This window comes from Ixodes scapularis, unplaced genomic scaffold (assembly GCF_016920785.2).
Source record: "Ixodes scapularis isolate PalLabHiFi unplaced genomic scaffold, ASM1692078v2 PGA_scaffold11__112_contigs__length_91849675, whole genome shotgun sequence".
Taxonomy (NCBI): domain Eukaryota; kingdom Metazoa; phylum Arthropoda; class Arachnida; order Ixodida; family Ixodidae; genus Ixodes; species Ixodes scapularis.
In genome coordinates this window covers 46,717,815-46,946,183 of record NW_024609837.1, presented here as the reverse complement: position 1 = coordinate 46,946,183, position 228,369 = coordinate 46,717,815, and the positions used below count along the sequence as shown (strand labels likewise).

Genomic DNA, 228,369 nt, shown 5'->3' with positions numbered 1-228,369 from the left:
TCACGATGTTGCAGCTATGTTGCTGACACGCACAAACACAAAACCACGTTGAACGCTGGTTGCACTCGGCATCGGAAAACAGAACCGAACTCAGGGGGGAAGGCACCCAGGCAGCCGGCAGCAAAGCCTGCCTGTCTTGGACGCAGTTCCTGCAGTTTCCATAACGTCGAAAACGTCGACACAGTTCCGCGTGCTTTCGCTACTGTAGTCTGTAGTGCTGCAGCCTGCAGTGGCTGTAATGGCTGTAGTTCCGTCGTTCCGTGCCGCGCGAGTCACGCAATCCGGAGACGGCCATCCCCCAGTGTACGTGGCGCTGCTGGCACTGCTCCGAACTTCGCTGTTTCTAGCGGCTTCGTTTGCTCGTTTGATAAAATTAATGATAAAAACGTCAATGCAACCGAAATGTTCTGTACGTTTAAACTAGAAGATGGAATTACAGGCGGCCTTCGCTGCTGCTGGAGCTCAATCAACTCAACAGCTATTTATTAAACAACGCGCGCGACCTGCTCGAAAAACGAAACCGAAAGACGATGAGTTGGGAGGGCGAAAGCTTTCTCCCATCTGCCTGGAGAAGGAGAAAAACATTTCGTTCCTCCCCTTTTCTCGTGTCCGCTTGGGGGCGCGTCAATAGTAGGGAGGAAGGCGCGCCGTTGCCATTTTTTTCCTCCATTTTTTCTTAGAGTGCAGAACGCAAACGGTCGACTTGTGGAACAACGGCGAGACGCACCTTTAGGCTTGTTTCAGGAAACCATGCTGCATATTTAGACAATATTTTCACTTATTGCTTACTTCGTGTGCGGCCAATACGATATCTCTCACTTCCTGTTTAGCCCTTGACACTAGTATTTGAATTCGTACGTCTTTTGCGGAAAACATCAGTCATTCTTCACAGACTGCCAAAGCTTTCCCCGTACCGTTGAGCAAGCGGTAGATATTAGAGAGTTTTAGGGAACCGTTTTTGCACATCCGATACGGTACGATGGGCCCTCCGGTACGAACTGCGCATGCGCCTGTCTTCTGCGATCTTACCGTAATGCGCTGGTCGAACCGTATGGCACGACCGGCAGGACCAATGGCCGACATGGACAGTCTCGCTTGGTTGGCAAAACGGCTATTTCGCTGGCGGAGAAAGCGTGCCGGGGCTCCAAACATGAATAATATAAATCGTGGCAGTGTCTGGCAGGAGCGCCATGTGTGACGGCAAGTCCATAAAGTTTGAGTCAGCAAATAAGAAAAAGAATAAAGAACAAAACGCAATAGGGCTTTTTCAATATAAATAAATTGGTGTTTAGCGTTGACGGAAGTCGTCTGCTTGATAGCTCAGTGGATTCGAGCGGCGATTTCTTGAGCTCGTGGAGTACCGGTAGTGGAGATTTCATATCCCGCTGGCCGCGACTTTTTTTTTTTTTTTTTTTTTTTTTTTACATATTATAAGTTTTTTTTTTTTGTTCTTTTTATACAAACATTGGATGTGCATTTTGAGCACTTATCACCCGTTTTTTACAGCTCTTGTTATGACTGAGGATTATCTGTAGTGGCAACAGAGTGAGCAGTAGCCTTCTGCATCAAGGCTCTGGATACTTTTTAGTTTAAAAATGTTGCATGAATTAAAAATTTCTGTACAAATGCTAATCAGATATATCCTATAAAACGAGCCCTTTGAATATTGGGTGATAGTTTTAATAAGTGCACAGCAGTAAAGTTGCAGGTTTTCCTTTATATTTTCTTCGTGGTCGTACCGTACACGGCGCAACGATCGGTACTCGGGCGTACGACCGTGATCGTCTGCTATCTGTACCGTAAGAGAGCAACATGAGCGCCGCATCTACCTCCGTCCCTCCGCCTCCTCCTCGCAAGCGGTTTACAGCAGTAGACAACATCTTTCTACTTCGGGAGGTGCTAGGCGCTACTCCTTTTTCGCTCTAGCACTTTGGAATGACGCAGCGTTGAAAAAGAACTTCTCGTTGCGAGGAGCGAAGGAACGGATTGACCTCCTCGTAAATAAAAATAGAGATTTGAGACGTACTGAAAGATACGTCATTTCAAAAATATACACACTGTATGGGAAGAAAAACAGATATCATTACATTTCTTCCTTATTTAACGAACTCCCAGAGTCCCTTATGATTATAGAATCCACTAGGGCACTAAAAAGGAAGCTAAGGAATTGGTATCAAGCATTTGAGCTGTAGATAGCGTAGCCTAACCGTTGGATATGTTTCGTACTTTTATTTCATGGTTGCGTGAGTAGACTTGGCAATAAACACCTATATTTCATGCTCTAAAGTGTTCCTTTTTGTATTTATTTGTGCTGCTAATTTTGTGTTCCTTTCATTTTTTTTTTTTTCTTGTGCTGCGGAGTGCTTTTTTTTTTTTTGTAACAACATGTATTGTAGTTGGTCGCCTGGCCCCACATACAAGCAGAATTCTGATTTTGTGGGCCAGCTCTTTATTTTGTATAGCTTTATTTGTCCATAGCTTTCTTAATACTCGATCCTGCATTGGGCCTCGAGGGAAAGAGACAGGATCGCTAGCAGATGACTTCGAATGTTGATGATAAGCGCGCGCGAGCGTGTTCTTGTGCCAAATCGAGTTTGCTTTCGGCAACGTTTCAGCATATCAGGACGTGTTTGGTGTAAACATCATCTTTGGTTGATGTAAAACACCGAAGCTTGCCCGCTAAAAACGCATGATTTATTAGAAAACAAGTTACCATGTACGGTCGAGGCATTATTTTATTCCCCAAGTATATAAATCTGGTAAACTGAAAGAAAAAAAAAATACGCTGGCACGTCATTCGTGGTATCCGCACATCGTTCCCGGTATCACAACTTTTTTGTTTACTCAAAAGCTACGCCAAGTTGAACGTCCTATGCCTTGCCGCCAACAAGCGGCTTCTCTTAGTGTATCGGTGCTCGGTGGCACCCGAAAGAAATGCGAATGACTCCGTGTCACGGCACACCAAAAAGAATATTTATTCCCTCGTGCCCTTGCACAAGTCACGGGCTCCACGGCACGCGCGTGCCTCGCTTATAGAAAGCGGGAAGTTCAAAAGAGACTCACGCCACAGTTAGTGCGCAGACAGTCGTACAAAATCACTTTTTCTAAATTTCTTTCGCTGAATAGAGCCAACTCCAAGTCACGGTCAAAAAGATCGAGCGCCATTGTTGTCGGAAAGCTCGTCTGCTTCTTAGCAGACGAACATTTTAGAACTTCGCTGTGCCAGGGGCGACACGCCGTGGTGCGCCAGGTTTTGTATTACGGAAACGCATTCATTCCAGTAAAAAAACGAGACGAACTATAAGTAGGTATACTATATTTTTGGTTCTCTATATAATTAGGGTGCGATATTTATTTACTTGAGTTTCTGCGATTTGTGCAAACACACGCAAATTTGTCTTTTCTCGATGAGGCAGATGCAGGTTTCCGTTGCCAGGGGGCGCGACCTGTACCGATCGTCTGGTATCGTCTGCAAATACGGTTCCCCCAAAGCCGTTTCAGGGCACACGATCGGTCCACACGCCCGATCCAAGGTATCGATCGTTTTTGTTTATCGATCGTAATTTGTTCCGGTTCTCTAAAACTCTCTATTATATAAATTTCGCCAACGGTAGTGCGCTCCTGAGTACCGAGTTTGTAAAGAAACGGGTCGTACTTCAAGATTGTTCCAAAAGTTTGTCTCTCGAGCTGCAACGGACGCTGAATGGCAGCACCATACGCCTCATTCGCGGAAAGGTTACACCTTCGAGGATCTTAAATTAAACAACACACTTGAGTTGTTGTTGCACCGGAATGCTTCATTGAGCGCTTTCCGCATGATCTACGATGATGAATATTATCTCCACAAAATATCATCCAGTTTAGACACCCGACCAGATAGAGACATCTCGCCAATTATGAAAGTTGTGCATCGCTTAGTGTCAATTGTTTTTTTTTTTTTTTTTTTTTTATGCCCTCAAACCTGGTCGGGTTCCCACAGACAGTATTCATCTTGCCATCTTCAGAGGAGGCATTGCGAGGACTTCTTCGGGTTTGCTTGTTACTGTTCTTGATGTATGGCCGTCAAGGCAATGCTGAATCGGTATATGAATATCTTTTATACATATTCCACGGGGGCGTCATTCCTTCAGCAATGCATACGTGAACACATCAGTCTGTTTTCCCCGCAATACATCACAGCTGCCTAACGGCTGCATGACCTTAACGTTCGTTGTAATGTGGTGCATGACGCGCATTGTTTTTTTTTTTTTTTGGCCATGGCCTTTCTGGTTTAAGAAAACATGACGTACCTTTGTGAGACCACGTGCAGGGTCTGTTTTTACATTTTGATGTGTTGTAAAGTTGGACGCTGCAGATTGGTTTTGAACTCACTTGAAGCGTGATGTGTTATCGCTTCGTAAAAGAATCACGCGTTTTTTGACCCCTGTATGTAGTACGTGCATTGCAGTTGCGAAGTTTATATAGCATCTAAACTTTAATGCTAATAAACATTCTTTTGCTGTAATTTTGTCCATCCGTTTTCTGTGAACACGTTTTTATTACCTTTACTCTGAGTATAGAATATGCCAATGTTCCTCTATCGTTCTGCTCGTCTTCTCGTGCTTTTTTTTTTTCTGAGTTAGGCTTTGGTCCATATATCAAATGCCTAAAAACTCAAGTTCGCTTGAACTCACACTCAAGCATGTGTTGTAAATAGACTATTTTAAAAGTTAACCGATCGTGACCAATTGAATACTTATACCATCGATATATTTGTGCAAACACACGCAAATTTGTCTTTTCTCGATGAGGCAGATACAGGTTTCCGTTGCCAGGGGGCGCGATCTGTACCGATCGTCTGGTATCGTCTGCAAATACTGTTCCCCCAAAACCGTTTCAGGGCACACGATCGGTCCACACGCCCAATCCAAGGTATCGATCGTTTTTGTTTATCGATCGTAATTTGTTCCGGTTCCCTAAAACTCTCTATTATATAAATTTCGCCAACGGTAGCGCGCTCCTGAGTACCGAGTTTGTAAAGAAACGGGTCGTACTTCAAGATTGTTCCAAAAGTTTGTCTCTCGAGCTGCAACGGACGCTGCAACGGACGCTCTAGCACAGGGTCCTATTTTTTTACAGTATATATAGTCCGTTTAGAAATCAACGATAATATTTTATTCGTGAATGCAAGGAGGTTAGAACAAATGGAGAGGGCATGACGCCATTCGTTTGAAAGAAGTCAAATTTGGGGGTTTTACGTGCCAAACCTACGACGGGCATCGGCACGTCCCAGCCGAAGACTGAGGATTAATTTGGAACACCTGTGGATCTTTTGACGTGCAACCGAAAGCTCGGTTACACGGCGCCTTCCCCGCAATAAGCCTCCGTCAGATTGCGGGCACCTCGGCCGGGATTCGAACCTGCCACATGGGGATCCGTAGGCCAGCGCTCTCGCCTCGGAGCCACCGAGGCTGCTTCCATTCGTTTGAAGCCCAGCCATAAAAAAATGTCAACAAGGAAAATGCGAAGTTCAATAAGATTTCGTGAATATCGAAAGGCCTGACAGAAATCATGTGTCAACAATTTTTTTTTCTCGGGACGAATGGCCCCTTCAAACATGATGCGGCGTCACACCTTGTCGACATGAAGCCTTGCTGTTTGGAGGCACGTGGGCCTTCCCGGTTAAACGGAATCCTTGCGGATTTCGTTTCATCGATAAGGCGAGCGTGCATTACATTTTAAATTTTGCAGTAACGTGAAATAGTTTGAGGGTTTCTCTTTTGGGAGGTACCACTTAGAAACACAGAAGGTTCCTTGGGTCCGCATAATGACGTGTTTATTTCACGACAAGGCCACTCGTTCACCAACAACAAAACGACGGTCGTCGATAATCGCAGAGGTTCCAGCGAAGACGAGAACCGAACGCCACGCATGCTCGCACTGGTCGAATTCTATTGTGTCGTAACGTTATGCATCGCGTTTTCTCGCGACAAGCTCTTTCGTGGTTGGCTCTACAACCATCAACAACCGTGAGCATCACGGGAATCGGGCCTCCAGTTGAGAAGGTTCGTTTCGGTATGGCGTGGGAAAGAGAGAAAGCTTGAGAAAAGGCTGAGCGTCTAGAGGCTTGCGGCAGCTACAGGGCTGACGCCGTGCCCTCTACATGTCTTCTAACCTCCTCGCTTGAACGAAACAATACGTGTCAATGTTGTCTGCTGGTAGGCTACAGGAAGAGCGAAATTTGTCGAAAGATGTTTCCCCCTTCCCGCATTATTCATATAGTTTCTATTTTAGAAAAAAAGAAACAAAACACGAAAGCATATTTTGGTCTGCCCTTTTTTTAAAAGTCTAGTGGATTAAAATGTGCGCACCGCGGCTTCTCCTACTTTAAGCGCCAACAACGTGAGGCCCAATCCTAATGGCAGAGGGCTGGTGCCATCAAAACGAGGTGTGGTCGAGTGAAACGGCCGAGGAAGCGTAGCACACAGTTTTGCCCTGACTGTTTTTTTTTTTTCTTTTATTGCAGAATGATACCCTCCAGCCCAATAGATAGCTGCACAGCGTGTATATTGGGACAACGCCCTGAAGATCTCACTCTCTCAGTGACAATATAGGTTGTACTTATCGCGCTCGCCGTGAAAATCATGAGGACTCGCTTATGATGACGTAAAGGCGCGATAGGCGGCGCCGGGTTAATCCATTTAAGATGAGGTGAAAAGGGAAAAAACACGAAGCTAGGCCTAGTTTTTCAGGAAGTACTGGGGAAAATTGTGCTCTATGATTTGTCCCAGTAACTTCCTTGGAAAACATGGCGACTGCAAAACGGCGAGTAGAAGGAACCCAGCAAATGGTAAAGATTTTAACGCGATTAGTGCAGTCTGCCGTATGACTTTGAGCACGTCGTTTGAGTGTCTCGTGTCATGCCTAGTCCCGCGAGACAGGTCTAATTATTTGGGTGGACGTCTTATCTATAATAACCTATAACTAAAGATGCTTTAGTCAATGATAATGCGGCATTCAACGATGATAACGCCAAAGACCCAATTACGACGAAAGGAGTATAAGCATATCAGCCACATTCCGTGATATTCTTTTAGAGCGAAAAATATAGCATTTATCACGTCGCGTCAATAGACTGCGCCGTGTAAAACGTTCTGGGGATCCAGAGAAGATTGCTCACTTTAACGAAGCGAAGGAGGAACTTTGACTTAAAATTAACTGAGAGAATGACTTCAATTTTAGAGTTACCCTACAAAATTTTATAAAAAGCAATGCACGCAAATTTTGGCAATCGATTTTACCCGGTAGCTCTACATCAGGCGCTTTTACAATTCATGATGTAGCCAGTAACGACCCACTAACCATTGCCACTGCGTTCAATAGATGCTTCCAATCGGTGTTTACGATGGACAATTTCGAACCTCCTCCTTTCATTAGCGATTTACAGTATACAGCTGGTGATGTAACTCTGTGATGAGGGCGTGCTGAACATGGTGTTGAATTTAGACACTAAAATAAGCCCTGGCCCTGACAGCATTCATAGTTCATTTTTGTTCGGTTTCTCTTTGGGCTAGTCGGTAAATCGCTATTATTTTTCAGAAATCACTGCCAGCCGCAACAGTTCTCTCGTCTTGGAAACTTGCAAAAGTCTTCCATTGTGTAAATCCGGTGACAAACATGCCTTAACTAATTACAGGCCAATTTCTTTTACATCTTATTTATGCAAAATTATTAGAACATATAATCGACAAGCACATGATGGTGTTCCTTGAAACAACAAAAAAATAGTTATCGTCAACACGTGTTTCGACGTGGTTACAGCACGATTTCACAGCTAACTGAATTTACTCACGACACGACACGACTCTCGACATTGGCAACCAAGTGTATGCGATATTCATAGATATATTCATATGCCTTCGATACCGTTCCTCATTCTAAACTTTTGTACAAACTTAAGGTGATACTAAACAAGCTTTCCCTCGTCAGCTGGATATCAAGTTTTCTTTTTAATCGCTCGCTGCATGTATATTTTAACTCGTCCAAGTCTATTGCCGATATGTCATAAGGAGTCCCACAAGGCTCCGTTCTCGATCCGCTTCTTTTCTTGTTCTACATCAGCGATTCACCACGTAACATCACCCTTAAAATACGTATTTCCGCTGACGAATGAGTCCTGTACCACACGATTAACTCTCCTGAAGACGTTAACTTCCTTAACAGTTCATTTGCAGCCATCGGCACCTCGTTTTACACCTGGCAAATGACTACAAACTTTCGCTAAACCATCTTAATATCTCCTTCTAAGCGTACGCTCCCTTCCATGTTCACATATTCATTCAATGGCTACACAGTGCAATGAGTTTCTAAATGCAATCCCTTAGTTGTTTTTTTTTCTCGCAAGCCATGTCTTGGTCAAAGCACATAGATTCCCCCTTTAACAAAGCGCTTAAAAAACTCATCTATCTCAACGTATCCTACGTGTTGCCCCGCAAGAAACCAAACTTTTCACACATAAAGCACTAATACACACTATCCTCCAGTACGGTTCAATCACTTGGAATCCCTGGAAACAATCTGATATTACCAAAATCGAATTGGTCCAAAAGAAAGCTGTACGTTTCATTTTCCGTCGCTTTGGCGAAGATATTACAGTCCTCTTTCCAATAGACGTCACACTGAGAGCTTTAAAGTCCAATGCGGTCTTATTAACTCGCCAGGCCTCACCTGATTAGACTAGGGCTGGGCAATTGATCGATTAACCTTCCGATGAATCGATTAAGGCTTTAATCGCGATCAAATATTATAACCGGTTAATCGTTTTTTAATCGGTACTCAAAAGAAGTCCGTTTCCAGCCAGGTGCTATGAGCAAGGTTCAATTCTCGCGCTCGCGAAGCGTCACGTGTTCGAGGATATACATTACAGTTCTGCCGAGGCGAGACGAACAAGCTTGTTTACACACTTACCTCAAAAACAGATTGGAAAAGCTTATTAAACATGTTTGCTATTTTGCTGAAATCATTAATGACCTGTTCTGTCAGTCACATAGCTAAAACCCTCTCTGACGGTGCAATATGACACCAAAATTGTTGGGGTGATGTCTTTAGAACTTCAGACCTAGATTTTGAAAACTGGTTCTATTTCGCACCGTTTAGCTTACTTTTATTTGTACGCGATAACTCTTGGACAGCACTGTTGTTACGCATTTTGTTCGCGCGGTTACGGGCAATTATACGTTTGAAATGAATTATTTTCTATGTAACCCTCGGGTTTTGTTTTGCCACTCGTTTGACCCTTTTCGGGGCTAATTTTTTTAGCCAGTAAGAAATTAGTCTTGGATCAGTTCCATAAATCATTCAAATATTCCACCTCCTCGAGGGAAGATAGGTTTAATTCTAGATAGTCTAAAGTACTAACGTCATCCGCATGTTTAGAATCGTACACTTGCTTGGTTAAACACACTGCACTCCAACATGTTGCAGTAACTATGCAAAAAAGCAACACCTCTTAATGGTCTGACATTCCATCTTCCACGCTTACGTCATAGTTTGTCAGGCGGTCTGAGGTACGAATCAGGCTAATCAATGAACGGATTGACCCACTTACTCTAGTTGGCTCTCTAACTATCTGCGTGAGATAATCACGAAAAGAGATATCCAGTACCTCTTCCCCAGTATTAACATGTGTTGATAGTGATTCTAATTCGTCTCAATTACTTCAGGCAGGTTAATACCACCCGCAATTATCATTTTCGATCGGTGTGTAACGTTTGGTGGCAAATAATTATCAATAACCTCCAAGAAGGCTGTAGGAAAATCAGGAGCCCTGTACACTGCACTAGCTACAAAAGAATGAACACAAAACTTTAAATCTGCACCACAAGCTTTCGGTGTATGTACAATCAGTCATCAAGATGCAGGCCATATTATTTTTATAAATAGTAACTCCCTATCCACGGGGTCCTCGGTCTTTTCTAATTATTTTGTAAGATGGCGGAAGAAGTTCTGAATCGTTTATATTTTGATGTAACCAGGTTTTAGTTACTACAACAATGTGCGGGGTGTGCCCCAGTAGTAAGTGCTACAGTTCTAACTTATTAAGAAGGCTCCTCGCGTTTAAATTAATCAGCCGGAGAAACTCTACTTTCCTCTTGCTTGTATTTCAGTTTTTTTTTTTTTTGGGTTATTAAGATTTTGTGCACGAGTTATCTTTTCGCGGAAGTCATCGGCATCATTCCAAATAAACGTCGTGTCATTTATCTTCATCGGATTATATACATGTCTTACACGTGCCTCACTGGCGCTTCCTTTGTTCGCTCTTTGCGAGAGGTTCCGTCTTTTGCACTATACGGCTTGGAAATAATCATTTGTCATCATGTGTTCTATTATTTTAGTTTTTGACAATTCCGAAAACTCCTGCCTTTTTTTCATTTTAATCGCACAATTTTATTATGATGGGCGGAAGGTTCCCTTCACTCTTTTCCTCTGTTCTATAAATTCGCTCGATCATTTGGACAGTCACACTTAGCTGATGTTGACAATTGCCATCAATTACCTTAGCTTTCCGGTCTTTATCTGTTCCCCTTTGAGTTTCAGGGATACCAAAACTATCAGATTATATCTTCTACTTCTGTCTACCAGACCCGCTATTTTTTTTTTGGTTTGTTTTTTGTGCTGGATTCCACCAATTCTACCGAGCCTTGAAGTGTTCCCTGTAGCTGTACTGTATGATGCATCACGATCATCTGGTGGGCTAGTTGGTTGATCATTATGCTGCATTAACAGCGCACATACGCTGTTAATTCATGTCAGCCCTCTATCCTGTCTCCTTTGTCTATCCTTCCTCGTCGTATTTGCGCTGTTAATTCAACATAATACTGTATGATGGTTACTTTTCTGTCTGGCGTTAGGGTTGTTTCAAGGCGGGTGACGTTACCAGGTCAATTGGTCCTGTCTTTATCTGAACGCAACTCAGTTTTGTCTCACTTTAAAAAAAACATAATTCGGTGGTCATTTGTTGCCGGTTTTCGAGTACTTATTTACCATATCTTCAAGTTTTGTCACAGAAATTTGGTTTAGACCGATATCACCAGATAGTAGCAGGAGTAAATTATCTCGACACTCCAACCACAGGCGAGAAACACCCGTGGGCACGTCAGGAAAATTACACATCGGTTGTCGTTTTTAAAACATGTGCAATCGTCTTCACTAACATGTTGAATTACAAGCAGAAATGGCATGTTTGATGTTTTGTCACTCGGACGGTTGCCGTGCCTACTGACAGAGGCTTTCGTTGGCTTCCCTTTTGTACCCTCCTGGCCATCTGCCGTGGTTGCTGCTTCACAGGCGTCCGGTATGCTGTTGTCGACTGTCGGTAGCAACGATTGTTCAGACGCAGATGTCGCAAAATTACTAGGCCAGGGCTGCACAACATACGGCCCGGAAGCAGTATTTCTGCTTGCGATTTAACTCAATATACAAATAATAAATATGACTTCAATTTCGCTTGAAAGCCGAAACTAGACTAATTTGAGAAAACATATGCTTATTTTGTCGTAGACTGTAAAGATTTTATGGAAATTCTCCGGGGAAGTATGAAGGATAACACAACAGACGAAGTCTATAATATTTTATATGCTGTAAGACAACATCAACAAAAACAAGAAGAAAACAAACCTATTTTGTTGTATTCATTCTTGTGTGTGATTGTCCCTGGGGGACTAGAAAATATATAATTTATCGACAATCAAAATTGCTCTTTTCTTTTGAGGGCTTCGCTGAAGGATTTCTCTGTACCCATTCGTAACTCAAGCAGTAAGAGGTACGCCCGCGGGTATGTGGCAAGGCGTATGCGTTTTGCAAGTGAACTCAAGTGCGTACCAGGCGCATCAGAACGTCAAAACGATATCTCAGAGGACATTGAGTATGAAAGAATGCCTTGACAATAAATGGAATAAATGAGGAACTTGCTAGCAAGGCAACCGAGCACCCGTCTTTTGAGATCTGCGTATTTCATGAATAGTTAAATGCACGAGGCGCGTAAATAGCTAACGTCGTACATACCTCCGAGTGCACATGCACACTTGCAGGTAATATTCTATGTTCATAAAATGTGTACAAAGTAAAGCAAGCTGCTGCTTTGGCAAAACGATGGGTAATGCTAAATATTAACGACAAGTCCCGGCTTTGCACGCGTTGTGCTGTCTTTTATTTGCCTAACTCGAGTAATTCCGAGTCTGCAAATGCATTTCGTTTGAGATACTAAATGTTTTAGTAGAGCGTCCGCTGAGGATTACGGCTTTTCAGGAGCGTGCTTAATCTGTGCTGAAAGCGACGGAACGAGCTCCCGCTAGCAACGCAGTCATTGCCTCCAACCCACGAAAACTTTATCTTTACAAGCAGGAAAATGTGCCTTCTATCGTGTGCCTGCTCTCAGAACTAGCCGCAATAAAGTGGTAAACGGAATATATATTTGCGCTGCATGTCCATGTCCCAAAATACTCAGAACTACATCGGCATTTTTTTTATTTTGTTGTCATCTGCGTTAAGCGGATTTCGAGAAATCTTGTTTTCGCACACGGGCGACTCCAGCTCTTCGTGAGTTATTACATTTGCCCATCGAAACCTATTTCCTCCCTTACAACAGCAATCATGCTGCAAAAACGTTGGATCCCTCATGTTAGAAAACAGAACTGCCATTAAAATAAATAATATATATCTCGTCCGCTCTATGTAATAGCAAAAAGTGCGGAAGGAGGGCGAGGAGGATCGCCCTCGATAGAAAGGACGAAAACACGCGGAGGTTGATGCGACCTACCTTAATATGAACACATAAACATGGTGAAAAAGTTGTTTCGTAGTAACATAAAAAGTAGCACGAACTTGCCCTTCCAGCTGATACAAACATCAGTCGTCGTCGCAGTTTTACCTTTCATATATACATAATTTTGTTTGTTTGCTCGGGTATATCCTTTTTTATATATTTATTCGGACACAAGGGCTAGGGTAACGAGACAAAGGAAACACTTGCTCTGCCTGACGAGGTTCTATTACCCGCTTCCCTTGCTCAGCGTGCAACAACAATACATCAGAGAAGTACACAACAACAATAAACGCAAAATAGAACAATGCAACCGGAATGAGTAGCAAAAACAAAAAGTATCTTATGCAATGGCTGCTCGAAATGGTATACAAGATTCTGCAATACACAAAGCATGGGTACATCCTTGGAACCAAGAGGCCAAATTATATGCATGTGAAGACATTTATCTTTGTTTCTCAAAGTCCACCTTTAGAATCTTACCGAGACATTCTGTTCATGATTGGCGGAATGCTCGCCCTCCTCCCCCCTCCCTCCTCTAAGTTAATTTTTTTCGCAGAGTGATTGGCAAAAATAAATCTCAAAGATAAATATATATACGTCCCGTACAAGGTTAAGCCCTCCCAAATGCCCGATGAGTCTCGTTGCAGGATAACGTTGGATACGCCCGAGTTCTCCCGGTAAATAAACTCCGAACTACAAGATTTCTCGTATAAATTCAAACAATAAATCCGTCCCTTCAAAGTCCTCGTGCCACTTTCACAATTTTCTTCAAATATACAAAATCATTCAATGCGCCAGAGAGTGAGGGAGAGGAGGAGACGAGACAGCGCCGGGAAATCAGAACCCTGAGCTCTGATTGGAGAGATTAGTGGGTAGACTTAAAGCTACCAGCCTTCGCCTCAACCCCACACGTCGAACGCGTTAGAGCCGGCTTCAGGCGTTTGGCCTTTGTGTAGGAACACTTTCGACGATTGCACAAAGCCCCCTCATACAATGCCCGAAAGGGCGCTTTGAGGTAAATTAAATAAAATAAAAAAGGCAGTCAGCTTGAAGGCTCGTTCTTGCGGTAGCATTGACTGCGTTGCGCCGCGTTGCATCATGCAGCACGGCGCTCCCCCCCCCCCCCCCCCTCCCGCCCCCCTATAGGCTCGTCGTAACGGTCGCCATAGCAACAGCTCGACACAAGCAGTCGCAGCAAAGTCAGACGTCACTGTGTGAACCAGCCTTGATTTCCGCCCACTCATCCTTCGAATCGGAGCTCGGCGTTCTGACGTCTCTCCGCGTTTTCGTATCCTCCTTTCCCTTACTTTCTCGGCACATAATATTCTTCAAAAGAAATAACATTCTGCATTGCGCTAAGAAAAAAAGAGAGGAGTCCTGGTGATTCTGTGTAATGTCAAACAGTAAAAAGAAAAAAAAAGGATACATTTTTTGTGTGTTTTATTCGGCGGTTTTCAAGTTTCCAAATAAAATTTTGTTTGGCCGCCGCATAGTTCAGTTGTGTGGCCATGAATTCTAGGCGTATACAAATATTTTCTAAACGCACTGCTGTACCTCTGGTTAACTCCTGCGGAAGCGCGTCTAAGAAAACACTAAAATTTAATTGGGAAGAATTTATTTGTGCGAAATAGTTCACAGACCTTCCAGCGTCTGGGGTCTCTTTTTCTGGTGGCGCCGCCTTTAAAACTGCATTAACAGTGTCGCTACATTTTGCGTTGTTAACAGCTTTATAATATATTGGTAGGAAACTCTTCTTTATCTAAAATTGGTTGCTATCATTATTGAGCCTGCAGAGCCTATTAACGAGGAGGTCTATTAGAGACATCCATTTTCTTTATAACCAAGTGCATGGTACTCTTAAAACTGAAAGCTTACTTTCGAGTACGACTTTCATGTGCCCACTAGAGCTAGTCGCCATTTGTTAACATTTTACACCAATGGAATTTGTGCATCGTCACCGTTATCTCGTATGCAGTCTGCTTTTAATAACCTAGGCAATTGTGAATTGCGTGTTTTCCTTGATTTCGCTAAAATGTAAAACACCCTTGCAAAAGTCTGTTTTCTGATTTGGAGTTTGGGTAGGAGTTGTATTTGCATCAAACACGTGTATTCATCCCATTTTACATGTTTTTTTTTTGTCTTTTTTTTCTTTTTTACATTTGAAATGGTGTTGCTGTAAACACGAACTGGCAGTGCACCGCACAAACACTTTCATAGCTATTTTTGGGCACTAAGGAAGAATAAGGCAATATTTGTATTACTATCATCGTTATTATTATTATTATTATCATATTTGACGGTTTTAAAAGTGCACGCGCAGAAATGAAAGCCGGCGTTCCCCAGGGCTCGGTTCTGTCACCTTTGCTTTTTAATATGTATGTCAATGATCTTTCAGCCGCAGTATCCCATTGCAGCATTTTTCAATATGCCGACGATACGGTAGTCGTCGCTCGTCGTCTGAATAAGGATAGTGCAGTACGTCTACTAGAGCACGACGCGACGCAATTAATGAACTGATTTCATGAAAATTTATTTGCGGTCAATATGTCCAAAACATAACTGGTATGTTTCAGGAATCCACTAAAGTAGGCGGATGTTAACTTGCCAGTTATATTACGCATACGTAGCTGCGTGAATTGTTTGTTCCCCGCTTGAATGTGTTAGTACGGTAAAGTATTTCGGAGTGTTTTTTTATTCGGATATGACATGGAATTCGCATTTATCGCATCTTTCTAGCTCATACCTCGGCAAACCTCACTCATGAGGGTCCTCACTCACCCTCATCTTCACAGGTGAGATGAGGGTGAGTGAGTTTCTGAACCAGGAAATTCATGAGTGTGAGGGTGAGTGAGGGCCGTGAGGGCTGTGAGGACCGTGAGTGCGTGAGGGCCGTGTGTGTGTGAGGGGTGTGAGGGCGGTGAGTGCGTGAGGGGCGTGAGGGCCATGAGTGAGTGAGGGGCTGAGGTCGGTGAGTGGCGTGAGGGCCATGTGTGCGTGAGGGCCGTGAGGGCGGTGAGGGGTGTGAGGGCGGTGAGTGGCGTGAGGGCGGTGAGGGCGGTGAGTGGCGTGAGGGCTATGAGTGCGTGAGGGCCGTGAGGGCGGTTAGTGCGTGAGGGGCGTGAGGGCCATGAGTGAGTGAGGGCGGTGAGTGGCGTGAGGGCCATGAGTGCGTGAGGGCCGTGAGGGCCATGAGTGCGCGAGGGCCGTGACGGCGGTGAGTGCGTGAGGGGCTGAGGTCGGTGAGTGGCGTGAGGGCCATGTGTGCGTGAGGGTCGTGAGTGCGTGAGGGGTGTGTGGCGTGAGGGCGGTGAGTGGCGTGAGGGCTATGAGTGCGTGAGGGCGGTGAGTGCGTGAGGGGCGTGAGGGCCATGAGTGAGTGAGAGCGTGAGGGCAGTGAGTGGCGTGAGGGCCATGAGTGCGTGAGGGCGGTGAGGGGCGTGAGGGCCATGAGTGCGTGAGGGCCGTGACGGCGGTGAGTGCGTGAGGGGCGTGAGGGCCATGATTGCGTGGGGTAGTGAGGTTCAGTGAGGGTGAGTGAACGGCTGAAGGGGAGTGTGACTGTGAGGATGAGCGTGAGTGAGGGGCTGAAGGTGAGTGTAGCTGTGAGTGTGAGCGTGAGTGAGGGGCTTAGGTGCGTGTGGCTGTGAGGGTGAGGGTGAGTGAGGGTGACCTAAAATGCCGACCTCTGCAGATACGTAGCTGCGTGAATTATGTTTGTTCCCCGCTTGAATATTTAAATACGGTAAAGTATTTGGAAGTGTTGTTTTTTTATTCGGATATGACACGGAATTCGCATTTATCGCATGTTTATTGTAAGCTGCGAACCGTTATCTGCTTACTTTACAATAGCAAAGTGTTTTTGCCGTTTTCTGTAAGGAAGTATGTTGCACATGCCCTTGGGTACAGTTTATTGAGGTATGGAATCACCCTGTTTGGTAATTGGGCAGAATTGTGGCAAACCAAAATTTATCGTATTTTCAATGGGGGTATCACTTTGACTTTTAAACTGATATGAATATCTTCGAATTTTTTTGAATGCCCAATTTCTATTCCCTGTCCGTGGAAACAGTGGTATTGCGCCACTTTCGGAATAACGATTTTAAACCCCCCTTTGTCCCTAACAGGAATCTCCCTCATACTAAACGTTTTGTCATTCCCCGTTGCGTAACTCGTTCCGGTAAAGGAATGCGCTGTCATCATGTGCCATCTGTCTTCACTAAGTTGCCCGATTGTGTCTTTAAATGTACTGCAAAAAGAAAATTAAAAAAAAAAGTTGATGAATTCAAGACTGTAGCATTTCGTGTTCACTCTGCAGTGCTTCTTTTTATGAAGTGTTCTTTGTTTTCCTTTTCTCTATTTTGGAGAGCTTTCGCTGTCCGACTTGTTGTATAGTGTCCCACAAGCCTCCCTTGGCTTGGAGAAACCCGTATTTGTACAATGCTATTGAATATATGTGGAATAAAATTATTATTATTATTATTATTACTATTATTAATTCAAATCTTAGAATCCGTTGGTTTTGTTTTGGTTTCATAAATTGGTAACCCGCTCCCCTCTGAATCATCTCTTGGCCCTGTGGATATTTGAAATAAATAATTAAACGAGCCTAGAGAACAAAAAAAAAACAATTTCGGGAACCACTTAAAATAATCCAAGTAGAATCCCGTGGCACATGACCGAACCGAGATATGGGCACGAGAGAAACCATTCATGGGTTTTTTCAATCGCGCCTACTGCAAGCGTTTCAAATAGACATCTCTTTCTGTTGCAGTACATTTTATACGATGATATCAAGATAAAATATGTCGTGCAACAGGCAATTACGTAGCATTTGCTATTTAACGTTTTACCTGAAAATTCTACTTCTTAGCCTTTGTTTTAGTCGCCGTGAAGAACCCGGGAAAGAGCCCTGAGAACGATGTCGTGTGCAGTATTCACTCTGTGGAGCATAAGCACCATTCAGAGATCTCAAAAGAAGCGAATAATTTCGATTGCTCATTCACGCTGGCTTAACTTTAGCGAAATTTATACAACTATGTAGATTTTCCATGCATATATCTTTTTTTCTTTTCACTGACTGGAAATCGAAAGCGTCAGAAACTAGTGGGCTGCAAATTTTAAGTTATTTTTGCGCAATATAAAGTTTTTATTTTGAAGTAGAATTTAAATTTCTAAACTTAAGCAAGCGAACTCTATGCAATTATGTAGATTTTCCATAAAGATATTCCTGTTTCTTTAAATGATTGGTAACCGAAAGCATTAGAAACAACTGGGCAGCAAATTCGAAGTTATTCTTGCGCGATATAAAAAATCGATTTCGAAGTCTGGATTTAAATTGCTAATCGTAAGCAAGCGAACTGTGTGCAACTATGTAGATTTGCCATGAAGGTATTTTTTTTCTTCCAATGATTGTTAACGGAAAGCTTTAGAAACTCGTAGGCTGCAGATGTTGTTATTTCTTGCTCGATATGAAAACATTATTTCGGATTATGAATTTAAATTGCTAAATTTAAGCAAGAGCGATATTCTGTCCCCGTTTTTTTAACGGGGCTGCTTTCGCGCGTTAGCAAACTTGCACATCAATCCCGAAATTATCTGCTTTTAAATTTCGTCTGCTTCTTGCGCAATTGTGTTCATTAATTTTTGGCAAAGGCAGTGATAATAGCAAAGAGCTCAAACCTCGAATATAAACAACGCGGTAAGTGTAGCGCTTGATACATTAAAGTAGACAGGAAATGTTAGTTAAAATGTTGAGGATGTGGTAATTTATTATTCTCCAGGGTATTGGTGACCTGTTCTGAATAAAAGGTATACATACTTTGCAGGGGCTCACTGACATTTGCTGCTGTGCGTTTTTTCTTTTTTTTTTCTTGTGCTTTAGTTTGTAGCTTTGATTCCTTTTTGAGGTCACCGAATTTCAGTTTTATCAGATGGCTGGAGGTCATCTCCCGGTTATTCGAAACGCATCTTTAAGTTTCTAAATGTCGATCGAATCGTGCTATAGTCATCAAAACTATCATCACTAGAAGGTAACTAATAGGGTCGTTTTAGCCTTACTCGCTATAAAATCAGGTAAATGTTTGCCTTACTCGAATTCTACAACCAAATGCATCTAGTAAGAAAAGATTTATAATGCTTAGACATTATTGCATGCATACTCCTCCCTTATGTGACTGAGCCGCCAATTTTTATATTGCTCCCTTGACCAACAAACCAATAGACTAATGTCGTTAAACGTTGAATTGGAGATGTAATGTATTTATATACGCAATATTTTATACTTTTCATCATGTACAGCCTTTGCGTAGGACTTTTTTAGCCTGCGGTTTCTAAGCGCTGAATCGAAATTATGAAACTATGAAACGAAATTATAAAACGAAGACGAATCGAGACTTTTCATGTGTGCATCAGCCTAGAAACTAGAAACTTTAGCTATTCACACCATGAATCCGGCAAACCAATTCAATGTCGGCGCGAATGATAATGATCTCAATGCAAACAAATAAATAAAATTTGTTGTCACTGACGACTCAAATAATCGCTCAGCACTCTCATAAATCAGTGTCATGAATACACGTTTTCTGCGAATCCCTTATTCATTCCCAACCGATTTCTTGCAGTAGACTCTAACGAACCGCTTAATATAACACAAAAGGGGGCCGGCGGCCGAGTGTGTTAGCGCAGAACAGCTCAGAAATCCTGGGTTCAAACCTCACCTCTTCTCGTTTAGATCTGGATGGGCTTCGAAGCGGTGCGTGCAGCTGCGTATGGCAATGGCGTGACTCACGTTAAAGACCACAGACAAGCAGAGGTGTTGCACTGGCGAAAGTTGTCATACACTGTATAAACTACTGTCTTCACTCCTCAGAGGCAGACAAACCTTACGCTGTAAACACATTTCCATATCAGGTGTTAAGTTACCGGCCTCGAGGGGGCGCTGGGGAGCGGCCGACAACGTGGCTTCAAATTCCCCCAGTTTCTTTAGGCGCAAGGCAGCGCAAGGCAGCACAAGGCAGCGGGTTACAGTGAGTGGGCCCGATTCTTCTGCATGGACGACGCTGCAGCAAAGGAACCGCCGTACCGAGCCGGCAAGACATGTTCGGTGATCGATTGCGAGAATAGTGGAGAGTTCCCAAAGGCGTAGGTAGAAGGCTCCTGTCTAAGATGAACACGGACCACTCCTACGTGCCAATCGCCCTTGCCTGCACCCGTACGCGCTGCGCTGCTCTTCGCAAGGGGACTAAAACGAAGAAGAACGGGTGGCCAACCTTCAACGCGAGGATCTGATTCCCACTATAAACGCAACAGCGAATACCGGTTTAGGTATTTACTCTAACTTCTCGCTCATATCCTGGCCGCGCGGGAGGCACGCTGACAGCGGCTCGTCGGCCGCTATGGCGATTGGGATCAGAACACAAAGCGCGAGGGAGATGGCGAGATGCCAAAGCGGCTTGTGTGTCCATCATTTATGGTAATTGTTTTGTAGGTTCTTTCTGACGTTCCACGCGTGTAACTTGCAGCGCGAAACTCGATGCGTGAAAGAGATAGATTATTGCTTCGTATCACATAACTTGCTTATTCAGTTAGGTGTCGTCTATTCACTCCATTGACGGCAGGCCGACGGAAAATAACTTATACCCTACGATCCATCTCGAGACTGGGAGCGTGATAAGCTTGCTTTTACTATGGCGTTCCCGATACGTTTTTCTTGTGATGCACAGAGAATCATTATTTACCTTGACAGGGACATCTGTGACCACTGGAGATACCCTATTTATTTATTTGTTTATTTACGGATACCCTTCAAGAACCAAATGAAGTACAGAAAGGGTTGGGCAAAACAACAATATACAAACAATACAAATATACCTAACTAGTCATGACGGTATTGACGCCGATCAACCACTACACAATAGTTGTTGATCATTGAATTAAAACAAATAAAAAAATATGCACTGAATTTTAACCATTAATTTGGTTGAAGTAAGACCGACAAACGGGTTATGGACCCAGCCAGAGTTTATTGTTTCTATTTTGTTTTGTCCTTTCATTATTTTTTTTCATATTTTTTTAATTGAGGCTAGCTTGGCAATATGTTACTAAATACTTCTCTTGACCAATGTGAACGTTTGTTTTAAGGGCCCAAAGAAATAAAGAGAGGAGAAAGTCAACACGGTATCCCATTGCAAGCCCGGCCATGCAGGCCACGCTACAGGTAAAAGTCAAGTTTGCGCGGCTGCAGCAACACATGTTTGTCCTTTGATGCTACTCTACATCATTCTGTCGTCTCAAGAGAAGATGTTGATCCGCATGACTATGAACCATCGAACAACATTCCAAAAAAATGCTGCTGATGCACCAGTTGACAAAACTGATGTGTCTGTTCCATTCCCTGCATGCCATTGCATCTGTAGGTGTGATGTAGTAAAAGAAGACAATGCAGTGCAATGCAAAGATGAATACTCCATGAACCACTCGTACGGAGGGCGGCTTCACCTTTTCGCCAGAACTGGACAGTGAAGCTAATGAAGGCATGCTGGGATTATGTTTACCATGTATTTTGTCAATAAAGGCAACGTGGGCGTTCTTTTGTTTACATGCCACTACTAGAAGCTCGTTACATTGCACGTAAACAGCGTCTCGGTAAGTATCATGGCACGGGCCGGGGGGGGGGGGGGGGGGGGGGGGGGGCGGGGAGGGGTGAGGGGGCACGAGCTTCGATATGCCCCCCCGAAGTCTACGCCTATGGATACGCGGAAGTCAACAAAGAAACTGTCCCCCTCCTCTGCTACGCTGGCCGTCCGCCCCGTGGCAAACCGACATTCGTGTCGATCGCGCGCTGCGACTTTCGACGACGCTAATACCTTCAAACTCGAAAATCGCGGAAGAAGTGGCTGGGATCAAGAGAAAACCCAAGGAGAAGCCACGTGATCCCACAGAGTACGTTACTCGAAAGGCGAGGTGGATATTTGAAAGGAACTTCGACCTTCGATATGTTTCATTTTTTAAAATAATAACTAGAGCTCGTAAGAAAATACGGTGTTTTGTTCTTCGTTCCATAGGTGACACAGATTAATTTCCGCAGTTAATTGGCCAAAGTCCAAAAATCGTTCCACCGCCCCTTTAAGAATGCAAGCACTTTTATATTTTCAAGTGTAAATAATATTTAACGAATAATTTTAGAGCACAGCTCTTAGGCGCCCGTTTCCGGCTTGAGTGGCGACGCCGTCGCCGTCGCCGTCGTCGTAACCGTGCATTGCATTATGGGACGTTTCCTATGATGACGCCACACGTGACTGACGTGGGACGTCACGAGGGCAAACTTTTCCCCGCTAAATTTGGCAGGATATTCTTAATCTAAAGTAACCGGGCAAATTTTCCCGCTAAATTTCGCGGAAAAGTTTACCCTCGTGACGTCAGATATAATGTCACGTCTGACGTCAGACCTGACGTCAGGAGGGTAACATTTGGCGGAAATTTTTCTCGCTAAATTAAGCGGCAAACTTTCCCGGCAAATTTAGCGAGAAACGTTTACGTCACGTGTGACGACACGTGACGTAGCACCTGCGACGTCACGTAACCTTCTTCTCCTCCTCCTCTTCAAGAGGTGCGCTCTAATTCGGCATCACAGAGAATTGTGAACGTTTTTCATTTATCTTATGTATTTTTTTAAATAGTTTAGAAATCAGTTTCAAAGAAAACGCTCATTCAATCAAACAAGAACTATTAAAAGAAACAACTTCACAATTTTAAAGGTCTAATTTTTTTAGTCGAGAAAGTATTTCTTATTTTTGCGAAAACGAAGTGGAATAAAAGGAATGATTAATTAAATCTTATTTTACCTGCACTTTTTGTAGTGGAGAGATGATATTAAAATATTCTAGAACATTACATTTTATAAAATATTGTCGACGAGGAAACCCGTAATACCTTCGAAGACAGAAGTCGGAGAAAGCAAGCTAACAGTTTTAACCGTGCTTTTCTAAATTTACTTGCCAGAACTCTCAGTAGGGGATGCTTAGCCGTTAAGTATGAATTTGACTACTTCACGAGATCAGTGAAAAAATTACCAGAAGACAACTTTAACGGAAACACGTTTTGCAAAGCGAACTTCCCTTCATCCTACTATTTTCTATCCTTATGTAAGTATAGTAGCGCATCTACCTACTAGTCGTGGTAGATGCGCGTTTTGGAATATACACAGAAACCTTAATTACAGTACACATTCCTGAAATGCAGTTCGGCTGTTTCAGCAAAGACTAAAAATTTCCTACCAGTGGGGTGGTTCAACAAAAAAAAAAAAAGAAGAAAAGAAACACACTTTTGCAGTTGATTAGTATGTCTTTCGCAATTTCTAACGGCTGGCGAGCGAGTGACAGAGCTCTGTTGTTTTCTTGTGTTCTTCCCTGCGGCCGACCTATCAAGATCAGCTGCGCTGATAAAAGGGAACGGCTACGGTGGAATAAACGCTTTGCGGCTATGGGCGCCACTAGTAGCAGTCCGTGGTTCGTGCATTCCGAATTCACAACAGTGCGGCGAGGCCGAACCCAGCCTTTGTCGCAAATCCTGCCGTACACCTTATGAGTTTCGGTGACAAGAGTTCTGCGAGGCAAATCAAGGCTTATATGGTGCCCCAACAATGAAAGCAGAGATATGTGGACAGCTTATCTGACTTGTCTCGACGCTTTCTCCGAAGAAAATTCGCTAACAGACGCAGCGAAAAAACGCGCACTGCTGGTGTCGGCTTAAAGTTCAAAGTCAATTGAAGTCTTGAAAGCGTCAAGCTGATCGGAAGCGTTCTACACGCTCACATACGCACAAGACGTAGAGCGGTGATTTCCGTTATACTCGCCGAAACAGAACAAAGTGATCGCGAGTTGAGAAAGAACAAAGTCATCGAGAGCCCAAGAAAGATTCGTCTTTCCTGGGCCCTACGTGGCTCTGGCCGCACCATAAAAATGATATTTTAATTTTAAGCATTTTTCTCTTCTGCGCCAACAGATAACCTCGTGGTGAACTTTCTGGTGCACAAAATCATATATAGAAATGAATCTGTATACAGGTCATTAATAAGTCTAAAAACAATGAACACAAATATTTAACGAAGGGTACACCCGTGTTGCCATGCATATAAGTAGGGTTCTGTGATTTTGAAAATGCTGAAAACCCCCAAAAACACTCGCCGGCAGGAATTTGGTCAATTCGGATTTACCCGATAAACTCCGAATTTCGATGCACCCGCGGTTCTATTTTAATGATACTATTTTACAATTACGTTTCATCAGCGCACAGCCTCAGTGTTCCTGGAAAAATGACACAACAGTTAACTTTTTAATCTCGCACCATTGCCGAAAGGGGTCTTACTGCTTATCTCATCAAGGTTCCTTCAGGACAACAGGTCATTGTACTTTCGGGTCACGACAAAAAGCACTGTTTCCGATTCCAGTATGAGCCATACTATTTGTGGTTTTAAGGAAGGACAGGTTATGTGTAACAGTGAAAGATATGAACCATAGAAAGTGCATAAAATTGGGAAAAGGGGCAGGTTTGACTTGAGCGAGTTGGTACGTACTGAGTAGGGTCAACTGAACAGTTGCAATGTAGAAAAACCGAGAGAGCAAAATCTACCCACACTGTTGTTTCCACTCTCGGTTTTTCTACGTTGCAATTGTTCAGCTGACCCTACTCAAGAAGGGCAGTTGTAACATCTCTATTACAAACATTACCACTACACCTCCCGTGGTTGATGGAATGTGATAGGATAAATACGGGCTTCCCAGCCACTATCTCCAAGAGTTAATTGATTTTCAAATATCGACGCTTATGGAAGCAACACTCGTTTGCAACGTTTGTCGTTAGACAAGTTAGTATTGTCAATGGCAATGACACCAACGCTTAATCCAGCTAAAAAACAATATTAATTTATGAAAAAACGTTTTTTTTTTTACAAGCATACGTTTACACCCGCATAAGGCTTAATTATTTATTTATTTATTCACTTTTAATAGCAACACTTCGAAATTAGATTTTGAATTTCACAATAATTGGGAATTCAACAAAACTAAACTGATAATCTCCGAATTTCGGGAAAAAAAAAAAAACTCAGAGAAGCACCCTCCAAGTTTCCTGAAAGATAAAACACCGGAAACACGGAAACCTGCTAATAGAGAAGGCGTCAATTGGCGTTTATGCAGAATAATATCCGGATGCGAGATAAAAATGTCTAAGGTAAATTCTTCAAAACATAAAAAGCCCGTCATACCCTCGCTACAGGTGTAAAGAATACACACTGTTAGCAAAAATAACAGGCCCAGACATGTCAACCATTGTCCCATAGCGGACACGTCAAAACGTGTCCGTTTTACACGCAGGCAAGTGTGTTACTCGTCTACACACGAGGTGCCGTGTAAACTTAACCCGCTACACCGTGTCTGCCTTCCGCAAAACAGGTTTCGTGCGTGTTCCTTATGAACCATGGCGGGCAGCGGCCGAGAACAGGCGCGAGACGAGCCCAGCGAGCCGCGCACCTTTCAGCCGAATTGAAAGCACACAGGACGCGTTTGTTCGCGTTCGATGTCTTTTATGCACAGTAAACAGTCTCCAAGCGGCGGACGTACGTGCAAAGGTATGTACGTGCGTCGTCGGCGGTCGGCGGAGTTGGTAGGTACAACAAAACCGCTAAACAAAAAAAAACAAGAAAAAAAAAAAACGAATGTTGAACTCACATGAATAAATAACTTGAGCAAACGATTCAGAATTGGGCGGTAACTTGCGCCACCTATCGAGATTTCTAGCAGCCTATATTTAAAAAAAAAGAGTATGTTGATACGCTGCCAACGACCACGACTAGACAGCAACCCTACATACATCGGAGGCAACACCAGTACCACGTACTCCACAACACCGCCATCTACACAAACACAACAACCGATACTACGCCCGACACTTTCTACTCGAAATTCATTTCTCTCCGCGGCGCATATAAGCTTGACATGTGCGGGTGAGCTCTTTGGTCCCTGACCATTAGATTTCTAGAAGACACAAAACACGGCGCATTGGACAGCCGTGTGTTAGAACTGTTTGCATATAAAAAGTATGGAGGCAAAATCTATAATGTTAGTCCGCTGCGACAAATAACGATATATTAACAATACATCTTAAACGGGCCATGAAAAAAGTTCAAATTTTTGTTATTTTCTTGCTTGACCAGTGTTATGAGCAGTCCGACTAGCTTGAATCAGGTAGAAAAACAAATTATTGTGATTTTGTCATTACGCATACAATAATAAATGAAAATGATTCTTGCACAAAGCTTCTTTTATTTATTTTTGTGAAGGACATCCGCCCAACACTTCACTTCCGCTAGTTGCCGTACGGGAGCAGACGCCTTCACTTTTGGGGCGTTTTGATGCAGTTTGTTGTCGCATGTCGTTTCGGTGTCGAGTAAAGCGGTGAGGCTTGGGAGTTTGTGACCGGTGTTATTCGTGAACACTGGTGAGGGGCGCTGATGCTTTTTTTTTTTATACTGCCACCACCCCAAACTTTCAAGATACACGGGCCCGTAGCACTGCATTATGCTGAATCGCGAGCTCCTTCTCTGTTGACGTCGCTTCCCTGGTATCACTCGTGGATACTGCAAGCGTTTAAACAGTGAGCACCGTCTCGCCTACATACCCGGTGACGCACCCGACCTGTTGAAACTTATTGCTTCCGTCATTTTGAAGTACGCGAGGCAGTTATCTTTTTGCTCTGGTTTCGGTTATAAAAGAAAGGCAACACGCTCGTAGTTCCCGCCCTCAGTACACGTTGGACATCTTCCACACTTTGACACTGGATAACTGAATGAACGAGGATTAACATTTACTTCAGAGTTCACTCTCGCCGCTACTTCGCCGTTGAGCAGCAGGATCAGTTGGTGACAAGCCGCGGATGAAAGGCTTGAGCATCAACAGTCCAGGCGCACTCGGTGCCGATGCGGGCGATGCGGGTTTCTTTCAACCGGGAGGCCAGCACAGACCGTGACTGTTCCAGCTCTTCGTCATGAAGCGGCGTTGCAGAGAGCAGGGTAAAATACAACTACAAGGACCACCGAAGCAAACGCACTGCTATCGTAAATCTTGGCCTGTCATTGCGCCTTTGTAGATCATCTTATTCGTTTTTCTGGAGAGACGTAAACGACGGGCATAACGAAATCGCTTGCATATTCCGCATACCTCGCAAAAGCATTCACTCCGTCACCTTGCGAAAAGCGCGAAACACGGAGTCCACACCGTCCTAAGCTTCGCCTGTATTTTACCTGATTTAGAGCAGTTTGTACCTGCTAGTGTATATGCCTAGTAAAACTGAAACAGGGCAGTGCCAGAGAGAAAGAGACAAAGTTGGGAAAGCTTGCTTGCTCTCTCCAATTTCTCAACTCTCAAGTGATTCTACCATAATAAATGCACCAACACCTCCTCCCAAAACAAAAAAGCACTACGTTCACTACCTAAAAAATGGTCTCAGTGCATGCATCTTTGGGCAGGTAGGAAATCTTGCCCTAATTTATTCACGCCGCATGATGGGCCTAAAAACTCGTTGCAGGACCGAATGATCTACTCCAGCGGTGTGCGTCGCTGTGAAAAGGCAGTCCAACACGAAGCGTGAAAACGGCAGATTTAGGACAACAATCCGGAATCCATTATTCAATTAAAACAACGTAATTTTGTTGAAAACGCCTCCTGCTTCTTACTCACGGTATGCGTCGGGATGCTTCCACAGTTTGAAACGGAACGAAGGAAGATTTACTTTTAAAAACGCTCGCTGCGTCCTCCCTGACCAGCTGGACGGGATCAGCTGACGACGACGGGATTGAACTTGTTGAACCTCCACCCCACAACAACCAATTTGCGCTCCGTGTTAGTGTGGGTTTCTACCTCCAAGCACCGCACCACACACCACGAACGTTTGAGCTCTTTCTCACACCGCCGTGTTGCACTAAACAGAACGAGATCGCCGAAGTCAACGCAGCGCTGTCGTGAACCTTGGCTTGTGGTTGCGGACTCGTGAACCCTGCGACTCCCTTCGCTTTCAAAGCACACACGACGATTACGAATGATACTTTCCGTCTTCTGGGAACATCACGGGGGCACTTCTCCGGTCACGTCTTCGCAACATGTGCTTGCAAACCTACGAGCTTCTAACGTCCCGACAAACCGAAACAATACCGGCGCCATGCTAAATGTGCGTTGTTGCCAGATTTTCTCCGACCAAAGAAAAGGAACGAAAGCAAACCGGCTCTAGCTTCCAGCGTACTTCGGCGTTGCGCCGTGGCCAGATTTTCTCTGTCAGCTCTAACTTAAAGATGACCTACAGATGCAGCAACTGGTATAAAGCTTTAATGTGGCGGCCAGTACGGAGCGCCGTAAATTCTGAGGAGGGTGCATAAGATGCGACGGCACCTTCGCTTGCAGTTGAAGCAGTTGAAGGGTAGAAGCCAAACGAAAGCCAACTGCAATATCACATGTTCAGATCGAGGGCACGCTTTTTATATCCATTTTAACTGTTTAGAGCGAGTAATTAGACCCGTAACGTTCTTTGTGGTATGTAAGAAACTATTATCAAGACCCCTAAAATAAATACAAACATGGGCGACAAGAGGGAAGCCGCATTGCCATCGACCAGAATCAATGGCAGGAATGGCGGCGAGCGCGGTAAGCGCGGGATTCGCCCAGTCGCGCGACATGGCGTAATTGCTTTTGGTGCATATCTGTCTCCGAGACATGTTTCTTTCCGCGGCATGTGTCTCGACGGTCCTTTCTAGGTGTGTCCCCAAACATTCCGGTGCTTCGATAGCCGGCAGTGCTGCGGTCGTCGTCGGATGTGATGCGTGTTTTCGAGGTCGGCTACACGGCTATGCGTGTATGACCGAACCAAAACACGTTTTTTACAACCTCGCATGATTTTTTAACGAATTATTCATTACTCAACGTGTAAATTCATTGTAATTTGTGTAAATAGCGTTATTCGCTAAATACACGGGGCTTGCTAGCAGTGTAGAAGCGGGTAAAAAGCTGAACTGATCCGGACGACATTGGTCGGAACATGGAAACAAATTGAATTCCAATAAATTCAAATCTGTAGGTATGATTAAAATATGACTTGGTTAATTGATAAATTGATCCATTCAATCATTTATTTGTGTTTTGTAACACAAAAGCTTCTTGGGCTTTAAGTAACTGCAGTGCGCAGAGTTTCCAATTAATCGTGGAAAGGCTTTTATCGCGTAAAATAATGAAAACCGAACAAATAACCCAGGCATACTTTTTAGACTTAAAGCTTATTAAATCAAGTTAAAATATATTTATGTTCTTTTAAGTAACCTTAGTTAAGTAACCTTTTTAAAATAAATCATTCACAAAATTTCACCCAGTTAATTATTGGAGGTCGCACAGCAAGCGTCCAAAAGTTTGAGCAATTGGTTTCGTCGAAACACTAGGTAGAATATGTATATCTACGCATATGGTGATTAATCTTTGCTTTCATCTCAATATATCTGGAAGCGAATATGCCTTGTTATTGGTGTTGTTTGAAATAATTTATCTGGAAGGACATTATATAAGAGTGCACACAATTATCATCAGTATTGACGGCCAGAATAAATGTCTAATATTCTGAAAATCAAACAATTATATTTACCTGATTTGTTTTTTTATAAATCCTGCAGCCGCAATACCGATTGGGCCTTCTGAAATGCAAAATTAAATGCAGGGTGTTACTTGATTTTTATGAAAGCTATCTATATTTCAAGCTTTCCGCACCAGAAGGATTGGCTTAATACGGACAAAATGCGGTGCGTAGGCTTTTGTAGCTTTAGGATAATCCAACTGATCAAATCTGAGTTTTTTTATAGGTTTATGATGTTATTACATATTCAAATTATATTCTGATAAAATCGTTGGATGATCCAAGAATATATCTTGTTCGTTAAATTGATGACAGAAGAATTTGTACATGAAAGAAGGTAGAAACATGCCGGTTAAAACCAAATCCTATATAAGACAAGGCATTAGAACTAAACAAAAGGTTCTAGAAAATATAAAAAAATGAGGTTAATACCAAGGATATATTGATTATATTTTTAACAAAACTATTTTGCCAATTTTATCAAATAAATACCCGAAACAAAACTCATGTTGTATTTCCGTCCACATTCGATTTTCTAGGTTTTAAATATTTGATCCAGTATTAATAGCTAATCTTCGGCGAAATCTAAGATCTGCAGGAAACATTTTATGATGAGATATCTTGAAGTGACATTCATACTTCGTCGGACATGATGGCACTCTCTGTCTTAACGGTATTGCAATCCATCTACTTTACACAGTGTTACACTAACCACATTTATGACCTTGGTTTTGTGAACACCACGTATATGAGTAGGTAATTAGATTGGCATAATCAAGAGTCCAATTGTGTAACATGTCAGTATTATAAATATAATTTCACAAAGTCGGAATTTCTTACCAGTTTGAGTAGAGTGCTATAAGATATGCAGTCCAAGATCATAATGTCGGACTTCGTCGCTAAAATGTTATATTTCTCAAAGCTTATTTTGAACGCAGTCAACATTAATTTACGTACTAGCTTTAGCGGCTAACCCCAATAGATGCACAGTTGAACACTTAAAAGTAAACATTTGACAGAAGTCTGTCTGGTTGGGGAATGATTATTAAAATACGACGACCAACCAATCCCTGTTGAACCTGTTGAACAAAGTTGAACACTTTATTTCGCAGAAATTTATTAACGTCCAATCTTATAACTTGTAATGAACTTATTACGTGTTGTAACTTTGGTTTATTGTTGTAATCCTTCGTCGTTTAACCATTTAAATTTTCATATATGTTGCAAGTTTAAACACTTTTTTTATTATATGTCACCTATGAATTCATGACTGCGTACGATTTTTAGCGTTTCAATTGTTTTTCTAATCAACATGCAGGTTTTGGTAGCGATTCGCAAAAATATTCAATGAAAAAAAGTTGTAAATACAAATACATCATGATAACTAAAAAGGCCATGATTTAAGTAATAAAAACTAGCTGTTACATTTTCTAGATAACTTTCTTATCTTCCATGTGTTGCTGTTTTTTTGTGCAGACATGCAGACATGGGAATGTCGCTTCTGGTAACAGCCGAACCCAAGTTGTAATGAGAACACAAAACATTTTGGTGCATTAAATAATAATTAATACTTTTTTCATTAAAACAACGCCGTATTAAAATATTTCATTTCAGTGTTTTACAAATGCCTTTTTTGCAAAATCCTTTTAATATTCGATTATTCAAGGAAGAATCCTGATTATGAAAGTACCTACAATATTTAACTAGTCGTCGATGCTGAAAAAATGCCTACGATATTATCAATAGGATTTTTTTTATACACATACGAACCACACACGACTTTCTAGCCATAATAGCGATACCGCGAGCAAGTGTTTTAAAATCCGTCTGTGGCGCATTGAAGCTCAAAGAGGGCCCCCCTAATGAAAAGGCAACATAGAGAAGGCGTATGTCCCATACGCCTTCTCTATGTTGCCTTTTACGCCCGATGTCGAGGCAGCCAAGCGCTCGCCGTCATTGGTTGAGGTCGGGGGCAAAGAAACGCACAAGGGCGCATTTAGGGGGGTAAACAATTGCACGTGGTGCGCAAGGAGCAGAATAATTGCACGCCATATAATGATGTACATAAGGCGAAATATAAGAGCGAGAGGGCTCAACAGCTGCTTCCTCCGCTCAGGACAGGCCAGCACCGGCTGCACCTGTCAACACAGGCCGCACTCCTATGGAGGAGAAAAAGCGAAGACCTCAGCCTCAGTCTCAGGAGAGGCAGACAGGAACAAAGGAGCTGCGTGAGTGGCACGTAGCTTCCTTGTCGGGAAACGAGGTAGAACAGATGGACAGGTAGAGCCCCTCCCCAGTACATCAACCACCCTTCCACCCTGTTCTGGTCATGGCCGCGGATCGGGGCCTCGCATCACGGACCCTCCCAGGCCATCAGGGAAGTCTGCCTGCGGGCTCAGGAGAACCCTAGAACTTCCTTGTCTGCCCCCTCATCGACTCCGGGGTCTAACCAGGACGAGATGGAGTGGCAGACAACAAAAAACAAATATCTAAATAATTCACGACTCCTCCGAAGTGATGCAACCTACTCACTTTTTCATGTGCTCAAACTTTTGTTGCTAATAGGGCTTCAGTGCTCATACAATGGGACTGTCTTGGCCTTCTAAAAAACCTGGATGATGCAGAGCATCTTTTGCAGGAGTGCAAGCCACGAGCGCTGTGCTTGCAAGAGACTCATTTGAGTCCCAGTCGTACTAATTTTCTTGGACGTTACCAGGTTTCCTGGAAGGATCGTCCGAGCTCTGGAAGTTTATCTGGGGGATTGGTGGTGGTTTTCCCGAGAAACGTTCCCTGCACAGAGGTTCCACAGTCCACGAAACTTGAAACAGCCGCTGTTCGGTTCAAGCACCATAAATCTCTGACAGTATGCTCTTTATATCTACCACCTTCTTTTACCTTGAAATGTTCAGATTTTAACTCACGGTTAGACCAGCTTCCTGAGACTTTCTTTTGATAGGGGATTCTAATTGTCACAACCCGTTACGGGGGAGCACACGTCGGAATGTCAGAGGAAAAATACTGGAGCCAGTTTTATCCACGCTAAGTGTCTGCATTTTTATCACGGGCCAGCCACTCTATTTTAGTCCATCCTCTTTGTTATCAACTTCCATCGACCTTGCAATTGGTTCTGCTACATTACTTTCAAATTTTTCCTGAAGCGTCGATTCCAATACACGTGGAAGCGATCATTTTCCTCCTTTTCTATCCTGCAGTGTTGCCCCTCTTTTCATTCATACACGCCCATCTGGTTGGAAGCTTGACGAAGCTGACTGCAGCCTTTTCGAGCAGGCGACGCGTTTAGTATATTCTCGTCTAGATAGTCCCACAATTGATTAACTCACTCAGCTTTTAACCATGCCCATCATCGCAGCAGCCAAGTCGTTCATCCAGCAGACATCTCAGTTTCTTTCTATGAGGCCAAAACCTTGGTGGAATTCGGAATGTGAAGAGACACGCAAGAAACAAAACCGGGCTTGGGGTATCCTGAGACGATACCCTACTCGAGATAACCTGATATCCTTTCACAAAATGAAGGCCCGTGCTCGCTATGTCCGAAGAAAATCCAGAAGGGAAAGTTGACAAGGCGATGTCTCTACTTTAAAAAGCAGTACCTCACCTAAGGAGGCCTGGGATCGAATACACAATATCAATTTCTCCTATTGTGGGGAACGTTGCCCTCATGGAACGCTTTCACCGTCATCTAAAATCGGCCTTGATGGCTTACGGAAACTCAAACAAGTGGGTTCTTCAAGTGCCCCTTGTGCTCCTTGTCATTCACACGGCTCTCAAGGAGGGTCTGGGATTTTAACCAAGCACATCATCGCAGCAGCCTGGTTGTTCATCCCGCAGACATCTCAGTTTGTCCCGAAGGGCGCTGTCACACTGAGGCAACAGTTGGACAACTCTACCCGGCAACAGGAGAAAATCGTGTTGCCGGTGGCCCTGTTACGTCGTGACCACAACAACAGTCCGGCAGCATGCTACTGCCACCCGGCCGCCGCGTTGTCCGATTAGTTGTGCGACAACCTTGTCACACCGCGCTGACGGCGGTTACAACACGGGGAAAACTCCGCCAAATTGATTGTTTACCTTCATTCACGTGCGGCGCGTCGTCACTGGAAATGTGAATCTACAAAGTGCTATCCCTATTGAAAAATATTTTTTACCGGAATGTAATTTCCAGTAAAAGTCTATTTTACTGGATTATGGGACTGTTTTTACTTCTAGTAAAGCCGTAGTCTACCGGAACGTCGCCGGATTTTTTACTGGAATGTCATTGGTTGTTTTACAGGAACGTTACCGAATTTTGGCCGGAATGTCACCAAATATTTTAGCAGAATATCACCGGATTTTTACCGGAAGCTCATTTCCAGTAAAAATCTATTTTATTGGATTATGGGACTTTTAACTACCAGTAAAGACAGAATTTACCAGAAGATTACCCGATTGGCCGGAATTTATCGTCTTTTTTCTATCTTTTTTCGGACATCAACGGAAGGCACTTAGGAGGAAGCCTGTGAACCGTGGTTCGTTATGTTTACCAGATGCTGGACTATACGGTAACAATTAAAGTGGTTAGTCTATATAGACCTGAAGGTTCTGCATATTTATTTAACAGGTTCGATACCAGTGAAACAATTTGCACAGCTGTAGACAAAAGCAATCAGACCAAATAGGAACAACCAAGTTCTTTGCCGCAAAATATATCTTTCAAGGTACTCACAATGCCGCTGGGTAAATTCATAGACGCACGGTAGTTCAACTAATAAAACCGCGTAGGTGCACCACACGGACACACGCACGTATACTGTCAGGAGCACGTTTAGCGAAAACCACGAACACGCGGAGCGAACATCCGCCGCCGTTGAGAAATCCCGGGCACACTCACGATGTCGTCCCTGATGGCGTCGCCGCGAGTGCACCAGGCGTCAGTAGCACGCTTAGCGAAAACCACGATCGCGAAATTCCAAGTAATGGAATTTCCTGGCATCATAACATCTTGGGAGCACCCTGACATACACTGCAACCTGTCTCTTGCACAGTACAAAGGAAAAAAAACGTTCCAAGTGCGGTGCTTCTGCAAGCATTTTATGAGCTCGCTCAATTGTATGAAGATCATACAAAGTTCTATGCAGCCAACCTTTGTTGGCTGCTCTGTTATTGACTCCTCAGTGGAAGTTGTAAGGCGGATAAATACTGCTGCTACCATTCTAACAGCGGAGCTGCCTGGCCTCCTTTTGGCTGAGAAACGCAAGGCTCGCCACAAGATACCCCTGGCAGTAATTTTCACTTACTCTTTTAGTGCCTTGCGAGTCATCTCGTCACTGGTGCCTACAAGGTACTACCTTGTTGTTGAACTTCGGAAGAAAATTATTGTGGCAGCTAGAAAGCATTGCATCATTGTCTTTTGTTGGATTCCCAGCCATGTTGGTATCTGAGGCAATGAGGCGGCCGACCGTGCTGCCTGCACTTGCGTCAGCAGAGAGGTGGCTATAAAAGGGATCCTTTACATGGACTATCGCCCTTCTGTAACGTCTCGCAAACGAACACAATGGCAAGCCGAGTGGAACGAGATCTACAACAAGATGCATCTTATTAAGCCTAACCTGGGTGAATGGGCGAGCGCCCGGCACCAAGAAAGGGTTCATGAAGTAATACTGTGTTGTTTGCGCACTGGTCACACGTGTCTCACTCATGGATACCTGCTCCGTGGGGAGGATGCCCCTTTGTGTGAATAATGCAATGAACCTCTAAGCGTTCTCCATTTTTTAATTGAGTGCCCTTTCTGTGAACGGGAACGCCAATCTCACTTTTCATAGTTGTTCAGAAAGCACATTCCCTTACATCCGATGTTATTATTAGGTATTGATGCCTTTGTGACTTCCAAACAAGTTTTTAAGTTTTTAGGTGCTATTGGTCTTCGAAATAGAGTGTGAACTTCAAAGTTTTTCACTCATGTCCATTATTGTTTGTGCCATATTCCGGTTTTATGTCTAATTCCTTTATTTTTAACCCTGACCACTAAAGTCCTTTCTCCTTGCATACCTTCAATGCAATTGTTTCCTTCTTTGGCGCTCTTTGGCCTCAGCAGTCCTTGCGCCATAAAAACGCAATCCAACCAACGGAGACATATTTGCACTTTCTTACTTTTAAGCTCATTTCCCAGCGGTCACACCAACTTTGCATACATCTAAATCTTTCTAAACTACACAAGCATCCGCTTCTTGTACAACAGTTCTGTGCACTACACAATCGTCAGCAAATAATTTCACATGAGGTTGCACACCTTCACTAATGTCATGAATAAATATAACCTTTCCTTTAAATATGATTGAAGGAATGACACAGTTTTACCTTTAAATGGTCAATGGTTTTTCTGGAAGTACATAGTGCGTTTTTCATTTATGTTTCTTCTTTTCCCTTTGGAGCTTGTTTGTAAAAAAAGTTGTAGATATATTTTAACTGGAAGATTTCATTGCCTGGCAAGTTGTATTCAGTTTAGCATGATAGCAACCTAAAGAACGTATAATCAAAACCTGACGTGAGTGAATAACTGCATGAAACATAAGCATAACAAACATGTCCAACACAAAACCACATTTATTGACATCGATCGTTTGTATATAACGATTCTTAAATTTCACATTTATGACCATAAGAGCTCACACAAGTTCAGTGACAACATTTAATAAAGCAAAGATAATTAAACGTCGATGTATTGCAGAAGTAAGCCTCAATGTCAAACGTGCCCTAAATATGCTAACTGCGCGAATACAATACTACTGCATGCACTCTAAGTGAGGAAGTTAAACATTTTCTTAATTTATAAACTCCACAGTTAACAGGCGTGTTGCAAATATTGCTCCCAAAGCATTTTTCGTAGATATCGCCGGTATGTGCAAAGAGTACGACTAATATTGCAGATGAACTCAGCGCCTTACATGACAGCAAGCGACACGTTGGTAAAATATATTTTTAGACACTTAGATTTTAAAATTTTCTCTACAGCCCTAAAACTTTGAATCATAAACAAGAGCTGGGTTCAGGGTCAAAATTGTTATGCAGACAAACGTCTCCTAAAAAACAACAAATGTTACCTTATTCAAGATGCAATTAGCATTCATCTTATGATTACACTTGTGCCAAGTTGAGAAGGTCATTGCGTAGCAGTTTATTAAATTGTGACATATTTTGAGACAAACTACTTTCATGAGTGCTCGACCACACATAATAAAGTAATGAAGTGAAATATATGTTCATTTAAAATATTACAATTCAGATTTTCATAGATTTTCATAATTGAAGTATCAATTAAGCCTCAGGTCTTATTGCGATTTCAACCTGCTGTGCATATGGGGAATGACCATAGGTCGGCATTTTAAGCTGTCCCCATTCAAGCTCACGATCACATTTTTTTCCTCACTCAAAAATCACGCCCACTCACGCTCATGATTTATTCAAAACAGAGTCATCACCCGTACTCACCCCCTAAAGGTTCAACCAAAAACAAAACTCCCTCGCCGTCATCATCACGATTGTCACGCTCACAGATCATCACGGTCATCACGCTCACAGGTCATCATGAATCGTCAGACTAACAGGCCAAACAGACACAGTTCCTCATGGTCCTCACACTCACACGTAATCACGCTCATCATATCATCATACTCACTGGTCATCACGGTCCCGACGGCCCTCACACTCACAGCTCCTCACGGTCCTCACACTCACGGGTCATCATGCTCCTCACACTCACATGTCCTCACAGTCACAGGTCCTCACGGCCTTCACACTCATACGAGCCTTCACACTCCATCACACTCACAAGTCCTCACACTCACAGGTCATTACGCTTGCAGGTGGCTTTCTTTGTTTATCTTTTGTCTCTCACAAGCCGTTGGCTTGTCTTCGCGTGAGCCGTGCGGTGGAGAAACTACTCAAAACAGTGAACTTCTGAACTGCTCATCCAATTTGTAAGAAATGTACTATGTTTATGTTTATTCTCCGCACATTTCTACCAAACTTCGTTATCCTAGATTAATCACGAAAGAAACTGTAAATGCAAGCTGACGAAAGTGGGTGTGTTGAACTTCCGCCTGCTGACAAGGGTGACGGTAAAACACAAACGTGACTTCCAACAGATTACATAGACAACGTCGCAATGACTAGAGCATCACCTCGGTGTGCATACATTGCTCAGTTGTACAGAAATAAACGATTACTACATATATCACCCCGTTCCTTTTTTTCTTATTCTTTGTGCAACCCACACATACTTCTACGTAAGTTTATACAGCATAGTAAACTTTTGCATTGACTAAATGTTGTTCTGTTTGGGAGGCCGGTACTATCAGGTGGGGTGGTTTCACGTGACGTACAGCCTCAACGGAAAAAGAGTGGCACAAGTGACCGACGACCGGAGCGGCGAAATCGCGACACGCGGCGCTATTGTTCCCGAACGCGCCGATAGCGAGAGTGCCAGTCACGTTCCATGTCTCAACGCGGCGGGTGGCCGGCAGAAAGCAGCCCATCCTAAAGCCCGCATTTGGAAAGCTATCTTATCCCTCATTTGTCGGCCGGATAAACCTAGGGTGCCTTGCTCCCTGCATAAACCTAGCGCCCACGCAAACCCGATTACCTTCTATTTTCATTTTTTTTTTTTTTTGCGCGGGCGTTGTGAACGGCGCTATTCTCTTTATTGCAGTTTTCCCCTAAAGCGACACTTTGCTTGACGATAGACTGTCAAAAGTTGTGGGCGTCACAGCCTGTGTTACAGGACAGCAAAGGCAAAGGTGAAGTCCCCGTAAATTTTTTCAGAACGACATAGGATGCCGAGGATTGATGACGCGACAAGGGTTCAGATATTGACCCTTGTGCAAGAAGGTCGGACGAGGAGGAGTATTGCTGCAGAGATGGGGTGCTCACTAGGAGCCGTAACGCGTATTGTGCGTGCTTTTCGCGAAAAGGCGAGGATTAGGGACGCGGCTCGAAGTGGGCGCCCAAGAAGGACCACAGAAGAGGAAGACAGATGGATTGTGGCCGCAGCCTGCTGTGATCCTTTTATTACTGCTCATGAGATACGAGAAGAACTTGGCCTGCAGGTGTCCCTGACTGTCATAAGAGAACGCCGGCGTTCAGTCGGGCTCCGCAGTAGGATGGCTTGCCAAAGGCCTCTCTTGACCCAAAATCACAAGCGCCTTAGGCTGGAGTTTGCCACTAGGCACCTTTCGTGGACTGTCGACGATTGGATGAATGTCGTGTTCACGGACGAATCGACGATTTCTAGCAAGTGGGACCAACAGCGCCGTGTTTGGCGGCTGGTTTGCACACGGTAGGTCACGTGGTTTCCTTTCTAGGAGGATAGAAAAGTGACACTTCTAATTTTTGATATATCTTTCATTGCACATCAGACACCAAGAACAGAGTGATAGCCATGATTATGGCAGCTACGCCATTGGTCATTTCAATGTATTCTATTCTTACATTCTTGGTCATTTTACAAATCTGTAGCTGAGAAGTTTACTTTTCTGTTCAATCATACTATGCGAGATTCTCGAAAATAAATGTTGCTGCTGGCTAAAAAACAAGGCCTTAATTTTTTATTTATTGCAGGTATGATCCAGAGAACGCGCAGCAGGTTGCCGGTAGCGGCCGCCGTTCTGTTAATGTGTGGGGTGTAATAACACACCAAGGCTTGGGTCCGCTGATCCGGATAGACGGAGCCCTGACAGCTTCCGTATACGCAGACCTACTAGAAAGGGTCTTCATTCCCTTCATTTTCGATGGCCCATTTCCGGATGGGTGCTTTATTTTCCAGCATGACAGGAGCCCCATCCACACATCCAGGTATAATGTCTTGTGACCTATGCAATCCACACTGAACGAATTATAGATTTTCCATTTCAAATGGAACAGAATAAAAGAGTGGGCGAGAGTTACGTGGATGCCGTGTTCTCCGCGTGTTTTGTAGGGCCCAGCGGACACTAGATAAGAGGATAACCGTCAGAATATGTGTTGACTAATTAACCGAAATGTGTTAACTTTTTATTAATAATTTTAAGCGGCATGTCGCAATTGCAATATAAAGCGAGTCATTATTGAAGGCTATTCCAATTGACACGATTAGCGAAAAGGCAATAGGCTTTAAGATATTCATCGTTGTAACTTTGCGTTTTTTCACCTGATTTAAAAATAAACGCGCGCTTAGAAAAGGGCAAGAGCTAGCGCCGATAATATCGCGTAGACGATTGCCGTAGTCGTTTTGGGCACATTTTCACTATCTCTACAGCATGTCCTTGGTAAATGCGCCTCCGAGATAGTAAGTTTTAGTAATGCGTATACGAGCGAACGCAAGCCCTGTGCGTTTGCGTTAACGTTGCGTGTTCCACACTGCGCGTGCGCGGAGCCCAAACCTCGGCCTTGGATTGGCGCAAGGCGACTTCGCGCATGCGCACCGTGGAACACACAACGCTAACGCAAACGCATAGTGCTTGAGTTTGCTCGTATACGCAATACTAAAACTCACTAATGGCGACGTGGCCGAAACGACTACGTCAATCATTTACGCGACATTATCAGTGCTACTTCTTGCGCTCTTTCAAGCCCGTGGGTTTGAAATCAGGCGAAAAAACGCAAAATTGCAGTTGCAACATGCCCCATAAAATCGACAATTAAAAAGTTAAGACACAAATTTCGGTAAATTAGTGAACATATTGTGACGCTTATCCCCTTATATAATGTCCGCCGGTCCCCACAAACACACGGTGAAAACAACGTCTACGTATCTCTCGCCGCCTTTTTTTTAAGTTCTGTTCGAATTAAAATGGAACACCCCGTATATAAAATCTGGGCTCAAAATTGCTCCCCGGATGCCATACAGTGGAGGGGGCGCGTTAAAATGAAAAATTCAATTGCCTAAAAAAAAAAGAAAAAAAAAATGAATTTCGGTTGCGGTTCGCGCTTCCGGATGCCTTTCTGGGGCTTATGACTGTTGTTACTAAATTGTATTCTTGGCCGTCACTCTTTTTCAATGTTTTCAAGGAGATCCGTAAAGAAGCTGTCATGAATTTTTTTCCTTTGCTAAACGATTGCTTTCTTGCGTTCTTTTACGAAGGTCATACCACGAGAGGCTTACGAAAAAATGGCGATAACTTTCATTAAATGTAACCCCATAACTCATGTTCATAGTGAGTCGTGCACAAATCTTTCCAAGTCAAATTATCAGCTTTGATTAATATATATATATATATATAGTTATTTTGTTTTCTCTCTTCAAGGCTGGTGCGAGAGAAGCTTGAGGAACTGTGCATCCAGGAGCTTCCATGGCCTCCAAAGGGAGCAGATTTTAACATCATAGAAAACGCGTGGGGCGTGATAAAACAACGACTGGCAAAGAAGAACCTGCATGGAGCGTCACAAGACCTGCTTTGGGAGGCTGTGCGAGAAGAATGGACGAGACTTCAAGGCCTCCCTGATTTCGCGAGCAGCCTCTATACGTCTCTGCCTGCGCGCGCACGCAATGTCGTGGAGGCTGGTGGAGCGTTCGACAGACACTAGTGCAGCTACCTGCCACGGCTTCTATTTCATTGAGTGTTGCAAATCCACTGTATATTTTTGTTTTCTCTAGTGCACGTGCAGTGCTAATATTCGGTTCTGATTTTTTTTTTTGTAATTAAAGGAAAATTATAGAGTTTATTTTCACTGCAAAAAATAAATGCAGCACAGTTTAGAACACATCTTGGTATTCTGAAAGTTATTTTACGGTGGCTTGCATTTGCATTGCCGCACATAATCTTTGACAGTCTGTCAGCCAGCAAAGGGTCGGTTTAGGGGAAAACTATTGACCCCTTCCGAAAGGCTGCCCCGTGTTTGCAGCTGTGGAACCCCTGCACAATGGTGGACTAAAATCGCAATGTCGCGGCACCCTTAACGCGCCGGTTGGATTCTAAGGCAAAACACACACACGCACACGCACGCACGCACACACAAACAAAAAGGAGATGAGCAAAGCGACGTCGGACTTTCGAGGCTATGTGATTGACTTGTCGGCTCCAAGCGTCGGCCGACCTCCGACGTTCACTATCTTACGGAATGACTTGCACGTTCTGCGTTTTCAGTTTTTTCGCCAATGTGCGGTGGCTCTAACATTTTAATAATCGGAACGTGACTTTCGAAAGGGGTCGATAAAAAAAAATACCGCTGATCAGTCGACCACCACGCCCGTGCAAAAAAGAAAAAGAAAAATACTTTGCGTGCGCACTTACTATGGCGCATTGCTCGGCCGACAAATGAGGGATAAGATAGCTTTCCAAATGCGGGCTTTAGGATGGGCTGCTTTCTGCCGGCCACCCCCCGCGTTGAGACATGGAACGTGACTGGCACTCTCGCTATCGGCGCGTTCGGGAACAATAGCGCCGCGTGTCGCGATTTCGCCGCTCCGGTCGTCGGTCACTTGTGCCACTCTTTTTCCGTTGAGGCTGTACCTCTGGTTTGAAATCTCACCATTATCCCTTTTGGCAGTGGTGTATGCAATTCAATGAGCAGAGGTCATAGAGTAATATACACAAGGTAAAAAGCGGACACTGTCATAGGCCCCAGCGGCCCAGATAAACGAGTGACATCTAGCGCTCCTAGCGGGCGGCATTAAACATAACCCAAGCAGCACGGATTTTGGCTAAGCATTAATCAATGGCCGGCGATGGTCTTTTGGCTAATGGAAAACTAATACGTTTGAAATATAGCACATCCTAATTTGAGTGTATTTGAAATACAGTTCATAATTTTAAGTACACGAAAAATAGACCGAAAATATAAACTTCTTTTTTTTTTACTTAGTACTAAAATATACTTCTAAAAATCATTTTAAAATACCTTTACTTAAACTACATTTGAAGTTCCCTTCATGCGTTTTGAAATATGTAAATACTAAATTAATAGGCACAAAATACCTTTCACGTATATTTCTTGAAATATTTATTCAATTCATGCAAAATATACTCCAACCCTAAAAAAATGGAGCAATCAAAAATACGTGCAGAATACTCTTAAAATACCTGAAAATCGTAAATACTGTGGTGTTATACTCTAAGTACCTTTTGACTGCAATACTTTGGTAGTTTGACTTAAACTACCAAAATATTGAAAAGCTCCCCTTCTAGAAGTTCACTTCAATCAGATATAGAGTACACTAGCTGAAGCGCCTAAATACAACATTTGATTAGTTTGTCAACTGAATTGCGGAGCATCGCACTGATAAATCAGCCCAGTTTATGTTATTGTTTCCTTTTTTCTATCAAGGACACACCTGATCAGTTCCTTGCACACCAATCACAAACGGGGTTCGGGGACTACAACTACAACATTTGCTGATGCTGGAAAGCTTCAGCAGGTGCTGTGAACTGATACGTTTGGAGTGGTTTTGTTAGCACAATGTTAGTTCACTGAACGTGCATACTCGCCATTGTACGTGATGCGAATAATAACTTTAATATAGTGATATTAACTACCATATTAATTAGTCAACTACTAAAATGAAAAGGCAAAACAACTACTGTAAAATATTTATTTTTCGCGGGCTCAATATTTCGCGATTTAGGTCAAAGTTGGAGTTTTGGAATAATTCGCAAACCCTAATTTTCGCGACGCGCTGGGATCGCAATATAGATTTTAATATTTTTGCATTTTGCCGGAATTGTTCACGAGACCTATTTTTCGGAATTGTAGGCGATTCGCGAACTTTGCGAGAATTAGGTCCTCACGAAAATAAAGTCGTTTACAGTATTTTAAAGTGAAGATACTGCCTTGATTCGCTTCGTCCTGAGTGGTGCTAAGCAGAGAAGCAATAACATGTATTTTATGAGCCGTTTGTGTGGATATTGTTTTAAGGACTGCCCCGAATTGTTATTAGTTGTACCAATGCCTTTTACTAAGAGATATCGTCCACGAACTTCAAAACACTGTTTCCCCTTTGACAGACTCCCGAGGAGAAGATCGAATACTTGGAACCTTAATAAGCGCAGAGGTGGTCACCGAAAAAATGATTACCTTCAATATGTAGGCTATATAAGGCTCTAGAGCAGTCAACCGGACTGTGAATGAGCTGTTCAGTGCGTCATGGTGTTTGTGTTTGTGTTCGTTTCTAATGTAGCTTTGTGAGATGTATCTAGTAGTGCCTTCAAATACCACAGGGACACCATTTGCTGACAAAATCGAAAATAAAAAAAAATTGTGCAACCGGTTTTTAATGCAGGTATGGCATCTTGAGTGTGAAGGGATAATATTTTTGGTATATCTAAAATATTTTTTGATCCATATTTATAATGTATTTTGAGTACATTACGCGCGTATTTCGAATGCGGCCAAAATAATACATAATAAATACAAAAGGAATATTCGTACTAAATATATTTCAACTTCGTTTGAAGTACGGCCTCTTTTTGCTAAGGGTGGCCATTCACCAGCCAATGCTAGGTCGATGGCTGATGGCCAGTGGCGATTGGCCAATGGCCAATGGCTGGCCACTGTCTTTGCCAGTGGGCAAAGAACCGTTTTCAGCATTTGACCAATGATTGGCCAAATCGGTGCTGCTTGGGAGCCTAGTTCCGGTTCCGGTCAAGTTAGTTTCGGTTTTGGTTTGTGCGTTTCTGCTTCGGTTTTCCGGCACCCTCCTTCTCTTCCTCCCATATTTCCTTCTTACGTCGCTCCTCGCTAGTCTCTGGGAGCCCTTCGGCTACCGGAGCGAGCCGCGGCTTCTTTTTTTTTATGTTGACGCAACTTTATTTTAGTTTTTACGAGGATCCGTGCAAACTGTGTAAAACAAAATTTCTACTTCACAAAGCAGACGCGTGTATCTTGTTTGTTTGTTTTTTCTATTGTAAAACATTGAAGTAACACAATCTCCACATTGACTCCTGACTGGTGGAGCCTTTTGGTGTCAACAACAGTATGTGGTTCGAAAATATTTCATTGGACCATATTTGTACATACATGATTTACTTCAGACGCTCTGTATGTTTTATAAGAAACAGATACTAATACTCACAAAAATTAATGAATATAAAGTAGTTCGGCATATTGTACACTTCGCAATAGATTTTTAGCAAAACCAAGTTAACAAAAATTTTCCATAGGGAACACGCTGAATGATCTATTCGCTTTCACGCCAACTCGGGGACGGGAAGCAAGTCCAGAAATAAATAATTTATCGCTATCATTACCAGTCATAATAGTCTAATAAGAGTGCGAAGAACACAGCGAAGAGCACGAATTCCCGATTCCCGGCTATTATAAAACATAGGAATTGGCATAGCCTGAAACACACTGCGGGCGAGCCATTACAAAACACTGATAACTCTAATCGGAATCTGACAAGATTCAACGTCCCCAAACATTCCTTGGAATATATTTGATCACAAAGAAAGTATGGCTTAAATAAGAGGCTAAAGAACTATAGACAGTGGATACAAAACTAGATACATTTCCTTTCTAATATCTATAGCATCTACAGATTATTTTCTATAGAAATTCTGTAGAAAGCGAATAATTACTTTTGCAAAAAGGCCGTAATACACACTTGCTGGAAATAAGGGGAACAAAAGTTTCAAGTGCACGCTGCACCGCTCAATTAATAAGCAATTTCTGTTTCTGATTTGGCAACCACCTCCGTTAGTACACTACTAACAGTTAAACTTGTCTTGTTGCATTACAGCAACTGAAGACTGCAACCAAACTTTGTCAAAGTTCCGGCTAAGAAATCAAACATGCCAACACAAGCGTATTTCGAAAAACATAAAAAAAACAATAAAAACATTTGTGGCACTCTGAGCAAAGCTAAAACTGCCCCGATCTCAATGTGCGGAATACAAGAGAGCTCACACTCCTCAAACATGCGCCACACTTTCTATTACGTCAAAAAAGCATTTTTTATAGTGACTGAATGAAACTAAAGGCAGCCTGGGATGGTACATTAGGTCCCCGAAGAGTTTTCCAGACACGTGATATGCTTGAAGTAGAAGAAAGTAGTGGCGAGGCCTGGTCAAGCTGTCAGACTCTTCCCTCAGCGGCTGAGAAGAGCCCCAGCTGTAGGTTGTCAGTTCAAGTAATTGCTTGGTCAAATATGCCCCAACGTAACAAGCGGACAAGTAATCAAATATGCTAAACTTAATGTCTGATGTCAGCTAAGAAATATCCTCTAGTGGCGGGAAGTTATCAGTTGGAAGATATTCCGCATTGTCTGCAATTTAACTTTCATGATGCACAAATATTGGCAACTCCGTGCGGAGGTCAGCCTTGACATTTTCTACGTTTTCATTGTTCAACTGTTTGAACAGTTTCTTTATCCCTATGTGTTTTAGTTCTGAGGTGAACTGATGCACTCTTGGGTTTGTATTGCAGCCCAGCATTTGTCATATAGCTCTAAAAATGTTCTCAAGTGGGTCTTGCTGCAGGCGTCGTACAAGTAAGAACTTAAATTCATGGCTGTTTGAAAGCTCCTCCCAGGGCATGAGGACACCCTTTATAGTAACTTGCTACCCTATGATGGCTTGTGGCTGCATTCTACTCTAGAACCTCCATGCTGAAATCCAGCCGAGTTGCAGGTGAAGGAAATCGAGTACCTCAGATTCTCCTTTCAGAATGGCATGACGCAACTTCTGCCCTGTCTTTTTTGAATTGCGAGCTATCTAGAAAGCTGTCCATTCTATCGCAGAAATAGGCTGTAGCCATGGCTGCCTCAGGAAGCTCCTTGGCATAAACAAGGATTAAGATTGAAAGACAGACTGAGGCACTCATTACCTGTGCGCCGCGTTTTACTTTCATGTTACTGAATGGATATTGAAAAACGTGTCTCTCAGTAAGTTTCGAAGCCAATTGCAACCTGATATCATGGGTAGAACGATAAAGTGTAACAATATGGAACCGCTCAATAACCTCCTTTTCAATGCAAAATTTCTGTGCTTGGAGATTGTTAATAGTTGTTTTAATGAGGTGCGGAACATCAAAGAAAAAGTAAACATATTCCTTCTCAACTTAAAAAAAAACCGCTTACCCACAGACACACCGAGCTGGTTGGCCAAGCTTACGTTTGAAGCCCCCTGATCACAGACCAAAGCCTTTACTGTGAAGCCAACAGTCTTAAGCTCTTGGAATGAGAGAAGTTAGGAGATAGCGGCTAACAGACGACGGTGTTGAAGTGTGCGCAATAGTGTATGCAGGTGGCTGAACCCACCTCCTGGAAATTCCATAAAGCACAACAACCAAGGATCTATCTGCAATACCGTTCAACACCTTCATCTGTAAATCCATGGACAATGTCGCTCGCAAAGTTATAGGTCGTCCTTTTTCAAAGAAATCTCAATGAAAATCAGGGGCACACACGATTGCAGCCCGACGGAAACAACAACGCGAGAAGCTCAAGCCGCTCGGCCACAAACTCACACCGAACATGCGAGCACGCGGGCAGTCATGCGTCACCTTGTTTGATGCAAAGCCGGCCGAACACGCTCCAGCAGAAAGCACAAACGGACGGCACGCACGGCATGGACGAGGGACGCACGGACGAGCAGAGGCTATGCAGAATGATGCTGAGACGACGGCGCGCAGGCAAGCGGGCCCACAGCAGGCTGCGACAGGTGCCATTCCTCACGTGGTTTGTGTGACGTACTGGATTAAAACTATTTAGCCGTTTTAAGTACTTTAAATAATTCTAAAGCATAACAATTTCCAGAATGAATACTTCTCATAGAAAGGGTTGTACCTTATTTTAACCAAATTACAGAAAAGCGCCTCGTAGCGCAGGGCATTAAACGCACTATTTGGGCCGCGAATCGGCTTCTGTGTCCCGTCTTCACGTTTACTATATTACTCTATGCAGAGGCCGCGGAGGCCGAGTTTTCCTTCTCACTCGAGTTGCTTCTGCTTTTGTTGATCGACCGTGCTTACCGGAGAAGGCTGCGATGTAATGAAACACCAATCGGCATTCTTTTTCAGACATCTAGGTGTTTATAAAATGCTGTCAGCATTTATATCTTGGATCATGCAGCTGTCCTTGGATTGGTTTTGCTTGGATTGGTTTGGCATGGCTTTGCTTGGTTTGGTTTGGAGTGGTTTGGGGGTTGGGGGTCGTCCCCATGTGGCTCTTTGTCGCACTCTTGATCACGTAGGGCCCTCCACATTTTATGTTGCAAGCCGCGTCATTTTTGGAGCGCAGTTCTATAATGGGCAATCAGTTCGTCGAACAAGGTTTTATCGACAGATCGTTTCTTCGACATTTGTTTCATCGATGTGTCATCCGCAGATTCCTTCTTCGACATTCGTTTATCGACACAGCTTGCTACGTTTCGTCGGCATTTTTGCTTACTTGGACGGCTAGACGACATTTGTCTTTCTCTCTCTTTCATCGACGCGGCGTTGGCTTCTTGACGTCTCGCGTTGTTCGCGTGTTTGCAGCGCACTATATGGTGTCCGCTACGCACAGGACGCAAGTGGCGCAAGCGCAAATGCTCCTCACTCTATGTACGTAGTGCGCTGTGGGCTTACATATCTGGATTGGTGCGTGCGGCGTGGCGGCCTTTTGGATACGTTTGGCCATAGCCTACTCTATACTCACAAAGCCTGGCAGTTCGAAGACGGAGCTATAGAGTGCCCGGTCGCAGATATGGAGCGCAAGGATCTGGCAGCAGACAGCATTTCTGGTATTCAGCGTACAGCTTTTGCAGCAGCGAGGACCTGAAACATGGCTTTCAAACCCGACGAGAAAAGAAGCGGTAGCTCGAAGAACGCGAGGAGCACAAGCGGACATTCCATCGCTCGCAGGGGGTAAAGGTGGTTGAGGAGGAGTGGAGAATCTCGTGCGCCGACATCTGGAGTCCCGAGTGAAAGATCGTGAAAGAGAGCGACAGAACATGAGAGAAAGAAAGCAATGTTACCAGCTGAATGACGACAGTCGCAATGGTAATCGCGAAGACTGAAAACTCTCAGCAACATAAAGTGATGATTTAATGTGGTAAACTAAATTCAGAGCTATTCTAACGCTTATAAGAACCAATATAGACATTACACTGGATTAGCTTTCCTTCTGTCGAAATCTCGGAAATATGGTGGTTGCGCAGTCTCTTGTTCCTGGGGCGCGCCCACTGGCGCCTATGAAAAGAACAGCGCAAAGCTGCTTATCTGGTTTAGTTTTGCGTCGACGCGAGGCCGCCCACCTGCGCGATACGCAAAAAGAAAGATTCGAAAGGAAAGCGAACATCTTTCCGCCGGTAAGTACGCGGATTGTGGAAGTTCGTCAAACTGCTCTAATGATATAATTATATTCGTGAAATCAAAGGTAGTTGGTAACCATGTTACCAACTATATATGATATCTATGATCGCTCGGGAGAAGTGTGCTCCAGCATCTCGCCGCAGCAGGGCGCCCGTTACATGCCTCTCCTCTCATCCGTTGTCTGCCGCACCACCTTTCCACTTTCGGCGGCCGCGTCTCGTGGTGATGTGCCACGAGACGTGCTGTATTACCTACTCTCTCCCTGTTTTGCGGCGCATTTTGTCAAACTTAGTCATGTACCAACTGGCCCATCGGTCACTATTCACCCCATTGGTTTGCTGCACATATTTCTCAAATTGTCACTTATTTTTACCAGTGCTGGGCATCATTTCTTGAGTTGCGTGTTAGTCTAGGTCTTACGCATGCATGATTCATCGATTTCAGGCCATTGTTTTATCTAAGCTGGAATTTCGTTCAGTCGTGTGGAATTTTGTCCGTGTGACAAGGTCTATTATCCTGGAAAAAAATTGCGGTGGCTTAGCTCGGCTATGCCAGAATACACGTAGCGTGAGCGTATGCGCACAAAATGAGAGGCGCTATCAAGCGGTTCCGGTGCAGCGTCAAACTTGGCTACTGCGCAACGGAGGCGCACAGCTGGGCATGCGGCGGCGCCAGTGCGTCTGCCGCGGCTATGACATCACTCCCCTGGAATGCGCAGACCGGCGAGGCGCGCGCGGCGGCGGCGGAGCGCGCGGCGGCGGCGGCTCCGGCGCGCCAGCTGTGCGCCGTGTGACGTCACTGCTCCTCGCGCTTGCGCAGCAAAACTCTTTGACAGCCCCGCGGAACTCTTCAACCTCGGACAGTGTAGCTCACGCTGCAAAATGCAACATCCTCTCGTGCGTATATTTTACGAAAGATTGATCGGGAAGCGTACTTATTTTGCCATGAAATTCTTCTTAACTCGTTTTGCCTAAAGTTTCTAGATAAGAGGTTCCTACAAGTACCAACATTCTTTGAAGCACCGACTGCGTGACGTGCACATTTTAGGAAGTCAATGGCGGCGCACAATAGAAGAGTGAACTCAAAAACGCCATTTTGTTCCTACGGAACGTGCTTCGTTCGTTTACTTGCGGTTACTTGTAAAACGTAGCATCAAGGGACTATAGTTTGACTGGTACCTTTTGCGATAGGAGGCGGATTAGAGGCATGTTTATGTATGAATTTGTGGCCGGCATAATTAATGTCCAGTCGCTTTTTATTGCCATTTTGTTTTGTGTTGAAAGAAAATACATTAGATATTTCTCTTTGTTTTTCACCAACGAATGTAAATGTGTAATCACCTATGAGACGCATGCGATTTTTCTTTATACGCTAAAAATTACCTATACTTTTTTGCTTTTTTTTTTTTTACTTTTACAAACGCTTGCCAACACGTTAGTTTTAGGTCTAGTGTGTGTTCTAAATTTTGCATTTATTTTTTTTATGTTGCTGTCGTTGTTTTGTTCTTCTATAGTTTTGTTTACAAAGTTCATACTACTAAGGCGAACGCTGTTTGTGGCGCACTCTAATCAGAGCAAATAAAAAAAGAAACTACGTGATGATGAACGATGCCTCATTCAAGGCGTTCCCATGATCGCCCAAGCTCGCTTCGCCACGGTACGATCAAAACTGCTCATGCAACTCGGCTACTCCAATGCTGTTCTCGCTGTCTCAACCGGCCCTTTGACCTTCCATCCACCGTGCATGAAGCAGGAAGATTGTGACACGTCCTCGCTGGAGCTGGTCACCAGCGGATCGCAGACAAAACGACCAGCTTCCAAATTTATTTTGATAACAATCACTCTCAACTCCTGCGATCAGTGTCGAAGACTTCGACAAAGCAAGCGATGACGTAGACGTAATCGTCACAAACCACTTGCTCGAAACGTGGAAGGTAAAGAAGGAAGCTGAAAGTCGAGACGCCAAGGGAGCAAAGTTTGTGAGTGCGTGCAAGGAGACGCCGCATAGTGGCCAGGTGATGTCTCAACCCCAACAATTACGGCGGTCATTATATGCGGATCCGAGAGTCCCGCATAAAAATTGATTTATCCGCGAAACTATCATGTTATTTTCAAATAAAATTTAGCAGGAATAAAATAAAATACAATGGGTCCTTGCAGTATAGTTATCTCATATTTTAATTTTGGCGTGTCCTTACTCCTCTAAGTGGCAACCGCCATGATGGTCACCAAACTGTCCGCCACACCTTCCCCCAGGTACAAAATAATAAATGCGACCTGTTAACTCGAAAAAATTATTTTAAACAAAGCGGCATCAAAATGAGAGGCCCATTAATTTTTCGTTCTTGGGAGCATGTAACACCTAAAGGGTGCGGGCAGCTCCGCCTTGGCAGCTGGTTGGCGGCGACAGTGACAGCGTGTGCCAAGAGTACGTGCGGGTTACGTCTCATAGCTCCGCCCCCTCCGATCTCTGCAAATGCACCTGCTGCGTCTTGGCAGTGTCTCACATCTCCGCGGCTGTGTTTCTTTATTTCCGTGAGGAGTAAAGGTTCAGCACCTTGACATTTGAAAACCTACACAGTTCTGGTGTTGCTCTGCATGTGTTCTCACATCATTCGACAAGCTAGAGTGGCTCGGAGTTCGGGATTCATCGTGCCCCCCGCTGTTCTAGCGGCAATGACGGGTATACACCGCCATGTTTTTTTCTTATTCAGGCCTCGACTAAGCGCGTGTGTGTTCTACGATCAAGAAACCACTAGGAAACTACATTTAGCAGTGATATAACTTGATAAATCTAATTAAGAAGTAGTTTGCTCCTCTTAAGATAATATTGCGTTTCGAACCCCGGCGGATCAAGTAGACGTTCTTCCATCGAAATGACGGTTGTTAAGCCTGCTCCTGAAGGGGATCTGTGTTCTTAATGACCATCTCTTGTTTAAGAATGTTAGCACTCACTGTGGCCCAAATGGTATCTATAGTTGAGGTAAGCTGACGTTAATTAGAAACTAAAGACGCTTGCTTTACAAAATGTCTACTCAAAAATATTATGTAAGGAGGCGCACAATGGCACCACTCTGTGTTGGCACGTCACTCTATATAAGCGTATTTAAGCAGGCAGCTGAATAAACTCTTGATCATAATTTAAAGAAGAAAAACTATAATAATATAATTTATTATAAGTTTCCTCATTAACATAATAAACGTAAGCAACGCAGTCAGTTTGTTTTATTCGTCTGCTGCTTGCATAATACAGGAGAGAGATGGCAAAATTACGTTCGAAAAGTATTTTAATACCATTAATATTTAGTTTTCTAAAACTGCAAAATATAGTTAAATTACATTACAGTTTAGCGCACACTAAAAGTAATTTTATTACATTACAGTTTCTTTTGAACAGTAATGAAATTATTTTGATATTACTTTTCCATCCCTTGAGGCTGTGATTCGTGCTCATTTGATTTACAGTAAATTTGCTAGAACTGGAATGTAGCTGTCTACACCACAACAGCCTTATACACCTTAAAGTGAACAATACTGAACAGTCTTTTCGTTGGCGCACACGGCAGAAGTGATAAACATGGTGAATATCTTCTTTAAATGTGACTCAAAGACAGTCGACTTGCATGTTTTGCTGTTCACGGAACGATGAAGGTCCATAGTTGAAGGGTGATATGTTTACGCCTTCCTGATCTTGAAGAAGTTATACTCTGTGTCGCAAAGTTAAATCGGGCCGTACGAGCTCGACGAAAATAATCCCTAGAGAAGGGGAACAAAGGGACAAAGGACAAGCACAAAACTCCAAACACAGCTAGGTGACTGGTGAGCGGCCGAAAAAATCCGCCTGGTCCGGGTATCGAACCCGGGACCTCTCCATTACATGTGGAGCGCACTACCAACTGAGCTAACCAGGGGTTAGACGTCAGTAGAGCAAACGGGTTTTATCAGCTGCCGCCAGTCTAACACCAACAAGGGTGAAGCTTGCAATTTAATGTTATAATTATAAAGCAACTAAATGCAAAGGGGCAAGCGAGCTGGACAAAAATTCTTGTCCAGCTCGCTTGCCCCTTTGCATTTAATTGCATTATAATCATACGAGCTCGTTTGTTTACAAGGAATCGTCATGTGAAATGCTTTCCTTCTGACTCGGACGCAACTTACTCATATTCTCTCGGAAGCATTAGTTGACGCATTCCCGGTGATTCCTGTTGAGTAGTACTGTTAAAAAAAACTTCCGAAGATCCCAAGTTATTTCGCGTTGACACGTTGGATGTTAAGTAGGCAAAAGTTTCGTCAGTTAAGGAAAGGAATGGCGCGACCCTATTGAAAAGACCACAAGAAAAATCTCCGTGGTCCATCAAGCTGATGGTCTGTCATCTTCTGGGTCATTGATGATCTGATGGCCTGATGGTGTGGTGGTCTGATGGCTTGATGGCTTGATGGTGTGATGGTGTGATGGTCTGTCGTATTTTGAGGCATTGATGGTTTGATGGTGTAATGGTTTGGTGGTTTGATTGTGTGGTGGTCTGTCCTTTTTTGGAAATCTGACGGCCTAATAGCTTGATCTTCTGTTGGTCTGTATGAATTCCAAATCACACATATGTGCAGGCAAAAAACAACGATTTTAGTAAAATCAATCGTGAACTTTCTTCTGTGCCCAATGTTTGTTCAAAAAGGAACATCCTAAGTGTTATGGCACCTTCTGAAATCCCTGTAGAAATTCTGAAAGCGAAGTTTGTATTTTGTTTATTGTATGTTACTATTTATATTTACAAATGATTTAACATGGAATTATTGAACCGCAAAAACAAAACAGAAAAGAAAAATACTCTTGATCAACTCACTACTTTCGAGACACCACTACGAGAAGCAACTTCATCTGTGTCCGTCGAGTGGCTATCTACACACTGTCCCCAGCGTCCATGTTGGGCATGACGCCGTCGTACGACAGCGTGCAATACACTCACCCTCGTCGGGCCGAGAATGCGATAAGTCTTATACAAACACTTAGTTCACAGTACACGTACACCTAGTAAAGGAATGTCTTATCAAGCAAAGTACGTTTTTCGGCACATTCTTTGCCACTTAGGTCGTAAGCATGATCCACTTGACAAGCAAAGCGGGCCAACAAACTGTTTCACCAACGGAAAATAAAACAATTAAAAAAACACGATCGTTACAAAGACGCACCTGAGTCTATAAGGTGACTTCGTTACCTTTCGAGTATCCTAGGACATTTGTTGAGGCGGATTATTACGGATTGAACACCCTGTTATCAAGCCACGCCGCTGTCAGCTTTCTACACCGAATGTAATTCGCGCATGCACGACGACGTGAGATTATTGGCACCTTCTCACGGCAACAGCTGAACCTCCCGAATATAGTTCTGATGGTCTATCGAGATATCCTCATGGCCTCACCCGGGCAACATCAAAACGTTTCGACTGTCCGTCACTTACCACAAGAAACGTTTTGACGGTCTCTGAGCTACAAACAGAAGCCTTTAATGGTCCATCAGCCATCCTCAGATAATGTTTGTTGGTCCGTCAGACACCATCAAGTAAGCCTGTCTGACCACCAAAGAAGTTTGATGGACCATCAAGGGGGTTTGTTTCACATCAAATAAGGTGTGTTGGACCGTCAAGAAGGTGTGATGGGCCACCAAGAACGTGATGGTCCCCCAAAAAGGTATGATGGACCATCAAGAAAGTTTGATGGACCATTAAAAATTTCGGTTGGTCTTTTCGAGCGGGGAGCTTCCTACAATATGTACTTTCCCCCATAAAAACGGGTCGAGATATATGCTCATTTGCTTCTATTCCCGAATAAATTCCCCAAGGGTAGGAAGAGAGGAATACCGCGAGCAACAGCTGCTTTGCTCGATTTCCGTGTTTTTTACTACAAGAAGCACGTTCAATTAACAAGGCCAAAGATACGCACGAAACGTTTTGCGCCCTCGTGACACCTCGTGACTTTTGTGATTAACATATCTATTCTGGTCGTTTGTTGTTCACGATGGCCGAAGCGTATACAGTTTAACCTCGCTTGACCAAAGAGCAAGGATTGTGCGACTGCGCCTGCCGTGCCCTCTCGGGATTCAAAATCTGTTTCACCTCGATGGTGGTGTGCCCCTGGCCTTGTAGCTTATAAGCCGTTCACCCCTAAGCTAGCAGTGCGACGGAGCTTCGCTCTCGTTTGAACGGAGACAAGGCTGCGTTTCGCCACGTAAGCACACCTTCGTTCGTACCCACGCGCTGCAATGCGGTCGCGTAAGGTGATGAAAGGAAGGTGGTTCATTGGGATCGGTGAGCACGTAGCTGCCTCCTTGATGGCTTAAAGATGAACGAAGTACAGCATCGTCGTGATGACGTGACGTTGTGAGTCTGTCATGTCTGTCATGTCTGATTTTGCGAGCCGTATCATTCCCGGAATGTCTTAACACGAAAGCTTTCCCGAGTCTGCTTCGCCTTTCCAGCCCTTCTTTGTGCGTCTGTCGGGTTCTTTGTACGGGCTTTGCACTCAGATGGCCGTCGTTTATTTGCTCCAATATCATTTTCACGACATTTCACCGTGCCTAATAATCGTTTGTTGTTTGTTATTTTGTTTATAAAGCTTGAAAACGAACTTTCTAATTTCGAAAAAAAGTAATTCCAAAGGTAACGAGTAATTTTCACGAAATTACTGCATGAAAGTAATTAATTACGTTATTAAAATACCAATCGAGAAAATTCATTCGTTACATTACTCAATACAACAAAAAGTAATTTAATTACCGTATTTTAGTACAGTAATATCGCTACCGGCCTCTCCTATCACACCCACGCTTCACAGTTAACGTGATGATTTTTCTTCCGAAGAACACCTAAATAGTGACAGACATCCAAAAGTAACGAAGTCTTGCTCATAGAATTTACTATTTCTGCTTTGTAATTCCATATTCAGTTTTCTTATCGGCTAATGCTGTAATTTCACTGGTAGCGGGGCGGTAATAACATGCTCACAACTCAAATTACCTTGCGTGTCTTAGGTTGTCAGTGACTAAAACTAATCTCAGCATATTTTTTTTACTAAGGCGGTTTTAAACGCACTGCAAACAAACGGCATTTTTGATAAAATAATCCCGGGATACTTTATTTTATGGTCAGCACTTCGGAAGCGTACGACTCTCAAACGAGCGCGCCACTGCGCTTTCACATCTGGTTGGTAGCGCCACCTACGACAGCGTCCGCGGTAAATTGCATAGTTCAGCGCTGCCCGCTCCGACCTCTACTAATGTGTCCGCAACGTCTTGGTCGCGTTTGCACTCACCGAGGGCGGCCGTGCTTCTGGACCTCACTGCGGAGTAAAGGTTTGACACCTTGAGATTCGAAAACCTACTCGCCTCCAGGGTTGCTTTGTATGTGTCCTCACGTCATTCGACCGGGAGGAGTTGCTCGCAGTTAGGGCGCAATCGTGCATCTCGCGGTTTTAAGCAGGAACGACGGCAACGCGCTATCCTGCTTTTTTTTTATTCTAAATATGCCTCCATGAAGGGCTTCTCTGTTCGACGATCCGGAAATCACTATTCAGCGACATTTACCATTTCCGGCAGTTCATGAAGACCCAATGAGGTGCATTTACGCCCCTCTTATCAGATTTCTTTTTGCTTTGTTGGTGGATCTAATCGATGTACTGGGATTGAGAATATCGCGACTGTTTTTGCCAGTGCATGGGTGCTTTAAAATTTAAGCACTTTCGTAAAAGAAAGCTTAGCTGTGCCTCCGAACGTTCTGCATAACCTTGTGCACGGATAAGCTGACATTTGCTAGAAACCAAGATCGGCTGACAAAGAATGTCTATGCGAAATGCTTCTGTAAAGAGCCGCACCGTGGTGCCAATGTCTGCCACACATGTTCAATATTACTTCATTGTTATCTTAACGTTTTTAAACTGTACTTCTATTCTCATTGTCCACTTGATGGGTTTGAAAATCGTCTTGCATTGGCACACTCCCCAAGATACGCTTCCTCGACGTTCTTCAAATAAATTTTGTTTTGTAGTTCCCCATCATAATTTACGTTTAACCTTCGATTAGACTCAACAGATTGTTCTGCCATAGTTTGAAAGTCAAACAAATCTTCAATCTTCTCTTTTTTTTATGCTCCAACCGAGGGTGTCTCGGAGATGAACATTAACATTTATATTTGACCTTTCGATTGTGGGATTCTTGGTAGGGCAAAATATAATTTTACTTATTTCGCAAGTATATGCGTATGTCATATTCCGCTGCCAGTTTGTCGTCTTAAGGGTAGTCTTACAAAAGTAATACCCGCTAAAACATATCTCTTAACGAAAAGCAGAAGTCTATCCTGAGAAAAACGACCTGACTTGTTATTCTCACTAGGCCGCTATGAAAATCGTGGCGATATTGACTATTCTGCACAAACTATTGGGTGAGTGTTTCAGTTTATAAACTGTTTAAATAACGATACACTTAAACATTACTCAGTTTGTCTCGCAACTTTTGTGCCAATTTTTCTCTTTGAATTTTCATTGTAAGACATAGAGCCTCCGTAAAGGTATCAAATATTGGAAACTGTAACATTGTTTTTTTAAAAGAAAGTTGCGACTATAATTTGTAACAAATATCTGAATATCTTTATAGAAATTAAAACGCCGTAGCAGACGTACACAAAATCATCGTGCGCCAGGTCCTTCGTAGAGACGCGGACTTTATAAAATGTATCCTGAATTCAGTCACCTCCATGCCCTCTCCTCGTCGCTGTTGACACAAAATCACCCTAACAAACCTGTTTTCTAGATAGGATGCTCTGGCTTGTAGTCAATAGGGTGGGCTTTCCAGGTTTGGCCGACAGCTGGTGATAACGTCTTTAGAAAACTAATTCTATTTTGATCGGCGAAAATAAGGGTAGCGTGAAATTTTTAACGTTGGCGGTTTTGGTTTCGGAATATTGTTGCGAAGTTGTGGCTGGATTGCGTGTTTAGCTTTACGTTGTATTTATACCTTTTCCGAGGGTTGGCGCGTCTCCACGGCACGACTCATGAATTCTGCCGGCGTCAGGAGGCCCAAAATGGGGGCGAACGTGAGCACGGTAATGGTACAATTAGTGTATAGAACCTCGCGCGGAGATGTGTTGTTTCGTGCGTGTCTGGATTGGGCATCTCCACTTTCGAGGTGGTTTTGCTTGGCGTATAATTTCTTTGTATGTGCTCTATATTGTTGACAGCTGCTTTTGTGAGCTTTGTTAAGAAGGTGTTTTGTCTCGCGAATGCGGTTGTCTTGGTGGTGTTCATATTTGCTTCGGGCTTCAAGCCTCGGGATTAGTGCGAAGAATACCATCTCAGATTGACTGCCGAAGGCGCTCCAGAACGCTGCCAAACTAAAATAAAGCAGTCGCCAGAGGTCTGCAGATAACACGGCTCCCGGATAGCAAGCCTTGAACATCACCCCTCCTCTGGAGTCAACCTGCACGTCCGACCTTCTTCGGCTATGGAGTCTTCCGCCCTGTACCTCTTAGAATCTCTCGCGCCTGTGGAGGAGCTCGGCTCGCCCGCCTTTTTTTAACTCCTTGCTTGACAAGGTTGGCTGTGGTCAGAGCACCCGCTGAAGGTTTGGTCGAGGAGGACGGCAGGGAAAGTCACCAGAGGTTAGGAGTCGCACCCCGAATCGTTTTGTCTTAAGCTATAAAACGTGCAATGTGACATAAAATAATAATATATATGTTCCTTAAATACAGCGTTCGGTTCTTTTCCTACTATGCTCCTCATCTCGAATGTTCGACATAAAATGTTCGGGAAAGAGCTAGGACGAGACAGACTAGACAAGGCCATTCTGGTCTCCTTATCGTTTACGCTTTAGGTTAAAAGTGTACGCGAATCTTCTGGATGAACGGGGAAGCGTACCTTCTCGATCATGCACGCAGCAATATACCTTCAGCGACATCCGGTAAGCCTAGTCTGACATCTGGGCCGGCTTGGTAGAACAGCGTCCCAGCTGAAGCTGGCTGGAAGAATGCACCGCAAAGGTTAGGCTGCGCGAGCGCCTTGAGACACGGTTTGAGTTCCGCTCAACTCTTGCGCTGGCTTTGACAGTGTTTTCTTTCCCACGTCTAGACTGATATGCTGTTTCTAGCAAGCCGGCCCTGACCCCAGGCAGCAGACACGTTGAAAAGACGTCGAAAGAACTTGATGACATCAGGAACAACATGTCGAAAGAACTTCGAAAGTCAGAACGTCAGGTCGCTTCGACGTGATATGGAAAGGCTAATGTCTGGAAAAAAGGGTGAATTTTACGTCGACATAACGTCCCACTTAACGGTTCTAGAGCGTCGAGTGCACGTCTTAATCGGACGGGAAATCAAGTGATAACGTTATATGAACGTTGACACAATGTCCCATCTAACGACCATAAAACGTCGTGTACATGTCTAAACTGAACGGGATGCCAATTAAGAAAGTCTTATTACCGATAACATAACGTCCCATTTAACAACATAAAAAGTCGATCGCACGTCTGTCATAACGTTATGTCAAATTTGAAATAATGCCCCAAATAACGACCATAAAACGTCGAGCATACGTCTAAACAGAACGGGATGTCAATTGATAACGGTCTCGACCTGGGTCACCGTGAAACAATGGAGTCAACCGGATCCGGCTGCGTTGCTCGAAGGTATGTTCGCGAAAGCATGTATAGTCGGACGGAATAGACCGTTTGCTAATTCCCCCAAGCGCCCCGTCCCGCGATCCAGGAATCATGGGGACGCTGTTCCATCAGCTCGGAAAGAGAAATTTATTTACAAGTTGGGACAACAGTACACAATTGAAAGGAGGAAACGTAAGGCACAAAGAGGACGCACGCGAACGTAAATAATGACTAGAAATCGACCTCCCGGGAGCGATACAAATATGTACAGTGTTTATCTGGACACGGCAGCAAAAAAGAATCACAGACACATAGAAAATAAATAACAAGTAGACTAGAACGGCTACAGCCACTACACTACTAAAAGGTGCGTGAAAACGTAATTAATCCAGGCGGTGGTGGTGGTGGTTTGCGGCTGTTCCCTTTTGAATCGGGCGGTCCCGTAGAGTTTGGGACCTAGCCAGTGGGAAATCGGTTATCCCCGTTGGTGAACTAGCATCCACCAGTTCTCTAATCTTCGCTTCGTGGCTTCCACCTGCTCACGCCACCCTCCGTTGGTTCTCGGTGTAGCGTCGGTGTTGTTGTTGCCGCTAGTCCCACCCGCAGAGTCTGCCACTGAGCTGGAAGCAGACCCAAAGCCGAGTGCCTCTGCCAGTGCGAGCTCCCGGGTTGCCTGTCCACACTCCGCCGGTTGAACTGGTTGCAGACTGGTGCACGACAGCACAATGTGTTCAATTGTCTCATCCGCCTGACCCTCGAACTTGTAGCGCCACTCTGCGGCCCGCAACGCCAATAAAGTCCACATGCCACCTCCGGAGAAACTCCTCCTCCCCGAGGACAAAAAGCGCGTCCTCGAGGTGATAGAGGAGCAGTGTCCGGAGTCGACGCAGCACCGGGAACATCGGACCGAGACGGCGCTGGCGGCCCAAAGAAATGTTCCTCTGTTGCCACAAGACGTAGCAGGATGCGGCAAACACCAGACCCGCACTCCGGAGTCTAGCGTAGAAATGTCTGCTCAGTGGCAGCGTAAAGATGAGACTCACAAGAGTACACAAAGTTTTAGCTATAACACACTCAAACACCGCGTGGGTGTTGGTTTCAACCTGCCCATAGTTGAGAGACAGATTCGAGTTAGCGACACCCCATCGTGCTGGACGGTCACGGGTAGGTAGAACACCCCACCCAAGCTGCCAATGAAAGTCTGCAAGGCCGGGAGGGATGTCTGGGGAGAAAGCGCTGGTCCAGTTTGCAGTCCGACTTCGAACCCGGAGTAGGAGAGGCACCCCAGGCTCGCAAAAGGCCTCACAAAGACGTAAGACAGGTACTTCACGGATGTAACAGTCCGGCTTGGCCGTTTGTAACTGCCGGTACACTTAAACTACCGTCGCGTAGAAAGACAATGGGGACTTCGCCATCGGGCACGAGTTCCCTAGCCCCCGAGGCACCAGGGCGCGACGGTGCGTGCTACGCCAGTACAGCGTCAGGCTGCGGCCGGGATAATAGGTGCGTCTAGGATGTTTAGGACGTTCCGAAGGACAAGCAAGCGGCTGAAGATAAGAAGGCAGGGGATGCTCAGGCCCCAATCAGAGCGCGGCATTCGAAGGGCCGAGCGAGCGACCAACTCAGTGCGCCCTTCCCAGAGGAAGGCAAAAGTCACGAGCAATGCGCCGGACGACAGACGGAGGGGGGAGAGTGACTCGTGAGGCGTACCACAGCAGGGCGCACAGCACCGACTTCACCATATAAGCTCTATCGCGCTGGGGCAGGGAGAAACGCGAAGCCACAATGGCCTCGTGCACGACGTCTGTCGCAATGCTGTTCCATGTTTCTGCCGACACAACAGAACAGTCAAAGAAAACACCCAGCACCCTGACAACCCTCGTCAGGGTGCTGGGTGCACCCTGACATAAAGATATATAAAGAGTACGCCGCCCTTTTATACATCCGGAGGACTGATATAAAGGCTCCCGTAATCCCGTGCGAAAAGAGAGACGTCGTCCGCTTATGCGGATACTTTGATGGATCCCGAGCCAAGAAGAGGGAAGCCACGTACCAAGGGTTGGTCGTGGATTCGTCGGAGAAGCGGGTCCAGGCAAAGGACGAAAATTAAGAGTGTAGGAGACAGCCCTGGCGTACCCCTCGCTCCTCGGCAAAGCACCGGGTAATCTGGCCATTGACAACGACGTCACTGACCAAATTCACATACAAAACCTCGAAGAGGCGCATGAAGTCTGGACAGAATTCATACGTCCGAAGGACCGAAAGCAATAAACCGCGGTCCAGACGGTCGAAAGCATTCTCCTAGTCTAGGAAAATGAAAGCGCCGGAAAGGCCACGGGACTCTGTGAAGTGAAACATGTCACGCGTTAGCGTGAGGGACGAAAATATGCTCCGTCCAGAAACAGAGCAGGTCTAAAAAAGGCTTATAAGTCCTGGTAACACGTCGCGGAGGCGGTGAGCAAGAATGGTGACCAACAGTGTGTAGTCTGCGTTGAGGAGAGTGACGGGCCGCCAGGCCTGCGGCGGGGAGGGTTCGCCAGTCTCCTTCGGGACGAGGACGATGCGGCCACGCCGAAAAGAGTCGGGAACGTTGCCGCCTCGAAGGAAAGCATTGAAAACGCCGACTAGTGCCGTGCCAACCTGGGGCAAAAACTATTTGTAAAACTCTACTAGCAGACACCTGACGCAGAACCCATCTTCATGCCTCCGAGAACCTTGTAAGCCTCGAAAGCGCTGACAGAGCGGTGAAGAGTATCTCGCAGGCCGAGCGGGACTTGACGTAAGGAGCCACAAAACTGTTGGACGAGGGCATCGGATGTGTTTCGGGGGCAGTAATCTTCCATCCGGAACAAGGCTGCAAAGTATTTGGAGAAAACTTTCATGATGTTAAGTGGAAGGGACGACTGGAAGCCATCTGGTGTGGCGAGAGACGGAACCCAGCCCGGTCAATCCCCACGGCCTGAGAGACGCGAAGGTAGCGGAGGACCTCAGGGTCTGACTCGGAACGGCTGTCCCAGGGCTGCAATGCCGGTGTTCCTGAACTTTCCCGCAAAAGGCGAGAGTACCTCACCCGCAGCAGGTTCAAGTACTCAGACACGAAGTGCATGAAGGTACCGCCGCGCCTAATGATCTGGATGCGTCGCAGGACCTCATTGAACTTATGGGAGAGTTGACGCCGACTCCACTTGCCCTTGCGGACGCACAGATAACGCCAGGGCATCTTCAAGCTGTCCCAACGCGCAAGATCCGGGCCCATGACACGTTGTGCCTCAGTGAGCACTTGGCGGACTGACTGAACCGCTTCCCTATCCCGAAGAAGCCGCAGGTCAAAACGCCAAAAATTGCAGCGAGGCTGTTCGCCCCCAAGAACGGACAAGGAAATCAGGACAGGACGATGATCCGAGACGTACCCCGCCGCAGAGGGAAACGAAAGTCTCACATCGAGTGAGACATGTAGCGAGCCAGGTTGGGAGGTACGCCCGGTCTAAACGACCGCTCGAGCCCGCACGAGACGACGTGGGCGCAAAAGAGGAGCCGTGTAACTCGCACCAAGCGTCTCGTAAGTCGAACTTTTCAACGAGGCGACGAAGCTCACGAGCATTCCAGTTGGCCCTACCCTGACCTGGACCCCGACCATCAGGGTGAGCGTCTAAAACACATTTAAAATCCCCCCCCGAAAAAAAGAAGTGGTGGGACTCCAACAGATATACGTCTAACTCTCGAAAGAAGCCAGTCGATAAAGACATATGCGCGGGCGCATACACATTCACTGCGCGCAAGCGGTGCTGACCAAAGAAGAAATCAAACGCAATGACGCGATCAGCGGGATCAAAAATGCTTCGAAATCCTCGACTGAACGCTCGACGCAAGATGAGATCGCCGACGCCGCGACAGCATGTGTCTCCGAACGAATAAAAAAAAGTCAAGGCCGAAGCGTTCACGAAAAGCAGTGCTGTCGCGTGAAGAAAAAAAAAAAAAGGTTCCTTGTAAAAAGACAAGGTCTGCACCAACCGAGCTCGCGAAGTGGATGACCTCACGCTGCTTCTTAGGGTCTCTAGAGTCCGGGACATTCAGCGTGAGGACATGCAGGAGCATGGCCATAAAATAAAACTCATTAAAAAAAACTAAAAAACTTAAGCGAGCATACCGCACTAGAAGACCAGAGAGTCGAAAAAGTCCTCCGAGCCGGATGGCTTGGCGTGACCGAGGCGTTTCTTCTTCGTCGAGGTTCCGGGGGCGTCAGACCCGCTGCTGGTGCTTGTGAGGCCGCGTTTTGTTTCAGGACGGTCGCAGCACATGGCGTCGTCGTCGTCAGACCTTGGGTCCAATGACGCGTCGCTGTCCGGTAGCGCCACCAATGTACCGGGGGATGCCGAAGCAGGAAGCAACGTAGGTGACGGGGGAGGGTTCCCTAGGCCCGGGGTGACGTCAGCGATTTCAGTTACGCTGGGGCAGGCGATGAGGGGACTCGCGGAGGCGTCCTCGGCAATGAGGAGGTCTTGTCTGGCGTCACAAGATTACAGAAAACGCGGGGCCGACGTTTCCGCGTGCGCAGGAAGCACATCGGTGGCTGAGGGCTCTGCCGCCGGTGGGGAGTCTCCGGGGGCAGTGGGCAAGACCGTGATTGCGGAAGACGGCTTAGCCTGCTAAGGGGGGCAGGGAGCTTGGGTTTCAGGCGGCTTGGGGGTGCTGACCGGTGGTGGAAATCCACGGCAGGAATCTCTAGGAGCTCCCGAGTACGACTTGCGCTGAACGCAGTCTGTGGTGGGTTGGGCATGGCCGCAGGGTTGGCAGGGCGCAGCACATCCCTCTGTCGGGTGCCCAAAGACGCCGAACCTGTCTCAGCGGGGAGTCTTGCAGGCGGGCCCGAAATGGCCCTCCTGACCACAGCGGCTACAGACCCGGCGCATGCCGCGATAGTCCACCATGAATCTGCGGCCCTTGATGTGGATGAAACTGGGCACAGGCTAGGCCATCTCCAGCTTGACCACCCGCGTGCCCGTACGGATGTCCGGTTGGTTACGATAGGTAACATAGCTCAAGCCTTTTACCTTGCCGTACTGCCCGAGGACCTCGACACGGGCGTCCTCGGACACGTACGGCGGGGGCCGGTAAACCGACACGTGGACGACGTGGGCTCCGACCGGTTCGAGTGGGACCTGGACGTCACCGAGCAGCAGGTCTCCCTGTGCTACCAAACGTTGGGCAGCGGCCATGAAGCTGACCACTGTCATAAACCTTACACCACTATGGAGCTGGAGCTGAAGGTACAGAAGGCCGGCGTCGCCGACTACGTGTTGGAACGCGTCCATGATGGCACCCACTGGCGTGTCCACCGGTACGTTGATGACAAAACACTGCGCCTTGGACGGCGCCGCTGACGATGTAGAAGCCGCCATGTCGAAGATCGAAGCCCCGGGGACCGCAATGTGATCAGGGGGGTTCCAGGGAACGCTAAAAGGCACGAAGCTGGCGATCAATAATTTCCACCACTGCCATGGCTACTCACTTTTGGGTGTAATTTGGAGTCACCCTAAACAAAAGTCCTATAGTGCCCAAGGACCTGTCATATCACTTTTAACATTTCTCTTCAATGACAGCGTGTTCCATACTGTACATGCTGTCCACCCTTCAACCTGGCTCAACTGCAGCAATCTCTTACATTATTATCATTCTCTTACAGCTGCAAAGACGCTGATATTAAGTTAGAAACGCTAAAAATGCTATAAACAGCACCGCTGACTTCGAGCTAAATTATGTTTTTTTTTTGTTGCGAATTTTCGGCTTTTTAAGGAATTCCTGCTAAAGCAACATTCGCAAGAATTATAACATTTTAAGAGACTTCTGCAGCTCAGCCAAGTTGAAAGGTGGATTGCATGCACAGTATCAAAAGTGCTAACATTGACAAGAAATTTCAAAAGTGATTTTTTAGCACCTTGGGCTTTATAATGTGCTTCTTCAGGGTGATCAAGGTGTTCGCTCACACATTATTGGGACGTCTCGCGCTCAACGTTCAAAGAACCTTCCGAAATAAAACAGCTTAGAACTGACATCGAATAATGTCGATGACGTCAAGATGTTTCTCAGGACATTGGTGGTACGTCTCGTGCTCCACCTTTGAAGAACTTCCCGGAGAAAAGGTAGAACTCACGTCTATTATTGCCAATGACGTCAAGGTGTTGCTCACATATTGTTGGGACGTCTCGAGCGCAACGTTTGAAGAGCTTCTCGCAGGAAACGTAGAACTGACATAGAATAACGTCGATTATGTCAAGGTGTTGCTGAGGACATTGCTGCGGCATTTCGTGCTCGACGTTCAAATAACTTCCCGGAGAAAACGTAGAACTGACGTCGATTAATGTCGAAGACGTCAAGGTGTTGTTGAGGACATTGTTGCAACATCTCGTGCCCGACATTCAAAACAACTTCCGGGAGAAAACGTAGAACTGACGTCGATTAATGTCGAACACGTCAAAGTGTTGCTCAGTACATTGTTGGTACGTCTCGTGCTCCACCTTCGAACAATTTCCCTGAGAAATCGTAGAACTGACGTCTATTGATGCCAATAATGTCAAGGTGTTGCTCAGACATTGTTGGGACGTCTCGCGCTCAACGTTCGAAGAGCTCCCCGTTAAAAACGTAGAACTGACGTCGAATGATGTCGGTGACGTCAAGGTGTTGCTTAGGACATCGTTGGGGCATCTCGTGCTCGACGTTCAAATAACTTCCCGGAGAAAACGTAGAACTGACGTCGATTAATGTCGATGACGTCGAGGTGTTTCTCAGGACATTGTCGGTACGTCTCGGTCTCCACCTTTGAAGAACTTCCCGGAGAAAACGTAGAACTGACGGCTATTGCTCAGACATTGTTGGGACGTCTCCCGCTCAACCTTCGAAGAACCTCCCCAAAACACAACAACATAACAATGACATGGAATAATGTCGATGACGTCAATGTGTTGTTCGGGACATTGTTGGGACGCCTCGTGCTCCACGTTTAAAGATCTTGCCGGAGAAAACGTAGAACTGACGTCTATTATTGCCAATGATGTCGAGGTGTTGCTCAGACATTGTTGAGACGTCTCGCACTCAACGTTCGAAGAGCTTCCCGGAGAAAACCTGGAACTGAAGTCGAATAATGTCGATGATGTAAGGTGTTGCTCAGGACATTGTTGGGACATCTCTTGCTCGACGTTCAAATAACTTCCCGGAGAAAACGTAGAGCTGAGGTCGATTAATGTCGAAGACGTCAAGCTGTTTGTCAGAACATTGTTTTGACGTCCGGTGCTTGAGGTTCAAAGAACTTTTCACACAAGACGTCGAACTGACGTCCAATACTGTTGAAGACGCCGAAGTGAAGCTTATTGCGTTGTCACTACGTCGCGTGTTTGACGTTCTCGGAACCTTTCATGTGGACGTACCAATGACGTCGATAAAAAGTTTGTTAAAGACCTCGACGTCGCCGAACGTCTAGGGTATTATTTCGAAGTCATCTCGACGTCTTGTGCTACCTGGGACGCTGTGATGCCTGGAACCATAGAGTCCTCTATATTCACAGAGCCTGGGAGTTCCCCGACGAACCCATAGAGCGTCCCGTTGCAGATTTGGAGCGCCAGGATCTGGTAGAACAGAGCATCAAAAAGTCATTTCTCGGAAAACCTAATGCCCCGGAATAAGAAAGATAGCGACATCTTCTCCCTCCTCCTTGGACGCGCACACCTTTTGCCTTTATGTGTTGCTTTTTCGCACCCGTGCGTCGACTGTAGCGCCGCCTGGAACGCTCCAAGATAGCAGACGGCCTTCCTATACTTGAGTCAGAGCGCAGTCAAAGGCTTGAAGACATGGAAATACAAGGACACAGGCTAAAAGCGAACTGTCACGGTCTGCCAGCCGCGAAGAGTGTGGTCAAAGAAAAGCAATGCAAGCACAGTCGGCGTTATTTGATCGGCGGCATGAGCTCATAGCATGCACTGCACTCCGACAGAATAGGCATTCCTTCTCCCTTCTCGTCCCTCATGCACACTTTTATTGTTATCTTTTGCTCTTTCGCGCTCGCGCGTCGACGGTAGCGCCGCCTGGATCGCTCCAAGATAGCAGGCGGCATTCTTCAAAGGATGTCGCTACTTTTCCGTATATAGGGGCTTTAGGAAAACCCAGACAACAGCGCACAGCTTTTGCAGCGGCGAGGACCCGAAACACACTTCTTCGCTCGGGAGAAGTGTGTTTCGGCGTCTCGCCGCAGCGGGGCGCCACTCACGTGGCTCTCCTCTCATCCGTTGGATGCCGCTCCACCTTGTTCATTTCGGCGGCCGCTTCTTGTAGTGATCTGCAAGGCTTTGCCAGTATATGGGAGGCTATGCTTGAACGCGTCTCCAACTGGTGTGTTTACGGCGTCCAAAAAAAGGGTCCCTCGATTTCCGCCTCATGACGTCATAGAAGTGTCATGCTGTCGCTAGTCGCGATCCTGGTGGAGTCTTAATAGCTGTGGTGCATGTGGCAGCAGCCTGTTCTGCTGCAGGTCGCTCTCCAGTGTGGCAGTACACTGAAGCTTCGGCAGCTAGAAATTGGGACGCCGTGACGATAGCGACACTCGCGTTCGGTTGTGCTACTGGCAGCTTTTCGTTAGCATTTCTATGACCAACCACTAGGATCGCGACAGGCTACAACATGACACTCCGACTTCTTTGACGTCATTTGTTTCCACTTCGGGACCACTTATGATGTATGGGCAGCATAGGACCCTAAACACACCAGTCGAAGACGCGCACCAGGCACCATACCAACACCGCCAGCTAGTCGTGCGAGCAGACGCACGGCAGCCTCCGGCATCGTCTGCTATTCCACTACAACCTGTCGTCTTCTGCGATGCCGGGGACGTGGAAATGAAAGGTGTGCGTCGGCATCTGTTTCCGGATTCGTCCGCCTGCTAGTCCGCCCCCTTCTCAAAACTTCAACAACGCTCACGAGGTGCGACAATGAAAGGGGCGTTTTAGGCTGTGTTCCAAATCTTACTCAAATGGATCCGAATTACTCTGGTGGGTCGTGTCACGTGACAACACAGATTGAAAAACGCTGGACGAGGGTAGGTTTTGGAACGCCAAGGTACAAAACCCTTACCATAGAGTAAGATCGAGTAAATTTTGGAACACGACCCTAGGGTTCCATCATGGACGAGCCGCGGCCTAATACAAGCGTCTGTCGGCGTCTGACTATAAGTGGTAAAAAGCGACCCAGTCGAATAAGAAAAGGCAAAAACCAAAATGTGTAGGCATTTCAGCTTTTGTGTTTTTCGTAGTTTTTGGCATGGCATCAGCGAGCAAGTTGGGTGAGTGTTATGGCGCAAAATTAAAACGCGACCTAAACGTATTAGCTTTGGTAGGCGAGGCACGCTGCAAAACGTGAGAGATACTTTCATTTGAAGCGAAATGACAGAAACAAACCTGAACAACCTTGATGCGAGCCGACCACACAATTGCCTACAGCGAAACGGCTCGCACATTTTTCCCTGTGTAGTTAACTTCTCAGTATTTCCACTATGGTTGCCACCACGACGGTGGCAGGATTGACAGAGCAGCGGGGCCGCTTTCACGGGAAGCAACATTTCTATTCGGAATCAACACGCTGAAACGAACGATTAAAACCATATCAAGCAACATACTTGACGTGGTACGCTAAGCTGACGCCAGTCCCGCAACAAAATAGAGCCCCCGCACAGGGCTTTCGAAAACGCGCTTTTTAACAGTTTTTTTTTTTTTTTTTTTTTGCGAACAACGTTGGTTGAGGAGATCTTCCTATAAACTCTTCGATGAGAGCAAAACGACTCACACTCTTAAAAACAGACGAGCTTGACGAGCTGCACTCGTTGAAACACTCCGCAAGTGGCGGCAGCCATGTTCGTTATCGTTTTACACCAATGAGGAAAAGGCAATATGGAGATACTTCCGAAAACAATAATGACTATATCTCGATTATTTGTTTCTAAAACATAAAAAAAATGTCAATTAACATGCTAATATTGCACGAAGATACATTTTACATACAATTCTTCACACGTCCACCACCTCTGTTTGTCCTTTGAAAGCCGAGAAAAGGTGCGTAGTGTGAGACACAGACCCTTATATAGCTCTGTAGTCTCGTTGCATATATGTACCGCTCGCAGAAGAAGAGAATAAAGAGCTCTCGCCTCGCGCTTCGCCGTGGGCTAGACATTGTGCCAAACACGTAGTTATTTGTAGGAGCTGTGCAACGATTTCAACGCTGAAAGAATTCTAATCTTCTACTTTTGACAGTGTTAATTTTGTCACAAAGGACACGGAACACACCTTCGTTTTTCGTAATGTTGCGATTCCGCCGCGTAATCACGAGGCAAAATTTTGAATATTCCCCGACCTGCAGCCGCTAGTGGCAGCCATGAGAACCACGCGGCACGGCGTCAATGGGTGTCTTGAAGAAAGATAGCAAGTTGTGCGAATACCTGCTCGATAAAAGGTAACTTTTCTATAAATCTTGTCGTTCCAACAGAAATATAAATGCGTCAAAAACCTTGCATCATTGACCAAACTTTTATTCTACGTAGTTTTAGTGGCGTCATCTATCCTAGGTCCACAAAACCATCAGCTCTATGTGTTACCGCAAACAGCCTCCAGAAGCCGGAGGGGGACGGGGGCAAAGCCGGACGGGGATGGCCGGACCCGGATGAGACTTTCCTCCTTTCACCATATTGTTCGCGCTGAGCCAGCGCGTGGTCACGCCGTCGCTAGTGGATGAGTTCTCGCTCCTCGCTGATGGCTCTACAGAGGGAGAGCTTCACCGGAGCCCCGCGCGACCCCCATTGACGTCACGGCGCACGTGACTCGGAAGATGGTGAAGGAATTGAGAGGTGCCGAAAACCTCAATCTTTGTTCATTTCTAAAATAAAAACTAGAACATGCAGGCAAAAGCGTTTTTTTTTTTGTTTTTACTTCAGAAAGTTTGAGATATGAACTCTCCAAATTATTTAAAGGGATACTACAACGAAATTTCGGTGCTCATTTTTTTGGTCTATATGTGTTCAAAAGAGCAGTATCGCATGGAACATACCAATATCTTGTTAAAAAAGTCTCGAAAAGGAATTTTAAAACGAATTAAACGATTAGCAAAGAGCACCTGGTGGATGTCGCTAACGCCTCGTTTGTAATGCTCGTCTAGGAACCTTGACAGCTAGTGACGGAGGTTGTCTCGTCTTCGGCCACGACGAGAGAAGGCGGGAAGGAGGAACTCCCCTCTTCCCGAGAATCCCTTTTGTGCGTCGCAGAGGTTGCTATTGTCCCCCTAGAAGATTATAGAAGATTAACCCGCCACTCAAAATTCGTACAAAAGCAGCCGCTTCGGTGGCTGGAACGACTAGGCCATCCTCTCGACGTCAGCCTCGCCGTAGCTTTGCTCGTCTTGAGACGACCTACGTCACGATTGCGTTGGATGTCACGTGCTCTAAGCTGGGCCTTCTCCGAGCGCTTGCCTGAGTGGGCCGTTTATAACGAAAAATACAGCCCCCAGGATCAAAATACAAACGTGCGATTGTCATTTACGGATATTCTGGATCATATTCAACCTATTTTTGAACACGACGGGAATATTTCAAATTTCGTTGAAGTATCCCTTTAAGCAAGGCACTGAAACTGTTGCACAGCTCTTTTAAGCACCAAGTAGGGCGTACAGCAAGGCTACTCCCCCCCCCTCTTTCCCTTAAACAAAGTCTTGCAGTGTAAATTTTCAAAATCATTTTCGCTTTTGTCATAAAATTCAGAAAAGATGGAAGGTCCTATTCAAACTCGCTAAAAAAATTGTTTTTCGTTTTAGTGTTTTTTACAAGAATTTTTTACAACATCGAGTCGTACTGATTCCTCAAAAATTGTTTCCGAGGTATCTTGGCTCATGTTACCACAAGATTCCCAAGAAAGATTATGTAGGTGTTCTTTTAATGCGGTAGCACTATTAAGCTACTTTCAGCTATATGGGTATCCTGTTTATTGCAAACGGAAAAAAAGTTTCCCCGCTTAATTTAGCTGAAAAACTGACGTCATGACTTATGTAAGAATTCAGTTTCCCCACTAAATTTAGGAGAAAAACTTATGTCATGTGACCTGACGTCATGTGACCTATGCACCGATTCCCTTTCCTTGCTAAATATGTACCACTGTCCGCGCACCCCCCAAACCTGAAAAATAAAATAAATGTGCTCCAGTTCTTGGCCGTCGCGACAGAACACCTTTCCGTGTGTGTCACGATAAATACTATCGCATTCATAGACTATAACACCTATCGTTTCTGCAATTTGATTTGTGCGAAAGCCAAAAAAAAAGTAGATAAAATTCTTATGCGAGATAATACTGCGAGCCATGTAGTTTTGCTTAAAGACGTTAGCGGTTTAGATAATAATTTAAAATAAGTCGACTTAATTTAGTGTACATTACAGGTTTCATAAAATAATTGCTTGATTACAAGTCACCTTCACACGCAACACGGATGAAATTTTATACATATCTTTTTATGATATTGTGTATTTTTTCGGCATGGAGATGAAAGCCGCATGTCAATGCAAGAATTATTACAGACATGCATATTGATTCTTCGTTTCTTTTACTTAGGTGTATCTCTAGAAGAAGATATTGTGTTCCCAAGACTGCTTCAAGAAAGGTCAGAAGGAGGGAAGCAGATAGTTTTCGTTAACAATGACTTGCAGCTTGAACTGCAAAAAGCCTCAATATTAGCCGAAAGATTTTTTATTAGTGGCTTTTCTGAGAGAAATGTCACTCCGAGAATGGTAAGTTGCACAACTAAAGTTCATTTCTTTGGCGCTGTTGTTCACAAACCATTGTATTTGGAAATAGTAGTAAAATAGAATTCAGAACTGCAGTTTATAGATAAGTACGCAAATATTTTTTTTACACAGTCACACAATATCAGCATTCGCAGCTTTTAGATTCTAAATGTACCGGCCGAAAGTTACACTTAGAACAAATACATTGGTTGCATCATATCAGCCATGTACACTCAGTATTTATAATACCTCATGTCCCAACTGCTGTGGTTCTGCCGATGGCTGTAATGAGGGCCAAAGCTGGTGCTTCCTGAAAACTTGCTAGATTTGAGCCGGAATCAAAATACTGACTGGAGTTATTCCACTCCTCGTGTCTTTTAATTTGGAGCCCAATATGCGAATATTTTGGGAAGAAAATACGCCACCTGGAAAAAGGAAAACATTTGCTGACTGAATCGTTTCGGTGTTTAAAATTATAAACATTGCACTTTTTTTCTTTTTTTAGAAAAATGGAACCGAGTTGGAGAAAAATTTATACGAAGACAGAAATAAGTTTTCTGCAGTCATAATGATCAAGGGTGAAGAGGGCATTACATTGGTAAAATAATGGTCTCAGATTATGTGTAATAGAGTAATGACATGATGATCTTACCTCGGTTAGACATAAAATAGCGCAAAAAGGACAAGGACAAGAAGTATACAGGACAAACGCTAACCTTCAACTAGTTTTTACTCAGGAAAAGCAACACACGACAGCAGAGCAGCACCACATAAAAGTTGACTAATTTTGTGCACGATCATTCAAAAACTGGAAGTCATTACTATGAAGTACAATAAAAGTGTCGCTGACACATGCCGTACCACTTTTTTTTTTTTGTAAAGAATGTTTCCAATAGCTCTCGAGTGACCGTCTCTCGGCTTCTACCCAGAATCCTTATCTGCTAAAATCGCGGAACGCAGCCACACGTGTTGCAATGTATAGGGGAATACGAGCCATATTTATTTTTTACTGATAATGCGTGCTCCTGTGTGCGGTCATTGATGCACAGACGGCGTGGTGCATCAATGACCGAGCGTGGGGGTACGCATTATCAGTGAAAGAATAAATATGGCTGGCGTTTGCCAATACATTGCAACACGTGTGGCTGCGTTCCGCGGTTTCAGCAGATATGGATTCTGGGTAGAAGCCGAGAGACGGTCGCTCGGGAGCTATGGACCTTTTCCACATACCGACGGCACCAGGCGGTGGCTGCACAAACTAAAAATCGAGGAAGTGACCTACTTGCGCTACCAATCGATAATGGGAGTTACGCTACCTGTTTCTTCGCTCTCTGAGCAGCGGCGCCTGCTCAATGCGACTTGAAAGAGGCATCCGTGGCGTCCACCCAAACGTCGTGTTTTCCTTTCCGTCGACGTTCTTTTTTTGTGTAACACAATTATATATATGCTGCAGTTACGTGTTCTACTCGCTGAAATACAGCCTCCTTCCAAATTTCCTCGATTTTTCGTTCCGACTTCCGCCGCTTGGCATCGGGCGCTCGCGCGTGCGCAGAACGCTTCTCGGAAAAGGTCCATTGGAAGCTTCCTTAATCAAAAAACGTGGGACGGTATGAGTCAGCGACACTTCTATTGTACTTCATAGTAATGAGTTTCGGTTTTTGAATGATCGTGCACAAAATTAATCAACTTTCATGTGGTGCTGCTTTGCCTGTCGTGTGTAGATATATGCTTGCTTTTCCCGAGTAAAAACTAGTTGAAAGTCAGCGCTTGTCCTGTATACTCCTAGTCCTTGTCTTTTGTGCGCTATTTTATATGTTTAACTAAGATGAACCGACGAGCTCAACAACGTACCCCTCTGATCTTAACTCGCAACTGAAATAATTTGCATATTACTCACAAAAAGTGTCGATGTACCCTTCTTGATGTGCCTCACCGTGTACAAATGAAAACGCTCAAACCTTAAGTTCACTGATAAATGTGCGGCACATGAAAGCCTTTTCTCTGCTTTGAAAGTAATTCACTTCGGATATTCGCGATAGTAATTTACGATGTACTTATTTGCAACAAGAAAGAAGCTCCGCTGTACTGCTAGCAGATGCATTTTGCAAAGACATATCCTCTATAGCAGCCGGATTTTGTTTTTAGTAAATGTCAGCTTTACTAAGAACAGCGTCATACAAAGCTTTTGGATCCGCAGCTGGCGTTTGTGTTGCACAAGACTTGAAACTAAAACGCACTTGCGCTTGCCAAAACCGCCGCGCTGATCTCAATTCCAATACGTCTACTCGAACCATCAACGAGAGGAGATCAATCTGATAATAAGAGGAGCGAAAAATACTTTTCATGTAGATTTTATCAATCACTGGCACTGATGTATGTCGTCCCGTACTGACTTCCGAAACTCCGAATAGCCATGCGCTTCGCAGAGGTGTATTTCGGCAAAGGTGGACAAAACTGCTTGGCGGTGTGTTGCCGTCGTAGCCGCTTACAACTTTGTGGCACACGATTGGACTCGAGCAACGAAAAACTCCTGTGGCTCGAATCGCGTGAACAAACATACAAAGAACGGTGGACATATATGTTTTTTCGAATGCCAAGAACGCGGAGCGAGATCGAAAAGCACAGCCGCGAGAAAGCGCACACGCGGCCAAAACGCTGCGGCAACATTAGAACTCAAAGTGGGGACCGCTTCACAATGCAATGAAACGTGGACGTTGTCGTCGGTGGCGCTGCCAACAAGGAGGAATGAAAGACGTCTTTCGGGTGTCGCGCGATCCCAATGTATGTATAAGAACAAGAAAAGCAAAATGCAAGCCCTAGTCACTAAGTTGCTCTAATTATTCCTCTTGTTCTTAATGGGAAGGGGAATGCATTTAAAAAAAATGGAAGATGTTTACAATTCCCAGGAATACCGAATTAGAGCGCAGCTCTTGAGGACGAGGAGGGGAGGATACGGGGAGGAGGGTCTGCCAATCCTCCTGTTCCGCACCCTCTCCTCCTCCCACTCCCCCTCCTTTACCCTCCTCCCCCTTCCTCCTCTCATGCCCCTCCCCTCCTCGTTCCTTCCTCCTCCCCCTCCTCCCCTTCTCTTCCCTCCCCCTCCCTCTCTCCTCCCTCGTGACGTCACTTGTGAAGCCTCGTGAATGTCCTTCACGTGACCTTTAATGTGAAGGTCGTGACCTTCACGAGTGACCTTCGTAGCGTCAATCGTGACGTCACTCGTGACCCTAGTGACCCTCGTGGCGTCACGTGTGACGTCATTATGGGAAGTGTTCCGTAATGCAACATGCGGTTACGCTGACGGCGACGGCGACAGCGACGCCGCTCAAGCCGGAACCGGGCGCCTAGGAGCTGCGCTCTAAAAAGAAAGTATAAAAGCGCGCAACCTGGTTATCAAATATTTGAACCGTAGTGCTGGTTGGAGATGTGCTAACGAACAAAAAGTTAGGTCACAAACGAGCTGGTGAAGGTTCAACCTAATTTTTAGACTGTGTTTTGTTGTCCTTCGTCTTTTGCCCTTTCTCGGATGTTTGTCTTAAAAGCTGTGCTAGCTGGTTCATATTATTGGGGGGTGCCAGCTGAGCACTATCAAGGAGATGTTCCTGGCATTGCACACTGGACAAAGTGGGCGTCGTGTGAAAAAAGAGCCATATATAACATCCCATTACGCGAGGTCGATGTTGCATAGGCCAATCCGGTCGTTGCAAAAATGGCCGGACAAAAGAACCTGCTGCTTCATTAAGGAATGTATCAGCAGGGAGTCATCTACCAGTCCACTGCCGCGAATTCTGGTGCACAGCAAGTTTTCAAAACATGACGGTCCCGGAAAGAAACACAGGAAAACTTCCGCGTGAAATCCTTAAGGCATCATCCATCTATGGTAAAGAAAATTAACTGGTCAAACCAGAGAGAAACACTGTTTCTGCGTGGGTACTGAAGGACACCAAGAAGCTCCGTGTTTGTAAATAATGGTAGAAGTGGAGTGAGAAGGCTTCAGTCCAGTTTCTAAATAAGGAAGGAGATGGCTTCAAATCCGGTTGTGAATACTGATACTAGTGAAGGAGGAAGTCTTCAATATAGTTGTTACCCCAGCGGTTGTCTATTTCTGATTTCTGTGTTTTACAGCGGAGCTGTTAAGGGCTAGTTTCCCCAGTTTCGTGTCCGTGGACAAGTAAATCTCGACACAACACTCTGGACAGCTACCGTCATCTATGAGCGACGGCGGCCACCAGACAACTGCCTTTCCGGTTGTCTGGTTGCCGCCGTCGCTTATATATGGCGGCACATAGTACAGCTCCGCTGCTCTTCTTTCTTCACCAGAGTGAAAAGGCTGAAAGGTTTTATTAGCGTTCCGCTAGCACCACCCAGAGATTTGAACCCTAAAACAAGGATTTCATTTTTATTGTATTAGGGCTTTGATTATGATGCATTTTACGCTGGTCTATCTTGTACTTTCACGACAATTTCATTCATTTCACTATCCTAAATCACCTATGCTCCCTTTGATTTGCACTTCTGACAGTCTTTAAGCAATACTATTTATAGTTTTGAAATAACTTGCGAGTAAAATGCCGCTTTTGGTCATCGCAAACTTACATCTATTTGATCTTCGGTGTGTAATCTTGGTTGGTACTCTCACGTTACTACAGAAAAATATATGTAGGGCGTTTGGAATAGCCAAGCTCGATCTAAAATAAATGGCAAAAATCGGCGCCTGCACGTAGCAATCTAAACTTTTTGTCACGGATCTATTTCACAAGTCGGTTTTATCATGCAATATTGCAAAACGTAGCCCCCTTTTTGTAAAAAATAGGGCAAGAAAACGTGCCAGCGTAAACGGCGGACTCCGACGCGGACAAGCGAGTCGAGTGGCGGGGTGCGTTTGGCGCACATATTGATATATGTCGTCGGGAGCGGCGTCGGAACGTGTAGCCAACCAGCGCACGAAAGCAGCTGCGACAAGCACACGTCGGCAGCAAGATCGTTGTTGGCTCCAGTGTTATGGAACCGCGTCTTTTTTTTAATTTTTCTTACTTCAAGTTTTAGCACCAATGTCCACGTTCAGTTTTATACCAAAGGTACATTACAAAAATATTTTGTTCAGTTTAATGAACCACGGCTGTCGCGAGCAGTCTGGATGAAGAGGTTGCACCATCTAACAATATCGGTGCCAAACGCGCCCCGCCACTCGACCCGGATGTCTGCGTCGCCGTCCCTCGTTGACCCTGGCAAATATTGGGCCCTATTTTCTACCCAAAATGAGCTAGGCTTTGGAAGACTACAAGATAAAACGTACCTGTGCAATGCACCTTGGACAAAAAGTTTAGATTGCTACGTGATGGCGCCAATTTTTACGGCCCGTTTTAGATCGATCCTCGGTACTTGGAAGACCCTATATAAACCATATGCAAAATCGAAGCATTACGAAAGGGATGACCCTAACAAGAATTCCCACTACTATTTCGTGGTGTGTTTCCTATGACCTTAAGCAAAATTCTGTATCTCTGTGAGAGAGGACGAAACCGCAAGTGAAGAGGCGCAAGACGCACATCAGATCGTGATAATCGTTTACATACATGCGTACACAGACTCATTACTTATTTTTGGAATATCACATTGATTTATGTTACTCTTTATGGAAAATAAACATAACTAAGTTTATACGAGACAGGTTGTTTCAAAAATCACATTTTTATATCCCCTGTATATCCCCATTTTGGGCGAGGTATATACACGGTGTGGCCAAGCTGCGGCTCATGAGTCGCATGCGGCTCTTCGCGTGTCATAGTGCGGCTTGCGGCTCCCTCGCCTACACCCCCCCCCCCCTCCCCCACTTCCCTCCAGGCTACACGACCACTTCCCAAAAAAGAAAAATGGAACGCATTTTAATTCGAAACACAGGTTGCGGTTTGGTTGTCTTTTACTACCGCTGCCTTACGCGCCGTTGAACTACATTTGACTCGCATAAATTAAAAGTAGTTCGAGTTTCGTTTATTGCTCTGGACAAAAGTTTGCCCCCCTCTCACAGCTCGTGAAAGTTTAGTGGTTTTGTTTGCGGCTCTTAGGCTGGGTCTGCCTGGCCACCCCTGGCATAGACGAACACAGTGTTAGCAAACATATCCGCCAGGTGGAGGCACTACGCGTGAGCTGAAACCAGATTCGAGTGAACTGAAGCGGCCGCGTGTGCGCCGCACCACCTACAGTGCCAGGGCAGCGGCTTGACGTCAAAGGCGCGTGTTGGTCTATATAGCTGTGTGTTTGAATGTCTTGTTTTGTATTTTTGTGTCGCACATTAATATGTTTTCGGAACATGGAACTTTACTGGATGTGTGAATATTTTGTCACTGCTTAGCATGAGAAGGTGCCCACAGTTCGGACAGATGTAAACACGAACGTATATTATTAAAAAAAAGAAGGCATACACGAGTATAAAAAAAAAGGACTGGCTACGTGCTTTATGTTGACACTGCCATGGAACTTACGCTCACGACGGCCCAGTAATACGTGTAACTTTCAACATCTGATCTCTCTTTAGCCCATATCCAGGCGAAAAGAGCGGGTTCAGGTGATGAAAAGAAGGTGGTTGACAGGTTTGGAAAGTGCGTAGCCCCCACCACACTGTCAGCTTAAAAGTGAATAGATTATGTTGAGATCAAAACATGAGATTGGTGTTCATTTACTTTTAGAGAAGGTCGCAACTCCACTGGAGCAACTTCTAACGAGTAAAGAAGTTGATTTAGTCTCTCGAAAGTACCTACTAATACTTCAATATTAAGGATGAGTAATCAGAAATAGTATTCAATTAGAGTATCCGAGTAGCGAGAGCAAGTCCGTACATTGCAGGACGAGTGATCTAACGCTCTTAATATATCGAGCTATAAAAAGTTATGATAGTCAGAATTACATCAAAGGTCTGATAAATGTTTAATTTCTTAGGAGGGAGTACTTACTGAAGATTTGAAAATTGAGCCCTGGCCTATGATGCAACGAATGTCTGGGAAAGGAATACCCCATAAGATTTCACGGATTGAACTGCCTCCTTTGGGAATGAATTCATACAGTGGTATGCATCACGAATTTTTCGCTAACAGGACATGTATAAACGGCACAGACAACTGCATCATTACAATGTCTCGAATATTTCAGCTTTCATGGCTCGTTAATCTACTTCCAAATTGGATAACGCTATTAAGCTCTCCGAACAGGTTTTTACCGTAAAATAGGGCTGGGCGGTAGCGCGATATAAATGCATCGAAGTTGTGTCTCAGATATATTTTAAGTATATGTATATTAGTACCGAGTTGCATTTCAAAAATGTATTTGTATCTCAGTAGTGAAAGAGAGGTACCATTGTTGGTTGCGTAGGAATAGTATGCCGCTCTTAGGTTTGTTGATTGCGCAGGAATAGTATGCCGGTTTTAGGTACCTCGAAATAAAAAAGTAGTCTTGTATACACTTCTATGTGACCCAAAATTGTCTGCCATGGGAAACCACAAAAAGAGGTGACAATGTATTTGACTGGAGTCAACATTTACGCGAGACGTTTATTTTCATAAAAATACACCTTTGGCGAGTAAACATTCTTTACGTTCCCTTGAACTCGATTGGTACTGATTTCCAAACTATGTACCTCCCCACAAAAAACTGGAGGCAAATGTATACCTGGACAAAATAACGGGATGGAAGAAATTAGCCTTTAAAACGGGACTGTCCCACCCTAAACGGGAGGTCAGGCCGCCCTAGCCATTTGATTGCACATTATGTATGCACCTGTATCTCAGTAATATATAGTAGTTTCCTGCCGTTTCCGCAAAAGTGTTTTAAGAATATCCATGTTACATAAAAAATATATATCTCGGTATCTTTATTTTGGCCGTAAAATATATCATATCAGTGATTGTATTCCAAAATACCTTTTGGAGTAGCTCTGCCCAGCCCTGCCGCTAAACAATAAAACATTTTATGTTACAATATCAGAATATACTTATATCTATTTTGTTGCCCTTCATGCAGTACATGTTTCAATTCATGCATTATATGTTTCAATGTTGTAGTTCCGTTGCATAAATCGGGCGACCGTTCGACAAATAATAATTATCGGCCTGTCTCTCTACATTGTAGTTTATCAAAAGTTTTCGAAATTGTTTTGTATACTCACTTTTCTGCATACTTTTGTCAGAATATAATACCAGAACAAGGTTTTATGAAAGGCAGATCTACGCAGCATTTGTACATAGCCAAAGCCAAGCAGATGCCGTGTACTTCGATATGACTAAAGCATTCAGTAAAGTAAATCATCACCCAATTCTGAAACAGCTCTGCAACTACGGTCTGTGTTCTAAGTACTCTTGGTTGTTTGAGACTTATTTATCTCATTGGGTAAACATTTTGCGAATGTCGAGCTGCTTATCTGCGCCTTTTTTATCTACTTTTGGCGTTCCACAAAGGAGCAATCTTGGTCCTTTTCTTTTTTTTTTAATCTTCGTAAATGATATATCTTCCGCAATTAAACACGCGCAAATACTGTTATTTGCTGCCGACATTAAGCTGTTTAGTGCGGTAAATACGGTAAAGGACTGCGAGTGTCTACAGCGTGATGTGAATTCAATTTCGGCGTATTGTCTCTGAATGGCCTTGTTTTGAACAAAACGAAGACAAAAATAATGTCATTTTGAGAAAGCGTGATACTGTGAGCTTTACTTATACCTTAGACGACAAAGCTATTACTTGCGTTTTCGTGATCCGAGATCTAAGAGTGCATATAGATCCAATATTTAATTTCAATCACCTTTCATCGCTATAACGGATGCACCCTTCAATTTCTTGGGACCCCATTATACGAGTAACACACAATTTTTCGAATTCACTTTGCTTTTTATGTATGTTTTGCTCACTCGTGCGTAGTCATATTGAATACGCCTCCGTGGTGTGAAATTGTATTGTAGTTTCAAAATCATGTATCATCGAGCATGTTAACAAAAACATTATTTCGTGTAATTTATGATTGCCACTTTTTTGGTAATAATACAGTTATATCAGAATATGAGACTGATGCAACTGGATATTTGCATAGCAGAAGAGTGAGACGTGATTTGAAGATTCTGCACAAAGTCGTGAATTGAATAATAGATCCAACTTTATTGCCATAGCCTCCTTTATACTCACAAAGCCTGGCAGTTCGACGACGCAGCCATAAAGTGCTCGGCCGCAGATTTGGAGCGTAAAGATCTGGTAGCACAGAGCATCAAAGAGCCATTTCTAGGGGAAACTGAGCGTCAGCGCGCAGCTTTTGTAGTGGCGAGGACCCGAAACACACTTGTTCGCTCGGAAGAATCGTGTTTTGGCGTCTCGCCGAAGCGGGGCGCCAGTCACGTGGCTCTCCTCCCATCCGTTGTCTGCCCCTCCATCTTTTCCATTTCGGCAACCGCTTCTCGTGACGATCTACCAGGATTTGTCAGTATATAGGAGGCTACGGTATCATTTATATGAATTTACTTACGCGTTCCTCGAATTTTTTTCAGATTGCTTTTAATGTTTTATCCTTCTGATTCGCATAAAGCAAAACCTTTGACAGGGCTACAAATAACCTCTAACCATTGTGAACAAATTGCGGCGAATAGTAGCGTTGATATTTTTGATGACGCGCGTATATTTAGAAATTCTGTTTATTATATTGGGTTGTTCTAAAGTTTCTTTTCCTATACATATTTTTGTTCTGCTGTTACGTACTAATCTGGAAAGTGCACCACTAAACAGCGGCATGCTATTTGTGGGCCACTCAAAACGAATGAATGAATAAATGATTAAAACGGTCCATACCGCAAATTATTTCTTGATTACCCAAGTATCACAAAAATATTCTCAGTTGAGCAATTTTAACCCCCATCGACTGCGACATGCAATCATGAGTAAACGCTTTCCTAGCCGTTAGAAAATAATGGTGTACGCAATATAGCAAACTATTCCGTCCATTGTGTTATAACTAATCTAAAGTATGAACAAAAACCAAACTCATCAACTGATTAACTGACGCGACTAAATGCAAAACACTTTAACATTGTTTGCATTTATTCGCAAAAACATTATTTGTTTTGCCATGCTTCGAAATAACGTTATTTGATACTTTAAAAAATATTTAAAAAAAACGGTGGTAACGCGCGAGTTCGCGTTTTCCTCACCAGGTGTGTGCACAACACGCGCACAGAAACAGCACGCCTGGACATACGCAGTGACGACAGCAGGCCGTGCCGTCAAAGCCACGCGATGCTGTACACGCAAAAAGAGTGAGGTGTTCAGGATGTATATCTCGCAATATAGTCCTTGAGCTAACATATATGGAAAATTACAAATTCTATGCGGTGAGAGCAGTCATTAGGTGCGGAGGTAGGGATTTTCTTAGATTGTTCATTAGGACGATAAGTGACGGATTTTATCAATGACAGCGTACGTGAATGATAATTCATGTCTCACACGAGCAACTTTCTCAGTTAACTAAGCAGGCCCTTGTCAAGGTGGGTTTGGTATGACAGATTCTCGCTTGCTCACTGTAACCTGGGTGCGGCATGTGCTTAAGGTGTGAACTATCAAAAGAAAACAACAATTGACTGTTTTTTCACCTGCGGACTATGCAACGGGTGCAAACCTTTGTAAAAAAAAATATACAAGGTGATTAAGCATTTCAATGATTTTGTGTTGTAAATCTTGTTTCGTTTCAGATAGAGCAGTTAAAAATGCATCTAAATTGCGCCTGTTAGGTAAGCATGATCTTCGTATCATGTGAGAATTTTGCTCAAGCACTATTCAAATTGATGCAGACTGTCATTCACATTAATTTATTTTTCTATACAGAAAGTCGACAAGCTGCATCCGTTCCCCTTGTAACCTGTGAACTATTTATATTGGTAGATTCTGTCTATGGCATAAATTTCCCCAACCTGTTCAGGTATTTAATTGCCCTGCTAACTGCGGTGAGTTATCATTCTTTATAAATCTTGCGTCAGACACCTATAACGACCGGCAATGTTCAGATGCGATTTTATGTTATACGTATATCGCCCTTGCAAATGGTTTCCCAAAGCGTATCTTATGAAAAGAAACAAAAAAAAACGTCGTATTCAGTTTTTTGTGTACCTAGTTAGTCTGATAGACATATCTTATACTGGCATACAAAATGTTCTACCAAGGATTAACAAAAAAACGAACACTTGAAATAAATAAATTATTTCTTCCGAATAACGTCGTACACCGCGGCGTACGTTAGCATATAAATAATGATGTTCGAAATCATTCAACTAAGATAAAAATACGTCGAAAGACAAAACAGTTAACCTACTTCCTCAGGTAACAGGTCAAAGAAACTCCTAACTTGGCATAAGCTTTGCAATTTTAGGGGCCTCAATTTGATCTAATACGGCTTTGCTCCAAGGCGTTAGTATGTGCCATAATTCTCTCTCGCGTTTCTATAGCGTTTCTTCGCCTCGCCACTTAATTGCCGAAGTGCCAGACTTGATCTAAAAATGCCATGCGTATGACCCGAAGAACCGGGAGTTAAGCTTAAACCTGGCACTTGTTTCGCAAGTTAGGCTTAAAGATGCCAGATGGCAGACAAATTACCCGGAGTGAATCCAAACATTGGTTTTAATAGCAAGGTCCGACATATTTAGACTTTGTTCAAAGAAGGTAAAGTTTGGCTTTACCCTGGCTGCTTGCTTTTGAAGGGTCCATATTTTTAGGCAAAAACGCACTTTCGCGCGAAGAACTGTGATAACTTCATTCTTGAGAGAAAAATGAAAAAAAGTCTACATATTCCTTCATAAAGGGAGGGACAAGGGGGGCCCTTGTCCCAGATGCTCCGTAAGAAATGAAGCAACGTTTGTCACTGGAAAAAACGAGGGGAACAAGCTTCCGCCCTCGTCCGTATCGTGATATGCACTCTAAGAAAAAAAAAAGGAGCAAAAAGGTAGCAACGCCGAACTTTCCTCCCTTCTACCGACGCGCCCCCAAGCAGACACGAGAAGAAGGGGGGAACGAGACGTTTTTCTTCTTTTGCAGGCAGACGGGAGAAGGGTTCTGACCTGCCACTTCATCTTCTTGCGGTTCGTTTCTCGAGCACGTTGCGCACGCTGTTTATTAAATGTTGTTGAGTTGATTGAGCTTCAGCGGGCAGCGAAGGCCACCTGTAATTCCGTCTCCCAGTCCAAATGTGCAGAATATTTCGGTTGCATTAACGTCTTTACCACTAATTTTATCAAACGGGCAAACGATGCCTCTTGAAACAGCGAAGTTCCGGAGCAGTGCCAGCGGCGCTACGCACACTGGGCTAAGAGCATTTCGGATTGCGGAAAACACGTGGGTGCGGATTCACGCGGACCACGCAAAACGTTGCTGCCGGGTGCCTGGGTGCCTTCTGTGTTGAGTTCGGCTCTGTTTTCCGATGCCGGGTGCCAACCGGCAATCAACGTGGTTCTGTATTTCCGCATGTCAGCAACGTAGCGGCAATATCGTGATGGCTTTGTTGTGCGTTGTGAACAGAAGACTGGAAATATCGCCGATGTGACGGTGTGTTCGCGTATCAGTGGTGTAACAACACAATGAGATGACGTAAACTGTCGGTCATGGACACCGCCGGTCGGGCCGTGATTAAGGAAGGGCGGGGTGTCCCAGGTTTACATTTCGATTTACATTCAAGAGTTTAAGACCGCTTAAAGGATTACGATGCAATGGATCGACTTGCGGATAGTCGGTAGTAACGGTGGTCTGAACCGTAACACTGTCGTCTGCGACGTCCTGTTGTCTTCTCCCCGAGAGCGATTGCGCTCTGGGGGAAGGATTGAACAGTATGAAAATATGACGGAAAGTACGTATATTTACAGTTTAGAACTTAAACATTAAAAAATGGTAATTAAAGTCGACAAAACGAAACTATTCTTCGTTTCCTTCTTTAAGTATTCTATGGTTCATGGAGAAACTGACTTCGAAGTGGCGTGCTGGGATGAGCGCTAGAAGTTTTCGAGCTGGCCACTGCCTAGCTCCGTACACTTAAAACCTGCCGCAAGTCGCGGCTTTGACTGCATTCAGGATGATCGAAAAGTGATTTCTCTGCCCGTGAAGCTTCGCTTCTTATTTGAGTGCCCCCTCTACACAGATTAATTCAAGACTAACAAGAAAAGCACGAATAAAAAACAAACAAACGCTACAATAGAAATGCTGACTACGACGTGCCGTGCGGGGAAGTAAACACATTGCTTGGAGCCGGATTTGGACGGCTTGATTTATTGGCTTTCAAATAATTACGGCATGACCATTTACTTTTTACTAAGAGATTCATCCCCTGAGCCGTTCGAAATACTTTCAGAGGTATTACATTGCTCGAAAAGAATCAACATTATTGAAATGTTAGTTATTGCTGATGTGGTCACCGATGAAATACGTACCTTGGAAACGACTGGTATTAAAGGCGGAAACGCAGACCTCGTGAGTAGTGATCGGGATAGTGTGCCGTTGTTTTGATGTCTGTGTGTAGTGTTTGTGCGCACAAGTATGCTAGTGTTATGCGCAATGTATCTACGTGTCTGCATAATAAAGGTTCCCGAAGGTCCCGAAGCGCCATGGTAGCGTGAGCAAATAAAAATATATTTTTTTTTGTAGAACATGAGTTGGGCGGTATCTAGCGCAACCTAGCCTAGCTACTTGCAATTACTCTGCTCGACCCTGCCATCTGGTGGCAAGCGGTTTAACCTTATTTCACACCTCGCGGTAATTTCTGGTTACCTTGCAACAGCTGCATCGGATTTGCTCTTTGGAGAGCGGCGTTTGATTCCGCGAATGATTTACCACTCCTCCGTGATGAGCAGTTGACGAAGGAATGGCGGTTCGAGGAGTAGCAATGGTAAGACGTAAAGTGCGCGAAGTAACTGGGTATCGGTTGTCTCCGTCAGTGCTGACGACGAGAAGAGTAACTGCTTTCGATACGAAAGTCTCTTTCCTTAGGGGAAAACTGCCTTCGTAAATGAATGCCGGTTGCGGAGAACTCGTGCTGCGCTTTTATTTGCTGCTTCTCTCGCCCCGTACAATGGGCGTATCGTCCTCGTTATGGTTATTGAGCTCGATTTGCTCGATTTTGGGCCGTCATAATGAGATGCAAACGACGAAGAAACTTTGGTACCCTGCTTTTAGGACGAAAGCTTCTCCCTTTCTAAAGGAACATGTGTTAAAAGAGCGTCCCTCCTTTCAGGGAGGAGTATGGCTACCCTTTTTTCTAGGGTTCGGTGGCTCTGAATCGAGTGAATCGAGCTCAGTAAGGCTTAAAGAGGACTACAGGTCGCTACAGATACTGTCGATTTTTGCGCGGAACACTGCCGCGATTCAACTATAAAGAACTAGCGTATTTTTTGGATAGTCAAACACCTTGCACATCTGACGTCCCCCCCCCCCCCCCTGCCCCCGCCCCTCTTCACCGGGGTGTGCTGAGCCATCGCAAGAGCTTTTTAACAAATGAAAACATTACGTGAGCTTTTTACGAACTGTATTTATTGCCGAAGCCGGCTTCCCACGCAGCTAAGGCAACGCGTTTGGAACACAGTCGCTCAGTCTTCTCGTTTTCAACACTGCGATGTTAAACGGAGACAAACGAAACCAGGTCATTGCGCGAACGTCACGTCTCACTTTTGCGATTCCCCGCGACACATTTCCTTCGCTGCCATTACACGTTAGAGGGGAGTGGTAAACCATCGACGAAACCATATTTTTTCCAAAAAAAGGTAATTTAAAAAAGCCTACTTGCCTCATTGCATTGTCCAGAAATTATAGCGAAGCGTGAAAGCTGGTTAAATTACTAGCCACCAGCCCGCAGCGGGATGGCGGGCACAGGCAGAGATCGGACACTGATCGCCGACGCCCGTCAGTCTGTTTAAATTATTTTATTTGACTGAGAAATGCGACGCGATCAGGGGAGGAGCATATCACAAGTGAAGGAGATGTTGACTTCGTTAAGGAAACGAGCATGTTAATTTTTAAATGCTGCGTAAATCTGAGTTTCGTGGTAATTCTTAAACGTTGTGGAGCGCTTTTTGGGTGTCGGCCACGTTATTGTGTGTTGCAAAATATTCTTGAGGCTGAGGAACATATCGTGGTGTTTGCACTGTACCTGGTCAAAGTGCTGTAAAAAGTGAGCCGCGCAAAGTATCTGTCAAGCTCCGGAAGGGTAGCGTTCCGATAGATTTTGCGTTTTCAGTGGCTGAAACTCACTGTCGCTGTTTTAGGGCATTGCAACATGTTATCAACCTGCGTCATGGCTTTTAATAGGCTGTCACACATGTTACCCTACGGTAAGAAATTGCAAGCGCTTCACCCATGAACGATAGTTTTGAGCGCCTGAGAGGATTGTTACCGTGCCCCCGGCATCTTTTGGTAACACTATGCCTGAACTTTATATTGATGCCATGAGTAACATTTGGTTTTTTATCTAGTGCTCTATAAAACTATTCAAATATACTGTACACTACACCTGTGTATACCGTGTTATTCGCAGTGTCGCGTTCTGCCTCGCTAAAACTGCCCCTTCTAAGTACTTGTCACGAACTTGTGGCTTACACAGATGCGCTTAATGGGATACTGAACGGAAATTTAGAACTTACAAAACAAGGCTAGGGCGATAGGTGAGAAGCTGAAAAGCCCAAAAACATCACTCATACAGCAATATTTATAACGGATGGCCGTATTTTTTTTGGAAAAGTGCGCGATTGGAGACGGTCGACGAGGCCGAGAAGAGATGTCACGTCAGAATTCTCCTTCCCTTACCTCTTCACTTTGTCTTCTCGAGCAGCTTAACCGAATCGAGAATCAGACAAGCGAAGCCACTTCCCCTCATTCTCAAGTGTTCCAGGAGGACGGCGACGTCATCGTTCGTGCGACGCTGCGTGCGATCGAACAGTTAGGATCGAGAGCGAAGACGACCTTGAATTGATTCGATAAAAAGTAGAAAAAAAAAACAAAAAAAACGTGCAGCATCACATTTATATTCTTTTGAATTCAAAGCTCTCCCTTATATAATCTATGCGTTTAGACTGAATAGTCTATCAATTCTATAAGTAACCGAAAACAATCTGTGTTACCCTTTTTTCCCATGAATGTACGCTCCATGCTATCGAAAGTTGATGACATTGAAGTTCTTGAAACCATGTGTTTTTCAATTATCCTATTTATGTTCTCCGAAACCTGGTATACTTCCGATTCAAATAACTTTGTCTTGCCTAATGACAACCATTTATTATACGACGAAATGCTTGTAGAGGGGTAGGTGTTTCAATGCTTGTGGAATCATCTTTGAATTGCTGCATAATTTCTGATTTTGCAGAAATGAATGACTCTCTGACTACTGTCAGTACTTATTCATAACTACGTTTTCAGTGTGCTATATTGAGGTCCCTCTGGAAACGCTTACATCCTGCTTTCTGTGCTTGATAAACTATTCAGTTATGTTAATGACAATAATTATTCCCTCTTTTTGCGAGGTGATTTTAATAGTGACATTTTAAAAACGCCATCTATGCACGATGAACTATTTCTGTAGTCGAATCAAATGGTTTCGATTGCGTTACAACGGATGCAACGAAAATAACAGAAACTGGCTTACCTTACTTCATTACAGACTGCAACCAGGAAGATATTGATGCGTCAGGTTTAATTAGCTACAGCATTAGTGATCATTTTCCCATCTTGTTATTAACTCACACTTCTCAGGTTGCAAATACAAATAAGAAGGATTTAGAGTACGTAACATTACGTTGCAAAGGACACAGCCGATTATTACCTTCATTGGTACCGCTAACTGGGACCCTGTTTATGCCAATGATTCTCCAGCTGCTGCATACGAAACATGTTTGGAAACTTTCCAAGACATTTATAACTAATCCTTTCCTGATAAGTTCTTACAGCCTAGCAATAGAGCAAAGAAACCATGGGTTTCGCAGAAATTATTGAAAGAAAAATTTACTATAAAAAAGTTTATATCATAAATTTCTCAAATCTGAAGACAATCATGATCTTGTAAAATTTAAGACATACGGAAACAAACAAAGATACGTTGGTGAAAACGCTATGCAAGAGCATTACTGCAATCTAATTGGTAACATTAGGAAAAAATCGCGCTTATTAGGAGTTCTGATTAGGAATTAACCAACCACTTAAACAAAAGCTTTAATACCAGCAGGTTGTGTTTTTCTTTATTGCTTCGAGAATAAAGCCATATACAAGTGTTATATAAAAATATTTAAAAGAAGTCTTGGTTAACTTCCTAACAATACAATCTGCTGTTGTTATTTTATTTTTATTTTGGGGGGGGGGGGTATTGCTTTCGCGCTAAAATTTACAGGTACGGGAAGCATGTACTTGCCGTACAAGGCTGTTCTAGCATGCCATCTGCCATGTCACGCTTGAATTCTACTCCTGAATATGCTAATGTCAGTTAGACTTAGGCGTCTGTGCGCGAGGGACTTCATTATTACGGCTCATAACTAGAGTTTTGTTTTTCCGATATGTGTCGATAAACTCAGAGAGTAACCCTCGATCCCGTTTTTACGAAACTTTAAGAAAACCTAAGGATATCCAGTGTCAGCAATGCTTCAATAAAAAAAACGCAATTAAGACAACACAAAGTGGGCTGCGATTCACGGGCTCAGCTGTTGCGTTACTTGGGAGGTGTGCTCTGGAAGATTTGCTTTTAGTCGATGTGCTTTAGGATAGTTTCCTCCATGAGCTTAGTTTTAATGGAATAATTGTAAGAGGTGTGTTTTAGGCGAAGTATGAAAGCCGCTTACGCCATGCCTGTCGTGCGCGAGAGTCGGGGTCCTGCGCCCTTTGCTGTTCTCACGTCCCTTAGGCCCTACGTCTGTTCCGCTCAGCTAGCCGCGCTTGTCATCACTTCCGAGAACAAAACCCGCAGTGAACTTCCTGCGAGGCTACTTCATTTTTTGGGAATCACAACTTTTCCTTCGTTTCCTTTTCTTTTGAATACCCTGCCGGCTTCCAAGTATTATGGTTCCACTCATGGTCCTAGGAGGTTGAAAAATCACACGACAGCGTGTTATATACTTCAGCATACCGTAATAAACGCAAATTTGTTTAAGACAACGAAAGAAACCGAATGTACGAAAAAAAACTACTCCCGAAAAAACAATCAAAACAAAACAACAAAACTTGAAGCAAAAAGTGGGGAACGACCTTTCTTTTTAAAGTCCTATATTGCATGAATTGCAACAATTAAGGTGGGATTGGTTAACAATATTTAAAAGACATTAAACCGACATTTCTAAAGTAAAGTGCCTTTTTATAAGTTCCCGGATCATAGAGGGAGAAACAAGGTGCATCACGCGACGTCAATTTCCCTGAAACATTTAGTGGGAAAACTAAACTGGTGTATGCCGAGGGCAAGTTCGTCTGCTTCTTGCGCCGGGGGTAGCGGTGACGTCAGAACGCCGAGCCCCGATTGGCTGATCGCCACCCCCTATCTGAGCGTCGTCTGCTCTGTTGCAACGTCGTCTGCTCCTTTGCAAAGTCGTCTGCTCGCAACGTCGTCTGCATCTGTCTTACCTTTCCTGCGACTTTCGAAAATGCAGAGGCCAGAGGCCAGGTTCACAAAACGATCTTACGCCAATAATATGCGTAAGACAAAACTTGAGAACAAATTCGTATTAACGAAACGAAATTTTCGTAAGTTTTTCGCAGGTTACGACGAAATCCTACGACAGCGCACTTCTTACGATCAAATCTTACGACAGCGTCGCGGTCGCGACGACCAACGGACGTTTCTTTTTTTACGTGCGCTTCTCACGCGTCCCGACTTCAAGCAGCAAGAAAAAAGTAAAAAGTACTTGAAACAGACCACGACGAACAAGAACGCTGGATCCACAAGCACCCGGGAAAAGCTCCAACGGCCACGATTCCATCGACAACGACCAAGCGAGCACGGCAGATAGGCCTAGCAGGCACTCTGACTCGGCGACCGTCTGCCCACGACCGGCTGGCGTGCTGAATGGAATATGCCCGCGCGACCCTTGTGAAACCTTTCCGTCTGATACTTTGATCGCTAACCTCCATTTTAGATTAAGAGGTCAATCTCTTCCTCTTGTCATCTCCTTGTTTTCCGAGGCAACGGTGACTCTCGCCGGTAAAAAAGCGGTGAATCTCCGACAGACGCTGGAAAGGTAAAGCAGCCTTCGCTTTGACTAGCAGACGTAAAGCAGACAATGTTAACTGCGCAAACCCGCCGACGCCGTTAAAAACTGAGTAGTCTCGCCCCACACGAAAGCAGGGAAAAAATATTTGGGAGGGAACTTGCGGGGCACTAACCACCCTCACCTCTCCGTTCTTAGCAAACAAACCTCGGCGCCTCGGGACACCTCGCCAGTGAGTCCTTTGACTTACCTCCTTGATGCGCGTCTGCTAGTTGTTAGACAAAAACAACGTACCACTCGAGTTATTTCGTCTGCCCTCACTGAAAGGCGAAGTCGAGCTCGTTGACTTTCGAAAGTCGCAATAACGGTAAGACAGCCGCAGACGACGTTGCGAGCAGACGACGTTGCGAAGAAGCAGACGACGCTCAGATAGGAGGTCGCGATCAGCCAATCGGGGCTCGGCGTTCTGACGTCACCCCTACTTCCTTTCTCATGCGCAGAAGACGAAAATGAGCCCACTTGCGAGGCGTATAAGACAGACGCAGACGACTTTGCGAGCAGACGACGTTGCAAAGGAGCAGACGATGCTCAGATAGGGGGTCGCGATTAGCCAATCAGGGCTCGGCGTTCTGACGTCACCGCTACTTCCTTTCTCATGCGCAGAAGACGAAAATGAGCCCACTTGCGAGGCGTATAAGACAGACGCAGACGACGTTGCGAGCAGACGACGTTGCAAAGGAGCAGACGATGCTCAGATAGGGGGTCGCGATTAGCCAATCAGGGCTCGGTGTTCTGACGTCACCGCTACTTCCTTTCTCATGCGCAGAAGACGAAAATGAGCCCACTTGCGAGGCGTATAAGACAGACGCAGACGACGTTGCGAGCAGACGACGTTCCAAAGGAGCAGACGACGCTGAGATAGGGGGTCGCGATCAGCCAATCAGGGCTCGGCGTTCTGACGTCACCGCTACTTCCTTTCTCATGCGCAGAAGACGAAAATGAGCCCACTTGCGAGGCGTATAGCTCACTTTGCGTCGATTCTCCTCCTAGGTCTACTGGGCGAATTGTACTGATGAGTCACTTGTCGTCAGCGCACGCGACGTCGATTTCGTCGCTAAATTTGGTAGGAGAACGAAGGAGTTTGGGACAAGTGACATCGATTTCCTCGGCATATTTAGCGATTTAACTGAGTTCATGTAGAGGTCACGCGACGGGGTGTCACGTTACAGGAAATTTTTTGTTAAATTTAGCGAGGAAACTGAATTAGTGTATATGTCACGTGACGTCAAGTGAAGAGATATCGAATTCCTTGCTTACTCTAGCGGGACAACTGATTTGTTGTATAGATCGCTTTATGTCAGGCCATGTGACATCAATCGACGTCACGTAGCCTAAATAACACTTTAGTTTCCCAGCAAAATTTGCCGGGAAATGCATGGCCGGGAAAATATGTGGTACTTCGGGCTTCGTCCAAAAGCATATAACTCGTCACAAAACGGCCAAACCACAAACCCATACTTATGACTCCTTACGACCTTCAGTCTTTCTTTGGTCGTTATTTATTTGAGTCTGTAGAGCCGCGGCACAGCGGAATGGCAGCAGCCCGTACCATGGAGGCCAGTGGTGCCGCGGGACTTCATGGCACAGGACGTTTGCTATGAAAATAGCGGTCCCCGCGATGGGTCTAAAAAGAAAAGCTAGGAGAATTAACGCAGTCGGGTCTCCTCAAAAGCAAATGTCTTGACCAGTACAGGAGTGTGTTCGTTAGCGTTGCAGATGTTGCTATGGGATATGTCAGCGCTCCCCTTCTTTAAAATACACCAGAAGCAAAAAGTGACAAACACGCGTTTATTTTCTTCGCCAAGATTTCTCACCCCTAGCGTTCTTTACTACCCAATCAATCGCAGGTATTTTGTTAAAACGGCTATGCATTTCACGTTTTGGGATTTCTCTGTTGTACGATATGTTTTGCTATACTCTCAATGAACAGCGAATACTGATTGCGCTACTGAAATTGAATAACACGACAAGTAGTCTAAACACCTTCAAAATACTTTTTACATTAAATGAAACCATGATAATTTTCATTTATATGCCACATTTATGAAGTAAATGAAAGCAAAAAATTAAAAAAAAATATTGATTCCTAATTAAATCGTGTTTTAGTAGGGCATCAAAAAGTACGTTAGAGAGTTACAAAATCTATGATGTATTATTTGGATATTACAACAATACACATGCCAAAAATAAATTAATATTTAGGAATGCAACTCTACTCTAAATTTAGGTGAAACTTCGGTTTACCCTGGTGTCCGACCCCTTTGTTACCATGCGGATTGTCGGCATGTACCGACTGACATATCAGGTGAGTGAAATAATATTTTCTGGATAGTGCTTTTATTACCTTTAGAATAATTTTCTAGGAAGAATCACTCGTATATTTTTATTCATCGGGATATGTCTTGGCTGAACAGTCATTGAGAAAGCTATCTGTGTTTCTTCGTCAAAGGCCCGTTTTTGGGAATCCAGATTTTTTTTATTTGTTTTCAGGGTGAGTGAAAAACCTTATTCGCATTCTTAATATGTTAGCATTTTTAAAAGGTATTTAATCCAAAAAATTGACTAAAAAATGTTTAAACTGACGTGTTGTTCCTCCACTTGAATTTAGCAGAGACCTCGCTCAAGTGAAGGGCCTGACTCTGGACGTAACTCTTATGGGTACGTGCATTATGACTGGATTTTTTTATTTCCTACGGAACTATATGAAAATATAGGTATTATAATGAATGTAGTTTTGTTCACTGATGGCCGCATACAGATTCATGTAGACTTACTCTATTTCATCTGTATATAGTCTATTACCTCGCATAATTTTAAGATTGCAATATCTGCGCAACGACCATTTATTTTCTCTCTCTCTTTTCCTATCTAAAACTCCGGGGTTTTCACTTTTACGTTCTTTTTTTTTTTTATGTGAAAGAAATAACTGTCCCATGGAGCGCAGCCGGCGTTATCGGTAACCACGAAAAATGGCACCTAGTCTCATTCACTGAGTGTACCCTATTTATTGGAAAACCCCAATATAAACAGAGTATTATGGATATTGGTAAACAATATCTTTTTATTGTATTGCAATACAATATAGACAGTGTATTGGAAAACATTACATTTATTGTATTGTATTACAATAAGGATTTGTTATGGGATTCCAATATCCATAATACGCTGAAAATATTGGAATCCAATACCGTATAAACCCTTATTGGATCCCCATATGTCGTATGGGGATCCAATAAGTGTTTACGATTCCAATATACTCAGCGTATTATGGATATTTGAATCCAATATATTATATCGGCTACCAATAAAACTATATACGAGTTGGAATATCACGTTTAGCGCAACATTTCTCTGCAACGCAGTCTCTTCTTGTGTGTATTTCTGAGTGATAAATTTCAAAAATGTTGCTGTTGTCAAATTGTGAATAAAGAAGCAAAACACTGGACTTATCCATTCCAAATATATTTAACATATTCCTGAACTGGAGGATCTGTCATTTACTGCAAAAGAAAGTTAATTGTTTAGGACTCTCATTCAAAAACTTGATGTTTGAAAACAGAATGTGAAATCCTCACCTTAATGAAAACAGCACCTGCTAGTTGTAGCCATATAGAAACTGCAAAATAAAAATTTGTGATTAGTTTGCGACAAGTAGCAATCCTTCACCAAGCCGGATAGATTCAAAATTATGTCTGCGTTTGATTGTGGAAAAATAAGCTTCAATGCCGCTGCCACAGGTCATTCTGAGCTCGGTCAATTAAATATATGTATCCGCTCGTCTGGCTTCACTATTCCTGCTTCGCACCTAACTAGAGTATCTGGAATGCTCACCTTTGAGGAAAAACGAACTGGTGCTTGCTTGCTTGTAGGCCGTGGAAACTGGAAGAGAGATTTGCGGTTAGTTGCGTCCAAGTAGCAGTTACTTTGAGTACCCACGTAAAGTACACCAAGTCTGAAAGATTCAAAATTACATACGCGAGACATAGATATCCTCTTGCGACGTAACTGGCCACGTGTCAATGTCGCCCGCTTGTATTACAGAAAAATAAGCTTCAATGCAGGAGCTCCCAGTCGTTCTGAGCTCCGTCAATTAAAAATGCTGTACCGGTCATATGGCCTCAGTATTCCTGCTTTGGGAATCTGGAATTCTCACCTTTAAAGAAAAGCAAACTGGGACCTGCTGGCTCTTAGGCTGTGGAAACTGCCAGAAAGATTTGCGATTGGCTGCGTCCAAGTATCAATTTCTTTGACCAGCCACCTACAGCACAATAAACCGGATAAATTCAAAATTACATGTGCGTGACATAATATGCCTCTTGTGACAAAACTGGGCACACGTTTTGTCGCCTACAGCAACACTGAAGCCAGACAGACAAGCGGTACGGCACCTTTAATTGACGGAGCTCAGAACGAGTAGGGACGCTTTCACTGAAGCTTGTTTTGCTGCAATACACACGTGTATTGCAGCAAAACAAGCTTCAGTGAAAGCGTCCCCAGTCGTTCTGTCAATTAAATATGCCGTACCGCTTGTCTGGCTTCAGTATTGCTGCTTCAGAGCAATCTAGAAAATCTAGAATCCTCACCTTTGAACGAGAACGAACTGGCGCCGGCTGGCTTGTGGGCCATGGAAACTGCAAGAGAGGTTTGCAATTAGTTACGTCCAAGTAACAATTTTTTTGGGTAGCCACCTACAGCACACTCAAAATTACATGCACGGGACACAGATGCCTCATGCGACGGAACTCCCTTCGTCCTTGTTTTCTGTTAACTCTGCTCACCTTCACCACTCGCCTCCAATTTCTGCGCTACTTCTTTAATCTCGATTCCCTGGTTCCCAAAGGCCATGCCATGGCTTGCGCCAGTCACGGATCTGTCAGCTCGGCGACTGGCGCTATTGTGGCAAAGACGCCACAGCACCTGGCGCTTGATGTGCTCTTTCAATATTTTGAGCACGGCTCAAAACAGGTGGATGGGTGTCTGGTATGCCCTTTGCTTATTTGCGGATCGTTCCGAATCAGAGGGTAGGCGCTTCTGCGACCCGGGCGCATGCTCGGTATTTTACAATAGTTGAAACCGAACTCTGCAGGAATCTTGAAACATAACAAACATAATGTGCACGCCAAAAGGCATAGCAAATAAAACACCCACCATCTATCTATTTTTGTTTCTTGTCCGCAAGAAGCTGTCGTATAAGTAGCCTGCCTTGCTTCAGCAGTTCCTCCCTAGTGTCCCGGTTGGTCTCGTCTTGATGAATCGTCGGTGGAGACTTGAGGAGCGGTCAACATCAGATTAGACCTTTTTGAGACAGAACCATATACTTGCTGAGAGGAAGTACACCCAAACGAATCTCAGGCATGTCATTTATAGTGCGTTTTAAATTGAGACGCATGATGTAAAATGAGACGTCAATACTGACGCACCCCTTTTGCGAACCCAAAATTTTGAAGGCCTTGTCCCCCTTAGCTAGGGGGACAAGGCACATGAATCCCGGCATGTGGATGAAATTTTTACCTTAACATCCCGACTCAATGCCCATCCCTGAATATTCGACCGCCACACTTTTAGAAAAAAAAATATTTTTTTTAGAAAACATTGAGTCATCTACCACCCCTACAAACGCCTGAACCAAGCATACTCGTACCGTGGCTTGTTTGCTCCGTGCCGCCCCCGAGTTAATTCGGGCTGACAATGTTTTTGTTTTTTTTTCAAATGGAACCCACATTCTTTGTTTTGGTTTGTCTTGCAGAAGCAGGTGGATATTTTATAAAGCTTCCTCCCTATGCGCTTCCGAGTCAACATTTTTGCAATGGCCAACCCCCGGGCTTTGATTTTGCGCTCCTTGATGAATGCTGAAACTCATATAGGCGGGCAATAGCTAGCCTTGAAAATACTTGCTTTTGGTGGCCGAGAACAAACTCGTGTTCCTGATCGGCAGCCACTTGCTGCCAAGAATTGCTGCACATATCCTAAAGATTAGTCTAACCCAGATGCTTTGGCCGGACAGAGACACAAAAGCCTGAAACAAGGCCACTATACAGACAGGAAATAGAGTGTCTGTGAGGAATGAAACAAACAACTCAGATAGGCATCAATCACTCACCTTGAAAACACTTGCCATGCGCGGCAAAGAGCAAACTTCTGGCCTTGATTGGCTGGTGCTTGCCACCAAGAACTGCATGTATAAGAAAGAACCCGGTCTTAGTCAAACTTGGGTGTTTTGCAGAAGAGAGACAACAAAATACTAATGCAAGACCACTACACATAGGTTATGGCATTCAAGAGGAATGAAATACAAAACTCATATAGGCGGGCAATAGCTCACCTTGAAAACACTTGCTCTCGGTGGCCGAGAACAAACTCGTGTTCCTGATTGGAAGCCATTTGCTGCGAAGAATACCTGTAGATATCCTAAAGAACCCAGTCTTAGTGTAACACAGATGCTTTGGCCGGACAGAATACAAAAGTCTGATACAAACCACAAAAAGCAGGAAATAGTGTCTGCGAGAGATGAAAAAAGACCCAAGTGGAGAGGCTCGTTCTGTTTCACGTTAGTCAAATAGTGTAGCTCATTTTGCTAAAACAATGCATATTTGCTAAAAACAAGTATCTATATTTTGCCCCATTTAGCAGAGTTTACTGCCAAGGGTACCTGCACACCAGAATAAGTCAGAATTAGTCAGTTTTTTTTTCTTCTTTTGATGAGCGACTACAGAATCCTAAACAGGTGATGAAACAAAATATGAACCCAGCAAGACAGGCTAGTTTGCCTTGATGCAAGCACAGTGCCTCGGCCAACCAAATGAGGTTCTATTCTTTATCACTTGTCATATTTGGTGGGAATAGTAAAGTAAATTAAAATAAGGCAACCTCTCTTCTAGCCGACAGCTGCAAACAAAATTCATATACCTCGATGAACGACCTGGAAATAAAATTGGGTGGTTACCAAGTGGTTTAAGGTGTCAAATTTCAAACTTACAGAATGTAGTTTTGGTTTAAGTCCTCCTGGTGTATATTTTTATCCTTATATCTATATTTACATTGTTTTTTTGTATTTTTGAGGCACAAGTACTTAATTTATACGCTAATTCACCTTTAGAAGCGTTTTAATTACACTCCATGCCTTTCTAGTGCTCGTAATTGATTCTTGGTGAAAGCGGTCTTAAATTTTTCTTTTCTTGCTGTCGCTGCTGCTTGCTTTCTCACCTTTAGAATGCTGACAACTCGACACAAAAGTAATAAAAAATGTGTTTAAAATGTCATGAATATCAGCATTTCCAAGCTGTACCCCTGCTTCATGCCCCGACCATGCCACCATACCATAGCTGAGTGCAGTGACAAATGGTACCAGGTTTGTCACCCGACCGTTTTTTGGGCTTACGGTGTGGCGCGACTCATGAAGCACCTATGCTTCGCGATGGAGCCAGTGAGCGAGGTGTGACACACTAGAGCTGTGCAAGCCACAGCTTTACAGCCTGCAAAGCGTGGGAAGATCCCTCTCCCTTTGCAGAGCTGGCATTAGCTCACCGAGAAGCTATTGCAAGCACTAGAAAGCCACAGAGTGTGAATAAAAGCGCTTCTGAAAATGAATTAGTGTGTAAATTGTGCATCTATATGTTAAAACTTAAGAAAAGTATATATGTATATATATATATATCTATTTAAATACTAAAAAAGGCAAAAAAGAAAAAAAAATGTTTCCAGGTGGGCTTGCACCCAGAGCTCCACGGCCCTTGAATTCAGTTCCCTAAAGCCCGCTTCAGACGGAACAATTTCGCCCAGCAACTTCATGTCGCAACACCAGCAACACGGGCCGCCCGCGTTCACATGCAGCAACCGAATTGCTACGACTTGCCATCATCATTATGAAATTTCATTTTTCTTACAGTATTTAGACACACAGTTATATCCTAAAAACATGTTTTTATATCTTTAAATTGCGCTGAGAATACTAACTCATCTTTTTGAAACAGTTTATTTTCAAAAATGATCCATTTCAAACCAGAACTAAGTCCTCAGTTCTCATCATCACGACCACAGGGGTGTCACGTGAAAATATTGCATTTCTGATTGGCTGCTGCCGCTTCAAACATATCCGAGTAGTCAAAGTTGCTCGTCCGCTTCGAGCCGGACCCAATCTCAGCAATTCGTGTCGATCTAGGGAAAACTAGGGAACAACCCGCCAGCAGCCGCAAAATTGCTGGAAAGGTTGCCCCGTCTGAAGCGATCCTATACTCTGTTTCATACATAGAGTGCAACGCTGTCAAAGCTAGCGCACTGGTTTGCATTGCTGACCGTGCCTACGTTCGCCCCATAAGATAGTGCGTCCCCTGCAAAAAAGTTTTTAAAAGTCGGAAAATGTGCCTCCTCGGGGCTAGTAACTGATAGTGGCGTTATGATTTCAACGGAGCACAAATGTTTTTCAAGAAAAAGGAAAAGATAATGTAAACCACCTTAAATTGTTTTCGTGTTCATCCGTGTGGCAGCCGCTGTGGGTTTTCGGGTTGTGTGGCACTGGCTGGTTTTGAGAAGATGGCATCTTATGCAGCAAGCTCAAGTACCTCTCCTGCTCGGATGTTTTCGAAGATTCGTTGTGCGAAAATCTTGAAAGAGTGCAAGCAGATGATCGCCAATGTGTACGGGAGTATAAGAACACATTCCCCGGAGAATTCGGTCGTGAAGTCCTGGAGACGGCCAGTAACGACACTGGAGTGTGCCCTGTACTGTCGCGAAGTGCAAGGCGCAGTGCCTATCTGGCAAGGTGGTGTCCCCGAAGCAATGACCTCGCAACGTGAAAGTTTCGAGCACGGGGACCGTCAAGCATGACGAGTTCACACAGAACGCCATTCGCCTGAAGGTGCATCGCAAGTGCTCCGAGAGGGAGATCCCTACCCTTGACAGCTATTTCAAAATAAACTGTACAGGCCACAACTATTGTCGATTAACGTTTTATTATAAATTTTGGGACAAGGCCGCTATCAGGGCGATTCCTCATTCCACGCTGCACGAAAGAAAAATATAACTTGGTGCTGGAGGCAAATAACACTTGCAAAGCGGCAGACCAGATGGTAGAAATCTGGCCTCTCGGCGACTTATAAATAAAAATCAAGAAGGAGGAACTGAAATATGCACTTCGTCAATGCGCACAATCTTACACGAAAAGTATGTCTAAAAAAAAAAAAAAGCTTTGCGCGTAAAACGGGTTCAAACCACAGCCACTGAGACGTCAATATCGCCAGAGCAGCGCCTTCTACCACTCGTCCACGAAACGCGCGGAGTAACACTTTTTCTATTTTTTCATGCGCACCACTTTAGTACCTTTGACAGCGTTGCACACTAAGTATGAAACAGAGTATAAGGCACCCTATTGCCTGGTAGAGAGACAATTTATGAACGCTTGGGTGTTTAAACGATCTACTACACATTTTACAGAAATAAAAAAACAAAAAAACATTGGGTGTTTAAACGTTGTACTACCCTTTTCAATAGAAAAAAGCAACAATAAAAAAAACACATTTCAGAAGAAAAGGTTAAGGAAAGGGAATGTACCATTATGTTCAGTGAAGTTTGGTGACAAGACTCTGGACTCGAGCAGGAATGCAGTTATCCTTGGTGTGACCCCATGAGACTGTCTTGCTGCCTTTGCTGGGGTTTATCTAACTGAGGTACCTGTACGAAAAACAGAACACATGTGCATAACACTCATTATTCACAAGAAAATTTGTCAATGTCCAAAATGACCCATGAAGAAAATTATGCGAGGAATTTTAAGGCTGCGTTGGCCGAGTCACCTCTCGTGGCCAATGTTTCATAGCAACTTTAATTGTAGTGAACAGTTATAGGGTATATTACGAACAAAGTGCAATTTGGTTTTGTAGGAAACTATAACACACAAAACGACACTTGAATGCAGTATGTTGAGGTACCTCTAAACAAACTCCAGGGTTTCATGGCGCCTCCTTCAGATACCTGATGTTGAACATGAAATATGTGCACCAAGGAGTGAACAAACAGCGACTTCAGATTTGTCTCTAACACCAGCGACATGTCGACAAGGAGTGCAACGTGTAGAAGGTCGTCTAGAAGTGTGCCAAGATGAAAAAGCAAGATGTAACGATATCAGAATAAGATCACACCAACGAGGCACCATTGTGGTTAGACAATCTACGATGAAGAGACAGTAATCGGGAGTCAACCGACGTACGGCCGCGATTTACTTTGCAACGACTGAAATAAAACATGGCAAAAAAAAAAATTTGAAAATTATAAAACGCGTTTTTTTTTTTTTTACCTTATTCTTTGAGCGCAGCCGGTAGCAGAGCAGTTGGGCGGCGTCACGAAAATCTGACAGACTCGCTAGCATTTCTCAACTTCGTACGGCGCCAGTCGGCACCACAGATGAATGGTCGGCACTCTTAGTCTACCAGGGAAAAAAAAAGTACGAGCTCAGAGCCCAGCGTCGATCGCGACTTTCGTAAAGAGAAGCTCCGGTAACACTTCGGCGACTCGCGAGCGTTAAACAACGCCTCTTCGAACGAGCCCACGAATCCAACACGTCGAACGGTTTGCGCCGGTAAGCACGCTGGGAGCCAGGGGGCTGGAGGTTCAATATCCGAAAGAGACGAGGCGCTGGTTTCTACGTCTATTTCGCACATGAGATAACAAGCCGAGTGATAGCTAGCCGAGTGTAAACACTGACTGAAGTTACATCAGAGTACACGCAGTCGAAATGACGTCTGCAACAGAGCACAGCCAGACGCTTTCAGCAGGGGACGCATGCGTTCAAATAAGCTGCGATTTCAAAACATCATGTCTCCCTTCTGTCCTTCAGTGTTCACTTTGATCTGTGTATACCAAAGCACTCAATGCTGCAAGTAATAAAGTCGTCTATACGTACCTTTCGAAGCGATTGAAAGTGCGTTGGTTTCACTTGGAACCCACAAGCAAAGTGCGCGACGAACTTGACGAGCCGTTATCCGTCGGTCCCGCCATCGCCGCTGTCTCGCCGGGTTGGCGCGGTCGCGGTCGCTGCGCAATGGCGCAATCGCGTAATCTCGGCGGCTTGGCTAGGCTTGGCTGGATCGGCGGATTCGGCCACTCGGCAGCTCGCTCAGCCGCTTGTCTGGCTCGATGGGCTACTCGCGGCTCGCTCGGCTCGCCTCCCTTCGGAGTTCGAACTGCCTCCGAAGCTCGAGCGCTCGAGCTTTCGCGCGCGCGGGTTGACGATGGAAACTTTTCTCATAAAACGAGTCTGTAACGTATCGTTTGATGGCGCAAATGCACGTATTTTTCCCGTCGTTTTTTACAGTGTGTGCATCTTGCGAAACAGGCGACGAAGAGTGGTGGGTGAAATGTGCTCATGTGTGGTTGTGGATTTTGTGTACGACGTAGGATTACCCAGAAAGGTGGGTCAATATCGATAAATGTGCGGGTAAGAAGCACGTGACCTGTCAAGCCCATTAATCCTCATTATTTTATCGTGCGAACTGACATTGTCACGTATCGCGTTCGATTTGGGTTCCAACATCGGTAACCTAACTTTTGTTGCATTAAAACTGCAATCAACATTTGTTTGAAAACGATCACTCCAATGAGCACGTCGTTATTGGGCTTTCTCATTGAAAGGTAGGTCGCGGGTGTCCCAGCTAGTTATTCTGAATGGTTTGGTGGTTGTCTAGCATTTCAAGCGCTCGAGGCTGTCTGTACTGTGTGCCGTACGTACACTTGCGCTTTCGATCAATGTGAATGTGTTTGCAACGCGGAACGTTTGTGTTCTGTGTACATACACCTCCAATATCGTTCTCTCTCGTATTGCTGTATGGTAACTCCTGCTGTTCTACAATATCATTCACGCGATGTCGTATATGTGGGCGTACCGATATCCACATGTTGCTTCACGGGCGATCAATACTGTGTTACGTATCCTCTTAGTCCGCGGTATATGCCGACGTAATTCATGTTGGTAACTTGGAATTCGTTCTGAGATTTATCCACGCGATATTGTATTCTCCTTTGGGCCCGTGATCGACGACCGATATTTATATATCGTGTGGCCGCGCAGTATGTCCATGTCGGTCACCAATATGCACGCGGTGTCGTATTCTATTTCAATAACCGTAAGTTCTGTCGGGATATTGTGCTTCGATATCGTGTTGTATACCAATAACCGCAAGTTATATCGGGATATTGTGCTCCAATATCCTGTTGTATACCAATAACCACATACTATATCGGGATATTGTGCTCCGATATGAATTCCCATCGTGCGTATTGCGTTAATCGGATAACAATAAGTTTTTATTGGTTTCCATCAACTTCATTGGAATACAATATTTCCAATAAGCCGAGTTCATATTGGCCTTTTTCAATGGGGTAACGACAGCTAAATGTCCATTGGCTGTGCAAAACGGCACCTAAATTCAAGTCATCAAGCACGCGCATTTAGAAACAAAACACGAAGAAAAGCACAGCAACGGAGATGCTTCGTCACGGAAGCCGACTGGGGCGCTTAAGGTAAAAGCGGACGCGACTCAGAAATAAAACACAAAGAAAAGCACAGAAACGCAGATGCATCGTCACGACAGGCGTGGAGCCGGTGGGGTTCACTACGCCTGCGCAGTGGGGGAGCCTGATGTCACCGCCGGAGCGGCGTGTACGATAGGAAGACGCTGCGCGCTGCTTGTAAAAATGCGCTTCGTGTAGGAATGCTTTCGCATTCCTACACGCACGCAGTCTTATATGTCTCTGCCGACTTTTTCTGTGATTCTATTTTTCATGTTTAAAGTCCTTGTTTTGACTATCTTATAACGTCACATACTACGACCGAGGAATTCACGTACAAAAACAAGTGACGAAGGCCAAAGAGAACGAAGCATAGCGAAGAATCCGAATTTGCCTGAAACATTCAGCGTATTTGTTGGCATCTGGTCATTATGAGTGTTCTAATATGGCTTATGCCATATTTTTATTGTTGCGTTGTTTTATTGTTGTTTTTATTGACTGATGTTAGTTTTAAAATTAGACGTTTCACTTACACGGCGCATTTTTTTTCTATTCACCATGAGCCCAACTGATAAAACCGCATAATGCAATATAAGTTTTTTGTTCGTTTTAAGATTTTTGGATCTCATATCCACAAAACAATGACACCTCATCAGCTAAAATATTTATGAGCCATTTATTTCCAATACAAAGAGAACTTTCAACATGGAACTAAATAAAGAATTAAGGAACCTAATCTGACGGAGTGTCTATGTTAATGTTTATTTGCCCACCAACAGCAACATTCCTACCCGGTGGAGCATCGAACTACAGACAAAGGATAGACATAGTCAGACACATAAAACAATTACACACACAGGCTAAAAAAAATATTAGGCAACTCTAAAATTAAATTTCCGACAACAAAAAACGCAAAAAAAAAAAGAAAGAAAAAACACCACACGGACAAGATTTATACACGAGTAGCATGCAGGCGAAATTATCTTTTGGAGGCTTGGAACCACTTCAGGACACCGAGAATCCGCAAGCCTGCCAAGGCATAGCCGTCTCTATTCTAGAAAGCCTCCCAGTTGCACGACGGAGCCATTGAGCCCGAACGTCTTGCGCGTCTTGCGCCGAACGCGCAAAACATTCGAAACATGAGCTCCACAGGAGCGCCCGCAATGGCCCTTGCAGGCCGCGGTTTTTCTTCTTGTTCACCTACTGATGAGTACCAGGTTGTACTGCCACCACTATTTCGTGGTACCAAAGAAACGTCAATCGTGACTTTTTCCTCTGAAATCTACCCGAAAAGAAACTTTGCTTTCATGATATATATATATATATATATATATATATATATATATATATATATATATTGAAAACGAAGAGGGGAGAAGGTGATTATTGAATTTATTGCATTAAAGTTAGGGAAAGGGAAAGGGAAAGAGAGCTGGCGAAAAATTGGGCCAGGAGCGGGGATTGAACCCGCAACCTTCGCCTGACCGGGGCGACGCCTTAACCGATTAGACCATCCTGGCCACTGGTTTCGGCGGACTCAATTTCTGACCAGCTCTCTGTGTACTGTTTAGTTTCGAATTCGCTTAACTGGGTAGACGACAACCGTTGCTGATTTAAGGCCCGCGCTATTTCCGACATGCGGCAGTGACGTGGCACGTCATCTCAGCTTGCAAATGTCGGAAAGGGCCCGTCTTCCAGGATATCTAGGTAACCACTCCTCCCCATAGGGACAGGCTGCACCGTATATATAATGGGATTGAGTGAAGATTGACAAGTGCAGCCGTAGTAATATTGAAAACGAAGAGGGGAGAAGGTGATTATTGAATTTATTGCATTAAAGTTAGGGAATGCAATAAATTCAATAATCAATATATATATATATATATATATATATATATTGTTACGGGTAAACCAAAAAACCGCCGTTCCAGTCTCGTTTCTTCGTCTTCTTCCACCCTTAGTCCACCTCTTCTACCTTCACCGTTACACTCGCCCCTCCCGTGCACTGGGCTGTCCGTCTCGGACAGAAGCAACATGTTCATCGCGCGTTACGTAAAGTTTCAGTTGGCCAACGTGAGCAGTGAGAGTCCGGTGTCTACCTGGTTGAGGTAGTGTCCGAAGCTTCTCGAGGCGATATGTTACCGGACCGAGCTGTTTGCATATTTTAAAGGGTCCGCAGTACCTTGGCATTAATTTCTCTGATCGCTGTGGGCGTCTGAAATGACTTCGAAGAAGCACTAAGTCTCCCGGATTCAACGATGGTCTCCTATTTACTCTTCTTAGACGCCCTGCATGTAGCGACTGCTTGTGAAGGATGGCCAATCGAGCTCTTTCCCTTGCTTCGATTAATCGGGCGGAAAAGTTACCATCATAGTCTTCTGCCCGGCGGGTCCATGTCATCTCGATTGCTGTCTCCTCTGGAAGCGTGGGGAGTCTCCCGTAGACTAGTTCAAATGGCGATTGACTCGTCGTTTCTTGTTGAGACGTGTTTAGTGCGAACGCGGCTGTGCAGACGTATTGGTCCCAGTTCTTGTGGGACGCGTTGACGAATGCTGCCATTACATCGACCAATGTGCGGTTGGTGCGCTCGACAAGACCATTTGTTTGAGGGTGGTAGGGTGAGGCCGCTGCATGTTGAATCCCGTAATTTCTAAGGGTATCCTTGAAAGAACGCGACATGAACGACGTTCCTCTGTCAGAGATGATCATCCTTGGAGCTCCGTGCCGACACACTAGATGGTTATTTACGAAGCTGACAAGGTGCACCGCTGACGTATCGGGAACTGCTTTGACCTCAACCCACTTCGTTAAGTAGTCGGTCGCCACAATAATGTGCCTGTTGCCAGTATCTGATTTCGGGAAGGGACCAAGGTGATCTATTCCCAATACTTCGAATGGACTCCTTGGGGGTGGTATCTGTTGAAGGTCTGGTTTGCCTAGGTTCGGTGGCGTTTTGCGCATTTGACAAACGGTACATGAAGCGACGTACCGCCGAACGTCGTTCCTCAAACCCGTCCACCAGAATCTTCGCAGGATCTTGTCCAGCGTTCGATGCTGTCCGAGATGCCCTGAGGTCGGAGCGTCATGGCACATCTCCAAGATATTTTTCCTAGCTTTCTTGGGGACAACAGGAAGCCATGGCCCTGAAGCACGTGAACGATGGCAAAGTAGACCATCTTGTAGCTCGTAATGTTTTCGCAAGCAACGTAGTCGTCGTGTAGAAAGTGAAGAAGAATCGTTGCTTCCGACCGTAAGCAACTGAATTATTTCCGATGCTTCAGCGTCTTCCGATTGCATGTGTTGCAGATCTAAGATTGAAGACACAGGAAGAACTTGTAGCTCCTCTACCGGATTACGTGACAAGAAATCAGCATCTTGATGGTACCTCCCACTCCGGTGAACAATACAGAAGTCGTACTCTTGCAGTTTCATGGCCCATCTTGTTAACTTCGGGGTAAGGTCGCTCTTGGATTGAAGCCACCGCAATGCTACGTTATCCGTGACCACCGTGAAACGCTTGCCATAGATATAAGGGCGAAATTTTTCTACAGCCCACACCACCGCGAGACATTCCAGTTCGGAAGAGTGGCACCGACTCTCTGGTTCACTCAGCTTCCTGCTTGCATAGGCGACGGGTCGTTCCCGACCATCCCTATCTCGCTGAAGAAGGACGGCACCTAACCCTTCTCCACTGGCATCTGTGTGAAGGAACGTTGGGGCGTCCTCCACAAAATGTGCAAGCGTAGGCGGTTCAAGGAGGGATCTTTTCAAATCCTCAAAAGATGCAGCTTCGTCTTTGCCCCATTTCCACTTGGTATCTTTTTTCAGAAGTTGGTTCAAGGGAGCAGCTTTAGCAGAAAAGTTACTGACGAAGCGACGAAAATAAGAGGCAAAACCCAGAAAACTCTTCAGTTGCTTTATGCTAGTGGGTGCGGATATGCTGGCAAAGGCTGATAGCTTCGCCGGGTCTGGCCGAATTCCATCTTTGCTGACCACGTGACCAAGGTAGGTTACTTCACTGTACCCGAAAAAACACTTGGATGGGTTTAGACGTAGTCGAGCGTTCGTGAGGGCGTCTAAAACAAGACCTAGACGTTGCTGATGTTCGTCGAAACTGTCGGCATAGACGATTACATCGTCTAGATAGACTAATGCCATGGTCCATTTTAGACGGCCGAGAACCCTGTCCATGAGACGCTGGAAGGTCGCCGGCGCATTACACAAGCCAAATGGTAAACGCCGGAACTCAAACAGTCCGTCGGGTGTCACAAAGGCTGATTTTTCAGCGTCGTTTGACTCGAGTTCAACTTGCCAGTATCCTGAAATGAGGTCTAATGTCGTGAAGTATTTGCAACCCTGGAGCCGATCGAGAGCATCATCAAGCCGAGGCAGGGGATACACATCGGGCTTAGTAATGCTGTTTAACTTTCTGTAGTCTATACAGAACCTTGTCGAGCCGTCCTTCTTCTTGACGAGGACGACGGGTGATGACCATGGGCTGTTGGAGTGTGCCACTACGCCTCTCCGGAGCAAATCGTCCACTTGAGCACTGATCTCCTGTCTTTCGGAGATCGACACTCGTCGGGGTTGGTGATGTATTGGCGCGTGGTCACCGGTGTTGATGGTGTGGCGAATTAGAGGCGTACATCCCAATTCTTGCTTTGTAATGGCTATACAGTGACGGAACGTTTTGAGTAACGACTGTATGGACTCCCTCTGCGTTGCTGTTAGGTCTGGTCCAAAGTTAAATTCAGTCCACGGAATGTTGTCATCCTTGTTGAGTCTGCTCTCTGGGGTGGGTACCACCGGAGAACATGCAACGGTTGCGATCATGGTCTCTGGCAATATTTCAAAAGCTATTCCTAAACTTTCACCTCGCTTAAGGTGAATGTCATCAGTGGCCAAGTTAACTACTAGAATGTTAAGGGCACCTCGTCTCGAAGAGATAAGGGAGCGAGGTGTTGCAAATTCAGTCCCAGGTTGTGAGTGAAGAACCGCTTCGACTAAAAAATCTCCTGAACGCCGATTACCCTGAATCGACGATTGAACCCAGACCGCTGAAGACTTCGGAATCGTTACGTCTAGCGTGGAGACGACTAAGCAGGTGGAGGGATCGTGGGTGAATTTTAGAGGTAACAGAGGATAGAAAACTTTCACCCATGTTCGATAGAAAACTTCAACCGATGTTCTGGCTACCAGTTGGATGTTACCCGAAAGTATTTGGAAACACTTAGCCAGGTGCAGCTGTAGACAGTAGAAGTAGTAGAAAAATGTACTAGGTTGTTTAATGTACGGCTTGGGATCATCACAATGGATCGAGGGAAACGTGTCCTCCGACGTCATCTGGGACTTAGACGGCTGTGATGATGACAAAGCAGCGTGGCCACTTGCAAAGGATACTAGCAACTCCACCTCGGAACACCAGTCACAACCGAGAATGACTTGTGGGTTTAAGTTTTCCACAATAAAAAAACAAAGATTTACAGTCCTGCCCAGTGCTTCGACGGTCAATTCGCAACGCCCCAGGTAGGGTATGAGAGTACTGTTTGCTGACACCAGTCGAGTGTCCTTAGAGTCAGTGGCCGCTGCCGCGTGGTCCGTCAATCGCAGCAAGGCAGCATCAATGACGCTCACACCAGCCCCCGTGTCTATAATGGCATCGACTGGTTGCGTGACTCCGTGTATTAGAATTGAAAGGTGAGGTGTAAGCGACCTGCTCACCGACGCTGCGGCCAGGGGGACTTCGTGGATTACGCGGGACCCTGCCCCGTCGGGCCCGCGTGGGTGTTTTCCTGACGTTGAGAGGTTGGACTCGGGCACGAGCGAGCCAGGTGTCCTGGACGTCCACAGTTGAAGCAGTGGCGCCAGTCAGGCCTACGACGCCTGTACTGCGAGTTGTCGGGTAGAGGATTCTGAATCGTCGGTCGGACGGTAGAGGTGGTGGCTGTGTTCGCCGCGTCCATTTCCAGCGCGTGACCGAGTGCAGCGCTGAGTGTGGTAGGACGAGCGAGCCGCACAAACCGCTGAATTTCGGTGTTGTGGATGGCATCAATGAAAGCTGATGTAGTCATCAGGTGAAGCGTGGCTTCGGAGCACCCTAGAAGTGCTTTTCTTGCCAGTCTATCGATAGTGTCGGCCAGTTCTTGGAGTGACTCTGTGCCCTGGCGATAGGTTTTGAGTGACGTGAGATGTAGCTGCTGTAGATGGGCATCATTAAAACGAGCTTCTAGTGCTTGCAGAAGGAGCTCATACGTGGTTCGACTTGTATCCGGTACACTTTCAAGGAAGTCGGCGGCCTTCCCACGGAGCTGGGCGACCAGGGCTGCAGCCTTGCCATGGGAATGCCACCCATTGTGTTGGGCTACTGTTTCGAATTGGATGACAAATGCGCGCCAAGATCCAAGTCCATCAAAAGTTGGAGGTTTGAGACGCGTACCATCGGAATGTAGATGAGCAAGTCCAGCCTGGGGTCTCTCAGCTTCGTCGGGTGGCCGGCGACATACGGTCGATGGCTCTTGAACTTGTGGAAGGTCACCTGAGTCTCCTCGTCGCATGGTTGGGAGAGCTTCTTCAAGGTGCTGCAGGCGGTCTTGTACAGACGTGAGGTGGTGGTGAACCTCGGTGAGGCGTTGGTTCACGTTCTGTTCAACGTGAGTGACGCGGGCGGCGAGGCGACTGTCGAACTGTTCAAGCAGAGCTGCGGCATCTGTCGCGCTCTTCTCTGCTAACCGGTTGTAGAGCTGTTCAGTAAGCTCGGCCCACGGCGTCTCCGCTGTTGCTGCGTGGGAGCGGGTATTCATGCTGTTTGGAAAACCGCTGCCACCATTTGTTACGGGTAAACCAAAAAACCGCCGTTCCAGTCTCGTTTCTTCGTCTTCTTCCACCCTTAGTCCACCTCTTCTACCTTCACCGTTACAATATATATATATATATATATATATATATATATATATATATGGGTGATCTCATCTCAAATCGTGCAGGCAAAATGGGTCGCATTTTTAATTTGGCTGAAAAAAATATATGTTATGGCGTCGTCTCTAAAGACGCAGCAGCCGCAAACCGGAAGTTAGTCTGATTTTTTGTTCTCGACTTACGAATCTTAAAAGAGACCGCGGCGGGAAGCAGTGTTTTTCCCATCCGTCGTGGGTCGGATGTTTCGGTCGATCTCCCGCCGTGGATTTTCAGTCCACATTATATTAACTTTTCTCAAGCACTCTGTGAACACATTTAAAAGGCTCTAATACCATAAAATAATTAGAGGCTTTTTTATTTTTTTTGTAAAAATGTCAAAACGCCCCTTCGGTCAATTGTTCACGAACTTTGACAATTCATTACTGGCGATCTACTTGGGTTACATTAATTTTTTTTGTGTTCACGGAGAGCCCAAAACACTCTCTTTACATATTATAAAATAACTCGGCTGTATAAAATATACGTTGCGGGACGTTTGCGTTAATATCATGCGAAAACCAAAAAGTACCATTTTTGAAATCGATTTTCTCAAGAAACCCATTTTCCATTTTTTTTATTTTTTGTTAAAATGTTGATATGATAGTTGTCTACACGAAAAGCAAGTCGAGAAAGTGTGTATTTTGTTTCTGTGGTCTATATTTAAGCATCAATCTCGTACGAAAACGTGTTTTTACTGCTCGAAATGTACTTGCGAATAGCGCGCCTTCACAAACGGTGAAATATTTCTGCCTTTTTTCAGCCTTCCCACATAAAAATGAAATACAGTAGTTCCACCCTGTTATATTTATTGATTATTTAAATTTTATTATAGGCGGTAAGCTACATTGGAGGAATTCAAAAAAGAAAGCAACACTTCTAAACAGACCAGCAGGCGTCGTAAATTCGCCGCTGACGCCATGACGAAACCGCACTTGTTTATTCAGGTGCTGCTCCTGTCTGCTATCGTCCCATCGAAGCTTGCCGTGGATTGCCCGACCGTGACCCGTGGTACCACCGACGACGCACATCATCTGTTCAAGGAGGATGACACCGTACAAATGCCGCACACGCCCACTCTGCTAAGCTCAGCCAGTTTCACCAACTTCGGCTGGCAACGAGGAGCAACGACTGCGGAGCCAGGGGAGGGTCTACTAAAGCCGCTTCAACGGTCTGGCCAGTTGGGGCTCGACATCGCTGCTGATGCCATGACGAAACCGCACTTGTTTATTCAGGTGCTGCTCCTGTCTGCTATCGTCCCATCGAAGCTTGCCGTGGATTGCCCGACCGTGACCCGTGGTTCCACCGACGACGCACATCATCTGTTCAAGGAGGATGACACCGTACAAATGCCGCACACTCCCACTCTGCTAAGCTCAGCCAGTTTCACCAACTTCGGCTGGCGACGAGGAGCAACGACTGCGGAGCCTGGGGAGGGTCTACTAAAGCCGCTTCAACGGTCTGGCCAGTTGGGGCTCGACATCGCCGCTGACGCCATGACGAAACCGCACTTGTTTATTCAGGTGCTGCTCCTGTCTGCTATCGTCCCATCGAAGCTTGCCGTGGATTGCCCGACCGTGACCCGTGGTTCCACCGACGACGCACATCATCTGTTCAAGGAGGATGACACCGTACAAATGCCGCACACGCCCACTCTGCTAAGCTCAGCCAGTTTCACCAACTTCGGCTGGCAACGAGGAGCAACGACTGCGGAGCCTGGGGAGGGTCTACTAAAGCCGCTTCAACGGTCTGGCCAGTTGGGGCTCGACATCGCTGCTGACGCCATGACGAAACCGCACTTGTTTATTCAGGTGCTGCTCCTCCTGTCTGCTATCGTCCCATCGAAGCTTGCCGTGGATTGCCCGACCGTGACCCGTGGTTCCACCGACGACGCACATCATCTGTTCAAGGAGGATGACACCGTACAAATGCCGCACACGCCCACTCTGCTAAGCTCAGCCAGTGTCACCAACTTCGGCTGGCAACGAGGAGCAACAACTGCGGAGCCTGGGGAGGGTCTACTAAAGCCGCTTCAACGGTCTGGCCAGTTGGGGCTCGACATCGCCGCTGACGCTATGACGAAACCGCAATTGTTTATTCAGGTGCTGCTCCTGTCTGCTATCGTCCCATCGAAGCTTGCCGTGGATTGCCCGACCGTGACCCGTGGTTCCACCGACGACGCACATCATCTGTTCAAGGAGGATGACACCGTACAAATGCCGCACACGCCCACTCTGCTAAGCTCAGCCAGTGTCACCAACTTCGGCTGGCAACGAGGAGCAACAACTGCGGAGCCTGGGGAGGGTCTACTAAAGCCGCTTCAACGGTCTGGCCAGTTGGGGCTCGACATCGCCGCTGACGCTATGACGAAACCGCACTTGTTTATTCAGGTGCTGCTCCTCCTGTCTGCTATCGTCCCATCGAAGCTTGCCGTGGATTGCCCGACCGTGACCCGTGGTTCCACCGACGACGCACATCATCTGTTCAAGGAGGATGACACCGTACAAATGCCGCACACGCCCACTCTGCTAAGCTCAGCCAGTGTCACCAACTTCGGCTGGCAACGAGGAGCAACAACTGCGGAGCCTGGGGAGGGTCTACTAAAGCCGCTTCAACGGTCTGGCCAGTTGGGGCTCGACATCGCCGCTGACGCTATGACGAAACCGCACTTGTTTATTCAGGTGCTGCTCCTCCTGTCTGCTATCGTCCCATCGAAGCTTGCCGTGGATTGCCCGACCGTGACCCGTGGTTCCACCGACGACGCACATCATCTGTTCAAGGAGGATGACACCGTACAAATGCCGCACACGCCCACTCTGCTAAGCTCAGCCAGTGTCACCAACTTCGGCTGGCAACGAGGAGCAACAACTGCGGAGCCTGGGGAGGGTCTACTAAAGCCGCTTCAACGGTCTGGCCAGTTGGGGCTCGACATCGCCGCTGACGCTATGACGAAACCGCACTTGTTTATTCAGGTGCTGCTCCTCCTGTCTGCTATCGTCCCATCGAAGCTTGCCGTGGATTGCCCGACCGTGACCCGTGGTTCCACCGACGACGCACATCATCTGTTCAAGGAGGATGACACCGTACAAATGCCGCACACGCCCACTCTGCTAAGCTCAGCCAGTGTCACCAACTTCGGCTGGCAACGAGGAGCAACAACTGCGGAGCCTGGGGAGGGTCTACTAAAGCCGCTTCAACGGTCTGGCCAGTTGGGGCTCGACATCGCCGCTGACGCTATGACGAAACCGCACTTGTTTATTCAGGTGCTGCTCCTCCTGTCTGCTATCGTCCCATCGAAGCTTGCCGTGGATTGCCCGACCGTGACCCGTGGTTCCACCGACGACGCACATCATCTGTTCAAGGAGGATGACACCGTACAAATGCCGCACACGCCCACTCTGCTAAGCTCAGCCAGTGTCACCAACTTCGGCTGGCAACGAGGAGCAACAACTGCGGAGCCTGGGGAGGGTCTACTAAAGCCGCTTCAACGGTCTGGCCAGTTGGGGCTCGACATCGCCGCTGACGCTATGACGAAACCGCAATTGTTTATTCAGGTGCTGCTCCTGTCTGCTATCGTCCCATCGAAGCTTGCCGTGGATTGCCCGACCGTGACCCGTGGTTCCACCGACGACGCACATCATCTGTTCAAGGAGGATGACACCGTACAAATGCCGCACACGCCCACTCTGCTAAGCTCAGCCAGTTTCACCAACTGCGGCTGGCAACGAGGAGCAACGACTGCGGAGCCTGGGGAGGGTCTACTAAAGCCGCTTCAACGGTCTGGCCAGTTGGGGCTCGACATCGCCGCTGACGCCATGACGAAACCGCACTTGTTTATTCAGGTTAGTTACCTTAGGAATGCCAAATGTTTCCGCAGTAATGATTTGTGCCTTTTTTTAGTGTCGAGCCCCTACGACAATGTGTGCACTTCATGGAAGTATCTTTGTTACTGCTGTTTTCATTACTCATACATATCTTTAGTCTCCCGACCACTCTTAGCTTTGTCGGGTGACGTGGAATCTAACCCGGGCCCACTGACGGTCAGTGAGCAACTAGAAAGCATTCTTGCAACAGTTCAGAGAATTGAGGCCTCACAGTCGGAGATTTTCGCAAAAGTCGCGTCCTTAGATAGCGGACTGAAGGCAACCGACGCCACCGTCCAGCAACTATCTACCAGGTTATCTGCTGTGGAAACTAGTCTTGTTGCGACGAGCGCCACACCTGGGATTTCACCCGTTCTTAACATGTCCGCCGAGCTAACCAACATCCAGAAACAGTGTGACGATAACGAAAACAGGCTTCGAAGATCGAATCTTTTATTTTTTGGCTGCCCAGATGACCAGGCGGAAACATGGAGCCAATCGGAAAGAAAAATTATCGATTTCTGCGCTAACAATCTAGGCGTACAGCTGGATCCATCTAATCTAGAGAGATCGAACCGTCTGGGGAAATTTCAACCTGATAAACATAGGCCAATCATCGTCAAGTTTTCCCGGTTTAAAGACAAAGAGAGCATTTTGGCTGCCGGATTCGAACTGAAAGACACACATTTTGCCGTCCGTGAGGATTTTTCTGAGGCCGTACGCTTTGCCCGCAGTAAGCTTTATGAGTATGGAAAGAGTCTAAATGTGCCGTTTAAAGTTCATTTTAACAAACTGCACATCAATAACAAACGTTTCGTCTTTAACGTAGAGTCTCAGTCTGTAGTTGAGCTCGCATAACTAGGTACACGTAAAAAAAACAAAGCTTTGTCATCTTCCCCTCATACCGTAACGCGCGATAAAAATCAAACATTATCTGTCTTTTTCACAAATATCCGTAGCATCATTCCAAAACGTACCGCGCTGCATAGTGTTCTTGAGTACAATTCGTCTGACATAGTCATTCTCACGGAAACCTGGTTAAAACCTGATATTGAAGATAAAGAACTTTTCCCTGCACATCTATGCTGTAACATTTTCCGGCACGACCGGCCCAGCAGGAGAGGCGTCAGTGTGGTAATCGCAATAAAAAAGAATATTTCCTCTTTTAACATTTGTTTAGTTAACCATGGTTTAGAATTTCTGTGTATATGCATTTCTACATCGGCCAGCAAAGTCATTCTTGGTGTATGTTATTGGCACCGGATTGTGCTTCATCCTTTCATACAGAACTGTGCTCCGTGCTTCTGGACATAAAAAATCGTTTCCCGAAAGCTGACATGCTCCTCTTTGGCGACTTTAATTTTCCTTCCATAGACTGGCCTAATCTATCACCAGGAAGCTCCACCGCATCGAAATTGTTCCTAGATATGTGTCTCAACCTAAACTTCACACAGTTAGTTGATAAACCAACACGCTCTGACAACATCCTCGACTTGGTTTTAACTACGTCATCTGACCTTGTCAAATCCATTCACTACTGCGATGGGCTCAGTGATCAGAAAGTACTGCACATCGACTTGTCACTTCCCGTTCTCATGAAGCATCCCATTTCCAAAATTATTCACGATTACAACAAAGCTGACTACGCATCAATTAACCATGAGTTGACCATTTTCTTCGATCATTTCATTTCTAATTTTTATTGTAGATCAGTAGAAGAAAATTGGGTGCTATTCAAGAGTAAAATAAATAATCTGGTACACATGTTTGTTCCAACCATTCATATACGCTCTGACACGACAAGTCCTTGGTTTACAAAAACTCTGCTCTCATTAGGCAATAGGAAGAAAAGACTCTTCACAAAAGCCAAACGTACGAACACCCCCCAAGCCTGGGATGCTTACAATTCTGCCCTAAACGCATACACCAGTAGTCTTCGACTCTCTAAAAAAAATTATTTTTTCACGACTTACCTAATATACTTCATAGTAACCCAAGGAAGTTCTGGAGCTTAATCTTGCCGAAAAGTAGCAACCCTGTCATCCATCTTAAAAACGCTAATGGCGACCCCATCCTGGAGAGCGACTGCCCTAGAGTCTTTAATGATTACTTTTCTTCAGTTTTTACAAACGAGTGCTTGGACAGCGTTCCCATATTCCCCGATCAACCCTACGAGCCTATGCCCCCTATCACTGTTACTTCTGCCGGAATAAAAAATCTAATTGATAAATTAAAACTTACATCATCTGCTGGTCCCGATAATATCAACTCTAAAATCCTAAAAAATACTAGCATAATTTCAAGCGAGTTTCTTAAATTGATCTTTACCCAATCACTTTCTGAATGCTGCCTTCCCTCTGACTGGAAGATGGCCAGGGTAGTCCCAGTTTTTAAGCAGGGTAGTCGCTCTTCTGTGTCTAATTATCGCCCAATATCATTAATCTCCATCTCTTGCAAATTACTAGAGCATATACTTTACTCCCATATCATGTCCCACCTAGCAAGTAATTCTTTTTTCTTCAAGCAGCAGCACGGTTTTCAAAAGGGACTTTCCTGCGAGACTCATCTTTGTGATTTTGTTAATGACCTACACACTAACCTTGAATGTCATACTCAGACTGACGCCGCTTTTCTTGATTTCTCAAAAGCCTTCGACCGTGTCCCTCATCAACGCCTACTCTCTAAGTTGTCATCTCTACACATTGACCCACTCACATTTTCATGGATACGTGACTTTCTTTCGTCCCGCGTGCAACTAACGTCAATTAATGACCAAGAATCATCCCTAACAAACGTGACTTCTGGTGTTCCGCAGGGGTCTGTTTTAGGGCCTCTATTATTCTTAATATATATAAATGACCTCCCTAGCAATATTTCCTCTAAAATACGTCTATTTGCAGATGACTGCGTCGTCTATAACAAAGTAACATGTGTGCAAGATAACGACCAACTTCAAAGTGACTTATCTAAAATTAACAAATGGTGCGATGACTGGTTGATGTCGTTAAATAAATCTAAATGCAAACTAATTCGCTTCACTAGGAAAAAATCTGTACTGTCCTACCAATACTACCTGGACTCCGACTTAATTGAGAATGTTTCTATGTATAAATATCTTGGTGTAAGACTAACACCCGACCTCTCCTGGAATAATCACATTGAAGCCATTACTGCTGACTCATCAAGGACCCTTGGACTAATAAGACGTAACCTACGATCCGCACCTCCCCTGGTTCGAAAACTGGCGTACGACACGTACGTCAGACCTAAATGAGAATACGCCGCTACCATCTGGAATCCCCATCAAATTTACCTAATTAACAACCTCGAAGCAGTTCAAAACAGGGCTGCTCGTTTCATCCTGTCTACTTATGATCACTCATTTAGTGTTTCCGCCTTGAAAAGTCAACTAACTATGTCCTCTTTGCAGCTCCGCAGGAAAGTCTCTGAGCTCTGCCGTCTTCATAAAATCTACTACCACATTCCAGTCCTTAAAAATGAGTTGCTATCACCCCCCGACCGAACATCTTCACGCCTTAACAACGCATGTACAATCAAGCGTATTTCAGGCTCTACAAACGCATTCAATCGATCATTCCTCCCTCAGGCCATCAGCGACTGGAACAACCTCCCATCGTCCATTGTCACCATTGTGGATCCGATTAATTTTCTATCGTGTATTAAACTTCATTTATCGTCCTACTAGTGCTATGAGTTGTGTAACTTTGAGCAGACCTGAGTGTGTTGAGTGTGTTAAGTGTGTTTTAGTTTCCTTTTCTGTTTTTTCTTGTACTTGCGTTTCTCTGTTGTATAAAACTTGAATACCCCCCCCCCCCCTTATGTAATGCCCTTCACGGACCCTTAAGGTGTAAATAAATGAAATGAAATGAAATTTTTAATGAGTAGAAATCGGCAAACGTCGTATTGATTCGGGACCTTCATTGGCCTATATGAACGTCCCGCCCTTTCGGAGCCAGGAGATGACCACGACCTTTCGTACTCGTTGTGTTAGATAGGACGGCCCGTGACAGTAAAGCGAGCAGCGCAGCCTCTGTCACGAGGAGTGAAATGGTACGAATGTGTCGTTGGCGCGGCGAACATCTCTCTCCGCGGACACCCGATAGCACAGAAGGGTTATCTCTTTTGGAAACAGCAAAGCCCGGAGATTGACATTAAAAACGAGCGTGTTGGTAAATATACTTCTGTTTATTCTGCCCGGAGACTAGTAGGGTCGAAGACAGCCTCCTTGTCATTCATAACCGTTTGTGAACAGTGGCCTTCTCCCGAGATGAAAAGTTAGCGCCGGCTGACGTGTTCTTTAGAAAAAGGGAAGGGGAAGGAGAAAGTTTGAGCAACTGCAGTAACTACCTCGAAAGCTCCTCTCCCGATATGAAGCTCGAGGCATGTTACGTCTCGGTTACCTTCTCGCCGCATCGCTGCTCGAATCTATTCTTCACTTTGTTCCGCACAGCCCCTGTTCCGCACAGCCGTCGTGGATGTGCGTAATAGAGTGAAGAACAGATTTGAGCATCATCTGGACACCGTCATCCTGCCAGGCTTCAGTGTCGTGGGACTGGACTCGGCATCGGTCAGTTAAGACTTTTCTTTTTTTATTTCGGGTATGTTCCTTCGCCCCGCTGAACTTTTTTTTCTCGGGTGCGGTTTTGCTGAACGTTTTTTTTTAATGTTTTGTAACTAACTGTTTGTCAGCATTGTTTAGATGTTGGGTTTATTTCGTCATGGCGTAGAGGCCTGATGGTGCTGTAGAGAGCGTGTTCGCAAGTGTTCGGTTGTGTCCCGTTTAGGGAATTCCCGGAGGAGTTGGCTTTTTGTTCTTGCCATGTGCGGCTGAGTTTTTCCGTCTTTATTAGATTTTTTTTTTTTCCAACTCTACGTGTTGTTGATTTCTTTGTCTGACTCTCCACTAGTCCCCTTGCCACCGCTCGAACCTAAATCTTTTTATTTTTTAACGCAATTTTCGATAAGATCGGAGTTTATTAGGCAATTTTATTCTCATTTATTTATTTTTATTCCCTACCTCTCTCCGTGACACTCTCTCCGTGTTTTTCAGACCGTTTCTGTGTCATCGTTTTTGTGTATTAGGGAAGTGAAAGAATATTCCCTGGTGATCTGTACTACCGTTTGGTTTCGGAAAGAATTGTATATCAATGGATGCGGTGACTTTCTATGTCTTAGTAATATGACAGCTAATAACTAGTCATGCTAGTTTATGTAGTCTAGTCATAGTTTGGCAATGAACTGTTTTATTAGGTGCGGAGCATGAGCTTATATACTCAGCGCGCAGGTAGCTACAGCGCCGACTGCCGGGATTATGACTGGCCCATGACATCTTCCTCCTCTTCAGGTTGCTTGCATTCCGAGGTTGGGTATCGCTGAGGTTTCCTCCGTAGTCGCGTACTTCTGCGCTCTGGGGTAGCCGATTGAACGTTGGTAGCTCAGGCGGTCGCATCTTCATCTGCCGGTGACGGTGCGTGTCCAACCTGGTCGTCCCCGGGAGGTGTCTGTTGACTCGAAATACCGGCTGTTCCACTCCCGTTGACCCACGGGGCATTTTCAACTGTAGTAGTAGTCGGCAGAAGTCGCAAATCCTCCCTAGTACGTCTTTTGCTCTGACCATCTTCAGTGGTGACTACGTAAGACCTGGGTGCATCTGTTGTGGCTTCGATGACCGCGGGAGTCCAGGTTCTCTGCAAACTGTCATAAACGGTTACGGGGAAAAACAGTGACTTCGGGCTGTCCTACGATGTAGTCATGAAACTTCGTGCAGCCGTGAACTATAGCTAAAGTTTCCTTTTCAATTTGTGCGTAGTTGCGTTGTGAATCCGTGAGGGATCTTGAAGAGTACGCAACCGGGTGTCCGTCTTGAAGAAGGACAGCTCCGACGCCGTGTTGGCTCGCGTCGACAGACAAAGTAACAGGCTTGCCTGGTCTGAAGTACGCCAAAACTGGAGCTTCCATCAGCCTCTGTCGCAGGACTTCGAAACTGTTCTGGTGTCGGTTCGTCCAATCCCACGCGACTTCTTTACGCAGCAGTTCTCGCAGCAGGGCTGCAATCGAAGACACATTTGGTATGAAACAAGACACGAAGTTAACCATGCCGAGGAATATTTGCAGGGACTTGCAGTTAGTCGGGGCAGGGACTGCTAGAATGTCCTGCAAGGGGTGGGGGTCAACTTGAAGACCTTCCGTGGTTATGACGTGTCCAAGGTAGCGAACCTCTTTCTGAAGACAACGGCATTTCTTTTTGTTGAGCTTTAGGTTGGCCACTCTGCAGCGTTGCAGCAGCCTCTGCAGGTTTGCATCATGCTCTTGCTTGGTTGCTCCCCAGACCAAAATGTCATCCATGACAACGGCTACTCCTGTAAGATCTTCTAGAACAGTGTGGATTGCCCGCTGAAAAATTTCCGGAGCTGATGAAATGCCGAATGGCATCCTCAAGAACCTGTACCGTCCAAATGGTGTGCTCATAGTGCACAAGTAGGAGCTCTCGTGGTCTAAAGCAATCTGCCAGAACCCAGAGGAGGCGTCAAGTGTGGAAAAGTAATTCGCACCGTGCAGACCCGGAGAATTCAAGACATCAGCCAATACTGGCATCGGGTAATGTTCGCGCAATAAGGCTCTGTTTAAATCCGACGGGTCCAGACAGATGCGGATCTTGTTGGGTTTTGTAACAACGACCATGTTACTACTCCAATCTGTAGGTTCTGTGACTTTGGTTATTACTTGATCCTGCTCCATGCGATCGAGTTCCTTTTTAACCTTATCTCTCAAAGCAATGGGCACTTTCCTCGGTGGTTTAACGATACCTTGTGCTTCAGGTTTCAGTTTCATCTTGTAGGAGATATTTTTTATTCTGCCGAGTCCCTGGAACACATCATCAAAAAGCTTGGCTGCTTCGTACAGGTCGCTGCTCGTAATTGTTGCCATTCGCTTGATTAATCCGAGCTCTTCTGCGCCCGAACCGCTAAGTGTAAGGGGTATGTCTTGATCCATCACAAAGAACTGCGCTGTAGTTGAGTGGGTGCCACATCGGAGCGTTAGTGCAACGCGCCCTCTTGCATATTTCATATGACCGAAAAACCCATTCAGAGCCACGTTGCATTTCCGCGTTAGCGTATCTGTCAGTCGCCGGAGCGTCTGTTTTGACATGACGCAGCAATCCGCTCCGGTATCAAGCTTACAGTCGAGCGGCTCGTCTTCAACGTGAACCTGGGCTGACCAAAGGTTTCTGTTGGAGACACTTGTCATTCACAAAGTCTGCAGGAAATATTCTTCTTCGCTATCGCTATCTGCATGAATCCCGTACTTGCTTTTGGTCGTGCTGTTTCGGGTGAGTTTTTTTTTCGGTTTTCTGCATACTTTTGCGAAATGGTTGTAGCCACTGCAGTTCTGGCAGCGTTTTCCTATTGCTGGGCATTTTTGGTCTCGGTGCGCGGAAAATCCGCACTTCGGGCATGATGCTTCCATACGATTAACAACGGCTGCATGCTTTTGTTCCGCGAAGCTTTGTATCTTTTCGAACTGTTCCTGACCTTGTTCTCAGGCTCGACATATTTTCACGGCCTTTGCGTATGGCGGGTTTTCTGAGATCAGCTTCTGTTGCAGTTTTTTGTCTTTTATCCCGAGGATGATTCGGCTTCGAAGCATACGCTCTTCTAACACGCCAAACTCGCAGCGACTTGCTAACAAACGCAACTCTGTTAGCCACTCGTTAAAGGTTTCTCCTTCTCGCTGATCTCGGGTGCCGAAACGAAACTCATTGTACGTCAGGTTCGTGGCAGGTTGGTAGAAGCTCTCGAACTTTTCCATGAGCACGTTAACGTCGTCTCGTTCCTCCTCCGCTTCAAAAACGAACGTCGCGTATGCTTTCCGTGCCTCTTCACCTATCGTCATAAGGAAGGTGGCTGCTTGTACTTCCTTAGGTTTCGTTGTGAGCATCGTTGCAGTCGAGAAAAGCTTAAACTCACTTTTCCAGATGCGCCAGGACTGCCACAGGTCGCCCGTTGTGTCCAGCGGTTTCGGCGGTGGGAGCAGCGACGACGCCATGCTATCTTCTTTGTTCTCTTCACCCCACTTCTGACACCATGTAGTCTAGTCAAGAGTCTGGCAATGAACTGTCTTATTAGGTGCGGAGCATGACCTTATATACTCAGCGCGCTAGTAGCTACAGCGCCGACTGCCGGGATTATGACTGGCCCATGACAGTTTACAGTGAAAGCTTTATAAATCGAAACAATACAACGTCTGTGCCTCTTCGATATTGAAGGTCTACTAAGCCTGCTGATTTGGTTAGATATGTTTCTCGTGGTTTCCCGCTCTTATCAAAACATAAATAACTATTCAATACCGCGAAATACGTTTATAATTGGTTACAAAACGCAGACAAAATTCAAGAAAACCTTTTCACAATTCATAAAAACGCACGGGTCGCGATGTCTAAGTTAGGTCTTGCAAAACGAAGACGGCTTTTTCCAATATTGAGGCTTAAATAAAGAACATACAAGCAAAATACACACTTTCTCGACTTGATTTTCGAGTAGACAACTATCATGTTTACATTTTAACAAAAAAAAAATAAAAATGTTTTTTTGAGAAAATCGATTTTAAAATTGGTGCTTTTTTGTTTTCGAACATAACATAACGCCTGGCAGTATAACCCACCTGCACAAACAAAGGGAATTTTATGCAGCTCAGTGATTTTAAAATATCTATAAAGAACGTGTTTTGGGCTCTCCGTAAACATAAAACATATCGATGTAACCCAAGGAGATCGCCAGTATTTGTCAAATTTCGTCAGCAATTGCCCGAGGGGGCGTTTTTGACATTTTTACAGAATAAAAGCAAAACGCCTAAAACTACTTCATGGTATTAGAGCGTTTTAAATGGGCTCACAGAGTGCTTGCAAAAGGTTAATATAATGTGGACTGAAAATCCACGGCGGGAGATCGACCGAAATATCCGACCCAAGACGGATGTGAAAAACACTGCTTTCCGCCGCCGCCTCTTTTAAAATTCGTAAGTCGAGAACGAAAAATCCGACGAACTTGCGATTGGTGGCTACTGCGTTTTTAGAGACGACGCCATAACATATATTTTTTTGAGCGAAATGAAAAATTCGACCCTTTTTGCCTGCACGATTTGAGGTGAAAACACCCATATATATACAGGGTGTTTTTTTTTTATTCTTGCAGATTTGATAAAAAAAACTGTGAAAGCTACACTAATACGGTTTGTGCAGGTGGTTTATGCGGCCAGGCGGACATTATGGGGGTGGCTAATCTTTGCGATAAGTCGGCTAATTATTAAAATTCGTTAATTAACTTTTTAATTAGTAAATATATACATATAATTCCAATTAGAAACTTGTAGAGCATAATCAAAAACCACTAAATAAACTATTTTTCGAAGAATACAACGCCGGGGCAGCATTTTACGGCGTTCTGTAAAAACGCTCCATTTGGACGCGTTTCTAGATTTCGGTTTCTTATCGCAGCGCATCTTTACGCCCGCGGTCCTGCCCCCCGGTGGTCGCGGCGCGAAGCCACCTCCTCGCCTCCCTCGTAGAATGGAGGAAACTAAGGCGCACGTGTGTTGCGCGTCTCAGCCACTGGGGAGCAGGACCGCGGGCGCGGTGATGCGCACCGATAACAAACCGAAATCTAGAAACGCGTCCAAATGAAGCGTTTTTACAGAACGCCGTAAAATGCTGCCCCGGCGTTTTATCCTTCTAAAAATAGTTGATTTAGTGGTTTTCGATAATTCTCTACAAGATTCTAATTGAAATCATATGTCTATTTTCACTAATTAAAAAGTTATTTAACAAATTTTAATTAATTAGCCGACTTATCGCAAAGATTAGCCACCCCCTAATGTCTGCCTGGCAGTATAACCCACCTGCACAAACCGCATTAGTGTAGCTTTCACAGTTTTCTTTAAACAAATCTGTAAGAATAAACAAAAAACACCCTGTATATACACAGGGTGTTTTTTTTTTTTTAAGCTTAACAGAATTTTTAAAATGAAACCATGAAAGCTAGGTTAATGCGGGCTGCGCAGGTGTGTTATACGGCCAGGGGGACATAGTATAGGGGGATAATCATAACGATCGGTCGGCTAATTAGTTAAAATTTGTTAATTAACTTTTAAATGAATGAAAATAGAGATATAGTTCCAATCATAAACTTGCTCAGCGTCATTGAAAACCACTAAATCAGTAATTTTCAGAAAGACTTTGAACGCGTGAGAAGCGTAGTTGTGCACTAAAGTTACCGCTCGTGGAGCAGGTACAAGGCTGGGGCTAGATAAGAGACGGAAAAATTGCGCGGGCGCCTTATCGCAACAGCTAGCTTTGTACGTGCTCCACGAGTGCTAACTTTAGTGCACTACTACGCTTCTCACGCGCTCAAAGTCTTTCTAAAATTGACTGATTTAGGGTTTTTCGATGACGCCCAGCAAGTTTCTAATTGAAATTATATATCTATTTTCATTAAATAAAAAGTTCATTAACGAATTTTATCTAATTAGCCGACTGATCGTTACGATTAGACGGCATTAATCTAGCTTTTATGTTTTTTGAAAAAAAAACATTCTGCTAAGCTTAAAAAACACCCTGTATATATATATATATATATGTGTGTGTGTGTGTGTGTATATCATCATCATTTATTTAACCTTGAAGGCCATTGCTGGCATTACACAAGGTGGGAGTAACAGCTGAAGAAACATTATATAAAGTAACAAACAAAAAAGTGGGATAAATGCTGGAAAACATTGTTATATAAAGCAGCAAAAACAGGAAAAAAACATACTTAAAACATTTTTAGGGAAAAACAGCTAATGAAACAGAAAAATGCCCAAATAAAACATTTCGATAAACACGAGTTGACTTTGCTATTAGTGCAAATGCAGATAGACGGTCAGTTGGGATATGAATGTATTATAATCTGTCTGGGTTCACGATACTGTTAGGCAGGCTATTCCCGTCCGTTATTGTGAATGGCAAGGTGGAGTTAAGAAACGAAACTGACGAGGCGAAAATTGGACGAACTTTACAGACGTTATCAATGCGAGAAATATGCGACTGGCTGGGGATAATAGTGAAGTTCTGATGTCATGGTTATGATAGTAAATCTTGTGAAAAAGAGACAGGCGTGATAATTTCCTTCTGGTTGAGAGGAGATCAAGGTTAGCTTTTATTCGTAAAGAAGTGATGCTGGTGTCTCGTGAGTAATCCGAAAAAATGAATCTGATTGGCTCGATTTTGAAGTGCCTCTATGTTTGTTATCAATGAATGTTGCCAAGGGGACCAAATGGATGACGCGTATTCAAGTTGCGATCTTACGAGGGTAGTGTAGGCTAGTTGTTTAGCTGATGATGGTGCTAGTTTCAGATTCCGTCGAAGATAGCCAAGAGAGCGGTTAGCATTAGACAGGACGTGTGTTATATGCGTGTTCCATGAGAGATCGTCAGATAAGTGAACACCCAGATATTTGTAATATGGACACTTGGTAATTACCTGGCTGCACATGGTGTAAGTGAGAGAGGACTATGAGCACGCGTGAAGGAAACGAGATTTGCTTTAGAAAAGCTAATTGTCATTTTTCACTGTTTACACCAGTCGGCTATTAGGTTAAGGTCAGCTTGTAGGGTTATGTTATCGTTCAGGTTAGATAGATATATATATATACATCGACCAACACGATATTTACAAACAAGCCCGCGTTTACCCACACAAGGTGTGGGCACTGCGCGTGCGCAGAAACCAAATTCGGGAGGAGTGAAGCGTCTGCGCATGCGCAGTGCCGTCGACAGCGCCGCCGCATCTGCGTGACGTCAGGGCCGCGTGTTGGTCTATACTCTATATATTGTTACAGGCTCACTGGAGTCAACTTCAGTTCCGGCTGATGGAATTCCACTTAATGTTCACAAGGACGCCATTGTCTTCCTCTTCTTCTGCCTCTAACCAGTCTCCCCCTTCCCCTCAAAAGAGTTATCACAGTACAGAAAGTAAGTCATCGGCACTTTGGTTCCCACAGTTCACTGAACCTGAGAAGAAGGAAGAACACTTGTGCGTGGGATGTACATTTTCACGTGATGCACATACGCTGAAAATATCCTGGTCTTCCGTGAAGTTCCCCAATCTCGTACTTCATAGGTTAGGGGTTCAATTTTCTTAGTGACTTCACAGGGACCCTATACCTAGGAAGAAGCTTCTGTGCTCGACCTCTCTTTCGCTGTTTCCTCCGATCCAGGACCTAGTCACCCGGTGATAGACATGGTGTCGAGCCGGCAGCGCTGTATCAAGATGCCGTACGCTGTCGGGAATGTAATATAGCCACTCTTACTCGTATTCGTGCATCATCCAGGGGGTGCTGAAAGTTATTGTCACCAAAATCGTCTCCCCTATTCCGCCACGTTACAAATACTGAGCATTCCTGAGGAAGCACCGCCGTTCTACCAGGAGCAAGTTGAAATGGTGTATAAGGGGTGCTTGACTGCTTAATGGTATTCATCGGGAACGCGGCATAAGGAACAAAAGTGTCCCAATCAGTGTGCTTGACATTTACTTACGAGTAAAGAATTCCAGAAATTGTTCTGTTAGCTCGCTTCACCAACCCGTTCGTCTGCGTCGGTAGTGAGCTACTTTAGCATGAGTTATGCGTTGAGATGCTAGCTCTTCTGAAAACATGACAGAGGTCAAAGCTGTATCTCAACCAGTGAGGATCATCCGTGACACTCCGTGTCGCAGAAGCTGGGTTGAAAGGAACCGCCACCCTTCTTCGGTTGAGGTGCTGGCCACGGGGCATAACTCTACCCATTTTGTAAGATGATCTACCGCCACTAGAATGAAGCGGTTGCCGTCCGATGTACGTGGAAAAGGCCGGAGATGGTCGATCCCCCACACCTCGAATGGAGTCTCTGGTGGTGGTATGGGGTGAAGTTTACATTGCTTGGTTGTATTTGGTGATTATCGTTGCTGACATTTTGAGCAAGACGCTACGTACCTAGTCACGTCCTTTCAAAGCCCAGACCACCAGTACATACCTAAAATCTCCTGGAAAGTTTTGTCATGGCCTAGATTCTCCGCCGTAGGGTCGTCGTGTCAAAAATGCAGTACCGCTCTGCGTAGCGAAGATGGGACAACTAGCACCCAGTGTTTAGTGCTGCACCTGCAATGGCAAACTAACCCGGCACAAATCTGGTACGCTTTACGTAGGCGATTAGTCGTGGGCGGTACGTCAGTCGTTTGAAGTCGAGACATGATGTCCTGGATTTCTCAGTCTTGTTCCCGGTCTGCGTTCAAATTAAATGTAGGCACACAAAAGCAAGCATCGTGGTCAAGAGAATCCGGTATGTCCTTCATTGCATGTCGAGATAGAAAGGCTGCATCTTGGTGTTCTTTGCAACTCCGATGATCAATTGTGAAGTTAAGGTCTTGAAGTAAAATCAACCAACGAGCCAGTTTGGCTGCCAGATCTTTCTTGCTTTGGAGCCGTGTCAAGGCTGAGTTATCGTTCACAACTGTGAAGTGTTGTCCGTATAAGGATATGACCGGAAGTGTTGCACTGGCCAGACTAGTGCAAGACACGCAAGTTCTGAAGAATGATACCGCTGTTCTGCGTCCGTCAGACGGCGACTTGCGTATGAAACAACACGTTGCGTGTCGTAGTCATCTTGTTGAAACATAACAGCACCGAGTCCCTCTCCACTGGCATCTGTGTGAGGATAGGTCGCCTTAGCAGGGTCAAAGTGGGCGAGAATTGGGACGCTCAACTAGGCACGTTTCAGGTCTTCAAAGGAAGCTAGTTTCCTCTGCTGTCCATCGCCAGGGTTCATTCTTTCGTAGAAGACGGGTCATTGGAGCCGAACGGCGCGCATAGTAAGAAATGAATCGGCAAAAGTATAACGCGAATCCTTGGAAACTTTTTACCTCCTTTAAGGATGTTGGAACAGAATACTCTGCGAAGGCTTGAAGCTTGACAGGATCTGATGTAATCCCTCTTTTCGATACAACGTGTCCAAGGTAGGTTACTTCTTTATACCCAACGTAACGCTTTTCTGGTTTCAGACGCAGACTGGCAGAGGAGAGCGCATCCAATACTGATATAAGTCTTTGGACGTGCTCATGGAATGTATTTCCATACACCATTACGTCATCTAGGTACACGTGTGCCATGGTCCGCTTCAGGTGGCCTAGCACCCTGTCCTTTAGTCTCTGAAATGTTGCAAGTGCATTACACAGCCCAAAGGGCATTCTCGTAAACCGGTAGAGTCAATCCAGTGTCACAAACGCAAAGTTTTCTTCATCCTTTGGTCCAGCGCAATCTGCCAGTATCCTGACAGGCTATCAGAGGTTGTGAAATACTCTGATTCCTGTAGTCGATCCAGGGCATCATCCAAGCAAGGTAGGGGGTACACATTCTGTTTCGCAAGGCTCTTGATTTTTCTGAAGTCAACACAAATCCGGATAGCACCAACTTTTTTTCGGACGAGCATTACTGGAGAGGACCATGGGCTTGATGAAGGAACGACCATCCCATGTTGAATTATGTCATTAACTTGCGTTTGTATAACACTTCGTTCGGATGGAGCAAACGTACGCTGTGACTGGTGAATAGGTCGACTGTCCCCGGTGCCAATGGAATGGTCAACCAAAGACGTGCAGCCGAGTTCATTTCGAGAAAGCGCGATGCAGCTACGATGACGTTGAAGGAGCTGTCGATGCGCTGCTATATGTTCAGCGTCGAGGTCACGATTAACATTAAGTTTTTCCCATGGAAGACTGGGTATGTCTGCCTTTGAGTTGAATTCTAGTGTGACTGTATTCACCTGCACTTCAGGGCAGGAGGGTTGAGTGGTTCCGACTTGTTTCCCAGGTTTTAGTGTGATCTCGTTCAATCCAATATTTACAGCCAAGATGACGAAGTTTCCCCGCAGAGAAGATGCCAAATTGTGGGGAGGAAGAAACTCGTGCCGAGGTTAAGCATAAAGGAGAGGTTCGTAAGATACGGAGCCGCTGAAGCTTTGGTCGGGCGTTTTCGCTGGAACCCATGCAGCGGAGCTAGGGGGTATGTCTGGTGACCGTTTTGCACACATAGACGTTGCTTGTCACGGGTGTGATACTTGCTGTGTCAGTGCAAAGTAAAGTTCGAAGCACTTTCTCGACGTGATTTAGCAAATCTCTCAGAAGTGCAATTGTGCCATTCCATACTTTGAAGATAACTCGAGTGGCACGAAGGTGTAGATTGTGCCTTGATAAGAACTTACTGTGATCAACTTTCGATGTTGCGATTCTGTTGTCTCTGGAATACGGAAACTCATTATTAAGAAAGTTATTTTTACGGGACCACTCGTACCCAAGCACTACCGGGCAAACAGAGTTCTCGAGCACCACGAACTCCACTGGTGACGTACTCTCAACTGTTTTCACTTGCAAAGTTAAAATACCCTGGGTGTGACATGCAGTACCGTTCACAGTAAACAATCCAAGTGACGTCGGACGGGGACGTGCGTCTGCTGGAACCAGGGATGATGCCAGAACGTTGACTGCTGCTCCAGTGCCAAGAAGAGCATCTTGGTATCTAATACTTTCGATCCAAACTGTAAATTTTGGAACCGACGATTTGTTGCTTGCCACTGATGTCAAAGGACGTTTTAGGGGAGTTACTAAAGAAAGCACCGTGCTCGCTCTACCCTTAACCTTGGAAGCTTAATCAGTGGCCTCAGACCGGGTTGGTTGTTGTGGAGGATTGTATTTCTTTCTGCCATGCCGCCTTTTTGGTGCAGAAGATAAGGCAGAAAGTGGTGATAATGGCTCTTGTAGATGCCTAGCACTCTGCACGAACTCTGTTGCCCTTTTAGCGGTTGCCGCTTTTAGCGCTTGATCCAGGGCATCTTTGACGTTTGCTGGTCGTGAAAGACGTACAAATACTTGAACCTCTGGATCAGCTACTGGGGCTGCAAAAGCAGAGGTGCCAATCTTATCCTTTGCGTCTGTTGGGGCTCCAGAATGTGCCTTGACAATCAAGCGCTGGATGTCGGCTGCCAGCTCCTGAAAGGTGTCGTGAGAGCGCTGAAGGCGTAAACTTAACTCCGAGCAGTGCACTTCTCGAAGATGTCTATCTCCAAACGTCGTTACAGTGCTTCACGTAGGGCCGGAAATGATAGGTGGATGCCATCGAATTGGTAAAGCCCTTCTAGAGCTCGTCCTGGAAACTGGGAGACGAGCGCTTGGACTTTGTTGTGTTCCGTCCAGCCGTTGGCTTGTGCAATAATTTCAGCCTAGTACAGATAAAGGTGAACTGGTGAGCTACTGTCGAAGGGTTTTAACTTCAATGACGGACTAGTCCTTACACTGGTACCTCGATTCACTTTCGTCGAGGGGCGAACTGTTGAAACAATCTCACCTCCATCCAGAGCCGGTGGAGATTTTCTAAAGTCATCTACAGGAATCCCCAAAGCGGCACTTTGTGGCGCATTGATGTCACTCGGAAAATCATTCAAGCAAGTTTGAAGGCGTTCTAGCGGCGTTAGAACGCTCATGGAGAAGCCATTTGCAGCTGCTCGCTGCGAAGTGTTGCCAGAGCGAGACGTAACGTGCAGTGGATTCGCCATCGAAGTTTAGAAATGATCCCACCGCTGCCACCATAATGTTTGAGGCTCACTGGAGTCAAATTCAGTTCCGGCTAAAGGTATGCCACTTAACGTTTACAAGGACGCCCACTGTGCTCCTCGTCTTCCTCTTGGTCTACCTCTAGCAATATATATATATATATATATATATCTTGTGAGGGTGTTTATGAGAGGCGTATTTGATGGTGCGATGTGGGAAGACCAGAGGCGACCAATGGCGGAACAGTCGAATGGCTCTCAGCTCGCGTGGCGAAAACATGCAACGCGCGCCCCTATTTCACAAAGTTGTGCGTCGTCGTCTTCGTAACAATATATATATATATACAGGGTGATACAAGGAGAGGCCAGGCTGGTTAAATCGACGGAAAATTCGGTTTCTTATCCTATTGCGCTACGACTTTGTGCAGCGTTGCCCACAAATGGTGCATTTTTTTTTTTTTTTTGTAAAGTTTGCGAATAGCGAATTTACCTGAGGAAAAAGTAAAGAAAGAAAAAGGCTTAGCTCCTATGGAAACGCAGCGACGCCACCGGTCTGCAAACAACACGGCGGCGTTTCGCACGGGAGACAGGAGATGGCGCAAGCGGTCGCGACGCCAACTGCCGCCAACGAACGAGCAGACGACGCCGAGAGCCGGCCCTTTAGCAGACAAGGAGCTGCAGTTCCTTGCTGTTACCGCGCTTGTCTTCTTTGTTTCTGCGACTGTCGCCGCCTGCGGAACGCGCACCTCTTTTGAGTCGAAAATATCGTCTGCTAAAAAGGCCTGCTCTCGGCGCCGTATGCTCGTTCGTTGGCGGTGTTTGTTGCGCCATCTCTTGTCTCCTGTGCGAAACGGCGCCGTGTTGTTTGCAGACCGGTGGCGTCGCTGCGTTTTCATAGGACCTAAGCCTTTTTCTTTCTTTACTTTTTTCTCAGGTAAGTTCGCTCTCCGCAAATTTTAAAACAAAAAAAATGCACCATCTGTGGGCCACGCTGCACAAAGTCGTAGCGCGATAGGTTAAGAAACCGAATTTTCCAGTCGACATAAAGAGCCTGGCGTCTCCTTGTATCACCCTGTATATATATATATATATATATATATATATATATATATATATATATATATATATATATATATATATATATATTTTTAGAAATATATCCCAAAGGGTTTAGACTTTATTTCTAAATAAAGTCTCAATTCTTTAGGAAAGATTTTTAATGAATGAAATTTCAGTTCTTTAGCGTCTTAAGTTTCGTTGGCTATTGTTCTTTTTTTTTGTAAACAACTTCGTCATGACACAGGCTGCGAGAAAAAGCTCCGGCTTGCGGATCCCCTGGTAACAGGATAAAATGCCGAGCAACCGGCATTTCAGTTGCACGTCAAAAATATCCGGGGTGGCCGAAATTTATATTTATTTCTTCGCTAGAGTGTGTCAAATGCAATTCATTAGTTGGTCCCGTAAAAAACCCGAAGCTTGGCGTTATGACGCATTGCGTCCTCATACGAATCACCTTGCGGATTTGAAATAAGTTGGTGACAATTTATACATGGAACTAGAAATCTTGTCATTAACTAGACTCAAGATTTTGAGGTACTTGCGTGATCAGGTTCAAACATTATCTGTGATGATTGGCCGCTTACAACACTGTTATAATTATTTACAACCCACGGTAGAGTAATTATTCGTAAAAATGAGAACATATGCGGAGACACAAAGAGGGTCAGCAATACAAGATAGATGACCCCAGTGTGTTATCTCGGCGTAAGCAGCCATAAGGGGTCGTAAATGAGTATGTTCCGAACCTTTTAAGGTTCGATTTCGGTAAGGTAGTGCGTTTTTGTGCATCTGAAACAACATCAGACAAATGCCATTTTATGAATGCCGTCTGCTACATACATGGCAACGTTAGCCTGGGCCCCAAGCTAGGCTTTCCAGCAAACCACGCTCAGCGCGATCACCCCTCACTTCGCTTGAGATAATTTGTTATAACGTGCTTAGATGGGCCAGTTGGTACATCGTGGGAAAATAAGCGCCAAAAAAACACGGACAAAGAGTAGATTGACAACGACACAGGGCGCTGCAATAAAATGCTTAGATGGGCCAGTTGGTACATCGTGGGAAAATAACCTCGGGGACGAGCGTGCACCAAACCTCGCCAGAACCGCCAAGTCTGTCTCCAGGTGACCACTTCCCCCTCTTAGCGTCGACCTCTACAACGTCGCGACCAACTCCGGTCAACGCTGCCATGTTCACTTTAGCAGATGGCATTAGAAATATGGCGTCTGCCCCTCCTGGTTTCAAAGGGTGGGTTCGCTCGTTCGTTCATACAGAGGACGTTTCGTTGCCATGGTGAAACTGACCATAACAGTAGGTCTTTATTAAAGTGCAAGCCTTATATATCAAAGTCCTTGAGCAAAAACAGATCAACGACAGGAAAGCTACCAAAACTCAAGGTTCGCCACTGGACCACGAGATGGCGATACTTGTGCCAGAATCGGCGGAGACGCTATATGCCTCAGAAAAGATTTTTCGCTCTTGTCCCTTGCGTTCAGTAGTCCGACGCGTTACCCTTACCGCGACATCCGTAAATCATGTCTCTGTCTTTAATGCATCGGCGCTTTGGCTTTCGCCTTCAAGTCGTCTTAGAGATGGCATAAGAGACCCTGTGTTTTAATTTGTTCTGGACAGAAAGACGCGGATGTGGCGATATCAGTCGCGTATTGGGACTCTTGTGGAAAAAAAACAAAAGAGTTCGAAGTGAGGACTTAACACAGATGGCTGATTGTATCCAGCGCCTAATATTTTGACGAGCATGAAAGAATTTCTTTCGTTTAAACTAGGAATTAAAACGAAGTGTTTCATTTTTACTGCATCACGGGGTTGAATATTTGATGTAACAATTTATTGCCTCTTCTTTCTTATAGGAATGTCTTTTATCGCTGTGTTGTGCACATTCAACAACGTTGGAGTTGGCGAAGACAAGCCGGGAACGTACCAAGGTGTCCGTATAACTGCTCACGAGTTGGCCCATGCGTGAGTCAAAAAGCTACGCGGTTATAATTAGCCAGAATGATAATATTGTTCTCCGAGTTTCCGTCGAATCAGAGAACCTTTACGCGAGTACGCGTAGCCCAGACAGTTCCTTGAGCGTAGGCATTAGGGAATTGTAGTAGACCGCTTTTCTCCTCGGCTACGGTATCCGTGAAGAAAAGGCCGCAGCTGCGCATGCGCGCCGCTCGCCTTGTCTGCATAGTTCAAGGCCTTGTGGCGGGTTGCAAAGCGCTATCCGGGTGCTTAGCGCGCTGCGAAAACGGTCTGCTACAATTCCCCAGTATGAATGAATACCGAGAATGAAAAACAATCCAGTGACCTGGAGGTACAGTCACAAGCTGATTTTTCTTAAGAACACATTTCGTGACCAAAAGTTTTTTTAATCCTCTACCTTAGCATTAGTGACCCCGTGACAAGGAAAAGCCGTCGGCGTCCGTTTGGGGACAAAACAGTGGAAAGAGAAGCGCGCCGCGTAGAGGAGAGGAGAGTAGTGAAGGACAGAGGCGAGAGGGTGGCGACGTCACGGGGCGGGAGCCAATGCGTGCGCGGATGCTCGGGCGACTCTGAACCTGCAGGGGAACGAGACAGATGAGCGCAGAAGGAGCACCTAGCTCGGCTGGCGGAAATACGGCGCAAGAAGCAGCGACCCGACGCTTGTCGACGGGTGACAGGCTGGGTTAAAGGGAGCTCCTCGAGCCCATTTTGCCGGTAAAAATTAAAGAAAGATCCTTTAGTGAAACTTTTTTTTTTTTTCATTTTCATTTATTGTCCTCAAAGGCATCTGGCGATGCATTACATGAGGGGGGATAGCAAAAAATGGGGAAAAGTCGCGATAAACACATTACATGAATAAAGAATGATCTTGGACTAGTTTTCACATAGAAAACACAGCAAACGCCATACACACAGAATGCAAACCAAAAGTTGAACATAAGCGAATTCCGTACTCCAAAATAAAACAAAAATAACAATGGGATAGAAGGCGATTATTATGAATACAAAAGGACATCAGGGAGCAACAAATTAACAAAACAGTTCTTCACACCTCTGCTTAAATCGATTCGGGTCAGATAAAATTACAACGTCGTTAGGAAGACTATTCCAGTCTTTTATAGATAATGCGAGTGGAGAAAACATGAACAAGTTGGTGCGCGACTTAATGGGTTCCACTTTGCACGAGTGATAAAGCCTAGCAGACGTGAACTGTGCAGGTGAACATAAGAATTTGCTAAATAGTGTTTCGTCGTAATATATTTGATAAAAAAAACATAAACGAGCAATTTTTCGCCGCGTTTCTAACGGGTATAAACCCAAATTTCTTTTTAGACCAGTGGCACTTGTTAGGGGCGAATACTCATGACTGATAAAGCGCGCAGCTTTATTCTGTAGACCTTCGAATTGTAGCGTTAAGTAGTTTTGGTGAGGATTCCATATTACACTAGCATATTCGAGCTTCGGAAGAATAATAGTTTGTAAGCAAGAAGTTTTGTCGATTGTGGGGCGGAATGAATGTGGCGTTTCAAGAAACCCAGTTTCCTTAATGCATTGGCAACCGTGCTCTCTATATGTGTTTTCCAAGACAAATTGTTAGTGAAATGGACACCTAAGTACTTATATAGTGGTACATTTTCAATATCCTGGTTCAAAATTGAATATTGGAAATGTGATATGTTTTTCTTATTTGTGACTGTTAATACGCGACGTTTACTGGAGTTTATTTTCATTTGCCAGGTAGTACACCACTCGCTAATTTTGTTTAGGTCGTTTTGAAGAATTGCATGATCAACTGGGGCGGAAATTTTTCGATAGACAGCACAATCGTCAGCAAAAAGTCTGATCGTCGACTCGATATTCGCAGGGAGATCATTGATATAAACTAAGAAAAGCAAAGGTCCGAGAACACTTCCTTGAGGTACTCCAGAAACCACGGGCACCTGTGGAGAGACACTATTGTTTATCATTACTGACTGAGTTCTGTCGATGAGAAAAGCCGATATCCAGTCAAGAATGTGGGGGTCGATTTGGAGATGACAAAGTTTGGAAATTAAACGATTGTGGGGGTACTGTGTCAAACGCTTTCGCAAAGTCAATGAATGTAATATCGGTTTGTGTTCCAGCGTGAGTATTTAAATGCAAATCATGTACGAATTCAATGAGCTGAGTGTTACATGAGTAGTTTTTCCTGAAACCATGCTGATTAGGAAAGAAAAAGTCGATTTTATCTAAGTGTGCCATGATGTGCGTAAAAATAACATGTTCCATTAGTTTGCACGGGACACTTGTGAGGGAAATAGGACGATAATTCGAGGGGTTTGATGAGTCACCTGATTTGAAAATGGGTTTAACGATTGCAGAACGCCAATAGGGGGGAACTTGTCCCGAAACTAGGCTCTGTTGAAATAATTGTGAGAAAATTGGAGATACGAGACCTTTTATCAACTTTAGAAACTTTCCTGATATGGAATCTTCACCCGGAGCACTGTTAGTGGGTAGTTTATTATCTTTATAATGCCTTCACTACGAAATTCAATTGGGGGCATAGCGATAACATTACACTCGGAAATGGGGGGAAGAGGGAAGTTCTGTAAATACGCTAGAGAAAAATAAGTTAAGTAGGTCTGCTGCTTCATCATCGTTCATGTGGCGATTGTCATCTGTTGAAAACACGGGTCAGTACGGCCATGACTCGGATTAATTGCCTTCCAGAACTTGCGAGGGTAGGTTTGAAGTAAGTGCGATAACTTGGGGCCGAAGAAGTCTCTTTTGCTTTTTTTACTTCGCCTTTGGTCTGGGTTGAAAACGACCGATAAGAAGACCAGTCAGAATCATTACCACTCTTTCTAGCTTTTGCAAACAATCGTTTCTTTGGCGAAGACATTAGCATGACCCTTGGGAAAGGTCACACACGTCCCTCTTCGAGAAAAGCTAACAGTGACCTCGTAACAAGGCCGAAATGAGGCAGCAAAAAATAGAGGAAGCAAAAGAGAATGTCAAACGAGAAAGCCAAATCAGATATTCCTTGAGAATCCACCAACCAATGGATCGCCCTTTAATTTTTAAAACAACTTTAGCGCAAAATGTCTAACTATATTTTTTCCAACATAACGAAAACGTTAAGGCTCGTTCACACTCTTGCGACCTCTTAAAACTGGGTTCCTTAAAACCTCTTACAACCAGGACACATTGGCGCCATCTATTGGGTAGCAGCGTAAACTTGGCGGTCCGGCATATTTTCTATTTTTCTCGCGCATTATCCTTTCTTTTTGGCTCAAAAAACTTTTGTCAACGTTATAAATGAGCCTTTCTTATAGGTATTACGCACATTCGACCTCGGAAATCCCGCAAAACCTTCGCTATTTTGAAATGCAGTTCCAGGGTCGCCGCATAGATGGCGCCACAATGCCAGCGTGTTCCCTCGTCCTAAGAAATTTTAAGAAGTTTTAACAGATCTCGTCTCTCTCGGTCGTACTCGGTTGCAAAATATCAAACTGGCCTTTTTTGCAAAAAAAAAAAAACAAACAAAAAAAACATCATTGTTTACCTTTAAACTGTAAAAAAATAAAAATTAAAAACGTTTTGGTAGTTCGAAGTTTCAGTGCAGCGCCGAGACCATTGCGTATGGAAACGGAAGCATCATGCTGAAAGCTGTGGAGCGCGCCGCGACGGGGTTAATACGAAGAAGCACGGGGACTGTTACTACACAACAGCGATGGTTTGCACCGAAGCGGGCTTCACGTACGCACGCTAAGAAACCTACGCTACACTCACAGCGGTAGCTGCGACACGTCAAGGCGAAATTGTTGGGCATCGGTGTCAGGTTCGAGCACCGCGGGGTCTCGACGGCGGATAATCTCTCGACTTCGTTCTCACCAGCACGCACCTCACTCTTCTACGTGCGACGAACGACGAGACAGGTCAGTGTCGCCGCCAGCGCCTCCTACAGCGTTTCACAAGAAGCGCGACGCTAGCACGCGGTGTCGCCAAGACGAACGTGTCTGCAGCTTTCCGTCGTACTCTCGTAAAGCTTTAGCGCGTTTGCCCCTTGGGGTGACTGAGGAACACACTAACAATGACCCGATGCTCACTGCCTTGTCTTCTAGGTGATACCGGATGGATGAATACGTCTAAACCTTGTTATTCGAGAGGTAGCTCGAGCCACTTATACATGCTTTTAATTTCGCTGAGACATCGTGTATAGAAAGCGTGTACCAAGGAAGAATGTAAAAAAAGAAAGAGGTTTTCTCACCGCTGAAATTAACTACCCGTTGCACAACGCTCATCTTAAGTGCAAGTGTGGCGCTAGAAGTCCAAATTCATGCCCAAGATTGAGCCCGAACCGCTATATTATTTAAAAGTTACGTGATTTAATAAAACTTTCAATTTTAAAATGGTGTCCATTTTTGCCCGTTGTACTAGATAAACCCCTTGTACTAGATAGCCCGCTCGGACGCCATTTTCATATTTAAAATTTTAGAACATTAATTATAACTTTTGAATGAAAAAAAACGATTAGTGCTTAGACATTGACATCTGCCTGAGACCTCTGGTGGCGCCTTTGGGCGGAAAGTCAGCGTTCAGCGACCTGCGATTTGTTTTCGTGCTAAAAACAAAAAGAAAACTGCGTGAATTGTTTTTGTGACATTCTGCATATAGGTGCCGACACCGCGCGCTTCGCAGCTTCCAGTGAATGCCAACTCCATATTTTGGTATCAAGCGGCGTCACCAGATGAACCTTTGATAAGCGGTATAGTGGTAGCCTGTCGCGACCTCGGGTTTTCATGGTATGGTCGACATCCCTCTTTTTAGAGCTGTTTTCTGGTTGTACCATGACGGACAACTTTACACTTTCGCTCTGCGTATTGATTAGAAACAGCTTCGCAATTGAGCCTAGTTCTGTGCCACGACGGCGGCAAGAGCAGCTTTGCGAACGCGTTGAAGCGGAGAGGTCCCTGGCGCGGAGTTCGAGCCAGCGTCCGTCGAGGTCAGACCAGGCGTGCCGACCCGAAACCCTACACGCACGGGTGCCTTAACAACTAAACATTTTTGTTTAATTTTGTGTTGTTTTTTCAGTTTCCTTGTTTGGCTGGCATAGACGCTGTTGGCGTAGGCTACTCGGATGCGCGCCTACGGCACTTTATCTGGTCGATGGCGTAGCCGCATTCGCCATGCTGTGTGTACTCGCCTAAAAAATATCTCACATCGTGCCTCTGTCGAGATACCTATTTGATATTTTGCACCCTAGTTTCGAGAGCACAGTTCCCTTTAAAGATTAAGTTCACCAATGAAGGTTGCCACACTTAATCTGGGTTTCTGCAGCATTATAACTGGACTATTCGCGACGGCCAACAAATCTTTGATTGAAATCTGCAAACTAGTTTGAAAATTAAAAAAAAAAGAACATAAGCCAATTTACTTTAATAGTTAGGGTATTATCGCTTTCATCTCGTACTCGAATATCCACTGCGGTGTAGAGCGGCACCCCGAAGGAATATGCTTATTTATTATAATTTGAATTATGAAACACCCTGAGTATTGCAATGAATGCAGAGAGGAGGTTAGGTATATTACCAACCGCTTACTTTGAAAGATGGATTGATACTTTTAAATATATATGGCAAATCTAGCCAGCGCCGTGTCATATCTTGTCCCGGATGATAACCAAGGTGCTAAGAGACGAGTCAATCGCAGCTTCGATTCATGATTCTTATCCGATACCCTACCCCACTTCCCCGTTCTCCCGGCTCTTGGGGGCGCTAGAAACGGGAGCAGGTGAACCAAAAAGTATATTTGTTTACCTGACCTGGACGACCCGGCATGATTAGGCATTTCGCGATTGCTCGCAATTAAGTACCTACCAGACACATACACGAAAAACAGTGAGGGTGACAGACTAGCTGCGCTTAGTTTACTTTGATTCTTAAATTCCTTGACACCGGGGAAAGTTTGTATAGTTTAAAGGGCGATGCTACAATTTTTCAACTTTGAATGAATAGAACTTATAATGATTTCTTCACATTCATGTCCTATAAAACACGCGTTGGTTTTTTACTGCGGAGCTGTTAAGGACTAATCTCCCCAGGATCGTGTCCGGTACCAAACAAATGTCGACACCCGTGGCCGATACAACACTCTGCTTGCCGCCGTCGCTCATAGATGGCGGTAGCCGTCCAGACTGTTGTGTTTGTCGGTTGTCTGCTTGCCGCCGTCGCTCATAGATGGCGGCAACATTTCTTCGGAGGAAGAAGAGCGGGAACTGAACGAGCGGCGATGTGCGCAGCAGCGCGAATGGTTTTGCAACCACCGCGACGCTGCTTTCGCCTTAAGTTCCACTGCGTCGGGCGCTTCAGATTCCCTTGCGAGAGAAGAGCAGATCGCTCGCCTGGAAAGGCACTGCCAAGAGCAGAAGCTACAGCTCCGCTGCTCTTCCTTCTTCATCAAATTGGAAAGGTTGAACGTTTTCTTCTTTTTTTTTCTACTAAATGGCAGCCGCCGAAAAAAAAGGAAATTTAAGAACAACGAACACCGCTTAACCCCCCCCCCCTCCCCCCAAACTCAAAGCCAAAAATAAAAAAAAAGCCACGTGATAGGGATTCGATTAAATGACGCCAATGTTTTTAACACAGCCGGGCGTTGAGGTTGGCAGAGCACAGTGCGCGCGCCGAGCTCCATGCATTGTTAAAAGGATGCTGAACCGAACATTTCACTGTCCATAATAAAGGGAGCTAAAGGTAAGGGCGCAAACGAGCTGGTGGTGGTTAAACATTCTTCTTTCTTCTTTCTTCTTTCTTCTTTCTTTTTTCTTTCTTCTTTCTTCTTTCTTTCTTCTTTCTTCTTTCTTTTTTCTTTTTTTTCGTCTCTTTTGTTTGTGAAGGTTTCTCCCTCTCTTTCCTTCGTCTCTTTTGATTTGTGTAGGATTTGACGCCTATATAAACACCCTTCCTTGTCAAATAAAATTCAGCTGTGTTTGAGACTTTGTGTTTGTCCGTCCCTTTTTGTCCCAGTCTCGGGGTTTTTGTCGAAATGTTAAAGGGAGCTGGTGCAGCACTATTTTTCCACGAGCCAGCCGCCGCCGGTATGCGCGAGTACAAGGAACTAAATTGACGTAATAGTTTCCCATTCACGATGTCAGTGAAATGTGTGGGCTCCGGGGAAAAGGAGAAAAAAAGACAGGCCCTTCACCTCCAAAGTGGGTCCGGCGATAAAAGGTAGGCGATGAATCGGCGTAACAAACACGTATAGCGTTCACTTGTGGAGATGAAAAGCCTGTCTTTTTATCTCCTTTACCCCGGAGCCCACACATTCCACTGTCATCTTAAGCGTGAATGGGGAACTATTACGTCCATTTCGTTGCTTGTACTCGCGGATACCGGCGGCAGCTGGCTCGTGGAAAGATCGTGCGCCCCTTATTATGGACCCTAAAATGTTGGGTTCAGTATACCTTTAAGGTGCAGCTATTTCCGTCAACCCAGCGTTTGGGCACAGGCCACTACTCGAATGTGTACCGAACCATTGATTGTCACGAGCCAAAATCGAACGCCTACGCACTCTTTGTGTCCACCGTATGAACAACATTTAAATATCGTTACAGCCGGGCTTCGCAAAATATGATAACGAACACCTAGGGATCGCATCTTTTGCATTGTCCCCACAGCTCCGCCATTGTCTCCGTCATCAAGTTCTGCGAAGGAAGCACCGACGAAAGGAAAGGTCCGCTTTTGTCTATTAAATTATACCGTAACAAAACAGTTTCTTGGCCACCCATGCTGCGTTCAAGTATTCTTGGGTCCCACCAATCCCAGTAACCTGGTGTTAAGAGAGGAACGTTCCTATTTAATGTCGTTGCACATCCTTTTATTTTTCACAACATGGAAAAGGTGACTCGTGTAAGAAGGGCAACTACGCAAGCGCAGTAACTGCATTTGAGACGATGTCTCAAATGCAGTTATTGCATTCTACCTTACTTTTCTGCTCTCTTGTAAATGTTAATGCTAATTTTTCCCCGGTTTCAGCTTAATTAAAATTAAAGAAAAATATGTCTACTTCCGATCAGTTGGATTGAATCGAATTAAATGTATTTCCACTGCATTGTGCCAAGGACAACGCACAAAAAAGACTCATTGAGGAGACTTTTTGGCAGCGTCCGGTGCCCTTTTAGGTACATGACATTGTTTATAAATGAAGGGGAAATGAAGCAATATTATGTATCTAAATAAAATAAGCATACAGGGATTTTTTTTGTTACACAATGAATATCAACACTATTTGTAATGTATCTGTTTAGGAGTTTAGGCAGGTTATGAACAAGGGATTCTAATGCATAATTGGTGCGAAAACGAGGAACATTCCAGAACTCTTTGCTACGGATATTGATGACGGATTCGCATTTGGTTAGATTTGATCGAACGGATAAAATCAATCAGCTCTACAGATGAGAAAAAATATAAAGACAACAAACAATAGTCATAGATACAATTGACTTTCATAACATTATTGTTCGGAAAAAAAATGGTTCGGCTTGAGTCTCATAGAAAACATTCGCAATAAAACGCATCATCTTTTTTTTGTAGAATTATTACTCTACTGATATTTAATTTAGTGGTGGTTCCCCATGCCAGGTGGCGATAATTATTTTGCAAACTAAACAAAGCATGATAAGCTTGAGTTTCAAGATTCGTAGGCAATAGCGATCGACAGTGACCGATAATACCAACCACTTTTGCCAGTTTGTGAGCTAAGTATTCTATGGGATGAAACCAGTGCATAAATTTTGAAGAATTACACCTCGCGTTTTATGATGGCTTTCTATTTTAATCTGACTGCTACCACTGGTTAGAGGATAATTAGTATGAATAAATTAATTTATATCTCTGAAAACAACAGCCTTCGATCTGAAAGCCTTTGCCTTCAAACCGTTTTTCTCTGACCTTAAAAAAAAAAAAAAAAAAAAAAAAAAACTTCTTTAGCACATTGTTTTTTGTTTGTAAAAAGTACATCCATATCCATCGCAGACAGGAAAATGGTAGTGTCGTCGGCATACACGATAAAACGTGATTTTTGGCAAATATTCACTATGCCAATGAAAACACATTGAACAACAGTGGGCCAAGTATACTGCTTTGTGGCACACCAGATTTCAGTAGTTCCAAAGAAAATACATAATTATTCAGTAAGACGCATTGCTGACGCTTTGCGAGCTATGAATGAACAAGGTCTGGATAAGTGCCATGTACACCGTAAGAGGAGAGGTTATCAAGGAGCATTGTATGATTAAGATAGTCAAGCGCTTTACTAAAATCAAGTAAAAGCCTCAGCGTCAATTGTTTCTGTTCTATATTACGCAAGTTCACTTAGGAACGCGACAACAAAAATGAAGCACACCGCATAAAACGTACACATCTGTTTTAGGTTTGGCTGCGTTCATGACGGTGAAGGACCACTGCCCTATATTCCAAATCATCCTGGAGCACGATTTCCAGAATGCGCGTGGGAACACGGCTATATGATGAGTTACATTGAGAGGGATGCAAAGTCCTTTCATTTCTCCCCCTGCTGTAAACTACAAATGAAAGTGTATTTCAGGTAAATATATATTTCTTATTAATATTTTCCCGATATTGAGTAGATGTCTGATTTGACGAATGTGCTGGCTCGCTAACTAATTAACACTGGATCAACTTTTTTGGTAGTGTTAAGAGTCTTTTGACTCTTATTAAATGCTGTATTACGAAACGTGTCACTAGTAAAGCGAAGCATGTGCTTGCATTTTGAAAAATATGAGCTACTAAGGAGTATTACCTTCCAAACGTTTCAACGCACATCTGTCATCTTGAATATATATATATACAAAAATAGCTTGGAGACCGGTTTCAAACAAATTATCACGTGTGTCAATCATGTGTAAACATTCAATAAAGACAATTTATGAATAACAAAGTTATCGACATTTTTTTTGTACCGGGGTTGTAATGAATGCTGTCCAAATAACTCTTGGAAAAAGTGCCCTGGGCATAGCAAAAATAATATCATATTGATCTCTGCTAACCGCCCTGTTTCAGAAAATGACTAACGTTTGATATTGTCACGAATGACGAGGTGACGAAACAAAGAATAAATGAAGAAGCTGAAACGTTTAATTGGGCGAGCTTGTGCCCAAAACAAAAAGGAAACATAAATTAAAAACAGTGCCGCGGGCGTCGAAGTCGGTGTAACAGAAGAACCGAACGCTGGGGGGGAGACTAACTGCGGCTCGCCACGCTGATCCCCTTATGTTTTTTTTTGTTGATTTTTTTTTTTGACAGGAGAATACAAAACTAATCACAATGTTGAAATTGCATGCGCGACGCGTGGTGCGCCAGCATCAAAGTTTAAAATTTCTTCACAATCTACAGAGCATCAAGAATGGTCACCCAATCAGGAGGGCAGACCATTGTGGCGTCTACCAGATTTAGTCCGTGGACACTTTTTATAAAATACGGCCGTACTGGGCGCTTGTTAGCACCAGCGTGCCGCACAGCCATTCTGCTCTGCCATATTGCATGCACGCCCAAGAGCATGACCAAATCAACAGCGATATCATGTTTTTCTACAGGGAGCAATCTTATGCCAGGTGATGGTATAGGGCCAAGACGTTTTTAAGAGTTTGCTGGAGAACATCCCCCCCCGCAAAAAAAAAAGAAAGAAATACATGTTCCAGAGTTCCAGGCTTTTTGCACTGAAAGCGGTGAACACCCCGTGGTACAAAAATATTATCCTGATCCAGCCAAGTTTTTACTGGAAGCGTGTTTGTGTCAGACTTGTGCCTATCTCAAATACGCTACTCAAGATACTGTATTTCAAATGCTTCTTCAAGTATCTTGGTATCTTGCAAGTAGCTTTGATCGAGAGTATTTAATACTCTATTTTAATTACATTTACGAGTATCTTGTACTCATTGTCTCAAATACATTTTTTACATTCCGCCATTTTTCCGGTCTTTCGGTATGAAGTAGCGTGGCCGTGGCTCGAGCAAACGAAAAAATTCTTTCGAGCAACCAAATCCTCTTCCCAGCTCCGATAGGCTGCGATGACTTAAATTGAGCTCGTGAAAACATCGCTTCTGTGCCGATTGTGACATATTTCACAGCAAAGTTCATACAATGCAGGTTTTCCTCTCGCCTTCCCAAAGGCAGCTTTTGTTTCCATAGAGTCTCCCCCTAAAAAAAATCCTCAAACAAAAGGTGTGGCTTTAGGAAAGTAAAGATGCCACCCTGAGTCGCAAAGCAGACCGGGAAACGACCTACGGCAACAATGCAGACTTGATTGTAAAAAAAATACCAAATAAAAGTAAATGAAAGGTGTAGGGAAAAAAAAGACATTTTGTTTTGCCTTTGTATATTTGACCCCGCTAGTACAAACGTCGAGATTATCTTTAGTTCCTTTTCTTTTTTTTTTTTGCTTCAATCCGTCACCTATTGCTCTCGCGAACACTGCCGGTAACTGAACATTGATAGGTAGAGAACAGGACAGGAAACGAACTAAAAGTTGGATAGCCTCTCAAAATGACAACAAAGCATCTCGCAACGTTATGTGCCTTTATGAACGCAACCTGCCGTGGCCATTATGTGGGTTCTCTTTGTTATCTATTCACTCATATCCGTATCCGAAGTTCGTTTATAGTGAACTCCCTTTGTACAGGGGGTTGTAATAAATGCTGGCCAAATAACTCTTGGAAAAAGTGCCCTGCGCATAGCAAATATAATGTCATATTGATCTCTGCTAACCGCCCTATTTCGGAAAATGACTAACGTTTTATATTGTCACGAATGACGAGGTGACGAAACAAAGAATAAATGAAGAAGCTGAAACGTTTAATTGGCGAGTATGTGCTCAAAACAAAAAGGAAACATAAATTTAAAACAATGTCGCTGGCGTCGAAGTCGGTGTAACAGAAGAACCGAACGCTGGGGCGAGACTAACTGCGGCTCGCCACGCTGACCCCTTTATGTTTTTTTGTTTTTGTTTTGACAAGAGAATACAAAACTAATCACAATGTTGAAATTGCATGAGCGACGCGTGGTGCGCGAGCATCAAAGTTTAAAATCTCTTCACATTCTCCAGAGCATCAAGAATGGTCACCCAATCAGGAGGGCAGACCATTGTAGCGTCCAAAAATTTCAGTCTGTGGACAGATTTTATAAAATAGGGCCGTACAGGGAGCGTTTAACATCTGCGTGCCGCACAGCCATTCTGCTATGCCATATTGCATGCAGGCCCAAGAGCATGACCAAATGAACAGCGATATCATGTTTTTCTACAGGGAGCAATCTTATGCCAGGTGATGGTATAGGGCCAAGACGTTTTTAAGAGTTTGCTGGGGAACATCCTCCCCCCCTAAAAAAAAAATGCATGTTCCAGAGATTCAGGCTTTTTGCACACAAAGCAGTGAACACCCCGTGGTACAAAAATATTTTTCTGATCCAGCCAAGTTTTTACTGGAAGCGTGTTTGTGTCAGACTTATGCCTATCTCAAATACGCTACTCAAAATACAGTATTTCAAATGCTTCTTCAAGTATCTTGGTATCTTGCAAATAAATTTGATCGAGAGTATTTGATACTCTATTTTAATTACATGTCAGAGTATCTTGTACTCATTATCTCAAATTCATTTTTTTACGTTCCGTCATTTTCTCGGTTTTTCCGTATGAAGTGGCGGGGGGGTGGCACGAGCAAACGTAAACATTCTTTCGAGCAACCAAATCCTCTTCCCAGCTCCGATAAGCTGCGATGACTTAAATTGAGCTCGTGAAAACATCGCTTCTGTGCCGATTGTGACATATTTCACAGCAAAGTTTATACAATGCAGGTTTTCCTCCCGCCTTCCCAAAGGCAGCTTTTGTTTCCATAGAGTCTCCCCCCCAAAAAAAATCCTCAAACAAAAGGTGTGGTTTTAGGAAAGTAAAGATGCCACCCTGAGTCGCAAAGCAGACCGGGAAACTACCTACGGCAACAATGCAGACTTGATTTTCAAAAAAAAAAATAGCAAATAAAAGTAAATGAAAGGTGGAGGCAAAAAAAAAAAAAGACATTTTGTTTTGCCTCTGTATATTTGACCCCGCTAGTACAAACGTCGAGATTATCTTTAGTTCCTTTTCTTTTTTTGCTTCAATCCGTCACCTATTGCTCTCGCGAACACTGCCGGTAACTGAACATTGATAAGTAGAGAACAGGACAGGAGACGAACTAAAAGTTGGATAGCCTCTCAAAATGCCAACAAAGCGTCTCGCAACGTTATGTGCCGTTATGAACGCAACCTGCCGTGGCTATTATGTGGGTTCTCTTTGTTATCCATTCACTCCTATCCTTATCCGAAGTTCGTTTATAGTGAACTCCCCTTATATGGTATGTGGATTGTAGTTAAACGATGCGTATAAGGCAGGACGTGATATTAAGCGATGTCACTATTGGCGAGGCGCTCTGACCCGTTTGACACCCCCACACTTTGATGTTTACTCAAAACAAGACCTGTGCACATGCCCACATGTAATATTATTTTAGAGGGGGGCACTGTGTAATGTAAAAATACCAGCATTTAGTGAAGTGGCGAAAATGTTCCCTAGGGAAGGGGAACAACAGGGACAAAGGATAAACACAAATATCCAAACACTGCTAAGTGAGTGGTGAGCGACCAAAAACATTCGCCTGGTCCGGGTATCGAACCCGGTACCGCTCCATTACAGGTGGAGCGCTATACCAACTGAGCTTACCGGGGGTTAGACGTCAGTAGAGCAAACGGGTTTATCAGCTGCCACCAGTCTAACACCAACACGGGTGAAGCTTGCAATTGACGTTAAGTGCCGGATCTCTCCCGAAAGCAGTCGTCAGAGGATGCGAGCTTAACCCCCTTGAGCTTTTGTGCTGAGCTGGGCATCGTGCATGCTGCATTGTTCATGCAGGCCGGTGTAATAACAAGAGAGCCCCTCCTACCCCTCACCGGAGAACACGAACTCCAGCCGGACGCTGACGCCGCGTTCGGTTCAGTCGGCCGAGCGCTGAGTCACTGTATTTGTTGTCCCCTTTCATTCAGGTCTAACGTTAACCGCTTGAGGCGCCACGGTCTGATCTCCTCCCCAATAGCTAAAGCGACCTCTTTCTTGTTGTCCCAGAAATGTTTTGTAACGTCTATCCGTGATATTGCCGTGCGCGTTGCCCAGCGAGCGCGTGGCCAAATGCTTACCGCGCTTGGCTTTCGCGCGGAGCTTCTTGCGCGAAGGCTCCGGGTTCGGTACCAGGAAGCGGAATCCTCTTTTATTTATTCTTTCAACTTGACATTCTTGCAAGTTGGAGAACCTTGTCCTCTGATCGAGTTACGAATGTTCTACGCGCGGAACTTTCTACACCGAATTTTCTAGAAACACACGCGGGTACAAAAGGTGCTCCAAGTGGCGGTCCGGTACAAAAGGTGCTCCGAGTGGCGGTCCGCAGTCAGTCTCGTCCCAGCGCTCAATCCTGCTGTTTCGCCGTCATCGACGCCTGCGACGCTACCCTTTTCTACTTTGTTTCGGGCACAAGTTTGCCTCATTACTCTTTTACTTTCTTTCTTTATTCGCTGCCTTATCATTTGTCATTCGTGACAATGCCCTGCTCCTTATAGTTGGACTAAATAAAATAGCCCTACGATACTTTTTTTTCCGGTTTGTGTTGTTCCGTGCTAATTAACCATTCTGGTAACCAAGATTTGCGCAGCTGTATAATTGTCGTTGTCACTGACGTCGATACAAATTACGAGATGCGGAAATATCTTTAAAAGTAACTGAATTCAATTTCTAAGTATTTGTACTCTACTCAAGATACTTTACAGTAAAAGTAACTTGTAGTATTTTAATACTTTATGAAGCAGGTATTTAGTAACTTAACCTAAATACATTTATTGATTATTTTGTACAACTCTGGTTTGTGTGTAGTTGAAAGAAACATGTTTTTATGGAAGCCGGGACGACCATCTTTTTAACCCTGCAAAAAACATCCTGTCCTGGGCCTGCATAGAACACAGAACGATACACTGGTTCGGGAAAAACACTTTCAAGAATGTCAGCCGATAAACGCTTGCGTGTGACAGTGGACAAATATTCCATGGAGAAACCGACACATAAAAAAAAACGGTACGCGTCTACCACTTCGCTCAGAAAACTACCAATTCTAGACTGTTGGCGACAATACGTGGGAACAACAAAAGAAGAAATTTCCTCTGGCAGTCTTGTCTGAATGATAGCGCAAAGAAAAGGATTACTTTGGTCTGCAAGGAACATGAAACGCGAAACTATTTGCTTGATGAACCCATGTGATAATGAAAGCTCTCCTTTACTCACGCGACGAAACAGATTATCGCGACATACTCTTTCCCACCCGGACCGCCAGATGAGCGCAGCAAAGATCCGATGTAGTTTTCGCAAGTTTACTTGAGGGCATGCCAAAACTTGAAGTACGTACCGAAATTTAGCTACTAAAAATATTACAAACAGTGAACAGTGGCGCGCGTAAAGATAGACATCTCCCACCCTCCCCATTTACCAGCCTTCTCGTGCGTTTCCTTAACTGCCGTGGACCGATAGGCGTTAGACGTTTTGTAATGCAGGAGTGGAACACCCAGATATTTAGGCGGTGTGGTCATAAAATTTGTCATGAAAAACGTCGGGTTTTGTGGCGCATGTACCGTGCCAGAGGCCACAACACTTCTGCTAGTTAACTGCCGCTCCCGTCCGGTCACAGTTCGATTTAAACTCCCGCGCAGCTTCGGCAATACTACTCTCATCCTTACAAATATAGCAACATCGTCTGCATACGACTGAAGTTTAACCTCTATATTATGAAGTGAAAAACCAATAATCTAACTATTTTTATTACATTTCTACAAAATGGCTCTAAATAAATGCTAAATAACAATGGAGATAAACGGTATCCTTGCTTAACTGATGAGTTAACCCTAATACGGGTGGTTGGCTTGCCATTGATAATAAGCTCTGTAGTGCAGCCCGCGTATGCCATTTGAACGAAGCTGATTAAAAGTTCGCCTACTCATACATATTCTAATATTTTGTAAAGCACCTGATGCTGCACACGGTCGAATGCCTTTTCCAGATCAATCTGGAGCATGTCAACCTGATCTAGATCTTCATCGCAAAGCTCTAGTATACTCCTCGCGGCCTGAACATTTGTTAAAATGGACCTTCCTTTAATTCCACATATCTGATGGTCCCCTACGATTTCATTTATGACGTTTTGCAATCGGCGGGCTTAAACTTTCATTATTACTTAATAGTCGACATTGCCAAGTGCTAGAGGCCTGTAATTCTTTATATTTGTTTAACTTATATTCGTCGCCCTCCTTGGAATTAAGTACCGTATGCGTGTTCATAAATAATGGTAAAAATTGCTTCGTCTCGTATGCCTCAGTTATTACTGCGTGAAGGTGCTTGGTGGTGACATGTTTATATTCCTTATAAAAAGCTGCAGTCAAGCCATCAGGACCCAGAGATTTTTTTGCCCGCAGTTCGTCAATCGCTTTCGCGATCTCGGCCACGCTTACCGACTCTTCCAGCCTTTCCTTTATCTCGTCGTTTAGCCGGGGCTTCACCGCAAGATAATCAGCAAGCTGCGAGTCACTTCCGTGTCTTTTGTGCGCGGAGAGGTTGCGATAATATTCAGTAAATGACTTTTCTATGACATCGGGACGACTGCTCAGCAATCAACCGTGTTTTATTTCTACAATTTGTTTCCTTTTCACATATTTTGCCTTGGCGCTTAATGCCCATTTTGTTGGTTGTTCACGAAGAATGTATTTCTCGGCGCGAGCACGTATCAGAGCACCTTTATATTTCTCTGCTTCTAGTTGCGCAATATTGTCCTTGACTTGCTTAAGCTGGGCCCCAAACCCTCCCGAATTTTCGCTCTCGAGGTGACATAGTCTGCGGAGGTCTTCATTTAGCAGCTTTTCCTCGGCCCTCTTCCAATAGGCAAGCGTGGCGGAACGTTCCAGAGCACATAATTTCACCTCGCGTTTAAATCACTCCGATCGCTCGCTCGCACTGACACTTACATTCAGCATCCTACTGATTAAGTTATCCACCATCTCATTAAGCAATTCATCTTCGAAAAGGCTGCTGTTAATTTTCCACAGGTCCCAACAAAAACTAGATTTCATATTTTTCCTCCCACAACAAAAGACACCAGTGCATGGTCAGATAAGAAAACTGACAGCATATTATAATCACCAAATCCAGTTGAAAGTTCAATTGACACATATACTGTGTCAAGGCGAGCATGACTCGTGGACTGAAGATGCGTGAATCATAAATTTGAGAATGACGAAAATAATCCCTGGAGAAGGGGAACAAAAGGGTACAGAGGACAAACACAAATCTCTAAACACAGCTAGGTGACAGCTAGGTTATTTTCGTCATTCTTGTCCAGCTCGCTTGCACGTTTGAATTTAATTGCATTAAAATCATAACCTTAAATGGCAAGCTTCACCCTTGTTGGTGTTAGACTGGTGTCAGCTTACAAAACCCGTTCGCTCTACTGACGTCTAACCCCTGGTTAGCTCAGCGTCCAGGAACTGCTTTACCAAATGTCGTGAACGCCACTATAGCTGAGACTATGTGTTAGAACTTATTTTTTTATATGAAACATTGCAATTTTCTTTTTTTCTCGCTATTGAAATTTGGCATATTTTGTATATTGTGAAATATATTGCCGCGAGCGCAGTTGACCAAGCAGGCAGCGCGCCCGTAGCCTAACTGTTATTGCGCGTGCCTTCCACGCGGAAAGCTAGGGTTCGATTCCTGGCGATTCATGTCCGCGGGGACTCATTTTTGTTGACTCTGACGTAAAGTTCTGGTAAATTCGAGAACCGTGTTGGAGGGCTTGTTCGAGGTCAGAATGCTCTACACGCAGAACCTTCTACGCTGAATCTTCCGGAACCCCACGCGTGTACATAAGGGGGGCTCCGCGAGGCGAGCCGGAGTCAGTTTCGCCCCAGCGTTCGACTCTGCTCTTTCGCCGACTTCGACGCCCGCGACGCTGTACTGTTATCTTTTGCTTCCTTCTTTATTTTGGGCCCAAGTTCGCCCGATTAGGCGTTTAGTTTACTCAGGTATTTGCCGCCTCATCACTTGTCATTAGTGACAATATCAACTGTCCGTGTTGCCGATATATCTGCATATATTTTTTTTCTTTCATTTCTGTTGTGCTGGACACAATAGTTTTGGTTTTTAAAAAACAAATGTCGAATCTTTTACTAAACTCATAATTCATGATAATATCATTAAAATGAAAGTTATTGTGCTACGTTTTGAGATATTGCAGCAAATATTAGAAGCATACGTTTTTTTGTTTTCTTTTTTAAATAGGAATACTGGGACACTACGAAAATGGGCAGTTTCCCCATGGTAAGGAAAGAGTTCAAGGAATTCAAATAAGGCGGAACAATTAATTGAGCAGGATACCTGAAAATTTATCTTGACTGCAGCAAAAATTATATTATATGTGGCTTGGAAACTAGATTCTCCTTCGGTTTCGAATTCAGGCGAATATATCACATGTTTGTGTAGAAAACTGGGAAATGTCTAGTTAACACTTTTTACCTTGGTTCTCTATATTTTCAGACTTCTCTCGGCGGACTGCTTGTCTACTAAATTTCAATATGATTACTTTATACATTCAGAAAACAAACTACCAGGAGACTTCTTCGATGGAAACTTGTTTTGTAAAACTCACCACCCTTCGTTGCCCTCTGTTTATTATCCCCAGGTAAGATAAGCATATGTGTCATGGTCGGCACCTAATTTAGCATAAGATGTTTCTTCGGAAAGTAACCAGCAATTCATTACTATATAAAGTGTATGTGCTTTATGGCAATGGCACCTACGCGCGTTCAAATTACTCCCTTTGGAGCCTAGAGGTGTATGCCTGTGTTACGTTTTACATTTTCCTACCATTTTCAAAACCATTTTCAAAACATGTTGCGAAGCTCTCTTTGGGGGTCGCCTTTAGCTGCCTACTCGCCTCTTTTTTAATTTGGTCAATTGTCTCAATTATACAACCCTACAACTGCAATTTTACATTTGAGAAAAGCCTAAAGTCGCAGGAAGCCATGTCTGGGCTGTCAAGGGGTTGGCGTACCCGGAAAGAAAGTGTTTCGGAAAAAATGACTTGAAGAGTGTTGTAATTAAGAAACTCCGTTTGAGTCAACCATTTAATCGCTCAGACATCCAAGCAGAAGACTGCTTTCCAACCGTCACACACACACTGTCCTCGTCGTTTCACATCAGTCCCAGCTCGCGCAACAACACAACAGCACAATGGTGCGCACCTTTTAGTGGCAGCACCGTTTACAATCACATGAACGTCACGCGCGATCAATCGAGGAATCCAAAAGCACGTGGCGATACGACACCGCGAAAATAAATCATGCTCTGATACAGAAATTCCCCCCAAACAAGATTAAAACTTCCCGTACATAAGCCGATCCGGCTTGCGCGTCGCACGAGTGCTACGTCTAGGAACAACAGATGACGATGTGTCAACCGGTCCCGGTGTTGAAGGCCATCTTAGTACTTCGCGGCGGCACTTGCTCTGCACTCACATCATCTACAGACTGTGTTCGATCAGGTTGGACATGACGCTCGTCTTGCGGCATGTCACTGCCATGCGGCAATTCCATGTGACAATCGGACAATTCGGCTAAATCATCAGGCACCGGAAACGAACGTCGCAGATGATCTGCAAAGTACGATCCGTATTCGTCTGGTTACAAAGACTAAGTACGTCATGGCCGATTTCACTTTCGTGATTTTTCCTGGCTGCAATTTCACAAGTTCACCACGCACAGTACGTACGAGTACGCGATCCCCTACGGAAAATACTCTCGCTGGGCCTCAGCGCTTGTTTGCGCTACACACCTTTCTCTCAGACTTTGCTTTTATTACTGCCTCCATGTTTGGCTTGATCAAAGACAGCCTTGTACGAAGTTTACGTTTCAAGAACAGTTAGGCAGGAGTCTTCCTTATGAAGGTGTGAGACGTCGTTCTGTACCCGAACAGAAAGTTTTCAATTCCATGCTGAAGGGACCTTGGGTTTTGTCTCGTTCATTCTCAAATAACTACCTCAGCAGCGACAGCTTTACTGTTTGAACTGCGCGTTCTGCTGAGCCGTTCGATACGGGATGGTACAGAGGGGTCAAAGCATGCTTCACTCCGTTTGCCGACAAGAAATCCTCGAACTCTTTCACTCGGAACTGTGGTCCGTTATCTGAAACAACCTCATTTGGAATACCATGGCATGCAAACAATGACCGGACTGTTTCGACAGTTTTTTGTGCAGTCGTCGATGTCATTATTATTACCTCTAGCAATTTAGAGTACGAGTCGACAGCAACTAGAACCATCTTGCCTTTTTTTTCAGCGAAGTCAAGATGAACCCCTTTCCAACTATTTGTGCACCACTTCCAAGGTGTCAGGGGTGCGGTCTGTTCAGCACATCTTACACTTTGACACATTTCACACTGTTTCACAGTCTTCTCAAGGCGACCGTCGATCCTAGGCCACAACACCATTGACCTTGCAAGTACCTTCATTTTGGTTATGCGAATATGCTGTTCATGCAACAATGATACTACTTCGCTTTCGAGAGACTTCGGGATCACCACTCGGTTAGCCCAAACTAGGCAACCGTCATGCACGGAAAGTTCAAATCGGCTTACGTAGAAAGGCTGGTTTATATCGTCTACAACCTGTGGTCAGCCACGCCATGTCATCTCGCGTATCACGCTCAGGACCGGGTCTTTCGTTGTTTCTCGCTCAATATCTTTTGCAGTTTTTGGCAGTTTTTTGATAGGCGAAAAGTAAAAAATTTCCTGTGCCTCTTCCATGGTGTCTGACAATGGTAGGCGCGGCAAGCCATTGGCGTTGCTGACTTTTTTTCCTGCTTTGTACAGAATACGAAACCCATAATTCGCTAGAAACACAACCCAGCGATGCACTCGAGCTGCAGCTACCACACTTGTGTGATGTTTGACATCAGAGATCACCGTCAGTGGCTGGTGATCTGTGACCATGTTGAAGTCGTGGCCTACAGGCACTTATGCAATTTCAGAATTCCAAATGCAATGACTAGATTTTTTTTTTCAATGTGCGCATAGTTACGCTTGGCAGGGGTCAAGGATCGTGACGTGAACGCAATTGGTCGTTATACCCCGTCCACGATGTGCGACAGTAATGCACCTAAGCTATAACCTGATGCATCACACGTCAAATGAATTGATTTCGCTACGTCATACACTTCTAAGACCGTGTCTTGGCTTAGCAACTGTTTACACTGCTCGAAACTTTCGTCACATTGACTTGACCACTTCCATATGTTGCCTTTACTTAGCAACTGGTGCAGGGGTTTTCGCACATTTGCGAGGCTAGGCAAAAATTAGCATAAAAGTTTACCATGCCCAAAGATGCCTTTAGCTGTGTCACGTTGTTGGGTTTAGGCGCTTCTCGAATCGCCTTCACCTTGTCTGGTGTGGGATGTAGGCCATGCCTGTCTAGTTCGTGTTCCAGGTAATGGACTCTTTCCTGCAAGAACTTGCATTTCGCAACATTTACGCGGATACCATGTTCACCCGACGTCTGAAGCACTTGTTCGGTTCGGCGGTAGCACTCTACTGAGTCCTTGCCAGCGATCAGCACGTCGTCTAAGTAACAAGCTGTGCCGGGAATGTTTTGCAAAACCTGGTTCATTGCAGCCTGAAACATAGCTGGTGCGTTTGCTATGCCATACGATAATCGTCGAAACCTAAACTGTCCTGTGTGCGTATTAATCGTGAGCAAATCTTGTGCCCGCTCGTCCAGTTCGAGCTGCAGATAGGCCTTTAACAGATCTAAGACGGTGAAAACGGTTCCTCCAACCAGGGACGCAAAGATGTCCTCTGGAACTGGCAGCGGATAGATGTCTCCTTCAATTGCCTGATCTACAGTGACTTTGTGATCCCCACAGAGCCTTAGCTCTTTTCTGTTTTTCTTGGACACGATAACTAGCGGCGTAGCCCAAACACTATGCCTGGCCCGATGCGTGACACCAGTTTTTTCCAAATCCTTTAGTTCTTTTTCCACTTCTTCGCGCAAGGTACAGGTCTTGCCTTAAAAAGACTAGATTCGTATTCTTTTTTGTTACAATGCTTCCTGTGAATCCTTTGATGGCACGGTATCCTGGCTCAAACACATCGCGGTATTGCTCTTTTAGTCGTTTCTCTGCATCCGCAGCTTCCATCGGCCCGACTTCTTGCACGTTCAGCAGAAGTTCGTGTTGCAACCGTTGAACGGCGTTATGCAGATTTATCCCGATTTTTGAAAGCCAGTCAATACCCACGAGAGTCGACATGCGTGCTCCTTTTTTATGTTTGGCAATCAGCAGAGGCCGGTGGTAACTTTGGTCACCGTAGCCTACCTCAACCTAAGCTACTCCCTCTACGCCAATAGAAGGTACCATTTTACACTACGAGATTGACGTCCTTGTTTCGGTACGTTATTTTCGGGAAGCTCTCGCGGAAGTTTTTTTCTGACATAATCGTCACAGCCGCTCCTGTGTCTAATTCCATAAGAATTTCCTTGCCTTTTACTTTCACGATTATGGGGGGCGGACCCCATCTTTGTTCGCACGACAAATATTCAGCAAAGCGTGAGACTCCCGTCCCCTCCACTTGCATCCCGCATGTAGGGACGCATCGGCCCTCGGAAAGTGCAGCAGCTCAGCGAACAAGCCTGTTTAAACCGTTCGCGCACCAAGGCAAGCTGGACAAGCCCACCGCAATGTTTCCCGCTTCATTCCCGGCCATATTGTTACGCGATGTTACGTATGAAAAGTCTTGCTGCCACTGCCCCGACCGGTCAGAGTGAAGTCTAAAAATTGTCCGGTAAACCTAACTTTCTATGTGCCACTACCCTAAAGAAAGTTTTGTCGCTCAGCCCTTCGTCGTCCGTTCGGGTGACGCAAAGCAACAAGCGGTATTGGCCCAACAGGTACGAATCGTAGTGCTCATTAACTCGCCTGCCAGCGTTCCCGGTGTAAACGGCAATTTCCGCAATGTGTTTTTTTTTTTTTTACTTCAGGTGGCATACTCGTCCGACAGCGTTCCCAGTGTCAACTTCTATTCCCACTAGTCTTCCAGAGTTTCTGGTTTCAACTGCCATTCTGCAATTGTTCAAACACCCGCTGTCAAAAAGATATCCTCCCCGGGCATCGACAAGCTCTTCCTTGCTCATCACTTCACCCAAAGCCACGATCTTTAAACCCCTCGTGAAGCGTCCTAAATCTGAAAAGTGTCCTGGCTGTTTCACCTGACGTGAGCCGTCATCCCCCATTCCAGTGAACAATCGGTGCCTCCCCTCTGGCTCCGAAGACGAGATTCTTAAATTTTACCAGCACTGCTCGTCACTCGATATTCTGGTTGCACGGCCTCCTAACAACCGCTATTCTGGGGTGCTCAAGAGAACGCGTTCGCAAACTCATCCTTCGAGTCCTTTTGGTACTTGACTCATGGAGACAGTTGCCGAGCTTTGCTGTGATACAAGTCTCCAAATTTCCGACCGAATTTGTCTCGATGGGAATCGTTAGCGTTAGTGAACAACCCGCTTTACGAGTCCGTGGGACCCCTTGAGACGACCAGACGCAGAGGTATTCCGATCGGGCCCCACGTTGGGCGTAGTTATTAGGTGGGGTCGCCCTACAATAACCGCCGCCCGATCGCTGTGCTCTTCGCTCGTCTCCCAAGGAGTGACGAAAAACAACGAGAAAATAGCGATTGTGCTTACTGTACTTCCCTGTTGCCCGCCCTCAAGAGCCGGCAGTCTGGGCCCTCCGATTGTGGTTGTCGCCCGTTCTTCGGAGCTCGCAGTAGGTGTCTGTGTACAGGCCTACGGAGTACTTCCTACTCCTGCGCTGCGTAGGCTAGCCTTTTCGGGCTATCATAGCCCGAGCCTCGCTGCGTAAACACTATGGGATTGTCATGGCCCCGGCTGGTATGGCCAGGGCTCGGTGTTCTCGCCGGGCCTGGTGGGAACCTCGCTGGTAGACCTCTCCAGGGATCTCCACGGGCCGGACCGGCTCCTTCGTTCCTGCCTGCCTCCAGCCTCGCGCAGCACGCTCTCTCATGCAGCAGCTCGCGCCTCTTCACCCGACCGCTTGCCAGGTGTCCTCCATGCCGTCGTCTTCCAGCCTCGTCTCCCAAAAGCTTTTTTTCCCACAGGTGGAGACATGACTTTGAAAAGGAGGAAGACGAACGGTACTTGACGATACCGTGTTTTACTGATTCAGAGTGAGCAATATAGAAGGGAAGCACCGGCTGTCTTGTCCTCTATTTAAATGCCCTACAAAAACCTTAGGTAGTAAGATGAAGACGTTGCTCTAAGTATTGCAAAGCCTATAGCGACGTGTTTTCCATGGTGAAGGTGGGTACATAAGAACTTGAGATGAAAGACGACTCGTATCACCTGACCGTCGTCTATTCCGACTCGTGCAGCGGTTGTATCCATGTTTTTAACGAACCACTATCATAGGAGGGCACCAGCGTAGGTTCGGAAGAGAGGTAACTGAATTAATTGAATCATTCTCCATAACCAAAGCCGCCAGCAATGTTACTGCTCCGATACTGGTTACAACTAGAGATGAGATTGCTTTTTTTTCTCCAGAATTGACACAGCCGCTTAGTTGTCATTTTAGGATGTAATTTTTAACGTCAAGTCATCCGTTTTTGTAAATCTTCCACCCTTTCAAATTTGCAAGATATCCTTTCTTTTCTTTCCTTGCCCCTTTCCATGTTTCTCTCTCTTTTTTTCCTACTGTGAGTTGAAATTCTGAAGAAAAAAAAAAAAGATCGCTGTGGCTTTATTGTACTGCTGCTAGTTGAAAGAAAGTTTACGTCGTTCCTTATCCCACCTGTGTCCTATTCTTTTGGCGTTCCTTAACTCAACCAACACGATGGTCAACCTACATTAGTACTCTTTATTTATGTTTGACCTGAAGTAGCCTACTCGTTATAAACCACGTCTTAATGACCGAGAAAGGACGTCAACACCAGAGGCTTTCCAACTCTTCAGAAGATGGGGGCAAAACGGGGGTCGTGGGGGCGAGGGGGGGGGGGGGGGGTGACGGCGATTTCGCGCCGCCTCTTTCTTATTGTTTCCAATAAATTTCTGAACTGCCTTTGAAGGGCGATTACGCCCTTCAAAGACATGAGCCATTACGACGCGTACAAAAGCAATTTGCATGGTGATTTTGAAAAAAAGAAGATCTGGGAAAAGATAAGGAAGCATAATAAGAAGACGTTCGGAAGATTTTCTGCTAAAAGTAAGACCAAGCTGGGCGACCCCCGCGGAGAGGCTGGGCTCGTTTCTTTGGCGCATGGGGGAGGTAGGTTCCCACCGTAGATGCCTTGCAATTCACGAAGTAGTTGGAGGCGTTTACGGATTTGTAGGTTTGAAGTCGTCCTTAGGTATATGGACCATGCTTGTCGAATAGGTAGTCTTTAAGACGCGCCCAGGATACCTCTAGCAGATTTGTCGTTTCCTTCAGGAACAAATGCACGCTCTTTTGGCCCAAGGTAACAGGAAGGGATGCCGATCATGTGCAAGTAAATTTCAGGAGCCATTCTGAGTAGAGCAAAGTGTAATAACCACACACGAGCTATTCGCAAAAGCTTGGTCTGCTGGGCAAGTTGGTAGTGGACATTCATATTAAAAATAGCGCAAAAGAGACGGGACAAAGAGACGAAGAACCACACAGGACAACCGCTATGTTGTCCTGTGTGGTTCTTCGTCTTTTTGTCCCGTCTCTTTTGCGCTATTTTTAATATGAGCTATTCGCCCCACAGCAGATTGGGGCAGCGGCCGTAGCCTATCAATACTCCGCTCAGACGTTTGGCCATTTTCTTGTTTTTGTTTACCTCCTGTCACCCTGTAAAAATTATTATTTGTTTCCTTTCCTTGTGTCAAATATTCCACGCAAGGGCGCTACGAGCCCTGTCCACAATAACGCTTAAACGAATGACATAGTCGTTTCAGTCCCGTCGTCACTTGCGTCGGCGGTGCTCCCACCAAGGACACGCTGCCAAGGTTGTTCCGAAATGATTAAAACGCCTGTGTCACTTTCCCAAGCGCCTTTACGGGCTGGGTTTGTGGCGCTCTCTCTTCGCGCAATTTTTATACCTGGCTAAAATTTGTGAAAATAAATAGATATCTCTACATAGCTATTACATCTTCGTAGAATATTTGAGTTGATCTGACCTCCAGTTGTAAATTCCGTCAATACCTTACTTACAGACCTCTAAAAGCATTAATAACGAAAGATAATTAACAGTTTTTTGGTAATTATTCAAATTAACTTGACGACTATCCTCTATCTTATGTCCGCCAAGCCTGATACCTACATGTTGAAGACGGCACCCGTCTAACTGAACCCTATTTAATTGTTAAAACAATCTGTTCAAATTAAACCGAAACACCCTCTATATCTATGGGACAGTCAAAAATATTATTCAGGTGGAAACATCAGGTATACAAAATTCAACCTCAAGACCATAAACTCAGACTTGCAAACTAATCGCGCACAAGATTTCTGCATGAAATACATATGAAGGGCAAACGACACACTCATCATTTTCAGAGTATTTGCTTAAACAAAAAATGTTTCCTTTTATACTTTTCTGTGCGAGTGACCATAAAATTAATTATCTGACAAAAATTTACCTTGTTGAGTATTTGAGTGGAATCGTGCAGTGAAGCTGCAGGAAGTTTGAGGAATTACTACTACGTTAATCTGCATAATGCGATTCAGTGCTTTCATTTACCTCAAAATGAATCGAAGCTTAAGAGCACGCAGTTCTTTTTTATTCATAAGGTTTTGAATAAAAGGACACCAATTGGATGTGTGCAGAATTGGCCTCGCTTTACCGGTTGCTTGCCTTGTACACAGCCGCAAGACCCTTCGGACCTTCTCCAATGCAAGATTCAATGCAGAGTTGCATCCGGTTACGGACGCTACATATACTACCCTCATTTCGCACCCGAAGGATTGACTTGCTACGGAGGAAGGGCGGTGCGTAGGGCGTTATGGTGTTAACGTTATTACGCAGATCAAAATATAGTTCTTCTAATATTCACGGTGCGATAAACATAAATAACGTATGAATCTTGAGGGAGAAGGGGATGACAAGATAGTTCTTGCGTGACTAAAAACAGGAACGCAAATGTAAAAAAAAAAAAGAAAAAAAAAAAAAGAAACTATGCAGCAGGCAGACAAATGAAAGCTTTCGAAAATAAAACCACAAAATGTATAAACTATGAGTTGCTATTGGCAGCATAGTGAGAGCCAGTGGGATTTCAACGAAAGATATTAACAATTTGTGTACATTAAATACTTTGTTTTTTGGTAAAACGTTGCCCATCTTTAATTTTCTCTTTTAGGTGTGTTAAAAGGGGTGGGGGGGGGGGGGGGATGCAACGATTTCTGGACGTCTTTCAAAAATTTATGGAAGTAGCCCTCTGACACCTCTGAAGTAAAGAACAAAAAACCCATTTCCACTGCGTGTCCTAAGCCGCGTTTACATGAATGCGGCTTACTCGCATCGAATCCAGTTGTCGCATTCAATGCTGTCATGTAAACGGCATAATGCGCAAAGAAAGCGCATCGTATTCAAGTCGCTAGACAGAGGTGGATCGAGATGGCGAGTGTGCATTCAATCAGCCCATGTAAACGGAGGTCGCATCGCATTTTGGAACGGGGAGGATTACCGGGAGGCGCTCGCTGCGGGAGTGAGTGAACAGCTGAGAACATGGCGGCGGTCAACCTCGTCGGCGGCGCGGAGAGCGGTCCCGTATGGTCACACGCAATTTTTTCCCGAGAACAAACGCGAGCTTTTATTGCCATCATAAGTAAAAGGTATATAGCGGAGCTGCTTGGTGAGGGCGGCCCCCGTCCAAGCCTTGCGAAGTACCACTTGCGCGTCCGAAGGGGTCCCAAAGGCTTCGGCAATAGCACGAAAAACACCGAGAGCTTCGAGCACTGTAGAGCACTTCATGGTAGCGCAGAACGAGCAGCTCCTACCTCGGTGCCGTACCTGGCTGCGCAGGAGCCTTTCGGACTCGGGGTCCGGTCGCGATCGGCGAGGTCCGGCGCGGCGAAGCGCGGAGGCTTCCTCAAAGCGTGCGCGCACACGTCGCCTTTGGTCCAGAGTGACCCGGCGGCCCATCCTCGAGCCCTAAACGCTTGGGTTTTGCAGTTTCTTCCGTCTTGTAACTTCTTCCACAGCACCGACGACAGCGGGCACGATCTTTACGTTCACTGAACCAACTGAACGCGTCGAAAGGCATCCACGTGCGATGCACCGGAAAACGTGGTGCGGCTGGTGCCGGGACGGCATAACTCGGAGCTTTGACACGGCGTGGCGCCACCTTCGTGTAGGGCTTAGTGCGCATTCATCTAACCGCTGCCGCGTCGGCTTCCTTCGAAGAACGAGTGGAGTCGATGCGTAAGTTGCCTTCATGTAAACAAGGCTGTAGTTGTGCAAAAAAAGGAAAGACGTCTACCACTCTCTGTAACGCCGAATTAGAGCGCAGCTCTTAAGGAGACGGAGAGGTGGGTATGAAGAGGAGGGCATGCTCCTCCCTTTCTTATGTACCCTCTCCTTTTCCCTCCTCATCTACTCCTCCCGTGCTCCTCGCCTCCAACCCCTCTTCTCCTCCTCCCTCCCTCCTCCACCCCTCTCTTACTCCTCTCTCTTCTTCCTCACTCTTTCTCTTACTCCTCCTCCTCCATCCTCTTCCTCCATCCTTCTTCTCCCTCCTCCCCCTCCCCCTCCTTCTCCCCGCCTCCCTCCCACGCGGTGGATTAGGGAAACGAACCAAAATGCATCGCACAGTTACGCCGACACGTTACGGTTACACCGACGACGACGGCGATGGCGACGCCGACGCGTCATGCCGACGCGTCATGCCGACGCGTCATGCCGACGCGACATGCCGACGCGTTACAGTTACGCCGACGGCAACGCGTCACGCCGACGCGTTACGCCGACGTCGTTGCCGACGCTCCTCAAGCCGGAAAGGGGCGCTTAAGAGCTGCGCTCTAAAAAAGATGAATACTGGCATTTCTGGCACCCCTCAACTCACTCCCAGTCTTCGGGGTCAGTGGCGTCACAAGGGGGGTGCCGGGGGGGGGGGGGGGGGTGGACTGCCCCGTGCGCAGCGCTCAGAGGGTGTCGCGAGAGCGTGGGGACGGGGGGGGGGGGGGGGGGGGTGTCACGGCGGGCTAACGCCCTGGGTGCCGCTGACCCTAGTGACGCCACTGTTCAGGGTCACACCTGGTCGCACTCCTAGTGACGTAATTCGGGGTGCCGTGTATGTTCGTCTGTGCTCTCTAGGAGCACGCTGCCTCTCCCTTTTTCTGCTGACATTAGCGGGCGTTATGCTGTACCTCAGAGCCGAGCGAGGTCACGTAATCTTCTCTCCGTAGCTCCTTCGGCTGCCACTGGCGGCTGCAGGTGGAGCAAAAAGCTCAAATTTAGCTTTGCAATCCTCCAGCGGAATCGCGACCTTCTTTAATGAAGGAGACATTTGCTCTATCTTCCGGGACATGATAAACAACGTAAAAAGGACGAGATGCAAAGTCTTTTAATCTTAAAATCGTTGCACCCTCTCTTTAAATTGACAATACTGCTTTTCCAGGAAATGTAAATGACGGTCACAAAAACTTTGTATTCCATCGTACTTTACACTGTTTTACACTGACATTTGTATTGATCACGTTACTGTGCATGAGAAGTATCTATAAGATTTAGACATAGCGTTACCAGGTAATGCGAGTGGCATATTCGAACAAGACCCAACTTTTAAGCAGTTGAATGTGTAGCTTAAAAAGTCAGATGGTTCAAATGTTTTACGAGTTTGCTCAATACAGTACTAAACTATGCAGTCGAAAAATACAGTGCTGTACTATAGTCGCTAAGAATTCAAGTATTTTCAGAGAGCAATTTGAAGCTACTCAAATTTATTTTATAGACGAGATTTATAGGTTAATCCTTTGTGGAAACATATTTCAAGACTTGCATTCTTGGGAATGTAATAACGTTGAGAATTGTAAAATGTACTAAGCTTATTCAGCATTGTAACTTCTAAGGCATTTATTCAACATTGATATTTGTTTTGTCCTTCCATTGTAACTTCCAAGCTGTGTTCCTCCTAATATTCCTTAGCCCATAGTTTTAATATTTCGTATTTCATAACTTTAACATAAGTGAAATGTTACACAATATCAATCACCTTTGATCTTTTAATTTGTTTTTTTCTTCAAAAAACCAATTTTAATGATGATTCGCAAAATGAATAATTGATAACAAATGTCAATCACAAAAATAAACTTCATGAGAATTAAAAAAGGTAGGATTAAACAAAGGAAAACAAGATATATGTTTAATTATTTTGATAATACTTTCTCATCTTCCATATTTTGCCTTCTTTATGCAGACGTGCAGACATGGGGAATGTCGCTTCTGGTAACACCCTGGCCCAAGTTTAAAAAATGAATTATTTCATATTTCGAATATCATGTGCTACTTCGTTTTATTAACCTTGTTAAATCGAAATTTTTAATTTCTATAATATATCATTTGTCTACTATGTTTTACTTGTCCTTCATAAATAAGAAGGGTTTATTAATTATTAAGATTTATTTCTTTACCTACACATGATCATGCAGCGCCCGTTTGGTAATTAATGCAAGATAGAGTTACATCAATAAATGAAAAAAATTACATGCTTGGTACCTATGGGAAATAGCGTGGAGAGCAGCAAGATCCAACTTTTTGCGGTTTAAAAGATGTTTTACGAATAAAAGCATAATGCAACTTTAACTTGGAATAAATTGTGGAGTCTGGAATAAAGAGTGAAACGACATTGAACAGTTTTTTTATATCTTGAATAATGCTTGGTTGTAAAAAATTTGTGTACAAAATTTAACTCTGGAGACTTTGTTGGTTGGCTAGTGGCATCCAATTTAGCGAGCCTTTTATTTCTTGAATGATTTGACCCGCATGGTAGTTGTTTAAACGTTATCTGACACTTTTTATGTCTCGATTTTATCTTGTAAATTAGATTGTTTCTGCCAGATTTCCGGAAGTATATAAACATATTCGTATAAATTGAAGTACTTCTTTATTCGTATCACAGGGTTCAATGATGCAAACCACGTTAACTGTTTTCCTTTTGACATCGACCCCGTACTGAACTCAATGTCATCGCCGAACAGCATCTCGATATAGTTGAAATTTTAAACAATGAATCAACACCACTTCTGAACAATTAGATATGTTAAGCGATACTTTACTTTCGTCGCTAAGAAAAGTTATTCTTTATCCATTGTGAGAAATTATTTTCACAAATTTCTCAGACCATGTGAGCCTATCTCTAGTAACAAAGTATTTTTGCTCTCACATTAAGTAAAAAAATAACATTTGTTGATAGGACAAAATAAACTTCAATAAGCAGATATGTACAAAAGTTCAACATTTTTTCTTGTGTTGAAGCAGCAACGTTTGACCGCGTTGGCACTGTCATTTTGAAAAATTGTGGGATGTAATAAAAAAACGTGCGCTTTCTTAAACCTTGTAGTCATAAATGGCCCAAAAATGCAAAGATTCCCAAAACTGAATTAAAAAAAAAAACTTGAATCTAAGTCTACATATAGTTTTTTTTTTTTCATTTCTTGAAAAATATATATAGATATGAATATCTTTGTGCAGAATCAAGTCGCGGTTAATTCTTCAAAAGCAGAATTAACCACGACCGCAGTAGGGAATGTGGGCATACGGCGTAAAACATAGCATCCTCATACTTCCTGCTTTCGTTTAACTTTTGAGCTGGACAGTGTCTTTGGAACATCAAAAACTAGCTTGCATGCAGCTGTTCTGTTCACTCGGTATTGTCAACAGACTAGACGCTATGCGTGTTTTAGAGCAATCGTGCTTCCGGTTAGGGTCACGTGACTACAGTCTCCAAGCTGGTGATAAGGCAAAGCACGCCACCTGCCTGAAGGCCAAGGCAAACGCATGTAGCATAAATTGTACTATAGTCCATGACAAATCAGGCAATTTAAGAAGGTACTGTGAGGGTAAGGAAGGCCGGGGAGGAGGACGCAGACGGAACGCTGGAGAGAGGAGGAGGTTTCCCACTTTCCCCTCCAATGTTTCGTCTGCTTCTTCCTCCTATGCCTTCCTTTCCCTCGCCCTGCCTTCTCGAGTTGCATCAGACAATATCAACTTTGGAAAGAACACACACGATGGTACAAATGACAAATTGCTATTGTTCATTGTTGGGATGGCCCTTGAAGATTGGCCTTTTGTCAACGCACCCCCGTTCTGCTAAGTTTGCATGGGTGTGACGACCATAGCGAATCGAATCAAGATTTGCCGCTTATGATTGGGTAGAAGAGGAAGGGAAAGGAGGATCGGAGGCGCGTGATTGGTCACCTCTAGATACGATGCGCTACGACCGCATTGAAGCAGCCCTTGCTTTCCTACTTCCTCTCCCTCTCTCTCTCTCTTCCTAAGCTGAAAGCGTGGTAGAAGGTACGCACTCACTGGACCATGTGAGCCGTCTGCTTTTTATCACTTGACTCCGCTCCCTGCGCGCGAGTGACTACAGGAGCCTGATCACGTGGTAAAATATTGACGGATAAGGCAGTGGCGGTTCCCAATCCCGGAATACCTTCTTGCTGGCTTAGTTTCGTGTGTGCTGCGGTCTGTGGCGATGCCGGGGATTTTGGTGGTAATTTGTATATCGTCCACAAAACGTATTCGAAATGTACCAAAGCTATCAGTACTCGGAAAGTTGTACGCGAATATCGGTAACAAGAAAGTTCTTCGAAGACGCCAAAACAAAATTCTCCTTAGGCGTTTAGCTTTCGGTTCGACAAATAAATGACAGCTTGTTCCACATCCTGTTGAATCTTCACGGAGCTTTTCTTCCCGTCCTGGTGTTTGCGCGGCTGTTCTGCACTGCCCGTGTCGACATAGATCTCGCGACTACATGTCTCAAGTCCGCTATTTTCATCTTAAATGCGCTGCAACCTACTTCTTGGTGACGATTGACCTTCCTTCTAGGAGTGCTCTTCGGGATAACCTCTAGAACTAGGCAAAGTCTATTCTCCCGGCAGTTCAGAGACAAATGTTCCTCGACATTCTACCGGCATTCACCTCCCATTACGTGTCTGAAATCAATTCCGGTAGAATACTGACCTTCTTATTTCCCAGGCATTTTGCGGAAACCCGTTTCATAGATTACTTTTCGTGGATACACGTTTTATGGACACGTTTTGTTATTATTAACATGCCATCGACACTCGTTACGCGAATTGCACGCTGTAGGTACATTTTGTCACGCGTTTATCAATGGGGGGGGGGGGGGGGGGCCGGGTATTCATGAATCCGGGCCACCCGTTCACGCCGCTTCGTGACGACAGTCAGCGACGGCTCATTACAAAAACAAAAAGTAAAAAAAAAATGAAAATGGAATGATTTCCAATGCATTCTCTATAAATTTGGAACGCATTTCATATATGTCTCGCTTGTTTGTAATCTGCACGCAACATATTTAATTTTGCTTTGAGATGTACTTAATATGCGTTCCGAATGAATGCTGGACGCGGCAAAAAATATGTGATTCATATAAAACAAGTACGCGTAATAAATATATTTGGAACATGTTTCAAGTACAGCCTTATTACTCCAAGGAGAATGTCATAATTTTAGGTTATCCGCTTCAACCTACGAATTTTGTGGTGGTGGAATCGCACTGCCGGAAAATGCCTCCTATCATGACTTTTTTTTTTAATTTATAGTGATAGAGTGCTACCAAGCAGCAACGAGCAGGTATATCGATGTTCCTGGAGTCTCCTCTCGGCTGTGTGTTGGCTTAATTTTTGCAAGGCTGCGCTACAGCAGCTTTTCACAATTCCCCTTTTGATTATCTTGGAATGAGCCGATTCAGAAGAAAGGAGTTTTTATTTCTTTTATTGGACCGCGGTAAATAGTCTTGACGAGTATGGTTGTCTTCAAAGGACAACTGAAGGTCTAGAAACTGGAGTTTTCAGTTAGTTGGTAGTGAATGGGTAAACTTTAATCCTTGAGACTTCGTCACGATGGTAGTGCGGATGTTGTCTGTTGTTGACGAATCGTTATGTTTAGGTTTTTTTTGAACAAAGACCAGATAGTCGTCAAGGTATTACCCCACGTGATACCAGGTCGGTGGGAAGCATCAGGGTTACGTCTCGGTCACATTGTGGTAAAAAGATGCCACACATTACAGGCTGAAAGCATGAGACTATGTAAGTTACTTTCTTTTGAATATACGCATTGTTGTTGAACGTGACAACTGTGGAGGTGAGGCAGAATCTCAGAAGGTCTAAGAATGAGTCCACCGATATGCCGTATTGGTTTTGAAAGAACACAATCCCTTTGGACTCGATGCAGTCAGTGATCGCCTCCAACATATTGGTGTCTGAGAGTCCTCCCCGTCAAGAAAAAACTAATAAATAAAACACCCCAGAGTCTCACTGTTGTGGCTTTTTGTTTCAAGTGTTGGATCAGTGTTTTTAAATTAGAAACCTAGAAGGGATCGTACAACTTAAGGTTTTTTTGTTTTTTTTTTAGGTGAACAACTAGACATAGCATTTTGCAACGATTCCTTTTCTGTTGCAACTACATATAAAATGAGAAAAATTCCTTGTAAACTTTTTGGGTGAAAAATGTCTCCAATTGACCGCCTTTGACAGCGTATATTTGTTTCCTGAATTGAGTTAACTCCATCCTGCGGCACAACTGTAGAGCTTTTGCTTGCATTGTTTTGTGCTTAATTAAACGCTTCCATGCAGTTAGCATTTTACTTGACAAGATATTCGTGAGTAGGACACGTTTTTTTTTTTTTTTTAGGTCAGTAAGCTTTGCGCTATCATTTATGTTCAGAGACACCCACCTGTGACTTAGGACGAAAACTTCGGTAGCAATCAGTACGTTCACGTTAGCGCTTACGGCGGCCAGTGGGAACGAGGCCCAGCTGCCGCGTCTGCTACAATGTATATAGCATGTTACTGCACACTGTATTTTAACGGAAGCGAAATTCGGTTGTCTATAACCTTCACGTCAATGTCACCGTAAACATATAACATATAAGCGATGAAAAGTGCGTCGCTAACGAATTTATGGAGAAGCATGCCCCACCGCCACGTCACAGCGTCAGCGACGGTTGCTACGGTAACCGTCACACGATCCCAAATTTTTCGCGCTTTTGTGTGGCGCTGTAGCCGTACCTATAGGCACTGCATATGGTAGCGTAGCTGTTAGAGGACAACATGGAGCAAAAAAACAACAACCTGCATTTTTAGCAAAAATCTACACTTCTGGTCGTGTGAACCGTTTTTCCTGGGCGGACACCCACTTCTTCGCGCGTCTTTCACGTTGCAGAAGAGCGTAGCGTGATTTCGTTGGCAATCCGAATTTGCCCCATTGCGTTTCTAAACGGAGCGGCTCCTCGAAACTGTGGGACAGTATAAATAGTGAACACTTGTCGCAACCAAGTTATTCACTCACTCTCCAAAGTAGCTTTTATCTGTGGCGCTCAGCCGGCACAGCAAAACACTGTCCCGTCCTTTGGTCTCACGGCAGCGCCAACTCGGCCGAACACTGAGCCTGTGCTTCCTTGCCTTTAGAGCGCGGTAACTTTGCAACCCCAATGAGCTGGATAGTATGATCACATTCATGGTGATCACCAGGTCATCATCGACACATGCTACGTAGGCAGCGAGTGCTGTTGTGAAACTAAGCTATTCGAAAGATGGGAGCCGAAACGGAATAACTTAGCCAAGGGCAGACGATGAAAGTGAAGAAAATCCGGCGGAGGCGCACTCGCGACCTTTTGCAGTTGGGGAATCGCGAGATTCAGTGCTATCGTAGGGAAAAGAGGCGGGGGGGGGAGGGTTGTCGCCATGTCAGGCATGTCGATGCCTTCTGTGATGGCCCTCCAGGCAACTGTATTCCTTGACGGTTGACTCAATAAACTTTGACTTGGACTTTGGCTATAACCCCTGCAAAATGGAGGCCAATGTGGCCCCCTCGCGTTAGGACGCCTGACAACGGCGCCGCCTGGCGGTGCCGACCGGCAGAGCCGTTGCTTCTAGTTTGGCAGGCATTAACAGGGAACAGACAGGATCGCCGCGTGCACTGTGACAATCAAAAGCTGCACGTAGTTTTTATTAAAATAAATGCGATTTACGTTTTCCTTTGCCCAAAATAACTGCGGTAACTGAATTCGCGGGAAAAAGCTACCGAAGTCCTCTCCCAAATCAGAGTTACTATAAAGTGCTTCAGCTTCTTTTTCGATAAGGAAAACGCAGCCTAATTCAGCGCTTTCAACAATATTTTGATTAAAACGACCAAAAGTAAATGTTATATTTTTACATGATATTTAACAGCTATATAAACCACACAGATGTACAAATGACCAGCATTGGCTGTCAGACATGTAGATAATCAAACATGGGTATTCAGTGTCTACGCGTACTTTTTCTGCACAAGTATTACGCAAGGTAGCCTTTGTCCGTCTAATTTTCTCATGGTTTAAAGAAATTGCAAAAGATCTGCAAGAATCCCATGTGACTAGCCACACCGAACGGCGATGTTAGTGCCCTCAGTTCCTTTTAGTTTGAATGACTTCAAGTACCTCGCGCGTTTGTTAAGTATAGAAATAATTAGACAGAGAAGTGCTGCCTTGAAGGAAACGGCGCGATGGAAAGTTACTCAAGACATTCTAAGACTTCTGCATCTGAGGGTTTGCGTGCAAAATAAATTTGGAAAAGTCAGGGAATTAATTTGTGCTAAGTTACAAGTTTCTCAAATGGTGATATTATTTTGAGTTGCTCAACAGCACTACGAAACAATACCGCGTATGTTTGACATGTTGAGCTCGCAACAGATAGTTTTACATCTTGGCACAAGTTAGCTCAAACACCCTGTAGTTACCAATGATAATCTGACCAACACCTCCTGCAACAATTGTCACGTAAAAAAAAAAAAAAAGTTTGGCGCAGATATTTATTCAAACATATACATATATATATATATATATTGAATCTCCTCCTAGAGGGTTAAATTAGTAATGCTCCGTGAGGTGTGGACTTTTGTTACAACGGTTCTTGAGATGAAAACGAGTGGAGATAGCAAGGGCATGGTAATGTGTTTTCTAGGTTTCCTGCAAGCGTTCAGTGAGGGGGCGGGCTCCGAGTGCATTTGAGTTCCGCGTCAGCGCGAAACTTGGACACGTGTTACACTACTGAGAGCCTGAGACCAGCCGGATTGGGACGGTGCACTCATGATCAGTCTGCGTCCCGCCCTAACCGCTGGCATTCGACTTAGTAAACCCAGCTCTACGGTCATCACCAACTTTCTGGGACATTCTGTGGAATAAAAATATTTCAAGGAAATATGGAGATTTTAAAGGATTTGCGTTTTGTGAATGAAATTTACAATTTGAAAATGTGGTCGAAGGATTCAATGCAAAACAAGAAAATCGTAGAGCCGTAGAATAAAAACTATACGTGTTGAAACGTTTAATTACTGTTTATTTATTATTTATGACTGTCGTCTAAAATCTTTCTGGGGAACACTGCAATGTTTTTCGTGGTTTGGTTGAAGTGTGCACTTTAGTGCATGCGCCAATGCATTTATGTCCAACAAATTTGGGGATGCTTGCAACCTAGAAGGCGCTGATATGGCACTTTGAAGATTAAGGTTCGGCAACCTGGGAAGAATAACCCGGAATTGTGCCAAACTCCACTAAACAAATGCCGGGAAGCCGAGTCCTACTGAAGTTAGGTTAGAGTATTTAAGCTATTCATGCACATCTGGTGATTAGTCTCCTGTCAAAACGTCGATTAACACGTTAATAATTCCAGCTTCTTTTTTTTTCATACTGAGATATTAGGTTACCATCTAGATATAAGATGTTTAGGTAACGTCAATTAAACATCATCTAAGGGCCACGAAGGGGTACAACAAAAATAAAGTCGTGTCTAATAAACTAACAATGAGTTCGGGTTTAGAAAATTATCGTTAAAATTATTTAGTCACACTTGTACAACGTAAGTAATAACAGCAAATATTTTTGAGACACCAGTGGCTCCGTCTCCTGAGGAGCTGAGGAGCCGAAAATTCAGCGTGAAAACCAGGCGGTGGAAGGTGCGCCCTTGTCATCTCTGCCAGATCATTGAAATAACAATTTAACTGGCACCAAAATTGCTCATTTAACTATAATCCCGCAGCTCCAAGCGCGTGTGGAAGTGTCAAAGAACGTAATTATAGAACATGATGAGCTACAGTGCCGCCGCACAGTCGTACTGAAGTCTTGAAAGAAGATTGATGGCGCAGGTGAGCTGGTGAATATTAGGCACTATAATAAAATTGGAGACAAAGGGAACAAAAAGGACTTACGAAATACCGGCTTTATGTACCTCCTCTTTGTTTCCGTATCTCCGGTTTTATTATGTTGTCTGAAGTTTTTCCTCTATCTGTGCAGAACAACCTCTCGACTCTAAACGATGACATAGGCATCTTTTACTCGTCTCTAGGCGTTCACTCCTGGCGTTATTCAAGGATGCACAAATATGATTGCTCGTAATACTTTGTTCACATCCATGCTGATAGTGCCGTAAGAGCTACGCACTCGTAGGGCCAAAAGACCGCCTTACATTCACCACCTGACCCAGCACTCTGCGCGTGGCAACGAGAGGCAGCTTCAGCACGAGGCGAATGAATATGACTGGTTCAGTAATCCCGTAGCTTCCACTGCACTGTCAGTTAAGGGGAGAACAAATTCTGACATTTGCTATTCGATCAAAATTGAAATAGCAAACGTAGCAATATTATCTTAAACACAAGCTTTGATATCCTACTTGTGCACGATACATATGACACTTGGAGTCCTCTTTATTGTGACCACCACTGTGCCCGTGCAGTGAAGTCCTACGCAGCTGAAAGATTGCCATGACAAAGGTTTAGTTTATGAACCCAATATATTAGGTAAACAATGCCTCCGCACGGCCTGATCGATACTGAATTGCTTCTTGCGAGCTGCTACTTACAGATTGAACGATAATCAGCAGGAGTTAAAATGCAACGTAGAAGAATGATTCCTGTAATAATTGTTTTATTCACAAGCTCAAAGCTCCACCACGCATTCAACATGATTTTCGTCATTCAATTGACGTCCTTGTGCACGTCCCGTAATGTTCAGTTACTTTTTGATAGCTCTGCGTCAGTTATGGTAACCGTGCCCGCCGCCGTAGCCTCCAGGAGGGCCGTAACCCGCTGGTCTTCCGTATCCGTGTCCTCCATGGCCGTAGCCCTTTCCATGGCCACTTCCTTGATTATACCCGCCGTGACCGCCGCAGCCTTCATGGTGATCACCGTGGCCAACCGATCTTCCGTAACTGTGCTCACCTCCATGGCCGTAGCCTCCTTTGCCGTACCCGTTCCTATGGCCGTAGCCGCCATAGCCACTGGAGTGCCCTCCGTAGCCGACCGCCCTTCCGTATTTGTGGCCTCCATGACCGTAGCTTGCGCTCATGTGGCCGCCTCTGTAAAGACCGCCGTGGCCGCCATAATGGCCTCTGTACCCTCCAGCAGACACAACAACCAGTACCACAAGGAGAACCAGAACTGCGACCTGTTGATGGGGAAATGAATTATAGAGCAAGCAGTATCAAAATAAATGGGCCCAGCTATTCAGTGTCAATGTGGCGATGCAGGCGAGTTGGTTCACGATTGCAATTGGTAGCAGTGCGCAAGAAAACACAAGGAGAAAGGGAGGAATGCACTCGCTCGCTTCGCGCTCGGCTTGTGCATTCCTCTCTTGGTCCTTGTGTTTTTTTTTGTTTTTTTTTTGCGCGCGCTGCTACCAGTCATAGTACATTGATGTTCTATACAGGTTTTTTTTTAAGCTGAACAAATTTGTTTAGAAAAAGGCTGTGAAAGCTGCACTTGACCGGTTTATGCAGGTAAGTTTCACAGCCACTAGAGCACGGTATAGGGGTCTATTTGTAACGACCAGCCGGATAATTAAGTAAAACATTTAATGACATTTTAATAAGTAAAATATACAGATGGTTCCATTTAGAAATTTTCTGAGAGCCATGAAAAACCAATGAATCAGTATCTTTAGAAGGAATTTAAGCGCGTGATAAAGGGATTTAAGCGTCAGCATGTTTTTTTTTTTCGTATTTTATCATAGCCCCGGCCATGTACCTGTTCCATGAGTGGGACCTTTAGCGCACTACTACGCTTACCTAAATAGGCGCAAAAAAAAACAAAAAAAACACACAAGGACGAGGCAGTAGACAGACAACAGCGTACTCGCAAGTGGTCTTTATTTGTGAAGACTAACCATATATATAGCTTTGAACTAAGCTAAGCTGAAATCTATATATAAGATTAGTTTTCACAAATAAAACCATTTGCGAGTGCGCTGGCTACTTCCTCATGCTTGTGTTTTTCTGGCGATTTTAGCTAATCATGAACCAACTGGCCCAAATTGCTACCTTACTATTACGCTTCCCTGGCGCTCAAAGTATTTCTAAAAAATTATTATTTAGTGATTTATGATGACGCTCAACGTGTTTCTACTGCAAGCCATGTGTATGTTTACACTAATTTAAACTTTATTAATTTTTTACTTAGTTAGCCGACTGATCGTTACCATTAGTCCCCTATCCTAAGACCCCCTGGCAGTATAACTCACCTGCAGAAACCTTATAAGTGTAGCTTTCACGGCGTTTTTAACGAATCTGTTAAGCTTTAAAAAAAACACCCTGTATATTAAACGATCTCTTTCACGAGCACTGTTCATATGCAGGTATTCGTCAAGATACTCATATAGATATAAATGTGAATAAATTTACATTCAAGTAAAAAAGGCAATGCGATAGCTACGCAGTGCGTCTAGAGAACGATGGTTAGCAGGATCGCCTTGAAATTTACTTATTAAGATGACCGTAATGGCTCATTTGAAATACTTTACGTAGCAAAGAAACACGTACATTCTAGAGAAACCTGAAAAACATCAGTTTACACACACACACACACACACATATATATATATATATATATACCGGGTGTTTGTGCGAAGACTTTCAAAAATCCTAAAACTTAAAGCGTAAAAGAAAAGAAAAAACTTTCTTCGGGAACAAACTACCAGCCACGGCGGACGTCAGGAATTGCCAAAAACATAGTAATTAGCCAAATAATTAATTAAAATTTGTTAATTAACTTTTTAATTAGTGGAAATAGACATATGGTTCTAATTAGAAAGTTGCTGAGCGTTATCGAAAACCACTAAATCAGTCACTTTCAAAAATAATTTCGGCGCGTGAGAAGCGTAGTAGTGCACTAAAGTTACCGCTCTTTGAGCAGGTACAAAGCTAGCGGTTGCGATAAGGCGCCCGCGCGATTTTTCCGTCTCTTATCTAGCCCCAGCCTTGTACCTGCTCAAAGAGCGGTAACTTTAGTGCACTACTACGCTTCTCACGCGCCGAAATTCTTTTTGAAAGTGACTGATTTAGTGGTTTTCGATAACGCTCAGCAACTTTCTAATTAGAACCATATGTCTATTTCCACTAATTAAAAAGTTAATTAACAAATTTTAATTAGTTATTTGGCTAATTACTATGTTTTTGGCAATTCCTGACGTCCGCCGTGGCTGGTAGTTTGTTCCCGAAGAAAGTTTTTTCTTTTTTTTTACGCTTTAGGTTTTAGGATTTTTGAAAGTCTTCGCACAAACACCCGGTATATATATATATATATATATATACTATAATTCTATTCTTAACCCTCAGACATTTTTTTTCGGCACAAGCCAGGCGTGTGAAAAGATTCGTAAATTATTTCATGTAAAACAGGAAAGTTATATAACAATACTTGGAAGTATCGAAATCTACTCATTTATACTTGGCACAAGATCGACTTTGTTTCTCCAGTTTTTCTCACGGGCTTTTTAAAAGACTGGCTTCAAAGCGCCCCGTGTATGTCTATTCGCTTCTACAGCTGGTTGATCGCCCTCTCGCGGCGAAGCCGGAAAGTTCTCTTGCAATGTTACCCGCTTCCCCTGCTCAAAGCCGTGTATACAGAGAGTTTGATCAATGGGAAACGCGGGCAGCGTCAGGGCGTGCACCAGACTGAGAAAGAGAGCTTGACATGCTCTATTGGCCAACCAGAAGCCGAAGAAACTTCCCCAGCGTCGGTAGCGAGAAGCAGTTTAAATCGTTTTAATAAGCGCGTAAGAGTTAGTTGTAGTAACCCTTTATGGTTCAAAATAGGTTGCAAGTGATGTTTCGATCATTATCACAAAGAAAGATGTAAGAAACGAATGTGCCGCTCGAACTCTGTTCCGCTTGGACAGAGTGTGATCGCACGGAGGGCAGATTTCCGACCATCAGCGCCTGGCGTACGGATTATGTCGATCGTTCCGCTAGTCGCACTCTTCTAGCATGATTTTGGATGACCTTTGTTGAAACATCACGTGCACCATATTTTCAGTCAGCGAGAGTTACGCCGACGCACCTATTAATTTCGTTTCTCGTGACCACCGCCAAGGTAATATTTCCGGCTTCTGGTCGGCCACATTCGAATTTGTGAAGACGCCCTGGAACACGCCCAGCCCCTTTTCGGCCAATGGCGCCTCTTCATTTGTCTCCTATACTTCCCAACAAAAGTCCAAACTCTCTACATATACGGCTCTGCGACTGCCCAGCAGGCACGGCGGAACTGCTCGTGGTCATGGCTCGCGAATAGCCATTTCTGAATACAAACAGCACTATTCACTGTCCCAATGTAGTGCTGTGCAGCGCATGTAAGACTGAACCCTTCTGCTTCTCCGGTTTTCTAACGACAACAAAATGAGCCGTAATGAAGAGACCTGGGAGCTGGTTGGTGTTCCTTTGAACCGGAAAGGCTGAGGCCAGCGAAGCAATGCCGTGTATAAAAAAAAAATGGTCTGGAAGCTTTTATAACTTAAAAAACGCAATCCATTGTTGTTGTTTTTATTGGAGCATTCGGTTAGGAAGAATTATCGGCGAAGTGTGAAACTTTACTGATTGTGAAAGGTCGATAATTTGAGAACACGCCATATATTTGATTCACAGTTAATATCAGCTTTATATGGATTGGCCACACTAGTTCACGTGCTTTAATCGAATATATAGAGTTTCTGCTTTATAACATGTTAATTAATTACACCTTCGGCCAGGGTTGGCGGTATCGCGACGCGTGTCACGCATTACGTTTTGGGTAACATAGTGACGTACTTGTTACGTTAAAAAAAAAGTAACGGGTAACGTACTTGCGTCACTTAATTCGAGTAACCGGTAACGTCGTTACATTACATGTTACTCCTTCGAAAGACCTCTAAAAAGTATACTTAATTATTTTAGTTTTTTGTGTGTTTCTATACCCAACTTTACCTCAAGTCCAGAGGCAGGCGACGCTACGAGCTGGTGGTACCAATCAGACAGTATGAAAAATGCACCGTCATGGTGTTCGCCATCCTGTATCATCGCTAAACCAAAAATAAACACAAAAACTCAAAGGACTCGCGCATTTGACGCCACTCGATTTGTCCCAATAGCTCGTAGCGTCGGCTGCGAGGGGAATTAAGCTGAAACGAAGTATATGCGCCAAGTCATTAATTATAACAGTAATTCACACACCTTCACAAGTTTTCTTGTCGTTTTCCCACTCAAAAAGTCCGACTATATATTTTAGAAAAACGCTTAAAGGCCGACGTACAACCTCGGTTTTCTGCAGAGATGATGATCCACTTAGCGCTTCCCTCTCCTATGCTGCGAGGGGGAGCCAAGCTGGGGCAAGGTAAAAAGAGGAGAGCAGATAGGAAAGGAGGAGGCGGGCAAAAGTGGAAAGTGTGAAGTGTACGTCGGCCTTCAAGTCATTTGTCCCTACGTCGAAAAAGCTTTGTCAATAGGAAAAAAAAGTTGTTACTGTTAAGTTGAGCTAAAACAAAAGCAGCGCAAAAGTAACGTGCGTTATACTTTATCCGTAACGGTAGCGTGTTCCTCTTATTTTAAAGTGATGCAGGTCTGTAACGCGTTTCCATACTTTGCAAGTAACGACTGATGTACCTGGTTATATTCTTCGGGGACGCCTACGACACTTCCTCTGGCATCCGTAATAGCACTTTGCCATTTTAGACTGCCCGAGCTGTTCGTGCATTTGTGATGAGATCACAGGCAGTACGTAATATTTAAGATTCAAAAACCACGCATCAAGCTGTATTTAGTTTTATTAACAGTGATTGGGCTAAGATAAGGCTCCCGAAGAAGGTTTCTGTTACAAAAATATGCGATTTCACACTCATACTCTTATCAAGGTAGCCATATAATTTGATGCATTTCCTTGTTTTATGCGCGCTTGATACCTTGAGAACGTAATTTATATTGTTTTTATCTGGTTTAATTCTTGCGTTTACGTAGTAAAAACACTTTTGCAACTTTGATAATATGCGAAAGTGTTCAAACTCTTTAACCCGGGACAATATTTTACAAACATTTTATTCCTTTTTTTATTCTAATATAGCGAAATATTCTAGACACACAAAAAACAACAATCTTTTTATAACAAATTTCATCAGAAGACTCGAAGGTAATTAATTCACACAAACCTTATATAAGTGAGAAAGGGCAGCCAAAAACAGAAATAGGTATGAGATTGAAGGCCGATTTCCTCAACAAAAGCCGAAATCTATCAAGCCAAACCAAACGTTCTTCTTTTTTTTACAACATTTTTCTATGCTTGAGAATCACTCTCTGAGTCACATTTCGAGGTATGAGTGAAACCGTCACAATATAAATACGGTGACTCTTACTCCAAAAAAGAAGTTAGTTTCAACTGCTGTCTGAAGTTAAAATTTGTCGCACGACATTAATATCACGCTAAACTCCTTTTCGTTTTAGGGAGAGAAAGAGGGCAAATGCGTGCGTGCTGCTCCAACTTCCTCGTAGAAGCAAAAATAGTTTCTGTTGCCGAATAAAGCCATACATAATTAAACAGCGCACAAGGAGAGGGACAGAAAAGGAAGACAGAACAGGCAAGCGCTGACTCGCAACTGACGATTTACTATGAAAAGGAGAAGGAAGAAAACTACACACATGAACATATATCGGAAAAGAGAAAGATGTGAAAAAGCTAATAAATTAAATAAAATTACACCTAAAATAATTATAGCTGAAAAGGGAAACAAAATAAAATGAAATTCAATCTCTCAAAGTCCTAGGCATGTCCAGTGCCGGCACTCCGAAGCCTTGACCATACACCTATTTGTGCGCAGCTGCCCCCGTAAACTCATACTCGCTGTCTTGTAGTGTTAATGATGGCTGGCTCACACATTTGGATTCGAGCTTTCTTATCCAAAAGGCTTCCACTATTTCTCTTGTTGTTTTTTCTTTATGGGAAGCTAGAACAGTTGTTGCACAAAAATCTGGATCACATCCACAGGTTCTGCAGTGGATGGCTAGGTGGCTTCCAGTGGTGGTTTGAAGAGACTGTTTATGTTCCCTCAAGCGGTCGTTGAGGCAACGCCCAGTCTGTCCGACATAGGTTTTCCCGCAGGACAGAGGAAGATGGTAAACCACTTGTAGAATGCAAGACACAAAGTGCACCTTGTGGTTTTTCATGCAGCAAGCCCTGCTGTCATTGTTCTTGTCCACAAGCGTGCAAATTCTACCCAGTTTGTTTGGGGCTGAAAACACCATGGGCACGTTGTATCTATTAGCAACATTTTTTAAGTTGTACGACGTCTTGTGGATGTATGGTATAACTTGTGGTCGGATATTGGTAAGGTCTTTGCTCTTTTTTTTTTTTGGTCGATCCTTTACAGGTTTGTATCAGAGTGCCCGCAACTTCACTTAACATGGCTGATGAAAAGCCGGATCTTGAGAGTTTGTTTACTTGAGTGCTGAAACTCTGTTCGATGGTGTAATGACACGATTTTTTCAAAGCTGAATACATGCACGAACTGGCTATCCCTCTTTTTATTAATTTTGAATGGGCAGATTGGCAATTAAGAATTTCTTTTTTGGAGCGTGGTAGGTAGGACCAACAAATGTGGTGATCTGAGATTTTTATAGATAGGTCCAGGAACTGCAGCACATTTAGAATAGGTTGTTCATACGTAAAACTCAGACCTTTACCGCTTCTGGAGAAAACACTCAGGATTGTATCTATTAAGTCTTCTGTTTGTTCTTCTTGGAGGATAATAAGAAAGTCATCAACGTACCTGAAGACTTTTATAATAGACATAGTGCTCAAAAGCGGTGCGAGGATCATGTCTACGCCTCCCAGAAAGATGTCGCTTAAGATGGGAGCAACACATGACCCAATGCACACTCCAAACCGCTGTAGGTATGAAGAATCTTGCCATTTTACAAACAAGGCTTTCAGATAAAAGTCTAGTAGCTCCATGAAGCTTTCCGTTGAAGTACCACTCGAATTCTGAAACTTGATTCCTCCTGATTGTTCAATAGTTGATTTGACTGAAGCCAGGAGAGCATCCTGTGGAATGGATGTGCATGTATTCGTGCATGTATTCAGCTTTGAAAAAATCCTGTCACCACACCATCGAACAGAGTTTCAGCACTCAAGTAAACAAACTCTCAAGATCCGGCTTTCCATTAGCCATGTTAAGTGAAGTTGCGGACACTCTGATACAAACCTGTAAAGGATCGACCAAAAGAAAAAAGAGCAAAGACCTTACCAATATCCGACCACTAGTTATACCATACATCCACAAGACGTCGCACAACTTAAAAAATGTTGCCAATAGATACAACGTGCCCATGGTGTTTTCAGCCCCAAGCAAACTGGGTAGAATTTGCACGCTTGTGGACAAGAACAATGACAGCAGGGCTTGCTGCATGAAAAACCACAAGGTGCACTTTGTGTCTTGCATTCTACAAGTGGTTTACCATCTTCCTCTGTCCTGCGGGAAAACCTATGTCGGACAGACTGGGCGTTGCCTCAACGACCGCTTGAGGGAACATAAACAGTCTCTTCAAACCACCACTGGAAGCCACCTAGCCATCCACTGCAGAACCTGTGGATGTGATCCAGATTTTTGTGCAACAACTGTTCTAGCTTCCCATAAAGAAAAAACAACAAGAGAAATAGTGGAAGCCTTTTGGATAAGAAAGCTCGAATCCAAATGTGTGAGCCAGCCATCATTAACACTACAAGACAGCGAGTATGAGTTTATGGGGGCAGCTGCGCACAAATAGGTGTATGGTCAAGGCTTCGGAGTGCCGGCACTGGACATGCCTAGGACTTTGAGAGATTGAATTTCATTTTATTTTGTTTCCCTTTTCAGCTATAATTATTTTAGGTGTAATTTTATTTAATTTATTAGCTTTTTCACATCTTTCTCTTTTCCGATATATGTTCATGTGTGTAGTTTTCTTCCTTCTCCTTTTCATAGTAAATCGTCAGTTGCGAGTCAGCGCTTGCCTGTTCTGTCTTCCTTTTCTGTCCCTCTCCTTGTGCGCTGTTTAATTATGTATAGCAACCACCAACTAGCCCAAGTATCCACCATTTTGAATAAAGCCAGCACACGAATCAGTTTCTGCAACTTGCATACCTTCACGCATCTCCCACCATAACTACATCCGCCATTTTAATAGACCAGTAGCGCCACCTATAGACATTCGGAGTCGCGAATTCTGCCCTACAGGATGAAAGCGGCAGAAAAACGTTTCAATTGTCCGCCTCTCACCCCCTGCGCGAACTTCTACCTTTCATGAAACAACGTCTAGAAAGCAAGGCCGTAGTGCTGACATCTTTGCGTCAACAGAGAAGGCCGACGCTGGGCACCGTTTGGAAACGAGTGCTGCGTCAGCTTTCGGCTTTGAGTCAAGGTTGAGCCGAAATATGACGCAATCATCGTGTCCAATCTTTAAACACAGTTGGCCTTCTGTAATGACGCCATCTCATTCAGTACCTCGGTTTTCTTGTGTACGAGGTGGTGTTCTATGACGCAATCGGCGTCTTGTAGCTTCGAGCCAGCACGCGCCGTCTCAGCGCGGCAAAAAGCGACAAGCCAGTGTTGGAGGCGGCCGTTCAAGAAACGGTCTCTCTATTCTCACCTTGTCACAGACTATGGGTGGTAAAGTAGTACCCGGCACAAAACAACACACTCTAAACAACTTTTGTAGTCTCAACTTTCTTGCTGATCTCTCGTAAAGCCAATCGGTATAATCTACTGCGGTAGCTTGACAATCGATCAGCCCAGAAGAAAAAGAAAGTTTTTTGCAATGAAACCACATTTTTGACGTGACATATAACGAGATGTTTTGTGTTCTTGTGTCGTACACAGCCCAAAGTTAGATACTTAGTTTTTGCATCAATTCAGTTTCCTGGCCGATTCCTCGCCTAGATCTGGCTCGGATTGCAATGTTGGGCTCGGTGGGTCCCATAAAAAAACATGGGGGCTAGGGAGTTTTATAATTTGAATGCCATAGAATGTTCTAAATATGTCATACAACATGTAATCTCCCTGAGATGTACTAGGTAGCAATATTCGCTCAAAATTCCCACGCGTGAAGCTAAATAGAAATACTATGATCGACATACTAAGGTAATAGCAATACTAATGATAGTAGTACAATTATTGGAGTAATAGTTATAGTACAATTACTGCTACTAGTAATAACAATACTACTACTAATAATAAAAATAGTAGCATTCGATTTAGTAGCACTGCTACACTAATAATAATAATAGAAATAATAATAATAATAATAATAATAATAATAATAATAATAATAATAATAATAATAATGGATATGCCCAGAAACAACAAACAGGTTTTCACCTTTGTGCCCAAAGAAGATATTATAAAAACATTTGGGGACACTTAAGCTTCGCCTTTATGAATGGGACGCGGTAGCGTTGTCTGGCCACGTTCGCAAAGCCTTCTCACATAAACACACGCTTGTTTCCAAGCTGTGCAAGCGCGTATGCGTGGTCAAGTTAGTAGAGTCACATCCACGCAACGCGTGACGTCACACCTTTGGTTGTGACGTTATCACCCTCTCGAATAGCTTAATTTAGCGAAAAACAGTCCGGTAAATTTATCGGGAAAATGTTTCGCTAAATTTGGCTGAAACGTTTTTCCAAAATTTTGTGGGAAAATGTCCCGCTGAACTCGCGGAGGAATTTTCCGCTAAGTGTAGCGGAACGTTTTCCCGCCAAATTTAGGAAGTCGATAGGGTGATGACGTCAAAGCTGCGTGTGACATCACACCTGGTTGTGCGTGTTGCATTATAAGATTTGTGGGTCCGACCGATGCCGTTTTTTTTAGACGCGAGCTCCTAAACGTTGTCGCATTAAAAAGAACGACAGCAATGCGAACGAAAAAAGAGTTTCGAAACCAAACGTACACTGAGCTTACGAAGTGGCAGCGGGCGTTTCCACTTCTTTTCTGAAAATAGTGAACTGTCTGAACTATCGCGTTATCCAGGCGATTAAAAGCGATTGTATGAACGTTGAGGGGGAAAGGAAAAGCATGCTATGAAGATAAAATCGAGAGTACTTTCAAGTGGAACGTGATGGTGCATAAATATTCGCGTCACTAAAAACATACATTTTTGTAAGATTTAATTTACTAGATTGTACAAAAACGTTAGATCGCGCAATGCTCTTCTGTCATATAGGGTCCTCATGGGAGCTTTATATATAAAAAAGAAGAATATAGTGAAACAAATTTAGCGACCAAAATACCACAGTATCTTAACACCATCTCAAGAGACTACGTCGAATAGAAATGCAAAAATAGTGAAATTCTTACTGTGAATCTCATTGCGCGACAAGTTCTCTACTGCAGCAAAGTTCGGGAAGTTCGAAGTCTGAAGGAGACGATTTCTTGCTACGCTTTCTGATAATCTTTGAGACCTGATATAGAATGGATACGTCAAAATCGGCTGGCGAAATAGTTTTTTTTTTTTACTTTCCCTTTCCACAAGCCCCTTTCTCGACGTTCTCTGCATATCAAAGCCTGAAAAATAGATATTATTTACGCAGACGCATACTTCTGACGCATCTTTTTTAGAGAGACGACGCCGACGAGCTCGACAACATTGATCACTAAAGAAAGTTGCTGTAGGCACGTTCCTTGCTGTTTACAACATATGAGATACATTTCCTGTTAAGCATGTAATCGCTTTTTTTTTTCTTGGTTATTGTGTTTGTTATAAATTTAGCTCCTGAACGTCCCCTTCTTTTTATTAAAATGGAATGCTGCAGGGATAGTTACGGGTTTGCAGTAGAGTTTTTGTCTCCAAAAAAGGTGGGTTGTTATCGGTATTGCAGGTGATTCATCATAAGTGCGCTGTTCTTAGGGCAGCAACACTTCAGACGCAGTTACTATCAAGGGTACATATGAATTCTGCCAAAATCTAGTAGTATTTGTCTTAACAAAGTTAAGGTTTTTCACTGACCGATCTCCTCATGAAGATTATGTAAAAGCAGGGACACATTTCGTTGTGCCACTTGAACGAGCCATAATAAAAAAGGACGTCAGGGTCACATCTTAGTTTGCAAGTTTTCACATAATGAGCCCACGAAACCGCTCAAAACTAATCCCCGGAAATTACTGAAACAACTTCAGCCGATATATCCTCTTTCGTAACATTAGCTATTTTACAGTGTTATAAGTCACTGCGCATAAATGACATGCGCAAAAATGCCGCTTCACCTCTATTTCATTGAGTGATCTGCATGGGAGCGTAGTTTTTAGCGCCACGTGCACTTTATTGACGCTTGTGATTAAGCACACGCGTCAATAATTAATATAGTAAAGTCAAAAGTATTAATCTTACTCACAAATATGAATCACGAATTATTAGTGGACTACCCATTTCCTGATTAGGAAGAAATATGTTTAATACTTTGAAGAAACTCTTCGTTGTGGCCAAGTTTTGCCTAAAATTTGACCAAGACCGTTTGCTTTTTGAATTCTTAAGTTATGTGCGAATGTATGATCTAGGAAACGCTTGAAACAAAATGCGCAGTACCGAATAGAATATGTTAGTATATTGTAAACGTAAGGTATTTGAGCCAACTTGATTGGTAAACACAGGTTCAAGAACCAACAAAATCTACTTAGTGAACAAAAAAGGGTAATTTACACAATCTCAAATTTTAACTGAAGCAACCATACATGTTTACGTATATTGAGCCACGGGACGTCTTGCGATTGATCTGCTAACTGATTGATGTCCAGGTCAAAATTGTGAAACACCCCGCGGTTTCCTTGCGAAAAAATATATTTATTAAAAATATTGTTTCTAAACACAGATCCGCGCAATGAGTTTTACGCGATTATGATTCTCGGAAATAATACGGATCTTTATTGCGATGGGCAGAATATAAAGAATTTGCCCAGCTATGTAGATGGTTGAGCATGTTGGTTTCTAATTTACGATAAGGAAAGAGGGTCATTGAAGAATAACAGACAAGGCAGGGCTTTTGACTTTCAGGAAAACGTTTACTGGCTCGACTTCGTCTCCTGAAGCTCGACGGGGGCGTCCGGGAGGTTGAGAGAAAAGGTGGGGGATGAGGGAAGCGTGAGCCATGTGGCCCTGCTCGCAGCTACGCGTGCAGGGCGTAAGGTGGAGTCTTTTGTGTGTCAATCGACACGTCGCCGTTACACGCAGACGCGAGTGTCGACAAAACTGTCGACGGTGCCCTCTTGGGGAAAGGAGAGAGAAGGGGGAAGGGCGAGGGAGAAGAGGAGGAGGAGAAGCGCCGGCGGTGTCCTCTTCGGGAAGGAAGGGAAGGGGGGTGATTGCGCGGAGAAGGGAAGGAGCCGAAGATGCGGGAATTTTGACTTTTTTTGTTTTGGTCTTTGGTGGAATACTCTTGCCCCGCAGGAAGCGAATCTCTCGATCGGAAAGAGAAAGGGATGGGCTGGAAGGTTTGAGACAGAAGATTTGATATGTAGAGACTCAAGGATTTCCCTGCCGAATCGAGATTTGTGCCCGCAGAGAATTTTGGTTTTCGACAACTCGGGAATGCACGAGGGGCAGTTTTTGGCGCGAGCCACGACTGGATGGAAAGAGTCCGGAGAGGGAGACGAGATCTCCTTGGCGAGCTCCCGGAGACGGTCATTCACGCAGCGCCCCGTCTGACTGATGTACTCGGCTCCGCACACTACAGGGATACTATACACATTCTCCCTTGTGCAGGGCCCGAAGTACTGCGCGTATCTTTTTGCGCATGTGGGTGGGGGCTCTCGGTTAGCGACTCGCTTGCACATGCCTCCCAATTTAAATTTACATGTGTAAGCATCCCTGGTACCGAATCGATGTGCAAGTGCGCGCAGTCGGTGTGCCGTGTTGTGCCATGGGGAAGCGTGAGCCATGTGGCCCTGCGAGCAGGGCCACATGGCTCACTCTTCCTTCACCCACCACCCTCCCTCTCAACCTCCCGGACGCCCCCGTCGAGCTTCAGGAAACGAAGTCGAGCCAGTAAACGTTTTGTTGAAAGTCGAAAGCCTGTCTTGTCTGTTTGTCTTCCATGTCCCTCTTTCCTTATCGTAAATTTCCTAGTCTGATGTTTAGGCGCTAATAATTATCGCATTATTTCACTCCATAATTCTGACGGGAAATGTCAGGATTTTCGCAGGTATTCGGCTGAAATAGGTGTGTACAGTTCTTAGCTAGAATAGCCAAGACAGATCGAAATAACTAACCCTCCTAGAATCTTGGAGGTATATGGAAGTATGATCCAATAGATATCGATTACCATATGCCTTCAACCGATTGTTGTAAACAAATCTCCGAACTTAACATCTCCTTCTTACCGTATAACGGATAACTGAGCACATTCGAGTCCATAATTTCTTTTATCTGTTTCAATGAAAAAAACTAATAACATGTAAAGCACGTAGCGCATATTTCCCCCAGTGTACAGACTGCTCCTACTAGGACACGTCTACTACCGTTGCTACTGCCAGACACATTACACGTGCAGAAAACGAAACGAAAAACAAATAAGCCAGTGAATAATATACGCTGTAGTTAATATGATACGTCTAAAAACACCAAGCCGCAGCGGTTAAGACATGCGAGAACAACACATAACACGTGTCTTTAAAGCACGTCGCGTAGAGTATATAAGCTGCTCAAGGGGATCGGAAAGCGTACCGAGCTTCCACTTGAACCTCCTACTTCCAGCCACAGAAAGGACCAGCACTCCGAAATGAAGTTCACAGTGAGTTTACAATTTCGTTCTACGCTGTGTTTTTTTTTTTTTTTTTTTTTTTTTTAGTTTGGTCTTTTTAAGAGGTTGAAGACTTTGTTACAAATGCAGTGAAAGGTAAAGCCGTAGTATTATTTTTCTGTGGTCTGGGATAAATGTCACATTATTGACCACATTTCGTTCTATTCAGAGAGTTTCTCCACATGTTGCCTAACATAATTGTACCTTCTATGTTAAAATGAAAAAAAAAATTGCAAAAAAATGACTTCCCCTCAGGAAATATTTGGGATACATCTTTTGAAAATAAAGGTTAAACAAAACAAAGTATGCATCATTTTTAAACTCCTGCAAGTTTTTACGTGATGCTCGTTTTCAAGGCTATATAAGCTCTACACAAAACACAAAGTTAGCTGAAACTGGACAGCACAATACGTAAATAGGATTAACCCGAAGACAAAAAGAAAATTCAGGTGACGTATGATAATACAGAAATACGAACCGACACCTTCAACCTTTGAAATTAGCTATTCACTCTCAAAATTGTCCTGTCCTCTATTGGCAGGAAATACTAAAACTTAGGGGATTTATAGTAAAACAAAAAAAAACAAAAAAAAAAAAAGATCACGAAACTACCGGTCCAACGAAAAGTAAAAAAGACAATGAGGCTTTTTCTGGTGCTTGTGTTAATGTTCAAAGAACAACTGGCCCAGCTTATCGCCTTCGAGGGTTATGTGGTTAATAATTTACTTTTTGCCTCCTTCCGATGCCAGCTTGATAAATTTCTGTTCGCAGTTTATTGGTGTTTTATGAGACCCAATACGCATACATCTAGTGTGATCTAAACCATAGGTAATAAAACTATATTTAGGCTTTTTAGCAAACGGTAGGTCGATCACTTCTGCAATTCATGTGAATGTGTATAACAAACCTTTCCGTTGACCAGGTCGCAGTTCTGGTGTTCCTTCTGGCACTGGCCCTGGTGTCTGCTGGGAGAAGCTACGGCGGATACGGAGGTCATCACGGAGGGCACGGTCGTGGAGGCTACGGCCATGGGGGCGGCCACGGAGGACACAGAGACGGAAGATCTGTCGGATACGGAGGACATCACGGCCACCACGGAGGCTACCGTCACGGAGGAGGACACGGCAAAGGGGGCTACGGCCACGGATATGGAGGACACGGAGGTCATCGCGGTCATGGCGGACACGGTGGACATGGTTACCATGGGCACCACGGGAGGTAGAGTGAAAGCACCTGAACTTCCCAAACAGGCTTCGTTTTCAGTTCCACGTAACACAAGTTCTGCTAAAGATGAAATATGTCTGAAATTGTTTGCCTCTTTTTCCTTGTCAATAAAATGAAGGCGTACCTTGATATATTTGTGAAGAAATGATTCGTAGGTTCTATCTAGTACCTTTAGATATTGTTATAATGTCTGAAAATGGAGCAAAAAACAACCGTTGGTCATTACTAGGGTTCCGTGTTTTTTTGTTTTTTTTTGTGTTTTTCGAATTTCAGTGGATCATAGAGGGTGTTTAATTTCCCGACAAATTCGGTGATTTTTGTTTAAATAGGTTAAGTTCTAACCAATTTCCTTAAAAAAAACTGAATCTGCAACCCCCCCCCCCCCCCCAAAAAAAAGAAGTTAATCATAATAATAATAATAACAATAAAATAATAATAATAATCTTTATTGCCATCCCATAGTACAAAGGTTCTAACGGGTCCGTCAAAGCCTATAATGGCATGTGCGACGCAGACCCGGCAAGTCGCAAAAGTAAGCTATAAATATATGACCAATATCAATGACAAAATACACACCCAAAAAACATCAATTCGAGGGCTTTTACAAACCCAGAAAGCGCAAAACAAATATACTAAAATGTTTCAGAAGAAAAAGTTCGAAGGCATGTTTTTGAGTCCTTAGAATCTACAGAAAATATACCTTCAGGAAGGTTATTGAAAATATTGGAAACATAATAACCATGAGTTCTCATCGCGTACCTTGTAAAACATCTTGGGCGTTCAAAACGGGCAGCCTGTCTAAGGTTGCGAGACAGTTCATGTGGAACCTTAGTTATTCGTCTAAAAATATCTGAGTACCACTGTTTGTCGCAATAACGAAGTCAAGTCCGGCATGCAAGTCCGGCAATAATAATAATAATAATAATAATAATAATAATAATAATAATAATAATAATAATAATAATAATAATAATGTTTTTATTCACACAACGCTTTCGGTATGTCGAATGACGGGTCCGTCTAAGCCGACAATGGCTTGTAGGACTGGACCCAGCAAATTCGCATAGGCGAAAAAAAAGAACACATGAATAAACAAACACGTACACAAGGCTTCGGCTAACCAGCTTCCCAAGTCAAATAAAAAAAAACACACAAAACAAATATACATAAGCGAGAAAATAATGAAGAACGCACATAGAAGCAAACACACGATCATGAGCTTCAACTAACCAGCATCCCAATTCAACTCAAAACGACAACAGCACAATAATTAGCTTTCACAAGCATAATGACGAAGCCACTTCTTCAACTCTCCTTTGCCAGTAACACTGAAAATATCTTCAGGAAGGGTATTAAAAATGTCTGACACGTAAAACGACCGCATTCGTTTTCCATATCTGGTGACACATCTTTGCACTTCATACCGAGGAGACGTTCTGAGGAGGCGCGATGGTGTATGAACTGTTTTAAAACTTTCACTCCAAAAATGGCGTAGCACAACAGTTTCAGTATACAAACTACGTAATCTTGGCATCTACAAATCTCTAAAAAAATCCTCACTGGATGAAAAACATGAGTTATACGCTACACTTCGCAAAATTCCTTTCAAAATGCTGTCAATTTTAGAGTGCCAAGATGTTGTGCAATAGGCATGTAGCGTCACCCCATATCGCAGTACACTGTACGCAAGCGCATGGACAATCGTTTTTCTAACCTTAAAAGGAACAAACAATCTCATATTATACAACATACATGCAACTCTCCTTAGCACACAACACAGATGTGCCATTTGTTTGTTCCACGACATATCATATTCAAAAATCAGACCCATATATCTTGTATAGTCCACCCAGGGAACAGGCTTACAACAACAAAGTTTGCAACCAGAACTGTGTAGAAGAAAAGGGGCATTGGAGAATCCGGGTTTCAGGGGATTACGGAAACAGACGAGTTTAGTTTTTAATGGGTTAACTCTTATACGGTTGGCCGCATACCAGTCCATAACTTTAAGCACATTTAACTGCAGAGCGTGAACCGCCTTTTCGAAATTGATGTGTCGTGAAACAAGCAAGGTGTCGTCGGCATACTGAAAAATATCACTTCCAGAAATAACAGTTTCTAGGTCATTTACATAAACATTAAAAAGTAATGGGGATAGCACCGAACCCTGAGGGACGCCGGTTTCGAGCAACTGGGTTGAGCTATTAACTTTATCTATAGAAACCGCCTGGGCCCGACCTTCTAACAGATTTTTCAAGAGCGTGTGAAAAGGTCCACGGAAACCGAACCTCCAAAGCTTCTCTAATAATATCTCATGATTTACCGTGTCGAAGGCCTTGCTGACGTCTAGAAAAACGGCACATGAAAACATGTTGCCCTCAAAACCAGAGTAAATTTTGTCAGCTACATCCTCTAAAAGTAACTGCGTACCACTCCCAGAAATAAACCCATATTGCCTAGAAGAAAACAGCGAACACTGATCAATGAAACTGGTCATTATATGGAAAATGTGTTTCTCAAAAACATGTTCTAGCACGGGTAAAATCAAAATCGGGCGGTAGTTTTCTACCTTTTTAGGATCCCCGCCTTTGAAAATCGGTCGCACTATAGCAGTCTTAAGCTCATTAGGGATCACGCCCAATTCGATAAATCCGTTTAACATGAAAAGAAGCGTATCCTGCAGATATCTGAAGTTTCTTTGAAGACAACCAAGAGTTATACCATCCACGCCTGGAGACCTAGTGGGCTTAATGCTGAAGAGAATCGAACGTAAATCGTCCAAGCTCATGGGATAAAGAAAAGCGGAGGTTGCGTTCATCTCTATTACTGCTTCCGAAATACCAACTCTTTCTGGAGCAGAAGTGGATCTAACAAAGTAGGAATTGAATCGTTCAACAATATCTCTCAATTTGTTACCGAAATGTTTTTTTACAACGTCATCCACGGATGGCTTTCGCTGATGACCACGAACAGTATTAACAAGTGACCATGTCTCTGAAGAGCTAAAGCGCGCCTTTTCAAACTTGTTCTTGAAGTGCTTTCTTTTCGCCAGTCGAAGCATAGCATTAGCTCAGTTCCTCGCGATCCTAAATTCAGAACGAAGTTTATTATTCTCTGGTGCCCGCCGACTCCGTGCCCAAGCGAGTTCTTTTGCTTTTATGGCGGTAAGTACCTCCGTGTTCAACCATGCGTGATCCGGTCTTCGTTTTTTTATTCTAACTGTTCGTTTACATTTCTCTGTGAAAGAATTAATTATCTGTGTGAACTTTGTGTACAGGTCGGATTGGGATGTGGACTTACGAAATGAGATCCAATCAAATGTCGAAATGAGGCGATCTAGTTTTACATTATCGATAATTTCTATTTGCTTTGTTTCGGCTTCAGGCTTTGTCTCCCCAGAGTTTACAAACTGACATCCTACAAAATAATGATCGGCCATTTTTTCCGTGATAACCGATGACATTGTAACGGTATTCTCGTCTCGAACGCAGATATGATCGATGCAGGACGTGACTAGTTTACCCGATATTATCTCTTCTCTTGTAGGAGCTTTAATAGTGCTTTCAATACCCTCGTTTGCAAGAATGTTTAAATAATCACACATCAGATCGTTCCTGTTTCGCTACATCGATGTTAATATCGCCAACCAAGCAAAATAAACCCCTGTTATGCATTTCATTGAGTGTTTTTTTCAATTATTCTAGAAAACTTCTAACGCTTTGTGAAGGAGGCCTATAACATGCTAAAATAAAAATAATAAAATTGGAATTCTCAATTTTAAGCGCAATCGTTTCTGCATGAGAAAAAGAAATTCGAGTTTAGAAACCAGCCATTTGTTCTTAATGAAAACCGCGATCCCCCCACCCCCCACATTTGACCGCGAAAACCAGAAGGAATTATAGCCAGATAATTTAAACAGATCCCACCAATCCTCAGACACATTAGTCTCGGTAAGTACAAAAATGTCCGTGTTTGCTGTCACGTTCTTAACAAGAAGGTTGAAGAGGCTCCAATATTTCCTTATGCTTCTAATGTTCACGTGTAATACCAAGAAAAGTTGGCCCTTTATATTGAGCCCCTGTTTGAAAACCTTGAAATCTCCACATTCTTGAAAATTTGTCGACATTACTTTAGCTTATATTCTCAAGGTCGTTGATTGTGTTTACCCTGACTAGCGGTGAGCCTTGTTCTTTTTTCGCAAAAATTTTCCCTCCCTTTACCCAGACATATTTAAATAGCACTTCCTTGGCTTTTGACCTGGCCATCCAGAATAATTCTCTGTTTGCTCGATAATAATAATAATAATAATAATAATAATAATAATAATAATAATAATAATAATAATAATAATAATAATTTTATTCGGCTTGTTCTTTCTTCAGCTCGTACGAGGCGGGTCAGTCGAAGCCAGGGTCGGCTTGTGCGACTAGACCCCGTGGTGATGAGACCGATTGTTCTCAGGCGCGAATACAAGACAGTTATACACAATTTAAAGTTGTTTCACGGGTTTCACACACAAATAAATGAGTACTTGGGCATATATACAACATCGAGTGTACCACAACGCATATAGACGTGCATGCATAGATTTACACGTAAATATACACTTAAATACATATATATACTTAAACATCATGCGGGCAAATAGGCTGATGGTCGAACAGTCACTCACATGGTAACAATAACTAGCCTCTTGTCGGTCCTAGAGAGATTCCAGTCGTGTATATTTCAATAAACTGCTACTAGCACAATTGTATTATGCGTTTTTTAAGGACACGCTCAGAGTCAATTTGATCAAGAAAATCTGGTAATTTGTTAAATATGCGATGAACATAATACGACCGAACACATTTTCCATATTTAGTGTATACACGAGGAATTATAAACTGTTCCCTGTTTCTTATAGAGCGCTGGACAGTTCGAGGTATTTTGAATTGACTGAGCCAATAATGTCTTAGGATGACACATCTATGAAAAAGGGGTAGAAAACGCGGCAAGCTCACCTAAGATAATATATCATCGTCGTGGTTTAGATTCGGATTATATGCAACGTTTTTCGCGATGTTCCTTAGAATGGCGTCAATTTTCGTTCTCCAGAGGACTGAGCAGTTGGCAAAGATAGCAATTCCATAGCGAAGAACTCCGTAGGCAAGAGCATTCACGACTGTCTTTCTGACTGAGATTGGGAGGAACGTTTTTGTATGGTATAACAGACAAGATACACCTCGTAGTCTTTTAGCCAGATAATCAAAGTGTGTGTTCCAGGAGAGATCGCTGTCGAAAAAAAGTCCCAAGTATTTGACTGTATTGTGGTATGGAATGGGTGTACAGGTGCAAGATACACACGATGAGGAATGTAATATAAAAATGATGTCGATGCACTGTCGTTTAAGTGGATTGCGGAAACAAATAAGCTTTGTTTTTTGTACATTCACTCTGATTTGATTGGCTTCAAACCAGTCTATGACTTTCGTAGAATTTATTTGTAGTGTGTTTATTGCACTGCGCAGGCTGACATGAGTGGATAACAGCAATGTGTCATCTGCGTATTGAAAAACTTAGCATCTTAATGTTAATCTAGCGAGATCGTTGACGTAGATATTAAATAACAGGGGGGACAAAACTGACCCTTGCGGTACACCTGACTTGAGAAATACCTTAGCACTTTTTTTGTTGCAAACCATTACCTGCTGCGATTTTTCTGTCAAAAAGTTTTGAAGCAACAAAAAGAAAGGACCTCGAAATCCGTAGTTGAAAAATTTGTTTAAGAGTATTTGGTGACTGATGGAATCAAATGCTTTGGATACGTCGAGAAAAAAGGCACATGTAAATTGATTATTGTCGAACGACGTGTGCAAGATATCAGACATGTCCTCAAGTAAGGATTGAGTGCTGCGGCCGGCAATAAAACCGTATTGGTTGGGCGATATAAGGTTGTATTTATCCAGAAAGTCGTTCATAGATTTTAAAATGTGTTTCTGCAGAACCAACGCCAAACACGGAAGAATAGAAATGGGACGATAGTTTTTTACATCGTCGCGGGCGCCATTCTTATTAAGGGGCCTTATGATTGCGCTTTTAAAATTTAGGGGGAAAACTCCAGTGAGAATGGTTCCATTTAGTATGTGGAGAAGAACATTTTTTAACACGTAAAAATTGCGTTTTAATAATAATAATAATAATAATAATAATAATAATAATAATGTTTATTTACGCGTGTAGTTCACTTCATAGTGAGGCGGGTCTGTCAAAGCCAGACAAAAGGCTTGTTGGACAAGACCCTACAGTTTGGGATAAAAAAGCGTCCCCACACACGTAAGCTTCCAAGCTCAACATACATCACAATATAAACGATTATGGTCACACAAACACATGCAATAATAATAATAATAATAATAATAATAATAATCAAGAATCAAGAATAATGTTTATTAGGTGTCCAGGAACGGACCGTGCGGTTTTGGTACTGGCACACCGAAACTTACACGCTACAAAAAGATAGGAAAAAAAACATAAAAAACTCAAAACATCGAGTAAAAAATATGATACATATATTGCATGCCGATACAAAGATACGATATACAGAACAAGGAAAGAACGGAACACAGGGTCCGAACGCAGAGTAGGAAGACTACCACAACAACGAATATACCTTATTAAAATAATATATAATAACATCGCAATCACGACAGGTTCAGCGAGACTCATAGAAGAGTGTGAAAGATCTGACAAATTCAGTCACACAAAAAATATCAAGATCACTTGCAATGCCATTATATGCCCGACACATGCGAAACATGGGGTCTAGAATATTTAACGTTCGAGGAGAGTAAAAAGACGTGAAACGGGTCGTTGTCCGAGGAACTCGTAAAGATATCTGTGAGAGCAGTTCTGAACAGTCGGCCAAGCCATGAAGGACCTTGAAAAGGAAAACCAGATCTGCCTTTTCTGGACGGTGATATAAGCTCTTCATTTGTAGGACGTCCAATACATTGTTACTCTTTGATAGAGATGTTTCAACCCGCAGATATCAATATTGATAAATAAATAAAAGTTTGTTTTGCACTCGCTCCAGCCTTAGGAGGGTAGTTTTACAACTACCATTCCATACAGGAGATGCGTGTTCGAGTTGAGACTTTGTCAAAGAGCGGTACTCTAGTACTCTACGTTAAATACTCTAGTCGTTCGACAAACAGCACCGAGCGCGCGCAAGGCGCAGGTATTTATACGAGCCACGTGGCTATTAAATCTGAAGGAGGAGTCAAAAAGCACTCCCAAGTCCCGCACTTCACTAGAACGTCACAATACGTCTGAGCAAACACTGTAAGGGAAACACGTTGTTTGCGTTTTGCGACTATAGGACATGACCTTGGTTTTCGAGCTGTTTAGTAGGAGACCGTTCAGTGAACACCATTTGCTAAATTAGTTTATGTCCTCTTGTAGAAACTTGCAATCTGAGATAGTTCTAATCTCCCTTAATATCTTGATATCATCAGCTTATTGGAAAAAGGACGAGTTTAAAATCTGTTTACACACATCGTTCATAAAAATAGAAAAAAGAAGCGGGCCCAGAACTGATCCCTGAGGTACCCCAGACGTGGCCGTGTACTTAAAAGAATACGCGCCGGTCGCACGAGCAACACATGTTCTATTAGACAAACAATTCTGAAACCAGTAGTGTAGCCCTCCACAGACACTAATACCACAAAGTTTTGATAAAAGAATGCCAGGGTCAATCACATCAAAGACCTTACTTAGATCAAAGTAGACCACGTCAAGCTGGCCTCGGTGGCACACAGCTTTGGATGCAATGGACATAAATGAAATCAAATTTGTTGTTGTCGAGCGTCCCGGTACAAATCCGTGTTGGTTGGAACTTAATACATTTTTTAAACGAAAGGACATTGTTTTGTGGACTACCATTTCGAAAAGCTTCGAAAATGTACACAGAAGAGATACTGGCCTGTAGTTCGACGGTGTGGTACGACTTCAAGACTTGTAGACTGGGACTACCACTGACTTCCTCCATATGCCAGGAAACACTCCTGCTCTTAAGGAGTTGTTGAAAATATCATAGAGGATGGGCGTGAAAATTTCGTGAAATGCTTTTACAAGTGTTGCTGGAATACCGTCGTGACCTGAGGACATTGTTGGCCTCAGTTTCTTTATGCATTCCTGAACCATTCCCTCATCCACAGGCAGGGAGGAAATGGATCCGTTCACACCAAGGGATGGCGGCTGTTGGTACCCACTCCTATTGTGTTTATATACAGAACTGAAGTGACGCGCGAATAGATCGCATACACTGGACGTGGTCACATTCTCCTCATTAAGTATAATATCAGGATGTATCAATTTTCCGCCTCAAGAACGAACATGTCGGTAGAGTTTTCTTGGATTTATCCTCAATTCGGACTCCGCTGACTCCACATATATCTTAAGATCAATCCTCTGATGGTGATTACAGAGGCGTCTATAATGAATGAACTCAGCCTCCCACCTGAGACTACCAGTCTTTTTAAATTTGAGGTGAGAGAAACTTTTTTTCTTCAGCAACGTTTTTAAATACGAAGAAAACCAGGAGGGAAATTTTGAGTTGGTATGCTTCTTTAGAGTAATGTAATGATCCATTCCCTCCTGCACCGCCGTGGTGAATTGAAGAACCTAATAATTGACGTCAGATGATTGCAGGATAGGGGACCAGCCGAGCGTAGAAAAGTGGTTATATAATCCTTCATAGTCATCAGCAGCGAAGTTATGCAGTTTGCTTAGATAAGTGAGACTAGCAGCCGGTATACGGCTGACAGGTACATTCAAGGTTATAGCCACCTCAAGTGCAGGATGATGTTTGTCTGTCGGTACTAAAGGGAATCCACTCTTAGTAACAGAAACGTCATCAATGTCTGAGAAACAAAGATCAAGCAGAGCACTTTTACTATTTTTAACCCTGCTAAACTGATTCAGGGCCATGAAAGAGGCAAAGTCAACAAGATGATCGGCCTTCTTTGCACCGTAATAATTACTTGAAAGAACACTGTGAGTTTCCCAGCATACACCTGGTACATTAAAATCGCCAATTACTAATAGTTTGCATTCACCCAGTTTGTCTTCTATATCCTCAATTCCAAGGAGACAATCATTAAACTCCTCGGGTTCAATGTATGGGGGAAACTAAAAAGTACCTATCAGAACGCGTTATTTATTATCACACTCCAGCTCTACCCACACAGATTCCGAATAAGTCTCAAGATCGACGCGCCTGCTGCACTTCAAAGACCTATCGATTGCAATCAAAACACCACCTCCCGTTTCCTTTCCGCGAGATAAATCACGATCACTACGATGCACAAGAAAATCCGATGAAAAATACTCCCCAGACAGTATTTCTGGGCATAACCAGGTTTCCGTGATACAAAATATAGAAAAATCAGTACATATAGCATTAGAAAAGAATTCACTGGCCTTAGTACGAAGGCCGCGAACGTTCTGATGGTAAATGTGCGTGCTAGTCATTTGCAGGCAAGATGGTTGGGGGATCACTGTATACGTTCATTTTCATCATACACGCGGCTTTCCGTCAGCCGGCCCTGAAACTCCCTGAAGAGGCAGCCCTCCGGCCGATGTTCGGGTCGAACAATGTCTCAATGTCGTCGTCCACAGCAGCGACGTGGAATGAAGAGTACCCAACCCAGCGTGTCTTCAGCTTTGTGCATCGAATAATAATAATAATCAAGAATCAAGAATCAAGAATAGTTTTTATTTGTGCCCAGGAACAACCTTGCGGTTTTGGTGCTGGCGCACGTAAAAAAGAACAAAAACACACACACACAAAAAAAGGAAAAAGAAAAAAAAACACGGAAGGCAGTTTTACATAAAATTCTACAAAAAAGAAGACGCGAGAACTGTGTACACAAAATTGTACGGAAAAACAAAACAAAAAAGTGCACAAAAATTGCACAGAGAAATGAAGCCACGAAAAAATTTTTTCCAATATATATGGATGCTTCACTAGGACGCAAACAGACGCGAACGTCTGAACACTACACATACAGCTCCGTACAAATAGAAACAAGAAATCAACAAGTCATAGAAATGCATATGGAAACCCGGCAGTTGATTCAGGAAGTTCATCGAAAGTCACAAAAGAGCTTCCGCACAGATTTAACAAAATCGGAGAAGTTGTCAAGAAATATATCGAGATTAAGAGAAGAGTTATTATAAAGGAGTTCCGCACGAGATACTGGATCAAGTGTATTAACTCTAGATGACAGATAGAAGGTTGACGTTTTTCTTGTCGTCACTCGCGGTACGTGCAGAGAAACCTGATGCAGGATGTCGGAGCTATCTATTTGACCATGTATACATTTATAAAGAAAGAGCAGCTCCGCAGTGTTTCGGCGTCCCTGCAAGTCTTGCAGTCGAATGGGTGAACTATGCACGTCATCAACTGCTTTTGCAAGGTTGAAACGGTGTTTAAAAATAGATACGAATTTCGCTTGTACACGAGAAATCCTCAATAGATTAGAGTGGCACGTCCCACCCCACACAACAGATGCATACTCAAATAATAATAGTAATAATAATAATAGTAGTAGTTTTATTCCGTGGTGCAAATAAGCCATTTCAGTTCAGGGACTGATCAAGGCCACAGAGGCTCGTAGGATCAAGCCCACCATTGTAAAATAAAAGTAAGAGGAAAATCATGCATTCACATGGGCATACAAAATATAAGATGTCACCCGAAATGTCAGTTTTTTTAGAGGGAATGTCGGGAAGAGTAGGCTTGTCCTGTAGATGAGTCCCAAAATACACGCACTCACACAGAGACTTGTTTCACAAAAACTATCTGAAATAAAGTACAACACAATCGGCTCGCAAAGAGGAACGTGTGATTTGATTAGTCTGTGGATAATGTAATAGCTTTTCATAGCACGAACACACTCAGTACGCTATATTCATAGAAAAAAAATGTACATGATACAAACAAGGTTTTGTTGAAGTCAGAGAAGACTTGTTGCACAAGACCACAGGAGTCATACTCAAATGTGAATTATACACCAGGAAGAACAATAATATAGAGAACGTAATAATAATAATAATAATAATAATATTAATAATGTTTTTTTCATCAAACGAATGATGTATAATACCCCGAATTGAACTAAAAAAGTAAACTCCGAACGCATGGAACACTAGTCATTACGTACATGACGACCAGCGAAATAAAGAGGGTCTTAAATAAAAAGACATTTTCAACCGCACACAAGGCCTACATAGCAATGGTTGGAACTTTTTTTTAGAATAAAACTACTCCACAACTATGTTTTATAAGAAAATATATTTAAAAATGATATATCACGCTGCTTTCCTTCGGACATACAGCGAGGAATGCTATCACGTTAAAGACCCGTCAAGCGGACGCCACCAGGGTGGTTTCCACATCTTCGTCTCTACTCGCAGCGCATAGAATGTAATTGGTCCCCAAACTCAAGCCATGCGCCCGAAGACAACAATTAAAACTGGATTTCAGCAAAGCACTAGCGCTCCGACACTGCCTTTCGACGTACATGACTGAAAAAACGCCCGACATGGTTATTCGGAGAATTGGGTTTTTTTCTGGCGTGTAATTTTGTGAGAGCTTTATTCCACGCACGTCCAGCTCCGAGTAGATCGCGCCTAAAATTGATGACTCACGTTGAGAGAAGAATATTTTACGCAAGGTCCTACCTTCTAAAATATTTTGACACCTCCCTGCCTAAATAGTCAAACACAGCTCAAAAAACACAGGGAACGGCGATTCCCGAACTTCTGATTATCGCTCCTTAGCGAATTGTACTGTTACACTAGCTGATAAGGATGTCAAAAATGTAATCATAAACAAGAATAAACACACTAATCAACGTCCTGAACTTCTTAAGCTCTCACTGGCTATGAATCATTCGAAAGAATCGATCGCGGTGATTTCCAGGCGGGGATACCGTAACCATGAAAGAGATTTTCAACTTCCTCCTTAGCTTTCATTCTCAACTCAAAATCAAAATGAGGAAATCACGTGGGCGTGACGTAGTAGTTCACCGGATGTGATGACTCTATGATTCATTCGTGTTTTGTTAAGCAGGTTCAAAGAACGATTCGCGAGTGATGATAAGAGAGGCCAGGGCACTCATAGGCCACGAACGCGAATCCAAACATTCGTCCACGGATTGATTGTTGTCGAGCGCGTACGTTCAAGTGACAGAGTGCCAGTGTCCAATGCGTGAGCCGGGTTCGGCTGACGTGCTTGGGTACTGCGGATGCATCGCAGCTTTCGAAGAAAAGGAGTTAAGAAATAGCCCGCAACATTTTCAAATTCTAATAACTGAAATACAGGCTCTAGGACTTCTACCCTCGCGTACTAGTTTTCTTTTGACTGACTAAACGATAGTCGAGTAGTAAACTGCGAATAAAAAATAATTTATCCCATCCCAAAACAAATTTCGTGGTTCCTCTAAGAAAATCAAAAAGGCTTAAGCCATTCACATAATTCTATTGTTTTTGTTATTTATTTTTACATACTGGAGCCCCGTCGAGACTATTGCAGGAAAAGGGTTGGGGGGAAGTTGCGGAAGGTCACAATTCAATATCGAACAAGACACAAAAATATAAAACACCGTAAAATAAGATCAACCACTGTTAAGCGCACACAGATACTCGTCTGGAGGTAATAAACGCGCGTTACCGGGTATCATATTTGAAGGTTTAATTGATCGAGTGAAAAAACTTTACTTAAATATGTCGGTACGCGCATAAAACGGTGAAACGTTTAGTTCATGGCGGCTCCTTGTCGATGACGCTATGTGAAACCTTATGCTTGTGTCTAATCTAGGGCTGGGCGTCGATTAAAAATTTTAACCCGATTAATCGCCACCCTTTAATCAATTAATCGGTTGCGTTAATTTTTATAAATAATATATTAAAACGATTGCAACAACTCGTTTTGCCTTTGAAGACTTATATTACTTTCTGTTTACACGGCGCAAAGGACATTTATAATGGAGGATACATATATAGTTCAACGAATCAAAGACTCACATATTTTTGCTCCAGCTCCGAAGAAAAAACAAGTTTGTCCACATTCTCCGACAGGAAGTCCAGAAGTCAGGGAGTGGGCGATGCTTTCTCCTTTTTTCAGAGAAAGGAACCTCGATGGGAGAAGGCGTTGATTGTTGTCTGCGTTTTGGCGGATGATCCTTGCTGCAGCTACATGGGTGCTTCGCTCGTAGGCGATACTGAAGTGAAGTTACGCTTACACTGTACGAAAACGACTTTTTGCAGATGATGCAGTGGACTTCCTTCGAGTAAAAAAGTTCACCGCTGGAGTTTACTAAACCCATACTTTTTAGTGAGATTGCCTTTCATACTCGTGAACTCGTCCATTTTTACGTGCCGAATACTGAAACAGGTAACCATGGCGTTGTTGGCTTTCCAGCTTGTTTTTCTGCTCGTGACGCTTCGCGAGCGCGAGAATTGAACCTTGGTCATAGCACCTGGCTGGAAACGGACTTATTTTGAGTACCGATTAAAAAAACCGATTAACCGGTCAAGATATTTGATCGCGATTAAAGCCTTAATTGATTAATCGAAAGGTTAATCGATCAATTGCCCAGCCCTAGTCTAATCAGGTGAGGCCTGGCGACTTAATAAGACTGCATTGGACTTTAAGGCTCTCAGTGTGACGTCTATTGGAAAGAGGACTGTAATATCTTCGTCATAGCGACGGAAAATGAAACGTACAGCTTTCTTTTGGACCAATTCGATCTTAATAATATCAGATTGTTTCCAGGGATTCCAAGTGATTGAACCGTACTAGGGAATAGGGTGTATTAGTGTTTTATATGTGAGAACTTTGGTTTTTTTGCGGGGCAACACGTAGGATACGTTGAGATAGACGAGTTTTTTAAGCGCTTTGTTAAAGGGGGAATCTATGTCCTTTGACCAAGACATGTCTTGCGAGAAAAAAAAACAACAACTAAGGGATTGCATTCAGAAACTCTTTGTACTGTGTAGCCACTGAATGAATATGTGAACATGGAAGGGAGCGTACGCTTAGAAGGAGACATTAAGATGGTTTGGCGAAAGTTTATAGTCATTTGCCATGTATAAAACGAGGCGCTGATGGCTGCAAATGAACTGTCAAGGAAGTTAACGTCTTCATGGGAGTTAGTCGTGTGATACAGGACTCATTCGTCAGCGCAAATGCGCATTTTAAGGGTGATGTTACGTGGTGAATCGCTGATGTAGAGCAAGAAAAGAAGCGGACCGAGAACGGAGGCTTGTGGGACTCCTTATGACATATCGGCAATAGACTTGGACGAGTTAAAATATACATGCGGCGAGCGATTAAAAAGAAAACTTGATATCCAGTTAACGAGGGAAAGGTTGTTTAGTATCACCTTAAGTTTGTACAGAAGTTTAGAATGAGGAACGGTATCGAAGGCATGTGAATATATCTATGAATATTGCATACACTCGGTTGCCAATGTCGAGAGTCGTGTCGTGTCGTGAGTAAATTCAGTTAGCTGTGAAATTGTGCTGTAACCACGTCGAAACCCGTGTTGACGATAACATATTTCTTTTTTTTGTTTCAAGGAACACCATGATGTGCTTGTAGATTATATATCTTCTAATAATTTTGCATAAATAAGATGTAAAAGAAATTGGCCTGTAATTAGTTACAGCATGTTTGTCACCGGATTTACACAATGGAAGACTTTTGCAAGTTTCCAAGACGAGAGAACTGTTGCGGCTGGCAGCGTTTTCTGTAAAATAATAGCGAGGTACCGACTAGCCCAAAGAGAATACCGAACAAAAAATGAACTATGAATGCTGTCAGGGCACTTATTTTAGTATCTAAATTCAACACCATGTTCAGCACGCCCTCATCTCACAGTTACATCACCAACTGTATTCTGTAAATCGTTAATGAAAGGAGGAGGTTCGAAATTGTTCATTGTGAACACCGATTGGAAGTATCTGTTGAACGCAGTGAAAATGGTTAGTGGGTCGTTACTGGCTACATCATGAATTGTAAAAGCGTCTGAAGTAGAACTACCGGGTAAAATCGATTGCCGAAATTTGCGTGGATTGCTTTTTATAAAATTTTGTAGGGTAACTCTAAAATTGAAGTCATTCTCTCAGTTAATTTTAAGTCAAAGTTCCTCCTTCGCTTCGTTAAAGTGAGCAATCTTCTCTGGATCCCCGGAACGTTTTACACGGCGGAGTCTATTGACGCGACGTGATAAATGCTATATTTCTCGATTGAAAACAACATCGTGGAATGTGACTGATATGCTTATACTCCTTTCGTCGTAATTGGGTCTTTGGCGTTATCATCGTTGAATGCCGCATTATCATTGACTAACGAGTGAAATCGAGATGGTCATGACTGGCCATGCGGCGGCGAACCTTTAGTTATAGGTTACTATAGATAAGAATTCCACCCAAATAATTAGACCTGCCTCGCGGGACTAGGCATGATACGAGACAGTCAAACGACGGGCTCAAAGTCATACGGCAGACTGCACTAATCGCGTTAAAATCTTTACCATTTGCTGGGTTCCTTCCACTTGCCGTTTTGCAGTCGCCATATTTTCCAAGGAAGTTATTGGGACAAATCATAGAGCACAATTTTCCCCAGTACTTTCTGAAAAACTAAGCCTAGATTCGTGTTTTTTCCCTTTTCACCTCATCATAAATAGATTCACGCAGCGCCGCCTATCGCGCCTTTACGTCATCATAAGCGAGTCCTCATGAATTTCACAGCGAGCGCGATAAGTACAACCTATATTGTCACCGACAGAGTGAGATCGTCAGGGCGTTGTCCCAATATACACGCTGTGCAGCTATCTACTCGGCTGGAGGGTATCATTCTGCAATGAAAGAAAAAAAAACAGTCAGGGCAAAATTGTGTGCTACGCTTCCTCGGCCGTTTCACTCGACCACACCTCGTTTTGATGGCACCAGTCCTCTGCACTTAGGATTGGGCCTCACGTTTTTGGCGCTTAAAGTAGGAGAAGCCGCGGTGCGCACATTTTAATCCACTAGAATTTAAAAAAAAGGGCAGACCAAAATATTCTTTCGTGTTTTGTTTCTTTTTTTTCTAAAATACAAACTATATGAATAATGCGGGATGGGGGAAGCATCTTTCGACAAATTTCGCTCTTCCTGTAGCCTACCAGCAGACAACATTGACACGTATTGTTTCGTTCAAGCGAGGAGTTTAGAAGACGTGGAGAGGGCACGACGTCAGCCCTGTAGCTTCCGCAAGCCTCTCGACGCTCACCCTTTTCTCACGCTTTCTCTCTTTCCCAAGTCATACCGAAACGAACCTCCTCAACTGGAGGTCCAATTCCCATGTGGCTCGCGGTTGCTGATGGTTGTAGAGCCAACCACGAAAGAGCTTGTCGCAAGAAAACGCGATGCATAACGTTACGACACAATGGAATTCGACCAGTACGAGTATGTGTGGCGTTCGGTTCTCGTCTTCGCTGGAACCTCTGCGATTATCGACGACCGTCGTTTTGTTCTTGGTGAACGGAGCAAGGCATAGAGTTTATACGCACTCTGTCGGACGCTCACCCAAAGCATGATCGCTGCTCGTGTATGTCCGCCGATGCTCGCGCTGCTGCAACTCGCAACTGAAGATAAACATTGAGCGCCGACTGCCTGTTGTCCTCACGTTTGTACGAGTGAACGTAATAGATGTTCCTAAATCAGTGCAGAACAAGCCTGGGGCTGTATAAATATATCGCGACTGGCGGAAAATGCGTTACATCGGTTTCACTATTTGCTGACGACTTAGCTCATTTTGTGACGTCTAGCCGGCCGACAACTGCGCATCAGCTTTTTCTCTGCTGTATTTTAGATTCCCTCTTTTTCTTTTCATGTGCATTTTAGAACTGCACATGTGTCGTGCTGATTGGGTAGCGCGAGCATCCGTGTTCGCGCCTGATGTATTTTTTAAAGTAACTATTAAATCCGTCTCCGGCATCCGAATGTCCCAGATGTATTTTGTCTTCACCAGCGGGTAGGGAGGAAGGGTTCAGGAATAGAAGTCAAACGCATGAAGTCTCACTGGAGGAGTACAGTTTCCTCAATACGCTTTTGTCATATCATATGCTTTGACAAGCTCAGAATCCCAAAGTCCATCCACTCGGATCCTCTTCGATGGGGTTGTCGTTGGCGCCACGGTGCCTGAGGAACAAAGCTCATCGCTTTCTCACTTCCGTGAACGTCGGAGGATCACTAATAGCGAATTCCACTGGTCGTTTTGGAGCGCGCCGGGATCGACTTTTCTGGAGCGATCCTATTTCACTTGGCGATCGGGATCGAGACGAACGTGTTTCACTGGTCGTTTTGAATTAGCTCCCGCTCCAGATATCGATCTGGATCCGAGAAAAGTCGCTCCACCGATTTCGGCAAATTTAACCAAAAACCTGCCGGGCCAGCCCTCGGCGCACACACGTGACTTCCTTTCTCGCTGGGCATCTCGCCTAATCTCGCCAATCTCGTCTCAGGAGAATTCTTAATGGCCGCTCGGGACGTGCCGCCTGTACCGCCTGCCTTACTGCTGCTGCAGCGTCACGACAGTTCGTCGTCAAGTTACTCGAGCAGCTTCCGGCATTCCGGCAATCTTTGCTGGAGGCACCTGAGCCATTCCTGCCGCTCGTGCGTCGAAGACGTGTTAACGCCATGATTGCGAACACGTCTTCGAAACGACCGCGGCGGTCGCGGTATGGGGATTCCCGGGCAGGTAAATGACAGCAAGGCAACTACCGATCCCGGAGCAGTGGTCATATCCCACTGGGGATCCGTAGGTGCCGCGACCCCGTTCGGATTGTGTGCTCCCTTCCGGATCCGGTCAACTGATCCCGGTGCGCTCCAAAAACGCCCAGTTGAATTCGCTATAAGTTGTGGGAACCATGTGTTCCCCGCATACCTATCTAGGCCTAACTCAGGCAGGCCGTGGGACGTCGCCATGTGGGGGCGTTTCCCGGATGCGAAGGCGAAGCCGTATTCCCTTGTGGACGGCTTTCCCTCGCCCTTCTCGCGTGATTTGCCAAAAGCACACCCCTCGGGATCATGACTTGGACGCGTCTGCCCCTCCGGGGATCCAACCTACATTTGACCCACCCAAAACGCGTCCATTCCCGCAGGCTATATAAGACGGCCCTAATCCGACGGGCAGGACTCTCGCCGGGGGAGGCTCTGCTCGACGGAACCTTCAAATTCATACCAGATCCTCCCCCTCCGTGATACTGTCAATAGCGGCGGCGCGGACTCCGACTGGCTATCCTGTCAAACGAGACAGCGCCGTCATCTCCACCATTGTTGGCTCTCGGGCAAACGTGTGGCGTTGTCGTAAAATAAACACGTCATTATGCGGACCCAAGGAACCTTCTGAGTTTCTAAGTGGTACCCCCAAAGGGGAAACCCACAAACTATTTCACGTTACTGCAAAATTCGAAATGTAATGCACGCTCGCCTTATCGGTGAAACGAAATCCGCGAGGATCTAGTTTCACTGGCATGGCCCTCGTGCATCCAAACAGCAAGGCTTCATCTCGACAACGTGTGACGCCGCGTCATGTTTCACGGGCCAATCGTCCCGAAAAAAAATTGTTGACACAAGATTTCTGCCAGTCCTTTCGATATTCACGAAATCTTATTGAACTTTGTATTTTCCTTGTCGACATTTTGTTTTATGGCTGGGCTTCAAACGAATGGCGTCATGCCCTCTCCATCTGTTTAACCTCCTTGCGTTCAAGAATAAAATATTATCGTTGATTTCTAAACGGACTATATATACTGTCAAAAAAAATAGGTCCCTGTGCTAGAGCGTAGCGGTATAAGTATTCAATTGGTCGCGTTAGACTAACTTTTAAAGTTGTCTACCTACAACACATGCTCGAGTGTGAGTTCAAGCGAACTTGAATTGTTAGGCATTTGATATATGGTTCAAAGCCTAACTCAGAACAAGAAAAAAAAAACAAAAAAAAAACACGAGAAGACGAGCAAAACGATAGAGGAACATTGGCATATTCTATACTCAGAGTAAAGGTAGTGCAAACGTGTTCAAAGAAAGCGGATGGACAACATTACAGCAAAAGAATGTTTATTAGCATTAAAGCTTAGATGCTACAGAAACTTCGCAACTTCAATGCACGTACTACGTACAGGGGTCAAAAAACGCGTAATCCTTTTACAAAGCGATAGCACATCACACTTCAAGTGAGTTCAAACCCAAGCTGCAACGCCCAACTTCACAACAACACATCAAAATGTAAAAACAGACCCTCCACGTGGTTTCACAAAAGTACAAGTTTTTTTTTTTGGGGGGGGGCCCCCCCCAAAAAAAAAAAAAAACCAATGCTCGTGATGCATCACATTACAACGACCATGCCGCCGTCAGGCAGCTGTGACGTATTGCGGGGAAAACAGACTGATCTGTTCACGTGTGCATTGCTGAAGGAATGACGCCTCCGTGGAATATGTAAAAAACATATTCATATACCTATTCAGCATCGAATTAACAATTAGGCCATACATCAAGAACAGTAACAAGCAAACCGGAAGAAGTCCGCGCGATGCCTCCTCTGAAAATGGCAAGAATAATACTGTCTCTGAGAACCCGACCAGGTTTGAGGGCATAAAACAGAAAACAAAAAACAAAAAAAACAATCGACACTTAGCGATGCACAACTTTCATAATTGGCGCGATATCTCTATCTGGTCGTGTGTCTAAACCGGCTGATATTTTGTTGAGACAATATTCATCATCGTAGATCATGCGGGGAACGCTCAATGAAGCATTCCGGTGCAACAACAACTCAACTGTGACGTTAAAGCTAGAATCCTCGCAGGTGTAACCTTTCCGCGAATGAGACGTATGGTGCTGCCATTCAGCGTCCGTTGCAGCTCGAAAGACAAATTTTTGGAACAATCTTGAAGTACGACCCGTCTTTTTACAAACTCGGTAGTCAGGAGCGCACTACCGTCGGCGAAACTTATATAATATCTACCGCTTGCTCAACGGTACGGGGAAAGCTTTGGCAGTCTGTGAAGAATGACTGATGTTTTCCCCAACGACGAACGAATTCAAATACTAGTGTGAAGGGCTAAACAGGAGGTGAGAGATATCGTATTAGCCGCACACGAAGTAAACAATAGGTGCAAAATATTGTCTAAATATACAACATGGTTTCCTGAAACAAGCCTAATGGTGCGTCTCGCCGTTGTTCCACAAGTCGACCGTTTGCGTTCTGGTGTTCAGCAATGCCTTGAACCGCGCAGTGTATTCCTTGAGGCATGCTGGCGGCACAAAGACGTTGAGGAAGCTGTTCCCGAGCTCGAAAGACACGATAAAGTCGTTCGGTAAGTCGGAGAAAGTCCTGGGGACGCTTCCTGTACAGTGAAACTTGAGACTGTAAAGAGAAGGAATCAGATTGGGGACTCCATACACTGACGACAACATGTCCGGCGATCCGGGAGTGTTATGTGTGACCCAAGGTCACGATTATTTTCCCCCACTCTTAAGACATTCGCGGGACTGTTTAGCATAAACGCTTCAGCCAACATCGAAGGTGAGAGATGGTCCAGTTGGTACATAATCTCTTTTGATAAAATACGCCGCAAAACAGGGACCGAGTAAGGAAGACAACACGAAGCGCTACTTTCAAGTGATTTTTGGTAGTACTAGTAGTAACTCGTTGTGTCTTTACGTCGCCTAGGTTGGCCTAGCGTTTAACAGTAGAACTGGCAGGCGACGACAAATGTTTACTGAAACAATACACACAATTTATACGACCAATCGTGCTTCTCAAGCAGAATTTAAATTGCTTGTCTGTTAGATGGACTCTATCTGTCACCCCCCTGCAATATAATGTTAAATGACTCGTCAGCTGTCCGAAGCTTTTACTTCTTATCCTTCCTAGAATTTTTGTTTCCAATTCCCGGGCGGCCACTTCCTAAAGCAAAAGATCAGGGCAACCCGACAATTTTAGCGTTCAACCTGGTTGCAAAAACTACACTATTTTTCACGGTGTGCTGGTATGATTTGCTAAAAGATGCCTTCAAAAGAGAGGAAGCGATCCTCCTTTTAGTCCACTTAGAGTGTGCTGATTTAAAGGGCAAGACCATTTTCTTTGAGCTTGGTAGGTACTCCCAGCACATGTGGTCTTCATGATTTCTAAGAGATCAGTCGGTGGCTGATACTTATATATATCTGACGGTCCGATCGGTGCACTGTGAACGAAGTGTACGGCCGGGATGGAAGTTGTCGGTGTCTATCTGTGCCGTTTTTCTCGACTTCAAAGTTTTCTATTTTTCTCCTCATTGCATGTCCGGGTTTTAAACATCATGATTCACTATCACCATCTCGCCTGCACACTCACTGTCTCTTCAATCATTTACGACAAAGTTTCGGCATTACATCTGACGTGACAGTCCTGGTGAGTGTCACACCGTACCTGATGTTAAAGTTATATGTGTCATCTTCGTCCAACATTTTTATTCGTTCTTCGATAACGTCATTTCTTAAGTCTGTTGCTTTCAAATCTGTTTTGTTTTTTTCTTTTCGTAGAAAGTGTGCATATGCCCATGCTGTATCAGCTATGATTAGAAAAAAAAATGTGTATATCGCAATATAGATGTCACAACCGAGGGGTTAATATCCAAATTTAGGTTTGTTGGAGACTTTTGGTCCTATTAGAGGGCGAGATCATATTTCGAGGGAAAAATAAAAATACTGAAAGAATGGGGTTGTCACTTCATGTGCTTCAGACACAACATTGATATGCGAACATAACAGACCTCCTTTACTACGTGGAACAAAATATAGCCTTAACATCTTCACGAAGTTTATCTTTGATGTTAATTTTGATTTGAATTTGATCAAGAAAATCTGTCTCAAAACACCTCTAGTTTAGTGGTTCTATAATATATGGCACATTTCACAAAGTATTCGGCATTAAACTCAACAATATAAACCGGGTGTTCACCCGTGTACTGAACAACGGTGGCTGGGAAAAATCGTTCATCCTTTCAACTATGGTGAAGAAGGAAAACCAGCGCAGCTGTACGATGGTGGGAATAACGAAATGGCGGGTCGCAAGTCGGCAAGCCAGAGTGGAAAGGTTGCAAAGGTTGCGCCATCTACGAGCGACGGCGGCAACCAGACAACCGGGATGCCAGTTGTCTGGTGGCCGCCGTCGCTCATAGATGGCGGTAGGTGTCCAGAGTTTCGTGTCATGTGTTTACTGACAAACGCGATATTGGGAAGCCATTACGTTATCCAGGCATGGATAACGTCACGAATAATTAGCCGAAAAAAAACATACAATTCAACAATTAACTTTGAATTATAGAAATAACTATATATTTCTAATTCGACACTTGATGTGCGTTATAAAACAACTAAATAAGCTGATTTCAGAAAGATTAGGGCACTCGCAGCATTCTACGACGTCGCAAATGGCGCTAAAATTGGGTGCAATTATAGGTTTCGGTTTTCTGTCGGAACTTATCTTTGTCCAGGCGGCCCTGCCCTCCCCGTTTCAATCCCCTTGAAGCTCATGGAGGGCACAGAAGAGCTTGGCCTGAGTAGAACAAAATGTTGATATATATGAAAAATATTTTATGATACGCAAATTACTACGCGACTTTCCAATACGTATGCTGTAAACATCGATTCCACTTCTCGGCATATTTAAATGCGACGTCTCTGCAACCTTTATGCCGTCGAAATGCTATCTCGTTTCGACCAGCACACGGCGCAGCACGACTGTTTTGCATCCAATTTAAAATGTCACCCGCCACAATTCTTCATATCATTTTGGATCCATCGATCGTTTGATGGCATGACAACTTCTCAGCGTTGAGTAGTACAGACTTCCGGTAATCTGCTACAATTATATTCACACCCTAGGTGTAGAAACACAGCACACATAAACACGGCGATGGTCTGTCTGACGGGGCTTCACAAAGCTGCCCAGTTGTTTCAACTCTGTCATTCAGATAGAGAAGAATATACACCAAGACTTGCCGTCCGCTGTACCTGTGCACTGTTTAGACGCAAAGACGTTCACTAGGAACAATTGCAGCAGTCTCAATAGTATCGATTCGAATCAGTGAGTTTCTTCAAAGTGACGAACGATAAATCGACTCTGGGTTAGATAATATAACTCCAACCGGGCGCCAAAAATGGCATTAGTACAAGGGATCATATTCCTGCTTCTGCTTTTGGAGGAACCGACGTCTTTGAACAGTTTGAAATCTAAAGACACTGGGAGCGTCTTCAAGACCATCGCAGACATACCGAGAGACTTCATCCTCTCCTCTGAGTGTGGGAACGAATTTTTGGACGTCTTCGTACCCACACAGTGTCTCAAGGACAACATTGCGCTGTTCAAGGCTTACCTGGACTCCCGAGCAAAACCGGTAACATTGTGGACTGACGGCAAGCTGCACTCAAATATTTGCAAGAGCAAAACGTGCTTCAAATTTAGGAGGTCGTTTTTCAAGATAGTCTACTTCATATGCGGCAAAGACGACTTAAAACAGGTATGGCGCAGCCGCGAAACAGACTACTTCATGAGTGCGTTCGTGGTAGCGGAAAACGTAAATCATCCCTCCCGACTTTTTGGAAAGTCTCCCAGAATGCCGTTTCTTCCACCGTATCCTAGAGCCAGCGGCAGATACGTATTGAGTTTCGAAAACGGCAGCCTCTTCTTGACCAGCGAGTTTCAAAGAAAACTAATCGAATACCAAGCTGATATGATGGGACGGTTGCTAGAACAGCAGCGGACGCTGAATGGCAGCTTCATACACCTCAAGTGTAGAAGCACTTACGCCTGCCAGCATCCAAGCTTCAACGTTACATTAAAGCTGTTGGCGCACCGCAACGCTTTCGTTAGCATCGGCCTTATGGAAGATCCGTATAAGATGTATACCAGTAAGGTTATAAATAGTTTAAACAATCGTCCAGATAGATACTATGGTGGTTTTCTGGACGCTCTTCATCATTTTGGATCGGCCGGTTTTTCATTTTATGTACGCAAGCGTCGTCAAGTTCCCAAGGAGTCAATATTTATCTTGCCATATTCATGTGAAGTATGGGTAGGACTTCTCGCGTCTTGTTTGTTACTCGTCTTAACGTATGGCCTAATATCGAAGGTTATGCTAAAGGCGAATGCGAATGTATTTCTCTTTGTATTTGCCATGGTGGCCGCATTCTTGCAGCAGAGCGCTCAACTCCAGAAAAACGTTCTGAACATGTCTGAGTACCGGATATTGTTCGGCATAATGAGCTTAATGTTTGTGGTGATGTCGACAGCATTTAAAGGTTGTCTCACTTCGCTTTTGAATAACCTACCCCTCGAAGGAGAAGCCACTCAGTTCGTCTCGTTTGAGCATCTTTTTGGAACAGGACATAGGCTCTGCTTCTTAGAAAATCCCGGCAACCTTGGTGGCCTCTTTATGACAGATGCCCCAGTACGGAGTGCACACTACTGCTCCGAAACTTCGAAAACGAATCTGCATCGCCCTCGCTCGATTGAAATCTCCGCTGACGGAAGGGACACCTTCTTTACCTATAATTCGCGAGCAGGTCACAGCGAGGCTTTGAGACGAGAGCTTCTCGGAAGAGGGTACGTCGAGACCGAAGGCACCCTGTTTTCCTACCCTGTAGGACCAGAAATGAGGGCATCTTCGGTCTACCGTCAGGACTTCGATGCTACATTGAGTCGGGCGATTGAGGCGGGCCTATATGAAAGAGATGCCGCCCTTGCCGAGTACAAGAGCAGATATTTTCACGAAAGTAGATTGGAGCCCACCCAGGAGCTGGTTCTGAACTTGACCGATCTGAGACCGTTTTTTCTGGCTTGGGTCATGGGCATGTCTTTCTCAGTTCTTGTATTTATTGGCGAGGCTATTTTATCTCGTGTGGCATGTCAAAATCATTCAGATCTCGCGAATGTGACAGGCAAGCAAGCTCCACGACGCAAGATAAAAAAGGCGAGCCTTTCGAAATGAAATCGTCATAGTGTTCTTGAGGGGAACTAAAGGAAACGTTATAGCATGGTTATACACGATGGCATTTACATTTTGGGCTTGATAGGGGAGTTCAACTTTAGAAACATATTGGGATGAGTCGAAGATGTTTCTATTTATTCGATAAAAATAATGCAGAAGTCTAATTTTTTTTATTTATACTTGTAATTTGTTATGTATAGTTGACTTGCCAGTCTATCGGCTTTCTGAAATCATTTTGTAATATTTTATGATTTCAATGTATTCAACATATAGCAGGACTAAAATTCTCGGCGTATTGGAACCCTGAAAGATGACTCAGCAGGTACAACTATAGTGCGAAGGATATCTCCTTGATTATTGTGTATCCTCTGCGTTTGTTTTTTATTCCAACCGTATTTTAAGTTATGGTATAGTGTCAAGCTGACTTGTTTTATTAAATCTTGATGTTCAAATAGGGCACACTGCCAAGCTCACTTTCGTTATTCAGAGGTGATGTTCAGTAAGATTGTACTGTCCACCTCACTTTTTTCATTGGAAGCTGAAGTTCAGTTGCAGCATACTGTTAACCTTCCGTTTTTTTTACAAACTTGGTGTCCAGTAAGAGCATACTGTCAGGGTTACTTTCTTTATTCATACCTCCTTTCAATTAGAGGATTCTGAAAACCTTACTTTTTTTATTCAAATCTTGATTTTGAATTAGAGTGTACTTCTAAACTTCCTTTTTTCTTTCGATGTTTATTAAAACGAAGCATACCGCCAACCTTTTCCCTTTTCTATTCAAAGCGGGTGCTCAATCAGACTATGACGTCAAATTTACTTTTTTGTTATTGAAAGCGAGTGTTCACTTCGAGCATACTGCTCACTGAGGCACTGAATGGGAAACGGATATCTTATAAGCCCAAGAGACAAAGGTTTCTTTGTAGGGTCCAATGGACAAAGTGTAAAAAGTTACTTTCTCCCTCTATGCACATATGGGTGAAATTCTAAAAATGTCTGAATTTTATTCTGTTCCAATGCTTAATTATGAAACCTCTTCTCTACGAAAGTATGCAACATAATATAATTTGAAAATATTCCCCCTCCTTTTCTTACTTTATTATGGGTGTTCAATAACCTATGGGCTGAGCGTTTGTCAAAATTTGTCACAATTAAATGAACTGTGATGCCCTTTTCAACTCGGCAGGAGTGTTGTCAAAATATGAATGATAATAGAAGTGTTCTTCGCTAGATGTTTTTCTGCATAACACTGTTTACCCAGAATCCTACTCGCTTTTTGGATTCATCTTTTAGGGCTGTGGAAAAATTACTAGAATCGAAATGTCTGAAAAAAAAGTTCCAACTTGTGGCTTGTCTTACTGTTTGCGCATATCTATCATGTATGCGGAAATGTTTTTGGAGCAATATGTGCAACGCGGGTATTGACAATGTAGCCCATGAATTAAGACAATTTTTAAACACCTTCACTCTGAGTGTTTGCAGTATTTGCTCACGCAGCTCGCGGGTTTTGCACGTTCGACATTGAGAATTATTCCTGCAATGCCTCGAAGTTTAATGCATAGTTTTTCTGCTAGAACTGGTTACTGAAGATGTGTAAACTTTATGGTTATAAATATAAAATAAAAAAAATGCTTGTGTCCCGAATGTTGATGCCAATAATTGCCGTGTTTTTTTTTTTTTTTTGTTGGCCATTGTAGTTATTGTTCTTCTTGATTCGTTTATTCACTCGCATGAGGTTTCAATACAGTTGATTTAGCTAGCTCTCATTGTCTACGATTTAAAATGGATATTTGTACCAGCTTTTCTTAGACATGCCTCCTGCCCCAAATCTAGATTGAAATAAATAATCGCTTATTGTCCGCGACTGTGATGCTACTGGGCGAGTTCAGCAGTGAGTCCTATCCAAGCGAATAACAAATATATATATAAATATATATATATATATATATATATATATAGATATATATATATATATATTGCATTGTTCTGGGACCAAGCGAGGAGGCGTTAATTTGCGGTTCGGCTTTTAATTCGCAACTGACCACCACCGCTCGTGCCCGTGGCGCCGAGACAGCCCGTCGTCTTCTTCCTCCTGGCTATTGCCAGGGGAGGAGCGTAGGTCGTCCCCACCGAAGGGAGCATCCATTGAGAGAAATGGAGAATGGTGCTATGGTGTGAATGGGGGACGGTACAAGTTCATGCGGCTGATGTGAACAATGTCTGTCCAGGTTCGACGGCGATCGTGGAGGGGTTGCGGAAGTTCCACTCTGTAGGTCACGTCGGATATTTGGGCGATGATTTCGTAAGGTCCAGCATATCGATGAAGCAGCTTGGTTGCTTTGCCTAGTTGTCTAGTTCGCAGCCAAATCCAAACTATGTCGCCGGCAGAATGCCTTGCAGGCAGACGGGTGGCGTTGTACCGGAGCGAGTGTCATTGCTTCGAGGCGCACGTACGTTCACGTGTAAGTTGGCGTGCTTCGTCCGCTCGACCTATCATTTCTGCAACGCCGGAGGAGAGCTGGGTGACATTATCGCGGAAACGATAAAGTGTGTCTAGCTGGGGTACTGGGATACGGTCATAAAGAAGAATAATAGGAAAATAGCCGGGTGTGTGTGTGTTGTAAGCGTATGTTACAAATGGGAGTACTGCGTACCAGCGGCGTTGGTCGTCCTGGACATATATGGACAGCATATCTGCAAGTGTCCTAGGCAGCACCGAGTTCTGGGCCAAAACTTGGCTTGCGTCTGGCAGTTTAGGGCATTAAAAAGCCCGAAGAAGCCAAAGTACTGCCAAACCTGACCTCCCTTGGCAACAGTCTGGGTATCTTGGCCCTAATTCGCCAAACAAGTGCCAAACTTAGGCTTCGCTGCCGGGTAGTTCAGCTGTCGTCTGGCATCTTCGGGCCTAAATCGCCTAAAAAATGCCAGATTTAGGCTTACTGCCCGGTAGTTTGCAGATCTTTGGCATTTTTGGGCCAAAATCGCCAAACTAATGCCAAAGTTAGGCTTCACTTTTTGACAGTTCGGCTGTCACCTGGCACATTCGGGCCAAAATCGCCACAGATGTGCCAGAGTTAGGCTTACTACCTTGTAGTTCGGCAGAGCTTTGGCATTTTCGGGCCAAAATCGCCGAACTAATGCCAAAGTTAGGCTTCACTTTTTGACAGTTTGGCTGTCACCTGGCACATTCGGGCCAAAATCGCCACAAATGTGCCAGAGTTAGGCTTACTACCTTGTAGTTCGGTTGAGATCTGGCATCTTTGGGCCCAAGTCTCCAAACGAGTGCCCAAGTTAGGCTTCGCTTCCCGGTAGTTTGGCTGTGATCTGGCAGCTGCGGGCCAAAGTTGCCAAACAAGTGCCAGAACTAGGCTTACTGCCTTGGAGTTCGGCTGATGAGGTATTTGATGTACGCGGGTGGTCTTCATCTTAATTAAATAGAAATCAAGTTTTATTCGGCTGGCAACTTTATCTTATTTTGGGTGTCTCTTGATTTCTGCAGTCGAAAGGTTGGCTGAATGTTTTGACACGGCTGGAGCAGGCTTTGCAAACGCAAGTTGTGCCAGATGTTGCACTCGCGCGTAGGTACACAAGCCAATATCGGGACGCGCCGTGAGACTGGTTCGACATTATGGCGCGTTCACACCGGCGATGCGATCTAGTCGCGCCATAACTTTCATCGCAAAAGCGACCATCGCGGGCAAAAAGTGACGGGTTTTGAGCAGTCGCTTGCTGACCCGACATTTTACGATGCACTCTAGTCGCGGAGAGGCCGAGCCAACCAACGGCGTTCGGAGCGAGAGTTTTTGAGAAGCGACTCGCCAACGAAGGCGTTGGACTCGCTCATCGCGCACGCCAAATTGACCAACTAATTACTTTTATTTATTTATTATTTTCTTTTTGCGATGCGATTTAGTTGGATCGCGCGACTGCTTACATCCCCGTTGTGAATCCGCCTTTACAGAAAGTGCTGCCATTGAGCTAACACTGCGCAAGACGGATGTACGCACGTTTCCACAAGAGATATCATTATTGGGCGGCGCATTGCAAAAGCGAGCGTGGCTCTATGCGTGTCTTGCATTGTGATTGAGCACTGTCAAATTCTAGCGATAACAAAGAGCGGAAACGACCGGGGCTCCGTGGCGCGGCACCCGCATCACACTTGGGGAATGAAAATAAAATCCTGGAAATTGTACTATTTTAGCGTGTTGATACTTTTTAAACATTAAAGGTGGAGACACAAAAGGAACGATACAGACAGTACAATCTGAACTTTAAAGGCCGCTGTACAAACGGGACGTTCTACAGAGAAGAACCTCCTCTCCCGAAGCTGGGGGACGGGGAGGGAAAGGCCATCGTTGGGTGGAAAGAGCGTCTAGAGAATGGGATTAGCCTCGGGACGAGCCATCCTCTTGAGAGGGAGTGGGGACGGAACCAAGCTGCCGCGGGGGTTCCGGCTAAAAGGTGGAAGAAAGGTAAGCTTGTCAAACGGCGACCTCGAATCCGAGGACGGGCACGTTAGAGAATTTGAAAAAAAAGCTGCTTGATTAGGCGGACGACCCAGTGCGGTCTACTGGTTCTAGAAGTTGACTCGGATGAAGAAAACTCGTTTTGCTCGAAAACTCTAAAAGCATTCTGGACGTGAACTCTTGCCACAAATAAAAATAACACATGCATGAAAAACTACGACGGCCACTAAGATTTCTCCTATGATTGGAGAATGCGTGAGCATTACAGGCAGAGTTATGCTGGCGCAACTTGCAATAAAGAAAGAAAAAAAAAAGTTATGTTGGCGCAACGGACAGCGGGCTAGTTTCAAGATCAAGAGGTCCTAGCGTCGAAACCGGGCAGGGGATGGTTTTTTTTCTCGTGTTCTTTTTTTTATTTCGTTTATTTATTTTTTGTTTGTTTGGTCACGTGACAAGAAAAATCACATGAACAGAATTTTTTTTTTTTGGGGGGCCACGTCACCAGAAATTTTTTCTTATTTCTTTTTTCCTTCTGTCTTTCTTTCTTTCTTTTCCTTTTTTTCGGTTTACGCTTCCTATCGCAAAACTCTTTGCACCTATTTCGCGTTACATTGGCGTTAGCCAAATCATTTTATTTATGGCAGGGAATTCTGCCGTACATACCTTATGTTACTATTACCAACCCTGGCTTGCAATTTCTGCTATCCAAAGGACTGGACTATGCCCTTGCTCCACGGTACGTTCCAAAACGTGACTTCATAATTGAAATTGAAGAGAAGCTCAGACATGTGCACGATGTCACAGGGGTAAATCTCGCGAGAAGCCGCGTTGTCAGTGTTTTGAACAATGCGAAACCGGCCGGGTCAAATTAAGATCAACAAGAACGCATTGCTCTTAATGAGTTGAAGTCAGGCAGCTCCATCATGATTTTAAAGGCCTACAAAGGATAAGGTACCGTATAGTGCTTGATAGGGATGACTACATGAAGAAGATGTATGAAGTTATAAATGACAGTCGCTATTTTGTAAGGCTATCAAGAGATCCCGCTGCTAAGTCCGAAAGAGAGTTACTTGACCACCTTCGAGAGCTGAAAAAGAAAGGACGCATCAGTGACGACCCATACCGTCGTCTCTTCTCCTTTGACGCCGCGACACCCAAGATGTATGGACTCCCCAAAATTTACAAACCGGGTTGCCCCCTACGCCCGATTGTATGCGTTATTGGTTCATCCACTTACAGCCTTTCCAAATATCTGGTTATGATTCTGAGCCCTCTTACGGGAAACAATGAGTTTAGCGTCCGGAATTCCCGTGACTTTGTTGAACTTATACGCGCTCAGACCCTGCTACCGCACGAGGCTATGGTATCCTTTGATGTGAATTCATTATTTACGAATGTCCCCAACGCCCTGGCGGTTGATGTCGCCCGTGACCGGTTGTTGGCAGACCAGTCGTTGTCCACTCGCACAACCCTCCTTGTTGATGACATTATACTCCCTTTGCGTTTTTGTCTCAACCAGTGTAATTTTAGTTTTAATGGGGACATATATCATCAGCTCAGCGGATGCCCTATGGGGAGTCCAGTTTCCGTAACCATCTCGAATCTCGTCATGGAATATGTTGAGGAAAAGGTAATGTCTGGCATTGATTTCCCCATGAAGTTCTACCGTCGTTATGTCGATGACACGTTTGTAATAGTTAACAGAGAGAACGTAACCGATTTTCACCGCAATTCGAATAGTGTCCACCCCTCAATTCAGTTCACCTGCGAACATGAAACCGATAGTACCTTGCCGTTTATATATGTACGTGTCCATAGAACTAGTGAATCTTTCTTTAAGATGGAGACATCCGTATATGGTAAACCATGTGACAGACAAAGCTTTCTTGACTACCACTCTCATCACCCTACTCAACACAAAAGCTGAGTTGTAAGATCGTTGCCTTCATCGTTCAGAAACAGTCCCACCTAACTCAACACTTAGCGATCAAGAACTTAGCCATGTGCGGGAGGCTTTGAAGAAACGTAACTACCCCGACCGGTTTATCAATCGCGTTAAGAAACAAATGTCCCGTCGGCGCCCGGATTGAGCCGAACGAACACGTGACGTCGTGTGCATCCCGTACGTTAAGGGGGTTTCGGAGGCATTGGGACGCGCCCTTAGACCGTTGGGGGTACGAAATGTATACAAACCCTACAGAACAATTGCCAATGTTATCTCCAAGCCAAAAGACCTGACCCCGCCAGAGGCAGAAAGGGTCGTGATCTACCAAGTGCAGTGCAAGGAATGTGAGGCTTCCTACATTGGAGAGACGGAACGAAAAAGAAAAACAAGACTAAAAGAACACGCACGGGATGTCGCCAATTCCACGAACGCCACCCGCTTCAAGTCCGAACTCGTCGACCATGCACGGGCGTCAGGACACCAATTTGACTTTGACCAGGCGAGGGATAAAAGGTGGGGACCGAGGAAGCTGCTGGAATCTTGGTTCATCCAGAACGACAAACGCGGAAGTGATTCATCGCTGGTAAACAAGAACCGTGGCCCCCTGCCGGACGTGTACACAAACTTTATGCCTAAATAGCCGAACTTTTTTGTGCGACTCTCACTCGCTCTGCGCTCTACTGAAGGTGCCTCCCGCATGGGAGGCGAAACGTTTAATTAAATTGTTATTTTTGTCATGTCAAGCCGTTTTTGTTACTACATTTATCATGTCTTCGCCCGGCTTCTGGAGTATTTTTGCGCTCCTAATTTCACCGGCACGACAGCCATGGGAGGCCACTGCGAGCGAGTGGGGACAGAAATAATTGAGGCCTATCAGATGGCGACAAGCCCGAAAAACATAACCACCCCGTTCATTTCGCTCTCAAGAAAGGAGATTATCTTTCTGAGGCCCTCAATGGAAGCCGAACGCTGACAGACTAGGCAAGGCGACAAGGTCACCGGCAGAAGCGGCTTTTCCTTTTATGCGTTGTTGATTCCCCTACGACCTCGCCTCTTGCAAATCCTCCCCACCTGCTTTTGTGTCTTCGTGTGGCTGTCAGCGAGCGCGAGAGCCGCTTTAAGCAAATCAGAAGGGTGAAGCGAAACGCGTGACCCAGCGTGACCTCTCTACGTAGGACGCGTAGGACAAAAACGTTTGGACGAACATTTTTCACGTGACTTTCTCTGTCACGCTGATGGGATCTATGGTGCTGTCGTTTTCGCCGCTTGCCTAGTTATAGAAATAAGCGGGCCACGTAGGTCCGGTTTTCGAACTGCTCTTCAGTGTTCTGCAGCTTTCGTGCGTTGCAGACGCGGCTGTGTTTTTTCGTCGTAAACGGTCGGAATACGTCCATGCCAATTTTTCGGTAACAGCCATTTTTTGCACCGGAGTTCGTGAAATACTTGTGACGTGTTTGTTGGACACGCTTCGACAAAAACTGCTCTTCGCCGACGACGAGACGTCAGTCCTCGAATCCTCGAATGTGTTTGTGGGGTGCCTGAGTTTGATTATGCATCTATCAAGGATTACATGATATCGCTCTTTTATTAGTAAGTGCGCTGCAAGCATGATTCTGATAGTCGTCCTGCTTTCCTCTCAATCTCAGCGGTTTTTGTGTGATGAGTTTTGCTTGGCATGAGGACAGTGTTAATTGTATTTTATAATTTGCTTTTCGTTTTACAGAGAAGTGTGACCTTTGTAATTATGTTGAGAATACACTGTGTGCAATGATAGTTGTTTAATAAACTTCTGGGAGTGATCGAAAAAAATTTGTTTGTCCGTATAAGTGATTGGATATGCAACAAATGACATGCAACGTACACATACTTGCACGACGTTCGGCCAATACGAAGCAGACGCATCGTAGAGTTTTCGCACAATATTGCGCGAACGCTAGGCCGGGGCGAAACAGCTGTACGGCGATACCTGCCGGGTATCAAACGGTTATGCAAAACTGGACAGTTGAGCGATATTGGAACCGACTTTCGGCCGGCACTGGCACGATACTGCAAAGTATTGCCGTGCTGCTTGGGAACGGAGGTGATGACATCTTACCATCGTGTTTCCAACGCTTATTTAATTTATTTCTCTTCTGGGACGCGTGAAAGAGCACTTCTGTGACACACCAGAAATATTCGAAACTTGGGCTGGCCTCTCGGCTTTCTTTGCCACTTTTGGCACTTATTTGGCACTTCAGTGGGTAGCCAGAGAAAAGCCAAACTTCGGCATGTCCCCAATCGACAAACTAAGATTTACTGCGGCAGTTATGGCTCAAGTCTGGCACTTACTTTGGCACAACTGTGGCGGTCCAGAGAAAAGCCAAACTCGGCGAGGCCGAAATACCGAAATTAGGCGTTGCTTTGGTAGTTATGGCTCAAGTATGGCACACTTCGGCACTCCTGTGGCGTACCAGAGAAACGCCAAATTTTGGCGTGTCCGAAATACCCAAATTAGGCGTTGCTCTGGCAGTTATAGCTGAATTATGGCACCAACTTTGGCGCTCCTCTGGCGGACCAGAGAAACGCCAAACGTTGGCACGTCCCAAATGCCGAAATTAGGCGTTGCTCTGGCAGTTACGGCTGAAGTATGGCACCAATTTTGGCGCTCCTCTGGCGGACCAGAAAACGCCAAACCTTGGCATGCCCCGAATTTCCAGATTAGGATTTACTATGGCAGTTATGGCTCAACTCTGGCACTAACTTTGGCGCTCCTCTGGCGGACCCGAGAAAAGCCAAACTTTGGCACGTCCCAAATACCGAAATTAGGCGTTACTCTGGCAGCTATGGCTGAAGTATGGCACCAACTTTGGCGCTCCTCTGGCGGACCAGAGAAACGCCAAACCTTGGCACGTCCCAAATACCGAAATTAGGCGTTGCTCTGGCAGTTATGGCTGAAGTATGGCACCAACTTTGGCGCTCCTCTGGCGGACCAGAGAAACGCCAAACCTTGGCATGCCCCGCATTCCCAGATTAGGATTTACTGTGGCAGTTATGGCTCAAGTATGGCACCAACTTTGGCACTCCTCTGGCGTACCAGAGAAGAGCCAAACTTTGGCATGCCCTAGGATCGCCCAACTAAGGCTATTGTTAGGCACCGTACTTTGGCACTGATGAGTGCCATGGTGCAAAAACCTAACTGCGCCAAAGTTGGGCCCTTATGTTTGCCAGACCTTTGCCCAAGTTGGGCATTCCTCTGGCGTGCTACCTGGGGTGTGACTGAATTATTCAATTATGCGATTTGTTTGAGAGTGGTACGCTGTCGTAGGTGTGTGAACAGTGCCGCAAACATGCAAACGATCTTGAGAGATGTCATGAAGAAAAGCGCGACTACGATCGCTAATCACCTGGTGAGGTGGGCCATACCGTGAACTGACCTGAGAAAGAAGAAATGTGGCAATTTTTGTAGTTTTACCTTGAGGCAAAGGGCAAGTTTCAGCGTACCGCGTGAAATGGTCGATTGCACCAATCCCCTAGAGGTTGCCTGGGAGCGATTTAGGAAACAGACCGAGCAAGTCAATGCCAATTCGCTCAAATATATAGTAAGGTGGTGGCAGGGATCTAACTAGGCCGGCTGGCTGCCGGGTAGGCTTTTTCCGCCGCTAACATTTGATGCAGGATGTGACGTTTTTGAGGACATCAGTATACATGCCTTGCAATAAAAGTTGGTGCGGGCCCGCAGGTACGTTCTGGAAAAGCCCATATGACCGGCGGTAGGATCGTCATGCAATGTCAACAAAATATCCGCATGAAGGTGTCTGGGGACAACGAACAAGAGTGGATAAGGACTAAAGTGGATAAGGAAATGTGCAAACAACCGCTAGATTACCCTCTGTTTTAATAATAAATTTCTTCAAATAGTTTTTTTTTCTCTTCTTCCGCTTCATATGTATCTTCATCACTAGCTTTAGCCTCCTTTTCGTATTTATAATTATTAAAAAGGTTGTAGCCTTGCAGGAATATTTTATCTTTGTTGGAACTCACGCAAGTTTCTTACCTTCCATGGCCAGGGCCTCCAACATCTCACGTGTGATCTTGTTTTTGTGACGTCCTATTTTCGGTGAGATGCTCGCGAGCGGTGCTTTCGTTGTCCTTACTATGGGGAGAGAAGGTGCTACCCACAGCCTCATGTTTCACTTTTAATAGTGCATTGAAGCTTGGCATTGGACGTGCTTGCACCAGTAGAGGAAGTTAAAGTATCCTCACTCAGGGCTGTAAAAACATTCCACGAGGCGGCGAAACCCAGACTCTTCGCCACGAATAGACCTTTAAAGGAAAAAGACTCCTGTTGGGTCCCATTTGCAGCGGTCGTGCGTGTGGCGCGTGACTTGCTCGCTTTCCGAAGCCACGAACATGCTCGCGCTGGACGGAGGAGATCGCACGCTGGGCTGAAATATTGTAAACATCTGAATCGTGCATGCTCACCCTTAAAGGGCAACTCCGGCCAAAACTCAAAATAAAATTCATTAATGGTATCGCTGTAGTGACCCAAAATATGACCCCAGCCCAAAATGTTACGTCCGGGGGACGCCGCATTCTCAACTAATGCCGATAACAAAAATGCGACCCACCGCGAGCCGCTGCTTTTTAGCGGGCGGCCAGCGGGTTGAAGATCGCTAAAGCAACATTAGGCCGTGACGTCAGTATCACTCTCTTTTTTTTCCTCCGGTCCGGGCGTTCCGCGGAGTGCGCTTCTTTGAGCCGCTACCACATCTACTTCGGCTTGTGATTGGCGCGTTTAGCCGTCTCTTATAGCTGTTGCCCGTGTAGCTTCGGTATAGCCTTTGGCTTATATGCTTGTGAGGACTACAAGACTCACTTTCGCGAGCAACTCGGTGCGCCCAAGACTGCCCAGCTCTTCCTCGAAAAATGCCGAGTGCAACTTGCAGCGCTGTGGGCTTCTCAAACAACACGTCGCGCAACCTAGATGTGCTTTTTGAGAAGTTCCCAACGGACCGAAACATTGGAGAAGGTGTGGGTGAATGCTGTTCGACGAGTGGACTTTGGACTTCGGTTTTTACGCGCCCGAGGAAACAAGAACACAAAAAAAAAAATAAAAGACGTGTACAGCCTAGAACACGTGTGCTCGGGCGCCGCGGCCCACTCCGGAGAGCTTCAAAGCTTCGTGTCTGGGACTGACACGCAGCGCGAAAGCGAGAGGGCCCCCAGTACTGTACGTCACTGGCAACGCGGCGTAGAGCAACGCCGCTCCATCTACGGTGCCCCAATGACAATTTAGGCCTAGCGACGAGTACGGATGACCGCACGACCGGTGACAGCCACCGAGTACGGCACCAAACGAGTTCACTCGTTTTCCAGTCGCTAGCTTTTGGGTATACAAGCGACGAGTACGGCATAGCGCACGCACGGCGGCGGCCGCCGAGTACGGCACCGAACCAGTTCACGGGTTTTCCAGTCGCTAGCTTTTGGGTATACGCACTAACTCTTGCTACATATGCTGGATAACTACCACGTATACAGAAGTAAAACGAAAGCAGCCTAACTCCTCTCTTTAGGCGGCTAGTGCAACAGAAACAGGTGCCGCTCGGCCTGCGTACTCGTTGAACGAGAACGATCCTGACGTCACGTTCACATAGCGGCTGATTTTCAGTGTTGCCGGGGCTCAAGCGGCTAGTTCCGGTTTTGTTGGCAGCGCCCCAAACAAAACTTGGAGCTTCGATATTCTTAAAACTACGCACAATAACGAGAAAAAAAAATACATCTTGCAATTCAGGGACCCTGCTGCTCTAAAAAGAGTCATAATCCCAAAATCGAAAGTATAGACCGGAGTTGCCCTTTAAGCTGCAACAGCTAATACCACAAGCACGAGGGCTCGAGGTCGATGATTTGGAGCGTTCTTACGGAGAACAAGAACTCGCTCTTAGAAATGCACGTCTCAATACCAGGAGCCTTGGCTAGCTCGCGCTTGGAGCTTTCGCTGTAGTCTCAACTTAAAGGGGCGGTGAAGTTATTTTCTAACGATGGCCAAGTAACTGCGAAAATTAATATGTGTCTCCTATGAAACGAAGAACAGAAAACCGTATTTTCTTTCGAGCGCTAGTTTTTATTTAAGAAAGTGAAACAAATCCAAAGTCAAAGTGCCTCTAAACACTCCACATCGGCTTTCGAGCTAGGTACTCTAGGGGTTCACGTGGTTTCCTCTTTGATACTCTCTTCAGAGACCACAGTCGCTGCCTCCGCGATTGTCGAATTTTCAAGGATTAGCATCGTTGAATGTCGCGGCGAGCGATCGACACAAATGGCGGTTCGCCACGGGGCTGGCGGCGAATGTCGCAGCGGAGGGAGACAGGTTTTTGTTGAATTCCGCGTGTCCCCCAGAGATGCTCCAACCGTAGTTTCCATAACTGCCACAAGTGGCTGCAGATCAACAAAAAAAAGCTTTTTTTATTGCGATTACTCTGTGGAATAGCCGTTTTTCTGAGCAAGGTGACTCGTTTTTGGTCATTTGTGCTCAGATAAACATGGTAAAAAAATATAAAGTGCCAATTATTTTCACATTAAAATCGTTGTATTACCCCTTTGAGGGTGAACGGAGTACAAGATGATTTTATTGAACACTGCGTTACACGTGCACTCCCAGCAATGATCGGCTAGGTGTCTTATTGTTATCAAAATGTAAAGATGATCTGGAGGCTGCCGTGTTCTTTCGTTGGTGCACCGCCCCGTGCTTCTGATGTAGCAACGCCCGCATCTCAATAAAAAGTTGTAGATCACTTCCTTTTTTCACGAGGCGTACTTTGTTTTATGTTTTGTGCCAAGTATTTTTTTTATTTTTTGTATATTTACTAGTGCTTAGGTCACCTTGCGACATATTGAATATGCTCTGTTCGGCGCCGAGTACACCATTTGCGCGTCTTCTCGGCTCGCAATCTTTTTTTATTTAATTTGTGGGTAATCTAAGGAATATATGGGACCACGGCAAAATAATTTTGTGTCTTCTTTATTTGTTTTGCGGGGGCTCTGTCGACATTTGCCTTTCCTGAAGCTGTGGCGTAACCTTTCACCCATGGAGGCCAGTACTTGTTTTGGGTAGCCAGCTTCTCGTAGTCTGACTACCCTTAGCGAAAACTAGGTAACTTCAAGTATAACTTACACTATTTAAGATACTAATTCGCATGAAGGGTAGTACAGTGTTAAAGGTTGCTAGCCAGAACTATGCTCGCACTATTAGTGTCCCTTCTTAGGATGCTCGAAGTAGGCACAGTAATAATGCACTTTTGGTAAACTAGCCAAGACCTAAGTAGCTTCTAAGTTCATACGAAGCGTCTTACTAGTAGCCACTTCTATGTATATTTTAGTACACTAGAAGAACGACGTTAGGAAAGTAAGCTGGAAGGATCCTGAACTGTGCACAAAGCGACTTATTATTTGCCTCTCTGATATTTCTTTGAGTGAACGAAAAGTTGACTATGGAAGTGCGCTAAAAGGATATTCGGAGCCTGCAGCGAGCATGCTTAGCTGCGCTCACCATGAAATGAGGACAACATTGCGCTTTCTCGCTTTGTCTTTGCGTCATGAAATGGCGTCAGCAGCTCACGCTATTTCGGGTGCTCTGGTGCTTCAGTACCGTACGTGAGACCTCTGATCAAGTTCTCAGCATTTATATCGGTGCCAAGCGTGACCGACTATTTCTGCGATTGCACCGTGTCACTGTTCGTGCTAACTCTCACTGCGCCAACGAGCGTTGACGAACATACTCTGACCGAGCGTTTTCTTCCCGTCTACGATGGTTGTAATGGTCTTCAGTTCAAGATATGATATCTACAAATTGGCAGTGTAGTTCGTGCATTAGTGCACCTGGTCCCAGAATAAGTGTAGCAACCATT

General features: G+C 44.4%; 2 protein-coding genes and 1 non-coding gene across 3 annotated transcripts; 1 reads left to right on the top strand and 2 right to left on the bottom strand.

Annotated features, from left to right (window-relative positions):
* Positions 1-60,168: 60,168 nt before the first annotated feature.
* LOC115321035 (venom metalloproteinase antarease-like TtrivMP_A) lies at positions 60,169-164,964 on the top strand. The gene is made up of 14 exons (XM_040215744.1): positions 60,169-60,529; positions 71,992-72,167; positions 72,670-72,762; positions 79,101-79,227; positions 82,880-82,918; positions 83,013-83,131; positions 93,624-93,701; positions 93,760-93,887; positions 94,005-94,054; positions 134,268-134,376; positions 143,800-143,973; positions 153,034-153,178; positions 161,384-161,506; positions 164,932-164,964. The coding sequence occupies exons 1-14, from the start codon at positions 60,169-60,171 to the stop codon at positions 164,962-164,964; spliced, it is 1,755 nt and encodes a 584-aa protein (XP_040071678.1).
* Positions 105,341-105,414, bottom strand: Trnat-ggu. Its single transcript has one exon. It is a non-coding gene; the product is annotated as a tRNA-Thr (tRNA).
* An 8,802-nt stretch (positions 164,965-173,766) lies between the features above and the next one.
* LOC120844121 (keratin-associated protein 21-1-like) lies at positions 173,767-188,817 on the bottom strand. The gene is made up of 2 exons (XM_040215743.1): positions 188,695-188,817; positions 173,767-174,177 (listed from the first exon to the last, which is right to left on the bottom strand). The coding sequence occupies exons 1-2, from the start codon at positions 188,815-188,817 to the stop codon at positions 173,767-173,769; spliced, it is 534 nt and encodes a 177-aa protein (XP_040071677.1).
* Between the last annotated feature and the right edge of the window lie 39,552 nt (positions 188,818-228,369).

Coding starts and splice junctions, on each gene's coding strand:
- LOC115321035 (XM_040215744.1), top strand. CDS start 60,169: ATGCCACCTCCGGAGAAACTCCTCCTCCCCGAGGACAAAAAGCGCGTC. Junction 72,763..79,100: donor GTGAAGAGGGCATTACATTG/GTAAAATAATGG, acceptor TTAATTTCTTAG/GAGGGAGTACTTACTGAAGA. Junction 93,888..94,004: donor TTTTTTTATTTGTTTTCAGG/GTGAGTGAAAAA, acceptor ACTTGAATTTAG/CAGAGACCTCGCTCAAGTGA.
- LOC120844121 (XM_040215743.1), bottom strand. CDS start 188,817: ATGGCCGTAGCCTCCACGACCGTGCCCTCCGTGATGACCTCCGTATCC. Junction 174,178..188,694: donor GCGACCTGGTCAACGGAAAG/GTTTGTTATACA, acceptor CCCCATCAACAG/GTCGCAGTTCTGGTTCTCCT.